This window comes from Leptinotarsa decemlineata, unplaced genomic scaffold (genome assembly GCF_025532065.1).
Source record: "Leptinotarsa decemlineata unplaced genomic scaffold, Ldec_3_MD MMD2_tig00000035_RagTag_RagTag, whole genome shotgun sequence".
Taxonomy (NCBI): domain Eukaryota; kingdom Metazoa; phylum Arthropoda; class Insecta; order Coleoptera; family Chrysomelidae; genus Leptinotarsa; species Leptinotarsa decemlineata.
In genome coordinates, this window is record NW_027412540.1 from 15,830,510 (window position 1) to 16,042,782 (window position 212,273).

The 212,273-nt window shown below is 33.3% G+C and overlaps 7 protein-coding genes and 1 long non-coding RNA gene across 21 annotated transcripts; 4 read left to right on the forward strand and 4 right to left on the reverse strand.

Annotated features, from left to right (window-relative positions):
* Positions 1-4,746: 4,746 nt before the first annotated feature.
* Positions 4,747-20,755, reverse strand: hrg (poly(A) polymerase hiiragi). Of its 4 annotated transcripts, none has more exons than XM_074171952.1 (10): positions 20,545-20,755; positions 20,032-20,405; positions 17,402-17,524; positions 17,078-17,333; positions 16,170-16,381; positions 15,076-15,373; positions 14,405-14,829; positions 8,885-9,087; positions 5,994-6,027; positions 4,747-4,907 (listed from the first exon to the last, which is right to left on the reverse strand). In XM_074171952.1, exons 2-8 carry the CDS (start codon positions 20,362-20,364, stop codon positions 8,938-8,940), a joined length of 1,797 nt encoding a protein of 598 aa, XP_074028053.1. In that variant the 5' UTR covers positions 20,365-20,405; positions 20,545-20,755; the 3' UTR covers positions 4,747-4,907; positions 5,994-6,027; positions 8,885-8,937. The 4 variants fall into 4 exon arrangements, with proteins under 4 accessions (XP_074028053.1, XP_074028052.1, XP_074028051.1 ...); XM_074171951.1 differs by having other exon boundaries at positions 5,994-6,038; XM_074171950.1 differs by having other exon boundaries at positions 4,747-6,027.
* Positions 20,756-24,814: 4,059 nt separating this feature from the next.
* Positions 24,815-25,529, forward strand: Pa1 (PTIP binding protein Pa1). Its single transcript, XM_023163934.2, is given in 3 exon segments — positions 24,815-25,285; positions 25,343-25,437; positions 25,440-25,529. Coding segments are annotated over 3 exon segments (378 nt in total). The 5' UTR covers positions 24,815-25,079; the 3' UTR covers positions 25,517-25,529.
* A 1,959-nt stretch (positions 25,530-27,488) lies between these two features.
* Positions 27,489-30,408, reverse strand: CycC (Cyclin C). Its single transcript, XM_023163933.2, has 4 exons — positions 30,062-30,408; positions 29,858-29,964; positions 28,263-28,469; positions 27,489-28,208 (listed from the first exon to the last, which is right to left on the reverse strand). Exons 1-4 carry the CDS (start codon positions 30,091-30,093, stop codon positions 27,754-27,756), a joined length of 801 nt encoding a protein of 266 aa, XP_023019701.1. The 5' UTR covers positions 30,094-30,408; the 3' UTR covers positions 27,489-27,753.
* Positions 30,409-31,647: 1,239 nt separating this feature from the next.
* Positions 31,648-142,122, forward strand: Gmap (Golgi microtubule-associated protein). The gene is given in 7 exon segments (XM_074171960.1): positions 31,648-31,889; positions 31,998-32,062; positions 32,389-32,433; positions 131,082-132,239; positions 132,242-134,432; positions 136,331-136,534; positions 141,451-142,122. Coding segments are annotated over 7 exon segments (4,284 nt in total). The 5' UTR covers positions 31,648-31,795; the 3' UTR covers positions 141,978-142,122.
* LOC111508441 (guanylate kinase) lies at positions 91,712-99,513 on the reverse strand. 6 transcript variants are annotated; one of them, XM_074171956.1, is made up of 3 exons: positions 99,455-99,513; positions 92,320-92,616; positions 91,712-92,049 (listed from the first exon to the last, which is right to left on the reverse strand). In XM_074171956.1, the coding sequence occupies exons 1-3, from the start codon at positions 99,486-99,488 to the stop codon at positions 91,751-91,753; spliced, it is 630 nt and encodes a 209-aa protein (XP_074028057.1). In that variant the 5' UTR covers positions 99,489-99,513; the 3' UTR covers positions 91,712-91,750. The 6 variants fall into 6 exon arrangements, with proteins under 6 accessions (XP_074028057.1, XP_023019703.2, XP_023019706.2 ...); XM_023163935.2 differs by having other exon boundaries at positions 92,320-92,606; positions 99,455-99,510; XM_023163938.2 differs by lacking the exon at positions 99,455-99,513 and adding an exon at positions 94,723-94,855 and having other exon boundaries at positions 91,713-92,049; positions 92,320-92,606.
* A 3,630-nt stretch (positions 142,123-145,752) lies between the features above and the next one.
* On the forward strand, positions 145,753-166,556 carry hppy (MAP4K3-like protein hppy). Of its 6 annotated transcripts, XM_074171953.1 has the most exons (21): positions 145,753-145,994; positions 146,047-146,104; positions 146,160-146,315; positions 146,664-146,896; positions 146,952-147,133; positions 149,123-149,204; positions 149,260-149,364; positions 149,771-149,897; positions 149,956-150,103; positions 150,513-150,563; positions 152,372-152,410; positions 152,605-152,643; positions 158,152-158,384; positions 159,427-159,590; positions 159,643-159,847; positions 161,547-161,815; positions 162,111-162,255; positions 162,339-162,563; positions 162,619-162,745; positions 165,318-165,424; positions 165,481-166,556. In XM_074171953.1, the coding sequence occupies exons 1-20, from the start codon at positions 145,890-145,892 to the stop codon at positions 165,415-165,417; spliced, it is 2,793 nt and encodes a 930-aa protein (XP_074028054.1). In that variant the 5' UTR covers positions 145,753-145,889; the 3' UTR covers positions 165,418-165,424; positions 165,481-166,556. The 6 variants fall into 6 exon arrangements, with proteins under 6 accessions (XP_074028054.1, XP_074028055.1, XP_023020689.1 ...); XM_074171954.1 differs by lacking the exon at positions 152,605-152,643 and having other exon boundaries at positions 145,754-145,994; XM_023164921.2 differs by lacking the exon at positions 150,513-150,563 and having other exon boundaries at positions 145,754-145,994.
* Positions 166,170-172,168, reverse strand: LOC141481032 (uncharacterized). Its single transcript, XR_012464707.1, has 3 exons — positions 169,005-172,168; positions 167,724-168,937; positions 166,170-167,604 (listed from the first exon to the last, which is right to left on the reverse strand). It is a non-coding gene; the product is annotated as an uncharacterized lncRNA (long non-coding RNA).
* Positions 168,419-209,910, forward strand: RyR (Ryanodine receptor). The gene is given in 76 exon segments (XM_074171959.1): positions 168,419-168,437; positions 173,542-173,615; positions 173,678-173,782; positions 173,844-173,942; positions 176,464-176,541; positions 176,596-176,714; positions 176,772-176,841; positions 176,902-177,101; positions 177,163-177,345; positions 177,400-177,571; positions 177,626-177,795; positions 178,513-178,637; positions 178,694-178,885; positions 179,799-179,968; positions 180,025-180,118; positions 180,121-180,214; positions 180,269-180,409; positions 180,464-180,615; positions 180,669-180,810; positions 182,628-183,047; positions 183,101-183,341; positions 183,397-183,759; positions 183,846-183,945; positions 186,954-187,152; positions 187,210-187,434; positions 187,487-187,767; positions 187,824-187,928; positions 187,931-187,955; positions 188,113-188,281; positions 188,335-188,470; positions 188,524-188,674; positions 188,727-188,901; positions 192,403-192,427; positions 192,430-192,599; positions 192,655-193,013; positions 193,063-193,200; positions 193,256-193,408; positions 193,512-193,839; positions 193,842-193,908; positions 195,069-195,417; positions 195,480-195,837; positions 195,888-196,186; positions 196,188-196,584; positions 196,637-196,915; positions 196,968-197,768; positions 197,827-198,768; positions 199,786-199,921; positions 200,005-200,250; positions 200,308-200,497; positions 200,565-200,703; positions 200,705-200,839; positions 200,903-201,205; positions 201,286-201,444; positions 201,507-201,731; positions 202,254-202,363; positions 202,432-202,742; positions 202,745-202,773; positions 203,136-203,256; positions 203,259-203,456; positions 203,508-203,597; positions 203,682-203,940; positions 203,998-204,053; positions 204,056-204,359; positions 204,411-204,583; positions 204,586-204,728; positions 205,669-206,133; positions 206,135-206,357; positions 206,360-206,397; positions 207,356-207,601; positions 207,867-208,240; positions 208,295-208,453; positions 208,636-208,754; positions 208,757-208,974; positions 209,036-209,192; positions 209,250-209,415; positions 209,494-209,910. Coding segments are annotated over 75 exon segments (15,267 nt in total). The 5' UTR covers positions 168,419-168,437; positions 173,542-173,561; the 3' UTR covers positions 209,654-209,910.
* Positions 209,911-212,273: the final 2,363 nt, after the last annotated feature.

A 212,273-nucleotide genomic window follows, 5' to 3' on the forward strand; every position in this document is an offset into this window, starting at 1 on the left:
GCCCGATCCAGCTATTTCGTCACTCCGGACAAAATAATATTTGCCGTCTTCTACCCATGCGGTTATTCCATAGATGGTGTAATTTTTGTAATCTACTAAAATATGATGTGAAATTTCAGTGATGTCAATAGTAATATATTATATTCTAACAACTTTTGTGTAGGATGTGTTTTTTTTTGTTTAACCATCTTTCAAATTTTCTTATTAGTCAGTAGGCTATGCTTGAAGACTGACAGCAAACAAATCTAAAGAAATGAACTTTAAACGTTCAAGCCAGTCTCGATATGCATACAAGGTAGGTTGAATGAACTGACGCCTATCAGAAAACAACTACTCTCCTGGTTAATACCACAAAGGGCGTGGATTATATCCGACAGGCGTCAGTGCAGGAATTTTCACAGCCAATTGCATATTCAGGAAATTTCCTAATACCCTTCGTGGCTAATACCACGAAGGGCGTTGGATTATATCCGACAGGCGTCAGTGCAGGAATTTCCACAGACAATTGCACATTCAGGAAATTTCCTGCACTAACACCTGTCGGATATAATCCAACGCCCTTTGTGGTATTAGCTAGAGGAGTAGTTGTTTTCTGATTGGCGTCAATCCATTCAACCTACTGTGTAGGTATATCGAGACTGGCTTGAACGTTTAAAGTTAATTTCGTTAGATCTTTCAAATTTTTGCCGCCGACGCCGTGTCGCCCTCAATTTTGCCGCCCCGGGCAATTGCCTGGTTTGCCCCCCTAGATCGGGCCCTGTCGAGGGGGGACGAGAGGTTTGCCACCAAACCGATGTGACCATTTAATTCATTCAAACAATTCATTAACGAAGAATTTACTTTAAATATAGATCAATTTATCATTCAGGAATACATATTATACAATAGGATACCTGATACATTAAGAAACATGGAAAACTCAGATTGAGATTCAATTAAAAAAATATTCATTACAGTAGGTTATTTGACATTTTTTTCTCTTTTACGAATGTTCTGATTTCTGCGTCTGGACCAACTTGTGATTATTCTTGAAAATGATTTTGCGATAGGTGTTTGGTTTATAGATAAGTTCAAAAAGTTTATATAGGTCTCCAAGGTATCGTCAAAGTTGCCGATCTACAGATGGCACACGGAATCTACATTATCCTGAATATCTGAGCTGGGGGTAAATTTACACCGAGGGGGATAATGTTACAAAATACTGAAAAAGACACAATAACTTTGTTTAAAGTTGTTGATATTCAGTCACAATAACGTTTGATATTTTGTAAAAACTCAAATTCACCTCAACTGTTTGGACTCTGATTTTTTACAATGTATGAGAGTTTTGATTTTATTGTACTGTAAAGAGTGTTTGAGTTGAGTATGTAGTTAGTTAGAACTGTGTGATATGTCATTGATAGGTTTCTCCACAGTTACCTTCGTAAAGAAAACTGATTCCTTGCTTTTCCTAGTAGATATGATGCACTATTTGGAACCTTTGGTGTACGGTATATCTATATAGCATAAATAGCGTTCTTCGCGATAGTTTCTAGTTTAATCTTCCTCTTGAAGATGATCACTTGGTGATCGAAACACGTCGAGGTGTTAAAATATCGATTTGGTGTTGGGAAAAAACTCCAGTAATATTAATTTCCTAGTAGAATTGAATTGTGCTGCATACATTGTTCAGCCTATCGAACCTTAGTAACTATAATATATGAATAAATGTGTTATGGAGGAACATAAACACAGATTAGCAAAATCAAAGAAATCAGATATAATTCAAAAGATATACTACTCTCAAATTATTATATGTTTCTGTCTGGCTCTACCTCTGAAAATCAATGATAGTGAAAGAAAAATAGACTTATAGAAGTTTTTCACTCTATTATAAGATAAGCAGTACTTCAAATTATTAACGAAATTGAAGATAGACCTAGTTTACACATAGATTTATGTATTTCAAAATTGTTTCGAGTTCATTTCTTATCCTTTCTATCAGCACTGAATGAATAAATCTATATTGCTTCAACTACTATTTCATACTTTCCACAAAAATTAGATAAATTTCTGAAAGAAATCAAGGTGTCAAACCCTATATTTTCTGTAAGCTTATAGTGTGTGAATTATTCTGGTATGAACTTATTTAAAAGTCGCTTAATTATAAAAAAAGTTATGAGTTTTGAAATCCCCTGTCTGAATCCATTTTGGACAGTATAAATCCCAACAAACTTATATTTTTGAAGCAAATCATTCGAGTAAAAAATATACAGTGTTCTATTTAAAAAGTAAAACTTTGTTAAATCACATTTATTGAATACCCTATATATTGATGCTATATTTTCAAAACTTAACTTTCAGTACTCTACTTTTATTCGAAGCTTCTTCTGTTCCTATCACAAACAGAGAAGCTGCTGTCGTCAACCCACGCATTGTTGATACACTCTGTATATAGGAAACATGATTTGTAACTATTCCTTACGTTAGTAATAGAAGTTATTCCCTAACAAAGAATGTTTTTGAATGAATATGAATGCAAAGAACTTGAAAGTTTTCAATCAGAAAAAGAAATTCCTTACAATTGTAGAAATAGGCTTTCAAATTGTGCATTTTCTTTAAATGAATATTGTGTTCTTGAAAATAAGTGTCGAATTAGCATACTGCAATTTTTTTATTCAAAAAACAATGTTTCATAGAGAAATCTGTACAAAAATAAATTTACTTACCTTGTCAGAATCATATATTTTTTTCTTTCAAACCTATTACCAATTCAATTGACTTGGCCTATAAACTCAATAAAAATACTTAAAACACATGTTTCTGTTAAAATAAGCTTTTTTTAGCTTGACCAAATTTTCCTGTACAAACCACGTGTTAAACCACATGTCAGTTGTCAAGTCAGATGATTTTAACAAGTCCCTCATAGTTGGGACAGACGAATATTTTGAGATTTTATTTCAAAAAATTTATTTTCTCATACGTATGTTTCCTCGATACAGTCTTTGTATATAGACTATCCAGTCTTCGGAGTATTGGTACATGGGATGTTTCTTCCCTGCTTGGAGTTTTTTTTTCACGAGATGGAGCTGTTCTGTTTATGTTTTTTTCGTTAATCAGCTGTCGCCCCCATACGAACGACAACTCTCAGAAGTTGAGAAACTTTTTACTAGTTAACAATCTTTCTCTTGGACGGAAGTTTCATACATGCAGTCGAACTGAAATTATTTGAGTCCCAGGTAGGCACTTTGCTGTTTGGGTCGGATCTTTCCTGCACTGATGAGAGGTTATACCTCCAAACAGGTCTTTAGGTAATCTACTTGAATGATTTCAGGATGATCCTGCTGCTGGGTAAACGAAACATATCTGCGAGACTAACCCCTGCGAGGTATCTTGCATACATGTCTGTCGGATATAATTCAATATCCAGCGTGGTATTGGCCGGGAAAGTAGTTGTTTTTCTGCAGGCATTCATCAGAACCTACACTGTCAAATACTATATTGTCACAACTACAAAACCCAGAGCAGAAGAGAAAAATCATAGACTATCAATCAAACAAGAAGTTTGGCTAACTGCAGACATGTATTTCTGGTTTTTAACCTCATAAGTGCAGCGTAATCAAGTCTAAGGAATGAACAACGCTTCGTTGCCAAAATGGAGGCTGCAGCTGACTTAGTGGATATGCTGGTTGTCACAGGATCTTTTGACTGAAGCCATATATGACGGTTGGGATAATTAGTTTTATGCACATATCGAGTTAATTATTTTCGTGCATGAATTTTTCTTTAATTAGGGTTGATTTTTTTCATCAGATACTGCAGTGCACCTAATGAACTAACTGCCCTATCTGATAAGAATTCCATTTCACCAAACAAATAGTGGTCAAAATTAAACAGAAAATAAAATTATTAAATTAGCGAATACTTATAGTTAAAAACTCAAAATGTTTTATTCTTCTGTGAAATATCTAATTGCTCTTCAGTAATATTAATGCCTAAGATGTGTTTCATAATGTGTTGTATTACTAATACATTCTTTGTCAAATTATCCATTATACGTTGAAATAAGTAGGTTCATCAGTTACTGTTATTAATTTTCATCAAGTAATGGGTTTGAATATTAATAATTTGTCAAATTAGCTTGCTAAATAGATATAAGCCTCTGGATCTCATACTACTTATTCCTGTAAGTACTTTCATGGGACTATATATGTTTAAATAAATATCTTTTTCCGTTAACCAGCTGTCGTACTACGAACGACAACCCCTAAGAAGTCGAAACTTGTTTGAGCTAAGGACTAACGAGGTCTCAGCTTTTAACGTGTGACTCCTAACAAGACTAACGTGTCAGTTCTAACACGTGATTCCAAGATTTAATAACCAAATTACGTTTGATCAAACATCAATAGGCCTTATGGCCTATTGATGGCCTAGGAAAATTCAGAAAAACATTAGAGATACTAATATTCACCTCAATCATAAAATTCTAAGGAAGTGTGTTTTTGGGACTAGTTATATTGTCCTTATTCATCTTCATGCCACTAGAAGCTGAGAAATCATCAACGAACATTGTCTTATTTCATGTTATTATCAATGAAAAAACAATATTTTTATATCTTTTAAGGAATAAGGCAACCCTATCTGTCTCGAAGGAATCGTATTATTTTTGTTTCTTTAGTAAAATTTCACTTCAATTTTGATGCTTTTTTGAGCAGCCGTGCCTGTTTTTCGAAATAGAGGTCCTGTTGAAAATGAAATGAACTAGACTGAGGGGAAAAATGATCTTTATTACCTTTTCAATCAAGATACATGTCAAGCAGTGTTTATAAGTCCAAATCCTAACCAACCTAATATCCACTTCAAATTGAAAATTTTGAAACGGTTTCCCCATTTTAATAAATAAAAAAAACTTCATAAAATCGGTTGCCCTTAAAAAAAAGTGTAACAATAAATAGAAACTTCAATATTCCATCTTCAAAAGGAATTTGCATAATTTACGAAAAATTGTAATACCAGTCGTCAGAGGATGGCGAGAAACAAAAAAAAATATCAAAAATAAAATTGATTTCGTTCTACAGATAACTTATTAAAACTCCTTTTGTATGTCATAAAATAAGTTTTACAGTGAGAAATAAAAAATCTAATATTTACACTGAGTAAAATATTACCGCAAAATTAACATAAACTTAATGTCATCATATTCAGAGTGGACTGAAAATTTTCAAAAACTTTTAGTATATACAAATATGCGGTAACACGCAAGATATTTTTAGTTTATTGATGAATTATTTTGACCCAATTTCAAGAAAGTTATTTCAAATATTTTTTTTTTCGTTTTTAACATCTTATCACAGCTTAAGTACATTAGAATGTAAACAAGAGATATAGGATAAAGAAAATAAATTTTGTTTATCTTTATCCTATATTCAATATGAATTTCTACAAAATAAATAGGTCCTCAATCAAACAAGTTAAACATATGGGGAATCTGTCCAAGGTTTTGTTTCTATTTTAGTTGAACATTTTCATAACTTTAATATTCAATGTATTGTTAGAAGTTGATGTAATAATTCTACAATAAAATGTATTGTAACTTCTAAACAAACAATCATATAACATATATTCTACTAAAGTACAAGAGGAACTATTTGAATAATTAATGGAATAAAATAAAATGGACGAATATCTCAATAAATATTAAAAATAGGTAGAATTTCAACTCAACAAAGAATTATCTTTTCCTCGATTCAAAATTCAGCCCAGCTCTGTATACTATTCTTTTAATGAAATAACCTATTTTAAGACATCATACATGGAATAAATAAATGTATGTATTAAAGAACACAAATTAATATGATTTACCTCTATATGAATTATTTACAGACTAAAATAAGTATTTCATCTACATTCATACATTCAGGACACACTTTTACTCCACCTTAAACAATACACATTGCACCATTTGCGATAATATTTTACCTCCAAATTATTGTGGAAATTTTTTGAATACGTACTTGAATTCAACTGGAGACATATCCATTCTCGAACCTGAAAAGAAACTGAAAACATGTGACAGTTACATTTTGATGATTACCATAAAACATTCACTACTAGAATTCTATGGGAAAGTTGAATAAACTTATTCAGGTCAATGACATAGCTAGTATGAGTGGCAACACCCTGTGCATATTGATGATGTCACTAGAGCAAAGTATAAAAATTGTTAAAAGCAATAAAAACCTAATTTTTATTTTATTTAAAACAATAAAGCTCCTCTTTCAAGGTACATATAATTTCTTTGTAGCCTTAGCAGCTGCAAACTCTGAAATAATATATTTCAAATTTTTTGTATGCACTTGTTTCGAATCAATTGCCTCTAGGTGAGTTATGAATTTCAGCACAGTCAGATTTATTTGTTATAATAATAATAATAATTGATTTTATTGATAAGTTCATATCAAATGGCCGGATTCATTTTTCGCCCATGTTCACACATGGATAAAACTTGCTCTTCCATCCAACCTTATTCCTATTTACAATTTAATTCAAAAAATAATAATTATGCATAAATACAAATGGAGATTATAAATTATTGAGCGAGAATAAATAAATAACAATTTATATCTGTATGGTATACAAGAAATGATATAGATATTAAAATGCCTACTTGACAGGTCTCAAGATATAGTGAAAATACCCATTAAAATATCTCTCTTAAGTTTCTTTTTCAGCGCACCAGAATAAATATGCATATATCCATTCGGTAACCGGTTGTCTAGCCGGGGTAGAAAAAATGAAAAAGAGCCTCTGAATTGAGAGGTTTTATGGTTTGGTGTGGTAAGCTGATTTCGGAATCGAAGATTGAGGTTGTGTACGTCCGTCCTGTAACTGATTTTTCTATAAAGATAATTTGGTTTCTTGCCATTGATTATTTTATGAAACAATACAGTAGAATGTGTCGCGACTCCATATTTAGCCATCCGATATCTTTCAAATGGTGTGATATTTGGTCGCGTCTTTTTGTTCCAGTTATTAGCCTCACACATGAATTTTGTAGCTTTTGTTATCTATTCTTGTCAGCTAGAAGGAGATTGGGACCATATACTACGTCCGCAAAATCAGCATGTGATAACACTAAAGATTCACACAAGGTCATTTTGTTTTTTTTGTTCAACAGTGTTCTATTAGAATATACCATTTTGAGATTGCTGTACCCTCGTTTCAAAATTTGTGATACATGTCGTGTGAATCTTAAAAAACTGTCGAGGTATAGTCCTAAGTTTTTAGAAATATCCTTAAGAGGTAACTCAACTCTGTTTGCATTTATAGAAACCTTGTCTAGATTGCGTTTACGTGACAATGTCCTTCCAAAGAGCATAACTACTGACTTAGAGGGATTGACAGTTAAGCAATATTTGGTGGATAATTTCATCAAAGAACATAAGTCATCATTAAGTGTTTTCTGTGTCAAAAGTATCTTCATCACATTCTATGTAGATTTGAGTATCATCGGCGTAGCAGATGACAGAAGAATATTGAAGACAATCTGGAAATTATGATGTATATAATACAAATAGTGGGCCCCATATGGACCCTTGCGGAACACCGTTATAGATATTGATGAGATTCGAAGTAGAGTTTTTGAAGGTGACACATTGTGATCGGGTCTATAAGTAATTTCCAATCAACTCAGTTGCACTCGGTGCGAATCCAAGGTAATTCAGAAGAGATATAAGAAGTACATGGTTTATGCGGTCAAACGCCTTTGAGTAACCGAGCAGAACTAGAAGACAAAGTTTACTAATCCTCTATTGACCTTTGGATGTCATCAACTACTTTTAATAATGCAGTTGTGCAGCTAAAATTTGCTCGGAAACCAGATTGACTAGGTGGTAGAATATGGAATTCATCTAGATAATTTTTTAATTGTTTACTTGTTATTTTTTCAAAAACCTTGGATATCGCACATAGTATACTGATAGGACCGAGATCGCTCAAATTATCTGGAATAGGTACTTTGCTAAAGACAGAATATGTGATTGTTTCCATAGAGTCGGATATTCATTACATTCTAGACAATAATTGAAAATATGAGTGATATGAGGCATAATGATACGGCAACAATGTAATAGCATCTTTATACTCAGTAGGTTCGGACCAACGGCATCAGATTTAATGCTTAAAATCACTTCATATACTTCATTATTATTAATGGCATGGAAATTAAATGTGCGTTCATGTTTTTTATTTTGGTTAAAAAAAGAAATACATTCCTCATCAGGAATCAAGTTGTTATTGTTGATACCGCAGAAGTATTCATTAATTTTGTTAACATTAGACAAGTGATCTGGAAGCGTCATGTTTGATTTCTTACTGTATATGTCAAAGTCTGCTAGTCCTTTCCATAGTTAATTTTATTTCATAAACTGAATTCTAAGTACGCTTTTTTCTCAAGGTTTATCGTTTTGTTCGTGAGATTTCTCAAATCTTTAATAATAATTCCACCAATGTACAGAGTTGCTTTTCACGTATTTTACTAATAATAATAATAATATTTGAGTTGAAAAAATCAACTTTACAATTCAAATCCTCCATGTCATACATTATATCACTTGTCACTAAGACATATTAAATGCACCCTTCAGTATCTCTAAATAGTATATGGATATTTCATATTTTCTTTTGCATTTGGGTCATCACGTGTCATCCAAACCACCCCTAGCTACGCCACTGTATCAAGGTTTCTTTATTTTTTTCAATGGAAAAAATTGAGGTAGTTTCATACTATTGAAAAAAATAATAGAAATATCTAAGAAAATTCCCAGATAATAATTAGATATATCTTCCATTAATCAATTCCATTGAAATACATTAAAATTATGTTATTTCATCTGGGGTTGCTTACTTTTATTACGATGACAAACGAACAATTCTAGGAAAATGTTGCATTTTGAGATGTCAGGTACACACAGCCTCTGCTACATTGGAACTGGCTGTAGGATGACTGGGATCGACAACTGAGAGCCCGCTCAAATTACCCTCCGAGTCTGCTAAGCTGAAGTTGCTGTTTGAGTCATTGTTGATCGAGTTATTTGAACTTTCGTCGAACTGCAAAAATAGAAAGCAAATAATCAAGTTATTTTAAATAATCTTATGCATCACATGAGAAAGAGTAATGTAATGTTCTAGGGATTTCTAAATTTCAGAAATATCTTATATATGAGAGAGAGAGAGAGAGAATATGCTTTATTGTATACATGATAAATCATGGTTACAAAGCTTAAAAATAGTGCAAAATAATACATATAAAATATTAAAATCAGTACAAGGTGTGTGTACACACACACCAACAGACATACACATGCATAGTACATACATTAAAAACACAATAAAGTCCTAAGCCTGAGTCAATTTTTACAAGAGAGAAAATATATATATATATATATGTATATCAACCTGGATAACAATGTGTGAAATTATGAATCATATACCTAAACCACTATATCGCTTTACGAATATTTAAAAATGAACTATTACTAAGAATTTTGGAGTATGAATAGTACAACTATGATAGCGTGTCACTGAAATATTCCTCAAGGTGGTAATACGGTCTAACAACCAAAATATTTTTTACAGCTTTTCTGAACTGCTTAAGAGGTATAATGTCTTTAATTTCATCAGGTAAATGATTGAATATTTTGCATCCATTGTAAATGAATGAATCTTTAAATAAAGTGGAAGTCGGTCTCGGAAGTTTAATATTATTGTCTTGTCTAGTGGTGTAATGAACTTGGGGTGACCCAAATCTGTCAATATGTTTCTTTATTAATGTAACAGTTTCAAAAATGTATAAAGCCATTACTGTTAGAATTCCGAATTGTTTGAATAAAGGTTTGCAAGAGTCGCGATAATTAGCTTTGGACATATATCGTATAGCACGTTTCTGTAAAACCAGAATACTATTAAAGAGATAACTACTGCAGCTTCCCCAGAATGCAATACCGTAGCGCAAGCGGGATTCGATTAAAGAATAATAAATCAATTTTGCCGAATGCAAGTCTAATTCCTTGGCTACCAATTTAACAGCAAAACACCCAGATGATATGTTTTTCCTTAATGCTGAAATATGTTCATCAAATTTTAGCTTACCATCAATAAATAGTCCTAAGTATTTAGTATATCCCTTACTTTCAATGCTACTTACTCCAATATTGATATCATTAAGCGTACATTTGAAAGTAATTAGATTTGTTTTTTTAATATTAAAAGAAAGTATATTACACTCACACCATTTGGAAATTTTGAATATATCTTCAATGATTATTTTGTTTAAATTCTGGAGAGACGGACTGTGCCAGATGATGGTAGTATCATCGGCGAATAAAGTGAATCTACCGGATATATGTATACTTGTCAAATCATTTATATATAATAGAAAAAGAACTGGACCTAGGACAGACCCTTGTGGAACGCCAGATCTAATTGTTTCTGATGAGGAAGATTCTGTAGACTTGACAATTTGATTTCTATTTAATAAATAGGACTCAATCCATTGGTATGAAAGTCCCCTAAAACCATAATAGTTCAGCTTCTGCAGCAGTATTCTATGATCAACACAATCGAAAGCCTTGGAGAAATCACAGAACACTGCCGCAACTACCTCACCCTCATTGATTTCAGTATAGATATCATATAGTAGGTTAAAAACGGCATCGATTGTATTTTTATTATTTTGGAAACCAAATTGTGAATTGCTGATGATATTATGTTTGTTGAGAAAGTTTATGATTCTTACTTTCACCAATTTTTCAATGAGCTTAGCAATAGCAGGAATAAGTGCGATTGGACGATAGTTAGAGGGATCATTAGGGTCACCTCCTTTATGTAATGGTACTATTACTGACGTTTTCAATTGTTCCGGAAATATTCCAGTGTTGAAAGATTGGTTTATCAGATGAACGAGTGTTTCAAGTGCTTCATCAGGAAGGTTCTCAATAATACTTATGGAGATTTCATCAATCCCAGTTGTTTTTTTATTTTTGATTATAGCTACCACTTGTTTTAGTTCTTGAAGTTCCGTTTCATGCAAGACAAAGGTTTCTACTACTTTGAATCGTTCAAAATTCTCTAGGGGATCATCATTTGATGTTATGTTTTTTTTTTATATTACCAGCGACTGAGCAGAAATAATTATTCAAAGTATTAGGTGAAATAGGTAGATTATTATTTCTAGCCGATTTTCCTCTAAGTTCGTTAATTATTTTCCAAGTTTCAACGGTTTTATTATCCGATTCGATTATTTTATTTTTATAATGGCACTGTTTAGCCTGTTTAATTATTTTCCTATAAATATTTCGATACTGGGAGAAATAGTTGTGAAAACTTTCATCTTTGGTATATTTTCTTAAATAATGCAAGCAACGCAAATTTTTTTCTGATATTTTAATACCTTTAGTAATCCAAATTTTTTTCTTCTTAGTTTTAATTTTTCGAATTGGAAATGATTCGTTGAAGACATATAAAAGGGAGTTATGGAACTCAGAGAACTGAATATTTTCATGGAGTGAAAGAATCTTTCCCCAGTCGATGTTTGAACATTTTTTATGAAAATTACTGTAATTACTTTTACTAAATATTCTTCCTAACCTATGATTTTTTTGATTCTTGTCCAAGCTAATATTTAAGGTACACATTATGGCTTCATGATCAGAAAGGCCTGAAGGTAATACTTTACATGATATAGAATCATCATTCATATTAGAGCAGATGTAATCAATAGTTGATTCTGAATACTGTGAGATTCTTGTTGGCGAGTCAATATGCATCATTAGGTTATATGAATCAAGGAGATTATTCAAATATTGTGTTTGATGGGAAGTCTCACTGTAATTAATATTGAAGTCACCAGTTAATATCACAGTAGAAGAAATTGGTAACTGATCAAGAACCTGTTCCAAATGATTGAAAAACAGGTCTATATCAGAAGATGGAGCCCTGTAAATGCATAAAATATACATATTGATTTGCTTGCAGTATATAACTGAAATCTCAAATGATTTTTCAATAGTTAAACTTGTAAAATTTATGTTCTCAAATCTTAGCTTCTCAGAAAGAGATTTTTTAATAAGTATCATTGTACCACCATGAAGAAATTCAGATCTGCAGTAAATTGATAAAGTTAAATAATCAGCCAAGAAAAAAAGTTCGTCAGCTTTTAGCCAATGCTCAGTTAATAAAAGAATGTCAGGTTCACCTATACTAGTCAAAAATGCATAAAGTTCATTACTCTTGTTCCTAGCTGATTGAATATTAAGTAACATCAAATACATTGACTGTTCACTCCTGACTTTACCTATAAAAAAGGTATAGTTTTTGATGAACAATAAGTATCAGTGTTCTTGAACTGTTCCTGAGTGATTCCTGTCACACAGCAATCATTACTTGATAATAAATTGATTGTTTCTAAATCCCAATTATCAATGAGGTCCATTAGTGCTTTGGCAATATGAGTTTTTGGAACTTTTTTTAGTGAAAATCCATCAGTGTTGTAGTTTTTTTTTGCGAATAACATTATTGCACTCAAAGAATCGTGCTGTACAACTGCTAAGTCTAGAGAGATATTTTTTGAAATTCAAATTGCTTTCATAAATCTCTTGATTTATATGTGCAATGTCGTATCTAAATGGCTCTGAAATAATAATTCTTCGGATGTGAGCAGATTGTTCAACGAATTCCTTAGCTATCATCTGGTTAACTTGATTTGTCCACAGAATGACAATATCGTCGTGGGTGAAACTGTTAGATAATTGGAGTGCAGTTCGAGCTAATTCTCTATCACAGGCTCCTTGCTTCACAATAGAAGATACAGAATAAAATAACGTTTTATTAGACAAGTAATGAGCCAAGTCTTTACCATGGACATTCGATACTATCAAAATTCTTCTTTTGGTTGTTTTCAAAGAGGTATTGGTTCGTTGACATGTTATTTCAGGCTTACGAGGGTGAGTGAGTGTTGTTATATTAATGTTCCTACCTTCTATTTCGTTGTTGTAAGTCGTCTGTTTCAGTTTAAGTAGCTTCAGTTCCTCCACATATGCCATATTGTCCATTGTGAGTGTTTCGATTGATGTTAGCATATTATTTTTGATGATGTTGAATTCTTCAATTTCATTCATTAATCTTTGTAGCTCTTTAGATATTTCCTCATTTTTATCTAAAAGCTCTTTATTTCTTTTCAGCATAGCTACGTTTTCTATCTTCAGCTCATCAATATTCCTTTTATATTCGTTTATGTCCTTGATATAGCCTTGTTCCGTATCAGTTAATACATCTTGTAGATCTAGTGAGGATCTTCGTAGTCTTTGTATGAACATATCCTTTTCTCTGATTTCTTGATTCAATTTATCCACAGTATCGATTAGATGCTCTAGTTTTTCTTCGTATTTGAAATTATTTGATGCTGCCTCCGAGTCTTTCAATTTTATTTCTTCTTTTAGTTTTACCATATGAGATTCAAGTGCCGCACAATTCTCTTCCTCCCTGGTTCTTGCGTTGGAACATTCTCTCGAACATATGATTTTGTGACCTTCCACATTCGTTGCATATTTTTTCCTTTCTAGACAGCTGCTATGGAAAATGTTATAACATTGTAAACAGCATACTACTGAAAGTTCCTTATTTTTACAACATTTGAAGTTAGACGACATTATTCAATAAAGGCAACATTAATAATTGAGTTACCTACGCCAAACATTCTTTCGAGAGGAGACATCAAAAGAATATTGTACTTTCCAATTTGTTGATGATACTGGCTGAAAGTTTTTGTGAAGGTAATAACTCAAGACCTCAAAAATTTTATCAATGAATTTAAATTTTTTAACGAAAACTTTTTTATGTAGCAATAATACCATATAAGCAACCAGCATGATAAGACTATGAGTCCATAATGATGATAATAATAATAATATGCTTCATTGTCCAAAGAACTTCAGGTCTTATTGACAAAGCTGCAAATTTTCATCAGTCATCATAAACATATATATATACACATACATGTACATATATACATACATACATATATATATATATATATATATATATATATATATATATATATATATATATACATATATATATTTATACACACACACACACATATACTGATACACATATCTATACAAACACATACACTTATATAGATTACGAATAATATTAAAATAGTTAAACACATTATCAATTTATGTTTGTTAAAGATACTGTTTCTAAAACTAAGATTTTTCAAAAACTGTCAAAACAAACAGATGAAAATTCATAAAGAAAAATGTTAACGATATCTCCCTTTGAGATAAATTAAATACTGAGAATCTACATTTCCAAAACAAATTACCACCAGGTCAAATTCATTACAAAATCTCAGTTCACTTACATGAGCCGGAGTAATTTCTTCAGATAGCCTAGTCTTTTTATTGGGTGTATCTCCTTCCGGAATAGCTTCAGACGACATTCTCTTTCTACTTTCAGGGTTAGTATCATTCTTGGTAATACTAGATTTCCTTTCTCGTTTGATAAGGCCTGGCGCCAAATACTGTGACAACTGTTTCCTCTTAACATGCCTTGCATCCAAAGTCATTCCATCTTTTATAGCCTGAATATTTATTGCATGCTTGATGACGTGATCCATAAATGATTTGATATCTCTTGTAAGGTCAACACTCAAGTCTGTCTTAGCGAATTCCAGTCCAATAAACCACATAGAACAAATTGTGTTAGGTTCCCTTTGGGACTCCAGCATTGAGTAGCTTTCAGGATTGATGTGTGCAAGGGTTATGTACTGATTTCTTTCCAGATATCCTAAAAATATACATTATTTTCAGACATTCGGAGATATTTATGAAGAGCAGCAGACAATTTGCAACTGGAAATGAGGGAACTCTCTCCAATCAAAACCAATATTATGACTTCCTTTCAGTGCCTCACACAAAAAAGGAAGCCAATCTCGAGGAAATAACAAAACTGAAAAACGCAAATTGCATTTTCTTTCAAAATTATGTTATGAATAACCTTATGAAACAAAAAACAAATTAATTAGTTTCTTACCCACAAGAATCCTAGCTTTGCTTTCAACTAGTCCGCACCACTCCAAATGATCTTTTGCATTTTCTGCCATTACTAGTAGTACAATAAAATGCTTGTATTTTGTGAAAAATGCTGGCTGTTCAAATAACTTGTCCCAACTGCTCTTTCCGAGCATAATATCATCAGTAATAGACAAACCTTGTTTGAATTCTTCAATCATTATTGTTCTTGTGGAAAGGGACACATTGAATGTTGAATTTTGTTGAGGATAAGCAGGTGTGATAATTGGCATCAAGTGATAACGATCTTGAATGTTTACCTGTTCGAACATGAAATTTCTGAATTAGAAAACAAAACTATTAATGGCATTATAATGAGAATGTCTTACCGAAAAATAATCAACTTTATTACACTAAAATACCCTGGAACTCAGAGAAAAAGTAAAGAAAGGTTGCAGAGTTCAGGTCTCTTCCGAAGACCTGCTAAGCATTAAAAAATATTTAATAGCTTAGAAACAAATTCTTTTGATTGAGTATATAAATAAAATTAAAAATTCCTTATGAGTTCCAAATAGAGAAAACCAAAAGAAATTTGTTGAAAATCATTATTTCCAATACCAGAACTGTGAATTATCTTCCTTAACAATCATCTGAATTATATTTTTTTCAAAATAATAACCCATTGTGATTGAATTTAAAATGTTTTTTTTTCGCCCACTGTTGTCACCATCTAATGACAACAGCGGGTCGAAAAAGAAAATGCCTAGTTGAGGTTTGATGGTGCCTTACTTTTAAATGAACAATTTCTAGAACAAGTTGGTTATATATAGCGAATACCCCTCGTCTCAGAGCATTGATTTCATGAATTAAACTCTCTAACCAACCTGATACCAACTGACTAATTAGTTCTGATCATTTTTACTTGATTATTGAGACGTATGTGAAGAAAAGTATTTCCCAATACTGGTAGCGGAATGTCCACTGCTATTTAATAACCAAAAGATTTGTTATTCAATAAATAGTAAATCCAAAGCATTTCAAGTTAACCAATAACTCTTAATGACAAGTAAGAAGCAAATAAGTTCTGTTCACCAGTTACAAAATAAGTATACATACCCTAGGATCCCACACAGGGAATCCAAGGTTAACATTAGATGGTTGCTTCAGTAAAACAGGCTGTGGCCACAGCCATTTCGAGAAAATTAGGAAAAACTTATGCACTAGAGTTGAAGGTGCCGCATTTGGATACAGCTGGCACGTTCTTGCTACCAGCATAGCCCAGGAAACACCACCCAAATATCCTAGAACGTTACTGTAAATGCCGTGTCCTGAAAACAAATAAATAAGCATTAAAATTATTTAACAGAATTATTTTTTTTAATAAGTATAAAGGCAAAAACAGATTTTAATTTAACAAAGGCAAATCAAATGAGCTTTTTTCAGTCAGATTACATTAAAATTTTTGCATTTGAGCATTGTTCACACTCATTTTACTTTGACAGAATTTCGAAACATATGCATTTTTCGCTACAATTCCCATTTCAGAATAACCCTTTTCTTCATTTTTGTTCTTAGACTCCTGTTTCAGTTGCAACATTTTGTTCCATCTCAATCGTCTGAATCTTTGTAATGGAGTAGCGGAGCAATGTATAATTGAAAATTATTTTTCAATATGCTTGTCAAATTTTTCAACACTGCCAATGTTGTTTCTTGATGTTACTTTGATGTAATTCTGGTTATTCTTCAGAATCCGGTAAGAGATGGAAAAGTATCACTTCTGAGAAATTCTCAAAACAAATGACAGACAATTACGAAAAGTGCGAAAAGTGCCAAGAAATATTCAATTACAAAGCTGTAAACCACTTAAGAAGAAGATATAAGATACTCATATGCACATAAACATTAAATTTGACTAGAATTTAACAAATTTCATAGAAAAAGGGCATTAAAAAATATACAAACTGATCTTTATTTAATTCTTCAATCTTTATCACTGTTTACTCAATAACTGTAAAAATACTTACGTTTCGCCCATAGCTTAATAGCTCTTAAAGCAAGTCTAAAGTTTTCTATGTTTGGAACTAGCCTCAAAATCTCATCGGTCACTCGACAACCATTCAAACTCCGTACACACTTTTCTTCTAAATGTTTCAATAACATATCATCACGTAAATCCATTGAATCTGGAATTTCTTTCAGTGATAGTTTTGCAAATAACATGTCAATCTCAATCCCATCAAAATTCATCCTGATCACTGGCACGTAAGCTTCTTCCACTGCCTGAGAAAAAATTAATCAAAACAAATGGTTTCACTTTTATCTATTAGTTTAATTTACTGTTTACTTACCCTGAGCTCAGATACTTCAGGTTGTGCCTTGAGAAGTTCATAAAAAGAAGTAAAGAATTCAGTTCTGCTAATGTGTCTCGGAGCAACACATAGTGCATCAATATCTGCACCTTTACTGTGAACCTGAAAACATTACATCAACACATTCTTAATTTATCAGTTCAAAGTATATAATTTGTCTACCATTTATTTTAGCCCATCAACCAGCACCAAAGTTCCCATAAACAGTTCTTAAGAACTATTTAGGTTATTTAAATATCACCAATTTTGTAATAAACAAAAATATTATACTTATGGCAATTTTTACCATAATAATATCAATCAACAGACAGCCCTTCCTAAGACTTCAAGGATATAACACAGTCAATGCATATACCACTGATAAAGTCTGCCAGAGTAGCAGATGAAAGATTTGTTATTTCAGGTTGGTGTCTTCAGGTACTCATCTCCTGAAGACACCAACTTGGTTGGTGAGAAAGATGTCGAGAAGGCTGTTGAAGTTCTGGTGTTTGAGAACATTGTATAGATATGTTAACCCGAAGATTCTCATAAATAAAGTATGATGAGCTGTTTTTTCGTGTTTCGCTCCGTGTTCTGTGTTTTTGATTCTCATAAGGATTATTTCCACAACGTTTCAGCAAAGCCTCATCTTCTGGTGATGTCTGAAGTTTAGAACTAGACTCTAGTCTGGATTGAAGAAAAATATAGTTATTTGAAAAAAACACAAATTAAAACCATTCAAGCCAGAATTTTTACATACTTTTGAACCTGGTAACAAAGAGACTAAGGGTACTGTTGTTGGCTACAACTTTTTTGAAAAAGGCCTCGCAAAAATGTTTTGCTCGACGCCTCGGCTCTGAAGGAAGATTTACCACTCATAATAAAGCATAACTTATATCTGCAATTGGATTGTGCTTCAACACATTATGCTGGAATTATCAGGAATTAGCTAGACGATGAATTTCCGAATAGATGGAATGTAAAAAATAGTCTTCAATGTTATGGCCACCAAGATCACCTGATTCAACTCCATACGATTTTTATTTGTGGGAACATCAAAGCAAAAAATATACAAAAACCAAAGGCCTATTAATCGCGGGGAGTAATGTGAAAAGTTTGCCGAGAAATAACTCCTGATGAAATGAGGAAAACACTGGGGGATCTGAGAAAACAAATTTAAAAATGAATTCATACTAATGGAAGGCATGGTAAAAAACTCTCACTCACCAGTGAGAGTACAATGAATAAAATGTATTATCATTATCACTATTATGATCATTTTATTATGAATTGAGAGAACAAAATTAGATCTGGTAGGCCGTGGTCAAATGGAATCTGAAGTATGTAGCGTTTCATCTGCTACTGATATCTCAAAGATTTAGTCATTGCTGAGACTTCGAATGTATTTGTGAACATGCATAATTGTGGGGAAGTAAATAACGAACATTTATTGGGATAAACTAAGGTGTGAATTTCAAACGATTTTATATATTAGAAAATGAAATATTTTTTGTTTGCAGATTCTCAAAGAGAACATGAAGCTGCTAATACTCACAAATGGTGATCCAATTTTCATAACTAAACCATTATTAGAATAGGCATTGAAAGACCTGTACAAAGTCCCCATTTCCATTCAAAAAAATAACATCGTCCTTTCAGCAATAAAAAGTGTATACATTTCAATAAATTGATGGAAAGTTATTACAGGGTAGGAAATCATAATGAAAAAGTGGGAATTGAAACTTTCTATGTTTTTACCACTTTTATTTGTTACTAACGTTACTGCAGTTTCGTCCTATAAGGACATTTTCAAACTTATACATTAAACGTTAATAGAATAGTTCTCTTGGGGACATCATTACTTCTGTTCAACCGGCGAAGGTTGTTAGAAAACGTCAGGCATAAATGCCTGACCTCATTATTCAACATTTTGATATGATGAAACCTTAAACAAATTAGATCCCACAATTCAATATTTTTATCAGTTTTAAATTCTCATGGTAATGCTTTCTGTGGATATCAAAATGTACATTTGACTTTTCTATTGGAGACTAGTGATGCCACATTATTTTTTCATCTCATTAATAAGTCCATAAAATTATTTATTTACATAAAAATTGTAGGACATTGATATTTTATTGAAAATACTACAGACAATTATTAGTGGTACACATCTAATCAACACCACTACTCTAGACGATTACTGGTATCCTTCCAACTTATTCTATCCGAATAAAAGTGGCAACACGGCATAATGCAGAAGTGATTAAAGAAAAAAATTGGAATGCTCAAGAATGTAAAAAGGTGGATTAATGTACTTACAGGTATTTACAATATACAAGGACACCGAAATAGTTGCATTCTGAGTGGATTCAGAATAGTTAGAATTTTACAAATGTGTAGTAAATTTCATTAATTTTGAGGTTAGTTCAAGATACTTCAAAGTCGCCTGTCAGAAATAGCCTGAACTTTATATCTATCATATTAAAATCTCATATACTCCTATAGACGCAGAATCACTACTTCTATGTAATGACTGAACTGTATGAAATGAATTTAGCTATAATCTGTTGACCAGTCGATAAAACATACACATCCATTCCAGAGAAACAAATAAAAAACATACTCACACCAAGTCTGTAACTACCGAATGTATAAACTTTTCCCCCCAATTGTTCTGCTACACTTTCAGGCATATTACGTTTTATAGAAACTTCTTTGATCCATTGCTTGACTAGGTTATATAGTTTTCCTAAAATATGCATGCGTTGATTAAGTTCCTGTTCGGATTCGAACACATCAAATGGTTTCAATGATTCTTCTAGTTCTTTCGTCTTTATTAAATCTGATGGTTTAGGACCAGCAGTCGATATTGCAGATGTCATCCCCAGAGTTGTGAGTTTTTCATCATTTCGCTGAGCATGATTCTCTCTGTTTTGTGGACTTGTTTGAGTTGGCCACATTTTCGAACTTCCCACTGAATTTATCTTTCTATAGGATGAATCTGAAAAACGATTCAAATAATCAAGGAAATATTAGAAATAACCTAAATAATTTGAAAAATGAGTTAGGTCCTTCCATAATGCTCCTGAGAATGGTGAAGAACTTTCTCCTATCACCAGACAAAACAATGATGAACAAACCTTGAGGTTATAATGACGCACATTCGAATAGTCGTACTTAAACTTTTTGATAAATTATTCTAGAACTAAAATTTGTTAATTTTCACAAATTTTTATGGATACCATAGTAGAAATTTCACAATAAATAAATATGTAATCAAAAAAACAAATAAAGTTTTCCTTTAACAAAATGACTGACACCATCTGAACTAAGACTCAGTGTTGCCACAGTAAAACTAAAGACAGCTATGCTATACTGTGGTGTTGCCACAAGCACAGTATAATGCTGAAACGGTAGTAATACTTTTGTCGGAACCTCCGATGTTCCTGTGTTTTATTTTCTTAAGATTACTGCGCATCTATAAATTACCTGCCGCGAGTGGATTTGTCAGCGTTTGACATTTCATACACTGCTCAACAAGTAAATAATGGATATAAATTACTCGTTAGTAAAACAAATTTCTTGAGAAATTAAATAGGTGTTTTGTAGTAATGTAGAATATCATGAAACACGCGTTGGAGAGTTTCAAACGAATGTCTTGATGGGATGCAACAACATTGGAACATACATGTACGCAGGTGGTTCTCAACTAAATAAAGAATGATAGATATTGCTTTTTTACAAGTACCACTCCAAAAGTGTCCTCCTTGAGGAACATTACACAAATAGATGTCATATGTAATTCAAGGTCCGTAAATGATACTAGTTGTTTTCTGACCGATATTTGCCTGCAGGTAAATCGAAACAAAATGCCCTTGACATATGATTCATGGCATTAGAAAGGAGAGTAGTTGATCTGACAGGGACTAGAAATTGGTGCAGAAAATATATTTTTTATTTCTTTCCTCCTCTTGCTATTTCATAGTGTAACAAATATTAATTGATTTGGTGCAAACTGCAATTTTCAATAATAAAAAAATTGAAATAACTGTTTTGAAGTAATCGATTCATTAAAAAGGTAATACTTTTCGATGTTCTTTTAGGTTGATTATTAACTTATGCGCTTTTTTTCTTCCTCTTAATTCGTGGAAAAACATATATATTTGACTTTAAACCTCTTCATCATCTAACAAAAAATTGGAAAGTTCCAAAGAAAGGAAAAAAATAACTACAATGAAAACTCTTCATAAAGATGTATAGAGCATACGCAGAAGTTTCTTTCAGATGCGATCTGGAAAGAAAACTCATTTCAAAATAATCACTCACATGGGCATTGAATTATGCGAAAGAAAAATGGCTTTTCGAACCAACTACTTTCACATGAACTTCAAATCACACGAAAATCACTTTTTCTAATTCAGTTTGTACCAAAAACATTCCTTATGGAATTGCTTCTAATGAAAATTTTCCCTTTCGTATAATTTAATGGTTCATGTAAGTTATTTTGAAAGTGTTTTTTCTTCCCGTTTGTAAATACACATTTTTTCTTTAATGACGGAGAAATAGAAAGTGAAAAATGGTTTTTTCCCTAAAATCCAATCTCTAATAAAAATATTCTCTTTTCAAACTACTAGTCCATGTTATGACCATATATATTAGCTGTTACGCAGTATTTAGATTAATATTTTCAGAGACGACAATTCAATCCTGAATGATAAAACCAGCAGGCAGGTATTCAACAGGTATTGGAGGTAATAGTATTAAAATCATGTGTAAACAAAGGTGCAATATATTTACCTGGAAACAAAGACACGGGTAACTATTCCCTTTCCAGTACCTCTCTGCTGGTTTCATCATTCAAGATCAAATTGTCACTTCGATAAAAGCTTCGGAAACAGTATAAAAATAATTCAGAATTGACATTTATACTGAAATTCAGAAAATTTCAAGTTTGTAAGAGTACGTTTCGAAAGTAAAAGGTAAAAATGCACAAAAAGTAATACATAAAGAATGTGTAGTTTCAGGATATTTTCTCTTGACTTAACGTCTATTGTGAGAATATCATGGTTCAATACGAAGGTACATTAGTAGTTTATTCGAAAAATCACTTGTGTTGGTATATCATTTTAAAAATTAATGCTTAAAAATACCTATCTTACTTCCAAACTAACCGATATCATGCACTGCACTGTCTCCAGACCCTTGATGAACATTCTGATCTTTACATCTTTTCTCTCGTCATCAAACTCGTCGATAGAGGATAGATGTTGCAGTCCAAACAACCCATACAGTGCGTTCCAAATGTTCCTTTGGCCGTTCCACATAACGAGCGCAGTCGTTATGATTACGGCAAAGACGTCACTCACAACGTCATTACTTTCGCTAACGGCAAGCTGACAACGACCCATCTGAACAGATCGGCCACAATGGACTATAATTTTACATCGCTCAAATATGTTTTCAGGTATAGAAAGTATATACGAAGTCAATTCGAATGGCATAAAAACTAAATAGTAACCGGACGTCGGAAATATTTAGCTGATTTCGTATAGACTATAATAAAGTTTCTTTGTTGTTGACTCAGATTAATCTACAAATGATGATTGGCTGGTTTCGTTTATGAGAAATCGAAACAGCTATATCAAAATTGGGACCCCACAAGGTAGTACACTCAAATCTCTTTTTCTCCTGTAAATGGATGACTTGCCTAACTTCATCAAAGGGGATCGGTTGTTCATGCATGCAGATGATACTTCAATAGTAGTAATATAGGGGATACGTCCCAAGAAGTTTCCATAAAAAGTGACAATGTTATTGAAGATTTTGTACTTTGGTGTACCTAATATCAATCAGTTATTTGTCGATTTAGAGAAAACAAAATACATGCAATTTTCATTGAAACGGTTGGCCAGTGAACAAATTACTGTCGAAATTGAAGATTTTAAAGTACCTATAAGCATCAACTTTAAATATCTTGGGATTATGATTAATGAAAAATTGACTTGATCTGAACAAATCAACTATGTGTGCAAAAAATTGAATCAAACATTTTTTGCTATTTACAGACTGAAGTGGACTCTGAGCAAAGCATCGCTAATCAATGTTTACTATGCTCTCGCCCATTCAGCAATTAGTTATAACATAATCATATGGGGGCAAGCAACGGAATGTAGTCAAGTATTCATTTATCAAAAAAGAATTATACGATTGATTTTCAATCTAGAATATCGAGAATCGTGTAGATCAGTCTTTAAAGAGAATAAATTACTTACAGTACTGATAATTTATTTATTGAAAATATTAGTGTACTTTCATAATAATATTAAAAATATCGAAAAAACTCTGATATTCACAGTTATTCGACAAGAAATTACATTAACACACATTTGAAAAGTTTTCGAAATCTATCTCATAAGTGGTCGCCAGAATGGGCTGGATGTTATTTCTATACTATAACTTGCTACCGAGGAATATAAGAGAAACTTCTACCAACAAATTTAAATGAAGTGTGAAAACCAATAATCCCACCTATATATGATGAATTTCTACATTTAGTAAAACTTGATGTACATTTGTGTATGTATATATGTGATAAGTATAAAAATTTATATAGTGTGATGCACTGTTTGGAACCTTTGGTGTAGTAATGAATATTACTGGAGTTTTTTCCCAACACCAAACCCTTATTTTAACACCTCGACACGTCTTTCGATCACCAAGTGATCATCTTCAAGAGGTCCACAATAAAGGACTATATCCGATAAGAACTTCATTTAAAGCACATTTATTTTTTCCACCTTATGTAGATGATGTTTGTATTTTCCATGTTTTAGTTTCATTTGCAGTTTGAGAGTCGATTTCTTTGTATTCATTATTTAATCCACATCAATAAGGATTTTGTTAGCAGCAGATGCATTTCTTTTTTTTTTCTTTAAGTTGATTACATTACATTACTATTGTCAGTTGTCATAAGAAGTTGTTGTTTGTCCATTTTTGAGTTTAATTTGCTGTTTTCATTCATTTTCTAATAAATATTCCTGAACAAAAAGCTTATTCAATTTGGTCTATTGCGATTCATTTAAAAAAAAAAAAAAAAAGGTCGAGTTTGTTCCGTCCTAACACGGGAGCCAAGTTGCAACTGTCCCTAGATGCTCCACCCCAGGCAAAAAGTTAACCACAAAAAACCCAGTAACTTAGTTTTTGTAAATATGCATGAAATATCCTTGGTGTGATCAAATGGAACTTTTCCCCATGTAGAATATTTTGTCAAAAACTTTCGTTTTACGGCACTTTTGATGAAGAAATAATAAAGAGATCGTTTCAGGCTCCAATTCACAAAAGTGTCGAATATACTTGAATGTGACACTGCTTGACAATGCCAAATTGTTATTTACATTTGGGAATAAATTTATATTGGGCGGAAGATATTTTACATTATGGTCCTTAAATTGAAGATCCGAATACGAGCAACAGATTTCGATTATTTCTCCATCTATCAACGTGTGTACAAAGTTGGCTCAATCTAATTCTTGCGCCGAGAGTTTTTGACAAAACAAAAACCAATCTGTTAAATACCAGGGCACAGAGTTTCTGTTACTGTGGTTTCTATGCACTTTTTATAAATATTACTAGTGTCTGACTGACTAAATGAATTGAAAGTCTGTAAATATTTAAAATGGATGAGGAATGGGATATAGAATGTTCTGACGAAGAATTTAAAGAATGTAAAGGACCATGGGAACCTAACCCTGAGGAAATAGACCGACTATATACCATGTTAGTAAAAGGTGAAATGCAGGAACTCAGTTGGAAATGTCCAGGGTATAAATCACCTTCTCCCGAAATCAATGAAGAGCCAGAACAGGAGCAGGACTCTAAAGAGTAAGATAATCATTTACTTGAATTCCAAGACATTTCTGTGTCTTTTAAAATTTGTAGACCTGAAGAACAGTCCGACTTTGATTTTATGGATGAAGTTTCCTCACCAAAACTGAAAATTCGCAACAAAGGAGAAGAAACATTGAAAGGAAGTGCTAAAAGAAAACAGCTTCTTTGGATGGGGTTTTGAGCAATATGAGAAGGCATAATTTGTTACCATCAAAAAATAAATAATTTTTGAAGTTAATCTTCCAATAGTTACGCTCTATCTATCAGACCACGTTGGTTCTATGATTTTATGAAAAGGGGAATAGGTTTCCATGATTAGTGCCTTCCTAACTATTGTTAACAGGTCTGTGAGTTCGATTGATTGATTGTTTTCCTTAAAGATAAAAAATATTACCAGAAAGAACAAGATAGAAAAAAAAGCTTTTATTAGAATAGACATTGAGAGGTAATGGTCTATAATAAATCTATTTTTTATGTATACAGTGAAGATATTCAGTTCTTCAAATTTGGTTTTGTAAGTCAATATTGAATATTTTGATTTGTAGTGAATGAAACTCATTTCCATCCATTATTTGTTGTACATTAACAACTCTGAGACTGAATATTTGAATAACCAATTAATTGCCTACAACCCAGAAAACAGGTATCAAGCAAGCAGTTCGATTAAAATCAACTCCGACTGACTATCCAATTATTATGCGTTTGACTTTTTTCTTCATAATTGAAACGTACTGATTATTGGGATGATGAGATTACTGAAGATTAACCTATAACTACATTCAACTATCTTAAAAATGAGCATCTTTGATTAACTACATTAATAGGTGAATAAACTGGTCAGGAAAAGCTACAAAGAACTGAGACAGAAACAGATTGACTCTGTACTGGGTGCCATGACACTTAAATATCATAGACAATGAAAAAGCTGGTTAATGTGCTAGACTCGGATAATCAACCCCATATACGCACCCTGAACCAACTCTGGAGGTACCAAAATTTTTGTTATTGATCAAATAGGGAAGTGCAGCAGATTGAATTCAATAGAGGAAACGTAATTATTGGCTGCTTCTCCTTGTTTCATATTGAATCTAATAGCTTCAAAGAGGAGCCTTTGAAGTTATGCTGGCAAAAAATAAAGTGGAGTATACCTTTATCTTCAGTACGTCTATTGAAACTACTTTGATAATACTTTGCATGATCTACACATCTTTGTATAGAGTTAATTTTTTTAAATTGATTCCTTCCTTTCTTTGGAAGATTCCCACGTTTTTTGTATCAAGATGGAGAAATAGGGTCAAAAACACTCTTTCCCAAAAATTAATCTCTTCTAAAAATATATTTTTTGTTTTTAACGCTTGTTTTGTTTGTTGAACACTGTTTTTAAAACCAACTGCTTACAAGAGGGGCCTTATAAGAACTCCTGCTTTGCTTTAAACTGTTCAAATGTAAAATTATATTAACTCAGACTAGGCATGCATTGAAGATCAAATAGTTTTTTTATAAAACGAAGATTCTTATTGTCTTCAAATTTGTTCATTGTTTTAGTTTCCAACAGGTTTTAGTACTAATAATTTGTATTTATCTAGATTTTTTGTGTCAATCTGATTTTTGTGTTAATCTAATTTTGTGTCAATCTAATCTATCTCATATGTTAAAATATGTGAAGTATCAACCTGAAAAAATATGTCAATTTAGAACAACTGTACATAAAAATATTGTAATATAAATAGCTTAAACAGGGTGCAGGAATCCTTTGATTCTGAATTCATCTATAAATAGTTTTAAAAGGAGTGGAAGAATATTTTCTGTGATGTATTTCATTACAGACGATGAACTTGGCCCATTATTTCAATTTAAGTTGAATATATACATTATGTTGTGTTTTTTGTTTCAGTTATGAAATAATAAAGACGATATTATTATTAATTCCCAAATTTCATATTCCTTTTTATTAGTTTGACAATTCTGTCAAGTCTTAGTACTACTCGGGTTAAGAATTTACAGCAAACTTCTCATTGAAATGAAGTCAAAATTGATGCTGATAGGTTTGAGTGTGATATAATTGACAATGTGTATTCATTGAACGAATATTTATCACTTTAATATTATGAAGGTTTCTATTAGTACTCTCTATGTCCTGAAAATAAGGAATTATTATTATTAATACTATAATTGATGTTTAAAAAAAATATTGATCGATAATGAAATTTCACAATTTAATTTTCAAAGAAAATAAGAAATACATTTATTTCATTTTTCTAGGTAAAAAGTGAGTGCATGTTAATCCAATGGATTTGAATGTATTGTATGAATGAGAACTTTCTATCAAAAATTCTTGTTAACTACTCAGTACAGTTGGAGAAGAAAAGTAATTATGATTATTGCTGAAAGTTCATCAGTTCATATATTTTTTAAAAAACATTAAGCGTATATTTGTAATACTTGTTTAATCATCCATCACACTATCTTTGAGGAGCAGGTTTGGGTTTGGGCATTTTGCTCAGTAACCCTTGTATTTCCTTCTTCTCATCATATGTTTTCCACAATTCGAACAAATTTATAATATACCTTGCTATTTCCTGAATCTTTTCTATATCTACGTTAAGTTCCGCAAACCAAGCTTTGTGGTCCTTTTGAAGAATAACACAGGCTATTTGCAGACAACCTATTGCTATTTGATATGGAGGATATAGCAAAGAAACATCAGTTCTTAACGAATCATTAACAATTCTCCATGCCAAAGTAAGGAGTTGTTCCTCATGACCAATATCTTGAACCAGCTGTAAAAGAGGTCTATAGGGTTGATACACAATGAGACAACAGTCTAAATTTTCTAAAAGGTAGAACTCGCACTCCAAAATGTGGTTGGTCCGATAAGGAAATTCTTGTGTATATGCATACCCAAATTTATTTTTGACTGAAAAAAGTTAGTTGAGATTTAGATGGTTTTGGTTGAAAATATCATACTTACTGACTGTTTGACATGTTGTGACAAGTCTATTATTTGATATGACTCCAAATTCTTCAACCTTTGATGATAGAAAAATACAAGTTGGTGCCAATAATAACGGATCAATACATTTCAACGAGTTCCTTGCATAAAACCTCTTAAAATATACAGTGGCGGTGGCTATAACTTGTTGTCTGAGTTTCAATTGCTCTCCCAATGTTTGTATTACTGGAAATTATAAACACAATATATCAATATACATAATATAAATTTAGTGAGGCCATTCTATAATTTGGAGTATTTGTTTGTACTCTAGAATATAAAGAGGGATTTATGCAATATAAACTTCATTTTTATTTCAACTCTCTAGGAAAGATGTAGTTGTTCTATAAGAAATACTTTGATTTTCATTCTGGAAAGTCAAGTTAGTGAAAGTGTAAATCACTTTTGCACCTGCTTTTAATTCTATCACAATTTAAAAAATTATATGTATTGTTTATGATTTGAAGAAATTGTATTGTACAAGGTGTTGACAAAATTCAACCTGTGTTAGAGGAATTGGGTATCACTAAGTTGACTTTGTTGTTTGAGATTTTATGATATGAACTTTGATGAATGCATGCGTAGTGCAGGAAACAATAAGAGCTGAATAAAATACCTGTGAAGTGGAAATGAAAGTTGATGCTGCATAAATCCATCCTAACAGCGATCTAACACCCATGCAAATGGCACAGTTCAGATCACTACAACTTGAACTGAAATACTATATTGAGCATGGTGAAAACCATGCCAAATGGAAGTACATCAACGGCATTTCCGGAATCATCAAATGAAACAAGAAACATCTTCCCCACAAACTTCCAAACATGTATTATCAAAACATTAGTGGCCTTCATTCTAAATTCTGCTCTCTCCAATATAATTAGGCCATTTCATTGTTCAATGTCTTGATCCTAACAGAAACATGGCTAACTCAAGATATAACAAATGCCAAACTGAATCTTGTTAACTACAACACCGCTCTTTCAAGACAAGCCCATTCAATAGAGGAGGTGGAGTACTCATATCGATAAAGAAAACAATTCCCTGCCAAGAGTTGCAGTGAAATAACACCATAGAGGATCTGTTCATTGCCATTGAAAACAACACACATAACATTATTCGTTGTTTCCCTTCCTCCTAGATCTCCAGAATCATCAATGATAGCCCAATGCACATATTCATTTATTTGGCGATTTCAACCTTCCAAATGCTCACTGGTCATCACATCAATTGGATTCTGTATCTGTTCCCTCAGTTTCGGCGACTGCAGTGGAAATCACCCTACAAACAGCCTTATCGAATATGTGCGACTTCCATAATTTGTTTCAAGTTCAAAACACTCGTTATGTAGAGAATGTTCTTTTGGAATTTGCTCTAACGCACGACTCCCAACTGATCTTACAACTAGTCGAATCACGCAATATGAAAATAAGAAGATACCTTTTATAGTTTACTGAAATAGAAAACAGAAATAGTACATGTTTCATCTAATTCAAAAAACTAATATTGAAGTATAATTGCAATGAAGGATATAAATGCTAAATATTATGAGTCTAGAAAGTGTTTTCACTCACCACTAGAAAAAAATATAAAAATTTTCTGATATTCTTCTTCTTGTAGGATAGATAGATCGTGTTGCCTTTCTCTTATCAAGTCTTGCTTATCTAAAAGCCACTGTTGACTAGAATGAAGGAAATGTCTTTTAGAATAAGGTCACACAGACAACGATTTAATTTTCAGTAACAAATTAATGTATAGTAAAAAAATATGCAACTTACTGATGAGAACTTTGCCAAAAATTACCAGACATTTCGAAATCGTCTTAGATTAGACAGATGAGCACCAAATATTTTTTATTACAACACTACAATAACTTAAAAGCAATAACTTTAAAACCGGCCGCCGAGAAAAACAAACAGCTGATTTTTGACATAGAGGCTTTGTATATAGAGTATATACAAAGATAGAGGTAACAAATATTGGATTGGCCTTTAGAAAGAGAAGATTGAAGACAGCATTATTGGAAAAAGATAGAAGACTTCTAGTAAGTTGTTCCTGATATTTTGTAATTAAAGTTTATAAACAGGAGGCAGTAGGGTTAGTATATAGACGAAGTACTATCGACATAACCTTAAACCATCGATGCGAAGAACCCTATACAAAATCTACGCCTTCTAATTCTAATGACATGCTGAATGCTGGTTTCCTTAGACTTGCGCATTGAGTCACGTTAAAATCACCTGGTTGTTGGTGAAAGTCAAAATGCATAGAAATATCAGGGCACAGTAGAAAGCTAAAATTAGGGTATTATCACTTGGACCCTTCCCTATATAAAATATTTTGAAGAAAACACTCGATCTACGTCACTCTTTATTCCAACGTACTTTGAAATTACATTCACAGATGCGCTAAGCGAAAACCAAGGCTGTATCGAGGAGGAATAAATACCTTAAAATGAAATTCCGAAACATTCATCTCTCCCAACGTAGCTACATAAAAGATTCTGGTAATTGTCCTTTTTGTAAATATCTGCCTTTAATTATATTTTTCATGAAAATGAATTCACAGTGATTCATAAACATAAAATAAATATATAATGTTGAGTTATATCCGTTATAGAAACAATTTCTATTTCATTTAGATTTTTTAAATATACTGTACAAACAATCGGACACACAGCAGAGAAACTGATTCACTGCTTGTTTGAAGGTGATAGACAATGTTTCATGATGAATTTCACTAGTTCGGACTTCCATTGTCTACTATATAAAATGATTTGAAATCCCAGAGACAACTAAAAAATAAGAAATAAAAATTAATAGCTGAAAAATAACAATTATATTAAGCAAAATAAACCTGAATTTAAATAATAGTGAAATAAAATACAAGTAAAATAGAACAATTGAACAAAAATAAATAAAATTAAAAATGGAATCTAACTTTTTTTATTCTCTTTTTTCATTTCTTTATTTTTATTTATTTTTGTTCAATTGTTGTATTTTACTTGTATTTTATTTCACTATTATTTCATTTCAGGTTTATTTTGCTTAATATAATTGTATTTTTCAGCTATTCATTTTTATTTCTTCGTTTTTAGTTGTTAGGGATTTTAAATCATTTTATATAGTAGACAATGAAAGTCCGAACTAGTGAAATTGATTCACTGCCTTACCGCTAGCCGCGGCAGTAAATCTGTTATTTCTCTGTCTAGTTAAATTACATAAAAGAAAGTAAGGCACATTACGGGTGCCAAGTCCTAACTGTCGCGAGACCTTCGTTTAATACCGGAATAATAGACACAGCGAAAATACTTTTTAAATTCAAATGTCAAATCTAAATATTTCTGAATACGTCAAAATTAAAAACTTTGGAAAGTCAAGAGTCAAACTTCAAGCAGTGTGTTGGCAAGTGGCAAGTAAATTTGGATTCGAACTTGTAAATAAACAATGGTGAAACTGTTTTATGTTCCATAATTATTTTCTTCAGTTCCTGTTGCAATTAAAAACCTTATTATGTCTTGGCTAAATTTGAACGAAGGTTTCAATAGTCTAAAAGGACAACTTACAAATTTTGCCAGCAATGTTTTGGCTGATGATGATAATGAAGGTATAAATTATGATTTATTACCTGTTGGAAAAGTCAACATACTTATTTGCTATAATTACTGGGTGTTTTCATTACCTGCTTAAGACATTTTGCCCTTTTTTTCCACAGGAACTGCTGAACATAATTACGATTATGATAAATTAAAACATCTCTGTGCCGAGCAGGAGTTACAAGTAAGTACTTTCAAGACTTGATAACTCCATTCCTTGTGGACAGGTAACTGTGAACTAGTTAATGAATTATCCATTCATGATTTAATATTTTCATTTCTGTAGGTCAGCACAGTGGCATTGAATTAGCTGTAAAATTGAAGTGAAATTTTTGTTGACAATTTGTGAAATCAATTATTTTTTATTTAAGTACAAAATAGTTTAATGAAACTCCATCAACATCACAACTTTTATGGTTCATTTCAGTGCAACAGAATGTAAATAATACTGCATTTCAATATCGGAACTTTGTATCTATGTGAATTTAATTTGCTTACAATTTTTTTCAGATACAAAACTTGAAACGAATCAATGAAGAGCTGAAACAGCATAAAGTAAGTAATTCAGCAATATCTCAAAAATCAAAGGGAAGAAAAATTGCTTCATTATTTGAAGGTTATCCCATCTCACTTGACAAAAATTACATTGTGAAAAAATATTTTGAAACATTTGGAAGAAACTCAAAGGTTGCAGTTTAGCATCCCTGGCATATGAAAATAAAACTCAAAAAATTATGAAATTTTGTCAAGTATGATTCTTTTGAGAGTCATGCTTGTTGATTCAAACGAATAAGACTTTGAGTATAGAAAACTCATGATATATATGAATTACTAGTTATCAGTAGTAGATTATGGGAAAGAGAGGTTTTTGGCTCTCTACTTCTCCATCTTTTACAAAAAATGTTACCAATGGGCTTTTTCTTCCAGTTTTTATCTGAAAGTAACTTATATGCATGAGTTCATGTTGAATTAAATTGCTTGCTCTCTTCCTTCCTTCCATCCATTCGTCCGTCTGTCCTTCCTTCCTTCCTTCCCTCCTTCGGAAGTTTATAACATTTTTTGCATTAAGATGGAGAAGTAAAAAGCCATAAACTTTTCTTTCCCAAAAAAAATCTCTCCTGAAAATATATCCTTTTCAATTTAGTAGAAAATGACGAAATAGAGAAAGAACTTGAGTTCTATTTTACATGGGTTCTCAAATATTTTGTGAATTGAAAGATGAGGTTGCTGCAAATTTGCAATTCTTTGAAACATTACATGATAAAATATTATTTTAATATATTTCCAAGTTACTAGTGAGGGTAGAGATAGTCATCATTTACGTTTCATAATTTTTCAGTTTCTTTGGAATTACGGTTTCTCCCAGTGTTATGTACGTTTTTGATATTAAGAAGAATCGTTACTATTTTTAAACTAACATCTTCATATATGTTTATACACTTATAACTATATACGAAAATATAAATGAAAATAATCGATAATTTTTTAGAAAATATAACATATAAATGTGGCATTCCTTATAATAGGGGAGCCCAAGCGGGGAATTTGGGATTTACTAAAGCGCGGCAGATCAATATACAGGGGGATACCTTGTACCCGATTAAGTACCTCCACCAAATATGAGCCCCATATATAAGGTCGCCTGTGAGGAATAAAGGATCAGATTAGTTAAAAAAAAAATATCGGAAATTCTCGAGCGCATCAGATTAAGGTAGGGTGAGTTAATTACCTGCTAAAAAGTGTATATTCCAGTAATCTGACAATTTGAGAGTGACGTAAAGAAAGGGGAGGGTAGCAAAATTGTAAAAAAATAACGTCATTTCGACATTCTCGAGCGTAGCTAATTTTTTTTATTTTGAAGGAAATGATTCAAGGATAACGAAAAATATATAATCTGACGATTTCTGCAAGCCGAAATAACACAAATTCGTCAATAAAGTTTAATGCGTGCAGCTGTGTAATACCTATAATAATTCCCTCTCCGAGTTTCTATTGCTCTCACTTTTTCTCTATCTATTACTCTCTCACTCCGTCCCCACTCTGAATTCTGTTGCAATGACGCCATCACAGCTGATCACAGAGACTCGTTCGGAGATGATGATTAATTGATAGATGTAGCCATTACTACATGGTAGAAATCAATGAAGAAAAGAGGAATTAAACTTTCTATGTTTTTTACTTTTCTTCATTAATTAATCAATTGATTATAAGAGATTAAATTTTTTTGAGCATTTAAAAAAATTATTTTCTCATAAATACAAGTATTCTACTTAAAAAACATCCATTTATTTATTTGCATGCTATTTCCTAAGCTTTTCAATTAATTAAGTTCAATGAATTGAAAAATTTTAAAAAAAATATTGTTTTTGTCAGATTAAGCGAATCCGTCTAGATAATCGTCAGATTATGAGACAGCACGTCTAAAACATAAAGATGAACCATATATATCTGAATCTGACGCGCTTGAGTATTTCAAAATGGCGAATTTTTTTTGCACATTATAATAATGGCCGCGAGTTTGCGTTAGATCGAAATCGTCAGATTATTAACACATTTTTTTTTGCACTTAACACCCCCTTAGAAAATCTGACGCGCTCGATTAAATTTTTTTTCTTTTCACTTTTAAGCCTTACGTACAACCACCCACATCATGCAAACGATCAGATTTACATACCAACATTATTAAAAATACGTAGGACATTGATGCTATCAATATCTGACGCGCTCGAGTATGTCCTTGCAACAGTATTTTTTTACATATTTAAAAATATATAGCCGCTTCCCCCACCGATGAAAAGGTATATATTATATAAAATCTGTTTCTTCTTATCATCTAAGATTTGCAACCTAATATGTCTCAATGACGCTCGAGTAAATTCCCATTTTGCATCGTGGTCTCCCCTGCTATTAATAATTTGATCATTATGTTAATTTTATTTGGTTAAATAGGACTGCCTACCCTTCAACTGTTCCATCGGTTTTATGATGGTTGCATAGAATATCCCTGGTGTGAATACTTGACCCCTTTTCCCATGTAAAATATTTTGTCAAAAACTCTCGGACTTACGGCACTCTGGATAAGAAATAATAAAGAGATCCAATAAGTTTCAGTATTCCATTCACAGAGGGGGTGAGTACACCACAACTGACATTACTTGACAATGTCAATTTTCAAAGTTGTTTACATTCGGATTCGGAAATGAATTGATATTAGGTGAAAGATTATGATCCATAAATTAAACATCTGAACAAAATACGCGCGATTTTTGCGCCGTCTATCAACGTGGGTACAAAGTTAGATTAATCTCATTTCTCATGTCAAGACATGCCATCTGATTTGCTCAGGACGTCTTGGATATGCGAGTAGCTCCTATCAAAATTTCTAAACGATAAATATATGGCTTACCAAGTGTAAATAACATTTTACCCCGAATGAAGACAAGTTAACAAGGGAATCTACCTGAGAAAAAAAAACTAAAGAAAAATTTTAATTATGAAATATAAAAATATGACGAGGTAAAAAAAAATAGTATTTGGAAAATTAGACAGCCGAAGGCGATTATGGATATTGACAACTGAAACATCGTGAACTAGTTCGATTTGTAAGATGTATTCTTATTTTGCATCTTTCTTCATTATTTCATCTCAATTTTCATTGCTAACATATTTTTAGTTCACAATTTTAATTTTTACTTCTCATCGATTTAAAAAATGGAAACACATAGGTATAATATTCACAACCATTTCTATTAAGACACATAAGAAATCAGCTCTGACTAGGCTCCAGTAGTAGTCAGATTGCAGCTTAATATCTTCCGCATCCATTCTTCAAAAGATTTTTCAACTTCTTGTTGCATAAACCAAATAAACTCATTTTATCCATATGAAAATAACGAAAGAACCACAAGTGATCCTAAGCCCCTCAGCGCCTTCTCGCGGCAAAAATGTTCGTGGTTGCCTTCAATCATTAATAGAGGCAGTGTCCGCATCTTGTTTTTGTCTTGCAGAAATCTTTCATGAACACTAACGAAATTAGTAGTAGTTGACGCCGCCGTTGGTAGATGGCGGAGCTTTTGCCATATGTCACCAAAGAACTCGTAAATTCATGTCTAAATGACTAGAGGACGGGCACATTCCCTGTGGTTCGGCTAAAAATCGCCTAAACAATGGCGAAGGCGAAGGGGTTGTAGAATGGTGTATTTCAGGGGTTGTGAGGTCATTGGAGTGCAAATAGCGCTTAATTTGAACTGGTTTTGTAAATCTCGATTCACCTAGAAATACTACGGTTTGCATAAACATTCTAGTATAATATTTTTAGATATATTTGACAAAAATACATACAATGAAAATGTTTTTCTATAATAGTTATTTTTACTTGACTTGCTTGGAAATCGTTCGGCGATCTGAATCTATATATATTCACACTGCATTCAGACTGAGGATTTCCTACAATGGATAAAATTTTCAGTTATGAATGAGAAATTATATTTACATTACATGAGAATTATTTCAAATGGACTTGAATTGATAAAGCTATTCATTCAATATATCCAATTCACACACAGATTTTCTTAAATTTTATCAACTGGATTTCAACTGGTGTACCGTGTTAGGAATCACACGTAAAAAGGTAAGACCTCGTTAGTCCTTAGCTCGCACAAGTTTCTCAACTTCTGAGAGTTGTCGTTCGTATGGGGGAGACAGCTGATTAACGGAAAAACAGATTTTATTTTTTTTTAACTTATGAGCATACAAACTTTCAGTGAATATATATAACAAATTTTTCAATATTTGAATCATCTACAGTGTCATCCCAAAGTATGCACCATAAGGGAAACTTATTTATTAAGGGTTTTTCGACAAAAACTTATTCTTGATAAAAGTTTGTGCATTCCCTAAAACTAAACAGGCACCAACAAAATACAGTAAAACATACGTAATATACGAGGAGCCTTCAAATATTTGATTTTGTGACAAGAGTAAAGTACCCTTATTTTGGAAAATCTCGGGAAATGTTATTTGGAAAAGTTGTTCAGCATTAAAAAATCATCTAGATTTGAAGTCATGGCCATCTAAGTGACGTTTAACTTTTTTTACCCATTTTTTAAAAATTTGCTTAAACGATAATTAGACAGCATCCTGTAATGTTACGAATTACACAACTATGGTGGTAACCACGGTCAATTTTTTTGAAGAGTAAAATAATTTACAAAGTTTTTGGTGCAAATTTATTTTTATTTTTTGTTAACACCGAGAATTACTCAAAATTATAGAGTATCGAAACGAAAACTTGATATTTAGATTGGCGTGAAGTTATCCACAGATTTCTGGCCACACATGCCGACGTAGAGGAAAATAAAAATCTGTGGTTGGGATACAAAATTATTAGCACCCGTACTAATATCTGTGGCTGGAAATACCTATTCACTATAGGTTGAACGTGAAATTATTAAGAGTATTTGGTGTTCAACATTTTTATAGTCTTGAGTAGATTAAGGCGTTGATAATCCTTTTCTCATCAACAATACAGATTCAGTGAAAAATAAAATTGAAAATATTAGACTTACTTTCCAATATCCTATATAGAAATGATATCCGATGATGTGCGTCAATCAAAATCACACAACTTCCATAGTTTCTTGTGAAGATCAACTTGGTGACAACAGTTTTCTTGTCATCTAAACAGATTTCGAAAAAGAAATTGTTGAAATAATCAGACTCATTTTTTGAGATTCCTTGTATTCATGAAAACCACACAACTCTTATAGAATCTTGAATAGATCAACACAGTGAAAACCGTTATCTTGTTACCCATACAGATTTCGAAAATAAAATTGTTGAAACGATCAGACCAACTTTTTAAACTACTTGTAGAATTGAAACCAGATAATGTGCGTGCATAAAAATCGCATGAGTCTTATGGAATCTTGGGTAGATTGACGTAGTGATAACAATTTTCTTGTCACCCGAACAGATTTCGAAAACAAAAATGTTGAAACAATCAGACTCATTTTTTGAGATTCCTTGTAGAATTGGAACCAGAAGATGTGCGTTCATGAAAATTACACAACTGTTATAGAATCTTGGGTAGATCTATATAGTGTAAACTGTTTTCTTGTCACCCATACAGATTTCCAGAAAAAAAATATTGAAACAATCAGACTCACTTTTTAAAACACGCACATCTTCTAGTTCCAATATGGAACTAGAAGATGTGCGTTCATGAAAATCACACAACTGTTATAGAATCTTGGGTAGATCGATAAAGTGAAAACCGTTTTTTTGTCACCCATACAGATTTCCAGGAAAAAATATTGATACAATCAGACTCACTTTTTAAAACACCTTGTAGAATTGGAACTAGAAGATGTGCGTTCTAAAAATTACATAACTGTTATAGAATTTTGGGTAGATCGATATAGTGGAAACCGTTTTCTTGTCACCCATACAGATTTCGAGAAAAAAATTGTTGCAACAATCAGGCTCACTTTTTAAAGCACCTTGTAGAATTGGAACTAGAAGATGTGCGTTCATGAAAATTACACAAATGTTATAGAATCTTGGGTAGATTTATATAGTGTAAACTGTTTTCTTGTCACCCATACAGATTTCCAGAAAAAAATATTGAAACAATCAGACTCACTTTTTAAAACACCTTGTAAAATTGTAAATAGAAGATGTGCGTTCATGAAAATCACACAACTGTTATAGAATCTTGGGTATATCGATAAAGTGAAAACTGTTTTCTTGTCCCCCATTCAGATTTCGAGAAAAAAATTGTTGCAAAAATCAGGCTCACTTTTTAAAGCACCTTGTAGAATTGGAACTAGAAGATGTGCGTTCATAAAAATTACATAAATTTTATAGAATCTTGGGTAGATCGATATAGTGTAAACCGTTTTCTTGTCACCCATACAGATTTCCAGGAAAAAATATTGACACGATCAGACCCACTTTTTAAAACACCTTGTAGAATTGGAACCAGAAGATGTGCGTTCATGAAAATTACAAAACTGTTATAGAATCTTGAATAGATCAATATAGTTGAAACCGTTCTCTTGTCACCCATACAGATTTCGAGAGAAAAATTGTTGGAACAATCAGACTCACTTTTTAAAACACCTTGTAGAATTGGAACCAGAAGATGTGCGTTCATAAAAATTATACAACTGTTATAGAATCTAGGATAGATTGATATAGTGGAAACCGTTTTCTTGTCACCCATACAGATTTCGAGAGAAAAATTGTTGCAACAATCAGACTCACTCTTTGAAACACCTTGTAGAATTGGAACCAGAAGATGTGCGTTCATGAAAATTATAAAACTGTTATAGAATCTTAGATAGATCAATACAGTGAAAACCGTTTTCTTGTCACCCATACAGATTTCAAGAGAAAAATTGTTGCAACAATCAGACTCACTTTTTAAAACACCTTGTAGAATTGGAACCAGAAGAAGTGCGTTCATGAAAATTACAAAACTGTTATAGAATCTAGGGTAAATTGATATAGTGAAAACCGTTTTCTTGTCACCCATACAGATTTCGATGAAAAAAATTGTTGCATCAGACTCATATTTTGAGTCTGTAAATCTGTGTGGGTAACAAGAAAACGATTTTCACTATATCGATTCACCCAAGATTCTATAAGAGCTGTGTTATTTTCATGAACACATAACATATGGTTCCAATTCTACAAGGTGTTTTAAAAAGTGAGTCTGATTGTTGCAACAATTTTTTTCTCGAAATCTGTATGGGTGACAAGAAAACGGTTCTCACTATATCAGTCTACCCACGATTCTATAACAGTTATGTAATTTTCATGAATGCACATCTTCTGGTTCCAATTCTACAAGGTGTTTCAAAAAGTGAGTCTGATTGTTGCAATAATTTTTTTCTCGAAATCTGTATGGGTGACAAGAAAACGGTTTGCACCATATCGATCTACCCAAGATTCTATAACAGTTGTGTAATTTTCATGAACGCACATCTCCCATTTACAATTTCACAAGGTGTTTCAAAAAGTGAGTCTGATTGTTGCAACAATTTTTTTCTCGAAATCTGTATGGGTGACAAGAAAACGGTTTGCACCATATCGATCTACCCAGGATTCTATAACAGTTGTGTGATTTTCATGAACGCACATCTCCCATTTACAATTTTACAAGGTGTTTCAAAAAGTGAGTCTGATTGTTGCAACAATTTTTTTCTCGAAATCTGTATGGGTGACAAGAAAACGGTTTGCACCATATCGATCTACCCAAGATTCTATAACAGTTGTGTGATTTTCATGAACGCACATCTCCCATTTACAATTTTACAAGGTGTTTCAAAAAGTGAGTCTGATTGTTGCAACAATTTTTTTCTCGAAATCTGTATGGGTGACAAGAAAACGGTTCGCACCATATCGATCTACCCAAGATTCTATAACAGTTATGTGATTTCCATGAACGCACATCTTCTGGTTCAAATTCTACAAGGAATCTCAAAAAATGAGTCTGTTTGTTGCAACAATTATTTTATCGAAATCTGTATGGGTGACAAGAAAACAGTTCCCACTATATCGATCTTCCTAAGATTCTATAACAGTTGTGTAATTTTCATGAACGTACATCTTCTAGTTCCAATTCTACAAGGTGTTTTAAAAAGTGAGTCTGATTGTTTCATTATTTTTTCCTGGAAATCTGTATGGGTGACAAGAAAACGGTTTACACTATATCGATCTACCCAAGATTCTATAACAGTTGTGTAATTTTCATGAACGCACATCTTCTATTTACAATTCTACAAGGTGTTTTAAAAAGTGAGTCTGATTGTTGCAACAATTTTTTTCTCGAAATCTGTATGGGTGACAAGAAAACGGTTTACACCATATCGATCTACCTAAGATTCTATAACAGTTGTGTAATTTTCATGAACGCACATCGTCTATTTACAATTCTACAAGGTGTTTTAAAAAGTGAGGCTGATTGTTTCAATATTTTTTTCTGGAAATCTGTGTGGGTGACAAGAAAACGGTTTACACTATATGGATCTACCCATGATTCTATAACAGTTGCGTAATTTTCATGAACGCACATCTTCTATATACAATTCTACAAGGTGTTTTAAAAAGTGAGTCTAATTGTTGCAACAATTTTTTTCTCGAAATCTGTATGGGTGACAAGAAAACGGTTTACACCATATCGATCTACCCAAGATTCTATAACAGTTGTGTAATTTTCATGAACGCACATCTCCCAGTTACAATTTTACAAGGTGTTTCAAAAAGTGAGTCTGATTGTTGCAACAATTTTTTTCTCGAAATCTGTATGGGTGACAAGGAAACGGTTTGCACCATATCGATCTACCCAAGATTCTATAACGTTTGTGTAATTTTCATGAACGCACATCTTCTATTTCCAATTCTACAAGGTGCTTTAAAAAGTGAGTCTGATTGTTTCATTATTTTTTCCTGGAAATCTGTATGGGTGACAAGAAAACAGTTTCCAATATATCGATCTACCCAAGATTCTATAACGTTTGTGTAATTTTCATGAACGCACATCTTCTATTTCCAATTCTACAAGGTGCTTTAAAAAGTGAGTCTGATTGTTTCATTATTTTTTCCTGGAAATCTGTATGGGTGACAAGAAAACAGTTTTCACTCTATTAATCTACCCAAGATTCTATAACAGTTGTGTTATTTTCATGAACGCACATCTTCTATTTACAATTTTACAAGGTGTTTTAAAAAGTGAGTCTGATTGTTGCAACAATTTTTTTCTCGAAATTTGTATTGGTGACAAGAAAACGGTTTGCACCATATCGATCTACCCAAGATTCTATAACAGTTGTGTAATTTTCATGAACGCACATCTTCTAGTTCCAATTTTACAAGGTGTTCTAAAAAGTGAGTCTGATTGTTTCAATATTTTTTCCTGGAAATCTGTATGGGTGACAAGAAAACAGTTTCCACTATATCGATCTACCCAAGATTCTATAACGTTTGTGTGATTTTCATGAACGCACATCTTCTATTTCCAATTCTACAAGGTGCTTTAAAAAGTGAGTCTGATAGTTGCAACAATTTTTTTATCGAAATCTGTATGGGTGACAAGAAAACGGTTTACACCATATCGATCTACCTAAGATTCTATAACTGTTGTGTAATTTTCATGAACGCACTTCTTCTATTTACAATTCTACAAGGTGTTTTAAAAAGTGAGGCTGATTGTTTCAATATTTTTTTCTGGAAATCTGTGTGGGTGACAAGAAAACGGTTTACACTATATGGATCTAATCATGATTCTATAACAGTTGTGTAATTTTCATGAACGCACATCTTCTATATACAATTCTACAAGGTGTTTTAAAAAGTGAGTCTAATTGTTGCAACAATTTTTTTCTCGAAATCTGTATGGGTGACAAGAAAACGGTTTACACCATATCGATCTACCCAAGATTCTATAACAGTTGTGTAATTTTCATGAACGCACATCTCCCAGTTACAACTTTACAAGGTGTTTCAAAAAGTGAGTCTGATTGTTGCAACAATTTTTTTCTCGAAATCTGTATGGGTGACAAGGAAACGGTTTGCACCATATCGATCTACCCAAGATTCTATAACGTTTGTGTAATTTTCATGAACGCACATCTTCTATTTCCAATTCTACAAGGTGCTTTAAAAAGTGAGTCTGATTGTTTCATTATTTTTTCCTGGAAATCTGTATGGGTGACAAGAAAACAGTTTCCACTATATCGATCTACCCAAGATTCTATAACGTTTGTGTAATTTTCATGAACGCACATCTTCTATTTCCAATTCTACAAGGTGCTTTAAAAAGTGAGTCTGATTGTTTCATTATTTTTTCCTGGAAATCTGTATGGGTGACAAGAAAACAGTTTTCACTCTATTGATCTACCCAAGATTCTATAACAGTTGTGTTATTTTCATGAACGCACATCTTCTATTTACAATTTTACAAGGTGTTTTAAAAAGTGAGTCTGATTGTTGCAACAATTTTTTTCTCGAAATTTGTATTGGTGACAAGAAAACGGTTTGCACCATATCGATCTACCCAAGATTCTATAACAGTTATGTAATTTTCATGAACGCACATCTTCTAGTTCCAATTTTACAAGGTGTTCTAAAAAGTGAGTCTGATTGTTTCAATATTTTTTCCTGGAAATCTGTATGGGTGACAAGAAAACAGTTTCCACTATATCGATCTACCCAAGATTCTATAACGTTTGTGTGATTTTCATGAACGCACATCTTCTATTTCCAATTCTACAAGGTGCTTTAAAAAGTGAGTCTGATTGTTGCAACAATTTTTTTATCGAAATCTGTATGGGTGACAAGAAAACAGTTTTCACTATATCGATCTACCTAAGATTCTATAACAGTTGTGTAATTTTCATGAACGCATGAAATTCTACAAGGTGTATTAAAAAGTGAGTCTGATTGTTTCAATATTTTTTCCTGGAAATCTGTGTGGGTGACAAGAAAACGGTTTAAACTATATCGATCTACCGGAAAATCTTTAACAGTTGTGTGGTTTTCATGAACGCACATCATTTGCTTCCAATTCTACAAGGTGCTTTAAAAAGTGAGTCTGATTGTTGCAACAATTTTTTTCTCGAAATCTGTATGGGTGACAAGAAAAGAGTTTTCACTTCATCGATCTACCCAAGATTCTATAACAGTTGTGTGATTTTCATGAACGCACATCTTCTATTTACAATTCTACAAGGTGTTTTAAAAAGTAAGTCTGATTATTGCAGCAATTTTTTTCTCGAAATCTGTATGGGTGACAAGAAAACAGTTTTCACTTTTTTGATCTACCCAAGATTCTATAACAGTTGTGTGATTTTCATGAACGCACATCTTCTATTTCCAATTCTACAAGGTGTTTTAAAAAGTGAGTCTGATTATTGCAACAATTTTTTTCTCGAAATCTGTATGGGTGACAAGAAAACGGTTTTCACTATATCGATCTACCTAAGATTCTATAACAGTTGTGTAATTTTCATGAACGCACATCTTCTGGTTCCAATTCTACAAGGAATCTCAAAAAATGAGTCTGATTGTTTCAACATTTTTGTTTTCGAAATCTGTTCGGGTGACAAGAAAATTGTTATCACTACGTCAATCTACCCAAGATTCCATAAGACTCATGCGATTTTTATGCACGCACATTATCTGGTTTCAATTCTTCAAGGGGTTGAAAAAGTTGCTCTGATCGTTTCAACAATTTTATTTTCGAAATCTGTATGGGTAACAAGATAACGGTTTTCACTGTGTTGATCTATTCAAGATTCTATAAGAGTTGTGTGGTTTTCATGGATACAAGGAATCTCAAAAAATGAGTCTGATTGTTTCAACAATTTCTTTTTCGAAATCTGTTTAGATGGCAAGAAAACTGTTATCACCAAGTTGATCTTCCCAAGAAACTATGGAAGTTGTGTGATTTTGATTGACGCACATCATAGGATATCATTTCTATATAGGGTATTGGAAAGTAAGTCTAATATTTTCAATTTTATTTTTCCCTGAATCTGTATTGTTGATGAGAAAAGGATTATCAACGCCTTAATCTACTCAAGACTCTATAAAAATGTTGAACACCAAATAGTCTTAATAATTTCACGTTCAACCTATAGTGAATAGGTATTTCCAGCCACAGATATTAGTACGGGTGCTAATAATTTTGTATCCCAACCACAGATTTTTATTTTCCTCTACGTCGGCATGTGTGGCCAGAAATCTGTGGATAACTTCACGCCAATGATATTTAGTAATATCAAATCACAAAACATCAAAATAAAAGAGGTATTTTGGGACAAATTCATTGATTTTCTGGAGATTTTCTTGTTCGAAATAATTCTCCAGAAAATCAATGAGTTCCGTTTTAGGAATCACATGTTAAAAGGTAAGACCTTGTTAGTACTCAGCTTGCACAAGTTTCTCAACTTCTGAGAGTTGTAGTTTGTATGGGGGCAACAGCTGATTAACGGAAAAACAGATTTCAAATAGATTTTTTTTAAACAGTTTGTTCCAAAATACCTATTTTATTTAGATGTTTTGTGATTTGATATTATTGAATGTTAAGTTCTTGTTACAATACTGTATAATTTTGAGTAATTTTCGGTGTTAACAAAAAATAAAAATAACTTTGCACCAAAAACTTTGAAAATTATTTCACTCTTCAAAAAAATTGACTGTGGTTAACACCATAATTGTATAGTTCGCAATATTACAGGCTTTCAAAATAAACCGTCATATACAGGATGCTGTCTATTTATCGTTTTGGCAATTTTTTTTTCGTAGTCTCCATTTAAAAAAATGGGTAAAAAATAAAATTTCACTCAACTTTTCCAAATAACATTTTTCGAGATTTTTCAAAATAAAAATACTTCACTCATGTCTCAAAATCAAATATTTGAAGGCTCTCGTATATTAGGTACGTATGTTTACTGTATTTTGTTGGTGCATGTTTAGTTTTAGGGAATGCACAAACTTTTATCAAGAGTAAGTTTTTGTCGAAAACCCCTTAATAAATAAGTTTCCCATATGGTGCATATTTTGGGGATGACACTGTACATAAAAATAGTTCAAGGGTTACATTTGTGAGTATTGAACGCCTTCAATTATAACGCATAGATAGGTACCTGAATGGTTTCTTTGCAGTTTTTTGTTTGCATGATAAGTTAGAATAGATACTTCTCGTTAGTTCTATCAAGTTCAAAACTACTTATATTTCTGTCTGAATTATTTTTGTCAATCAACCCGTTTGGATATATCAACTTTATTTTTATAACTTTTACATTTTGAACAATACTTCTATATTTTCAAGCAAATCGCCCTTTTCTATTCAGAATAGAAACGTTTTCTCGTTTGTAAGAATTTGATTTTGTGGACAACTCAGAAATACTATCAATTTATTGAACAAGAAGTTAGTTTTGTAGTAAATCATGCCCTACTTTGTCAACGCTTATTTTTGGGTGCATCCCTAACACATCTGATGATTTTTAAATATAGTCATAGCTTTGACATGGAAACACTCTTTTTCGATTACTAAAAAATGATTTTATTGAATTCGAAACGTTGGCAAAAAATACATTTTTTTGAGATAATTTGATCCTGTTACCCAACATACTGTTCTTGTCATTTGGATCACTAGACTATATAACAAACTTGAAAAACGTAAGTATCTTTACAAAACACGTCCCTAACCAGCTTTGTTGCCAAAACATCATATTTGAGTAACTGTTCCTAAATTATGAGCTATAAAATGGAAAACTTCAAGGAACATATATTTTTTTGTGTGCCAAGGACGAAAAACTGAGAAGTCTGAGGCGCAGTAGAGGCTAGCAAGCAGGCGAGACAATACAGGGTGTTTCAAATTCGATTCTCACCATTGGGATCTCGGAAACTATGAGAGAGATACGGAGATGGTTAAATTGGGCCAAAGTTGCGCATTTACCTGACTAACAATATGAAAGAAAGCCAAACAAAGAAAGTTCTGAAATTCCGAGTATGTCCGGAGATATCCGAAAAAAACAGAAATTTCGTAAAATGGTTTTAATTTTTTTCTGGCTTTATTTTTCGAAGGATTCGAAAATAAATTGCGCTTTCACATTGCCACTTCTTCCCTGCTACATAATGATGTTTTCAGATTTGCTATCTGACGTTTCGTTTTCCGGCCACCATCATAAACTTTATTTTTACTTATGGGCGCTACATTGAATTCTTTCTATTTTGAATAGAATCAGATTTTACCTTTTCAATGATGTATCAAAACTTATCATTCTTTTTCGAAAAATTGGAGATATTAAAAAAAATTAATTCTTATCATTACAGGCTATGACTTTGATGTTTCTAAATTTGACTTTCAATTTGACATTTTGTTATTGTAAAAGTCATTGAATTTTTGGCAAAAATGGCTTTCACGAATGACGAAAAAAGAGATATGATACAAATTTATTACAAATATGATAGAAAAAGTGTTAGGACATCGGAAATGTATTTAAACTTGTATCCCGGAAGACGTCAATCCCATCGAACTATGTTCAAGTTATTGGATCAAAATCTCACCAAGTTTGGTTCGTTTGAAAAGCCAATGAAAAAATACCTTTCCCCTTCTTCGCCCTTCTTCGAATATTTTTCACTGCATTATTAATTTTCTCTATTTTTCAGTGTACCCCATAAGAATGTATCCATAACACTCAAGTCTGGAGATCTTGCTGGCCACCTCACCAGCTCATTATTCCCTATCTATTGATCACCAAACCTTTGTCAGGTAATTAGATACTCGTCTGGTAGTGAACGATGGAACACCATTATGTTGAAACCAGATGTTGTTATAGTTAGCCAAAGGTAGATCATCCAAATAGTCTTCGAAAATCGACGAAAAACTGGTGATATGTTTCTCCATTCAGAATACCGTCAAATAAATGAGGACCCAAAGTTGTATCTGCTCACACTTTAATACTAAATCGCACTTGAGGTCGAAATTATCGGAACTGCCTGGGGTTGTTTATGTTCCAAATGTGTTCGTTATTTCGGTTGAATATCCCACAATTCGTAAAAGTGCTTTCATCTGTCCAAATTAAATTTTCCAGGAAAACGGGAAAATCAGGTCTTCTTATTAGCCGATTACAAAATTCTAAGTGACTTTAGGGATCACCTGGTTGCAATTTTTGAGATTGTGTATTGTATTGTATATTTTTGAGCACTTGTATGACGAATATTCATTTCGGGTTGATGTTTATCTTCAAATTATTAATTTTTATTGAAAAGGACACAATGTCTAACTTATATCATACATACTTCATTTATAAAATTTTCTTTACTTTCCCATTCAACTGTGGTTGTCGTCTTTTAGGATACAAGTTTAAATACATTTCCGATGTCCTAACACTGTTTCTATCGTATTTGTAATACATTTGTTTCATATCACTTTTTTGTTAATTTTTCGCCAAAAATTCAATGACTTGTACAGTAATACAAATTGAACAAATTGAAAATCCAATTTAGAAACATCAAAGTCAAAGCCTATTATGATAAGAATTAATTTTTTTCAATATCTCTAATTTTTCGAAAAATAATGATAACTTATGATACATCATTGAAATGGTAGAATCTGGTTCTATTCAAAACAGAAAGAATCTAATGTAGCGCCCATAAGAAAAAATAAAGTTGGGAAAGGGAAAAAGTGGAAGTGCAATTTATTTTCGAATACTTCGAAAAATAAAGCTAAAAAAAATAAAAACCATTTTCCGAAATTTCTGTTTTCTTCAGATATCTCCGGATATACTCCGAATTTCATAGCTTTCTCAACGGCATATTGTTAGTCAGGTAAATGCGCATCTTGCCCCAATTTAACCATCTTCGTATCTCTCATAGTTTCCGAGATCCCAATGGTGAGGATCGAATTTGAAACACCCTGTATACAGTTTTTCGCTAAAAAGTTTTGATAGGTACGTTTATGTTATCCCTTGGCGACTGTTGAGGATTACTAATTTCTGCCCCCCATGCTGTTTCGAAGACAGAATATCTGCGCCGGCATTCACTTGTAGTGTTGCGCCGCTAACAATGCCTGGTCTACTATAACTCGTTTGACAAATTGAGGTATTTTGCGATCAAGCTAGTTATATTCGCAAATTTATGCATACCAACCACTTGTACTATACACTTTTCTAATTTATAATCTACAAAAATATTTTATAATTCATTAATACACTTTATTGCATGACTTTCACTAGAGCGAAACACGTGTCGTGGTTTTCGTAAAACCCTCTATAGTGAAAATCATACAATAAACTGTATTAATGAGTTTCAATATGGATTTTCATCAAGTATCGGCCAGTTCTTTTCAAAATATTTTATGATAACAATGCTTCGGTCTTAAGTTGAAATAATTCTAAAGGATTCACTCTGTCACAATGTTCATCTGTAACTGTAACCTTTCTTTTACCATTTTCTTAGTTTGTAATAGTCATCACAAGCATGTCGCATTGATCAACAGTATCTTTTTTTTCAAAAATGCAATAAGTTTCGGGGATGTGGGTATGTCAATGTTTTCCTCAATGGCTAATGTAGATTTTACTAGAAAAATTGGCCAGAAGAAAATTTTCTGAGAGATTCTCGACATTATGTTTTACGTTCCGGACCCCAGTTCTTGAATGAATCCGATTTTATAACTCTAATACTTTTTACAAAAGATTCAGCGTTATTAAACCAGTTTGTTGACATTCGAGGAAAATCGCATTAACGTTAGTTTTAGTAAAGTAGTGCCCTGTAAAATTGTCAATATTACAATACAGGAATTGTTATACCAAATGGAATGAGGTGTGTACACAATCATCAGATATTTTCGTTAACACCTGATTTACATTTTCGAAAACACATTTCTTGGAACATCTCGAAAACGTCTCAAAAAAGCTCAAATAATCAAAACTGTTCCCCATTCAATTTCATATCCAATTCACCATATTTGAAAGTTGCCACATTTTTTTCAAGCCGCAGCCGCTGGAAGTGTTCTAATTTTTCTAATGATTTCTTTGGCTTACGCATGTCTTATCTGAGGTGTTTATCCATTACGACGCCAAGGTATTTCATATTAGAAAAACCGATAAAAATAGTTGAATTTTCAGTTCAAGTTTGCTTTCCTTCAAGTTTCTGCCTAACCTAACCTAACCTTCTAACTCTCTCTCTCTTTCTCTCTATCAATTATTGGCTATTGCTTCTATTCAGTCGCAGTTAGCCATGTCTATTCAAACGGAGTAGGTACAAAGGTCTTGATTTACGCAAAACTAACCTTTTTGTCTTGATTATTTAAAAAAATCCCGCCTACTTATACTGCTCAGGGTAACCAACGAGAAATAAAATAACCGGAAATTTTTGTTGTCAATGGTAAATTTAATTTTTTTAGTGGTTACAAAGTACAAATACAATTTTTTTTATATTCACAGTTTCTTTTTTCCATTTTTGGAAGTGTCCCATTTTAATATACTGAAAAATGAGTAGAGAGCCAAAAAGGTATTTTTTAAATACCGTTGAGCTGTTGAAATTCATGAATAACTTCAGAGTATCGGGAGGAAATTGTGATCCAGCATTTATAAAATGTTAAAATTTACATTTCTCATGGTAATCCAACAACCGTCTGATACGAGCTGGAAAAATCACCAATATGAATTATCTGCTCGCAGATAACAGTATGTTTTATCTATCCGAAAATAATATCCATTTTTACGTGTCAAACTGTCAGCGGTTTCTGGGAACCAACTGCACTGCTGGTATAAAATCCTATTTAATTTCGGAGGGTAAATGCGTTATCACACCTTTTGTAAATAAAAACATCTGCTTGTTTGCTTTCGATAAGAGTGTTTGATATTGTTACAGTTATACGTTGAATGTGTACATTTCGTTGATCCCATAGTTAGAGAATTTCACGAGCGGAAAATATTTTCCTAGTCTACAGGCATCATTTGAACGCCAAATAAAAAATCGTCATACCAAAAGAAAGCTTGTAGTGCAATAATGAGAGTTTCGCCCCATCACCTATCTATTTGCTAATTGTCACTTAACTTGAACGATTATTAATGATGTATAAAAATCCCTTTTTGTACAACTGTTAAAAAACTTGACACGGATTCATCAGTTTGCCTTTATTTTGATGAAAAAATTATTAGACATACTGAGAATGTTATAGTTGTGTATCTCTGTATCTGTAGAGTAAGGAGGGTGAGTGTAGGTCCACAGCACTCACAGGTTTGTCAAATTTCACGAGTGCTACTATACAGTGTGTCAATTTGAAAACTTCCCACCCTCAATATCTCCCTTCCAGTACATAATATGAAAAAATGGTCAGACAGGTCAACTTTATTTGCAAGGGGGACACTCTGAATGAATATTTTCAACCCTCGGGGTTCAACCCCCTAGGAGGGGTGGATGTTACCCTCAGAATTTCAAATGGAAAGGGGGGTCAAGTGGCACATCATTTTGAAGGGCATTCAATTCTCTTGCCAATGATACCTTTTTCATTAGTTTTTGATGAGCAGTTTTTGAACAATAACGTTCCAAACGAACGGTGATTAGAAGTGAATAAGAATAAATGATTAAAACTCGCCCGCACTAGATGTTTGGTATTCAGGTTGGTATTCAAAACAAATGATTGTAATGGACTATTGGAAAAGGTGAGCATCGTACTAGGTAGCATCGTTCCAACCCTTGAGTAATATTCGAATTCGTGGATGTGAGAGGAATGTAGAACTACTTAGTTAACGAAATACGCATCGAGTGCAAACAAAAAATACTAAATTGCAAAAAACAAATTTCAACCATCTTGTTACGCTTTATCTGATAATATGTTCAAAATGTTGTCCATTCTGCTCTAAACAGTAATACAGTCTGTTTTCGAACTCCTCTCGAACATTTTGGAAAACTTCACCACTAATTGACCGGCATGCTGCTGTAATTCGTCCTTTGAGGTCATCCATATCAGTGGGCTGTGTTTTATAAACGACAGATTTGAGATATCCCCAAAGAAAAAATCTAATGGAGTCAAATCCGGTGATCTCGGTGGCCACTCAATTGATCCCCTTCTGCCAATCCATCTCTTCCGGAATCGCTCGTTCAACCATTGTCGGACGGGGCGAAAATAATGAGGTGGCGCACCGTCCTGTTGGAAATGTAACAAATCTTCCTGCAACAGTAAATTACCGTGTGCATCAATTTGAGTTTCGAGCTCGTGAGTTATAAGTGGATCGATAGGTGCTTGAAGCATATCTAGGTACAGATCACCATTCAAGTTTTCTTCAAAAAATAAAGGTCCGATAATGGCATTTCCAAGAATACCAGCCCAAACATTAACTTTTTGTGGGTGTTGTGTATGTCCTCCTCGAAAATTGTGAGGGTTTTCGTCACTCCAATAGCGACAATTTTGCCTATTAACATTGCCATTCAGGAAAAATGAACATTCATCACTGAAACAGATATTGAACAGAAGATTAGGTAAAGCATTGATTCGAAGAGTCATGATTTCACAGAATTTTATTCTTCTGTCATAATCATCCTCATGGAGCTCGTGGAGAATCTGCATTTTATATGGATGAAATTTGTGCATTTTCAGTGCTTTCCTTACAGTCTCGTGTGACATTCCCGTCTGTTCTGCTACTGATCGTAAGGAGCTAGTCGGCTCTGCAGCAAATGTTCCCAACACCTCAATTTGAGCATCCTCATTCAGTACTCTGGGGTTATTCCTTTTTTTATTCTTCACCGAACCAGTTTCGGAAAACTTTGTCACCAAATCAAGCACATACCGGTGACTTATTAAGATTTGGATTTCTTTCATTAAAAAGAGATGCCGCCCTTCGTGCGCACTTGCCCACCTCTCCATAAATAAAAATTATTTCAATTCGGTCTTGGATAGTGTAAACCATTCTTACAATTTATACACTTTCTAAGGTATCGCTGATCAGCTCAACAAATGAAACTGAAATGATAGTACTACCAAATGGCTTGAATGCGATGAACACCTTTTTTGCTCAAAAAACGATACTTTTTATAGCAGAAGTAACAAAAAAGGGATAAGAGTTTTAAATCCGATAATAAACCCAAATGAAAGTCACCGAAATCAGATAACTAATTAATGTAAATTTTTTGAGGCTTGTCTAATTTTACCCCTGATGGAAAGTTGAAAAGCTGACCCGTCATCACAAGTTTTACTTATAAGAGAGTCAATAAATTGTATTTCTTTGCATACTAACTTGATAACCAGGCATTTTAGTATAGGCCAATTCTAATTACTTCTATTAGTTTAGAACTACATTTTCGGATACTGCTGATCGGAAAATAATAAATGAGGGCACCGTCGGCAAGCGAATTGAATGCCCTTCAAAATGATGTGCCACTTGACCCCCCTTTCCATTTGAAATTCTGAGGGTAACATCCACCCCTCCTAGGGGGTTGAACCCCGAGGGTTGAAAATATTCATTCAGAGTGTCCCCCTTGCAAATAAAGTTGACCTGTCTGACCATTTTTTCATATTATGTACTGGAAGGGAGATATTGAGGGTGGGAAGTTTTCAAATTGACACACTGTATGCTTGAATGGTAATACTCGGCTAGTTGGTTTTACCCTCGAATTCTGAAGTTCTTCTTTACGTGAAGGGCAGGAAAAATTTTGATAAAACAAGATATTCCAGAATAAATATCGAATCAGACTTAATCCCGTTTAGATTACAGACACTCCTGAACCTTAAAGATGAGCTCAAACGTAGAACTGTTCAAGGCGAAGACGATATCACTATGAAATCTAAAAAAAAAAACGTAAAATTGTGTCGAGTAGGAAAAAAACCGTGAAAGTGATATTTCACCTGTCCTCTAAATAGACAGTTGAAACAGTTTATCGATCCTCTTCTCAAAAGACCCTTTTATGAAGGTTTTTTCGGATATATTCTTAATATTTTTTATATTTCTTCAGCGTTCCTTCCTATAAACGATCTCAACTAAGGCTGCTTGATAATTTCACACATACACCGCTAATCCCGACTTTCTGATGATTTCTCCGGGTCTTCAACCGCCTGTTTGCAGTTACAGTTGAAACAACGTAGGGGCAAGTTTTTTTAGCCTTTTGCATTCTTTTGTTAGGTGACGTCCGGCACATCTGACACAGGCCGGAACTGCTTTGCAATTTCGCTGTGTGTGTCCGAACTTCTGGCACCTAAAACACTGTTCTGCTCTGTTCCGAGGTCTCTGCTTTTCGGCGGTTACGCGCACTTTCAAAATCTGGTTTATCTCGTAGATCTTGACTTGGCTCCTGAGTACCAAGACCAATACAAACGGGATCGGCGTTTTGTTGGCTTTACTCATCCGAGCGATGGATAGGATTTCGAATACTTTGCCCTGGAGAATTTTTGTGGATTTTCTGTAGTCATATGATGTCGGCAGATGGACCTTAATGCGTCTGCCGTATTTACCGCCCGCGAAATAGTGATCGTTTATGAGAGGTTTTTTTCCTCTTGATTTTCTTCGTCCGAAAAATTGTCGTCGGAGTCTGTGTCTTGTATTTTATTTGTTTCGGGTGGTAAAGCCTCGAAAAGTTGTTAGTATTTTCATTTGCGATTTTTAAGGTTGATTTCCATTAATCACGCAAAATATTTGTATGACTTTGCAAATTCTGAACTACTGATGTCATACCGGTCTAATGTCTTGAATTTTTCTTGCCGAAATCAAGAATTTTCTTCAAGATTTCCTCCATCTCTGAAGTTGTATCGGATATCTACCTAAATATTCTCAATTAATGTCAATGAAACTCAATAATGGGGTTGGCTGCTCGACTCCATGTAATGAATGTCAAGACAAAATGTGGTGGTGGAAGGTCATCTTGATTTCAGACAGGTTGGAGCCTGGCTCCCTTACCCTTTGGACTGATGTTTGCCAGAAGGACAAACGGGTCATAACTGATGCGGGTGTTGATGGTATGGCGGCATGAGTGTCCTCAGACATCAGTACCCCTGCCTGGCTGGGGTGAGTTGTATGAAAAAGTTGTTCATCTTTCAACGGAAGATATAGGGGCCTCATTCGACAGACTGTCGGGGCCTTCTATATCGGGAGGGGTCGTCTACAGTATAATGAGCTAGAAATAATATGGACATTGTTTTGAGATTTGGTGAAACGAAGGATTTTCTTATGAGATGCAGGATGAAATTAGATTTTTCAACAATCATCTTTATTACTTCAAAATCGTTATGAGAAGTATTTTTTTTCAATGGAATTCTATATCACGGGGTTATTTCTTTATTTTCTAGTTGGAGAACAACACATTTGTCTGCATTGAGTTGTATGTATCATAGTTACATAACTGTGATGAGGTCTGTTGCATATTTTGTTAGGGGGTTCTCGATGAATTTGGTATTGTCTGTGTATGAGTAAATATGTAATTTAATGGTATATCCTGTATACAAACCAAAAACAGCAGGGAATCAAAGACAGAACTTTGAAGTACCCTACTTCTTACTGAAGCTAATGAAGAAGTCAACTCGACGACTCTGACCTCAATTAGGCTTCTATCCAAGACATTAAATACCTATATATTCGAGTTTGAGAATCAGTCTTTTCAATAGAACATCCAATTCTGTATTCAATTTTCAGGTTTTCGAGAAATATTTCCTGAAATTCTAAATATCTCGAATTGCACAGATTAAAAAGATAATCACAATTCGATTCGTATATTGAATCAAATTATTTTTCATACCAGTCTAATAGCGTTGTTAGAAATAATAGTATATTATTCAACGAACGAGAAATGTGGCCATTAACAGGAATATTTTAAAGTAACATTAAATTGTGAGGAAGGAATGAGAGAAATACTACTAGATTTCATAGCAAGAAGCAATCTAAAAGGCATTCAGAAATATTTATTATATTCAATTTCAAATAATTTGAAAATTGGGACAGCAGTCCAACGTACTAACAACCACTCCAAGAATAAGCTTACAAATTTTTGTGACACAAAGCAGTAGAACATTTTCAAGTTTTACTTGTGATTGAAAATAATTGAAATTATAAATTTACTAATCTGTGATTGGCAAAGTTATTGAGTTATAAATCTGGTCAACTGCGGTTGGTTGGAAGGTGTTATTTTGGCTACTTATTCAACAAGAAAAGGTCACATAATCGATACCTTTTTCAGTAGTCATAGAAGAAATATATTTTCCAACTATCTTGTCCGCGACTTCCTTTGCCCATCTACAATTTATGATTGAATCGGTTTAACAAGTAATAGATGTAGTCAACGTAAGTTTCAGTCCGATCAACTGAACAATAGTGTCAGTATAGTTTTTTTTTCAAAATTATAACGTAATTCTATAAACTGACATAATTTTTGTATTCAAATATATTAAACAGTAAATATTAAGTGAAGTTCACCACAATAGATACATTAGTGATAATCGCTCCCAAATCGGTTAGGTCGTTTTTGAAATTATCGCTCATAAACGCACAGTTTAACAGACAAAAATCCTAAAAATCATTATTATGAGTTCTATTGCGTTGATGAAGACCTCCAATAATAATTTTTCTCAAATATCTTCCATGTACAAAAATCAGTTACACTTATTTTTTTATCAATGTTAGGAATCACACGTTAAAAGGTAAGACCTCACTAGTCCTTTTGGTTACTGCCTAAATTTAGTTTAGTTTTTATTTCCAAGTATAATTAAAATATTTCCAACGTTTCAGATACTTTTGGGGGAGCTGTCAATGCCCTCAAATACCAATTTTAATTCCGTGTTAGGAATTACACGTTAAAAGGTAAGACCTCGTTAGTCCTTACCTCGCACAAGTTTCTCAACTTCTGAGAGTTGTCGTTCGTATGGGGGCGACAGCTGATTAACGGAAAAACAGATTTTTTTTTTAATACTCGTACATATTGGTTCCAGATATATTCCTTGTGTGATTTTTGAGTAAAATCTACTTTTGTGTAGTTTTATCGTACCGAATGAATGTATTCTTTAATCTGGTTTAAAATTATTCAGTATCGATTACATCCAGAATATGATTTTTCATTAATTTAAAGGGGTATATTTTCAAAAAAAGATCTAATTTTTGGGAAAGAAAAAAGTTACTTCTTTGCATCATCTATATTTCCACATTTTTTGTGTGAAGACGGAGAAGTAGAAAACCAAAACCTTTCTTTTCCATGATTGTTTATCTGATCTCATGTTTGGAAGGCTGTGAAAGTATTCAACACTGCACAGATATAATAATCAATATTCTGCCAAAAAATAATATGTGGTATATTGCTATTAATATCGTAGATTTAATTGGTGGCTCTTATCATCGGAGGGTATCTATGACAACCGAAGGTACGTATAAAATCAGTTGGCGTTGTTGAATTTGGTCTTTTTTGAGCTGAAACTGTTAATATCTATTTGAATTGTGTCCCGGTGGAATATTGGTGAGTAATATTTTTTGATGTATGAGATGTGTGTATGAAATTTTTTGAAGAATTTCGTTTTCTCTTTATCCTCTTTAACAAATTGAACAGCCGCTAACTGTTTTAAGAAAATCCTTTCAATTCCGGAGGTATTTTAAAAGAATCGAAATTAATTTAATGTGTGAACAGTTTGCCTTTTTACGTCCGTAGAACAGCATGCTTAAGAGGCGCGAGAATAATAAGTTTTACTTTGGTCAATTTGAAGAAATTTTGAAGATTCTACAAAGTTCCAAATATGTTTGGAATTGCATTCTAAACAATAAAGATATGGGGGAGGATTCATGAAAAGCGGAACACTCTGTACATATATTTTAGTTTTTCTATGCAAGGAAAATATTTTTATTTCACAGATTTGTAGGTATGGAAAGACTAAAAAGTTGTAACTTTTTTAACGAGTATATATTGATTGTCTTGAATTTTGCTTGCTTACAGACTTATCATACAGGATGTGGTTTGGTTTTATCTAATTATTGAAAACTAACATTCCCTTTCGAGTCGAGATTATGTATGACTATGTGCAATTTGAAATATTTATATTCTCTTCAAATTTGGTATATGAGAAATTCCTTACTAATTGTTAGTTACAAATCTCCCAGTATTTTCAAAAACTACACCTCACGATTTGATCTCCACAAACGTTATTTGAAAAATATATCATAATATGTTTCGCTAGCACAGTAGCTTTCTCAAGTGATTTGAATACTTCAAGTTGTTCTTACATTAATATTTATATACTACAGGTAGGGGAGAGTGTTCCACATCCTGACACAAAATAGGTTTTGCTAAATATTAACCTTATTTATTGAGCAAACGAAAATATGATTGTCACTATTACAAATTAAGGCTGTGCATAAGGTTCTATGGTAGTACATACATCATTAACCAAAAAAATAATTCAAAAAAAGTTTGTTTAAAAATGAAAGGACAGTTGTCTGATTGTGGAACATACATGTTCCACATCCAGACACGGCATGTTCCACAATAATACAGAAGTTTTAGTACTGTTTTAACGAACTTCTAAGGCTGAAAAATTAACTTCAAATTTGAATGTTGCCATTTTGTTGTTCCCACGTGTGATAGTTTTGGTAAGACCATCCTAATGTTTTCCAAGCATACCAAAAAGACGTCTTCTATTTCGGAGTAAATGAAGCTGTTATCATACTTAACGGAATTTCTCAGACATTTAACTTCACATTCCTTATCTCTTTTACATAATACTTCAGCTATGTAATACATTTTTTTCCTTTTGTCTATAAATTCTATGAAAATAAAATCGGCAACCTATGGCTCTTTATTAAGCTTGTCTAGAAGATGTGGTGAATCGATTTCTCCTACAAAATCAATATCATCATCAGAATCTTCAGTTACAAGCATCGCCGCGTTTTCATTTTCTTCGTCTGTTGAGTCTTCATCGAATCCTATTTTTCTTTTCATGATATTTTTCTTCTTCAAGCTTTTTTTTTTCTCTCTCTATCTGTTTAGTTTCCATGGCGATCTTTTCTGGAGTATCGGTGGCGATAATACTTTTACCTTTTTCTCTCTTCTTTCTTTGATTCTTTCGTTCTTCAGCTTTTGGGTATCCTTTGAATTCTTGCGGACTTACGAAAGTTGTTGTGTTTTGATTTTGTGTGGGAGTTGTGTGTAAATTAACTGATGCTGAAAGTGAAGATACTGGCATACCTAATATTTTCTTCAATACAGCTTGATGTTGATGGTTGATTGGGATCTATATGTGGTCGGGCTTTTTCATTGTTTTGATCCACATTTCTATCAGTTACGCTACTAATTGCGAAGTCGTCATCTGTAAATATGAATTTAACGAAAGGGTAAATTCCAGTTTTCGAAATCCGGATTTTATATTAGCTGGCGTCATCGATTTTTCTAATGCATTATTAACACAGCCAGCTATATCAAAAATAGAAACGGGTATCCCAGGGTATCAAGTTCAGCAACATGAATATGGCAAGTGTGATCTTGCCAAAACGCCGTGATAATGTCAAAGACGAACGGATTAACAATAATTTTTGATAAATCTCTTTTGATTTGGAGTTGAATATGTTTTTTTTTCACCATTTTCAATTTTTTTCATCTCTGATTTGATTTTTCGTATAGTTCGCACGCAAACCAATCTGGCCTCAGCTATTCGTTCTTAAACCTTCAGAATTATAATACATTATTGCTTATAATTTTTTATTATTACTTCTCACCTTCGCAAGATACATTCTTATTCCATCTGCCGTTGCTTGCGCTTGCATAAATACGTTGCAACGTTGTTCACAATTTCTCTGATTTGTCCACTAACACGATGTTCACTATACGAGTTCCTCGATGTTAATGAGCTCTCGTTCCACTCCACCGACTGATCTACTGCGCATCCAATATTTAGAGGCACACCTAGATTTGCCAAGCTGTAATTTTTTATATCCATATCAAGATGAACTTCCACTTTCAGCCAGTGAGTTTGAGGTAATGTTATTATTTTGAATAAAGTGATTGATGAATTACTCAATTATAAATCAAATTTTTTACGATTACTCTATGAACTTCTAGACGATTTCCTTTGCTATGTTAAAATCATTCAAATGGCTAACCACTACTCATGTTTCCCTATTCTATGACTGCTTTCTAAAATGCCTAACATATGGAATTATGCTAATCTAGTCATCCTGAATATATTTTCATTCTCTGATTTTACAGCTGTTTCTGTTAGACATCCTTTCGCATTCACCGTATCTTCTTATAGAATCTAGAATCACAATTATACATGAATTTTCGTAAGTCGCAAATACTAGCGTCTCAGAGATCTTAATGGTTTCTCCAAGTGCTAGTGACGTAAGAAGGTTACCTTAGCCTTTCTTTTTTGAGTATTTTGCAACTGAAATATGTTTAGTTTCTTTCAAATTATTTCATTTTATCTTTCTTTGGAAAGTTCCCAAATTTTTTTGTATAGAGATGGATAAGTATAAATTCGAAACCTTTGCCACAAAGGAAGCATTTTCATTTATTACAAGGTTTTTTATAGACAACATTAGATTTTTTCAAATCAAGGGTAAACTCTTTCAATCGTATTTTGAAATTATCAACAACTTTAACATTTCGTTTTGAAATTTTGATTTTATTTTCTTTCTGAATCACTTCACTTGTGCTGGATAATAAGTTTCCAGTATAATTGAAATGAATAATATTTTATTCTTTCATATACCTGACAACTAGCAATATTATCTGTACCATTTGTATTTTCTCTTTTTTTGTGTTTAGAATAGTTTTATTTAGTTTTTTATCGATCTTTTTTGGGTAATTGTTACCTTCCACAATCTGAAAAATATAAAAATTATAATGGAGAACTTTATACAAGTGTAGAAGGGCAAACTTTTTAGTTTATCCCGATAAGTTACTGCGTAAAAATCAAAGTATTTTTCACAAAGAAAAATCTTCTATTTATCAGTAACTTGTCGTAATTAACAATTTTGCCTATCAAAAAAATTATTAAGAAATAATACTTATCTTTTACGTTTCGAAGGCGAAAATCTGCCTCCGTCTTGAGAAATGGATAAAAAAAAATTCGAATATATACGCAGTTATTCCTTTTTTGATAGCTTATTTCTTTACTTCTTCGACAGATGTCAAAGAAGTTTTGAAATATGAAATTATGTCAATATTGTTGATTGACAACTGAAACATTCGATGTAATACAAGGTACTCTCCGATATCAGTTTGTTGCCATTTCGCCACTATCCAAAGTTTTCTTCAAGATGTGTAGCCAAGTACGGTCTATTTCTAAGGAGCTATTCGAGATACAATTCTCTCCAAACATGAGAATATACGCTGATTCTTTTAGCTTACGTCTCTTAGAATGAGGCTCATTGGTAATCTTTCTTGTCCTATTCCATTCCACCCGATGTTCACCGTCTTATTTTAAAATGTGTTCTGATAATTTTGATCCTGTCAATTGTCTTTTTTTTTTTTTTTTTTTTTAAACATCGAGATTATATTTTGACATCTGTCGAAGAAGTAAAGAAATAAGCTATCAAAAAAGGAATAACTGCGTATATATTCGAATTTTTTTTTGTCCATTTCTGAAGACGTAGGCAGATTTTAGCCTTCGAAACGTAAAAGATAAGTATTATTTTTTAATAATTTTTTTGATAGGCAAAATTGTTAAATACGACAAGTTACTGATAAATAGAAGATTTTTCTTTGTGAAAAATACTTTGATTTTTACGCAGTAACTTATCGGGGTAAACTAAAAAGTTTGCCCTTCTACACTTGTATAAAGTTCTCCATTATAATTTTTATATTTTTCAGATTGTCTGTTTAAATCTGTTTTTTTCCATCAGTATATTTTTTCAAAAAAAGTACATTTTATTGAAGGAGAAACAGTTTTTCAATCCTATTTTTCAAGAAGAAAATCAAATTCATTTTCATTAATTTTTTTGTGAAAAGAATATATCTCCTCAAATTGGTAGGTTTGATATTCCAATCTGTAATTCATGAATTGTCATCTCTGTGAATTATTTTGGTATCTAGAAAAGGAATACTTTCATTATTTTCTAATATTATAATCAGTTGCAGTTTGGGATCACAATTATTGACTTTTTCAAGTATTTCTTTGATACATTTTTCGGAACAACACATATAATATCTTCAACAATTTTTTTAAGCAACGGGACTCTGAAATTAAGTCAGGGAAATACTTCATTCTTATTTTTGGAGTACCGTATATTTTAGGTTCTGCAGGAGAAAGGATCTGAACTCCGAAATGATCAAATTTTGACCCATATATCTTTAAGTGTGTTTTCCATTTCTGTTACCATCTTTGGAAAAGTAATGTCATTTGAAAAATTACAACTTTCAATGCTTCATTTTATTCCTGATCAAACCCTTGTGGTCGATGCGACTATTCTCTAAATAAATTTTAAAAAACTATTTTGATATTTGTCTGATTTACCAGATTTATTTTGACGAGCTCATACAAAATTTTATACCCTTCTGCAGTGGTTATGAAATATCTCCGACATCCGGTTCATACTTTTTTCTTATATACTTTTGAAAAAAAAAAACCAGTGCCAGATTCGAAATTGAACTTTGTTACTATACCTTTACGAAATAATCGATAGAAATTCGTTCTTTGGTTGTGATCTATTTGTCTTAGTCAAACAATTATACTCATGAGCTACACCTCTTTAAACGAAATTAACGTACACACCCAAAACCCGTACATAATTCCTCAAAACCGTCTCGGAAATCGTGTTTCTATTCAAACAACCGTTTCCTTAGATAAGGCTAACATTTTCGTTTTAAATAAATATCAAACCAGCCTGCATATACGAGGTTAGCAGGGGACTACGAGATATGATAAAAAATGATGTATTTTGCACTCATTAAAACTAATTATGTATTTTTGTGTCACTTCCTTACAGTGAATGGAATTCCGATTATTGAGTGAGGTTTATTTTTGCAATCTTTCCATAACTTCAGCTTCAGTGTCGTAGTTGTTGAAATAAAAATCTAATCAAATCAACGTATTTCTAATCAGAAGGGTACAATATTTTGTTAAAATGTGTTTTCCGTTAATCAGCTGTCGCCCCCTACGAATGGCAACCCTCAAAAGTCCAAACTTGTGCGAGCTAAGGATTAACAAGGTCTTACCTTTCAACGTGCGATTCCTAGCACGGGTTGGTCGATAGGCAGTGAAAATCGATCGTATGGCCTCTCGGCTCAAACCATAGTTTCACCTGAGGGTCGATTAAATGAGTGGAGCAAATCACTTATGCCAACCCAACCTGCTACCGTATATTATCAAGATCATTCATCCAGTAAAGTTTTCTTAGATGTTTTTTTTCGAAAACACATTGAAAATATTACCAAAAAGCACTGCTATACACAAATAACAAATATTATAAAGAAACACTAAAACGATTTACCGAAACATTTTTCAGTCCCGTCCGTCACGGCATCCCGTCCGAATAATTTAATCATAAACAAACGCAGTTGTACACTAACGAAGACCAACCGGAGGCTAGCCTCCTCTAACGCTATAGTTTCTGCAACTAAAATTACAAATCGGGACGTATGTCGCTGGCTAATTCGGTCTCGCGGAGCTTGTGTTTTTTAAAGCGGTCGGAGGCTTGGCTCCCTTGCAACGTATCAACGTATGGCATTTATTATTTCGGGTTGATGGTTTCTTCGTTATTCGTTCGTGGGCGGTGCGTTTGAGGTTTGTTGATGCAGTGTGGTACGTACTACGTAGTGAGTGATAGTGTTTTTTCGGGCATATTATGTATGTATATTAAAAATTAATGGTAAAGTAATGATACCCAAGCATTAAAAAAAAATAATCATATATTTTAATTTATTGCGATGAATAGCCTCAAATTTTATGGGGAGGCTAAGCCTCCCTTGCCTCCTCTGACGAGCCGCTGCTGTTAGATGATGATGTTGAGCTTTATGAACGCTTAGCACTACCACAGTTCAGAAGTACTACTTACTACTGGAAATAGGTACATTGATTTTTCGTTTGCGATCTATATTTAAATTGTTGATACAGGAGCGCAACATTTATGCTTTCGACATTTTTATAAAAAAAACGCACAGCATCGTATTCTCTCACTGCAAGGAACATTTAAAAAAAATTATATTGAGATGAGTGATATTTGAAAATTTTCCGTATGTCGTAGTCTGATGGCACAATCTAGGTCGTCAGTAATATAATAATATGAGTATCAATTTCGAAAAAAATAGCTACAGAATTTTAGCGATTAGAAAGTAGTTGAGAACTCCCAAAAAACCCACAAAAAAAGAAATAGCTAGGTAGACACTGTGGTACTGAATATTTTTACATTTGACTGACTAACGAGAGATCTAAAACTTTATTCTCGGGGAATAACTTTTCACTTTTCCAATTACTATTGGATATGTTACGGGCTTTTTGATAAGTCCGGGTACTATTAATAATGGCCGGTCTGTATTCATAATGCCCGACTCAATGGGCAATGTGATTAAAACAGCATGATTTATCACTTTTCCCGGCCATTATGAATAATGCCCACCTTATCTTGGACAAGGTAATAAAATAGGTGAACTGTTGTGTTTTGTTTTATTAAATGAAAAGAATTTACAAAATTTTTCATGAAAAGTTGACAAAAAATAAACTATTGAACAAAGTAATTGAAAAATAAAATAGTTAAAAATGTAATAACATCAGTAGTTAGTTACCTACTTTTATTTTGATAAAAATATTACTTACGAACAATAGTTTAAAAAATAGTTAACTGAAAAAAATCAACAGAAATATCTAACAAATAAGGACTGTGCAAGAAAGTTATTAGTTTAGAATTATTTATTCTGGCAAGATGACTTTTGTGACATTTGGAATTGCAAAGAATGTTTGATTCCTTGCATTTAGAACGTTTTAAATTGCAGTCACCACTACAGTTACAATGCTGGAAGCCTTGTCCAACAAAATGAGATTCTCTTCGAACACATTCTCGAAGAGTAATATCAACTTTTGGAACATCGTCGATCGAAATAAACTTTTCTTTACACACAGTAAACTCATTTCTGGGGTACAGTTGGTTCAAATACCGTGTTTAGTTCCAAGTATTTTTTTTTTTTCGACAGATATACTAATAGCAATTATATTACGACTATCCGTCTTAGCTCGATCTTAATCTGCTATCTTTACTTGAACGCTTTGGCCTATTTCTGCGATAGGAGATTCTGCATTTGAACGCGCCAAAATTTTTTTTGACTTGCTTATCAAGTGATTCTTTAGCTGCGTTACGAACCTTCCGAATTTCGTTTGATTTTGATGAGTAAAGAAGCAGCCTTTTCATTATCAGAATTTTCCTTTTCATTGATCATATTGACAGAAGGCTGTTTGTTGATCGGCTGCTCGCGGGTTTTCATTAATTATGTCCACACTCACAGTGGTTTGTTCCAGTTCAGAAGGCTGTTGATCGTGTGGTCGAGGGTTTTTATTTATTATGTCCACAGTAGGTAGAATGTTGTTCCAGTTTGGAACGGAGTTCAGGTTCAATCGTAACAGAAACAGAACCAGTAACAGCGGCTGAGTTTTCATCTATGTTATCGCTGTCTTCGTTTACGGCATCATCCGCTTTGTCCACAAATACATTTTGACCTTCACCGGAATCACTATCTTTTAACATTGCCTCAAGGTCATCTTCACTTACTATCTCCGTTAACCAGTCAAATGATGGCAAGACTGATTTTAAACCTACTTTGGGTTTGCAGCCAAACATATGACTCATTACATGAACCACGGGCCGTCGGGCATTATTGATAATGGCCGATCAAAGTGATTAATGACTTTGCCCATCCCTCTTGGGCATTATTAATAATGGCCGGTCCTTATTAATAATGCCCAGTTAATCACGTTGTCCGTAATAGATATATGTCATTTATCAATTACTCGAAGCCGCCTATGGGATATTCACTCTAATTGATCCTAATATTTTTTGTGACTTAGAGAGCCATATGTTGAACAGAAAAAGTTCGGTAAAAAATTGTTGTGAATGTTGGACACATGAATCATATTCCTTCGTAGGTGTTGATAATTTTCTATTTTCAACTCAAGTGGTTTATACCTTTCACATCCTCATTGTCAAATTATCAGAAAATTGTGAATTTTACAAGTGCACTGTGATATCCAAAAGTAGTTTGTTTTAAGCACATAGATTCAGAATCCAGTTGTTTCACCTTCTTTTAATCTAACAATCGAAGGATAGTAACATCAAGTAACGTTGGTGGTGAGTCCTTACATGATTTGCTCACTGTAGATTGAATGTTATCTAGTCCAAAAACTCTATATTGAGCAGTCTGAAGAGCGATATTATATTAGAAGAAACTGGTGAATTTGTTTTGAATGTGAAATATAATTATATCTACTTTATATCGCTCAGTCAATTAACAGACTATTGTTACTTGATCGTTTAAACCATCGATGATATAATTGATTCAAATATCATAATGAAAATTGTTCAGAATGGATACTTATTATGTATTGTACAGAGTGGATGATAGAACACGTACTGCAAAGCAAAACTGCCCTGCAGTACGTGAGAGAGAAGTTTTCGCAAAAAGTTTTGCTGTAAGCTGGCAGGTTTCGACATGAAAATTATTCCGAAGCCTCGAACTCTTTGAGCCAAGGTCTCATCTCTCAATTTTTTTTAATTAATAACACCATCCATGAAAAAAATGAAAAAGTTGAATACATTTTGAATAGAACGCTATCCTAGTTATCAGAATAATAAAATGAATCCCTTCGGAAAAATTTGCAGTATTTGCTATTCAGCAAGTATTGGGATTTTGCTTGCCGAAATATTCAGATAGGCATAGTCTGTGTTGTGAATCGTTTACAATTTTTTTTGATTTGTCAAACTTGACAGTTATAGGGTACTCAACTTGGATAAGGGCGAAAATGTGGCATTCGGGTTGCCGAGCTATTTCATCAACGGCTTCCTGACAAATATTTTTCTATATAAGTTCCACCTGTATAAGATTTGGTTGTTGTAAGAGTTTGATCATCGTATGCGATTTGACAAATCATTTTGTAAATTAATTTTTTTTTGAAGAGTGGACTTTCTTTTTGAACGGTAATAATAGTCATTACTGAGTCAATAGCAATTTAAGATTTTACACAAATCCTTCGACAGGCTGGCTTTGTGAAACACGTTTTCCAAGTAAGCGTTCCTGGTGAGTTTTCTATTAAGAATAATACCTAGAAATTTCACCTCTGTTTCAAGTGAAATAACCTCAACATTCAGTTGAATCATCCAGATTCCTCGTCCTGGCGATGGTGACTATTACAGTTTTGTTGAGGTATTCAGACATTACGTGAAATTGCTTTTTCAAACGTTTATGGATTCGTGAGAATATTTGAGAAATTAAACATGAATGTAGCTTTTAAAAGTTGATTTTTCAGCAGTCCAATAAAAACTTCTTCCATAATTTATAGCCTCCCTCTCAATGCTTGCTGACGGGTGATTTCAATATTCATCTTTTGAAAGATGGACCGCAGTGCAAAATTGTTTTAGCTAATTTATTTATTTCTTTTAATTTGACAGTGCACGTTAAAATTCCAACCCGAACTTGTAAATACTCATCAAGTCTTTTAGATTACATGTGCTCAAATTCACCTGAGGACGAAATAAGTTGTGAAGTCGTCATTACAGGATTATCCGATCATGATGCCGTTCTATGTAAGTGCTCCTTCAATTATAGTAGTAATCACATGTTAAAAGGTAAGACCTCGTTAGTTCTTAACTCGCACAAGTTTCGAGTTCTGAGGGTTGTCGTTCATGGAGTTGCAACAGCTGGTTACCGGAAAAACATATTTTGAACATATTATTCAAACAAGTTTCACATTAAAAATCAAATATTAGAAGGCTCCTCGTATATTACGTGTGTTTTACTGTATTTTGTTAGTGCATGTTTAGTTTTAAGGAATGCACAAACTTTTATCAAGAATAACTTTTTGTCGAAAAACCCTTAATAAAGAAGTTTCCCATATGGTGCATACTTTGGGGATGACACTGTATGTGACCGTCCGTTATTCCACCTACCGTACTGCACTGGAGTCGATGAAGGTGTGCGCAGGGCAAAAGGTACTGAGTCAGTACGACGCGCGCGACATGCGCTTATTTTTTATGTTTCATTTCCCATTCAATTAGTACGAGGTGCCCGGTACGGACGTTGTTGCTGAGTACGGGTTTTTTTTTATTTCAGTTTTTCTCGAACATGCGTGAACCTCTACAGAAAGTAATTGCTGTCATCACCGCACGGTTTTTTCGGTTAGTCATCACAAGTAAGTCTCATTAATATAATCGTTATAATATATTATCCAAGTCATTGCGCAGAAGGCTTTGTTTTATAGATTGTCATAAAACTGTGTTTTTTATACATATTCATGTTCATTAATGTTCAATTTTGGCACTGAATGTCTGAGTGACTGTGAAATTATTAGCTTGTCTATGCTTGGCGAATATTTTACTTGAACCGTTTTCCCTCCAATTCTGTCCTACCGTCTTAACGTTAGTTTGTATAATTAGGGAATTACCGGAGTAGTGAAATGATTGGTTTACAAAAAATTCCAACGTTGTCAAGAAAACAACCAATGATGAACACCCAATGTGTGTCCTACAATAATGGAATGATTTCAACTTAAGGTTTCATTTTCAAGAATGTTTTCAAAGTTTTTTTCTATAGATCCAAATCAGACGGCTAATCGCTCGATTTGTAATTTTAGATTGGATGATCAGGCTTTTCCTAGGAAATGCTTTTTGTAGAAAACGCAGTAAATATATTTAAAAAATGTGTACTCTTGAAAATTGAGAAATGAAACTTTTTTATTTTCACACAAAGTGGTATAAAACGTAGGAGGTTTCTATTCTTCAAATGCCATTTTTTTTGTGGAGGACTAAATATTTTATACTGTTTTTTTTGGATTTATAACCTTCTACAATCTGAAAAAATAAAAGATAAATCAATATAGAATATGTTGAAGTATAGTAAAGGGCAAACTAAAAAGTTAACCCCGTAATATAAGCTACTGGAAAGTCCAATTAGTCAGTAACTCGTCGTATTCAATGAATTTTGCCTACAAATTGAAAAAAATCAATTAAAAAAATTAAATATCGATACTTAGCTTTCTTAAGTGGTTAACGTTTCGGAAAACAATCCTTTTCCTTTTTTAAAACTATAAAAATCTTGCCTCTAACTGATATTTCCAATTTCTTTTTTAACACGAGCCAAAAAATGGAATTGTCCAGATGTCACACGCGACAGTCTACATGAACACACATACTGGAATTCAGTTCAGTCAAGGTACATATTTCCGTTTTCAACCTTCCTTCTTAGTAATGGCAACCAGGTACGATCCGATTCCATAGAACTGATCGAAATACTAAATTGTAACCTGCTAAAAAATATATGCGCATTCTTTGAGTTTTCTAATTTTTTCATGAGTTTCTTTAGTGATGAATTTGTTTCATTCCATTCTATGGCGTGTTCACCAGATGATTTTAGAATATGTTTCGCTAACCCCGATCCTGTCATCTGTCTTCTCTTTGTTTGAAGGTGGTTGACAATGTTTCATGGAATATTTCATTAGTTCGGACTTCCATTGTCTAATATAATATAAATTGATTTGAAATCCCTGAAAAAATGTTTAAAAAATTAAAAAGTTTAACCGAATATACAAATTTTATTAAACAAAAAACTGAAAATTACAAAAAATAACATACAAGCAACTACCAAAAAATAAAAAATTGAAATATTAATAAAAGCTGAAAAAAAATTATTAACAGAAAATGAAAAATAAAAATTAAAAATTAAAAGATTCCAAACCGAGTTACGTCACGACGTTTCGATTGTTAGTATCCACAATTGTCTTCGGGTGTTAATAATATTTTTAATTTTTTTTCAGCTTCTATTGAAATTTCAATTTTTTTATTTTTTTGGTAGTTGCTGTTATGTTATTTCTTGTAATTTTCAGTTTTTTGTTTAATAAAATTGGTATATTCGGTTAATCTTTTCAATTTTAAAATTTTTTTTTCAGAGATTTCAAATTAATTAATATTACATTAAACAATGGAAGTCCGAACTGATGAAATACATCTGTCTTCTCCTTATAACGGGTGATTTTCAAGAGGTATAGGAATTGATTTTTAAAACGATACAAAAACATTTGAAAAATTGATGAAATCTTTATTGGAATCTATAGAACGATCAATATAATTTAATGTTTGAAGATGATTTCATGCAAATGTTGCATGCTCCGCTTTAGATGGCCCATGCGCAAGGTCCAATTTTGGCACACTCTCTCTAACATATCGACCGGTATTTCACGTATAAATGCTTCAATATTGGCTTCCAGAGCACCAGTCGTTGCTGGTTTATCCCTGTAGACATGAACTTAACATGATCTCACAAGATATATTCCAAAGGCGTTAAATCACACGATCTAGGCGGCCAATTGACGGGCCCCAAACTGTTCACCGAAGGCGGCTCTTAATTGGGCAATTGTTTCGCATGCCGTGTGGCATGTGGCACCGTCTTGTTGAAACCACATGTCAGACATGTTCAATTCTTCCATTTTGGGCAACAAAAAGTCGTCAATCATCACACAGTAGCGCTCGCCATTCACAGCAACGTTCCGGCCATTGTCGTCTTTGAAGAAGTACGGCCCGGTGATGCCACCGCCCATAATCCACACCAAACAGTGACTTTTTCGGGATGCATAGGTAGCTCTTGCAATGCTTGTGGCTGGTCTTCACTCTAGATGCGGCAATTTTGCTTGTTAACGTATCCATTCAACCAGAAATGAGCCTCGTCGCTGAACACAATTTTCCGATAAAAATGTGGATCTTCCTCCAACTTTGCCAACGCCTATTCACCAAATGTTAGACGTTGTGGGAGGTCGTGTGGCTTCAATTCTTGTACCAGCTGTATCTTATAAGGATAAGGTTTTACACCCAAACCCTTTCGAAACATTTTCCACGTAGTGGAGTAAGAGAGGCCCAATTGCTGCGAACGGCGGCGAATGGACATTTCACGGTCATCACGAACACTGGCGGATACAGCCGCAATATTTTCTTCGGTCCTCACTCTACGTATGCGTGTTGGTGGATTAATGTCCAATAATGTAAACTAGGTTCGAAATTTAGTCACAAGCTTCCGAATAGCTCCCTCAGTAGGCCGACGAAACTGCCTATAAATTGGAAGAAGTGCACGATGCACTTTCTTCACCGAGCATGAATTTTGATGATAAAATTCAATAATTTGCAAGTGTTGTTCATTCGTAAGTTGATTCATGGTTAAATTATAGATCAAACTGAGCAAGTTTGAGAATGACACAAGACACGATTCACGCGTGATCTGTCAAAAACAGTGTTGCCAAAAAGATACCAGCAAAAAATCACTCATTAAATGCACTATGTTCATTTTTTCTCACATTTAGGGGCCTTGAGGTTTCACCTATACAACTTTTTCCACAGTAACAAGGTATATTGCAAATACAATATTACGTTCTTTGAACTGTATTTTCGGGTTTAGTTTGTGTCAAAAGAGATCTCAATGTATTGGTGGTTCTGAAAGGTGTTTCTCAGACAAACCGGAAACATAAGGTATGATGTTAGTTGTGAGGTATTGTTGTTGGATATGTGGTGATTGTGGAATCTGTATGTCTTGTATATTACTTTTACCAACTTCCACAAACTGCTCCGGATATGCGTTTTGCTCCAAAACTGTTTTAATGATAGTTATTTCCTCTTTCATATTATGAACTGAATTGCAAAAAAATAGGAAGTAACATTTCTCAATTTTCATCATGATCCACCACGTAGTTAACGGCTACATCCATCAATATAATCTTTACTTTTTTGAAAAATAAACAAATTTGTATCCCCAAATTGTATAGCTTGTTTTAAAGATTCTTTCAACCGTATATCCATTGGATGATAGGGTCTCAATTGGAAAAAATAACCACCGCAATTCTATAATTATTGTTCTTAGATACTAAAACGAATTCCGCAATTATTTTTTTCTCCCCTGCTCTTAGGATCTACCTCAAATATTACAAACACGTATACCTTCCAATACAAGGTCTCACAAACTCAAACAAAATTTGTTTCTCAATATCAAATCTACATTTTTTTACTTTGTACGAAAATTTATTTTGGAGCAACACTTGGCCACAAAATCAAAATATCCTTTTGTTCATTTTTGCCGAAAACTTGATACAGGTAAAATTTGTAACTATCAAGAATATTACTAATTGAATTTCCTTTCGCATCTGATATGTCACGACCATTTATTCGGCCTTTCTCACCGAGGTGGATCCCCCCAGAGTCTCAAATATTGAATGTAATAATTTGGAATTTCATTTCTCACAAAAATTCATTACAGAACGACCTGTGTCCTCTCATTTAAAAATTTTCCTGTAGTTAAGCAACATTGTAATTGTATTTTCACATTTTCATTTAAATTTGAAAACTCAAAGTACAGGGTGACATAAATATAAGATGCTGCTTTTCTTGAAACGCTGATTGAAACCTTCGAATATTTCAATGAGGTACATCATCATTTGAAGTAAACGAGGACATGGTACACAACCATATAATCTAAACATTAGCCAGTAGTAATATGAGCCCATCAATTTTCACACAAAAAGGCTTATCATGTAAGGTTTATATGTATACAGTGAGGAAGTAAAAAGTCCTCCCCGCCCCTTAACTTTTGAACGGAAGAAGCTATCGCGGTCGGGTGAAATTCAGGTAAAATGGTACCACCTTTACTACTTTTTGGTATGAAAATGATTGTGGGACATGGCCTGATCAGTTTGAAACGGCTTGGCCGATATTCACAAACACATCGGTGTTGGATAGAGAATCGGAAGACCTTCAAAAACAGGAGCCACGTGACCCTCCTTTACATAAAAAAAGTTGATGGTGCCCTATTGACACTAGGCCACGTGACCACAATCATTTTAATTTCAAAACGTAGTAAAACTAGTACCTTTTTATCTGAATTTTACCCAACCTCGATAGCTTGTTCCGTTGAAAAGTTGAGGGAAGGGACTTTTACGTCTTCACTATATAATATGTATAATATATGTATAATAAACAATTGTTTTGCGATTACATTGCAAACGCTGGCTGAACTCTACGAGATAGATCAAAATACTGTACGTATTGTACACTATAAAAGGGTCTACAAAAAAGTCCGCGATGGTATATGTCTATCTATGAAGGTGGTCCTGAACGATCAATCTGCTTGATCAAACGATTGAGTCAATTGATTGACGCGCGCTTCAATCAACTGCAATCAGCCCTTCAATCTTTTGATCAAAACCTTCTTCTCACCAGAAATGTGACCAGGGCTCTCTTGTTGTTCCTTCGCTGGTGGTTCATTTCGGTGAGCAATGGTTTCGAACACGGATTTGTCCTTCCTCTCCCTCCCTTTTCCCTCAAGCGGAAAAAACAACAGAAAAAGAAACGACGGTGGTCTTGTTTCTGTTGTAATAGTCCTTGCTCTCCACTTTTCCTAATTCCGGACAATCGCGATATAATTCAATCAACAGATTAATGAATTCCCGCTCAGAGTTTTCGGGAAGCTCACTTTCCGTGACTGACGCAATTCTTGTCGAAAATTGCCCTAGACGGTCAACCCCCTCCTTTAACCGCTTGAGTCATTCAAACTCTCTATCAATTACCATCAAACCTCGCATCAAGCATCAAACAGGTTCCTACACGCTCAATCAAGTTTGATTCAATCGATTGACCGTCTAGGGTCTCCTTTAGGGGTAACCCACGATAACAAAAAATTATCTTAGAGAAATAATGGCTTATTTACAGAAAGTTTTTCAGCAATTCAGCATTAATCTATATCCAATATCCATATCCAATATCCAGCGTCACTCACGGTCGATGGTAGGTTAGACGTTTCTGGAAAACGCAAAGCATGATTTTTCTGAAAATTTCACCTCTCACATTTCCTTACCTGTTCTATCGATCTAAAATATTTTCAGCATTGCGGCGTTGCCACTTCCATCAAAAAGTCCTAGCAACTTTATTTTTTAAATGGAACACCCCGTATATTAATACATTTTTGGAATCGCTCTGGTATTGTAATACTTCGAGATAAAAAATAAATTGTGCTAAATATGGTCTAAAACATAACCTTAATTGAAATTAAGTACATCAGTACTCTCAATTCATGCAAAGTTGATATTTTGATGATAGTTTGGACAAACTCGAAATATTCAAATAACACCAAGAAATCGACTCCATATCATACAGGGCGTGCTAAAATAACTATTATTTCCATTGTGCATAAAAGTAGTCAAAAGTAAATTTTTTCAAATGAAACCCTGTATATTACTCGGTAAATTGAAAGATGTTGAAAAATGCTTCAAGATGATATATCATGTCCCTATACCTAAATCGTCAATAAAGTAGCTTCTTCTAGAAACATTATTTTTTTTTTAGAATTTGGATTTAGGTAGAAGTGGAATTATCAAGCTTATAGCAGTTCGGTTACTTTTATAAGTAATTTACAAAGAGTTATCGACTATGGCTCAAAGTTTCCAGGGAACAACTGTACCAAAAATCAGTAATTTCTAGGTAAAAAGTAGTTCTAGTTCTATTGAAAATACCATCCCTCGTAAATTTTGATTTGTCGCTCCAAATTATTTTTGACAAAAATTCCCGATCTTCCTGTGTATGAATCAAAAGGGATTCACAAAAATGCATTCTACGTTCGAATTCTTCTGCTTTTAGAGCTTGAACTTTGGTAAATTTATACGGATGCATTCCGTGATTTTTCAAAATTCGTTGTACTGAAGCATGTGATATACCTAAATATTTTTCTGCACTGCGAATGGAAGCTTCTGGATATGCATAAAAATATGCCAAAACTTTAACAGTATTGTCCTCATTTGAATGAAGTAACAGGTTTTGGTAATGTTGAAGGCGCTTTCAACATGGAACCATAGTTAAGGAAATTATTTTGTAATCTTACAAACTTCCTCTCGGTCATTGGTGTTAATTCAGGATACATTTGGTTGAATTTTCTACAAGTTCTGGCAATGATTTGATCACACTGTCCGTGTATAATAAATAATTTCATAAGAACTTCGTTTGAATAATCAATATCTGCATTTATTTTTGGCGATTTTTTGAAACACCGTCAATAACCATTCATCAATTACTTATAAAAATCACCAAACTGTCATAAGCATGACATTTCCACGGCTACCTAGAAATAAAATTCTTTAAAAATTATTTTTTGTACAACTGTTATTGAAAATCTCTTCGATAGAAACACTTCAATCAGAACACCTACCAAAAAATCATTTAGAAAAGTTCACAAATGCAGTTCGTGCTATTGGTAATATTAAATCCCTGTGAAGTTACTAACGATGACGAAGTAGTATTCAGTCCAACTGTAGAAAGTCCTTCATGACTAACCAATAATCCTCCTTAAAATAACGTGAGTTGGCGTATGTAGTTGTAACATATGCCTTATAATCCAAAGATCGTGTGTTCAAATCCCATGGACCCTATAATTTTTTTTATTATCAGCAGTAACGTTATACAAAAAAATTTGCATGATACATTTGTTAAAAGTGATTTTATTTTGCTCGTGAGTTTGCTCCACTTGCTGACGCTCGTTTTGCAATAATCCCCACTTACAAAATAAAATGCCACTTTCAACAATTGTAGGTAAAACGTGAATAACTATTTTTCCACAAAAACGGCTTTATTAAGAAAACTTGACGATTCAGGTATAGGGACATGTATATCATCTTGAAGCATTTTTCACCATCTTTCAATTTATCGAGTAATATACAGGGGGTTTCATTTCAAAAAATGAACTTTCGACTACTTTTATGCACAATGGAAATAATAGTAATTTTAGCACGCCCTGTATGATATGGAGTCGATTTCTTGGTGTTATTTGAATATTTTGAGTTTGTCCAAAGTATCATCAAAATATCAACTTTTCATGAATTGAAAGTACTGATGTACTTAATTTCAATTAAGGCTATGTTTTGGATCATATTTAGCACAATTTATTTTTTATCTCGAAAACAGATGGAGATAGGTATAGGACATTGTTAACAAAAAAGTATTAAAATACTAGAGCGATTCCAAAAATGTATTAATATACGGGGTGTTCCATTTAAAAAAATATAATTGCTAGGACTTTTTGATAGAAGTGGCGATAGAACAGGTGAGGAAATGTGAGAGGTGAAATTTTCAGAAAAATCATGCTTTGCGTTTTCCAGAAACGTCTAACCTACCATCGACCGTGAGTCACGCTGTATACATTATGCATTTCATATAGATCAATATGGCCCTTTACAGGAGGTAATGCCCAATATTGGGAACTCCCATAAATTTCTAATGCAAGTTCCAGGTATCCGATATTAATTTATGTACTGTGAATATGTTTTACTTTTTAGTTTCTTTCAATAGATTTCATGATTTCTGTTATTCAAAAGGAAGGCATTTTGTAGAACCGAGGACACACTTTTTTATTCGGATAGAAAAATTTAAAACTTTTGAATTTTGTATTCAACATCATACGATGTTCCGAAATAGAAAACTTCGCAATAATTACTTTATTGCGAGATTAATTTTCCATAAAGAGTTTCATGTATGACTCACAATGGTATTTGGTGCTAGTTTCGGCTTAGAGCGGTAAATATGAAAAGGAAATATGAAACGTACAGGAAGAATCGTTCATAAACAAAAAGTTTCATCAGTACAGACTGTTTATTATACTAACAAGTTGACTCATGTTTGTTTTTACTTGCGACAAACAAGTAGCAATGCACACCTAAATTTATCGAGAGATTGCAACACAGAAATGGTTCTGTGTCGTTTTGGTTTCTTGCTAGTCTGACCCAACGTTGACGAAGATATGAACACTTTGCAGACAATCGATAATGTAAAAAGTAATACCCAAGTAATCGTGAAAAGAATGCTTCAATTCTGTGGTCGCAATAAAAATGTGACTTTGTCACGTCAGACATCGAGCGGAAATACCTAGCCTCATTTGTTATTTGTTCGAACGAAATTTGAACAGACACCATGTACTTACTTATGAATCAACATGTGAAACGTGAAAATCGTACAGGGTAATCACGTGAATGCATTGGAGATATATTTTCAATGAGTTTGCTACTGAAGTTTTGTCATTTAGCATGTTTGACTTTGGATTCTCTAGTTTTCAGTTATTTTCAATATTGCAGTTTCAAAGTACTTTTTACTCTGAAAATCATAACGGAACTATCCTGGAAGTAGAATTATCAAAAATCTCGACGATCTGCAAATAAATGTTTTTAGGGGACATTCTGCTTTTGTAAATGGCATCTTGTACCATGTGTGATACATCATTCGAAAAGTCTGAAGTTGAAATCTTCGTAGAATTTCAGCTCATTCCAGCAATTTTAAGAACATGAACATGAACATCATCTAAATATTGTGGGAAGTCAGTTACATATGAAAGAAATGGTGAAGGGCCAAGAACTAGCTGTTGAATTGAACTCCAGAACAAACATTACGGTCTCTTGACGCGCGTTTCGCTAACAAGTCCTCAGGAGATCACTATGACTAAATTTTTGTGTTTTTATATGCCAGTATTACCTAATTATTATTACCTGTTATCGATCCTATGCTAATATCTGACTTGCTGGCCAATTCAATTGAACTTTTCATTATTTCTGTAAATTCCTTATAATGGAACGAAAATACAAAGTAACCCGTTTGTGCAAAATTTATTGTATAGGTGTAGTAGATATGTCGATTACATTTTAGTATGATTTATAGGATCCAAATAGATGTCTCAATTTCATAAATTCTTACCATCTTTCCATCACATTCACTATGGAGATAGAAAAATTATTAGATGAAGTCTCAGGACTTGACAAAAACAAAAATTATTAATAAACACGAATTTCAATTTTTCGTAATCCAGGTTACACGGATACTATTTATAGTTCTTCCACACATCCATATCAGCATAAAGTTGGAACTTTCATCAGCACGATCCACATACTTGTAAATGTTCTTTGATCTTCTTTGTGTTTTTATAAAGAACTGAATGTTGTATTCCAATGGTTATTATAACAATCTACTAGATTCTTTATTGTCCAAAAAACTATAGTCAATCCTAAAGGAAATTTATCCGAGGATAAAATCAATCTAGCATGAAGATTCTTGAGTTCTAACAAAATAATACTGTAAATACGGCCTATAAACTAATTATACCTTGAGCATGCATATAAAAATAACAAAGACAATAGTTTGATGTCAGATAGATCAGATGATCATGAATTGTCATGTGGATCGGATCTGTCCTTTCATATAGATCAAACTGGAAGGACATTTGAAACACGTCTGAAAGAACATAGAAATAGTTTCCGGAATGGAAAAGTTAATTCGATTTATGCCACTCATCTCCTTACATGGGTTCAATCATGAATTAAAAACTCATTATTTCCAGAATGAAAGTTTGAAACTCAACTCAAGTGTGGCAATTAATTGATTGAAACATTTTCAGCATCATAAGAAGGATCAAGTTGATTAGAACAATTCGCCTATGTTGAATCTGTTACTACCAGAAAATCATACATAAAATAAATCACTGTGTAGTGTAATTAATTTTATTTACCTGTTTTTATTAGAACTCGTTAAATTATCAATTGTATCGGGTCATTCTGGAAGTTGAATTATTAATTATCTGATTGGACCGTATATGATTGCTAACACTGTAGAGTATAAGATGGTTTGTGATGCACTATTTGCAACCTTTGGTGTAGTAACGAATATTACTGGAGTTTAATCCCAACACCAAACCTTTATTTTTAACACTTCAAAACGTGTTTCAATCACCAAGTGATTTAAACACGTGATCACCTAATGATTGAAACACGATGATCACTTTGTGATTGAAACACGTGTCGAGGTGTTAAAAATAACGGTTTGGTGTTGGGATTAAACCCAAGTAATATATTTTTATTAGATGGTTGCAAATATATATTAATTATATTGAAATGAGTATATTTTTAGGAGAAATTCATTTTTGGGAATAAGAGGTTTTGTGGCTTTCTACTTATCCATCTAGATACAAAAAAATTGGGGTAATTTTCCGAAGAAAGAAAGAAAGCAATCAATTTCAAAAAATCAACTCTGCGTAGATTATGCGAAGAAATACACAAACTATGAAGAATGCTCGCTCGATAATGCAAGTGTCCTATGCCGAAACATCAGATGTCCACCAGTGAGGATGACGGTGTTCTGTGTTAGTGAAATTTCACCTCTTTCATTTTCTATATTGTGTATTGGTTAGGGTTAGGTCCAAAATGAGTGTATCTATTCGACCCTCCACCGCAACCCGCAAGGGTTTATTGTGGCGCACGCCTATTCACACTCGACCAAATAAACCCAGCTTCTTAACGAAGCTGATTAATTTGTATGGTGAGTGGTCTTTCAGGTCAGTTGGTAAGAGTACGGCTCTGCCGAACTTCGAAAACCTGATTAGATCTCCAGCGAGGCAAGCAGAAAGTATGTGCTCTGCTGTTTCATCATTTTCCAAACAGAGGCGACACACACTGTCTTCCTACAGTCCGAGTCTCTGCATAGGATGATTCAAATGACAGTGACCTGCAAGAAGGCCTGTTAGGCATCGTAGTTCATCCCGACTGTAGTCCAACAACTGTTTGGTATCAAGCTTCGAAGGTTGTATAAACGCCTTGGAGTAAGCCAATTCTGGAAGATTCTATCAGAAGTCCAGATTCTTGCCATCCAGGTGTTCAATGTTTGTTTGGCAAAGCCTGAAACGATGCCAATGACAGGTTCTGGTCCAATGAAGCTGCTTGCAGCACCCTCCTTTGCAAGGAAATCAGCAGCCTCATTCCCTTCCAGGCCAGTATGGCCAGGAGTCCAGACCAGAGACAATATGTTAAGTCTTCCTATCGAGGAGATGATTAACGGAAAAACATATTTCAAACAGATTTTAGGAGAGTCGTTTTTGGCAATTTGCTACCAATTTACACGTTACTCGGTAGGAGCCAAGAGCTTCCAACGCCGCTTGACTGTCCGAAAATATTTCTAATGACTTGTGTATGACGTTGGATTCTTCCAATCTCTCCGCACACAATTCAATAGCGTAAATTTCCGTATGAAATACAGTCTGATAGGTTCCTAGACAGGTAGATATCTCTGCCCTAGGTCTGCGACTGAAAACACCTGCACCAGAACCGGAAGGTGTGTTTGATCCATCTGTGAACCAACAACTATCTGCTCTTAATATTTCCTTCTTCCGGAGGATCCAGTCCTCTCTACTTGGTAACAGTACTTTATAAGGAAGTTCGTAGTTGACAGTTGAAGGCATAAAGTCAAAGGTCATTTCCAGAATGCTGTGACTTCCAGTGTCAACCAACAGTCTGTTGCACTCTGCATTGAATTGATTTGTGCAATTAGCAATGTGCACAAGTCTGTATGCAGTCCATCTAGCCTCTCTTTCCAGAAAAATGTGGAGAGGAGGTAGATTTATAAGGATCCCTATGGCCGCTGACGGTGTGGTACTAATGTCACCACTGATGGCCAGACAAACCTTTCTCTGTAAGCCAGAGAGCTTCGCCTACGCCGTTTTTTTACTATATTGTGTATCAATCCTGTTAATGATATCTGATTCAACTCCACAACGAATGTTTGGAATAAAAAACTGAATAGAGTGATTTTTGTATAATTTTGTGTCCACATAAAAGTATTTGTTTCGAAAGTATTTTTTTTTTCGTGTAATTCAATGTTTATATGAAAGTAGCTGTTTCGGGAGGGCTTTTCCTTCAGGTTTGTGTCTTAAAGTAACTTTTTTACATTATCTACACATCTTTGTACAGAGCTAATTTTTTAAAATCAATTGCGTATTTTCATTGGAAGATTCCCACATTATTTTTTTTGTATAAAGATGAAGAAGTAGAAAGCCAAAACCTTCCTTTTCCACCAGTTATTTATGAATCTCGCTTCAGGAAGCTGTTGCATAGTGAAACACGTGTCGTGGTTTTTGTAAAACCCTTATAGTGAAACTATTATAATACATTGTATCAGTTAATCAAAGAATGTAAACTTCCACGGCCGGATATAACGATGTGAAAGCTATTTTCCGGGTTATTTGGCCGTGGTCTGCAGGTTTTTATGCCTGACGTTTTGTTTACTACTGCGGTATACATTATCATAGGCGACGTGGCAGTGCCCGAGTTGTTACATTTTTCCGTAACTATGATGCTGATATTTGACTATCGTTTTAATTTATTATTATTGGTTTCTCCTAATTATATTACGTGACCTCATTTGTGTACTTTTAAGGACAGGTAGCCAGATTTTGTTAATGTTTATTGCCTCTCTGCATACTCCTGGATAGTAATTTTGAGTTTCATGGAGTATTACTGCATTTTCGAATTAGATAATGTAAGTACCTTCTTTGTTGTATCAGTGGCTCAGGTGCCGTCTTGAAACATATTTATGTTTCTGTGTGAAAGTGTTATTCACCATTTTTTCGTTTCGTCGTTAAGTAATATCAGAAAGTAAACACCCATGTGACCGCGTTGAGAGTATGAGAACGCGAATATTTCCTATGTTTCTTTCAAAATCTTTTTTAAATACACCCACCTGCACTTCGTTGAGTAGATTTAACGACCGTTCAGTCGAGAAATCAATTAAACCATCAGGAATTTTATCGACTACGATATTATTAACAATATGGCCAGTACGTGATTGTAACATAGGAACAATACGTTAGCTCGTTCTTGGTGTACGTACCACGATGAAAGAGTACACTAATCAGCAATAATGAACTTTCCTAACCTCGACCACAATTGAACTGCGTGAGCCTTTTGTTTCACGACCCACTATGCACTTTATGGGTCTTTGGGTATTTTCGAACGATGAGATTTTTCCCGCCGGAGACACGGTTTTTAACACTTCCAATCTTCGTTTCTCCCATTTAAATGAAACGTTTTCAGAATTTTTTGTTATACATTTCAAATTGTATACTCGTGTATTGATTACTATCAAAAATACATTTTCTAAAGACTAATCAGCTGATTCATACATTACTATTGAAGTAAAAGTAATAGTTTTGTAAATCAGATTGGTGGTTTCATGATTAGGACTCACTAATCACTAAGTGTGGTGCACCGTCTTGTTGAAAATGGATACATTCATCTTGACATCTTGGATCCTGTTCAATTATTTCAACTATACGACGTTGTATTGCCTCTTCAAGAAGTTTTAAATAAGAATCACCGGTTAAATTTCCATCAATGAAAAATGGACCTATAATATGATTGCCCGCAATATTCCGGCCCAGCCATTCAACTTTTGGGGATGTTGGGTATGTATTTCTGCATATTGTCTTGGGTATTCATCCGACCAATAACGGCAATTGTGACGGTTCACGCAACCAATGAAATAAAATGAGCTTTCGTCCGAAAAACAGATGTTATAAAGTAGCTCGGGATATTGCATTAATCTCTTACTCATGCTCTCACAAAACTCCTGTCTTCGGTCAAAATCATTCTCATTGAGTTCATGAACAAGTTTAATTTTGTAAGGATGGAATTTGTGGTTTTTAAGGATTCTCCATGCGCTCATATGGCTTATTCCGGCTATTGCTGATAAACCTCTGGTACTTAACCTAGGATTGGCGATGACTTGACCAATCACTCCAATTGCATTATCGTCATTCACTACCCTTCTCTGAACATTTCTTTTCTTATTTGAAACCGAACCTGTCTCCCTGAATTTTGTGACCAAATCCAGAACGTGATTTCTGCTTAGGTGTTTACCAGGGTTTTGCTCGTTAAATAAAATTGATGTTCTATCAGCATTTTGGTCTATTAGCATAAAGCAATAACTGAAACCCTTTCAGCAGTAGTGTAAGGCATTTTTAAACAAATAACAATACACGACCCGTTTAAACAAAACAATCGAACGATGTACTAATGAAAACTGGAAGAAGAGGAATGGGTATTGATTTTAAAAAAGGGATTTTATTTAACAAAAAACTGATAAGAAGAACTGCTCGAAAATTAAAAGTTACCGAGTGGTCTGTCTAATGTATTATTAACATGGCAATTTTAACTTCAAATTATCTCGAAAACTAATTGTTACAAAAAATTTCTTTTAACAGAGTTGTAAAGGTATTCGAAAGACCTTTAAAACAAGGTGCCACTCGACCTACTTTTCCTATCTAAATAAGGGTCGTCGGACGCACCTCTCCGAGGGGGTGCGTACTACAAAAAATCTGATTAGTCTGAAAGGTGTCCCCCTTTAATTAGAAATCTGTCCGAGCTTTTTTTAAAAATCTTACTTTTTATATTCAAAAACGGCTCTGTTAAGTATAATTATTTACTGGAGCATTTAAAAATCAGCTTATTGTGTGGTTTCTGAGTCATTTTTGTGTATCTTATATTTTCGTCGGATATTACAGTTGTTTATTTCCTCATTGTTGCAAGTTTCTTTTTCTAAACATATGAAGACCGTATATTTAAAGGCGTGATTAGTTCCACGGATGACAGTATGATAAAGATTTGTTTGAATGTGGTTGACGATGTTTCCTGGTCAATTTTACTAGTTCGGACTTCCATCGTCTAATGATGCAAATATGATTTGAAATCTATGATAAAACAATTGAAATTAAAATGAATAACTAAAATAACAGTTACTCATATCAAGCAATAAAAATGAAAATAAAAAAATACAAAAATTAAAAACTGAACAATTAGAAAAGAGAAAAATATCAATCTAAGTTACTTCACGACGTTTCGATTGTTAGTATCCACACTCGCTTTCCGCTTGATTAAAGGCTTTCATATGTTGCGTATGCTAGCTTAGGGTCGTTGAATAACATATATGCAGCTTCTTTGAACTTCCTCTTGAACTGGTGTTCCTCCTTATGGATGATCTCAGCTTGTGACCACTTCCTTATCCATTGTAAAAGTGATGGAAGGTTTTACGCTGTTGATGTGCTTCATAAAAGTGTCTAGTTCTGTAGCCGTTACAGAAAGGAAAACTAAATTTTTCTGTACGATGAGGAATTCATCGTATTTTACAATTTTCCTATTTCCTAGATATTTATCTCAACGTTTCGGAGAACACCGTTCTCGAACTGAAAAACTCAACTACAGTTTTTTTTCTTTCGATATATATACCTGTATAAAGTTCTTCGTTACAATTATTTTTTTTTTCATATTGTAGAAGGTGAAGATTCCTAGAAAGGTTCATAAAATAAATCTGATTTCCCCCACAAAAAATGACTTCTTCAAAATTGAATTATTCGTATGATTTCACAATAAACTCTAACTGTTCACATAATTTTGTTTTAAATAGTAAGAAACGAGAAGAAGACTAGACTTCTTTGTAAAACTAAACGCATATGTTAATTTTCAGGTATTCAACTATCATTCTTGTTTAGATATTTTCTTCATATTATTAAAACATAATTGACAATGTTCCTGGATTTGGCAGCCATTCTTGATTCGCGAAAGCCAAAATCAATTCAGGCGAGAACAACTATAGTGAACATAATAAATTCAACTTTTGTATTTGTATTGTATCATTTTCTATTCATCTTCATATTAAACTTTTCATGTCTTCCGTTAATTTTGAGACATGAATTTTTAGGATGAGTTTGTTTTTCTGAAACAAACTTTCGATGCCTCACTCAACTTTCGTTAAGAAAAGTAATTGATTGTAGACCATAACCTACTAATTGATCCCTACATTCAGATTCACTTTTTTTAATTGATGGAAATGAGTGTCGACAAATAGTGTCGACATATTATTCTCTGCTGTATATCCAATATTGTAGCAGGTTCAGTTTCGTACACTTTTTGCTTCGAATAGCGGCATAAAAAAAGTCCAAAGGTGTCAAATCCGGCGAGCGGGCTGGCCATTCTGTAGGACTCCGACGGCCAATCCAACGACCGGGAAAAGTAGTATCCAAATAGTTACTTACTTGTCTGGAGTAATGTGGTGGTGCTCCATCTTGTTGGAATACAATATCTATATCGAATTCGCTTCGACGATTTCAGTGATAAGAAGGTCAACAGTAGTTTCCAGCATATTCAAATACAGTTTCCCTGTTAAATTTTGATCAACAAATAGAGGTCCTACAATATGGTTTGCCAATATTCCTACCTGAACGTTAATTTTTTCTGGATATTGGATATGTGTTTCCCGGAAAACCTGAGGGTTGGTGTCACTCCAATAACGGCAATTTTGTTGTGAACATTGCCGTTTAAAAAAATGTACATTTGTCACTAAAAAAAATATTGTGGAGATAGGTAGGATGCATTGCAAAGGTTTCCGTCATGATTTCGCAGAATTCTGTTCTTCGATTAGGTTCATCTTCAGTTGATTGGTGTACCATTTTAATTTTGTATGGATGATACTTATTCCTCTTCAAAAGTCTCCACACAGTAGAAGGAGACACCTCACACACATTCGCGACGGAATAAGTTGACTGTTCAGGATTTACTACCATGTCACCAATTATTTGCACTTGCTGCTCTTCCGGAATGGACGGATGACCTGTTGGCTTTTTGTTATGTACACTACCGGTAGTTGTGAATTTGGATACAAGTTCCCTCAAATATTTCCTACAGATAGGACGATCGGACAACGTTCATTGAAAATCCTTTCGGTCTCATGAAAGTTACGCGTCGCACCGTAAATAAAAATCGCTTCAATTTTTTCTTCCAATGGACGAGCATTGACCATTTCAGAGATTGTTGACGTAGTACCTTTGTACCTTTGTTCCGCCATTTTGTAGTAGGTAGGTGAAGATATTGACTTCATATTCTAAGGTTATGAAGTATTCGTCAGGAGCTTCAAGATGACGCCCAGTCGCCATCTTGAAAGTTGCATCTGTCAATTTCACTTCAAAATAAAGTATTCATGCATTAATTTCATTATCCCAAATTTAAATTTTTTAAATTGACCCCTTCAAAAAATAAAAGGGGGGGACATTAAAGAATTGCGCTGTATTTGGAAAATGTTACAATTGTTGTTCTTTCGCCATTTATCTTCAGAAATACATGTTAGATCGTTGGTTTGGAAATGAAAAATTCGATGATGTGAAAAAACATGTAATTTTTTTAAGAAGTATTAACGTTTTTTATAGTTTTTCTGTACACTGAAGGCCGTTTTTCCGCTTTCTCAAGTAAAAAATCATGTTCAAATGGTTAAAATGTGTGCATACCTACTCATATCATTTGAAATTCTTATAAGTGAATGACTCGGGGTTTTAATGAAAATCCCAAGACGGTAGTTGAGGAATTGTGCTTGAAAAAGAAGTAAAATTTTTAAAATTTCAGAAGTACACATTTATAATAATTTGAATTCCACAAAAGTCTGTCTAGCTTTGAACTTTCTCATTTTTTTACGTCATAGGAAATAATCAGGAGAACGTAAGGTGTATTTTACACCAAGCTGATCCACTGCGAGTATGTGACTTTCAATAATTGTACTGTTAATTTAGGCAAAAAATAGATTTTAATATATATTATTACAGGTCATAACAATTTTTCATGTTGGATCTTTCGTTTTCGTAATCGTTTTATTGACAGAGAACTAAAGAATCGGTGAAAATGAAACATATATGAGGATTATAGTTCATAGTTATCAGTTGTGCCCAACCAATTATAGATTACGAACCTTTAAACAACTAACTGACGTCATAAGAATTCCCACGTAAAAGTATTCGCATTGTCATAACAATGATAGTTTCATGTTTTGACGAACAAATAATAATCCACGTTTACGGAAAAGTATTTCTTTGGTAGATTATAGTTTCAAAAACTTGATTGAGCTCACCCCTTCAACAGATGTCTGAAAGAATCGCACATGTATTATATACATTTCGAGATATTCTTTTTTTAAATGTTTAAATTTATAGTTTTTTGAAAATGTTCCCCCTCTTTCAAGTTTAAAACCAAACACATTAAAACTTGAGAGCAGATAATTTTTTTGTCGAAATATGTGATGAAATCTACAGTATGTGTCACCAACCAGCTAGTTAATGATACGTTTCTAACATGTAATGTAAATTGTAAAGATTTTCATTAATAATAAATGAAGGGCACTGAGTATACGAGATAATTTTATCACAGTGTTCGATAAAACCCATCAGGATCTGCTTAATAATATTTACCCCAAGACAACCCGCGATGATATAAACTATATTATTTTTATATTCCCATTTTTTTCAATAATAGGGGGAGCCCAAGTGGGTATTTCGGGATTTACTAAAGCGCGGCAGATTAATATACAGGGGGATACCTTGTACCCGGTTAATTACATCCACCAAATATGATCCCCATATACAGTGTCACCGATAAAGTCCGCATCAAATGGGAAACTTTTTTATTTATCGTTTTATGTGAAATTTAATTTTGGCAGTAGATTTTGCTTAAGAAATGATGTCAAATGGCGTCTACAAAATAGGTCACGTGATTTCCTTAACCTGTCAAAATTGACATTTAAAAAAAGAAACATCGAAAAATGACATTATTCTTCAAAATATCCAAAAATATCAAAGGATAAAAACATTTTCTTTTGTAATTTTATACCCACACACCAAGTTTCAAACCCATAATAAGTATTTTATATTTTCACTATTTTTCCGCATTCCTGCTTTTTCTACTTATCAAAATTTAAGCACACCTGTATTAAATCATTTATTTTAACTAAACTCGTCACCGAATTTCTTTTTTTGTAATATAATAATATTTTAAGAGTTCATCTAGTTTCAACGGGGCTTTCAAAACTATACAGTACTTGAGTTTTTTAATGAGCAAATGGCCTCACAGTATGAATTAGAACAAAACGGAACATTAGGAAACAATATCTTAGAGTGTTTATTGTTTTTTAAACAAAAATTACAGTGGAATTTAATCTTAATTAAAAGGAACTGAAAATAAACATGTACCTATACCTAATAGCAAAAAAACACGAAAAAAAGACTCACGACATTAAATACACTACATTTCTGTATGTCTTCCATCGCGTTCTATGTAGATAATTGTCCTTCTTGATACATCTTTTATTGAGTTGCCGATACTCACAGGGTTTATGTTTAAAATAGAGTTTCTAATAACAGTTTCTAGGTGATTCACGTCACGAAAAGGTCTTTGTTTATAAACGATTTGTTTTAAGTAACCCCACAAGAAAAAATCTAGTGGGGTTAAATCTGGCGACCTAGGCGGCCATATTTGCTCCATATTTCGCCCAATAACTTTGCCCCTAAACATTTCTAATAGTTTCTCTTTGACTTGTCTTGAACTATGAATAGGAGCCCCGTCACATTGATACCACAGACTGTGTCTTATTTCAACCGGCATATTGTCCACTATATCACTGATCTCAGTATTTAGAAATTGCAAATAATCCTGAGAAGTTAAATTGTGTCTAAAAAAGAATGGTCCCATTACCTGATTATTCAAAACACCGCACCACACATTTGTTTTAAATGAATATTAGTCCCTACATTCTATCACAAAATGAGGATTTTCCTGAGCCCACCACCTACAATTCTGGGAACTGACTACGCCGTTCGATGTGAAGGTAGCTTTGTCGGTCCATAGGATTTTGTAAGGAAATTTTCTGTTTAATTCTACTTCTCCTTGGTACCAGAAAGAGAAATCTAGTCGAACATCGAAATCTCTTTCCTCTAAGGTATTTATAAATTTGGGTTTGTAGGGTTTGAATTTATTTTTATGTAAAATTGCTCTTACGCTTTCTCTTTTAACGCCAGTTCTATCTACAATATTGGTAATACTTGATTTTCCCTGTTCGATAACATCCAGGCAGACAGCCAACTGAACATCATCATTATTGCGTGATGGATTATGACGTTTTTTAAAAGTATTTTCCACTGAACCAGCCAGTTTATTTTTTTTAAATCCTACTTACAGTGGATTGCTGTACATGTCTACCAGGATGTCTTGCGTTAAAAATATCAGCCACTTGTCGATGCAGTGTGTTTTCACCACAAATTAGCACAATTTCAATTTTTTCTTGTAAAGATAACATATTATTTTAATTTTCATACATTACATTGAACTAACGGGCATTAATTTATTCAGTGACAGTGACGTTTTCTAAAACACATTATGTAGTTTCATATTTTTTCACAGCCTACCCAGTTTTTTTAAATTAGTGTTGTTAGCGGAGTAGGTAAATGTAAATACCATGAGTTTTTTTCTTTTATTGAATGGGCTTCAAGAATCACGAAATGATGTTTTCTAATGTTCCGTTTTGTTCTAATTCATATTGTGAGGCCATTTGCTCATTAAAAAACTCAAGTACTGTATAGTTTTGAAAGCCCCGTTGAAACTAGATGAACTTTGCATCAAGTTTGACAACTTTCATTTTTCAAAATTTGTTTTTAACATCAAAGAGGCTCTTAAAATATTATTATATTACAAAAAAAGAAATTCGGTGACGAGTTTAGTTAAAATAAATGATTTAGCACAGGTGTGCTTAAATTTTGATAAGTAGAAAAAGCAGGAGTGCGGAAAAATAGTGAAAATATAAAATACTTATTATGGGTTTGAAACTTGGTGTGTGGGTATAAAATTACAAAAGAAAATGTTTTTATCCTTTGATATTTTTGGATATTTTGAAGAATAATGTCATTTTTCGATGTTTCTTTTTTTAAATGTCAATTTTGACAGGTTAAGGAAATCACGTGACCTATTTTGTAGACGCCATTTGACATCATTTCTTAAGCAAAATCTACTACCAAAATCAAATTTCACATAAAACGATAAATAAAAAAGTTTCTCATTTGATGCGGACTTTATCGGTGACACTGTATAAGGCCGCCCGTGAAGAATAAAGGATCAGATTAGTAAAAATTCTCGAGCGCGTCAGATTAAGGTAGGGTGAGTTAATTACATGCTAAAAAGTGTATATTCCAGTAATACGACAATTTGAGAGTGACGTAAAGAAAGGGGAGGGCAGCAAAGTTGTAAAAAAATAACGTCATTTCGAAATTCTCAAGCGTAGCTAATTTTTTTTTCATTTTGAAGGAAATAATTCAAGGATAATGAAAAATACATAATCTGACAATTTCCGCAAGCCGAAATAACAAAAATTCGTCGATAAAGGTCAAGTAATGCGTGCAGCTGTGTGATACCTATATTTCCCTCTCCGAGTTTCTATTCCTCTTTCACTTTTTCTCTATCTATATCACTCTCACTCCGTCCCCACTCTAAATTCTGTTGCCATAACGCCATCACAGATGATCACAGATACTCGTTCGTGATGAAGATGAAGATGATGATTAATTAATCAATTGATTATAAAAAAATAAATTTTTTTGAGCATTTAAAAAAAAATAACTATTAAACTAAGGAAATTATCAGTTTCGTGCTGAGCTAGCTTATTGGTTCATTTAACTGGATTTCTGTACAAGCAATCATTTTCATGTGAAGAAAGCTTTTTGATAAAAGCTCTCGAATCATATACTACATAAATTTATAAATTAAATTTCATGAAAAACTTTTCAATAACTTTTCAAACGTAACAATTATATTCTTCAGCCGGTAACAGAAAATGAAATCATATAGACAATATCAGAACTAAAAAATAAGACTTCTCCTGGTCTTGATGAAATTACGGCATTCTTCATTGAAAAATATCGTATCTATATCTTGAAACAGTTGTGTTTCAAGATATATGTTTGTGTGTTTCAATTACTATGTGTCTCTATTCAACTTATCTTTTCAAAACCAAACTATATTACCGTATTAGACAGATTTACACTAATATCTTTATTATATTTTTCTTGATAAAACTTAGCAGCCTGAAGGACACAATACAAGCTGAGCTTGCTAGATTGCTATAAAAATGAGTTATTCCATATTGTTTATTTAATATGGATTAGACAATTTAATAAACAATTGCTACATGAATAGTATTTTACAAGTGTTTTTCATGACGAAGAATTTCAAGAACGAGGTTTTAATGATGAACGAGAACAAAAATGTTTCCTACTTATTCAGCAAACTCAAATACCTGTTAATGCAGCTGCAGTTTCGTAAGAATGTATCATCTTTCCCTCCAACCGATTTCCTGGAGTCTTTGAAGTCCACCAGGACAACAAATGGATCGTTCCGAATTCTTGGGGTTCTTGTTGAGTAAATACTCTTCGTGAGCAAAACAATAGCAGAATCAATACCCCTGACCGCTCTGGATTGAATGATTCCGTTCAGTATATCTCGTCTTGTGTTTGTAAATATTTTGCTGGAACTGAATTTCTGGAACTTCAACTAGCGTTTCCTAATATGACTAATAACCAGTCCATGCTAAGCATATTGTTAAATCATCTGAAAGCGGTACTTTTAACATGTGATGATCGACTAATACTACTAATAATTAGTAGTTTTACAACGAAGGAGTTTCGTACGAAAATAGTTTCAGGTTATTATCATATAATATTGTGTCACCTACAATTTTTTACATTATACCAGAGTTTTTGAATCCCTTTATTTCGAAAGCGATGTATTTTCATAGCATTCCACACCTATGAACAGTGCTGGTGTGAAACCACATGATTGAAGTATGATTCTTATACAATAGGTCTTCTAATTTATATTAAATTTTTTCCTTTACGATTTTTTTATTACTACCAAAACACTCCTTACATCGATCAAATTAATTCATTGAAAGCCACAACACATGATTTATCTGTTAGGTATTGATTTTTTACGATGCTCATTCATTAAATAACAAGTTTAGCGACAGTGGCGTACCCAACCCCACTAAATATGATATTGATGTTAATTTTAGTAATATTTCATTGGGGACCAAGGCAGTATTGAGCGGCGAACTCAACAAATCTGATGGATTCTGAATGGGAAATCTTGACGGTTATTCATTGACTTTACTGTGAATAATTCAACATGAACAAATTTATATAATTTTCCTAGGACCTGAAAGTTTGTCTATCAGTTGAGTTCAATTGTGGCTGACATACTGAGTAATATAATCTTTGTTGTTCATCAATCTATAAAAATTATCAGATTTTTTATTACTCATTTTGAGCACTTTGTGAAAAATAAGTTATTATCTTTATTTAATTTTCATTAAATAAGTGATTTTTTATTTTTTACTCGTTTATGATATTCAAATCCTCATCCCCAAGTTTTTACAAGATTTTGAATTGACTGTTGTAGGTTTTCATCAGGAACGTATTTTTTTATTTCACCTACAGTTACCACCACAAAATACTAGAATATCTAATAGAGTCGTCACAAAAAAAACAGCACATTTTTCTACTGACAATTTCATATTTAATCATCTTTTAAAACATTATCAACAACGAACTGCTTCAACTCCTGATATGCAGTCTCAAAATCATCGTTAATAATAATCTTGTCAAAATTTCCTGGGGTGGTTCCATACTCTATTTCTTCTGCTGCTTTACTGAGCCGTTTCTGCAAACTTTCCTCGCTCTCAGTTTTTCTTTTTATCAATCGTTCTCTTAGTTCGTCCAGGGACGTCGGCTTGATGAAAACACTCCACGGGTTCAAGTCGGTGTTTCTCACTTGTTTCACTCCCTGCACATCTATTTCTAGTACGCAGACTTTCCCTGCAAGAGAAACAAAAATATAGCTGGAGAGTGAGGGAGTTCAAGTAGTTATACGTTCGTATACGTTCCTAACATCGGCATCAGTAGCACCAATTCGGGCACTGCGACCGTTACCACATCGCCATTGATAATATCTACCGCAGTAGTAGACGAAACGTCAGGCATACAAGCCTGTAGACCAAAAAAACCGGAAAATATCTTTCACATAATAAGAGTAGTAATTATAAATATTACTTTATTGAAGTTTTTTGTAATGTAAATATTTTTTACCTTGCTTGGCTATATCTTCAACTGCTGCCTTGCTGGTTCCGTATATGTTTCCACCGTATACAGCACTTTCAAGAAAATCCCCTTTCTCGATGCCCTCTCTTATAGTGTCCTCGTCGGTGAAATAATAATGAACACCGTGTTTTTCTCCAGGCCGAGGTTTTCTGGTAGTGTGGCTTATGGAAAATCCGAATTTATCGGGGAAATCTTCTAGCATTTTGGCCACCAAGGTGCCTTTTCCTGAACCGGATGGACCGAATATTATCAGCGGCCGAATGTGAGAAGTCATCCTGAAAAAAGCTGTAACATAAATACAATATGTTGATTTTTTCACGTTTCTAATGTGCTTTATTGGTTACGAGATGATTGTCTCAAAATTTTGACAGAAAAATTCTACTTATATTGATTAACCTGGAAATGACAATTTTGAAATATTGAAATATTTTTAAATTAATTAAAGAGAATCTATCAACCAAGCCGCAGCCAAACACCTTGTATACCGTCTCTTCCAATGGCGTGGATATAATTTCGTTTCGGATGGGTGTCCATCTTTTATTGGTGGGACCCTAAAAGCAGATGAATTGTTGTGTTGATAACGACACAGAAAAATGTGTTTCTTTTTGTCTACAATTTTTTTTTTCGGGGGCCCTCCTTTTAAATCCGCCACTGGTCTCTCAGAAGTGCTGCAATTTGGGAACGTAGAGACCACAATTGATGAAATGAGTAATTCTCATATCTGAATAGCTTTTCAGTTGTCATTTCCTGATTATTGTATTCTTTGAAAAAATAATTTTTCAATCACTGAAACATTTGAAAGAATATTCTAGAATAGAGTACTTTCAATAATTTATTACTATTAATATGCGAAACTTTTACAGAGTTTAGCATCCATTAAATGCCCTGTTAAATCGACTGAAACGAATAGAAATCAGCGCTCATGACAAGTCCTGTCAACATCAATGCTTTGCCATTTTTCGCATAAATTCCAAAATCAAGATTTTCAATGTGAATTCTGTGAACTCATATATTTTCGATCAATCGATTAATATGCGTGCCCTTTCATAACTTTAAAATTTGTTTTTTAGAAAAATATATACCTGATTATTACTGGAGTTTTATTCTAACACCAATCCGTTATCATCTTCAAGAGGAAGATTAATCTTACTCTTGAAGATGATCACTTGGTGTGCAAAACACGTGTCGAGGTGTTGAAATAACGGTTTGGTGTTGGGAGAAAACTCCAGTTATATTCATTATTACACTAAAAGTTCCTAACAGTGCATTACAAGTAAATATATCCCTAATACTTGACGATAAAATCCTTTAACCAGTTGGTCCTACGATCAAATTATTATACCTTGAGTCATTTGCTTAACGACATTTGTAAAATTATAGATATGAACATATTCAATGCGGTTAAACTTGAACTTCAAAGTACAATTTCAAAAATTTTTATGAAAACTTTTCATGAATTTTTTTTTTGAAAAAATCTAAACAAAAAACAATACTATTGCCTAAATTTGTATTCAAAAACCAAATTGGGGAATAGAATATTTAAATTTTTTTGAATGACATGAATAAAAACACTTTTATCTAATTACCACTATTTGATTTTATTTATTATTATCAAGTGAAAAACTTTTTAACTTGATAATGGGGTTGAACCCTAAACCGGTCATATATTTAAAGCGATCATGAATTACCACAAAATAAACAAGTCCTCAATCACACATATTTATGTTTTTGATAGAGAACAATTCATCCAAGATTTTCAGAAAATATTCTATTCTAAAAATTATACACAGAAAAATGTATTGAAGAATGAAACACTATGAACAATATGATTTTTTCATGTATGCTAGAATCAGAGCCTACTATGGAAAATAAATACTTTTCATATCATACATGATTTCAGTTCGAATGAATGGTTTTTATGTGTAGAAAAGATACCAAGAGGTCCTCATAGGTTGAGATGTGGAAATAATTATAATCGTCCATTGAAGCTTAGTATTTTGAAGGGACGGATATGTGCAAAACTCCGGCAAATCCTTTATGATAAGTTTGCATGCATTATACCAAATGCTGACCTCAAGTGGTTGGAATGAAAGTACTGATATTTGTTTTTGCCTATCTCAAAAAATCAGCTGCTTGAATGTTTTAGGTTCTGGTATCATATGCTTGTATTGAGCTTGTCCAATAATAATCCATTAATGAATTCGTAAAGTCCACCTATATCCAATTTTAACAACATCAAATATTCTATCTACCTTCCTTTCTATATAATTTTTTGTGATGCAGAACTTATATGTGGTCTATGATGAACTTTATACCCATTAATATAATTGAATAAAGCCTAAAAATCTCAAAAATCTATGCACATTCATAACTAACATTCAATGTCTTTACCTAAGAGGTGATATTCAAACGCCTACGGATGTTGAGAAGAGAACTGGACGCTAACTTTTCCTCTTTGAAGGGTGTTTCGTTCGGTCGATCACGATTCGGAGTTTCTGTCATGCGCGGTATTTTGTGGAAAACTTGGAAAATATCAAGAACCGCAAATTTAATTGTATACAGTTAGTATAATTTCAATTGTAACAACTTCAAATATACATGTTTTTCGATAAAAACAATCCATACCTTTGGTCTATAGAAATTAATTGAGGGGATTGAATTCAAAATGTTCACTGCTTGGTTCAGTTCCCACGAATAAGAGAGATACAGTACGTTTGAATAAATTAGTATAATATCGATTAAAAAGTTTAAACTCTCTCGGTCAGCTAATATTTTCTCCGAGTTTGTCATACAGTCTGCAGGTTTTATGACTGACGCCTCGTCTCGCTCTCTCTCTCTCTATTTTGGATTGTCGTTGCTTCCTATCGTCAGGCGCATTTGACCAATGCTCCTCCTGTTGGTTATCAGGAGCTTCGTCGGGGGTCGCAGCGGTCTTGCACGAAGCAATGCTGCCACCCATTTTTTTCCAACTTTTTTTTCATTATAAAAACAATTCTTTGAATAATAAAAAAAATTGGTTTTTATGGGAGACCTTTTGGTTTTTTTTTCACATAAACAGCCCCCTTTACGTGGTTATCCGAACCACCCCGGCCTGGCTACCGGCGTGAATAAAGAGGGCCCTTTATTCATAACTTTTTTTTTAATGACACCAATTTCCTTAATTAACATAATGGACTGGCACAACACAAAAACGGAGTCCCACGATAGCACATGGCATCCGGGTACCTTCTTTGTGGGCGGACGTTATCAGCACGTCCGTCTACTACCACGGCCACCACGGAACTATGACGCTTCGTCTAATACTGCGGCGATGAGACAATCAAGTGCCGTAGTTGTTCTCACTGAGCATTATGTGATCTGTAGTATCCGTAATATATGCTGTGAGGTCACACTTTGTCCGTTGCTTCATTGCTTTTGATAATGTCTACCGCAGGTGTAAATGAAACGTCAGGCATGAAAATCTGCTAACTACGTTCAACAAACCCGAAAAGTAGTTTCGACAAATTATATTACTGTTTTAGTGGTGATGAATCGTTTGAAAGGCACTTTTAATTCACCTTTGTAATAGATACATACTTTTATTCACGTGTTATTTACATTGATCTGATGTGATTTTGATTAACGGTGGTGATTTAGTCATTATAAAAACATATTCCTCAAAACGGAGCATGATGGTTATAGACAAAAAAGTCAGAAATGTTAACTAAGGATAACAGTAATTTTGGTGTTTGAAGAGTAGATTTTTCTATAAATTGTAGTTCTTGAATGAATTTACTTGGAATGCGATAGCGCGTAGAAAATAGGGTATGTTCACACAATTCAATGGTTCTTTTAAATTGGGATGCCACGCATTTTGAATGATTTTTTTTTGAATATTTTTACATGAAATATATCAAAATTGTTTATACATTGAGTATGTGAATGATATGCTATAGGTTTTATGGTTGCCTAACACAGGCAATATTCAGAAAAGCTCTGATTTTTGTGTTTTTTTTTTCAATTCTCGGGTAGCAGAATTATTTTTTCAAAAATACATAATATTCATATAAAAAATGCAGTTTTGCGAGGCTTTTCAAAACCATTCTATTAATCTAACAACACGAAATAACTATAACACCATGCATATAATGATGATAGAAATATACATTTTCTGAGGGATATCGTAGTAGTTTTTTCTGTCGGAGGTAATGAACTGAGTTTTCATGTGGTTTTAGAGATATACCAAATGACAATTCAATCCTGAAAAATAAAATCAACGGATACACAAAGATTGAAGTTAATTATTGTCAAATATTCCTATAGTAAACTATCTTTAGAAGATATAGGAAGATATTAATAATAATAATCTTTATTCAATCCTTACAGATCACATAAAGCATGAAATAGGTTACGTCACAAATAAAAAACCGTGTGATGGCAGACAAATTTACAATCAACAATATTAAAATACCACTATTTAATAGATTTGTACACATATACATGAAAACATTTATTACATTTATATTCACACATATGAGCAAACAGATTTTCATTTTGCATCAAGAAATTCTTTGATACTATAGTTACATTCGTTTTGCAAATATACTTTCAATTTTGATTTGAAGTTTTTATTCCATTACTCTCTTAGGTTTGCGGGAAGATGATTAAGAAACTTTATACCTGTATACGAGGGGCTTTTTCATAGAATGATGAGCTGTGTGCAGAAATTCTGATGAGGTCTCTATTTCTAGTTGGGTATACCATGGCAATGAGAAAATGTTTGATACATCTCAACATGTTGCATAAATATTATACATTTGAAAACATGGAACTGTTAGAATGTTATATTTTTGAAAATATGTTCGACACGATTCATCTGGAGCATCCCCAGATGTTGATGTTACAGGATATGTTGCAGTAGATTAGAGCATAATATACATTGATGAGTTGATTGGTATTGAACATATGCTTTAATTGCAATATAGCATAGTAACCTGTGTTTAGTTTTTTGCTTATGGCATCAATATTATTTTCCCAACTCATTCCACTATCTATATAAGTTCCAAGGAATTTCATAACTTCAGAAAGATGGATGGTACTATTTTTGACAACCACTTGAAACCAGTCACAGATCTCCACCTAGGAAATGCATACAGACTGTTTTCTCTGCATTCACTATCAAAAAATTTCTTTCACACCAATTTATGAACTCTTCTGCCAAATTATTTAGTTTCTTTTGTAAGTCTTCAGGACTATCTGAATCAATGGCCATTGTAGTATCATCTGCATAGAGAACTACTGAATCTGAACTGATATAGTCAGGTAGATCTTTTATGAATAACAAAAAAATAAGCGGCTCCAAGATCGATCCCTGAGGAACTCCCAGGTTCATCTCATAATATTCAGATTTATGCTCTTCGATTTCAACTGATATTTTTCTGAAGCGCATGTATGACATCAGCCATGACAAGAAATTTCTACGAAAACCAAGGGAATATAATTTATTTTCGATTATCTCCAGGTCAATAAACAATCGTGGACTTTTCTGTAGACTTTATTCAGAAGAATAACACTATAATGCACCTTGCACCCTGTGAAGCCGTGTAGCATCATCGTCTCGACTTCGCATGGATATCATATTTCAACTAATTTGCCCAAAAAAATTAATTAATTAAACCTTTCCTTCGAAACGCACAGTACATCAAATTCAAAAAAATATACAACGACAACTTTAAAAAAAACTAGATTTACTGATAATCAAAATGTTAGAACCCCCCATTACCGAAAATTCCATACGCAAAGATTCGTCTTTTTTTTCGGGCCAAAATTATATAACCAGCTTCCTATGGAGCTCAAAACAATATCAAAAATTGAAAAATTCAAATCTGCTATCAAAAAGTATATATTAGAAAATTCAAAAATACTTGACATATACTGAGGTAAAACTTACAGTCTACTTTCTTCCGACCTTCCCCCCCCATTGTAATTTCAATCAAATTTTAATTTACTGTCACTTTTATGTTTCTTTTGTTCTAAACTGACAATAAAAAATAAATAATTTTTGTTTGAATTATGTAAGCATGTACTGTTAAATGATATTCCAACTATGAGTGGAGTGAAACAGCACAAACAGGCATTCTGATGGCTAGATGTATTTCACCCATTTGTAGTGGTTTTGACATAATATGTTAATGACTAAATTTCACATATTTGTACTGAAAAATTGAAATAAATTTGATTTGATTTGTGAAAACGGTATGAAAATTATTTCGGTAGTTTTTGAGATTATGGCGTTCAGACAGATCTACAAACGAGACGGAGGCTTTATAATATTTATAGATAGACAATGTGAAGTAACTTTTATGATTAAAAGCGAGAAAGCGAGGCAACTCACAAAATAATACATTATAATACAAAATAATATATTTTTTTCCTGCATCCAGTTTATAAAAGAGTCAAAACACAAAAATTTCTACTTCATAGTATGATACTGCTAGAGTTGAGAATTGAGGAACTTGCTAATTTCGCACTTTCAATTGAGAATCATTGTAAAATTATATTACATCGCATTTTAGTGCTAACAAGTTTTGCGATTGTGTCGATTTCTTATCGTACAATGCTGTAAAAGTATTATGTTTTGCTTACGTTGGAATTTAAATAGTGAGGCAGTTTTTACTCCTTACTCCATGTGATTTACTGCGTTTGTTTTAATATTGAGAAAGGCCGGATAATACGAATAGTACAAAACTGCGTAGGATTACTTCAATAACAGTGAAATCCTTGAAAACTACTGTATCATAAGTAAATTGTATTATGAAAAATGAGAAATAAAACTTTCTATGTTTTTTACCTCTTTTATTTGAAAATGTCCTTATACAACGAAACTGCAGTAACATTAGTTCCAAATAAAAGTGCGGTAAAAAATCATAGAAAGTTTCATTTCTCATTTTTCATGAAGATCTACCACGTAGTAATGGCTGCATTGGTACATCAATTTATTGAATTGCAAGAATTGATAGCTGGATTTAATATTGAAACTGACCGAATGGTTTTTGGAGAAGTTCCAATATACTATTGAATGAAGATAAGTCGGATATTATTAATTTTTTTTAGCAATTTTAGAACATTTTTAAATCTATATTACCTGATGCTGGGTATGTAGTAAGTAGGCTGAACATTCATCTGTTTATATTCTATACAAGGAACGTGGGTTACATAATACTGAAATAATTTTCAAGCTTTCTGGGAGGAAGCTAATTTCCTGTTATGATCCATTATGGTAAATTATCATTTCGTCATATTTTTATTTGCTCTTTTTTATCTTCAGATTAGGTTAATTTTGAGATATTGAGTTACTTTAAAAAATATAATTTGTGTTGACAAAGAAATTGAATGTATATACAATACAATTTCCCAATAATGTTCAACTGTTCATTCATTTTTTTCTCATCTCGTAAATACAGTACACACTTAAGATGAAGACACCTTTGTATTTTAGTCATTTTTGAAAGCAGATATTTGATTTTTGGTATGCGTAGACCTTCTTATTTCGAGATCGTCAACGCCAAGTGAAATATCGAGAATTTGCCCTTTTCGCGGAATCGCAGAAGGCTGGGTTTGACGCTGTCACTCGGGTTATGTATTACGAATAGTGCGGCCCATGAAGGTACTGAAATACAGGGATATCTTCGGCTTGAGTGTGTCACACTTGTATATTCTGTATAATGATCTTTTTCAAATGATACAAAAACTACTAGAGACAATTTTTCAAATTATTTAACCTGCATATATCTCATGACGTGAACTAGCATGAATGAAGCAAGAACGGTTTATTTATTTCACAATAACATCCTTCTCTAAATAAAATACTTTTAGAAAAATGTAGTCTCCAGATTTGTCAAGTTGAACCTGTTAAAAATGTGACACTGTAGTTCAGTTCAGTTGAAATCTTTTATTATATGGCGTGTCACATTAGATCATTCAGTAAATTTTGAAAACACTCAAATCTATCAATTTACAAGCATTCCAAATGTTTTTGTTTAAAAACCTTTTTTTTCCATTATCCATTTGTAAGAAAATTTTATTCTTGATAAAAATTGGTGCATTGCGGGAAACTTGGATTCGAGTTGTCAACATTCAAAATTTCCGAACGGTATTCATGGAAAAACAAAAAAGTACAAATTTTGATCAGAAGTAAACTACCCTTTTTTTCGACATTAACAAAAAAGTTTATTTAGAAAAGTTTAAATTTGAAAACAATATTCAGATTTGAAATCACACCCACCTACGTTACAAAAAAAAATCCATTTTTTATGGTTCTTGCCTCATAAAGGTGCCTCATATACACCTTAGGCGCCTCCCTCATATTATTATAATACTACTTCAATACGAAATTTAGTCCAATTCAATATTCGAGCTAATATATCGATGTTTGTTGAAAATGTTTTAAATTTTTACTAGTTTTTTGGTGCAAAATTTATATTTCACTCTGTGTCCATAATAACTATCAGTATGATTCAATGACAATATTACGCGGATTAAATATTTCTCCTGTTTCTATATTTGTTCTATTTTCACCGTGAATTAGAATTATTTCAATTTTGTCATTTGCACTCAGCATTGTGAATGAATTTATACGGGCAAATCTCTACTTAGGTATTAAATTTCACGATTGTTTACTTCTTAAAATGTCAAAAAGTCAAAGGTAATGCGATTTTAGCAATTCATAGACGAATTTTCAATGTGTAGAATGAAATTATGTCTAATTCAAATACGATAAACGTTAATATGTACTGTTCTAATAAGTACAAACTTTCGTTTGGAAAAAAATACTTTTTTTAAGGAAAAGTGTATGCTGAAAGACCATTTCAAAATATCAATGGATTCAAAAATGTTATTAGGAATAAGAAAATGTCAACAAAAAATTTTGTGCACGAACAATAAAATGGTTAGCGATGGAAGGAAGACATGTGGAAATTTAGGGATTTAGTGATTGATTATTCAGGTTTCTGAAAGTTTTTGTAATTTGGTTTTTATTTATGTTTAATACATATGTGAATTAGGACTACCCTTTGAGGTAACACTATGATTAGTGGCCTTAAAGTAACAGATTTGTAATACTTAATTGTTTAGCATTAATTACTTTAGTCAATTATTTCTTGTCAATAAATCATACTGATGATTATTATGGACATACATACAGAGTGAAATATCAATTTTGCACAAAAAAAAACTAGTAAAAATTCAAACCATTCTCAACATACCTCGGTATACTAGTTCTAATAATAAATTGGACTGAATTTCTCATTGAAATATTATTATTATACTAATGTGAGGGAGGTGCCTAAGGGATATTAGTACTCTTTAAGAGGCTAAAACCATAAAAAAAAGATTTTTTTGTTTTGTTATGTAGGTGGCTGTGATTTCAAATCTGAATATTGTTTTCAAATTTAAATAACTTTTCTAAATACACTTTTTTAATAATGTGTGAAATAAATATAGTTTACTCTTGATCAAAATTTTCTGAAAAATGGATAATAAAAAAGTTTCCCATATGGTGCAGACTTTTTGACTGTTGGGTTTTGAGCAAGAACCGCAAGTCAACTTATATACTCCTGATCTAACCGACACTGAAGTATTGTCTTTATTGTTTTTAAACAATTTGCTTGAATTATTATTCGTTCTGTAAGCTACGTTCAAGTCTTTTTTTTAAGGAACGATATTATTCGTGGGTCGACTAAAATTTCAATGTCCTATTACGCTCATTATAGTTTCTTGAAGTGGGATAGACTTGGTCTATCGATACCTAATTCCTTTTAACCGTTGTTGCTGGTCATTTATTTGGTAACTTTTTTGACTTATTTACCTCCATTTCAGTGATGAATTTAAAGAAACAAACTTTATAGTATATACGAACTCAAAATCCGAACAGCTAAATAAAAGGCTAATGTCCGGTTCTGATAAATTAACTAGTTTATACCATATAAAACCTCCCACAAGAAAATAATCATTAGACAAAAAAATTATACCACGCCGCCCGTGCCATATAAAGAAACTGCCGACGTTCGGTAACATTTTATTTAAATTCGTGTCTATACTGTAGTGTAGGTATGTCTATACTGTCTTCCATTTACAGACAACGATCAGTTACAATTTTGTTACACGAGTTGATATATTGATTTGACAAGTTCTATAACTGTTTTTTCTTGTTTTGGTATTTAGATTTAACATTACGAACATTACGTATTCTAGGATTGAAACAAAAATGTCGAATTTTGAAGTTTTTTTGGCCTTCGAATTGTTCAGCGACTTCATTGCATCACTTACCTATTTCATTTCCGTTTGAAGTACCATATACAAAACGAGAAAGAAAGAACGACTTCCTTATAATTTAGTGCCGATGAACTAATGGCTGTTGGGTGAATTCCTTCTGTTTTGTTAGTAAAAAATATGTAAGAATAGAACTAGTATTTGTTCAAAGGTAATTTAATGATATCATTCGAGTTTCTTCATCAGAAAGTATTCACCTTTGAAATTGAAACAGGGAAGTTGAAAGTTAAAACTTTAAAATACAAATACCTAAATTCAACTCTGTTCTAATATAAACAGTCGTTTGACTTAAGCGCTACAAAATGATCTCGTGTTTACACAACCATTTCTAATCTCCTCTTGTGTTTGTGTGCTTGATATGGAATGTTATCTGTTCCGGTACAGGGCGTCATATTAACCGTTTTATGTGTAAAAAGTAAATAGAAATAGGGGTTCTCGAAACTGGTACAGCAGCGCCGGCAGAAAAAAAAACGGTATATAAATGTGTAAAATTTTGTGAATAATTTTGTCTGTTTGTATCGGTTCGATGAAAAAGTTATCTCAACGTCTCACATAAAGAAATATTTTATACAAGTATACAGCGCGAGTTAATATTTGAAATTATTGAGGAAGGTTTTCCAAAAAACTCACGAATTTTCACTTACACTAGAGATATCCGACTTTTCAAAATCCCTATATATATATGAAAAAAAAATTACGAGAACAAAACTAATTGCTCTTTTATTTCTACTGTTAATAGTGACCTCATGTACAACTTGCTTCTGTTTTCAAAATGAACGAATGCTTTTATTTGGTATTCCTCATATATTTTTGTACCAGATGTTCGATGGTGCAACATTTGGCATGAGTATCAACAGAAAAATGTGTCCAGTTGTAGATCTTGGGAAACAGAAAGCCTAAACTTCGTTTGAGACTGTTAATAAATCAAATTATACTTGAAAACTGGATATCTATTTGTCACAGAACTAAAACCTAGAGGGTTACAACTTTTATTACTTAGGTACTAACGAACATCTTCTGAAGATGCCATCTTGGTTGGTGAAATCCGCGTCGAGGATTTCTGCTGATTGAAAAATGTGATTTTTGTGGGTTCAGAACATTTCAGTTGAATTGTAGATACTTTTTGAAACCAGAATCTCTAATAGGTGGCCATTCTCACTAAAAGTTTTCGCTCCATCTACTCGATGTTGTGTTATCGAGCAAATATAAAGAAAAACTTTTGGGGGTAATAACCCAGACTGGAATTAGATTAGTGCCAACAAAACACACAAACATAGAATGGTTTGCGATATAATCCAAATACTCATACCAAGATCTCAAGTATGGATGGTAGATGTAAGGCTTTTGTGGAATAAGCATATCTGAAGGATTTGCAGTGCATTCAATATTTTCTATAAAGAAAATTATTTCGAAAGATTGAACCTGCGGTATACAGACATATGAATGGATTCACATGGATGGTTACGAACTCAGCTCTTATGTTCTTTAAACAGACGCATTAACCACCTATACTATCAGAGCCACCATGAGCAGAATGACCGCATTTCATTAGATAGATTAGATGCGACCTTTTCAGATCTATTGTGGTGCTCCTTGGTTGTTAGATCTCATTGTCTAGCTTGATCTCTTTGATGAGACTCCATAGCCTTGACACTGGCCCCTTCATATAGCTGGCAGCCTCTGGTTTCTCTTTCCCGCATCTTGCGTGTCTCAGCCTTGCTATCGCTTCGCAATCACGGAGCACATGCAGTGCGGTTTCTTCCTCTTCTTGACAGAACCTGCATTGGATTTCTTCTGTCAGACCCATGTTGCTCATAGGTTTCCTGAGTCGGCTATGCCCCATTACTAGACCCTCCACTACCCTTACAGTTGTAGTTTACCAGGTCTTCCGTGAATTTGGGCGATGGTTTCTTTATAAACTCTTCCGCCTGCCTCACGGCATTTCATACATTGAGGTTTCTTCAAATGCATGAAGTTTAGTTGTTGAATTCATCACAATCAACAAGTTTCATTTTCATCGCACTAGGAGAGACTGAATTGAAGATATGAATTGGTCGTTATTCTGCTTGGTGGCTCCGATAGCCTGTCTAGAGAACAGGAGAGCCGGTTTCGAATCCTGATCGGGTTACATTTTTTCAATTTACGTTTTCATGATATGTCTCCATATCAGAAATGTCATCTTTTGTATTATATTACAGATGCTAATTCCTCTTGTTAGAAGTCATTCATTGACCAATCTGCTATGAATACTATTTACTATACGAGAGTGGTCTCAGAAGTACCTGGCTTGACCTAGAGATGGCGGTAGCTGTTTGAAAATGCTGCGATGTTTAGTATTTGTTTGGCAGCCATCAATAGGGAAAGTTTTCGGTGAATTTGTGAAAGTGGTGAAAATTTGTTATTTGAAAGGTCTCAGCCCGACCCGAGACAGAAGAATAATCAAAACAGTTACTCAGAAGGGAGAACCGGCTCCAAAGAAGGCGAAGACCGTTTCATTTGTAGGCAAGGTCATGGCATCTGTTATTTGCCATGCGCGTAGGATAATTCCCATTGACTATCTTAAAAAAGGTGAAACTATCAACGGCGAGTTTTATGCGAACTCATCGCAGTGATTGAGTTAAGAAATCAAGCATAAACGGCCGCATTTGGCTAAGAAAAAAATGTTGTTCCATCAAGACAATGCATCAGCCCACAAATCGATTATCGCAATGGCCCAAATTAACGAATTGAAGTTTGAATTACTACCTCATGAACCCTATTCGACAGATTTAGCCCCCTCGGATCATCTTCTCTTCCCTTTGACTCAGTAGTCAAAGATTTTCCAACGATGAAAAAGTGATGTCAGCAGTTAATGGCTATTTTGAGGAGCAAGACATTTGTTATCATAGAAACGGTATCAAACTTATTCAACATCGTTGGGAAAAGTGTATAGAGCTGCAAGGAGATCATGTTGAGAAATGAATACATTTTTTTTCAAAATGTTTGTGTTTTCTTTGTTGGGACGGGTACTTCTGAGACCTCCCTCGTACATTGTTTTAATTAGTTATGAATGGTTATGAACACCAAATCGTTATTTTAACACCTCGACACGTGTTTTGATCACCAAGTGATCATCTTCAAGAGGAAGATCAAACTGGTGGTTATACTAAGTCATTTGGAAGAATTTATATTAACTTGTTTGTCATTGCTTTCTGTCACTGTACTCTTTATGAACTTTGCAGAATTCAAAAGTTAACTAAAAAATTACCAAATTTAAGTATGATTCATAATGAATGATCATGTTATAACCATGTTAGTCAGGATTTTAACAGTTTTTATTCAAACAAATCGAATTTTAAATTACACAAGATCCCAAGTGAGTTTATATTTATGTATTTTCAATAATCTTATTTTGAATTTCAACTCTTTCCGTAAAAATTGTTAGTTTACTAGATAACAAGGAAGAACATATGTTCCTTTTTTCCCAGGTCTCGAGAAGTCGAATATCTCCATTCTAACACAATTTCTTATATACCAACTTTCCCGATATTGTAATGACATCTTGCTTTGGGTTCTCACTAAAATCATTTTGAAATAATAGATTGATACTGAACATTGGAAATTAACTGCACAACACTTTTTTGTTGTAGTTGACTTGCATTAAAATCGAAGAGAAAAGATACTTCCCATGGCTACGTTTTATATCCGCCGCTGAGTTTACAGTCTTCTATATTCTTTGGTCGACATACATACATCTCTGTATCGCAGACGGTTTATGTTTGTTTAGGCTTCGAGGATACTCACATTTTTTGATAGCATACAACTCTCTGGGGTGAAGAAACTATATACTCGGTTTCGTTCACAGGTAATGATTTGTTAACAGAGATAACGACGGCTAGGTCAGAAGTCCAGAAGTTTGATGACTTGAATATTTATAATTTTGCGATTGACATATTCACTGGAAAATTGATAATCCAAATGCCTCTGCAAAAATTTTCATGTTTTTTTTTATTCTTGTTACTTTCGTTTTCTGAACGAGTGGGTGCGCTCAGGTTTTTTATTCACACAAAAAACACTCGCCCGTTATTTTTTTGGGATTATTCAGCGTCTTCGTTTGACTGTTTCTCAACGTTACGACCACACAAATGCTTGTAAATTTCAAATGTATATTTTCTCTGCGGTTGGTGCATAATTGTCTCCCACTGCTCAATTACTCGGTGCAATTTTGCTAGGTGTTGCCCGCGGCTTCATTCGCGAAGAGTTGAGTTTTTGTGTTTTTCCAGATTTTATACGATTGAAGGTTCTTGTGTATAGAGGCAAAACATGGAAAGATGTTTACAGAGATACAGAAGAAGGCTTAAATAGTTTACAAACCTGGTTAAGCGATAATCTTCTTAGTTTAAACATCTCGAAAACAAAGTTTATGACTTTTTCTCTTATAAGCAGTAATCAGCCAGATAATCAGAAACTAAGCATCCACGTGTCAAATTGTGACAAAGTACTCTGTAAATGTCCAAACATAGAAAAAGTATCCCAATTCAAATATCTCGGTTTATTCTTGGATCAGCATCTGAGATGGGATGTACATGCTTCATTTGTTGTGAAAAGACTTAGACAACTTACTCACAAAATATATAGCCTGAGAGATATTCTGTCAAGATCAAACCTGATGCTGATATATAAATCTCTAGCAGAATCAATCATAAGATACTGCATAGCAGCATGGGGCGGAATGTTTACTAATATATTGGGCAACGTACAAGTCACTCAAAATACAATTATTAAAATAATATTCAAGAAACATAGACGATTCGATACAAAGCAGTTGTACAATGATACCAAATTATTGAATATCAGAAGTTTATATGCCTATCACTGTCTCATCTGGATGTATTCCAACCTGTCTTCGTTCAGCATCAATAAGACAAAAAACACAAGAAATGTTGAGAATCAAAATATTAATATACCTCTATTCAGAAAAAGCCATACCCAAAGAACACTTTTTTACTTTGGACCCAAGCTATATAATGCAATACCTCTAGATATAAAGCAAACACGAATTTTTAGAAATTACAAAATGCTCGTTAAGAAATTTATTGAAACAAATAGTTCCTTAGTGATATACTCATTGCAAAACATGTAAATACTTGTCTTCCCTTCAGTTTTTCGAAACAAATAACTACTAACGAAGTATCCAATCTCCAATAATATATGTCAACCTGTAGACACTAATCATCAACTGTCTAAATATTAACACAAATGTATTGTTGTGATCTGTCGGAAAACTTATATAAAAACTAATATGTATACCATGACGAAGTAGGAATAGAGCACAAACCAAGCCATACTGCGCTTAGGTGACTATTTCTGCTTTGAAAAGGTAATATTGTATTGAAATTGTGATGTAAATGTTTTTGAAGATGAATAAATCTGATATCTGAAATCTGATCTGCTTACCCGGTAAACATTTTTTTCTGTATACGTAAAAGAAACGTTAGTTTGGAAAATGATGCTCAGCATTGAAATATTGTTTGTTTGTTTCCTTTGGGGCGATAAGTTTGGAAATCTTGAGTATGGTGAATAAAAGCCTATGAAAATCATAAAAAATGGTAAAATTATTGCCTTTTGGAGAATGGGAAAAGCAGTACTTAACCAAAGCTTAGGTATACCAAAACATATATACCACGAAATATTATATTGAATAAGAAGACCAACATAATATATGAATTAGTGATTTAGTATTTACCATTTTTCTTTAATTCTTCACTTTGGACTTTAACGATAAGTTATATTTATTATCACTGATAATTTTGACCATCAACCGTTTTTTTCAATTTCTACTATTATTATAAATTATATTTCCCAAATTGAAAAAAAATACGTATTTTCATCAACAGCGATGCAATGCAAACGTCTTTCGGATGACGCATAATATACAGTACATTTCTTTAATGTCCCCCCCTTTTATTTTTTGAACGGGTCAACTCAAAAAATTGAAATTTGTGATAATGAAATAAATGCATGAATACTTTATTTTGAAGTGAAATTGACAGATGAAACTTTGAAGATGGCGACTGGGAAAAAAATTAAATGTAAAAGAGGGTCTTGTGACACATATTTTTGAAGCTCCTTACAAATGCTTCACAACCCTAGAATATAATGTCAATATCTTCAACTACTACAAAATGGCGGAACTTTTAATAATTGCCTGAATACAATGACATTCAACTACATAATATGTGGTAATAAGCTTGAGATCAGTTCAGAAGATGCTCGAAATGGTTGCCTTGAACTTCTTGACATATGATATTTCACGCCGAACATTTTCGAACACAGTAACGTCAATGTCTCTGCAAATATTTATTATTCTCTGCCGTATATCCAATATTGAAGCAGGTTCAGTTTCGTACACCTTTTGCTTCAAATAGCCCCATAAAAAAAGTCCGAAGGTGTCAAATCTGGCGAGCAAGCTGGCCGTTCTGTAGGACCTCGACGGCTAATCCAACGACCGGGAAAAGTAGTATCCAAATAGTCTCTTACTTGTCTGGAGTAATGTGGTGGTGCTCCATTGTGTTTATTGAAAATCCTTCAGTTCTCGCACCATAAATAAAAATCACTTCAATTTTTTCTTCCAATGGACGAGAATTGACCATTTTAGAGTTTGTTGACGTGGTACTTTTCTACTGGTTAAACCGAAAACTAAATGAGAATATTCTAACTGAACAATGATGTACTGATGTACTGACATTTTTTTGTCGTTTTTATAAACAAAAAATAACTTAACAAAACTTATCGGGTTGTTGGAATTGCCATATGGCAGATAAAAAGGAATATTTCTAGAAATATTCATTAACTATGAAGTGTAGACGTGTAGTCTTATGTTCTCCGTATTTTGGAATATTCCTGTTGTCTAAAGATTGCCAGAAATTGCGATTTTTGCATGGTGTCTTCACTTAGTGCTCCCGCAACCATTAATTGTCTTCTTAGTGCGGACCTCTCATATAAAAACGCTATTTGTAACCTAAAGTGCATCTAAGCAAAAGCTACAAATTTTAACGATAAATCATAAAAAATTATCAGTGACTTAAAAACAGTTCGGACTTTTTGCCTGTGATAAACTCATTAGTACGGTGATTATAGGCAAAGCTTAAACACGGAAGTGTTTCAATACTTAGAGGATTAGGGCCGGTTCACAATGACATCAAACTTCAAATGTTGCAAGAACAAAGAGTGTCAAAATGTTTGCTGTATCCAGTGTTTTAATATGTTCCACTCCAGCTGTGTCGACCGGACAAAAAAATATATATTAATCGAAGGTTCGAAATTACTCTGCTCGAAAGAATGCGTAAAAAAGAACAAAGCAGAGGAAGAACGGATTAGTACTATGGAGGAGGCTATTAAAAATTTAAAACGAGATGTAGAAGAAAGAGATGCTAAAATTGAGATGATGGGATTAGAGGCGGAGGAAAGTATGAACAACTTATCGGAAGAGCTAAACAAATTAAAACACGATAATAGAGAAAAAGAAAATCACATTCAGAAATTAAAACGAGCCTCTACAGATTTTCATGACGAAGCAATAAGTGTGGAAGAGGATCTAATAAAGAGACTAAAGGAAAAAGACTGCGTCCTCGCGGAATTGAATCATGAAAATCTGATGACTGTACGAGAAAGTAAAAGACTTCAAGAAGATGTGGATAAAATGACGAGACAAATAGCCGATTTGCAAATGGAAATTGAAGAATTCTTTCAGATCAAAAATAATATGATGACTTCCATAGAATGTCTCTCACGGGAGAGAGAAGCCAATCTCAAGGAAATAACAGAATTAAGAAAGGAAGCATGCAGCCTACATGCCGAAAACAAAGATATGAAAAAGAACTGTAAACTACAAAATATGGTGGAAATCTCAAACCCAACGACCTCAAATGAATCTGTACTAAAGCGAAGTAAAAACAATTCCAACCTCAGTAACAACTCAACCAATTTCCCCAGCAACAAAAATGATGCAAATGTTCAAACCAGCAATCAAACAAGTGACAAACAGATCCAAACGCTATCATACCTACCAGGAGCAAAGCCTAAAGCTGAAACCATAGGAACAAACATTAAAAAGCCAATATTGGAAAGAGAGACAAGGCCAAAAATGCTGGTGGTTACGGGAACAAATGGTAGAGACTTGGGGAGGTTTCTCCTAAAACAATCCACAGAACACTGTGTTGAAGTCATTATTAAACCAAATGCCCCTGACGTAGAGCTTGTAAACACAGCTCTAAGCAACGCAAAGAAATTCACAAGACAGGACATTGTATGCCTTTGGCCTAGTAAACCCTACGCTGGATTGATTGACGAATTTATCGTGAGTCTCAATAACACCAACACTGTAGTCATACTGAAGCAATATCAACGATATGGACCCAGGAGGACCCAAGAGATATACCAAGAAAATATATCATTCATCAAGGCACTACATATAAGAAACTTGAATCTAACACATGTTATGGACATAAACTCAATACTGAAGTGGACTAACTATCATAGAAATGGAACAATAAACAACATTGGAAAACATTTTCTTTCTAAGGCCCTTCTCAAATGCGCGGATGATAACACCACAACATGCAAGATAACCGCTGAGTCTATACGACCATCAACACCTTCTCCAGCTCACGACAATGTTGACAACCCCACGAAACAAGACGGGCACTATCGAAACAATAATAATTATGATGAGGAAAAAACACAAAACAAAACTTCAAGTTACTCTGAAGAGAGAAGCAGATCGGACCTCCAAATAAAGGCACATTTGACGCATTCGTCTTTTTTAGCCAGAAAGCAAAATGTCACGAAAAGTACTTAACCTTTTTCACTTTGAATATTCAATCTGTTCGTAATAAAATAGATGAACTCACATTATTGTTGGAAGAACTCGAATATCCAAATTTTCTTTCATTAACCGAACACTGGCTAAAAAGACAGAACCGCTACCTCTACCTTGTTACAGGGCGATGTCTATGTTTTGTAGAAGTGAGTATTTACATGGAGGCACAGCTATCCTTGTTCACGATTCTCTATTTGAGAACTTTACAATCAGAAGTATAGATAAATATAACCAACTCATTGAAGAAAAAGTTTTTGAATTTACAATGCTTCACATAATAACAATAAATACATTTTTGATTTGCTTATACAGAGCTCCTGCTTCGGATGTAAATGCTTTTCTACATAAATTAGAAGGTCTTCTTACGAAAGTACCTATTAATTCTCAGATCATACTGACGGGAGATTTGAATATTAACTTCGAGGATCAGAATAGTGCTGACACTCAGAGGCTTAATAACCTACTTATAAATTTTAATCTTGTGATGCATGTAAACGCGCCGACCAGAATTTCACAGTATTCTTCAACCTTAATAGATTACTTTTGCACTACTTTCGACGAAACTAAAATATTATGTAATGTAAATGCAAACAACTTATCTGACCATGAGACGATATATTGCACTGTACAAATTGATATTGAAGGAAAGAAAACAAAACAAAAATTGGTCGAATATATAGCAGGGGTAACTTTCAAAAATTCAATACTTTTTGTGCAAATTTTGACTGGAATAATACCTTATCAGCAGCAGATCCATTCCAAAGTTTTTATTCAAACATGACCAGCCTTTTCGAAACATGTTTCCCTAAACAAAAAATTAAAATTAAAAAAAGGAAACCCTGGACCACAAAAGGAATTAGAGTTTCTGCTAAAAATATGCGCACCCTCCATTACATCAGAAAATATTTGAACAACGTTTTTTTTGAGGACTATTATAACAACTACCGAAAACTATATAGGACTATTATCAGAAGAGCAAAAAATAACTATTATCACTCTAGAATCAATGACGCTGATAACAAATCAAAAGAAACCTGGAAGATTGTTAACCAGTTGAGAGGCAAACAAAACAAAGAAAATACAGAAATAAAGCTAGATCCCAACGTAATTAACCACTACTACTGCACTATAGCAGAAAAGATAACAGCACCACTTGAGCAATCCCGCGATCCCTCAACATATCTCCAAAACATTCAGGTTGAAGAATCATTTCACTTCTATGTAACAAATGCTGAGGAGATCAAACTAACAATTAGAAGTTTCAAAAATAAAAAAACGTCAGGGATAGACTGTCAATCGATAAAAATTTTTGAAAATTTACCTGGCAACGCTTTGGAGGTCTTAGCCACTCTTATAAATCACTCATTTTCAACAGGAAATTTCCCTCATTTTCTCAAAACGGCGGTAGTCATACCGCTATCCAAAGGAGGAGATCAAAGAGACCCAAGTAATTTGAGACCAATTTGTTTAATTCCTACCCTGGCCAAAATAATTGAAAAATTAGTCAAGTATAGAATAATAGAATTTTTAGAGGCCAACAAAATAATTAGTGATCATCAATTTGGTTTTCAACAAAAAAAGGGCACAAATGATGCGATTTTTAATTTTTTAGAAATGGCCTATAAAAACATAAATGATGGGGAAGCTCTGGTTGCGGTATTCTGTGATTTGTCGAAAGCTTTTGACTGCGTCAATCATGGAATACTGCTACAGAAGCTTCATCATTATGGATTTAAAGGCATGGAATATAATTGGATGTGCTCTTATCTAGCAGGAAGAAGTCAATTTGTCAGGACATCGACACACTCTTCTATACTAGATATCAAGTGTGGAGTACCCCAAGGATCAATCTTGGGCCCTATCCTTTTCCTCCTCTACATAAATGATCTGGCATACATAAATATCAAGGGAAGGTTCACAATGTTTGCCGACGACACCACAATTCTGTGGCATGAAAAGAATATAAACACCCTGCAGAGCAACGTGGAGGGTGATCTCAAGACAGTAAAACAGTGGTGTGATGATAATCTTTTAGCATTCAACACAAAAAAAACCAAAGTAGTCACTTTCAAGTGTACCCTAGCAGAACTATTTCTAGGGGAAACCATGATTGAAGATAACCCATCTACGAAATTCTTGGGGCTTCAAATAGATGGTAGACTAAAATTTGAGGACCACATAACAAACCTTAAAAAAAAAATTGCCTCAGGATGTTATGCTCTCAGAGTGGTTTCAAATGAATTGGGATTCCAGGCGGCCAAATGTGCATACTATGCATTGGTAGATGCACATTTGAGATACGGAATAGCGTTCTGGGGAGCATGCACATCCCAGTTATTCGATTCTATCTTTGTAATACAAAAAAGGGCAGTTAGATACATTTGCAAAGCCCAATGGACAGAATCTTGTAGGCCGTTATTCAAAAAGACTAAAATATTAACCCTGACGTCGATATTCATTCTAGAAACAGCAAGCCTAATATACAAAAACCAGTTCAAATATACTGAAGGTAACATAGCATATGATACACGACAGGTTGATCAGCTTAGAACTACAAAACCAAACTCGACTTTAATAAAAAATTCTGTTATTTACAATGGTTTAAAAATATTCAACAAGGTACCTTTGTCCATAAGAGTATCTGAAAGTTATGAAATATTCAGGAAAAACCTGAAAAATCATCTCATCGACAAGGTTTATTATAACTTGACAGAATATTACGATGATTAACTAAACTCATGACGAAATAATTTTATTTATACAAATTTTAATTCTATTGACAACTTTATTTATACAACATTAATTTTATTTATACAATATTAATTTTATCTATACAAGTGTAACTCTAATTTTAATCTTATTTTAATTTTAATTTAATTTTATCTTACAGTTTTAATTTTTTAAGACAATTTTATTTATACATAAAAACTTAATTTATACATATTTATAAGATACTCTCTCCCTCATCTATGATCTGAACTTAGTATTATTTACATTGTAACTTAGTGTTTAATAAGTACCTGCCAATGGAAAAAAGCTTATTCCCTATTTCATATATTGCATCTATCGTATGGTAACACGCATTAGAGTTACAAAGTGTTTGTCAACAAGATGTTAGTTCTTAAGACATTAAACGATATTAAAACAAAACAAAACAAATATCGATAATAATGTGTTTGTCTTCAAAAAATTATTAAATGTTCCTCCATTTCGTAGAAGGTGAAGATATTGACTTCATATTCTAGGGTTGTGAAGTATTCGTCAGGAGCTTCAAAATGATGTGTCACAAGTCCCCCCTTTCCATTTAATTTTTTTCCCAGATGGCGCCCAGTCGCCATCTTGAAAGTTTCATCTGTCAATTTCACTTCAAAATAAAGTATTCATGCATTAATTTCATTATCCCAAATTTCAATTTTTTTAGTTGACCCGTTCAAAAAATAAAAGGGGGGGGACATTACAGAAAAGTATAAACAATTTTATAACCAAAATAATTTTTTTTACATTTTTGAAATCATGTCGTCAGTGTGGCCTTGAAATAATGTTATTTTAGTCTACCTAATAAACTTCTGGTTTTCTGTTGATCACGGGTCAGTTCTGATACTTTTTCCATCAAAAACCAGTCCTCTTCAAAACTTGAAGTTTTATATTTTTTGTTTAGTTGACGCAGAGTTATTTGATGATATTTTATTACTAAGGATAATTTAACCTCTTAACTTTATGCTATTTTCGTTTTTCGGCAAACGACAAAATTTCAAATGATTTATTGATTCTTTTATCGTATCTAATGAGTATATTCAACAGATTATTCTTGGGACAAGATCGTCGACATTAAGATTATTATCAGAGAGTACGTACGTTACATTCTTTGATTGTAAAACATAATATATAGAAACTATTATATTTTATCATAGTTATTTTATTCACTGGGTGCACAAAGATTGTGGAATGGTATATGATATTATTCAATGTTTCATTCTACATCTTCATTAATTAACTCAATTCATTAAATGTGTTGACTGAAATCGTCAAAACTAACTAATACACTTTATTGTATGACTTTCACTATAAAGGGTTTTACAAAAACTGCGACCCGTGTTTCTCTATTCAATAGCTTTCTCGAGCATAAAATAAAAGTTACTTCTAAATTAAAACTTTTCTATACTCTAACTCTAAAATATTACCTATTTGTATACCTACTTTTTAATGAATGAGTCTACCTGAAAAGGTATGAATTCATTACCTAATGAATATATTAAATTTTTGATGATAATATATGATGTATATATCCTGGTATGTTTTACTGGAATGAACAGACAATTGACTAAGTTCTTGAATTTCATTAATTCTCTTCACCATTCTATCACATTCACCATGGAGATGGAAAAGGACGACCCTATAAATTTCGAACTTATACAATTACAATGTATAGGTTATTCTTAACTCATGAATTTGCATATAAACCTATTAAAAGTAATAAATTTATCACTTTTACTGCTATGATTCACCACCCTCAGAAACATTTATTTGCGAAATTCTGTAGATTCTTTATATATTCTGATATATCTTAAAATCGTTATTTTACTTCAGGAATGGACACTTTCCTTATTATGTCTCAAAAATTTCTGTTAACCACTCCATTACGCATATGATCTGAAGAAATTACCTACTAGCAAAAGAAATTAATAATAGAACTGGCCAATACTTGATGAAAATCCATATTAAACTAAAAGTTTTAGTTTACGCTTGAGGACTATTGTATAGCGAAACACGTGTTGCGGTTTTTGTAAAACCCTTCAAAGTGAAAATCATACAATAAACTGTATTTATTAGTTTTAAAAGAAATCAAGTCACTCTGAAAAATGTAATTCTATGAAATACACTTGAAATGTCGCAAGTACCAAACATTGACTTGAAATTATACTTCTGTAATGAAGCGTTTGAGTTAGAATGACAAAACCGACTCGTATGACATTGCCTCGCTTGCCCGGTATTGGATAGAAAATGTGGAAAAATGAAAACACGCGATTTCATTTAATTAGTTAATTGCACGTATTCATTTCTCGTTCAGCATTTTCAACAATTCAATGCTACTCAATGTAATATTGAAATACAAGGTGATTGTGGTATGATTTCGTAAAATAAATCAATTAACAGTATTTTTTATAAATCTGATACGTCAAGATTCTTTCAAATTTGGATCGAATTGAAATTCAGACCAGATCAATGAAAGGACAGGAATTGGGTTTTCTCTTTTTCGAGTGGAATTTATATTTATATAGGATGTAACAAAAGTATATTAGATATAAAAAATTCAAACTATGGAGATAAGCACACTAAAAGTTCTACAGACAAAATAATACGCGCTTTTTTTATAAGATTTTGCAGACATTCATAAATTTTTTTCGAACTATTCTATTTGCTATATAACTTCATTTTTTCATTATTGAATTTTCTATATCACGAATGTCAATGATATCTGATAAATATGTTTTTATATATTTAAAAATATTGCAGTAATATTTTTTTAGCCCAGACCATTGACCATTTGACCTAATACTTTTTACTCAAAAAGCAAATAACTTTGCAGGTTTTTTTTGCAAAATTTCATACTTATTAAAACCATTTGCGATTACTTCATTTAACACTGATATGTCCTAATGCATAATTTTATGAAAAAAAATTACAGTATGTTTGCAAAAAATTAAGCTCAGGATTCTATGCAATTGTAAAACTGAAGTCTACGTTGAATCAGATGGCTCTTATTGATACCTACTATGCATTGATTTACTCCCATTTGGCATATAATGTTATTTTATGGGGGGATTGTGTAAATTCTGGAAGAGCGTTCATGTGTCAAAAGCGAATTATCCGTCTCATTTTTTCATATAAAAAATAGAAACAGCTGTAAAGCCGCTTTTTCAATGTACAATATTCTAACATTTCCCTGTATTTATGTATATAACTTATCAATATATGTACAGCAACATATTAATGAATTCACAAAAAACTCTTACCATTCATATCCTATACAAGAAACGCGGATGCACTTTCAGTTACAAAGCATAATTTGAAGACTTTTGAAAGATCTCCACACTACACAGGTATAAGGATATTTAATTCCACAACATCTCAAAAAACTGGACCATAAAAATTTTGAAAAAGAATTAAAAACGTTTCTGTGTACGAAAGCCTATTACTCTATCAGTGAATTCCTAAATGATGATTTTTGATTTATTTGTTGTGTGAGAGTTACACGTTTGTCTGTTCTTCAGTACTATTAGTGTTTGTGACATTTTATTATATTTTGTTCAATGTAACAGTATTTGACGTGTAGGTACATCTATGATGGCTGCTATGTAGAGGGTGCGAATAAATTATTTTGATTTTTTTGATTTTATTATAGAAACACAAAAAGATGAGTTTTAACCGAATATCATGAAATTATTTTCGTAGAAGAAAAAATCGAATACGAAATCATCGGTTTTTCCACTTATTCTTGGAAAATTTCGGGTTATGTGGAAAAATGGTTCATACAAAAGTTGTAGTAGATCTTTATATTTTCTACAACTTCAATATTCAACTTTTTCCATTTCATCTCCCTACCTTGGATCGGCTTTAATTTATTTTTCCCGTAATGTGCATATTTTTTTCTTTCTTTCATTACCGCGTTTGTTTTGTTATTTTTTCCCTTCGAAAATTATTTGCATTGATCTATTGAGCCGTGAAAATTATCTATACAAAAAGTTGGCTTTAATTTTTTTCAATGATCTGATTGGAGGTTTCACAAGAAACCAAATAGCGGTTAGTATGCATTCATGCAAATCTATATTGTAAAATATGTTATTTCTTAGCTGGACGGAAATGTGGCTGTTGAACTACAAACACGTGTACATCGAAATAACTATTTTCACCCTTATGTGAAGGATGTGGTATAAACTTGACAAACTAAATGGTTCCTTTACATAGCGATACATAATATTAACGACCTATTTAGCAATTCAGATAAAAGGAATTCTCATTTCCAACAACACGTCGATGTGTTCTTGAAACAGGCAGTAAAAGTATTATTAGTTGACTAGTTTGTACAAACTTACTTGTTGAGTGTTGGGAGTTTCGGACCTGCATTGTCTCAAGGTTTAAATATTTGAATTTTAAAACAACATACATTGTATTAAAAATGATAACGAATTCTAATTCTAATATATAGATTATTTGTTAAAAACAACAGGAAAGTGAACAGAATATAATTACAGCACAATGAGCTGTAATTATGAGCTCTCTCAGCGATTCAGGTTTTATCTCGTCGCAAAACGCCGTTCTTTCATGGGTCTCTTCAATCTTGCAGAGGGGCAAATCTAGTGAATACCGTGACATGATACAGCAAGAACTCCCGAAGCACTACGCCACGGTAATCGAAAAAAACAGTAAGCAAAACCTTAACATTTGATCGAACTTGCCCTGCTTTTTTTGGTCTTGGCTTTCCTGGGCTCTTTCATTGGGAAAACTAGACTTTGGTTTCGATGTCAAAACCGTTTACCCATGATTCGTCACCAGTTATGACACTTTTAAGCAAATCTGGATCGCCGTTGACGTCATTCAACAATTCCTGAGCGATGCTCATGCGACGGTTTTTTGATCAACATTCACTTCGCTGCCAAACGCTTCAGTCCAAAGTTTCCGAACAAATTGTTTAGCATGAGCCAACCGATATGCCAACATCCTCAGCAATTTCTCTAATAGTGATTCGACGATTCAACATTTTCATCGGTTGTTGATGTGCTGGCACAGTACACAATACAACCTGTGATCCGCCCGAGTTGCCGGGAACCTTCAACCGCTCTTAGGATGAGATTCTCATCCAACGCGTTCAGTGCTGTAGTATCGAAGGATTCGACGGTATCACGGGCATCGGATTAGTTATAATAAACGGTCGGAAATTGATATTGTGTTTAGTTTATTCGCTGTTGTTATTATTGTTTTTAGTTTTTGTAGTGGTTAAAAGTAACTTACCACAAAATCTTCTATAATATCCTTATATTTCGTTATTATATGAGCGCACGCCTATAGTAAAAGAACGAAATTGGCGCTGCACTTCGTTTCGAGGTCACCGAGAACTGTGTAAATTTATGAATGAAAGTATTGGGAATGGACTTACTGATTGATTTTTACTATGGTGCTGGGGCCTCCAGAGCGAGCTTCGACATTCATATATCTTTTTAGTAACATAGATTCCATAAAAGTACTCTATTTTACGCTAGTGAGATCTAAACTCGAATACGGATTCTACACAAGACCGGCAAATTTGTAAACACACTGTGCGATAGAGCGCAGGATGGGCTAAAATTGATAGAAACATGGTGTAAGGAACACTCACTGTCGATCAATCCCAAGAAGACTGAGATGGTCCTTTTCACCAGGAAAAGAAGTTTAACGGACTTAAAACCTCCCGAAATCTTCAAAAGCAAAGTAAACTTCTCTGAAGAGGTAAAATACCTTGGTACTATCCTCGACAGGAAGCTAACATGGAACTCTCATCTACAGAGTAGAGCAAAAAGAGCATACGTTGCCTATGAGCAATGTCGGAGGACAGTGGGACGCGCATGGGGTCTTTCACCCCATGTGGTCACCTGAATCTACACTGCAATAATAAGACCTATGTTAACGTATGGAGCCATTGCATGGGGACCGAAAGTTCTACAAGCAACGGCCAACCAAAAATTATACCAAATACAGCGAATGACTTGTTTAAACATCACAGGAGCCATGAGAACAACACCAACCGCGGCAATGGAATTAATCACGGGCTTGGCCCCTCTTGATCTGTACGTTAAGGAGGTTGCCTTGATGGCCATGGTACGATTGCGCACGGCTGGTGTAAACCTCGAAGTAGGAATGGGTCAATTGAGGCTGGGCCTGTGGCGGGAAGCGCTTACTGCGCAACCTCTGCTGCAGGCAACAAGCGATGCAATTGAACCCAGGTGTGTGTTTAATAAACCCTACAAAATACAAATAAAGCAGAACATAGAATCAGATGATATAAATGCAATACGGATTTACACAGACGGTTCAAACTAGAAAAATACAGAACAAATTTCTATATCATGAGAAATATCGTAGTAAACCCGATTACAACAGCACTAGAACATTAAAATTGAAAACTCAATTTGATGTACCCTCCTTAGACACTAGGCGAAAAATCTTTGCACTAATTTTATATACAAAATTATTAATAACAATATGAATTCCGCAGAACTATTGTCACTATTACCAATTAATATACCTCCCAGACCTACGTGTACTATCCTTAAGTTCAAGGCTCCCTTCGTGACTGTTACTTCCACATCCCCCTCTTAATCATGCTTCGTCTGGCAAACGACATCAATTGCTTGCAAGATATTGATTGGAATATGTCTCTAGTCCGTAGACTAATTGAGAATTTATCAGTTTAGCAATTAGTTTTTCTGTTATTTTGGTTGTTGCGAGTTGTAATAAATACTGCTCGTTGTTAGATGATAATACATTTCCATATTACATTATTTTATAACATATCATATATATAGTTCCTGAGAACATTTTTCCAAATGGATTCAAATCCAATGTGAATCACTACTTTCGCACAGGCACCGCTCTTAGAGCGTCTTAAGGATTTTCCTGTAGTACTTGTCTTTTGTCTTAAAAAAAAGGAGGAACAGAGATGCATGAGTGTGTGTTACGTGAGTGACTTTCGTATTTACAAGTATAGATTTGTTTTTTCTTGGATTACCTAATGGTGTTTTCTGAACATTAAATAAGTTTTCATAAATCTAATTACAATTGAATTTTGAAAAGAAAAACGAGATTCGGTTTTACAAAAGCTGTGAACCGTTTCTGTATGCAAATTAAGACCTTATCGATCTCTTTGTTTTTGTCGACAGTTTTGATTTCTTCAAAAAGTAGATTATAATTATTTCTGTCATCACCAACTAGTAGGTTCTTTTAATACTGTTTTTGAAAGAATCAAAGTTGCTGGAGAATTGATGAAAAAAATATTACTTCAAGATCTGCATATTCTGCTGAGCAGTGTTCATTCTTCCATTTATTTTTTCCTTCTTTAGAAGATCTCCAGTCTTTATATATTATTGTGGAAGTGACAATAAAAAATATCTAAGCATTATTCTATTCTAAAAATAGCATTGATTTTTCTTAATCGGAATACTTCGGTTATTATTCTTAACCATTGTCAATTTTTTCACATAGATGGAATATATTAATTGAAGGATGATTTATTATTTACTGACCTACCCATTGAAGCCACAATATAAAAGAGTTGAATAGAACTGGCCGATACTTGATGAAAATCCATATTAAAAAACTAATCAATACAGTTTATTGTATGATTTTCACTATAAAAGGATTTTACAAAAACCGCGACACGTGTTTTGCTATACAATAGCTTCTTCAAGCATAACTGAGAGTTCTAAATTACACCATTATATACTATAACCTAGTACCTATTCGTCTACCTAAATAATAAATCTACCTGTTTATTTCCATACTCTCCAACAGGTTAAGTTTCAAACCTTTCTGCTGGAAATGGAGGGGTTTGTATTCATGGTTGAACTCATGTCCCTCTGAGATTAAATGACTGGCATATGTGGAATTTATTTTTCTATTCTGAAAACTATATTTGTGTTCCTTTATGCGGGTTTTGAACGTTCTTCCAGTTTGACCTGTATAAAACATCGGACATGACCCACACGATAATTTATACACTCCTGATTTATCTGAAACTGAACTTTCATCTTTGTTATTTTTAATGTGCATGCCCAAGTTGTTGTTGGTTTTGAAAGCAGTATTTACACCTTTGCTGTGCAGAAAATCTGAAATAATTGTAGTGGGTTGGCCTAAGTAGGTTAAGGTTCTTTAACTTTTATCCTCTTCTCTTCGAATTGGGTAAACTTCTTTCAAAGCTTGACTATTTTTTTGATAATAAAGAATGTATCAGACCACTATCATAATCATTGTTGACGGCTATTTGCTATATTATATTCAGTTCTTTATTGAAAGTCGCTTCTGACAAGGGTACATTTATCAGTCTGTGGATCATTCTGTTGAAAGCTGCTACCTTATGCTGATATGGGTGACTGGACGAATTATGAATGATAATATCTGTATGTGCCGGTTTACGATAAATTGAAAAATCATGTTTGTTTTTAAGTTTTGTTATTGTTAAGTCCAAAAAATGTATAGATTCGTCCTGTTCCATCTCCACTGTTAATGTGATAGAAGGGTGGAGAGAATTGATGAACTTCAAAAAGTTTGTCAACTGTCTGTTCGTTCCCGTGAAACATACCAGAATATCATCCACATATCTATACCAATACAACTTCTTACCAGTGGGTTACTGTGTACTCTCCTCTCCAAATCCTCCATAAAAATATCTGCCAGAATAGGACTAAGTGGGTTTCCCATTATGAGACCTTTGCAAGATGAGTAAAACTTTTCATTGAATTGAAAGTAAATCTGTGACAAACACACCGTAAGCAAGTCTAATATTTCATTTTCACTACTGGATTTATAGAGTTTTTGTCCAATAGATTCTCCACCAAAGTAATCGTTTCATTCGGAGGGACACTGGGAAACAAATTATTTACATCGAATGAAATCAATTTGGCATTATCCGCGAGTTTAATAATTCAAACTGAATTTTGATTTGAAATTGGTGTGGTTTTGAATAATTGCAATGAGTTTTTCGGATATTTCAACTGAAGGAGCTGTGACGAAAGAAACTACCGGTCTTATCGGGTAGTTATCTTTGTGTAATTTAACTAATGAATACAATTTCGGTGGTTGTGGGTTCATGACTAACTATCGGAATTTTTTGTTTCATCCATGATACAATGAATATTTTTCAAAGTTTCCTTGACTTCTTTCTGATATAAATGGGTGGGGTCGTTTCTGAGACTATCGTACTTGCCAGCATTTAGAAAGTTTAATGTCTTCTCCACGTATTCTTCTTTGTTCATGGCTATGACCGTTTTGCCTTTATCAGCTCGCGTAAAAACAATGTTATCTTCTGCCGATTTCTCTTTTATGGATTTCACTAGTTTCAATTCAGGATTGAACCTACCTTTATGCATCTTTTCAGATTTTAAAATTTCAGCAGCAATATGTTTATTGGCGTAGCATGTCCCCATCAACGCGATATCTGTATCAATTCCCAAAACTTCTAAATTTGTCGAATTTATGTTGGGTTTAATATTGTAATTGAGACCTTTTTCTAATAGATGAGTTTCCTGTTCTGTGAAACTAGTGTTCGTGAGATTGACAAATTTGTCAAAGAACATATGTTGTGAAAATATTTCACTGTCTTTGGCCTTTTTCTTTTTCTTCGATGGCTTGCTCCGCGGTTTTTGTAAAACCGTGAAAATTATACAATAAACTGTATTGATTAGTTTTTTATATAAAAGAGTATTGTTTTTGGTTTACTGGAACAGTCACAAACTGAACTAAGGAGTTTTAAATTATATTTTTCAAATAGCAAACATCATCTGTGAAACAAAAAATGTTACATCTTTCAGAAAAATCTAGCAACCACAAACAGTTCAAATCCCTGGTGCAACCTGAAAAATAAAGGCGGTTGGGTTTCCTAACATACACTTGCATCTGAGTTTACACTTGAGTGATGTTTTGTAATAATAATTAAAGTTCAAACAAGACTTATTCTTGTGATACTGTTGAATACATCCTACCCTCATTCAAAAATTGAGTTAACATGGCATAAGAGGTACTGCTCTTGATCTGGTAGGGTCTTATCTTCAAAATAGGTATCAGTGCGTCGATGTCAACAATATCAAGTCAGATTTAAAGCCAATTTGTCACGGCGTTCCTCAGGGTTCTGTCCTCGGCCCGTTATTATTCATCATTTATATGAATGAATTATGTAGCTTTATTTCGCCAACAAAATGTGTTTTGTTTGCCGACGACACAACCCTCATATGCTCAGACAAATCACATACTAGTTTACCTCAAATGATGGAAAGAAATATGTCCATATAACTGTGTCCATCCCTCAGTTAAATCTTTGGATTTCAGAAATTTCAAAAATAATATCAAGAGATACCTTCTGAACCACTGTTTATACACAATCGAAGAATATGCTGCTGTAGGTGGTCAATTCATAGTTCTTGAAAAATGATTCATGTTGTAAAGCTGTGATGAAACCTATTCTTATGCTTGTTGACCTCTTTATATTGATATCTTTATTTTATTACCGTTCATGTGACACTGTTTTCATTTTAAAGAATTTTGATATGCCAGTTTTATTTATTTATAAAATTTATTACTTTAATCTAGAGACGTTGTTGCTCATTTTAAGTGTCTGACATAGTACCTATAGTATATATGACTTGTCATAAATGTAATTTTGTATATAAAGTGGTCAAATAAATTACTACACTCTATAAATTTATTTCTTTGAATCTCCTGGATTTTAAAGATTTATTGTAATGGAAATTTCTGCCAATTAGACGTTATCGGTTTTTCTAATATTCTGAGGTAATAATGGCACATTATCAGGTTTTTTAGTGATGAACTCATTTTTATGGCATATAATTTTTTTCACCAACAATGTGGCTATAATTACTTGAGGGAACTTATTTTTATCATTTTTGAGTAACACCAGGATTTAAACTATTCAATTTATTTATTTGATTGTAAACTATATGTTAGAACCAGTGTTAAAATGCTGTGTTCATGACATCAAAATCATAAATAGTTCGTCTCTTTCCGGCATATGTGCTGTAGACTAGAATACCACCACGCACCATGTGCAATGGGTCACTCTATACATTTCAATGCCGGTTATTCATTTTCTGGAATAAATACCGGGGAAACAAATATTTAACCTTTGTTAACACTTGGTCCGTCGAATTTCCTGTGACCCGTATGTTTATATGACAGTGTGCTATGAATATGTATCCGAACAAATGAAACAGAAACGGCATGACGGGTAGGCCCACGTCTCACACTAAATACCCTCATGGTTTTTAATTACATGTGTTTTTTTTTCTTACGTAAAGTTACACCTGCAAATCAGGAAGTCTAAAAACGGTTCAACATCGTTAAGCCCATGACGTTTGACTCGACTTATATTGGAACACTACTTTATTAAAGGTTACTATCTTGAGTCGATATTTAATTCAACTCTTCAATCTCAATGTATTTTTCCACTGATGATGCCGTACTTAACATAAGTTAGGTATTTGTTTGAGTATTCAAAGTATTATCTTACTTTACTTTAATTTTTTTACATTTTGCTCTTTGTAATTTCTAAATCGCTATTTAAATCAGTATCCCCCACAAAGAAAATATCCACAAAATGAGTAACTTTCGAAAGAAAGATTGTTGACTTTTTTGGGAAATTCTTCAGATTTGTCTCAGTCGAAAACTCATTACAAAAACCTTTGTCTCGAATTTCACAGCATTACAGTTTACCGTTCTTTTCAGAAAGAAAAAACTACAAACAATGAATGGGAAAAACAGTTTTTGACTTTCTACTTTTCCATTTTGGAATTGATTGCTTCCTTCCTTTCTTTAGAAGATTCCCACATTTCTTGTATGGAGATGGAGAAATAGAAGGCCAAAAACTTTCTTTCCCAAAAATTAATCTCTCCTTAAAATATACCCTTTCAATCTAAACAAGATTCCTATGGCTGGGACTTAATTAAGTCAGCGAATTATTGTTATTTACGTACTGTCATCTATGACATGAGTGGATTCGATCCATTGTGTAGAAATACTGTGATTCGAATATCTGATTCGAACCCATACGAATGTTTGGAATATAAACGGATTGTACAAGAAACGTGTTTCTTGTACAATTCAGCGTTCATATAAAAGTATTCGTTTCGAAAGTATTTTTCTTTCGTGCAATTCAATGTTTATATGAAGAAAATAGTTGTTTCGGGGGGGATTTTTTTCTTCCAGTTTGTGTCTGAAAGTTACTTTCTTTGTATAGAATTGAGTTTCGACATTGATTGCTTCCTTCCTTTTTTTGGGAGATTCCCACTTTTTTGTAACAAGATGGAGAAGTAGAAGGCTAAAAACTATCTTTCTCAAAAATTAATCTCTTCTAAAAATATATCTTTTCAATACAAACAGTCAATTGCGCAGAGACGTCATTCATAATTGGCGGTAAGTCGTTTTGTACGACTTACAAGTTGTTTTCAATTTAGGCAGTAGGTATTTGTATTGGACCAATTATATTTATCCACATGCATTAATGGGAACTGCAGATGTGTTTTTTTCGTTTTGATTCATCTTTATCAGTAATGGGATATTATAAATATATCAAATCTGAAGAAATGAACTTTAAACGTTCAAGCCAGTCTCGGCTTGACGCCTATCAAAAACAACTACTCCCCTGGCTAATACCACGAAGGGTGATGGGATCCAACGCCCTTGGTGGAATTAGTCAGAGAAGTAGTTGTTTTCCGATAGGCGCCAGTCCATTCAACCTACTGTGTAGGTATATCCGAGACTGGCTTGAACTTTTAAAGTCATTTCTTTAAATTTGTTTATCGCTAGTCTTCAAGCATAGCCCACTGACTAATAAGTAAAAATATATCGCCTATTTTGTTTTGTTTTTGTAACCTTACTGAGAATTTCACACGATATAGTTCATTTTGTAATTGATTGCTTTCTTCCTATATTTGGAAGATTTCCACATTTTTTGTATAAAGTAGAAGAAGAGAGCCAAAACCCAATAGAGAAACGTTTTTGAAAATGACGTGAATGCAGTTTTTACTTTATGACAATTTCAGAAATGTCTTCGAGTATACCTGTTTATTTAATAAGGTATATTTTCAGAGAAATAGGAAGAAAAAAAGTTTTTTACCATTTCATTTTCCAAGTTTTTTGAATTGATGTTCGTTCCTATTTGTACCTTCAGTGTTGTTCATAGAAATAATTGACCCAGTTGATGGATTACATCAGATTTTGAACTATGTAGTGCAAGAAAAAGTCACTACATATCCTTTGTAAATCAATATACTCAAAAAACTCATTTGCTTTCCATGCCATTATATTAAATTGGTTCTATTTCATTCACAAAAAGGTTCTGGTTCAGGCAAAAAAGAATTTAGTTCTCTTTTCACGAATGAAAATCCAAGTTAGCTTAGACTTTGGAGTTTTCAGTGTTATTGTGAAATGTAGATTCTTGCGTCACACGTGTGTCTAAATAATACATTTTTGGTTGTGCGGTGGAAACGGTGATTCCAAGATTCATAAAGAATTTCAATTCACCTTCCCACGATTTTTCATATATCATATAGGATAAAGGCTTTCATATTTGCTGTCTAGCAAATCCTGAAACTATTAAATGAATGTTTTTTTTTATTTTACACAATGGCGCTGAACGAAAAATCATTTGTGATTGAAAGAGGTGGTTCAAAAGAGTTTAGAGACCTTGAACTCAGATCCTGTGACTTTCATTGCAATTAATTTTGTGTCGGCCAGTAGGTACACTATATAAATGCATTTTGAAGCATTCCAGGTACTGTCGGTTATTTATTTCAATGAGAAGAAAGTACTTTAAGGAGTGGTTAATGCCACTCAAAATGGTGTTTTTGGTTATTTAAGTCCTTGTCATATCATAACCAGCTGAAGAAAACAATTGCCAATAATTTGATAAATGAAATAATTTTGTGTGCTATTTTGCATTTGTACTTAACAAGGGAGTTTCATCTTTTCGAAAACAATTCTTACAAATCTTGATGTTTTTGTAACATGGGATTTGTTGAAAAAATAAGGAATTAAAAATGGGTTTTTATTAATTCTGTCATTATTTAGGGCTTTTCATTAAGCACTTCCTATCTTTAAATTCAACTAAAACAAAGTGTGTGAGAGATATCTTCGAAACCCCACAAGAAAAAGTCTATTGGGGTCAAATCGCACTATCTCGATAGCCAGTTCACCTCCACATAAAATGACCATGACCTCAAATCGCAAGTGCAAAATATCCAATGTGAAACGAGCTGTGTGGTACGTAGTACTGTTGAAACCACATGTCGTTGGTGTCCAGATCGTCCAATTCAGGCCAAAAGAAGTTGGTAATCATTCTATACTTCTCGCGGTTGACAGTGATGGTCTGGTCAACGTCATTCTAAAAAAAATATAGACCGATAACGCCACCAATCCAAAACCCACACCAAACAGTATTTTTTCGGTAGGCATTGGACTCTTTTGGATCTCATGTGGATTGGTATCGTCCCAAATTCAACAATTTTCTTTGTTCACGTACCTATTTATCCAGAAATCGACCTCATCGCTGAAGATGATTTTTCGATGAAAATTAGGGTCAGTTGTCAACTACCCCAGAACCCATTTAGCGAACACACGTCGTTGTCTATGGTCGTTTACCTTCAGTTTCTGGGTCAGTTGAATTTTGTACGGGTGCAGGTCCAAGTCACGTCGCAAATTTCGCCAAGTTATGGCCTGCGAAAGGCCGAGTTGTTGTGAGCGACGCGATATCGACTGCTTCGGGTTCTCTTGCACACTCTCACATACAGCGGCGATATTTTCGGCAAATTTCGCGTTTCGTCAATGTACGGATATTGATCGATCGTTTACTGAACCAGTGGACACAAATTTATCCACCACATTGCGAATAGTCCTTTCGATAGGACGAATATGGCGACCTTAAAATGGGCAAAGCGCGCGGTACGTTGCCCTAATAGAACACCCACTGTGATAAAACAATTTCATTATTTGCAAGTGTTGTTTAATGCTATATCCGTCCATGGTGATTGACAATAAATGACAACTAATTTGACAGATGTAGCTTCAACAAGATGGCTGTTATCAACTATCAAAGTTTCAGAAGTCCCTGTTGGAAGATCTCAGCAATTTGTGAAAGAACTGATTTTTTTACCATTCTAAATTTTAAATAATGTCAAAGGTATTCAGAATTTCTTCCAAATTTTTGAGATATGAAAATATACAAAATGGTCCATTTGACCCATTTCCGGCAAAACTAAACCTAGAAGAGTCACAAAATTGTTTTTATTCTCGAATGAATGAGTGTTTAAAAACATTTTGAGGAACAAGCTTTCATTTGAGAAAATAAACTTTTAAATTGAATGAAAGCTACCAGTATACCACATTACACAATTTGTATGATATTGAAGCTTGCCGGCAGATTTACATATTTTTTAAAAAACTTATAATTATTTTTGTTAGAATTACTTATGTCTAAGTCAAGTTTGTATTTTTGTTTCTAAACAGGAAAAAATTGCGAAAATAAATTGTGTAATGAAATAAATCAAGGGGTTTGATTTAATCAAATTAACATTTTTTTATTTATCGCTGCAAATGTTCGTGAGTCTTGTTCATTTCATTTGATACGTCACTGTTGCTTGATTGGTGTTTAAGCACCACCAAACTATCACTAACCTTTGTCGATTTATAACTTTTTAAAATTGGTATGATGACCATCTTGCTTTCAGCCATTTTGATTTTTCCCATTGAACCCTTCCGTTTGATACCCGTATCATCGGGGTACATAAAAACATAGTCCACCCTTTGAGAGTGACGTAATTTCATTTTTCGTATTTTTTCCAGCAAATCCATTCATTGGCATAGAAACATATTCCTACATATTGAGCGGTCCACCTCATTTTACGTATTCTCTTCTGAAAACCCTTTCATTAGATACTCTTATAGGGGATATAAGGGTGAATGAAAAAATCAGTCCTTCCTCTCATACAGACTGCCAAATTGGAGCAAAACCTTTCATTTGATATCCACATCCACATATCACGGAGGTGTGTAAAAAACTGGTCCGTCATCTTAGCTATTCGCCATATTGGATGTACTCGTCACTCAGTTAACCATGTATTGTCATCCAAACTCAACATGTATGCAGAATTTCAGTTCAGTCACTTGGGGATAACTTCTTCAATCAATTGCATTATTTGACAAGAACTAACATACATACAGACATTGCAAGTTGAATAAAAGCTTGTAAAAATTACAAATTTTTCCTATACTGGCTCCCTCATGTTGTGTTTTCCTTTTTCAATTTGTTATTTCCCAATAAAATGGATTCGCCTATTATCAGACTCACTCGGTATATAAAATGTTTATAAGATTCTAATCAGAGATCATTCACTTTTTTTCTTGCTTAAATATTCAAAACGCCTTCCTTCCAACGGCAGGACAGTATTAATTGTAACCTGATATATTGTTAACGCACATCAGTAACATTATATGCTACTTTTGTGTTAGGACAAATATTGCTGATTACTATGTAAATGGAAACTCCAGTCATTTGATAATAACCTCTTATCATATGCATGAGCCTAAAGTTAAGCAGGCGTACCATTTTGTTATGAATACCTCGGAAAATATCGTACAGGAAACCGTTAGACTCGACGAATGGTTATTAATAGGATACCTTTCCTTTATCAGTAATATTTTAGCAAAGGGAGTGATTATTGTTGAACTACTGATTAAATTTTCTGAGTTGTTACTGCTTTCTTGGGAATTATTTAATTTGATTCTTTTGGTGGAACACCATTCGGTAAATGTGTTTTTGTTTCAGACTCAACAAGATGATATCGCCGAATCAAATGGCAACTGGAATTGGGAAACGACGGAACGGAAAGCGTCCATCACTTCAGAAGAGTCTTTATCCGACTTGAGAAGTAAGGTATCATCCCTCGAAAGTGAGAAGAACGATCTCTTGTTGCGACTTGAACAGCTCGACTCAGAAAATGAAATGAACTTATCAAAGGTGGTCAACATGAGAGACAAGCTACAAGATGAGTTGAACGATATGAAAGAAAATTATCTTGAGGTGAAGCAGCAAAATAAGAAACTTATTATTATAGAAGAGAAATTGAAAAGCGAACTGAAAGAGCTTCAACTAAGGCTTAAACAAGAAAGCGAAGTCAGCGTCGATGGTGAATATAAAGAAAAGTACATGCACTTAGCAGAGGAAAATCGCAAACTCAGTTGCGATTTGGATGAATCAAAGAAAGAGGTTGGTGTACTCAAAAGCTCGAATGAAACATTACAAAAAGTGTTAGATGACGTTAAACAGGCAAATGAAGCAGAAAATATGAAATATATCGAAAAAATCAAGGTGCTACAAAGTGAAAACAAGATAATTTATATCGAACTACAGAAAGCAAAAAAAAAATTGAAATTCTTTGAGAAAAAAAGCGAGAACGATGTAGAAACCAGCAAAAAACTTGAAGTCATTTTGGAAACTTATGAACAACGAGTAAACAGTTTAAAAAGAGAAGTAGAAGATTTGAAACTTCAAAATTCTGAGAATCAATCAAGCGACACTGAGGAACAAATGAGGTTGTTGCAAGAAGAACTGGAACTTTTGAAAACTGATAAAAATAATCTTGAAAAACGTGTATTCGAACTCATTATTAACCACCAGGATCAAATACAATCCCTGAAGAAGGAAAAAGATGAGTTGAAAATTGAAAATGAATCGTTACAACTGAAAGCCAATGGTAGAATGGATTGTGAATTAGAAATGGAGCTGGATAACATTAGAAAAGAGCATGAGGCTCAACTCGATATCCTACAGGAAGAACTAGAATATTTGAAAAAACGTGAAGACAAAACCACAACTGACGAAAACAATGTTGAAACACTTCATGACCAAATCCAAACTCTGGAAAGAGAACTAATCGATATTAAAGAACATAATCAAGAATTAGATGCGATTCATAAAAAGTATTGTTAGAACTCCATAATAGATATGTTAAAATAATTAGTGAAAATATAAAAAAATTCCAAGAATGCGATAAACCTTCCGATCTCCAGCAGTGTTCCTATGAAGACGATCCTCAGGTTGCTGAGTTCAGTAAACAAGTGGAAAATATCATGAAAATTCTTCTAGAACTTCGATATAAGTGTGAATCCTTAGAGAAGAAAGTCATGGATCTCTCCGAAGAAAAGAACAATATTATATCCGAAAAAAACCACGAAATCGAGAAATTGCTGCACAATTCTGACATACTCAGTCAAGAGGTTTTGGAGAAAACTCAGTCGCTGAAAGAGTATAAAATTGAATGCAGTGAACTCGCTAAAAATAATGATTTGCTTATTAGTGATTTAGCGGCATACAAGAACAACTCCGTACTCCAAACGATATCGGAATCCAATGAAGATAACGTTGTATTGCTTGAATCCCAGCTAGACAACAGCAACAAGCGAATTGAAGATTTGGAAAGGATAATAGATGATTACGAGAGACAACAAATGAATGACAAAGGAGGTAATTCAGATGGAGATACAGATATTATTGACAAAAAAGAATTGGATCATCAACGTCTATTGAACAATTATGACATACTTCGAATTGAATACGATTCTTTGCAAAGTGACCTTGAAGCGGCTAGAGATTACCTAAAAGTCGTTACCGATGAGAATCGAGAGCTGAAGTTTTCTTTAGAAAAAGTTAAATCTGATTATGAGAATGTAGACTATCAGCTCAGTGAATTGCACGTTAACACTGATGGTTTGAAAGAAGAATTAGTAGCATTCAAAAAGAAAACTGACTGTCTTAGTAACGAAAATTGCAAGTTGAAATCGGAGAATGAAAAAAATAAAGCGATTAGTGACGATTTGAAAAACGAAATAGCGGTGGTTAAGGAAAAACTGCATGCAGAACAAGGTGATAGAAAAGATTTGGAACTACAAATTAGGAACTTAACGGAAAAGCTACAGATATCAAAAATGGCAGAAACTAGCCTGAAATTGCAGTATGAACAGAAAAGTAAAGAGGCAGTGTCGCTATCAGAGAGCAAATACAACCTTGAAATATCGCTCAATCAAACCATTCAAAATTTAGCAGAATTTCAAAATAAATTTGAGGAACTTCAATCTCAAAACGATGCTCTCACCAAAAAACAAATAGAACTGGAAAAAATTGCTTTGGAAAGAGAAGAACGAATCGAAAAGCTCAACAGCATCGTTACACAATTGGAGGACCAATTAGTAACTTTGAAAAATGAAGAAAGTTTCAACAAACTTGTCTCAAAAGATAATCTTGATGGACAGGTGCTAAAAGAAGAACCTGTAACATTTGAAGACATCAAGTTTGACCAACTACCCGCTGCGGAAAAAGAGAAAAAGCAGATTGGAGACATACAAACAGAAGATTCTTATAATGAGCTCAAAGTGAAATATGACGACCTGTTGAAAGAAAAAAATTATATACAAGGAGAATTGGACAAACAAAAGCAGCTTGAAGCCAAGTTGAATGAGTCTTTGAACACATGTTCAGTGCTTGAAAAACAAGTGCAAGAATTATCATTATCTAGAAATGAACTAGTTAACATAGTAACCACAAAACATCAAGAAAGTGTGGCCTACCATAATGAAATACAACGATTGACCCAAATGTTGACTGTTGAAGCCGAAAAATACCGTAATTTAGAAAAGTCACAAGTAAAAAATGAAGAAATTGAAAAACTCACGGATCAGAATAACTTTTTGAAACAGAAATGCGAAGTAATGGCCCAAAATCTCTTGGAAGAACAGTCAAAGGTTCAACAGCTAGTATCAGAAAAGTCTGCACATTCAGAAAGGGAGGTGACTTTGCAAAAAAAACTGGAGAGGCTACAAACGCACTTAGTAGAACTTGAGGAGCACTATACACAAGAGCTGTTTCAGACCGAGCAGAAAAATGCTTCTCTGCAAGCCAGGGTTACTGAGATAGAAGAAAGGGAGAAAAGTTCTAGTACAATATATACTTCAGTTAGTATTAGAGCTAATCAGCAAGTGGAGTCTCTACAGAAGCAGCTACAGACAGTTATGAACGAGAGGGATTTGCTGAGGAAGCAAATATCGGATGCAGAGGATCAAAATAACAAACAAGCAGCTGCTCTGGCGAATTTACAATTCGTCCTGGAACAATTCAGAAAAGGTATGTGATGGAATTGGCTTATACTTGATGAAAATACAAATTCAAGTTGAATTTGTTGTGGGTTGTTAAGCGAAACATGTGTTTCATTCTACAATAATATCCCATATTATTTTCACATATAGTAAAGGGGCATACTTGAAAACTGGCTGTAAATCAAATTATTTAAAAGAAAAATTCGTTCAGGCCGGTCCATTACCCTACACTGTAGGGTAATGGACTGACACCTACTCCCCTGGCTAATACCACGAAGGGCGGTGGATTATATCCGACAGGTGTCAGTGCAGAATTCTCCACAGAAGCAATTCCTTCATATGCTGTTTGCAATACAACTGCCAGAATCGATTTTCAATTATGGGAAAAGGCACACTTGCAGACCGGTTTCGGGCTATTTGGCCTCTCGTCAGTGCAAGGTAGTGTCATCATCAACATGAAGTCGATGATTTCCCATAATTAAAAATCGAATTCCTTCGCCTTTAACCTAGTAACTCTTTTAGAGGCAGATGGGGCGATGACAATGTTGTTTGTCGTTCGCTTCAGCCTTGTTCGAGGAATGATACTCTATACAGTTGTTATTGTCTTAGTGGAGAATAAACTACAAAAAACAATGAACTGGGAAGTAGCTAGCTTTGTGGAAATTACACATGTTCACAACACTACGGGATTCTGAAAAAATACCAGTAGAAAGAGGGTTAAGTGAACTTGAATCGGTGCAATATTTTTTTCGTTAATAATCAACTGTCAGACGTGATATTCGAGTGCAGTTGAAATAAGATGCACCTGTTTTTATTTGGGCTCTTGGCAATATTTAAACTGATCATGATTTGCATTTGGTTCAAGTTTTGTATACGTTTGAGGTGTTTGTATCCTAAATTATTTTCCTATTATTATTAAGTATTGTCAACAAAATGTACTATGTTCCAACCCATCTATCATGTTCTTATGATCAAATATGACTCCTATAAAATACAGTGAGGCTGCTGACTCTCTTGCAAAGGAGGGTGCTGCAAGTAGCTTCATCGGACCAGAACGTGTCATTGGCATTGCTTTAGGTTTTGCCAAACAAACATTGAACACCTGGATGGCAAGGAGATGGATGGCAAGAAGATCGAGTGAGCCAATCTCCTGGATTGGCTCACGCCAAGGCGTTCATTCACCGTTCGAAACTTGAAACCACAGTTGTTGGACTACAGTAGGAATGAACTACAATGTCTAACAGGCCTCCTTGCAGGTAGGTCACTGTCGTCTGAATCATCATATTCAGAGACTAAGACTGTCGGAAGACAGTGTGTGTCGCCTCTGTTTGGAAAATGATAAAACAGCCTGCTCCGCTGCGGACCGAATCAGATTTTCAGAGTTTGGTAGAACCACACCTACACCATCTGACCTGAAAAATCACTCACCGGCTTCGTCAGGAAGCTGGGCTTATTTGGTCGAGTTTGAATAGGTATGAGTCACAATAAACCCTTGCGGGTTGCGGTGGAGGGACAAATAGGCCCACTCACTTTGACCCAATCTAACCTAACCTAAAATATCTAATGTTTCAGTAAAATTTACTTGATTTAAGAAATCTATTTTGTGTTTTGACATTCAAATACTCATAAAATTCGTTATTTTTATGCAATTTGTAACATTTTGAATGACTATGCTACTAAATTACTTCAATAGCTTATAGTGATAACAATGAAACAAACATAAACCACAATTAGAGAAGACATAGAACGTATTACTCCAGAAACTATTTCAAGATGATAACTTTCAGAAACGTATTTTACCTATATTTTTAGTTTTGCACATTTGTGCAAATAATTTATTCTTAGTTACTCACATATTTGTTCCAAATGTGAATGTTTACTAGTAATCTGTAAAACATTTAAGATGTGTATTGATGTTTTTCACAGATAAAGAAAAAGATGTTTTCAAAGAAACGGAGCGAATTCGTAGACACATTGTTGCCGAGAAACAAGTCCAAGAAGAACTCAAAAAAGAAATATCAAACCTCAAATCGCAACTTGAAGAAAGTAACCAAGGTCTGTTGGCTGCTTCTAGACTTTCCGACCAATTAGAACTTTCGCAGAAGACAATATCTACGCTGAAAGAAGAAGGTAAAATATGTCTTTTGACGTGATTCAAATGGCATGCCTTTAACATTATTAATCATTTGAAGAATTTCAGTTTCATATCCAATGGTTGTCCGTGAAATATCAGCTGGTAATTCTGGGTGGTTGTGATCCCAGAATATCAGTCGATATTGTCATGAACTTCTGTCTATCGACTTCGCAATAACTACATAATTTCATTTAGATATTAATGGTTCTGGTTATTAACTTTCAATCATGATTTTTTCGTTGAATGTTGATTATTGTTAGAAGTTGTTCCAAATGTTATGTAATGGATTTTGATATAACGGATGACGTGCATGTATTGCTAATTTTCATCTTATTGCATAGAATTATTTCACTTACTTTTTTGATTGCATGTAGAAAACTTTCAGACAATCAATTCTCCATTGATAGTTCAAATTCAATAAGTTGAAAATGTTTACTATTATTTAATTATAGTTTATAAAAATGATACATAAGTACAATCTAGGGTTCCCTAGTAATAGAACATTTATTGTTTCAAAACTAAATCATGCCAACTTAAAAAATCATCGAAAACACTGATGAATTTAAGAAAATATTGTGACAGATATTATGTGATTTTTTTACATACTTTTTTCATACTCGACATACTGGGATATAAAAATGTTCTTATCTAAATAGTCCAGTAGCATATAATTATATCAGGTTGTTTCGAAAACTGTGTCCGTTTTTATAAGTCTACTTTAAACTGTAATATCTCAGTGAATGTTTATTCAATTTATTCGAAATAAGCGCCATTTGAATCAGTGCACTTTTACCAACATAACACAAGTCGATTCATTCCGTCAGCATAAAAATTGGCTACTCGAGATTCGATGAAGTCGACGAAGCCCGTTGCTGCTTGGATCCTGATTGGCGAAGGTTTTACTGGTTAAAAAGTTTTCGAAGTGCTTGAAAGGATGGAAGTCTGTTGGAAAGAGGTCTGGGGAGTGAGGTGACGTCCAATTTGTTTTAATTTTCGGACGGTGGTTTGTGAAACGTGCGGAAGAGCATTGTCGTGAATCACACCAGCCGCTGACCACCATACAGTAGCCATATTTTTTTGATGGGTTTTCGGTAAGTGCCTGGGTGGTTTGTGATGGGTCAGTCTCCACCACTGTCATCAAATCCTCGTCCTGGATTACTGTAGATCGACCACTTCGGGGCTCATCTTCGAGTCTAAAACCTCCAGAATGAAATTTCGCAACACTATCATGTTCATTAACACTATCGTTGCCAAATGCCTGGTTGATTTATCGAGCTGTTTGGCAGCGCTTTGGTTCAATTTGAATTTGTAGAGAAGAATTTGCCAAAAATAGCCAAATATAGTAATAAGCTGAAAAGAGGCAAAAAATTAAAATTTGGAAAAAATGAACAGCACCAATGTATAGAGTACACAATTCTCTATCGATCAGTATATACTACGACACAGTAGAATGAATATTTATTAAGATTTTGAGCTACAAAAACATATGACATTAAAACGGACGAAACTTTTGAAACAACCTAATAGTAAAAAAGGGAAATAAGATAGTTGGTCTCTCAACATTTATAAGTGCTATGTTAGACATGCCATTTCAAAACTTTTATATATTTTAGAAACACTCCTGATTTCTCTTTCATTTTTACTATTTTAGACTTATGTGACTGCCATTATTACCAATAAACACCAAATATTATATAAACATTACCAATCAAAAAATTCTTACAAAAAATAAAGATCCGTGTTTGAAATTTCAAAGTTGAAGATGCAAATTTCACTTTGTGGATTTTTTTCCTCTGAAGTCAGATATCAAAAAAGATTATATCATTTTCTTTTAAAATGGTTCGTTTTTTTCTAAGAATCAAGAGAATCTAAGAAACATCTTCTTCCATTAGTTGTACTTGGGAAAATAATAATAAGTATTTTTAACAAGCTTATAGGAAAAGTTGAAGTTGGTGCCATCTTTTATTTTTTTTCTCTTCTTTCTAATGGCATGACTTGAACGTGAACCACTATTGCTCAACTCGTTTTAAAAATTATCTTATTTCAACTTTTTTTTAAGTATACAGTATATTATATTATTTTTCAGCAATAACTGATTTGAAAAGTATTATTTATTTTGGTGAGAATGTACTTTTTATTCTGACTATAGTTGTAAGCTGATTTCTTGTATTTTTTTTAACAAAAACCCAAAACAAGCTATGTAACAGGTTCTATTGAATTCACTTCATCATCCGTAGAGGGAATAAAGTGCTGATAATCAACAAAAAAATTTGCGCAACATTCAATTTATGGATTCAAAGTTTGTAAACAAATCAATCAGGTAACTTTTTTTTTCATAGCATTCATTGACTTCAATATTATGTCATCGGAGCATTCTCTAAAAATAGCAATATTTCTGAGGTTGAAGAAATAGTAGTTGATAAAAATTCCTAGTATTTAAGAAAATAGTTCTCATGTGATAAACACTCTAACAAAACAGTTCTTGTTTCCAATTGGCGAAATTATAATCATAGAAGAGAATCTAGAATATTCCACATAATATTATCCTGGACAGGTTCTAAAATATGTTTCTCAGGAAATGTTTGAAATTTACTGAATATTTTTCTTGAATTCAACCATTATTCTAAAGATGTTCCACGTCTTCATTTCAAATAGAACCATCCTTTGAAAATAAAATACTCCAAATTCCCAACAAGACGTTCAGTGATTTTCATCAAAATCTTCTGGAATTTTTCCGGATATTGAAAATAGTTTTATACAGTTCTCTTACATTTTTATTAAGTTGAATGAATAAATTTTATATTCTGTGGTCCATTTAATTCAGATTGTATAAGATAATGTAAGAAATAGGTATCATTTTACAGTAATTTTGGAATTTTGACAAATTGAAAGTGAATATTGATATATCAGTCATTGCTAATAATAGTGAAATGTCATACTCATCCCTATTAATCATTCTTATAACAGAAGCAAGGTAAAGATTTTATAACAATATATTTGACCTTGATAAATGTTTGAATTTTGTTGACACTTATTTCTTAGTGAATATTAGATATTCTCGATCTGAAAAGAGATTATTTTGGTTCCCCAAAATTGTAAACTTTTGTCGAAATTAACCGACCTTGTAAGTCTTACAGTTTCCAAGAAAGCAATAGTAGGATCAGCCAAAAAAACTGCCTGTATAGTTTCTTTCAGAAATGTATTTTCACTAATACAAGTTCAATACTTCAAACGATTCACAACTTGTTTTGGGTCAAATACTTTTCAAATTTTTTTCAGCACGCTCTTTTGGCACATTTATTTTTTGTTTAGCACCGTTGCACGCTTCGCCTATGTTTTTTTAATCTCATTTGGTAACTGTGAGGTTGTTTTTTTCCCCAGGTACTGAATGGGATATACAAAATGTAGAGTTCCAGTCACCATTTTTATTTTTGCTCGTCCCACATCCTTTCCTGTTGTTGAGTTATTAGCTTATATAGTAGATACTCTTTTGTTCATTTTTAATTTTGTATTTGCTTGCCTGGTTTCGTTTTTGTTCGTGTTGTTCAAAGAGAATATTTTATAGAAAAAGCACGTTATCATAATGGTACTATGTTGAGGTGATTTTTCTATTCTCTGTTCTCAGTTTGACAGTTTAATAGGCTAATTTTCGTTTTTTACAGTTATTTGTTTGAATCCCAGAGGCATGGAGCATGACTAGCATCTGAAAGTCCAGGGCTTGAGTATTACATCAGGTACTGGTTGGTTTTTGAAAATACCAGTCCCTGGGTAACACTTACTTCCTGGCTTTCACTATCAACCATCGAGTTTGTAACAATGATTTGTTTGGATTAACCATTAATTAAGTAACAGAAGGAACATTTAATCCAAATCGTAGTATATTATTTTAGAGTGAGTTTATCAAAAGATAAAATAGATATATATTTTGCAAGGGTGATTTAATCACAAGTAAAGCTTGAATTCATGAACTTGGAGGCAAGTATGTTAAAATGTATAAATAATATCTCTTGAATTTGATACCAAATATTATTGAGCACTGTTATATTTTACTCATCTCTTTTAATCAATAATTTTTTGAAATCCAAATATAATGTCCTGACAATATGTATCAGTGTTATCAGTAATCACTATTCACCAAATAATATTGAATAAAACAATGTAATACTGGCAGAAATGAAAATCTGGCTATATTCATCAATTAGATTGAGTAAAACTGATTGGTAATAAAACCAAAATATCGAATGGATTATGATATAAAATGAATTTTTTTATTTATCATTTCTGTATAACTTGATATGTGTATGTAATGTTACGAACCTGGATTCCAAGAACAAATAATACATAATCACAAAGAAGTCGATACAAACTTTGTGCCACATGATTACAAACGTTATTGACGGTATTCTAGAAAATTCCAAACTTTTCACTTACAAAAAAAACATTACTGGAGTATCGATAGTCCACAATAGTTTAGCTTGTTTGATAATTTATTGTATTGCATGTTTTGGAAATGAAAGTGTCAAAATTTGTGTCAGTCTTTTTCACAAGTAAAAGATTGGATAACAGAAAAATGTGATATTTTTCAAGGAACCCAGAAACGTAGTATCTAAAAAAAATATATTACTGCTCTATTAGTGAAAAAGCCTTGCTATGTTATGCTATGATTACATTTAGAAAGTGCATGTGTTGATATTTTATTTTACTCTGGAAAGGTAATGTCAAAGGTATTATTGAATGACTCTCCAGAAGTAACAACTAGTTATTGAGAATTGAAGGTAAAAGAAAAGTGGATCAACCAAAATTTAAAAATATTATATTTTATTAATGAAAATACTACCTTTGACTCGGTTAACCATTTCCATTTTTACATCACTCATCTGGAGACGGTTATTTATTTACACATATTTTGCAGTATATCAGCTTCAAAGCAAGTTGGCAAAATCTGAGGATGATTTAAAGGAGGCAACCAGCCAGACTGATGGAAAGGTAGACAAATCGCTTGTGAAGAACTTAATTATTGGATTTGTGACTTCGAATAATAATTTGAACAAAGATCAGCTTCAAATTTTGAAAATTATAGCCACAGTTTTGGATTTCAACCAACAAGACCATGACAAAGTCAACTTGAACAAACCACAGCACGGTTCTTGGTTGAGCTCTCTTCTGGGTCCGCAACATGGAAATCCTAATAAAAAATTAGAAGAGTCACTTTCACAGGCATTTGTGAAATTCTTGGAAAATGAGTCCAAACCTAGGGTTGTTCCAAGCTTGCTTACCTCTAATGTTTCTGAAGCAACAAAACCAACTAGTAGCAAATCGACGACGCCTCGACAAACACCTATAGTTTTAAGTGAAATAGTTTTACCAACTTTTGCAGATTTTGCTCAAAATCGAAATTCCAGCTCTATTTTGAAAGATGTTTTGAAGGATAGTAGTTGATACTGAAAAAAATGTATTTTAAAGATGTAAATTTTACTTTTACTATTTATTAAAACTGGTGTTAATATTCTTGAAATTTCTTATTTTGTAAATAATATCTAAGATTGTATATTCCGAATATTAAAGCATTTATTTACAAGAACAACTTGTTTTTTTCATATCATTGTCTTTTATTGATGAGTTTCTGAGTAGCAGTGTATCTATGATTTGTGGTAATTTTTTTGGTACTTTTTTGCCTTTCAGAATCTTAAAAATCAATCCAGGTCAATAGAGATCACACATGTGCATTTAAAAGCTAATCTGAAAGTCTCTTTTGATGGATAATTTGTAGGTATTTATTAATTGAAATCAATTAAAAATTAACTGAAAATTTGAATATTTTTAGGAGAGATTAGTTTTTCCTGAAAAAATCCTTTCGGCTTTCTATTTTTCAATTAGTAGACAAAAAAAAATTAAAGAAAATAATTGCAATTGATTTTGATATGCTCATTGAAAAAGTGATGTTTCAGGCCGCTGTCCTTTCCGTTTTCAACACCTGATTACTTTAATTGAAATTGAATTGAGGTTTCTTGATGAAATAGTATATCCACTAGAGATTTAATCATTAGGCAAGCATCAAAAGGGATATGGTCAAATATTTTGAAATCAGAAGGAGTAGCTTTTCGAAACTTTAAATCAGTATAAAATTTCAAAGAAAACTATTAAAATTTCTGAAATTGTTCAGATATCAAAAAAATTCGAAATGTTAATCTCTCGCAACCATCGAATACAGTTTGAAAGTTTAACAAAAAACGACTGCTTCTCTGGCTAATATCACCATAGTATATAAATCATATCGCATCAAACAAATTATCGAGCATGTGACAAAAGCCCGTTCTTGGTGTCTTGCTTGACTCTTGGCTTAGAAAGAGATGGATCAACTGCTTATATATTCTCGAATAAAGGTTCAACAGCAGATGTGCTCGGCTTAAGCAGGGTATCACAACACTTTTGTCTTGGTATGATCTACTTTGCTCTGAAAAGTAGCCACCAATACTTTGAAACTAGTCTGAAAGTGACCATCCAATAATAATAATAATAATCGTAGTTCACTGAACAAAATCACAATTATTAATTTTATTGAAGTTCTATTCCAACACCAAACCGTTATTTTTAACACCTTGACACGTGTTTCAATCAACAAGTGGTCATCTTCACGGGGAAGTTTGATCTTGAAGGTTCCAAACAGTGCATCAAACTTTGCACAAGTTTCTGTTGAATATAATTATATGTCTGTCATGGTGTTAGCAAAAAAGTTTTATGTTTCCTGTCGGTCATTTATCACTTCTATTGTTTTGGATAATTAGGAAATATTGATATTTTGACTTGCAGTTTTCATTAATAACATAAAATTTTACTATAATGGGTCTGTCTCTGGCAATTACTGGATAGATATAGCGAAAAGTATAATTGAGAATATAATGAAAAGTTTGTAGTATGGAAATAACTAGTACAATTCAGCTGAAATACTTTCATGTTACGAACTTTTCTGATTATACCTCAAATAGGCCTGAACTTGTGTTATTTTGAAACGAATATCCTACATTTTATTACATATTTAGATTCTAAATAGGATACACTGTTTACTATTACATACTATCCGAAAGAATTTGACATTTAATATATGACATTTTTCAATTGAATATATATTTCATACAATTTTTCATGCAGTGTGTCCACTAAAACTAGTGAATATTGATATTAAAAAATGGGCAGAAAGTAATTTTTTATTCGAAAAGAACTCTTTTACAGGAAAATCCTTAAGGCGCTCTAAGAGCGGTGCCTGTGCGAAAGTAGAGATTCACAATGTATTTGAATCGCAGGAGATTAGTTTATTCCATATAAACGCAGTTCACCAAATGAAAGAGTTTTTGAATAGTGAAGTTCGAGGTGTACCGAGTTGAACCCCAAAACGATAGGCAGTCACAGTCCGTCAAGTATTTCAGATACGTACCGCTCTTTGTGAAACCAAATTTGTCGAGTGACTTGAACACCTCCCGTGACAGGATCTATAGAAGACTGACAAATCTTCAACCTTCCTTCGATGTTCTAGCTAGACTATTAAGGTTGCAAGTGATGTTCGGGTCTCCAATCAGGCGAATGCCTCTTTTTTGGATGGGATCCAGCAGCTTCAGGGTATGTTTAGGGGGGGAGCTCCATACATAAGAACAATACTCCAATGAAGGTCTGATCTGAGCTTTATAAAACATCAAAAAATGCTGAGGTGTATACAGTTTTCTAGTTCGGAACAGTGTTCAAAGATTTTGAGAAGCAGCCTCTGCGATATGATTGTGTCAAGACATATTGGTGTCTGGTGTCCATATTAACCCCCAACAAACTCATCGAACCTGAAAACGGAATTGTCTGTTGTGACATTATTGCCAATTCAGAGACATTTATCTTTTTGGAGAAAACCGATGCCTAGGTTTTCATGACATTGAATTGAACCTGGTTACTTTCACCCCGATTTGAAATCAGCATAAAAACCATTGCTGAAATCTACAAAAATCATGATTTTGTAAAAGCAAAAAATCGAAGAAGAATGCCGATTATTAACAATGATAATATTATCAAAATACTATTGCAAATAGTAAGTGTTGCATCAGCAGATACGAGTTTAAACGATCGTGGTCAATTGTGGCACAGTAGAGAATATGAAGCCTTACTCTACCGATCACAGGGAAATCAATGTTAATGTGGAGAAGTTTTTACACAAATTAGAAAAGGGAAAAGATTTACAGGGTGTTTCTTAAACATGCGGCAAAAAATTAAGGGACTATTCCTTGGACTTGGATATTTTGTCCTTTGATGATTTTTGATAGGGCGCTTTGTTTCGAAGATACGGAGCGAAAAATTATTTCGACAATAACAATTTATTACCAAAAATTACATGTAATGTTTCTTAATCTACAAGAACAGTTGAAAATGACTACCTTCCGCTCGGACGCAAGAATCCAATTTTCTCCTTATCGACTCCCGAACACCAGGATCGTTTCTGATTGTGTTAAACCCAGCAATTATCCGATTTCTCAAATCTTCCATTGGAGTATTATAAACTAATGACTTTAGGTGGCCCAACAGGAAATAATCCAGGGGGTTTAATTCCAGTGATCGAGGATAAGTGAGGTCCACCTCGACCAATTCAGCGATATGTTAAAAACTCTCGAGCCAATATGCTTAAATTCGCTGGTGCACCATCGTGCATAAACCAAATTGCATTTCTTGTAACCAATGGTACATCCTCCTGAAACTGAGGTAGCGTTTGTTACATTTTTTATTAATTGGTAGGTTCAGTGTAGTACGCTTTACTTTCATTTCGGCTACGTTAATAATTTTAAAATTACCAAGATTGTTATTGTCAAAATTATTTTTCTCCCCGTATTTTCGAAACAAAGCGCCCTATCAAAAATTATCATCATATCCTTAGAATAGTCCAAGGAATAGTCCCTAATTTTTTTTGCCGCATGTTTAATAAACATCCTGTATATGTATGCTCTGTATTTACTCCTTCAATCCAAACCTTGTCACCGGCTATGGTTAAAAATAACAACATTTCTTGTTCGCTAACCGCACTATTATTTTCATTACGAGCAATTGAAATATAATTATTACGTTCATGATTTAACAAGACGGTTAATCAATTTCATTCTAGTTTAGTTTATTTGCAAATGTCCAATAATGTACACCTGTTCAATCACTTGAAAGAATCAACATAGGGTTTTTTTTATTTTTTTTGTTCATGAATGGAATTGGTAGCAATGTTTGAAATATGTCTGCCATCAGAGCATTTGCTGTCAAAGTCAAATTCACGTAAACATTTTATTTTATTTTAAAACTAGAATACGAACAATGTGAGCAAACAAATTGAATAAAATGGCTCAAGGGGTATTGAGCTCGGATATTTCCAGAAGAAATCCACAGGATGATTATGAATTAATTCAGAGGATAGGGAGTGGAACTTATGGAGATGTGTATAAGGTAATCCAAATTATTTATTTGAATGAACTCTTTTATAAAAGTTTTTTTTTAGGCGAAAAGACTTTCAACAAATGATTTAGCTGCAATAAAAGTCATCAAGCTAGAACCTGGTGAGTTATAAATTTAAACTAAACATATGGTTTTGGAAGTTATTTTGTTCTTTAGGAGATGACTTTGCCATTATCCAGCAAGAAATTCTCATGATGAGAGACTGTAGACACCCTAATATAATAGCTTATTACGGTAGTTATTTAAGAAGAGATAAGTTATGGATTTGTATGGAATACTGTGGAGGAGGTTCACTTCAGGATATATATCACAGTGAGTTTGTATTTTTGTTTAAAATGTTTTCAAACCGGCCAATCATTTGAAAAAAAAAGGTTCGTTTCAACGTTTCACACTAGGTTTTGTCATATTTACGTATTTTTGCCTTCTGATCACAAACCTTAAGTTCACAATTTGCCGCTCCTACCTACTGAGATATCACCACTCAAAAGTTGAAAAATTGATTATATTCACTTGCGACTTCATTTATTTTTCATTACCAAACGTTTTAATTCCTGAAATAGTTCATTTTAATTTACTTCTGATTTATGATTAGCAGATGAAGATACGTGACACTAAGAACTGGTGTGAAACCATGAAACAAATATTTACCATTTTTTGCAGTTACGGGTCCTCTAGGAGAAAATCAAATAGCATACATGTGCCGAGAGACATTGCATGGATTGCAATATCTTCACAACATGGGTAAAATGCATAGGGACATTAAAGGAGCCAATATTCTGTTAACAGAATGTGGTGATGTAAAGCTTGCAGATTTTGGAGTGTCTGCTCAAATAACGGCAACAATCAATAAACGAAAATCTTTTATTGGGACTCCATATTGGATGGCACCTGAGGTATAAACTAAAATTTTATGTTTTTGCATTTCTCAACCTTTTTTTTATTTCTCAGGTTGCTGCAGTTGAACGTAAAGGTGGATATAACCAGTTGTGTGATATATGGGCTACTGGAATTACTGCCATAGAACTTGCTGAACTTCAGCCACCAATGTTCGACTTGCATCCTATGAGAGCATTGTTCCTCATGTCCAAGAGTGGATTCAAACCTCCAACGTTGAAAGACAAAGAGAGGTGGTAAGTAACGTAGTTTGGTTTTGCCTTTTATAATTTCATGATTTTTTTATAATCGATAAAAAAAGTGTGGTTTTTATAATCTATTTCAACTTGTTAAAAAGTGTACTTTTGGCTTCCACTTGAATATTACGAAATTCACCAATTAACGAGTACCTGTCAAGTGGTTTTATAGAAATCTTAGATAAGAATATATTTATCCTGATTTGATATGAAATGTCTAATTGTGTTTTATTGTTATCTGGGTTGAATTGATGGCACCTGCATCATCTGATTCAATTTAACCGTAGAAGGATTGATAATAATAAAGATAATGATAAATGAACATTTTTCAGGATTCATTTCCATGAATGAAAATAATGATTTCATTGGTATTTGAAGATGAAGCGAAGCTTGATAATGATGGATAACAAAATTTCACCTAGATTAGGTATTACTGGGCAGTTCACGTTTTGAAGTGAATACATTTTTCTGAATTCAAAAGTTAGGAAAGAATCTATTCTGAAAAAACTCTCAAAATACTTCTCTTCTAGTATAAAAAGAAAACTTTGCTGTTGTCCCAATTCAAATAATGCCATTACTCAATGAAAGTTAATGAAAACTGAAATATTTACATGGCTGCCTTTCCTGAGAATGGAAGCTGAACTAGGAAAATTTCATGTCAAGTGAAATTCAACTTCCAGTGTACTGTATGAGCATAAACTGTCACTCAATTCGTAAAGATAACGATTTTGACATTTAGATATTTGTCTGCGATTTTGAACATCATCCAACGTGAACTTGAAATTCAGATATTTTTTTATTTTCAAAGTATATAGACAAAATTAATAATAAAAAGTGCTACTGACAAGTTGTATAATTCTATCTGAATTTTATCCAAATGCAGTAACATTTCTGGTAAAATTTATTTTAATTTTCATTTTCTGGGAAGTAATATGTCATGAATGCCAAGAATGACTTGTGCACTTCATGATACCATTCCATAGACTTCAGTTCATTGAGATTAGTTAGACAGGTTAACAACAGGCATCTATATGCCTATGCCTATTTCTAAGTAAACAGTAAAAGCTTTCCCCCAGCTAGTTTGCGAGGAAAACCTAATACCCCACTCCATCCACCACCGCTCTCCGAGTGGTCCTCAACTTACTGATGGGCACTTCAGCAAGATTGACATCTGACCTCTTTTGGTCGAAAGTCAGCCTTTAGGTGCTATTCTTTTGCAATGGTGGACCAATACCTCATAGTTTACTATATAGTTTGTTGAAATAATATTTTTAGTCATCATATTTACCTGACTACTAGATAAGGCAAAATTGTAAAATGAATTTTAAGACAATTGAGACGCAACAGATTTTAAACAGACAGGTACCTAGCAGAGGTATCTATGGTATAAATAAAGACAAAAGACATTGCAACAAAGATATGTTTTGCTTTACCTTTAAACACAAGCTCTCTCTGAAAGGTAAAATTGGAACTTCTGTCGAACAATGAAAAGTTCTGGCGTGTGGAAAAAGTATTTTTGTTGGATACAAGCTCTTATAGTAGAATTGCCTAACCCAGAGGTCAAAATTGTTGCTAAAGTACATATGCAAAATACTAATTTATTTTTGAATGTGTCCATGTTGCTGACTTCTGAATTATAACTCTGATGACGCTTGACGCATCATTTTTTGAATATTCAGGTTGAATTGTTGTAACTCTTCCGAAATTTCATTCATTTGTCTGAAAGTCTTTCTCATCTTCTATCAAGAAAGCGAAACAGTATTAATATTGAAGAATTGATTTTGAATTAGAGTAAGTTTGAAGGAATGGTGAACGTGGTTAACAATTAATTTTGCTGTTCATTAACTTGATATAGATTGACTAATAATAAATTAAAAAATACACAACAGTGGCAGACATATGAAAACAGAGTATACATCCAATGTTTATGATAAAGTAATGATGAATAATCAATAAGTAATCTAATAAGCTGTCATTATTATTTTTCAGGAGCCCAACTTTTCACCATTTTGTGAAAGTGGCTTTAACAAAAAATCCAAAGAAACGACCTACTGCAGAAAAGCTATTGCAGGTGCCTCATCAATTTATCTTGATTATAAAAACAAATTATCTACATATTTTTTCAGCATGCTTTTTTCCAAGGAGATATGCACAGAAGACTGGCCTTAGAATTGCTACAAAAAGTTAATAATCCTTCCCACATGTTTACTGATGAACCAGATGAAGATGGGGTGAGTAATATCATTATTAGTTAACTTCCTTCAATATCTTTGAGAAGTAATGAAGAAAAGTGAAATTAAACTTTCTATGTTTTTTACCACTTTCATTTGTAATTAACGTTACCGCAGTTTCCTCCTATATGGACATTTTCAAATTAATATAATAAAGTATAAGTTTGAAAACGTCCGTATAGGACGAAACTGTAGTAACGTTAGTTACAAATTAATGTGGTAAAAAACATAGAAAGTTTAATTTCTCTTTCATTATGATTTCCTACCACACAGTAACAGTTACATCCATCAATTTATCTTTGAGAAGAGTTAGTAGTTATTTGGATTTGTTAAAAAAAATCAGTGCTCCAGTAGATTTATGTGATACCTTTAGTTGTTGTTTTTATAATTGAATATTTGTTTTTAGGCTGTGCCAAATGTACCCCAAAGAATTCCATCTCGACTGACTTCTAGACCAAAGCCGCAGAATGCTGTTCTCTCAAATGTAGACATTGATCGTATAGATGAAGCTAATAATACATTACAAAGGACAGGTACTTTCTTTAAAACATTTCAAAAACTCAATATTTCACTGTTCCCTTTCGATCCTAGAACTCCCAGGCGTTACCGTTGAGGATACAACACAACCATGGGATTTGATGGACATCATGAATAACGTGACGAGTGTACATAATTGTGTGGAGCATCAAAATCAAAAATGTGGTATAGGGGCAGCATTCGACTCACTGAATAGAGAAAAGTGAGTATTGTATCAAATCATAAAATGACACGTAGTATTTAGCTATCACAACTGTCACATTTTTTTTGATATTCATTCCAGGCAAATGCACATTTGATTAGTAAAAATAATTAGTAGTGAAAAGTTTCAATGAATTGGTCAAGTGAGTTTCGATATTCTAGTCTATAATTATAATAATATATCAACCAGATTTCAATATTATATTTTGTTATATTATTTTTTCAAAATATAAAATTTTTATCTGCATTTTTTGTTACAATAATATATCAACTAGATTTTAATATTATATTTTGTTGTAAAGAATGTGGATCATTTCAAAACAGTATTATTGATCATGGGCTTGTTTTGCTGTTTTTTTCTTGGGTGGCTTCATGAAAACTCAGCTTATTCTATTTAATTTTTTTCTCAGCTCCGAGAGAAAAGCTATGACTGGATCGCAAATTTTGAAAATGTCTTTGAGGTTAGGTTGGTTTCTTGAAGGATTGTGGTTGTTTTTGCAGTTTTGTACTTTTGTTCAGCTGATTGCATTTTTTTCAGAAGTTTTCATTTTTCTGTGTATTTAGCTGCTTTGAATGAAGAACATAATTGCCGCTAGCTGATATTAACTTTTCCTTAGTAGACAAGGTTTGACTGCGCTATTTATTTTTTATGTTTCTTTGGGATAGATCCTATGAATGTGTGATATTTTACCTGAGTAGCTTTTGTTTTTATTGATTCTACTGCTTTTTTATTACCTCCTTCCTTAGGGCCAACAGCTGTTAATAGCCACTGAAAATTAACTGATTTCTATTCCTGAAAACTCTCGAAAATTATATGATACTTTGAGAAATACTGATACATTGGCTTTATCTAATTTCTTCTTTTCATTGGACTCTTGTGGACTCAGACTCGGCAGCCATTTGTTTATGTATTCTGTCATTTATGTTGATATAAAAAAACTTATTTGCATAATTCTGCATAGAATGATTTTTCTTCATAGTTTTTCTGTAATTAGACGGTATTCAGATGCATATTTTCTAATATTTTTATGCATTGTCAGTGGTCAACTATTTGGTATGCAGTATTATGAAAATCAGAAAATGACATTTATCAATTTACCATTTATCAGTTAACAAAAATTATTTCATATCCATCCATATATTTCCACTTCATATAAAACTACATGTTTGTTGCTGATTTTTAAGTTGAAATTTGAAAATATTACTTGCTAATCGAGTATCTATCATGTTAATTTTATATATCTCAACAGTTGAATAAATTGTAGAACTAATTGAACTGTTTGGAAAATATTCCTCGCTTCTGGAAACCTTCACTACTATCATGATATTTTAAAAATCGTTAATGGCGTCACTGTATCAATATCTTTTTTTTTTGAGAGGTGGATATCTTCTGGTTTAATAAACATTGCATATTTCATAATTTTCGCTCAAATCCCAATAAAATTATTCTATTCATCATTACAATGAAACGTTCACCTTCTATCACATCTATTTTTGGTGTAGACACTGGATATTTTCACATTATGCCATCAAACAATTCCAAATCTAAAATTGACTCACAGAAATTTTCATGCCACGTAACCACCTCGAATTTTGACTCCAAATTTGAGTGTATTCAAAAGTGTATTTAAGTCTGCGAGCTAAAGACTAACGAGGTCTTACGTTTCAACATCCGATTCCTAGCACGGGAAGGGCGAACGTAGTGAACATCAATCAACCCACAGTTGGGATCGAACCAACGTTCATATAACAGTCAAATGAATGAGTTGAACAATCCTCTCACGCTAACCAACGGGCTATCGATAAACAAGGGTTATTATTGACCATACAAAATATCTGCATGTGTCCTATTGGTATTTGCAAGATTTTTTTTAGGCCTTAAATGGTTACAGTATCAGTAGAAACTCCTTTCTGTTATTTTTATTTATTGCTTTTAAGCAGTGCCAAAAATTGGCTGTATGGATTAGGTTTTTACGCTTTATTTTATTTCAGGAACAACTTTTAAGGTTTTATATCATACATTCTAGAATCTATCTACCTATAGTCAAAACGGTAAACTGAAAGAAAAGTTATCTTCTATGTCATTAGAATAAATTGAGCAGTTTAATGCTCTGATTGGTTTTGATTAAAAATCTAACAATGATAATATAGATGAAAGTAACATTTGGGAATCAAAAGCTAATATCTTAACACAACAGTTTGTTTTTTTTTTCAATTTTGTAACTATTACCTGGGACAACCTTTTTTTAATTCGTTGTATGTTATTTAGGAGTCTATTGCAGTACATTGACGAAGAATTAATGATGAGGTAATTTCAAAAATTTTCCATCAGCTAACTAACCTCCCCACTCATCCTGCTTCATTTTTTTTTGTTTGCTGCACATTTTATTAACGCTTTCACACGGCTTTTGTTTTGACATTCAAAATGGGAAACGGTCATTTAGGGTAAAAAGGTTGCTTATTTTTTTCACAAGTGGCTCAAATGTTGTTTGATTATTCTAGGGGAGGCTACAAATATCACCAGACGGAATACGAACAACAGTAAGTTTCATGTTGTATGTAGAAGAGTAGAAGATCAGTATTGAATAATGAATGTGAAAGTTGTTGAAAGTGATGATTGATTATGTGTTCCCGTGATTTGTGAATGTTTGCATGTTGAGAGTATATAGCAAACTAAGGGTATCAAATTGAAATGGATTCTCATGAAAATTAAGAACGTTTCATAGCATACACCATTCTTAAATGTTTTAAATAGATTATCCTACAAAAAAAGTGTGAAATTAAATATTTTCCAATGTCTTGAAGGTGATTATATTTTGTCAAGAAAATACTGTTGAAATAATGCGAGAATAATTTCTAAAAGACGGTAATGAAATTTCTCATACAAGTTTAAAAAAAGTTGGATTCAAAAGTTATGAAACAATGCAATCTCAGAACAATGAATCATACATATAACAAGGGAGAAATGGATCTTTGAATGTATTTGAAAACGTACTTGAATTTTTTGTATCATACAAAGGGAAAAACTACATATGTAATGTATGATACTCTATGTAATGTTAGATACTTTCAGTTGCTTGAGAGGTTTTCACTTCGGAAAATATTATTCAATATGACAAGTTTTCATGAATCGGGAGACCCAGCCTTGATCATTCGTATTATGCTCGCCTTTCATCATTCTAACATTGACTCACATATATACAAACGTATTTAATGCGAAGTCGAGTATAAACAGCTAGGTTTATATCCAGTAACAGTCCTTACAATTCTTGGAATGGAGTAATCTAATAAATATTTTGAAGGATAGCTTGAAGGTTAAATAAATGTTATTCTGTTTTTAAGCCAAAAAGTGTGATTATACAAATTCAGAGATGTTTATATGCATTCAATAGCCAACCAAAGATAGATTTAACTGGAACCTTTGACTAAGAATGGATCCAAAAAATCTTGTGACAGTTTCATCGACCAGCATGGTAGTTAACGAACAGTTTAATAGCATAGTAGAAGGCTTTATCTTTACTGTGCTAATTTAGCCAACACTTACCCAAGTATTTTGGTCTAATTGGATGAAATGAATGAATTTTATAATTTTGTCAGATGTGAAAATTCTTTTATTATCATCAAAATACTTTTAGAAAACCACCACAAAGACCGTAATTTTTTTAATAAATCAGGTTTATCAGTTCCAAAATAAATGAGTCTATTCAAGCATCCACTGTTAAGGAAGCTGATTATTTTATGGAATGCATAAAATGATAAGTTTCTGAAACTACTATCACTGAATTAATGGGTTTTTGTAATATCTGAGAAAGATAGTCGTAATGCCAGAAAATTTTAAATTTGAAGTAGCAAACTTCCTCCATTTTCATCAACTATTTCAAAATCTGCCATCTATAGATAAAATTTTATTTAACATGGACACTCGAGATGTGTTCAAAAAAATAAGGCAAATGTTCAAATTTCGCGGGCTACGTACATTGAATTAGCGTATTTTTTTCATGTTGGTACACTCGTATAAAACATGTTCACAGGTTCAGATGCTTAGCATGTTTAGTGGGTTGGTGGATCATAGAATTTGCATTAAATTTTGTGTAAATAATGGAATTAATTGCTCAAGAACACTTGAGAAGTTGACAGTGGCATACGGTGATTGTACTTTGAGCCAGAAAATGTGGTACAAGCTTTTCAAAGAAGGCTGAGGAGTTTTGAATGACGACGCTGGATGCTCCAGCAAATCAATAAACTATGAAAATGTTGAGAAAGTGATGAAAATTGTTATGGCGAATCATCGAATCACTATTAGAGGAGTTGCTGGTGATGTTGGTATATCGGTTGGCTCATGCCATGCAATTTTTTCGAAAATTTTGGGCATGAAGCGTGTGGCAGCGAAGCTCTTTTCGAAATTGCGAATCATGGGCATATAGTTATGACATCGAAACCAAAGTCCAGTCGTCCCAAAGTAACAGCCCAGAAGAGCCAAGACTAAAAAAGCATGCCAAGTTCGATCGAATGTTGAGGTTATGCTCACTGTTTTCTTCAATTACTGTGGCGTAGTGTATCAGGAGTTCTTGCCACATGGTCGTACGGTCAATAAGCAATACGAAGAAAATGTCCATATTGTGGAAAAACAAGTTCTGTTCCCAAGATAGAAGATACCCATGAAAGGACGGCGTTTTGCGACGATTGAGGAGATAAAAACTGAATCGCTGAGAGGGCTCAAGACCATACCAAAAAGTGCATATCAGAACTGCCTCGTGGATTGTAAAAAAAGCTGGCACATGTGTATTATATCTGAGGGGACTACTTTGTAGGAGGCGAAATAGAAATTGATGAAAAAACAAATATTTTTTGAGGAAAACGAAAATTCAACTTATTTTTTGAACAGACCTCGTATAGTTCATAACCATAAATACCAATCAAATTAAAAAAAAAACTATTTCCAGTATTGATTAATTTATTGGGTTAATTTTATTATATACTTCCAAAGTATTGAAATAAAACAATATTCCAACTAAAAGGTATGGCATTTAAAAATATGCAATTTGAACAACACAACTGAACTCAATAAAATGGATGCAACGACGATGCACTTCCACTGAATCTGAGTACGCATCTGCATCAAAACTGTTAAGAGCATTCGTAGTAGTTTATGGTCGTTTGACCAATACCATTGCAGATTTCAGGAAGCCACGAGGCGAATACGCGGTGGTCATTGTTTGTATGCGCCGATTGTTGTTTTTATGCGCCAATCATTGTTTATACGCGCCGATCATTGTTTATAAGCGCCGATTATTGTTTATACGCGCCGATCATTGTTTATACGCGCCGATCATTGTTTATACGCGCCGATCATTGTTTATACGCGCCGATCATTGTTCATACGCGCCGATCATTGTTTATACGCGTCGATCATTGTTTATATGCGCCGATCATTGTTTATGTGCGACGATCATTGTTTATATGCGCTGAATCTCGTATTGGAATATACTTTAGAGTTAATATAATCAATTCATTTATGTCACATAGTCACATAGAAACACATCAGTTTTGATGTTTTATGACGGTGGTTATAACAAAATCAGAGTTTCATCATTATTTTCGTAAACGAGAAAAAATTAATAAGTTAGATAACAAAACGGTAAACACTGCTTTTTTACATTGACAGTGAATAAATTAAAAATATGTCTTTTTATAATTAGGTGTGATTCAATTACTCTTGATTGAATCAATAAATTGAAATTTCCAGTGATTATTATGGTTTCACATCAATTATTCTCTGTTGTTATTGCTTGTGACTGAAACCAGAAATTGAATCATCTGTTTCTCCCTGCTGTAATAATAATAAATACTATAATTTATGAGGTCAAATTTTTAAGTGACAGAAGAAGGCAAGGAATTTGATCAGTATTTTATCTTATAGACCAGTCAACATTTCAATAGAGCCTGAAGACCACACACGGAAGTAAATGTAACAATTTGTCATTATTGAAATGTAAAATTGATATTTTTTCCATTTAACAAAAAAAAATAACTCATCAAGTAACTTTTCATCGGTTTAGATATTGATACTAGATTGACATAATAATACTGCTCATTTAGAGAATAGAAAATGATCTATAAAAACCCACGATAGGCTTTGGTTATATCGCATGAAATGTTCTAATTAGTTTTAAAATTTTAGTAAACAATTCTAAGAAATATTGCGGAGAGCTGTGACTGGTCTATTAGACGGCCTTTCAAATCGGATTTGTTTATTATTTAATGTTGCTAATGAGGAACGATCATTCCAATCTCCATAGCCTGAATTGTGACAGAAATGTTTGAGTTTTTGTTCGCCTCCACAAAATCTTTACAATAGTTTTGTGAACCTTTTTATTTTATATTCATTTTTCTGTGAGTATTATATCTGCTCAGTTTATTTTAACCATTTTCGTGAATATGTATTTTCTCGAAACGTTAATAAATTTTGAAACTAGTAAGGTATATTTATTAATAAATTTAATTATTACTGAACAGCAAAGTAGTTTTCTAATTCTGATGATTCACTAGTGTTTGGGTTATTAACCTTTATTTAATAAAACGTTTCAATTCTGATTGTTATCAAAATAATTATGAATTGATATCATTATTACTAAAACGACCTACTATTTATCTGACAATTAGTTCAAAGATAGAAAAGTTTGTTTTCATATATTCCTCATTTATAAGTCATTAAGTTGAATGAGCTTCATCGGGAGCAAAGGTTATATACTAGAGAAGAAAAATTTGCCAATCTTCTTGAAAATCACTTTTCAAATAAGTGAAATATCTTGACAGGAAGAGAAGGTCATGTTGAATAATTTTCAAAGTGTACTACAAAGTAAGTAATACAGTCATTGACTTTTCCATTTCTTTTGTTTGAATAATTCAGAATATGACTGATTATTGTAAATTCCATAAGGTAGTAGTTTCTAGTATGTCTGTACTTCGTTAGATAATGTTTATTGTACTGTTTCACAAGTTTGAAACTTGTGGAAATTTCCGAAAATAATATCGACTCAGGAAACTGCAGCTCTTATCATTAATAATTAATTAATCATTTTCATTCGATATAGAAAATACAGTAATTGTTAAATAAAAATTTCTAAAATAATTTCGCCTCATGGAAAATTCCAAAAATTATTCTTGATGAAAATATCAACTAGTATTATGTTTGATTGTTGTAATTTATATATAAAATAAGCATAGATAGAAATCATTATAAGTATAAAATAGGTAGAGATTAGGTTTCAATCAGTTTGCAACTACCACTAGGAGGAAAATCAAAATACTAGGAATTAACTTAGTGTATTCATTTGTCTAGATACATAGTCATACGATTCAATCTTAGTCATCTACTGATGATGTTAACTTGATTAGCGAAACGCACGTCAAAAACCTTGAAAAATTTGTCAAGTGTGTCAAAGGTTTCTTCAAAATATAATAACGCTATTACTATTTGATTAGCAATTATTCAACTTAAATGTAAATGAAAACTAAAAAAAAGGGTCCTCATTTAACCGTCCGGTTTCAAGATAGTTTCGTTTCTTAACACATGCTCATTATGCTCAGCCCTATTTTTACTATTGAAAATGGTATTAATAATAGAGATAAAGTTCCCACTCTTTAATTTTTTTCAGTTCTAGAGTAATATAAAGAAACATGCCTACTTTTTTGGAATTTTCAATAGCTTGTATATCTATTGCAATGTAAGTTCTCAAAGTTTTATGATCGGCTTTTCTCACCGACTACTTTCATTTTTCTTTTATTTATGAGAGTGTGTATAAAACCTAACTTGTAATAGAAAGGAGACTCGGAGAGATTATGAGGAGTGGAAAGATGTGATTTGTGTGAATTTTTCCATCAACATAAAAATGATCTGGAGTGTTGCACAAATTGACCAAATGAAATTGAGCATGAGTTTGCAGCTTCTTAGTTTTGTTTAACCACAACTTTATAATCAATCTGATACATAATTAACACAAACACTTGGAAACTTTACATTCACCATTTATAATTATTTTTTTCTAGAGCTACTCTGCCTGTTCAGGATCCGGAAAATACGGTAAAATGTGATATTCACACCATCCCTTCAAGCCCCACTAACGAACAGTCCCCTTTCAATGGTTCTCCTCGAAGACATTCCTCGGTAGATGAGATATTCGGACTAGTAAATTCGATGAATCTCAATGGTCAAAGGCAGAGGTCTCTTAGTGATAGTAGCCGGACTGGTAGGAGTAATAGGGAAAATAGAGAAGTCAATGGTAAGTTGAAATTATTTTGTGAATTGAAAAAGGAAACCTTTTTGAACATTCTTGTGCATTCTATTTTTTGAAACTCAATCATTTGTACACGTTTTGACAAAACTCAATGTCATCTATAGATGATCCAACTGAATAAATATTATTATTATTATTTCTCGGGTGCTTTAACAATATATTTTTGAATTGTATGGTTTTTGATGACACTGATGATGTTTTTGATATTCAATCAAATAAGTTATGGCTGCCCTACTGATAAGGTAGCCATAATTTGAAGTAAACTTCACATAAATTTTGATGTTTGTGGTCTCTTTCTGTAAAGTACATCAGGTGGTCGTTTATTGAGATTGTTGATAGTCTTTAGTTTTAATCTATCCTTTAGATCCATCGAGTCTTCAGACCATTTTGAATATTCTGTATCTTGGATAAAAGCATCTGTTTGAACATTTTTGGTGATTTCAGAACCATAATCACTGCTTTACATTTTTTACTCCTTGTACGTCCAGTTAAAACCTCTGTTAGACACCGAGTGGTCAGTTTTTTTCATTTCTAAATCAAGGTTTGTGTGTTGAAGTCTTAGAATGACCTGCTTCATAATCTCCGATAATCAATAATTTTTTTTATAATCTATGAGAATAGAAGAATTCTCAAAAAAACTAGAAATTTCATTATTTTAATACCTTAATAATTTGCTCACTATTATACATGACCAGATCTTAATTAGTGCTCTCCAAAAAAAAATTAAAATATACATATATTAGAAAGTGACATCTTCACTAAAGTTGCATGTTTCTCCAAATTTAAATATTCAAGCAGTTATTTTGTATTGTCTTATTTAGTTTTGTTTAGTCAATTATTGGTTTGTAACTACTCCACGAAATCAGACAATGGGTTCAGGCTCATAAAAGAAAAAAAGTCTGAATAGATACCTCTCCCCTTTTTGTTGCATTCTGGACTGCTAACGAATTCTGGTTTACTCTGAACGTTACTTTTTTCGTGTATTGATTTTTAAAGTATGATATGGTAACATGTTTGTTTATTTCAGGAGCAGATGATACAACCAACAATCATGAAGATGGCACTTCCAATAGGGTGACGTGTCCACCTGTACCCCCTCGAAAACATCGTAGACGACATACACCCCCACGACCTCCCAGTAATGGCTTACCTCCTACTCCTAAAGTTCACATGGGTGCTTGCTTTTCCAAAGTGAGTTTTTGAATCTGTCCCTGTCAATTTCTTCAAATCATTTTTGTTAAAGGTATTCAATGGTTGTCCACTGAGAATTCACTGTACTGCTTCTTGGATTAATCCAGATACTCGTGATCAACACATTCTCATTGGAGCCGAAGAGGGTATTTACAACCTCAATCTGAACGAACTTCATGAAACTTGTATTGACCAGCTATATAATAGACGTACAGTGTGGATGTATGTTATCAAAGATGTTCTTATGACTTTATCAGGTAAAAATTTTGTCATTTCCCTTTCTTAATTATGTTGTTACCTGATCTGTTACTTTTTGTTCAAAGTTGTTGGTTTTTTTTTACGAAAACAAGCGACTTTTTTCTCTAAAACAGAGTTTCTATTGTAGTCAATCATGATATCAAATGTGCATATTCATTTTTTTAATTGCATGATTCAGTTTTTTTTCAAGAGCTTTTCTAACAGTTCAGATCAGACAGATATCTGACCATTTTTCCAGGTCGATTTGCCATTTAAGTGGCACTATCCCCTGGTAACTCCAAATACTGTTATTAAGACATTTGTCTTAATAACAGTATTTTGTATAATTGTAATATTCTATATAATCTTCTTTGAAACAATTTTTTTCTGGATAGAAAAATTCACTACGCTACATTACACACTATAAACTTACGTCCTTAACTAGTGTGGCTTCACAATAATTTATTATCTAAAGAAATGAACTTTAAATGGACTGACGCCTAGCAGAAAACAACTACTCCCCTGGCTAATACCACGAAGGGTGTTGGATTATATCCGACAGGCGTCAGTGCAGGAATCTTCATAGAAAATTTCCTGCATATGCCATTGGCAATACAACTGAAATAGTCGACCTTCAATTTTGTAACTGGAACACTTGCAGACAGGTTTTGGGCTCATTAGCCACTCATCAATGCAAGATAGTGGCCATCATCGACCTAAAGTCAATGATCAATGATATTCCATAATTGAAAATCGAAATTTTTTCAGAGTATTTCATTCCTCGTCCTAAGTTGGAGCGAACAACAAAATGTCACTCCATCTAGTGGACGAGGTACTAACCAACTGCATATCCGAAATTTGCCCGATTCCTCTGAATAAGGAAGAAAAATTTCTTATTAGTTAGTGGGCTATGCTTGAAGACAGGCAGTAAACAAATCTAAAGAAATGAATTTTAAATGTTCAAGCCAGTCTCGGATATACCTACACAGTAGGTTGAATGGACTGACACCTCTCAGAAAACAAATATTCCCCTGGCTAATATCACGAAGGGCGTTGGATTGGCCAGGGGAGTAGTTGTTTTCTTATAGGTGTCAGTCCATTCAACCTTCTGTGTAGGTATATCCAAGACTGGCTTGAACAATTAAAGTTCATTTCTTTAGATTTGTTTACTGCCTGTCTTCAAGCATAACCCACTGACTAATAAGAAAATAATTTATTATTCTTCAACAGAGTATTGTTCGGGTTCAATTAGTGAATTCAATAGTGGCTTTTTTCTCAGACGGTCCCTTCATGAAGTTTTACCCATTTGTATTCTTGGGTATATATTCCCAATTCTGTTTATGTCATAGAACCACTTTCCAATTTGGTTATGTACCAAAAATATTTGTACCCCTACATCATGTTCAGTTTTCAACCTGTCTAGGGGTCTAACTAGGAGTTAGTATTGAAAATGCCCAAAAAGCTTGTAAACTGTTGAGTGAAAATTGAACAAAGTAATTTTTAAATACCTTAACATAGATATTCATCAAGTATTGACACATTCCATCACATATCACAAATTTTTTATTTTGTTACATGTAATACCATATGTTCAAAGTCAATTTCACGAAAACTACAAAACCAAACTTCAAAATTAGATGTCATTAGAACATAGTTTGGTGCCTCTCGTGGCATATAATTCTCTAGGTCTTTTTTAACTAACTCACTATTTTTCCCCAGGTAAAACACCGCAGCTTTATAGACACGATCTCTTAGCACTACAGAATAAGCAATCACATAGGTTTAGTCTACACATGAATCGGATGCCAGAGAGACTCGTTCCGAGGAAATTTGCATTGACTACTAGGGTACCTGATACCAGAGGCACGTTGAGGTGTTGTGTTGCTCGTAATCCCTATAACGGATATAAATATTTATGTGGTTCTACGAACAGCGGCATTTATTTGATGCAGTGGTATGATCCTCTCAATAAATTCATGCTTCTGAAGGTGAGATATTAGAATGAGTAGAATTCAAATAGCTGTCAGCGTCACTATTTTTCGGGTTTGTAGGCAGTCGATTTTTGGAATTTCTTCCTTAAATTTTACTGGCGCGAGTGGATAGCTTCTTCAGACGTTTATACATCCTAAGTTTTCTCCGATGACTCGGCCTTCAAACCCGAAAAATAGTGTAAATAAGGATAATTTAGTTGAACAAAATATAAAGTGAACTCAAATAATTTGTTGTACTTTTAAAAAGTTGTTATTCTTTTCATATAAAACCAAAATATATTTTCTGTTTCAGCATGTAGAATGTGTCCTTCCAAATCCATTGCATGTTTTCGAAATGATAATAACACCAGAGTTGGAATATCCTATGGTTTGTGTTTCAATTAAACAGGCTTATCAACCAAATCGTTTCAAGCTGGATTTGATCAACATGAACTCAGGTTATTTATTTTCTGAAAATTGGCATGTTGAAAGTCTAAGAATCATTTATCGGATTATTCACAACTTGATTTTTCATTTCAAGGTGCCAGCTGGTTTCATTCAGATGAACTGCAAGACATGGACGGCACAGCGACTGTCATACCCCGAAGAGAAAATCTTGACATTGCATGTGTTACTCAACTTGATAAAGACTCAATTTTAGTATGTTACGATAATATTATTAGGATAGTAAATCCACAAGGAAAGATGAAAATGAACAAAAAACAAGTTTCCGAGCTGAGATTTGATTTCAAGATTGAAAGTATTCGTAAGTAGTTCTCCTTAGAGATGTGTTAGAGAAAATTGATGGTGTTTTGTTTAAGTGTGTCTTCCGGATAGCGTTTTAGCATTTCATAAGCATGGTGTTCAAGGACGGTCTTTGAAAAACGGTGATATCACTCAAGAGATTACAGATACCTCTAGAACATACAAACTATTGGGATCGGATAAGTGAGTTTCATTTAAGATAACTGATATGGAGATACATAGGTATACATTTATTTTCTTAGATATATATAGGGTGTAACTGAATAAGTGTAAAACATTTAAGGAGATGATTCCTCATCGAAAAAAAGATGGGATCTTTCATATAAAGAAACTTCATTGGAGCATCCCTTGTTAAGATACAGCCCCTTAAAGGGGGTACATCTTCATAAATACGAACTGGATTTATTGTTATTTTATAGTTAGTGCCTGCATTAAACGATTGAAGGGTAATAAACAAAACTAATTTATTAATAACAAAACACACAACATGTAGAAATCATAGTAAATGTTCAATATGCCTACCTTCAGACAATACGCATGCATCTAGACGTCGGCGCATTGGGCCACGTATTCGCTCAAATATTCCAGGAGTCTCTCTGATTACCCTGCACGCATCGATGATGCGGTTTCTAAGTCATCTACATCGCGAACAGGAGTACGATAAACCAAATGCTGTAAATGACCCCAAATAGAGAAATCGGGAGGATTGAGATCCGGGGATCGAACGGGCCAGTTCTGTGGTCCTCCTCGACCTATCCACTGATTTGCATATGTTTCAGTTATATGCTGACCTGCTATTTGACTTCGGGAACCCCATCACGCATAAAAAACATATCCCTTCTGACGCCCAAAAGAACTTCCTCTAGCAGTACTGGATGCACTTCTCTTAAAAATTGAATGTATGCCTCACCATTTAATCGAGAAGGTAGAAAATGAGGCCCAATTAAATCATCCCCAATAACTCCGAGCCACACGTTAAGAGAAAACTGTTCTTGATGGTTACTTTCGACAATAGCGTGAGGGTTTTCATCAGCCCATATGTGGTAATTATGAAAATTAATAATCTTGTCCCGAGAAAAACTACAATCGTCTGTGAATTCTAACGTCTTCAGAAAGTCACAATTTCTTCTAATCATTTCCAGCATCCAATTGCAAAATTCAAGACGGTTCGGAAAGTCTCGTGGTAACAGTGCCTGTACTCGTTGCAGATGGTAAGGGTATAAGAGTCCTTCATTTAAAATTCGAAATACCATCATATGAACAACATTTAGCTGGAAAGCAATCTTTCTAGTACTGGTAGTAGGTTGTTCTTCAATCAAATTAAGTACTGCTTCCTCAAGCTGTGCTGTTCGTACTTCTTGATGGCGACCACAATCCTGCGTTCTTTTGTCGAATGAACCATATTCTCGTAATCGTTGATGAAGTCGAGCAAATATTCTATGTGAAGGATGCTGTCGTTGAGGATACATTTCAGTATATCTTCTAGAAGCTTCTAACCCATTCCCCTGCAACAGACGGTAAACATAATGCATATCAGCCATTTCCTCATTTGTGTATGCCATTTTAATAACAAGTGAATTATTAAAGTAACAAATTAAAAACAGAACAACAACACACAATTAGTATTAATTCAATTTCGAAAATTCACAAACTGACAGCGTCATACCAATTTAATTGTCACTATCGCTAATAGCGACCTACTAGATAGATTAGTTTCGTATTTTCGCATTTATGACGATGTATCTCTGTAGTTGTTCCTAGAATAATTTTTTGCTGCGAACTGGTTTATTTTGGGCAAAAAACCCACGAGACATTTTTTGTTTAGAATGAAACAGGCTATCGGGAATAAATGTTTAAATGGTAAACAAATAATAAGACAAAAAGTTACATTGGAAATAAATTTTAGGGGTTGCGTTTTCCACCCCTTACAACCATGAGGTAAACCAAATAAATTTCTGGCTAAACGTCTTTTTGGTAGTACAAAACGACAGGTTAATTTCATTATTGTAACTTTTTTAGTGCTTGTGAAAAAAATTGTTATACAAATTTTATGTACCCCCTTTAAGGGGCTGTATCTTAACAAGGGATGCTCCAATGAAATTTCTTTATATGATAGATCCTATCTGTTTTTCGATGAGGAATCACCTCCTTAAGTGTTTTACACTTATTTAGTTACACCCTGTATATATCACAAACTAGTCATACTTACATTCACAATCTAGAATGTGAATGAAAACCTTGTACATGAACAAGAAGTAAAGCTGGAGGAACTTTTTGGTTTGGCTGAAAAAAAAAGTGATAAAAAAATTATCAGCATGTGTATCTTTTAGATTCATCGCGAATGCCGGAGTGTTGAAAGAGAAGCATTATACTTGAAATTAACTCATTACTTGGTTTAAGAACACTGTGTAAAACTGTACAAAAAATGTAAACTAAAATAGGATTGATCAAATAAAATTTTCTTCTCTGTTTTTCTGAATCGAATGTATTTTATTTTTACTGAGCATAACGACCATATAATTTCTCAATGTCGATAACTACTCAAGATACTTATCGACATTGAGAATTATCAATTACCAACATAGGTAATTAGTAGTAATTAACAAGTTTTGTTGTTGCATTTCTTTTCTGTTGTTGCGTGTAGTTCTTGAAATGTTTAAAAAATAGTTTACATATATTGATTTGTGAGAAATATAGTTTGATGGAATTATGAATTTAATTTTGATGATAATTTTCATAAACTTTTATTTTTCAGAGTTGTGATGCTAGAAAGTAATTTACTTCGAACTGGAACACTGACCAATGAAGAAGGTCATGACTTATACATTTTAGCAGGGCACGAAGCCAGTTATTAGGGAACGAGTATGTAGATTGTGAATATGAACGGATGACATATTTTCAATATCTTATTGTTTCAGAAATGCTCATCGTAAACAGAGTTTTGCTTTGCTTAAGAAACTAGACTAATCAAAACTTAACTTATTGTTAGACTAGACCATAGTTAAGTCAGAAAAGAATACAGAAATCGTTGTTTTTAGAAACAAACATTAGGAGAACGGAATTCTCCTTGAAAAACTGTACCTCAGTAACATTTCTCATTTAGACGGAAAAGTATAGGTGGTATTTAAAATATTTTTAGACACCAGATAAATAAATTTTTAGAAAAATAATAAAGTACCTACATTGACATATATGATATTATATTTTCGTGATTGAAATTGAAATATATTCTATTTGAAACTTGAAGAGTAATTTTTCACATTAGATATTTTTAAAATTGTAGAATAAGTTCAAGGTGTACATCAAATATCAAGTAATCTTTTGTTGAATTTGAAATATCAAGTAATTTTTTGAAGATGAAAGTTCAAAAATTACGTTTATATAATTTTCAGTAAAAAAAATCTATTTTGTTATCAGTGAAGTGTATAATCACTTCTGCAAAATTAATCGTTTCACAAGTAGTAATTAATTACAAATATTTTGAGATTTTCAGAATGAAAGAAATTATTCTTTATATAAATAATTGTGGGATTATAATAGTACCATTGGATTTACTTTCATATTTTTGTGATTTTTTCAATTATTAATTTTAGTTTTTAAGTGCCAAAAGATGATTTATTATTTTATTGAATGATCACTGAAAAATTACAGCTTTTGAGAGCTATTGTTTTCCATATCGTTTATTTAAGCAAGAAATACTCTGTTGGATTTCTGTATTTTTCTGTATAGTTGACAGCATTTTTGGCTGTGTTATTAACTATTATGTAATTATCGTGAATGTTATCTTGTATATATTGTAAATTCTTAAAGTATAAATCAAACATACCAAAAATTAATTTATTATTAGGTTGATGGACTTTTTTATTGTGACCAAGACAGTAGTAATAATTATTTCCTATCAATTGATTTATTAACAGTACATTTTAATTGAAATGGAATTGTCACGTATATTGTGAAATACTTATTTAATAGAATAAAATATTTTCAATTGTTATTATTGTTATGATTTCCTAGTTTGTATCATCCTAACAAGGTGTTTCTTCTATATTTTGATGCTAGTATATACACTTACAGTTCACTAATAATACCTAATCCCAATTGAATATTTTCAGTTGCTAGGCTTACAAGAAAATCAGCAATTGTTTGAAATTGACAGTGGAATCGTATACACTAGGTTATTTAACTTCATGATTGTCAAATGAGTTACTTGATGTGGGTTCAAACCCTTTCGAGGTTGTAGTTGTAAGGCAACACCGGATTTGTTCCAATCTTTCTGGTTTTCTGAATCAAACTGGCTGATTGTTTTATTATCGTTCTACTATTCTGTTTGACTGTAGGCAGAGTGGAGTCGTGTGTGTTTTCTTAATTCCAAATGCATCAATTTCTGCAATAATCCAATTCAAAATTTTTCCCTTGATTGGAGTGTAGATTTAAAGATACTCCATGTCTAGCAACCAAGTAGTTCACAAATTCCTCTGCTACCTTACCAGCCTGGAATAGGGACAGTCTCAGGCCATTTATTTGGAAAAATAGATCAGTCACAGGAGAAGATCCACATATGTCTACTTCAATTCTCTCAAAAGAGGTTCTCGACAGATGTGACATTTTCCCTCAACTTCTTGTACCCATTCTTGAAGTGCAAAGATCGCATCATTAACTCCATTTCTCTACATTACTGTGAAATTTGACTGAGTCAAAGTCCTTTTTAATGCCGAAGTGTCTTCTACTCTACTTCCGTGAAGTTGGTACAGCTTATCTTTGACTTGTGGGTAAGACCAGTAAGTCTCTTCTTTCTGTTTCACTTGTGATACAATTGCTTGGGATAGACATTTGCCGCCAATCCTGTCAACCTCCGTAAGTGTGCTAGCACCAAACCAAATTCAGGTCATTGTATATCTTCTGGCTTTTTCCCATCTCTTCTATTGTTCTTCTTCTAAACCCAATGTTGAGGTTGTGTCATGTAACTGCTGTCTGTTATGTGACTAAACCATCAGACTCCTGTGCAAAGTTTTCCATTTGGAAGATTCGTCGTAAGTTACTTCCTGCATATAAAAAGCAGAAATTAATTTCACTTGGTCATACCGAAAGTTGGGAATATCCAAAATTTTTTTTATTTAGGTAATAGAAACCCAAAAGTATATTTTTTTGCAAAAATAGGTACCTCCAATAACATTAACAAAACTTGAAATATTTGGATTCTTCAGTCATAATATCGCATACGGTCGGAAAAAATGTTTTGACAATTCGGTATAAGTTGTCGAGGCAAACAAAATTCATATGAAAATTTTCTTATGTTTTCAGTCTTTGCCTGACAAAATCTACATGACACTGAACATAAATTAATACTTAAAGGGATAAAACTAAATGTATGTGCCTCAAAAGTCCAAACCAAATACAGTTTTATATTATAACATCAGAATGTGACATTTTACAAGTTGAAAACAAAAAATATTTAAGACTCTTAATAAATGATGAATTGTCATGGGAAAAGCATGTAAAAAAGTGAAATAGAAATTGAATCTATTAATAGGTGCTATCAGAAGAATCGGAAATTATATCATCCCACCAAACATTTTTTGGCGCAATAGGAGTCCAGGCAAACTTAGTCTCTCCTGGCCACGGGCCAATGCTATTCAGTTCATAAATAGTAAACGTTCTTAAGTGGCCCTAATGAAGCATATATGTTGGCATATGGCCGGTAAAATTGCCTACAATAATTTCATCGAAATCAACCACTCTTAATATGTTATTCAATCTCTTTCTTCTCGATCGGAATACTTCGAGCAGAACTAGCGAGTAACTTTTAGCGGGAATCACGCAATCTGAATCAGGATTAAGTAGCAACAAAACGCAATTATGATGGTTGGCCGAACAGGTAATCAGAAGTATATTATTTGAAACAAATAGATATAAAAATCAATAAAATCTATAATGAAATAAATAGTAAAAACAAATGAAAAAAGAAATCACCTATCCCCACTCTTCAACTTGAACTTCTGTTTGCGTGTCCTCTGTTCCGAGGCATTCTGAAGTCAACATCTGATTATTTTATATGTTACTTGAAGAAAAGTATAAACCTTTAATATATTTATTAATATTTTAAACTTTAAATAATGTTTTGTAATTTCTTTTCTGACGATCAAATTTATTTTACTAAAATCGGTATATGCCAGAAGTATTCTGCAAACTGAAGCTGCTCAGCGCTTCAGAGTTCCCCTCTATTATTTGGAGAGAGATGCAACAACTACGTTAGAGGTTGTGGCGTCCTTGTAGAATAAACAGCCTGAGAACGTTATATTTTTTACTTCTCTACCTAGGTATCCCGAAAGAGTCGAAAGAAGCACTTAGTAAAATTAATGGCTTTCTCGAAATAATCTGAAAAAAATATGGAGTATTACATGATAGTGAAGAATGAAACTAAAACAGGTTTTAAAATACTCACTGGTCTTGTATTTAATTATTCTTTCACAGTTTTTAGAATTCAAATTTAGGTTATGAAACACGGATGCCTTACAATATTATATAAATTGGCAGTTTCAGATGTTTTCTTCATGAAAATAAAAACCCACTTGCCTTATATTTGATTCTGATATCACATTTTTTAGAATTGAAATTCTGAGCTTTTGAACCACGGATGCATGATTTAATATAATATAAAACAGTAAAAGTAAGCCCGCTATCGAATAGCTAATATAATCTAAATGAATTTAATGCATCTTAGACAAAATTCAATTCAAGAAATTAACTATTACAATTGAGACTGATAGAACTAGTCATCTCATGATGCTAACTTGGTTAGTGAAACGTGTGTTGTGAAACAGTATTTTGTTTTGATGTGAAAAACGTGTTTTAATAGTTATTTAAATGAAAATATAAGTACTTATTTGTGTAGTAATGTCTCAAAATTTCAACAAAAATCAATCAAAGACTCATATGGGTATGGTTCGAATTTTTTTAGACAATTCATGAATTATCCTAGACTCATTTCATTAATTTATTATACATCTTTCTAAATTTATTTCGGCTGCTTTCTAAAAATACCTTAAACTGAGCTATGATTAAAAATAGATTCACAAGTGCTACAGGACATTTTGCTGCCGTGTGCGGATCTAACTAATGTAGAATTTATAAAAAATGTAAGTAAATGTTTGCATTTTTATTCTTTTTGATTTTATCAAAATTTTCCGCAGCACGTCACAAGCTTATATCAAGTAATAACTCATCTCCTATTGTCGTGTTTATTAATGAAAAATCAGAAAATAAATTAGCTCCTATTACCTAGTTTTAATAAGAAATGTACTAAACATATTCACAAAATGAATAGGTCAAGAAATAATGTTCCCAAACTAATATGGAAGTGATTCTATCAAATGCCAAATTAAATTACCTACCTGGTACATAGTGGCTGAACAGCCTTCATCCACCTCTCCTATCCATTAGCTTTGTTTTATTGAAAGTACAATCTTTTGTCTGTTTTGAAGTGAAATTAGTTCCTATTGTTGATTGAAGCATATCAATATCGAACTTTTTACTTCCGGTTCCCCGAGACCTTTATATAATTGACGAAATAATACGGAACTAATCATGCTCCTCTTCTATCAATTAGCTTTGTTCTGTTAAATGTAAAATCTCTACTCTGTTATGAAGTGAAATTAGTTTCCTGTTATTGATTAAAGAACATCAATATTCAAATTTTTGGTTTCCCAAGACGTTTATATAATTAAGGAAATAAACAAAGCCAACATTAATATTAATAATACAGGTTGGAAACCTTAAATACTAACTCTGATGATCTTGCATGGAATATCAATGTGAAACGAGATTTCGATGATTTCTTTAAATAAGTTCTGATTTTATCAGTTTTGAAAGAGTAGGTATACAGAAAATGAAAACGGAAATAAAAATTGACGTTAATTCTTCAAATTCGTTCAGTCAGTAATATTTAGCCTATAACGGCCGTCTTTTGGATGTTTAGTATGTGTAAATGTTATAATTCACTAGACATATAACATAAATGAATCCGTCTCATGTAGGTATAGTAATAGTCCACAAATTGTCATTTCATGTAGATAGTGCTGAACTGTTCAGTCTTCTACTATGAATACCGTATTTCACAAATTCACATGCTCATAAATGTGCACGTCTTGACCTTAGTGTACATTACTATAGATTTAAAAATAAATAAAAGAATATTCATTGTTTTAAAATTGCAATGGTTGCAAGTTTTTTGAGAAGTACAACTGGTTTTTTTGCTATTCCTGGGGGCTGTTTGACTTGTCTATTTCGTCTAAGTGTTCGGAAACTACTGCAGGCAGCCTCATGGGCCTATTTCTTTTTTTCTTTTTCCTCATCTCTTTCGTGAAGCCCATTCCAACAATCTGATTTCCTGCACTAGTTTATACAGATTATTCCTTATTGATATTGATTCCAAATGGTTTACCACCAATATATATTGTGGGTGAAAATGTGGTAAACAATCATTGAGTACAGTGAAAAACGAGATCCCATTCATTTGTGAGGAAAGTAACAAGTTGTAAATGAAACCATAACAAAAAGAAAAATGTGACGCTGGACCTAAGTTGTAATAGATATCGCTCCTTCAATGAGTGCCCTAAAATTATTCATGCTATAATTTCATAGGCCATTGAAAGTCAAAGTGTTGCTACATTATGGGTAACTACCAACTTCAAAGCATACTTGTTGTTTCGAAAGTATTGGCTTCGAAGTTGAAATGCTTCAAGAATGCTTGTAATTATGATTGATTATGAATGATTGATATTGACAAAAATGTTTTGAATGGTCATCATTTAAAATTGTGTGCAAAGGTTTTTCATTCCAGTTTGAATTCTTCTTCAGGTCTTCTTCTACTTATACTTGGGCTTTGGACGTTTTTGACTACTTCATATTTAAAGCGGGTTTATGCAATAATACCTAAGAACTGAACCTGAAAACTAGTAACTAAGAAACGTGTCCAGTTTATGTATTCACATGTTAACATAACCCCAATTATTCTTCATCATTTGATATAGTACTACACTTTTGAAATTAATTTCATATACATTTTCCAACTTTTCAGGCATAGTCCTTAGCCTTAGTCAAGTTTCCATTGAGTTTCATTGATTTGTTATGGTCGAACTCTTATTAGTTCTTAGTCTTAGGAAGCGAGTTGCATAAACCCGCTATTTTTATGATATCTTGGTGAACAGAGCTTCGATATGACAGTTGCAAGAAAGCCCTTCTATATTCTTCATGAGACAGGATAACGTGCTCAGCGAAAACTCTCTTGTCAAAGTGAAGATAATTCCCAGCAGGGTATTCCAGATAGATATATGGGTTTTCCCTGCAGTTGAAAAACAAATGCATCATCTGAAGAATAACGCCTGATTAATTTGTTGCTTTTTTCTAGTCTAATGTTATCTTAACAAAATGATTATGTCTCGGTGAATGTTATACTATTTTTTTATAAACTTTTCAATAAATTTGAGGTCAATGATTTCGATATATATATAGAGATTTCAACAATTTTGAGATTTATATCAACACCAGGAAATGGAAAAATTTTAGATTGATTTCCCTAGAAACAAGGGTGGAAGATGGAATTAACTTTTCTTTTTTTTTTGAAAGTCATGACGAAGTCCAATCAGGCCTGCCAGAATGAAAATGCAATGATGTACTAAATCATGAAACAAAAAGTACTAAATCCGGAGAAAATGTACTAAAAAGAATAAATATTAATATGTACCGAAACGGACTAAAAAGCACTAACACCGAACACAAAAAGTACTAAATAAATGGAGGAAACTTTAAATAAATGGCGGGAATTTTAAATTAATGATTTATTTATAATAACAAATGGACAAAACTTCACATTGTTACTGTAGACCTATATAAATGAATAAATAAATATATACATTTATTGAAATAAAAATATTTTCTGAAATACATACAAATATAAATACTAAAAACAATGATAACGAAAAAACTTATTTGAACATATATTGCCTATATCACTTGTACAGCAACTAAAAAAATTAGTAAATAAATAAATGCAACAAAAAAATCTTATTCACATGTCAACAAAACAAATGGATCTATACTATACCTCTAGTATAGAAACTAACTATTCCATATTATCCATATTATTGTTGTTATGGTTAAAATAAGTATCTCTAATTCTGCTTGGCTAATATCAGTGTCTATTTCTTAAACAATACTTTCATTTTCATTAACCGGTTCTAGTTCTAAAGCAACCTGCTTTTTTTCTCATATAACAAACCTTTAAAAATAAAACGTATTGATACATGATTATCAATTATAATTTATAATTCACAACTTACTTGTTATAATTTATATTACCAAAATGGCAAACACTCATTACCGTGGTTTACATTTGTTTAGAATTCAAATATGGCAATTGACAGTGACAATTGACGATTTTGACAAGAGCTTCTCATTTGTACTAAAAATTGTAGTAAATATAAATTATTTGCTAAAATGTACTAGATATATTAAATGTAACACTAACGTACAGAACATTGGCCGAAATCACTAGATCTGGTACGAAAACAATAGTTTTGCCAGCCCTTAGTCCAATATTTCCATTTTTTGTTTCGATGAACTATTGTCTAGAGACGAACATTTGCCATAAGAAGATAACTGATTCACAAGACAAACATTTTGAAAATCTTGGGAGATAAATTAGTTGAAAGTATATATATTTATACTAGATGCAGCTGTAACTGAAAAAACAAATTAATAGTGTGGTAAACACTATAATACACAATAGTTATATCCTAAGACAAATTTTCATCTCTAGATACTTTTATTTCTAAATTTGCAAAGATTTTATGTTCATTCTTTAAATTAAGTTGGCAGCATTTGTACTGCATAGTTTTAAAAAATCGAAGTTATGTTTATCTGTATAGAAAGTTGAAATATTTGAAATTTTCTAAAAACATAATGGTTTAATTCGCTTCTAGAATAAAATTGGCCCTTCAATATGGCTGAAGCCGAAGGGGGTTCTGAACAAGATGATGTTTCATTCTTGCGAACCGTAAGTTAAGGTTACATTGCAGAAAAATAAATAATTTACATAATTTTTTTTGTACCTAATAGGAAGATATGGTATGTCTTTCATGTACTGCGACTGGAGAACGTGTCTGTTTAGCAGCTGAAGGATTTGGTAACAGACATTGTTTTTTGGAAAACATAGCAGACAAGGTAAAAAATATAAGTGACATTTTAGTAATTTTGAATTAATCTAATAATTTTTTCATTGTAGAATATACCACCAGATCTTTCACAATGTGTATTTGTAATCGAACAAGCTTTATCAGTTCGTGCTTTGCAAGAATTAGTTACTGCTGCTGGAAACGAAACTGTAAGTTCAACTTTTTTTTATAATTTTGATGTATTTGAATATTTTATGTTGTTATATCAAAATCTGTTGATTTCATCCACTGCCATACTTATTTAGTACTATTTTTATTATAGGATAGTAGGAAGGTTCTGTTCCTTATTAAAAAAAATAATGAAATATTGCTTCTTTATATAAGACTGCCAACCCTTAACAGTCCTGAAATTTTAGATCTTGAGGAAAGGAGTTTACATAATAGTTCAAATGCAGTCAGAGCATTGAACTCCAGATGGGACTTCTGAACTGTTTTTTTTTGTTTTATGCATTTTGAAATTGAAAATTTGAATCACCTGAAAATTTCAAAATAAATAATAACTAATAGCGAACTAGGTTATATTCCATTTTTTGTTATAAATAACTTGAATTCATAATTACTTACAACTTAAAAATTCTATTTTCGTAACATGTTTTGTGACAATCCACATATATTTTTCCTCTGTTTATATTTAACACGTTACTCACACTAATTTTCATAATTTTCTGTCAATTACAATTTCTATTCAAATTTTGTTTGACTACCCCTTTGGTTTTCCTTTTCACCTGCTTGATTTTTTGCTTTTCAGGGACAGGAAAATTTAGTAAGTGATTTTCTCATACTCTCCATGTTGTCAAGTATTGTATTAGATTTTAACATACCCTTAACAATGTAGTTACTAACATATTTTTTTCGATTTGATCAATTGGTATATGAAGTAGATGGTTGCAGCTGAATTTATTATTTGATCATTCAATAACCATGTATCATCCCTCCTCGAACACATTTTTAGTCAGTTCAATCAAATATAAATTAATAAGCATTCATGAGAGTAAGGTTGTTCCATACACAAAGTACATAAAAAATAATAAGTTAATAATTCTCTCTTTTCTAGCAATATTCACTATGATATTACTTTGCGAAATCAATGTTACATCCGAGTTTTACACGGTGTTTGAAGTAGATAAAATATTGCGACTAATGTTGAAAAAATCTTATCATCAAAATTCAATATTGTATACATCACATATTGAAGTGTATTATTTTTGGTAGTCAAATTCAGTAATATGCATATCATGACTGAATTTTTTAGGCCATCTGAAGAGGTATCGTGGTATTAAAAATCGAATTTGTTCAGGTGCCGTATTGCCAAAAATTATACCTGGGAGTCAATTCAACCAGATAAATTTCTACAATTTTCAGACCTTAGCCTGGAAATAAGTTGAAATAAGTAAAACAAAATTCATATCATATCGTAGTAGATGCAACAAGATGAACATTCCATCAGTCTTTCAAGAGGTTAAAAGGGTGGAGATGTAATTAAAAAAAATCGTTTCATTAAATATTGAGTTTATAATTCAGATTAGTGTTATATCTGGTTACAATGAATACCTTGACAAGGCTTACAAGACTGAGAGAATTCAGTATTGAGGAATAAGCTGTTTTTTAAATTGAAATTGAATATTGTGAATTCGAATATATTAAACAAAAATATATACATTTATTACTAACACTAAATTCTCACCCTAACCCTAACCTTAAATTCTAACCCTATTTCTAACCTTAAATAATATTCCTAAAATTGGTCCGACTTTCTTTTTTAACATCTCAATATGAGTAATGCAACAGAGACTTTCATCAATGTACAGTTCTGAAAATTTTATAGTTTTAGGCCAAATTCTCTTTGTTTATGATTCAGTTTAACATTAAAGAAGAATTTTCATAATTTAAACTTAATTCATGATAATTTAACCAAGATGTCAGCAATATAATGTCATTAATCATGTTATGGTAAATTTCTTTAGTATCACTAGAACAATAGAACAATAAAGTAATGTGTCATTTGCGAATAACTTAATATTTCCTTTAAAAATAATTTGGAAATAGGATTAATGTAAATCAAGAATAGAGCTGGGCCCAAAATAGACCCTTGTGGAACTCCGCATTCACTGAACCATATATTCAAAACTGATGGTTGTACATAGGTGTTAGAGTGAAAAATTAATAATTGTAATATTTTTCTGTCAGTGATGTGGTCAACCTCACACCTATTGAAAAATTTAATATACATTTTTCAAGTAATGTCAGTACCAATATAAAATTCATTAAGTTAGAGTTCAATAATATGAATAACATTATTTTGGGTAATACCAAACCTCTTTTCTCTATTTGGTATGTGAATTACCTGTTTCAACACACAACTATATAAATGACCTTGATTTGAAAATTGCAGCTATAATTCGTATTATTTCTAAATAATTTCTTCCTTCGTTCATTTAGAAAAGTGCATAACTATTTTGACCTAGTATCTTGTTTTAGAGCTCCAAAAAATTTGAGGCCTTCCTTCTATAATAACTTTTCACTTAATGGCAGTAGAATCTTCTAACAAAATTATTTGCAGTGGTAGAATTTGGAAAGTACACTTACTAAAATTTATAAAATAAGACAGCGTTCTCATTCTTTACTTGTGGTATTTTATGTTGAACATTGTTACTTATTTAAATTTTTTAGGGCAAAGGAACTGGATCAGGACACAGGACTTTATTGTATGGAAATGCTATTCTTCTAAGGCATCAGAATAGTGATATGGTACGTATTTTCACATACAATTATATACACGGATATCTGTATCCATGATTTCAGTATTTAGCATGTTTGTCAACGAGCTCCAGTAACGACAAATTAGCCTTTGATGTTGGTTTACAAGATCACAGCCATGGAGAGGCTTGTTGGTGGACAGTACATCCTGCTAGCAAGCAGAGGTCTGTATAACGATGTCAGCTAATGAAAGATTCACTGAGTAAACTGATTGCTTCTAGATCTGAAGGTGAAAAAGTGAGAGTGGGAGACGATCTGATTCTGGTTTCAGTGGCTACTGAAAGATATTTAGTAAGTTGAAAAGTATGTTATATACACCTAACTCTCATAAAATTTCATCAAACTTCTTAGCACACAACTAAAGAGAATGAAATATCAATTGTTAACGCAAGTTTCCACGTCACCCATTGGTCTGTTCAGCCGTATGGCACAGGAATATCCAGGATGAAATACGTAGGTTATGTCTTCGGAGGTGATGTACTAAGATTTTTCCATGGAGGTGACGAATGCCTCACTATACCATCTACTTGGGATATGGAACCAGGACATAAGTAAATTTATTTTACATATATTAAAAATATTCAATCCGTTTTATTTTTAAATATTTTACAGTATTGTAGTGTATGAAGGAGGAAGTGTGATGTCCCAAGCTAGGTCCCTTTGGAGATTAGAGTTAGCTCGTACAAAATGGGCTGGTGGTTTTATAAATTGGTACCATCCTATGAGGATTCGACATATCACAACTGGGAGATATTTGGCTGTGAATGAAAACAATGAATTGTATCTTGTCAGTAGGTAAGAAGGTATGAGTTTTCCTGTACAAGCATGAGTTGAACGTATTCATTTTAGAGATGAAGCAAATACTGCTACAACGGCATTTTGTTTACGACAAGAGAAAGATGATCAAAAAGTTGTTCTAGAAGATAAGGATTTAGAGGTTATTGGTGCACCAATCATTAAATATGGAGATTCAACGGTTATAGTTCAACACTCCGAGTCTGGACTCTGGTTGTCATACAAGGTGACATTGATTTTTTGGTAAACATTAAATATTTTTCATTTTATTTTTTCCCAGGCATATGAAACAAAGAAGAAAGGTGTTGGTAAGGTGGAAGAAAAGCAAGCAGTGCTACATGAAGAGGGAAAAATGGATGACGGCCTTGATTTTAGTAGAAGTCAAGAGGAGGAATCACGAACTGCTAGAGTAATTCGTAAATGCAGTTCACTTTTCACACAATTTATTAAGTGAGTTTCATATGTAAAGAAAACTTCAATATTTCAATCCGAACTGGAATTAAACATTTTTAATTAGACACCATCACAATAACTAGTCCCTTTGAATGATGAAGTTATTAAAAATAATGCAGAATATACAATAATAATAATAATAACTTTATTCGCTTTTCGATCATATACATGATATAAGACATGTCACAGTATAACATAGATCGGACACTTGAAACAGGTACTTAACTATATACATAAATAAAAATAACACATACACACATATATGTATACAAATACATATACATAAAGTAAGGATGAAAGAAATGCAGTGAAAGCAATAATCATGATAACAGTGTATCCCGTTCTAAAAATTCTTCTACGCTATAATATCCCTTATTAGTTAATAGCTCCTTTATTTGTTTTTCAAATGAATATTTGCTTAACATTGCCAAGTTACATTTCAAATATTGTTTTGTTTGGTTTCCAGGTTTTACCGTGGTCTTCTTTGGTTATAATCTCCAGTATTATCTGAAACGTTAAGATACATCAAGAAAGGTACTTCAATCACGCCCATGAAGATGACTGCCGCAGTTGCAGTTGAAACGTTCGAAGATTATAACCAAACAAGACCACGGCAAAACCTGGAAACTAATCAAAACATTGACGACAGCTGGGAAAGCCTGCATTTCTTTATTTCAAATATTATTCAAATATCCTTCAGTAACTTGTTTTCAGTGGTCTTGAACAACTTCAAATGAATCGTAGACATTCGATGTTCTTCCAAGTGGTTAATTTGAATGAAATGGTAATGTGTCTTGAAGACTTGATCAACTACTTTGCACAACCTGAAGATGACATGGGTAATAATTTTATATTTTTTTCGATGCTTCCATACTTGAAATATTATTTATTACAGAACACGAAGAAAAACAAAATAAACTTCGTGCTTTGAGGAATCGACAGGACTTGTTCCAAGAAGAGGGTATTCTTAATCTTATTTTAGAAGCAATCGACAAAATCAATGTGATTACTTCTCAAGGATTTTTGGCAGCACTTGCTGGGGATCAGAGCTGGGAAATGATTGGAGGGTATCTCTATCAGTTATTAGGTAATAAAAATAAAATTCAACAGGCCCTTATGATGTAATGAAAATAAGAAATATATATCACTCATGTCGTTGAGCTCTAAATAGAATTCTGTCATACATATCATTGGAAATCAAAAACATACTTCAGAGTATTACACTGTGGACTTAGGTTGGGTAACCTTGAAAGAGTGTTTCAATCTCTGTAATAAAAATGATCACGTTTTTACGGTACTTAAAAACTTTTTGAGAAAATGAAGGCCTTATTAGAATAAATCAAACATACACTAAAATGAATTATAATTCATATTTTGAAACTCAATTTCAATATACTTTCACAAAGGATAGTTTTACAACCTGTTTGATTCAATAAAACTGCTTTAAAAATGTGAATTTGTAATCGATATAGAAAAAGTTTAGTTCATTCAATAAAAAATCAATCAAGGATTCATGAGGCAACTGCATTTTCATTCATTTTGCTTCACTATTACAAATATTGAAATAATATCTTCTCAGAAAGAAGGTATTTCTGCCTTGACAATAGATATACCATCAGAGCTTTACAATTTTAAGGAAAAAATCCTCTACTTTCTGAAAGTCCAGATAGTCAAGTGTGTGATGTTGGCAATGATAGTAATCTGGGCCAGGTTTCATAAAAGTAGATGTATAGTTAGGCTTGATCCGCGTGGAGAGTGGATGTTAAAATCTCGATTATTATAACAAAGGATGTTATATGTTTGTATCTAAATGAATGATAATGACAAGTGAAGATTCAATAGATCCAAGGGAAAAATTTACATTCAACCATTCAACCCCTCAATATTTTGTTTCTAGGTTGATTTGATGTTATCATTTTCATTTGTACTCTACTGAAAGTTTTTTGATAGTGAATAATGTAATCAATTTCCTACTCATTGATTTCAAAACTTTATTCTAGCCGCCATCATCAAAGGCAACCATACAAACTGTGCCCAATTTGCTAATTCAAATCGTTTGAACTGGTTATTTTCGAGATTGGGATCTCAAGCCTCCAGTGAAGGTACCGGAATGTTAGATGTATTGCACTGTGTACTGATAGATTCACCAGAAGCTTTGAATATGATGAGAGTGAGAGACTTGTTATTTAATGTTTTCATCAATGCTTTCATGGTTTCGTTTTTCAGGATGAGCATATAAAAGTTATCATTTCCTTGTTAGAGAAGCATGGAAGGGATCCCAAGGTGCTGGACGTCTTATGCTCACTTTGTGTTGGTAATGGGTAGCTGTACGAAGTTCTCAAAACAATATTTGTGATTTTTTGTTACCTGGTAAAAATTTACTTCTGCAAACTCAGCTGGTTGATCATGTAGCAAGGTATAGCAATTTGATAGAAACACTTCCATGATTTTTATGTTACCTCACTTACAGTGTTCGGCCAAATATATTTGTAGGAAGAGTAGATGGTAGTGCTATTTACCAAAAGTGGTATTTTGAGGTGACGGTAGACCATCTGGAGCAAAGTACACATATGGTGCCACATTTGAGAATAGGTTGGGCCAACTCTAAAGGGTAATTAGGTTTCAACTTCCAAAGGACATTCAGTAACTGATATTGTTGTTTCAGTTATGTGCCGTACCCTGGAGGTGGTGAAAAGTGGGGTGGAAATGGAGTTGGTGATGACTTATACTCTTATGGATTTGATGGTGCATACTTTTGGACAGGTGGTAGAAGTACTAGAGTTGTATTCAGCAATACAGAACCCTTCATAAGAAAATGTAAGTAATGTATAAGCTGCCTATAGTTCTACTAAGAATGGTCTAATTTTTAGCTGATGTGATTGGCTGTGCCTTAGACTTGACTATTCCAATAATTAACTTCACTTTTAATGGAGTCCCAATCAAGGGAAGCTTCCGAAACTTCAATTTAGATGGCATGTTTTTTCCTGTAATCAGCTGTTCTTCCAAATTGAGGTGAGTTTTTTAATTTCAAAACATAAAACTATGGTTTAACCAAACCAGAAGCAAAAAAACCTGCATGACATTATGACTGCTGTAGAGAATATTCCAGAAGTTGGTCCACAGGTATGATTTCAGAGCTGTATATTTTGGTCCTGAGAGGATCACGTCTCAGATGATGGAAATCTTAGAGTAAATGAGAGAGAATAGAGAAAAGTTAGGTTATCTGTTTTTAAGATAGTTATATAGTTTTTACTTAAACTAAAAAAATTATGAAGCCAAAAAGGAAGCAGCAGTTTCTACCACAAATAAAGAAAATACATAACCAATTATTCGAAATGAATAGGCTAAAAAGGAATTAGGTGATGTAAGCTATACAATGAGGTATAATCAATTTAAAAAAGGATATCAATAATTGAATAATTTCAAAGGCAGCCGAATAGTAATACGGTTGAAAACAAAAATAATATAGTGAAAGAGAGTTGGAAAAGAATTAATTATGACAATGAAAACCATGAAAAAAATAGGTGCTATAATGAAATTGATTTTGATAAAAGTTCAAATCTCAGACAAAAATAAAAAGTTTTTTAGATTAACGACCATTTTATAATTGCAAATGATAATAACCAACATCAAAACTAAATGAAAATAGGAATACACATATAATCTTCTATTTATTTCAAACAACTCCTGTAGAAATAAATTCCATTATCAATAAAACTACTTTCAAAATTACCAAAAAATATGACATTGATGGCTATCTATATTGCAGAACCTTTAATCATATTCAATTGAAGAATTACTATATATAAAATTAAGGGTTACCAAATGATTTGAAAAAGTATCAATTACAAAGTGGTGGCTATTGATATAACAAAACCTTTCAACACCCAAGTCAACTGCTATCACAGTTGTCGGTTGATTGGTCAAACCACCAACACTGACATAAAAAACTTGGATTGACTTGGGTATCACACCAATAGGTGGTTCCACTTATGTCTCGCTTGCGTTTACGCAGTTATTTCTATTAAGTACTTTTCTTGGTTATTCAATATTGTCCCTTAGTCAGGGAAGCTATAGATTACGCTGTAGACGACCCCTCCCGATATAGAAGGCCCCGACACTCTGTCGAATGAGGCCCCTATGTCCTCCGTTAACAGATGAATAATATCTTCATCTATCTCACCTCAGCCAGGTAGGGGTATACAGCGAAGGGCGGTATGGATGTCTGGATGTCTGAGGACTTTCATGCCACCATCAAACACCAGTCATGACCCGTTTGTCTTTCTGACAAACACCAGTTAAAAGGGAAAGGGAGCCAGGCTTCAACCTGAATAAACTCAAGATGGATTACGTCACATATTGTCCCCCCACGACGTCTGTTAAAATGAACAGTTTGTTCATCAAATACCCCAGTCAGGAAGGGGTACACATGGCCAGAACGGCATAGAGGTCATTGATCTGTATGTCGTCACCAAAAAAAAAACACCTTCAGTTATGAACCACTCGTCCTGCTGACGAAAGACAGTTGAAAGGGTAATGGAAAAAATTTCCAACCTGAAGAAAATGAAGATCACCGAAACACATATTGTCCTTAATCGAGGACCGTCTGCCCGGTACTGACGATACCCAATAGGCTAAAACAGCTGTCTACTGGTGGCTCTTAAATTAAAGTCGATATGGGAATGATCAAAATAGTATATATATATATATATATATATATATATATATATATATATATATATATATATATATATATATATATATATTGAATAATTTGCATACCCAGAGGTCCCAAGTCTACCTTTCACTCATTATATTTTTTTTTGTAGTTGCCGTTTCTTATTGGGTGGCGACCATGGAAAATTGAAATATCATCCACCAGAAGACTTTTCTCCTCTTGTAGAGAGTCTACTTCCTCAACAAGTTCTCATGTTGGAACCTTGTTTCTACTTCGGCAATATGGCAAAAAATGTCATTGCTGGTCCACTATTTGTAGAAGACGACACAGCTTTTGTACCGAACCCGGTAGATACTTCCATGGTTACATTGGCTGGTTACATCGAATCCATAAGAGATAAACTAGCAGAGAATATTCACGAAATGTGGGCTATGAACAAAATTGAAGCCGGATGGCAGTGGGGAGAATTCAGAGATGATGTGAGACATATTCATCCATGCCTGGTACCTTTCGACAAGCTGCCTGCGGCTGAAAAAAGATATGATTCACAGCTCGCAGTTCAAACACTGAAGTGAGACACTGAAAAAAAAGAGTATTCCTTATAATAAATCGGTTTCATTTTAGGACAATCATCGCTTTGGGATATTATATTACCATGGATAAACCACCATCCAGAATAAAAACTATTCGTTTGCCAAATGAACCTTTCATGCAACCCAATGGCTACAAACCAGCTCCTCTTGATTTGGGGGCTATAAGTTTGACAGCTAAGCTTGAAGAATTGGTCGACCAATTAGCTGAAAATACTCATAATCTCTGGGCCAAGGAAAGAATTCAACAGGGTTGGACCTATGGTCTCAATGAAGTGCGTTATCTCATTATACTCTTTGGATAGACCTTCCTAAATCATCAATTTTCAGGATCCTGATATGTTTCGAAGCCCCCACTTAGTTCCTTATGGTAAAGTTGATGATGCAATCAAAAAGGCTAATAGAGATACAGCTTCAGAAACAGTAAGAACTTTACTAGTTTATGGATATAACCTAGATCCTCCTACAGGAGAGCAACAAGAAACACTTCTAGCTGAAGCAAGCAGGTCTAGGCATTCAGAGTTTAGGACTTATAGAGCCGAGAAAAACTACGCTGTTAGCGATGGCAAATGGTACTTTGAGTTTGAAATTTTGACAGCTGGACCAATGAGAGTTGGATGGGCCAAGGCAGATTGTGCTGCTGGATGTATGCTTGGTTCGGATGAGAACACTTGGGCATTTGATGGATATAATGTGAGTACAAATATGAGAGTCATGGTTATAACTGATTATTTTTTAACAAGAATTGGAAAATAAGTAATACAATAACTCTTCTTTAGCAAAAAAAGCATCATGGGGGATCTGTAGAACCTTTTGGTATTAAATATCAGCTAGGAGATGTAATTGGTTGTTTTATTGATATAACTGATAAAATCATCAGTGAGTTGATTGAGATTTTTGGGAATAACACCTTTTGTTCAATTGAAAAAATTAAATTAAAATTTGTTTGTGATAGTTTTAATAATGCATTTTCATTTCTGTAGGAAGAGAAAGTTTACAGCAATTCTGCTGAATCATTTGGTAAACAGTGGCAAGTAGGCGATGTAGTTGGGGTTTTTCTTGACCTTATCGATCATACCATAAGTAAGAATCTGAAAATAGCTATTCTGAAAATTGAAGCTTATTTTAATTTATTTGCTTTATTTTCTATCATTTGCCACATCAATAATTGCTTTTTATTTATTGCTGAAATTCATTGATTTTTTTACTATCATTCGTCTATTCCTGCAGAATCATTTTTATGTTTTTGTTATTTGATGTACTCAATATAATGTATCAGTAATGAAAAAGTTCAATTTCTCCTAATTGTTTTACGGAATACTTTATTGTGTTTACATTTAGTTATTTAAAACTGTGGTTTCAATTTTGATTGATAGCCAAATATTTTTCAGAAAAACTAGTAGTCATTTTTCAATCTTACTTTTAATCTCACTATGTTGATTGAAGCTGATACATTTTAGTGAAGATAGAAATACAGTCTCTAAGTATTAAAACTTACTCTCTTGATTCAAGTAAAAATCATGCACTTTCAGTTCACATATTTCTATAGAGCTCAAATATAACTTAGTTGGATTGATGGCCGGGAATCGAAGAATCAATGAGAGTTGCTTGGATACCAACCCTTGTGTTCAGCGCATGTCTGGGATTGCGTTCATAAACTCACTTAGAGTATGATGATATTATTCTGAATTGTACATAAACATACTCTAATATTGTAAATTTTATACAAAGTTCAGAAACTTACTTGAAGTTAACTCTGATTATTATTCTCTCAAATGGAGTAAAGTCATACCCTTACAGTTATGACATATTACAAAATGAATTTGAAACAAATATTTGGTGTGCACTGCATCATGAAATTTTTAGTAGATAATACGGTATAGACAAATGCAACTACAACATATACATGTATTTGAAACAATAATGTGCGTAGATATAATTGCTAACCTCAATTCGAAACTATATAATACAGTTTATTGTATGATTTTCACTATAAAGGGTTTTACAAAAACCATGACACGTGTTTCACTATACAAGCGTAAACCTTGAGGAAGCTATTGTATAGCGAAACACTTGTCTCGGTTTTTGTAAAACCCTTTATAGTGAAAATCATACAATAAACTGTATAAGTTAGTTTTAATATGGATTTTCATCAAGTATCGGCCAGTTCTATTCAATTAAGGAAATACACACAGGATAACAAAATCCTAATTACATGACTTTTTTATCCAAAATCAAAACAAACTCATGATTAAATCTAAAACTGATAATTTTTTTCTTTATTTTGAGGCTTGATGAAAGAAAATATTTTACTAAGTATCTCCAAGTGGTACAAGAAAACTTTATTTGCTTAGTTATATGACCATATATGTGGAAAACATATCCTACTTTTCTTTCAGTTGTGTCAGATTGACAGAGAGAAACCATCTCACCGATCTTTTGAAATTCATAGTCCTATTGATAAATAGTGATACTCAAATATAGAATGGAAATTGAACTGGCTTAGTCTCTTTTATTGACAGAAGTAAGAACGATAAAAAAAGAAGTTGTCATAAATGATATTTTGTTATACATAATTTAAGATGACGAGTAGTGAATGTGAAAATATACAAATTGGGTAATTCTTGCATGGATTTATTGAGCAAGCTAGAGCTATTTTCAATGATATTGAGGCTCCTAGGTATGAAAAATTAAATCTTGTCAGGTCTCAACGTTTACAGTGGAATACGGAACTTGATTTCAGATAGAAGATATGCGTTATTTATTAAATCATTGAAAAGTTTACTAATGAAAGTTATCCTATGGTTATCTGCAAGGTGTTCAAGTTTGATTCAATCAAATTATTTTTTGTGGGGTTCGTAAGATGAATAATCAGGACTCCTGTGTTTCAACAGACTTTTATCGTTTCAACAGACATTCGGAGAGTCATCGATGTTGGTGCCCATAAAATGGAGCCAAATTCCATATGACTGCGTAAAAAAGATGAATACAGTATTTTTTAACGTTTTTATATTTTTAAAGTCCCTTGTCTCAACATTTTATTTGTCCGATTTGTTATGTATTCTATATGGCTATTAAATCTGTTTTAAAAAAAAATCTGTTTCTTCGTTAATCAGCTGTCGCGCCGATAGGAACGACAACTTTCAGAAGTTGAAAAAATTGTGCGAGCTAAGGACTAACGAGGTCTTACCTTTTAACGTGTGATTCCTGACACGGTTATTAAACCTAAGAGAATTGTCAAAGATAATGCCAAGTCATAAATTTGGGCGCACCCGTTTATTTTTATGTTGTTTATAGTAAAATAAGATGCAATGAAATTTTTTGAACAGGTGAAAGTTGAAATCGATATTATGTATACATGCGAAATGGTTTTCAAACAGGTAATCCGAGTATTAGATGGCAATGTATTTCTGATCAAGTGATATCTAACTTTGCTCTATCGGCAGGAGTGAGTTTATGAACGCAACCTAGGTCTGATTGGGTCGTACTGAACGTTTTTCTTCACCTTAATAGCAAATGACCATCAGAAAACAAAAGGTGACTCGTAAAGTCACTATATATAAAATGACAATAGCATGCATGCTTTTTGGAAACGATGAAATCAGTATCGATATAGGGAGGATTAATATTACTACTATTATTGTGAGTTGAAAAGCATTTTATTGAACACTTGTTTTTGGAGGAGATTTGAATTTTTTTTGAAAATCTTTCAACCAGTAAGACGTTGTGTTTGATGATACTTAGAGGCTTGTAAACCATTTTATGTTTGGCAATGTATTCTAGTAATTTACCGCATGGAAATAAGACCCTTAGTGAAATCCTTTATTTTCTTGTTTTTGACGTAACATGTAACAATCATCTCATCATTTTATCTCACCACTGTCAAGGTTTTTCACTGAATGGCGAATTACTTATGGATGCTCTTGGTGGAGAAACAACTTTTGCTGATGTACAAGGAGATAACTTCGTACCTGCATTCACATTGGGTGTTGGTCAAAAAGCTAAATTAATTTTTGGACAAGATGTAACACAGTTGAAGTATTTCACTATGTGCGGTTTGCAAGAAGGCTATGAACCATTCTGCGTGTAAGTTTTTTGAGAAAATAACATTGCTAGTAGTGTATTTTTGTTTTTTTATTATAGTAATATGAAGCGGGCAGTTACTTATTGGTACACAAAAGATCAGCCAATCTTTGAAAATACGGACGATATACCAGATTCCAAAATAGATGTTACTAGAATTCTACCTGGTTCTGATTCGCCACCTTGTTTGAAAATTAGCCATAATACATTCGAAACAATGGAAAAGGCAAACTGGGAGTTTTTGAGGTTGAGTTTACCAGTTATTTGTCATTCTCAGTTCATCACGTAAGACTCTTTTCAACGAGTTGAATTTTGTTCCCATTTTGGACAATTTCAGAGAAGAAGAAAAAATGCGTAGATGGAATGAAATAAAAATTAGGCAACACAGATTGAAAGTTGAGGCAGACCAGCAAGGTCCACCTGCCCACATAGAGAATATCATGAGAAGTGGTTTTTCTATGAGCGATATCAAAGGCCTTCACCGTAACTATTCTGAGGATGCAGTCGAGTCAGACGAAATTGTGAAACAACAATCCAGTAAGTCTACAAGGAATGTGCCAGCTAGGCCTCCTAGAAAAGGATCATTATCAAGAAATATGAACGGCTACGATGAAAACAGTAGGTATTGGAAAGTAACTAAGAGATGATGTTATCTCAGGGCCTTCATATTTTAGCACTTGGTGTGAATATTGGCAGAGTGTTTCACCGCTCCAGCAGTGAATTAGATATGAACAGGTATCATGACATTGCTCCATCAAATCAGGAAAAGTTGGATGATAAGAAAAAAGAGGGAGGTCGCCTTTCAGGTGAGTGTTTTGATAAAAATTCCATTTTTAAAACAATATAATGTTTTCTTTTTGCAATTTGAGCAGTGACAGTGTAATCAGGTAAAACAAGCAATAACTACTTATGCCAAACTTTCCTTGTAATCATTTATGAAGATACATACATTTTTTTTTCTAGATTTTTTTCAAAGAAAAACCGTGAAAATACCAGCGGCGACAGAATAAGAAATAAGAAAACTAAGACTCCTGAACCAGTTCCGAGAATGACAGGTATGAGTCCTCAAGCAAGGTCTGTAGGCTTATCAACTACCATGTTGCAAAGACAACCTACAGTTAAACAGTCTCAGGTAGGTCTCAGTAGGTATTTAGAAAAACTAGCCTTGATGATTTCGATTCGTAGAATGATCTACAACCACAGTTGGTACCCGATCGCCAACAAAAACAGTTGACGATTACTCACCCTTCTGGTATTGAGGCAGTTGGTAATGAAATTTATGATGCAGAGTGTCTTAAACTCATCAACGAATACTTCTATGGTATGACAATACATTTTTTCATAATCGATGGTTTTGTTCATGAATTTTTGCAGGTGTTCGAATCTTTCCTGGCCAGGACCCAGCACACACTTACGTTGGTTGGGTGACTACACAGTACCATCTTCACAGCAAAGATTTCAATCAAAATCAAGTACTCAAAACTTCAGTGGTGATTGTTGATGACTTCGACAGAGTTATTGACTGGTAAATTTACCATTTGAGTTAATTGTTAGCCGGTGTAACAGATTTTTTTTAGTATCGACAGACAATCTTGTTATATGGTTAGATCAGATGAATTATATAATCAGGTAACTCAGGATGCATCAGGAAAGGGAGCATCACAAGGAATGTTTATAGGTTGTTTCTTGGATGCTGCTACAGGAATTATAACATTCACATGTGATGGTAAACAGACGTCACATAAGTTCAAGGTAAATGTGAAAAGAAATTTTAAACTTGGAGCTTGTTAAAACATGAAATTTCTGATTTCAACCATTGAATAATCGATATTGACTTTTGAACTGGAAAATATTCAGGTTGGATAAAGTCTATGTAAAAGCATAATTTTTAGTACCTACTTTCAATAATAAAAACACTATTGTTGCATCACTCATTGAGGGAGCGACAAACAGAGTCTTGTATTCAATATCGGTTTATTTTTGGAAATCAAACCAGCTGTTCCTGAGTAATTAGTAGTTTTATATTCTTTTCAAAAATCTGCAAACAACCAACTTCAAAAGTCACACTAGTTCATCTCAATAAATGTTTACCATTCACTTCCTGACAATAAGGAAGTCTATTATTAAATTAATTGCTTTCATTATGAAATATTTCTATGGAAATTTCGATGCGAGCACCTATTATTTTATATCCAAAAAACACTTAACAGTTTCACAAAAACGCCTGAAGAAGCTATTGTATAGCGAAACACGTGTTTCGTTTTTGTAAAACTGTTTAGTGAAAAACCCACAATAAAGTGTTTCTTGAATACGTTTCCTGCTTTCAATCTCTACTTTATTATGAGTTGCAGAGAAATATCTCAATAACTGGTAAAATTATATACATTTTTTAAAATTTTTTATTCAAATTTTCACTTGAGACAGTTCATTATTAACTGTTATTGATGCTCTTGTAACACTTCAACCTCTGTTATACATTAGCACAAATTATACAGTGCAGTTCTTTAATGTCTGCCCCTTTTATTTTTTGAACGGGTCAACTAAAAAAATTGAAATTTGGGATAAAGAAATTAATTCATGAATACTTTGTTTTGAAGTGAAATTGATAGATGAAACTTTCAAGATGGCTTCTGGGCGCCATCTGAAAAAAAAATTAAATGGAAAGGGGGGTCTTGTGATACATCATTTTGAAGTTCCTGACGAATACTTCACAACACTAGAATATGAAGTCAATATCTTCATATACTACAAAATGGCGGAACTTTCAATAATTTCCTGAAGACAAACACATTAATATCGATATTTGTAGAAATACTCCTTTTTATCTGCCATATGGCAATTCCAATAACCCGATAAGGTTTGTTGAGTTATTTTTTGTTTATAAAAACGACAAAAAATGTCGGTACGACAATGAACATCATTGTCGTACCGACAATGACATTGTAGTTAGACTATTCTCATTTAGTTTTCCATCTTGTTGGAATACAGTATCCATATATTATCTAATTCATTAGGATTCGCTTCCACGATTTCAGTGATGAGATGGTTAACAGTAGTTTCCAGCATATTCAAATACACTTCCCTTGTTAAATTTTGATCAATAAATAGAGGTCCTACAATATGGTTTCCCAATATTCTTGCCCAAACGTAAATTTGTATGGATATTGGGTATGTGTTTCCCGGAAAACGTGAGGGTTGATGCCACTCCAATAACGGCAATTTTGTCTGTGAACAATGCCCTTTAAGAAAAAATGTACATTCGTCACTAAAACAAATTTTTTGATTGATTCGGCCGTTACTTGATGAAGATCCATAGTAATTTCAAAAACTACACCTCATGATTTGATCTCGTTAGACTTTATTTGAAAAAATATAATCACAACATGTTTCGCTAGCACAGTAGCTTTTTCAAGTGTACACACTTGAAGTGTATACACTACTATCCTAAAAGCTACTATGCTAGCGAAACATGTTGTGTTTATATTTTTTCAAATAAAGTAGCTTTTAGGATAGTAGTGTATACACTTCAAGTGTATACACTTGAAAAAGCTACTGTGCTAGCGAAACATGTTGTGATTATATTTTTTCAAATAAAGTTTGTGGAGAACATGTTGTGATTATATTTTTTCAAATGAAGTTTGTGGAGATCAAATCGTGAGGCGTAGTTTTTGAAATTACTAAAACAAATATTGTGGAGATGGGTAGGATGCCTTGCAATGGTTGCCGTCATGATTTCGCAAAATTCTGTTCTTCGATCAGGGCCATCTTCAGTTAATTGGTGTACCATTTTACTTTTGTATGGATGATACCTATTCCTTTCAAAAGTCTCCACACAGTAGAAGGAGACACCTCACAAACATTCGCGACGGAATAAGTAGACTGTTAAGGATTTACTATCATCTCACCAATTATTTGCACTTGCTGTTCTTCCTGAATGGTCGGATGACCTGGGGGCTTTTTGTTATGTATACTACCGGTAGTTTTGAATTTGGATACAAGTTCCCTCAAATATTTTTTACAAACAAGATGATTCGGGAAACGTTCATTGAAAATTCTTTTGGTCTCGTGAAAGTTACGCGTTGCACCGTAAATAAAAATCGCTTTAATTTTTTCTTCCAATGGACGAGAATTGACGATTTTAGATATTGTTGACGTGGTACCTTTTTACCAGTAAAACCGAAAACTAAATGAGAATATTCTAACTGAACAATGATGTTCATTGTCGTACTGACATTTTTTGTCGTTTTTATAAACAAAAAATAACTTAACAAACCTTATCGGGTTGTTGGAATTGCCATATGGCAGATAAAAGGAATGAATTGAAGGGGTTTTATTTTTAGGAGTTATTAATTTTTGGGAAAGAAAGTTTTTGGCTTTCTACTACTCCATCTTGATACAAAAAAAAGGGGGATGAGTTTGTGTCTGAAAGTTACTTCTTTGCACGATCTACACATCCATGTATAGAGTTACTTATTTTCAAATTAATTACTTCCTTCCTTTCTTTGGAAAATTCCCTCATCCCCTTTTTTTGTATCAAGATGGAGTAGTAGAAAGCCAAAAACTTTCTTTCCCAAAAATGAAAAGGAATATTTCTAGAAATATTGGTATTGATGTGTTTGTCTTCAGGAAATTATTAAATGTTCCGCCATTTAGTAGTATGTGAAGATATTGACTTCATATTCTAGAGTTGTGAAGTATTCGCCAGGATCTTCAAAATTATGTGTCACACGACCTCCCTTTCCATTTAATTTTTTTTCCCAGATGGCGCCCAGTTGCCATCTTGAAAGTTTCATCTGTCAATTTCAATTCAAAATGAAGTATTCATGCATTAATTTCATTATCACAAATTTCAATTTTTTGAGATGACCAGCTCAAAAAATAAAGGGGGGGCATTAAAGAAATGCACTGTATATTATTACGAGTGAACCATTTAGGTCCTTTTTTTGTTTTGAATTGTGTCTTTATTTTTGTTTCTTCTTCCCAAAGGGTAATCACAAGTTTGAGTACCCTTTTAAAAATAAACAAAAAATAGAAATTTGAAAATTCGAATTGTGAATTTCTGATTTTTTAGAGTTTAACCAACTCACATTTTTCTAAACCATCTCGATTAATCCTAATGAATATATCACTTTGTTTAATCAATCTTTCAACTGGAACTGCTCAGAATGTTCGTTACAGCCTTGTTATTTCAAAATCAGTATATAAATATGATTCAGAAATGAATAGAATATTAACTTTTTGATATTATTATAGATGGAGCCTGAAACAAAACTATTTCCGCAATATTTGTTGAAGCAACAAGTAAGGAGGTCCTACAATTTGAATTGGGCAGAACTTCAACAAGTCTGCCATTATCTGCTGCTGTTCTACAAAACAGTGCCAGACATGTTATTCCTCAGTTTCCTCCAAGGTTGAAAGTCCAATGTTTAAAACCACACCAGTGGGCAAGGGTGAGATCATGATTGCCGAGGCTCTCATCGAGAATATGACTTGTTTTTTCTTTAGGTTCCCAATCAGAGTCTTCAAGTGCATGCTTTGAAGTTATCTGATATCCGAGGTTGGTCTATGTTATGCGAGGACCCGATTTCAATGCTTGCTCTCCACATTCCAGAAGAAGATCGTTGCATCGATATATTGGAACTAATTGAAATGGATAAATTGTTGAGCTTTCACGCGCACACTTTAACTTTATATGCTGCTCTATGTTACCAGAGCAATTACAAAGCAGCCCATGTACTCTGTAAACATGTTGACCAGAAGCAACTGCTTTATGCTATCAAGTCTGAGTATATGAGTGGTCCCCTACGTCAAGGCTTCTATGATTTACTGATTGCTGTCCATTTGGAATCCACGGCAACTACAATGTAGGATTTACTGCTTTAAGTAATTTTCATTGAATATTTGGTATTTCAGGGAAGTATGCAAGAATGAGTATGTTATACCCATTGGCCAGGAGCTGAAAGATATGTATGAGGATCCTGAAATGGGACATAGTTTGAGAAGACTCAAAATGGAGTCTATACAACCCCAGATGAAGATGTCGGATATAACGTTAGTTGTGTATTCTATTTGTAAGATTTTTGTATCAGTAATGCTTATTTTCAAGGGAAAACATTGAAAACATAAAAAAACTCTATTCACCTCATTTTCCTCTTGACATTGTAAGGGATTATGTAATGATGGCTTTGGCAGAATCTGTAGAGACTAACCAAGTACATAACAGAGATCCAATTGGTGGATCCAATGAAAATCTTTTTTTGTAAGTTAACAGCAATCAGAGTAAAAATGACTTTAAAAATATATTTTGAATTATTGAAAGTGTTTTAAATAGTTATAATTTAAGAGTTATTCTTGATTTTCAGACCTCTTCTAAAACTCGTTGATCGTTTATTGTTGGTTGGCATGCTTACAGACGAGGATGTTGAAAAACTACTTATAATGATTTGCCCTGAAACTTGGGACGTTTTATTCCAAAAAGACGGCAAAGATGAACACCGAAAAGGTCTCCTTTCAATGAAAATGGCTGAAGGAGCCAAGTTACAAATGTGTTATCTTTTACACCATCTGTGTGACATCCAATTGAGACACAGAGTCGAGTCGATTATAGCTTTCAGTCATGATTTCGTGAGCGAATTGCAAACAGATCAGTTGAGACGTTACATCGAGATTAAGCAATCCGACTTGCCTTCTGCGCGGTAGCAGCTAAAAAGACTAGGGAATTCAGGTGTCCTCCAAGGGAACAAATGAATGCCATTTTGTGTAAGTTTAAGCGAATAGCAGGTACGTTAAAAAGATATTGGCAAGCGTATGATTTGAAAGTCATGTCATCATTTTAACAAACTGATAATAATGAAATAATTCATACAGCTGATTATAAAGTGTTAACTACTAAATATTTTCATAGGAAATATGGCAAATTTCAGTGAATAAAACTAATTTTTAAATAAATAGTAAATTTGTATTTTAACAAAATCAAGTTTCTTGGAAATAATTATAGAAGAGCAATTTTTATTCACTGAAGTGTAACTAACGTTGATGTTGATTTTATAACATGTACAGTTAATCAGAGAAGTGCAAACAAACTTACCCATCTACCACATATTTCTGCCTTTTATATAACTCTGACGATAGTAACATATTTTTTTCAAATCTTTGATGAAGTTGAATATTATATCCACAAACTATTGAGGAAGGCAGTTCTCAAAATTGTGTCTAAATTATTTGAGTAAGTGAATATACGCGTGTCAATTCTTTTGAGGCCCTAGAAAGTAGTTTCTTTTTATATGGAAGCTTTTTTTTTGCAAGATTTTTTATGGATTTAATTTTTTCAAGCTGTAGTAGATTTTGTAGAAGCCTTTTATTTTCAACCTAGTAGTTTCAGTAGGCAATTTAATTTTGGGTATTTTTTGTTCGCTTATTTTGAACTTGTAATGCACTGTTTGGAACATTTGGTGTAGTCATGAATATTACTGGAGTTTAACCTATCACCAAACCGTTATTTTTAACACTTTGACACGTGTTTTAATCACCAAGTGATTAAACTTAGTTTAATCTTCCTCTTGAAGATGATCACTTGTTAATTGAAACTAACGTAGTTTAATCTTCCTTTTGAAGATGATCACTTGGTGATTGAAACACGTATTGAGGTGTTAAAATAACGGTTTGGTGTTGGGATAAAACTTCAGTAATATTCATGGTTTATTTTGATATTATTTTTTATATTTGATTTGACAATTAGCAGAATGGCTTCAGCTAGAAAACTACCTTTGAGGTACAAAAGTATACTTGGCCTCATCCTACCTAATTTGATTTTGGAATTTGTAACCTGTAGTGTCTATTGTCCCTTCTCAGTGGTTTGATGCTAAATATTTGGAAAAGACAATTCTTATATCCTCCGTTACAGTTTCGGAACGTTTTAGGTTTCAAAAACTTAGAGGAAGAAGACAAGGACAACTGTCCATTAGGTGAAGATCTTTGTGAGAGAATGAATAATTTTCATGACAAGCTCATGAAACATGTCTCGTTACAAGCTTTGTTAGCACCCCAAGTAGAAGAAAATCCTGATGACTTGGTAAAACCTGGACCAATTAAAAAATTATACAACTTGATAAATGCTGTGAAAGAGTTAGAAGAAGAGCCCAAAGAAGACCCAGGTCCTGAAAAGAAAACCCCAGAGGAGAACTTCAGGAAAGTTTTGATTAGTACTATAGTTAGATGGGCTGAAGAAACACAAATCGAGACACCTAAACTGGTCCAAGAAATGTTTAGGTGAGTGAATGATAATATGAACCAATTTTTAAAAATAGTGACATATATTATCGTATTGCCAGTTTGTTGGTGAGACAGTATGATTCGGTTGGCGAGCTGATCAGAGCATTAGAAAAAACTTACATCATCAATATCAAGACAAAAGAAGATGTTGCTGAAATGTGGGTGGGTTTGAGTCAAATAAGAGCCTTACTGCCAGTACAAATGTCTCAGGAAGAAGAAGAATTAATGAGAGAAAGACTATGGAAACTTGTTAACAATCATACATTTTTCCAGCACCCTGATCTTATAAGAGTTTTACGTATCCACGAAAATGTAATGGCAGTGATGATTAACACTTTGGGAAGACGATCTCAGGCTCAATCTGATGCAAGTACTCAACAGCAAGCCACTGAAGGAGAGGTTGTTATTAAGGAAAAGGTTGGTTGATAACAAGCTTTGTAAATAGAAACTGTAATGTAATTTTTTAGGATACATCTCATGAAATGGTTGTAGCTTGTTGTCGTTTTCTTTGCTATTTCTGTAGGACTGGCAGACAGAATCAGAAGGCCATGTTCGAACATTTTGACTTTTTACTAGACAATAGCAATATCCTTCTGTCTAGACCTAGCTTGAGAGGGTCAACTCCATTGGACGTTTCATACTCGTCTCTCATGGAGAATACAGAACTAGCATTGGCTCTTCGCGAGCATTATCTAGAGAAAATCGCTATTTACTTGTCTAGGTGTGGTTTACAATCAAATTCAGAACTAGTTGAAAAAGGTTACCCGTCTTGGATGGGATCCAGTTGAAGGAGAAAGATACTTAGATTTTCTCAGGTTCTGCGTATGGGTAAACGGGGAAAGTGTAGAGGAAAATGCTAATTTAGTTATCAGACTTTTGATTAGAAGACCAGAATGCTTGGGTCCTGCCTTGAGGGGTGAAGGCGAAGGCCTTTTGAAGGCAATAGTAGATGCTAACAAGATGTCTGAAAGGATAGCTGATAGGAGAAAAATGATGGATGAAGCGGAAGGAACCGTTGTTAACTGTGCTCAATTTACACACCCATTGCCTGAAAGCGATGATGATGAAGATTACATTGATACAGGAGCTGCAATCCTTAATTTTTATTGTACCTTGGTGGATCTGCTTGGTAGGTGTGCTCCCGATTCTTCAGTTATAGCTCTGGTAAGTATAAGATGAATTTAGGTCAATATAATAGTAATTGACTGGTTTGTAGGGCAAAAATGAATCCTTGAGAGCAAGGGCCATATTGAGGTCTTTGGTGCCACTAGAGGATCTTCAAGGTGTACTGAGTTTAAGATTTAGCCTTCATAACCCTGCAGCTGGGGAAGAACGGCCAAAGTCGGACATGCCATCTGGCTTAATACCTGGTCATAAACAGTCAGTAGTTTTGTTTTTGGAGAGAGTATATGGAATTGAAACTCAAGAGTTGTTCTTTCGGTTATTGGAGGAAGCTTTTCTTCCCGACTTGAGATGTGCAACTATGCTTGATAGGGTAAGATTTAGGTACTTGAATGTTTTTTCATTAAATGTACATTTTTTTATAGAATGATGGTAGTGAATCTGATATGGCTCTGAGTATGAATCGTTATATAGGAAACTCCATTCTTCCACTGCTCATTCAACATAGCAAATTTTATAGTGAGGCTGAAAACTATGCTTCACTATTGGATGCAACATTGCACACAGTTTACCGACTATCAAAGAATCGTATGCTCACTAAAGGACAAAGAGAAGCGGTATCAGATTTTTTGGTAGCTTTAACTAGTGCCATACAACCATCAATGCTTCTAAAACTTCTCAGAAAGCTAACCGTTGATGTTTCCAATTTATCTGAATATACAACAGTTGCTCTTCGATTATTAACTTTGCATTATGACAGATGTGCTAAATATTACGGTACCACTAGTGGGCAGGGAATATATGGATCATCTAGCGATGAAGAAAAGAGGTTAACTATGATGTTGTTTTCGAATATCTTCGATTCGTTAAGTAAAATGGATTACGAACCAGAACTTTTTGGAAAAGCTCTGCCTTGTTTGACAGCAATTGGATGTGCTTTACCACCAGACTACTCTCTTTCAAAGAACTATGATGATGAATGGTACACCAGTAAATCTGCAAAGACTGGTCCTGATGGTCCTTACAACCCTCAACCGATCAATACGTCATCAGTTGTTCTGAACAATGATTTGAATAATATAGTTCAGCAGTTTTCTGAACACTATCACGATGCTTGGGGTTCTAGGAAATTGGAGAATGGTTGGCAGTATGGAGAGACATATTCGGGTTGGGATGGAAACAAGACCCACCCTAGATTGAAACCCTATGCAATGTTGAATGATTATGTAAGTAAAGATTTGGTTTGGGATACATTGATATTAATTGTATCATATTTATTTCCAGGAAAAAGAAAGATATAAAGAACCGGTGAGAGAATCCCTGAAAGCTCTTTTAGCCATAGGCTGGTCTGTTGAGCATACTGAGGTAGATTTACCATCAAACAGTAGAAATTCAGGTATGAGGCAATCTGGGGAACACAGCTCAGCTTTTAATTATAACCCCCATCCTGTGGACATGACGAACCTCACATTATCAAGAGAAATGCAGAACATGGCTGAAAGATTGGCAGAGAATGCTCATGATATTTGGGCAAGAAAGAAAAAGGAAGAATTGAATACTTGTGGAGGCGGAATACATCCTCAGCTGGTTCCTTACGACTTATTGACCGATAAAGAGAAGAAAAAAGATAGAGAAAGATCACAAGAATTCTTAAAGTATCTTCAGTATCAAGGTTACAAGTTGCACAGGCCTAACCGTGGTGGTCAATTAGAGACAGAGCAGTCAACTGCTGGTCCATCAGTGGAACTTCGTTTCGCATACAGCTTACTGGAAAAACTTATTCAGTATTTGGATAGAGCAACAATTAATATGAAACTCTTGAAACCCTCCCAAACATTCAGCAGAAGGAGTTCTTATAAGACATCATCACGTGACATAAAATTTTTCTCAAAGGTCGTTCTTCCTCTGATGGAAAAGTATTTCTCCACTCACAGGAACTATTTCATAGCCATAGCCACAGCTACAAACAATGTTGGAGCCGCGAGCTTGAAAGAAAAAGAAATGGTGGCTGCCTTATTCTGCAAACTAGCAAACCTCTTAAGATCTCGATTAGCTGCCTTTGGAGCTGACGTCAGGATTACAGTCAGATGTTTGCAGGTTTTAGTAAAAGGAATTGATGCCAAGTCTTTAGTGAAAAATTGCCCAGAGTTCATCAGAACTTCAATGTTGACATTTTTCAATAATACCGCCGATGATTTAGGTCATACAATTATCAATTTACAGGAGGTATGTGGAAATTTTCTGACTTTGAATTTTTATATATATATAATATTATATATATATATATATATATATATATATATTATATATATTATATATATATATTATATATATATATATAATATATATTAATATATATATTATATATATATATATATATATATATATATATATATATATCCAACAACAGTCAACTTGTATAAACCAAAAAAACTATTATTATATTTGTCGTACATTCAAATTTGACCTTCAAAATCAATAGTGACCAACACAACCATTTGACAAGATATTCAAGCAATTTAAAATTAATGAAAATTATAACAAATATTGGGCAAAATTCGATTTATTATAAAGGTATCAACTTTTATAATGAGCTGCCGAATGCTTTTTTTTTGTGGTCTGTTCTTACTTAGTTATTTTATACTTAGTTTTTGAATTATTGTTTTCACCCTGCTATAAACATTGTATGTTTCTTGGAAAAATAAATTGTTGTTATTATTATTATAAATTGATTTCTGTCCAAAATTAGATTTTAAATTAATAACTGATAATAATTTTGTTTGTCTAGTGTTATTAATATTATTGATTTCTATGAAATTTATGTTTGAAATTTTTGACTTACTTGTTATTGAATGAATGAAACAAAAAATTTTTTGTTTGTATAGTGTCTAATAAATTTTTTCGTTTATACAAATTCACTGTTGGTTCTGAGTGCAATAATTTATATATGCATTTAATAGTTTTATTTTGTAAAGATATCAAAGGTTTTATTGGCTGATCCCCAAATATAAATTACATATTGCAGTTGTGAGTATATAAGACTGAAATAAATATTTTTCAAAAATTTAATAGGATCACAGTTCCTGATTTATATTTTTTAGTTATTTCGTGTATTTTGTTTTTAATTTTTGTAATTATAACTATGGATATTAAAACTATGACATGAGTGACCTGTAATGAAAATTTGTTCAGATTGTATGCTTTAAATAATAAAGACTGAAATATTTTTTTGATTTTCAACAGGGAAAATACAGTCATCTGAGAGGCACTCATCTAAAAACTTCAACATCGTTATTCTACGTAAATGCAGTTATTTTACCAGTTTTGACTTCTCTTTTTGATCACTTAGCAAATTGTGAATATGGGAGTGATCTTTTATGTAAGTATATGACTACTTTTACAACTTATAATAATAGTATCATCTGTCATGAATAGTACAATGAAGTATTATATATTTTTCAGTGGACGAAATTCAGGTGGCATCATACAAAATCTTACAGTCTTTGTACACTCTGGGAACTGATCCTACGTTATCACACGATAGAAAATATTTGAAAACTGAAATGGAGAAGTATAAACCAGCTCTGGGGTCTTGTATGGGAGCTTTTAGTTCCACTTTTCCAGTTGCCTTCTTGGAACCACATTTAAATAAGCATAATCAGTTCTCCCTGCTGAACAGAATTGCTGATCACTCATTAGAAGCTCAAGGTCCTTAAACTAATTCTAGTTTAAAAACTAGTTGAAACTGTTGTTTTCAATTTTCAGACATAATGGCAAGGATGGAAAATTCTATGCCAACTCTTGAAGCAATACTTTCTGAAGTAGATCAGTTTGTAGAAAGTGAGAAAACGTATGCGGATGCTCCCCAAATTATCGATGTTATCATGCCTATGTTATGTTCATATCTTCCATTTTGGTGGTCACAAGGTCCCGACAATGTCAGCCCTACTGGAGGGTAAGAGAAACTAATAAATATTACTATCATAGATTTTTAACTCATTACCGAAAATGTTTATTCACAGAACTCATGTTTCAATGGTGACAGCTGAACATATGAATCAGTTGCTTAAAAATGTTCTCAAACTCATCAAAAAGAACATTGGCAATGATAGTTCTCCATGGATGACAAGAATAGCAGCCTATACTCAGCAAATAATTATAAAACAGTAGCGAAGAATTACTAAAAGATCCCTTCCTTCCATTAGCAGAGAGAGTGAAAAAAAGAACTGAAATTATGTTTCACAAAGAAGAAAGTTTGAGAGGGTTCATAAAAAGTTCTTCCGATGACACATCACAAGTGAGTGAAATAATGAATATTTAAAATAAGTGTATCTGTTTTCCAAATTTCTATTTTTGTTAGATCGAAACTCAAATTCAAGAGGATTGGCATCTCTTAGTGAGAGATATATATTCATTCTATCCTCTTCTTATTAAATATGTAGACTTACAAAGAAACCATTGGATGAGGCACAATGTTGCAGAAGCTGAAGATTTGTATAATCATGTGGCCGAAATTTTCAACATTTGGTCGAAATCCCAATACTTCCTCAGGGAAGAGCAGAATTTCATTGCCGCGAATGAAATAGATAATATGATTTTAATAATGCCAACAGCAACACGCAGGTCAGTGGTTCCTGATGGCAGTCAACCAACAGTTGGAAAGGTAATAACATTATTTTAAAGAAGTATGTTTGAATTTCACTTTTCACAAAATTTTTATGCTTTCTTTCATGTTTGCTACAGAAAAAAAAGAAGCATCGTGACAAAAAAAGGAATAAAGATAAAGAAATTCAAGCTTCACTGATGGTAGCCTGTTTGAAACGCTTGCTTCCTGTTGGTCTAAATCTTTTTGCAGGACGAGAGCAAGAACTGGTCCAACATTGCAAAGATCGATTTCTTAAGGTCAGTTGATGATGAGTATGTATCATTCATATATTTATACAATAAAAAATATTCAATTCTAGAAAATGAACGAACAAGATATTATTGTTTTTGCGAAAACACAACTCACCTTGCCAGATAAAATTGACCCCGCTGATGAAATGTCCTGGCAGCACTATCTTTATAGTCAGTTGGGTAGTAAGAAAAGTGTTTCAGTTACTGCAACAGATAACAACGGCAAGAACCAACTGGAAGAAACTGTAGATAGGATTGTTGCTATGAGTAAAGTATTGTACGGGCTTCATATGGTGAGTTGAAAATATTTTATAATTTTTTCATAAATGCACAGTTTTCAAGTTTTTTTCGATGAACTCTTTTACTATTTGCCTTTTTACTTGAATTTGAACATTTTATTTTAATTGAATTACCTTTCAACCAAGTTTGGAACCATAATATTGTCGATATTGGCATATTCTTCATTTTGGCAAGAAAACTTTCACTGAATGTTTTATAAGATGGAGAGGTGCTTTATTTGAATATTATTTCATCTCGCAATTTAGTTCGTTACTTTAGGTTAGCATTTTATTCAATTTCATTTGTTTTGCATTGCATACTAGATCGATCATCCACAACAGCAGCAGAAAGGTGTTTACAGAAGTGTTGTTTCAACTCAAAGGAAGCGTGCGGTACTTTCTTGCTTCCGACAAGCTTCTTTGCACAGTTTGCCAAGGTTCGTTGAGTGGCTTGGTTTCCCGTTCATTTTTAATACTTGCTTGAAATTACTGTGTGATTCTAACTATTTAACAATTTTGCTTATCATGTACTAACAGGCTTCCAAACCAAAGAATAACCGCGATGGGTGGAAAAGAGTTTTAGGAGCTGCTAGAAAAAGGGCTGCACTAGCTTGCCTCAGAATGACTCCTTTATACAAGTTGAGCAGGTGTGTCTTGGTTTTCCAACTAATACCACTCCACATATATTCAATTGTTTTATAACTCTTTTTTGTAGACATCGTGCAATTAATATCTTCATTCGCACATACCGTGATTTTTGGCTTCAAGATGAGAACGTAGGACAAGAAGTAATGATAGAAGACCTCACGCAAAGTTTTGAAGATTCTGAACTGACAAAGAAAGATGCAGAGGAGGAGGAAGGGAAGCCTGATCCTTTAACACAATTAGTTACAACTTTCTGCCGAGGAGCTATGACCGAGAGGTCAGGAGCTTTACAGGAGGATCCACTTTATATGAGCTACGCTGAAATCATTGCAAAATCATGTGGTGAAGAAGAAGAAGATGGTGAAGAAGAAGAGGGTGCGGAGAGGGCGAAGAAGGCGCTTCTTCTATTCATGTAAGTATTTGAAGTTAACTTTGAATTTCCCGATTAATATTTTTATTGAATGCTAACACAGAGGACGATGAGAAAAATGATGGTGAGATGCATTTCCTGTAATCATAATACATACCTGATATTCTTGATGAGTTAGGAAAAATAAAGTAGATAAGTGTTTCAGATAAGTAGGTCTATCATTAGTGTATATAGGGTCAAGATTTGACCCTATATACAGTTTCTCTAATTCAACATAACTTGTCATATCATTAAAATACCCTATATTGATTGATTTGAAAGTCATAGCTTGCTTTGAGAACTATCTAATCCATAACATAAAATACTGGAGAAACAAATTTCGTCACCCCATTTTATTTTACTAGGAACAAGAAATGGAAAAACAGAAGCTTCTTTTCAACCAAGCCCGACTTGCTAACAGAGGAGTGGCAGAGATGGTTCTTCTTCACATATCTGCATGTAAAGGCGTTCCTTCAGAGATGGTGATGAAACATTACAGTTGGGTATTTCTGTTCTGCGAGGCGGTAATTTTGAGATACAGATGGGAATGTTAAACCATCTGAAGGAAAAGAAAGATGTAGGATTTTTCACCAGTATTGCAGGTCTCATGAATAGCTGTGGAGTTTTAGATTTGGATGCATTTGAGAGGAACACAAAAGCTGAAGGCCTTGGTGTTGGTTCTGAAGGTACTGATTTGTTTCATTAAATCTGTCAGAATGATGAAGGGATATTTTTAGGAGCTGCTGGTGAGAAGAATATGCATGACGCAGAATTTACTTGTGCTTTGTTTAGGTTCATTCAATTGACCTGTGAAGGCCACAACTTAGGTAATATTTAATTGAAAAATTATTCTATAAAAAGGAAACTATGATAAAAACAGTTAGTTTACAAGTTGTGCTTCAACTTTTTAGAATGGCAAAATTATTTGAGAACTCAAGCCGGAAACACGACTACAGTAAATGTGGTAATATGCACTGTAGATTACCTGTTGAGACTTCAAGAGTCCATCATGGACTTTTACTGGCATTACTCCAGCAAAGAACTGATAGATCCAGCTGGTAAAGCCATTTTTTTCAAAGCAATAGAGGTCGCCAGTCAGGTATTCAACACACTCACAGAAGTTATTCAGGGACCGTGTACTCTCAACCAGCAAGCATTAGCCCATTCCAGGTAATGAAAAATAAAAACTTCGATTTCTGAATACCTACATATATATTCTTTTTCTAGATTGTGGGATGCGGTGGGAGGTTTCCTTTTTTTGTTCTCTCACATGCAAGAAAAACTTTCAAACATTCTAGCCAAGTGGATTTGCTCAAAGAATTGCTGAATTTGCAAAAAGACATGATTACTATGATGCTCTCAATGTTGGAGGGTAATGTAGTCAATGGTACTATTGGTAAACAAATGGTTGACACTTTGGTTGAGAGTGCTAGCAATGTTGAACTAATCTTGAAGTACTTTGACATGTTTTTGAAATTGAAAGATCTTACTTCTTCGGCATCTTTCCAAGAAATTGATTTAAATAGTGATGGATGGGTGTATCCAAAAGATTTTAAGGACAAAATGGAACAGCAAAAGAGTTACACTCCGTAAGTTGAATCCAATAGTCCATAATCTTGATTTATTTCCTTATTTTTCAGAGAAGAAATAGAATTTTTGTTGGCCTGTTGTGAAACTAACCATGATGGTAAATTGGATTACATTGGCTTCATTGATAGATTCCATGAGCCAGCTAAAGAAATTGGTTTCAACTTGGCGGTACTCCTTACAAATTTGTCAGAGCATATGCCAAATGAACCAAGACTTGCTAGGTTTTTGAAACTGCTGGTTCTGTTCTCAACTATTTTGAACCATTTTTGGGGCGTATAGAAATTTTGGGTGGTAGCAAACGGATTGAAAGAGTTTACTTTGAAATAAAAGAATCCAACATTGAACAATGGGAAAAACCACAAATTAAGGTAAGACCTTCTTGCTTATTTGCCAACTTTGTGACTCAGGAGGTGTTATTTATTATTAGGTACATATCTATATATAAATCACTAACTTTGTGAGGTTTTACTTTCCAAATAAATATTCCCTAATTAATATATATTTGCCAATATAAAACAGTCAGTTTTTTTTAGTAATCTTCAGTGTAGGATTACCTTAATGTCATTCGTACATATATTTTTTCAGGTAGCATGTTCAGTTTGAAACTTTTAACTGTTGATTTTTTTGCTAAGTTCCTCGTTAGGTTAGGTTAGGTTAAAAGTGAGTGGAACTATTCGACCCCACACCGCAACCCGAGAGAGTTTATTGTGACTCATACCTATTCACGACCAAATAAACCCAGCTTCTTAACGAAGCCGATTAGTTTATATGGTGCGTGATCTTTCAGGTCAAATGGTAAGAGCATGGCTCTGCCAAACTCTGAAAACCTGATTCATTCCGCAGCGGGGCAGGCTATGCTCTTGTCATACAGGTGTTCAATCTTTGTTTGGCAAACCCGAATGCAATGCCAAAGACAGGTTGTGGTTCGATGAAGTTGCTTGCAGCACCCTCCTTTGCAAGGGAGACAGGCCAAGGGAAACAGGCCAGTATGGTCAGGAATCCAGACCAGAGACAATTTGTTAAGTCTTTCTATTGAGGGGAGTCGTTTTTGGCAATTTGCTACTAATTTAGACGTTGCTCGATAGGAGCCAAAAAGCTTCCAATGCCGCTTCACTGTCCGAGAATATTTTCATTGACTTGTGTATGAGGTTGGATTCTACCAATCTCTCCGTACACCATTCAATAACATAGATTTTTCACTTGAAATACAGTCGCGTACGTCCCTTGGCAGTTCCTCATACATTAATTCCATTCTCTTAGTGTCTCCCAATTTAATGAATTGAAGAAAAATGAAAATATATTTTTTAGGAATCAAAACGAGCATTCTTCTACTCTATTGTGACTGAAGGAGGTGACAAGGAGAAATTGGAGGCTTTCATCAATTTCTGTGAAGATGCCATCTTTGAAATGCAGCATGCAAGTGGATTGATGGCTGTTGAAGAGTCTGGTGGTGGTGGACCAACAAGAGCAACTAGTTACAGTTACATGACTGATGAAGAAGAAGATCGAGCTTCCAAAAACCAATTCCAGAGAATATACAAATCGATAAAAGGTGGAATATATTATGGGTTATCTTGTTTGAGCCCTTCTAATATCAAACACAAGATATCAGAGATGCAGCAGATGACTTTTACGGAGTTGTTTGTTGGCTTCTTCAAACTGATTTTCTTTGCATTCTACTATTCAGGCTTCGGCATGGTTATTGTGGTAAGGTATATTTTGGGTATTCTTATGTCATTGATGAGAGGTCCAGTAATTGAGGAACACAGTCATACAAGTCGTTCAAGAAGAGAAAGTGGGTCCCATGAGGGTACTGCCTTCATTACCATCGACAGAGGAACAGAATACTCAGATGCAAGCATTTGGTCTTGATATTACTAAAGAGGATAATGGGCAGTACAAAATGGCAGCACATGAGTCACCACAAGGAAGTCAACCATCATCTGGTGATGGTGAAACCACTCCTGAAGAAACTGGGGAGCATGCTGATGCTGAAACCCTGAACAACCATTATCTTTGTCTGATTTGCTTGGGTAAGTACATAAAAGTTAACAACGAAATTAGCTGTGAACCTTCCTACCGAGGAAGCTATGGGCTCTATCCAATCAGATATACATGGAAGATGTTGAGAGTACTTGCAAGGTGTTCGAAGGGCTTTAAATTTGGCTCTTCATTTCAACATCAATTGTTTCATCCATTTTGGACTTAAGAATACCATACCAATGCTTTCCTACCTATGTTGCCTAACTGACATTTCTTCTTGATAGTTCGCATTGGAACCTCTGGCGTAAAATGAATCTATTGAAAACACTTTGCCAACACCAGAACAAAAATTAATGTTTAATGGTTGATGAAACCTGAAAGCATTTATTGTTGTTTCCTTCATTGCACAAAAATGTAATGGTGTGAGGTGTTGGATCACCTCTAAAGCATCTGTGGGATAGTAAAAATTGCCCCTGTAATTAAAAATTCAACTCTTGATGTTTGTTCCAGTTTTTTACACGAGAGGCATAAGTAACCATAGTTTTCATAAGTTTTTGATATATTCCGTAGTAGTTAACAGGTTTCCACTCAAAGTTGGGGCTCTACGTGTATATGTACCCTTTCTGAATGTAACTAGTACTGTTTTACTGAGATTGACAGTGAGACTTTCTTTCGCAGTCCAGCTTTGGACTTCTTAACAACAACATAACAAAGGTATACCTACTTATGAATAAAATTAGTTAATCTCAACTCAGCTATCAGAAAGATGTTCTAAGGAAAGTCCAGAGGGGCAGTGAGAAAGTAATAAGTTGATGAAAAAAACCATCTGAGTTAGATAACTTGTTGGCCAGCAGAGACAGGGATTCCCAATCAGTAAGAACTCCCCGATATCGGGGCCGGGGGCTATGTGGCCGACACTGCCAATATAGGTCTTTTGTTAATAAAAAAATGTTCCCTGATCTAGTCCCATTCACCATTAGTAACTAAAGATGTAACGTGATGATATTTTCAGGGAGAACAAGCCAAGAGAGCTCAGCAAGAGAAAGTGGAAGCTCAAGCAGCTCAGCAAGCCGCGATGCAGGCCATTGAATCTGAAAGCAAACAGGTTCACACTACAGAGCCGTCTGCTGTTTCTCAAATCAACTTTGCTGCATATGGTCACAGAGCTGTTTCATTCCTTGCAAGAAACTTTTACAATCTAAAATATGTAGCATTGGTGTTGGCATTCTGTATAAACTTCATGTTGCTCTTCTACAAGGTGAGAACTAACACTTAAGAGAGTTCTTAAATGAGACACACAAATACTTCTCCAACACACCAGAACTGTAACACTATTTTCGAAACACATTTCAGTAACAAAGTTGGTGTCATCAAGAGCTTTATTATAGTTCAGTATAGTTTGGATTCTGATGATATTAACTTGGTTGGTGAAATACGTGTTAAGAAGAATGTTTTAGTTGTAGTATGTGAGATAAGTATTTGCCACAGGTTCCAGTTCTACTTTTTGAAAATATTTTTGTCAGGTCTCTAGTTTAAATGAAGATATAGGTGGGAGCGGCAGTAAAGGAATCCCAGATATACTCGAAGGTTCAGGGGCTGATGATGGAAGTGGGTCGGGTTCAGGAGATTCTGGCGAAGAAGACGATTCACCGGAACTTGTACATGTTGATGAAGATTTCTATTATATGGCACACGTTATGAGATTAGCTGCGATGTTGCATTCTATAGTGTCATTGGCAATGCTCATAGCCTATTATCACTTGAAGGTGCCTTTAGCTATATTCAAGAGAGAGAAAGAAATTGCTAGAAGGTTGGAGTTTGAAGGCTTATATATTGCTGAACAGCCTGAGGATGATGATTTGAAATCGCACTGGGATAAATTAGTTATTTCGGCAAAGTAAGGTATATCTTATGGTAATGATGCTCGATTCATTACCACTCTTTACTTTAGGTCTTTCCCGGTCAATTACTGGGACAAGTTCGTTAAGAAAAAAGTCAGGCAGAAGTATAGTGAAACATATGATTTTGAATCAATTAGTAATCTTCTGGGAATGGAAAAGACATCTTTCCAACAGCAAGATTCTGAAGAAAAAAAGAGTATAATTTCACTGTGAGTAGATACATTATTCTCATCCCTGAAGTTTTTTATTTACCTAATATAAATAAGTTATGGAATTTTCAATCAGGTTCAATCATTGGATAACAATTTTTAGACAAAATATTGAAAGTCATGAATCTTAGTTTGAATTAATATGAATTTGTTGTAAGGCTGGTTATTTTATGTATTTTTAGGATCATCAATATCGACTGGCGTTACCAAATCTGGAAATCTGGAGTAACGATAACAGATAACTCTTTTCTGTACTCTCTGTGGTACTTCACTTTCTCAATTCTAGGCAACTTCAACAATTTCTTTTTGCTGCTCATCTCCTTGACGTTGCTGTTGGTTTTAAAACTCTGCGTACCATCTTACAATCCGTAACCCACAATGGAAAACAGCTGGTTCTCACTGTGATGCTCTTGACGATCATTGTGTATATCTACACAGTAATCGCTTTTAACTTCTTCAGGAAATTTTATGTACAAGAAGAGGACGAAGCTGTTGACCGAAAGTGTCATGATATGTTAACGGTGAGTGGCATCGATTTGTTTTGAAAGTGTTTGAACTGCTGATTACTTATTTTGGTTTCAGTGCTTCGTGTTCCATCTCTATAAAGGTGTCAGGGCTGGCGGTGGTATAGGTGATGAAATTGAACCGCCAGATGGCGATGATTATGAAGTGTATCGAATTATGTTTGATATAACATTCTTCTTCTTTGTAATTGTTATATTGCTGGCTATAATCCAAGGCAAGTATACAAATTGAATTACCTTTCAATGATTTTATGAATAATTTTCGGTTTTAGGTTTGATCATTGACGCTTTTGGTGAGCTTCGTGACCAGCTGGAGAGCGTAAAAGAAGATATGGAGTCCAACTGTTTTATTTGTGGTATAGGAAAAGACTACTTTGATAAGGTTCCGCATGGTTTTGATACACACGTACAGCAAGAACACAATCTTGCTAATTACATGTTAGTATACTTGGTTTTACAATTTACTTTCAATGATAAATGGTTGGTATTATTATTATGAGCCATTCTTTGTTGTAGGTTCTTTCTTATGCATCTTATAAATAAACCAGACACTGAGCATACTGGTCAAGAGACTTATGTGTGGAATATGTATCAGCAGCGATGTTGGGACTTCTTCCCAGTAGGTGACTGTTTCCGTAAACAGTATGAGGATGAGTTAGGAGGTGGCGGAGGCTAGCAAATAATCTAATTTAATGATATTCTATGCTCAAAGTTTTTTTCTTTAAAAAATCTATTGACAACGATATATTGGTCACCATCTGCAAATTTTATTGCAGTTTGCATATTTTTGAAGTGTAATTTGTACATAAGCTTATATATTTATAAGAGTACAAACTTGTCGATGATAGTCCAAATTGTATGCCTTACATTATAGTGCTGATATTGGTATTTCTGATGTATGTGCAGAGTCTCAATTATAAATATTTTATCGTTTATTTGTATTTTACTAAAAATTTTTAGCTAATTTTATGGTAATATTTCCAAATAGAATAAATTGAAAATAATTATCACCCATATAAAGTAAATTTGGCCATTCTGTTAAAATATGTTCTCCGTTAACCAGTTCTCGCCCCCTATGAATGACAACCCTCAAAAGTGTCTAATTCCACATTAAATGTCCACCATTGAGAATGACAGTGTTCCATGTGCGTGGAATTTTAGGAATTTCATATACTATATTATGTAGCAATCCTATGGATGATATCTGATTCAATTCCATTACCAGTTAATAGGAAAAAGTATTTTTGTCTAATTCAATGTTCATATAAAAGTAATTATTTCGAAAGTATTCTTTCTTTTGTGTAATAAGTTTATATGAAAGTAGTTGTTTTGAGAAGACTTTTTCTTCCAGTTCATGCCTGAAAGTTACTTCTTTGCATGACCTACCTATTTTTGTAAATGGTTTATTTTGAAATTAATTGCTTTATTCCTATCTTTGGAAGATTCCCACAATTTATTTGTATGAAGGTGGAGAAGTAGGAAGCCAAAATCTCAATTCAATGTAGGGAAGGAAATGTCATGAAAAATAAGAAATGAAACTTTCTATGTTTTAACCACTTTCATTTGTAAATATAGTTACTGCAGTTTCATCCTATATGGACATTTTCAAACTGATACAATGTGTTTTATTGGATTAGTTTGAAAATGTCCATATAGGACGAAACTGCGGTAACGATAGTTACAAATAAAAGTGGTAAAAAATATAAGAAAGTTTCTATACACTATCCGATACTAACAGATAATCCGAAATAATTACATATCCGTAACCGATATCATTTTATTCCTATATCCGTACCCAGATTCGAAATTTCATATCCATAACATGCCTGAAAAAACTAATCACTCCTGAAAATATACCCCTTTCAATTGAAACAAACACTTGCTTTCGACGCAAGTTTTGCCATTCAAATCGGTAGATGAATGACTATGCTTTTCTTGATGGTGCCAATTTGGTTGGCAAAAACTTTTTGAAGAATATTTAGATTTTTACTCTTACTGAAAATATAATGAATATCAATCTACCAATGTATAAATGTCAATAGTGCTGTAAATCATCCCCTGAAAAAAATAACGCCAGCCGCCGCTGGTCGTTGTAAATCAATTGTGACTTGGCCAAGATCGCGCGATGTGCTTCGCGATTGTTTTAGATGTCGCGTCGCTTCGAGAAACTTGCATGGACTTACCTGTCACCTGCCATTACTTACCATATATATACACTACCAACACGCAGATCGAAAAGTCTAGTTGAAAGTGTTCTGATAAGGCAATAGACATTTGAGTATTTGTCCGAAGTTTCAGTTGAACTATTTGTATTGTATTGTCAGTGTAGCAGTGAAATGAAGTTGAGTTTAATTGTACAGTCTAGTCATTTATTGCCAAACTCACGGGGAAAATGTAACAATAGCTTTTCACACTCTTGCACATGCTTTCATAACTGAGATATCATCACATTTAATTTGTCATCCCTTGACATATTTGATAAATCTGCCTTCTGTAAATGGAATTTTTATTTTGAAGCTCGCAACAGTATGTCCATTATTCAAAAAAGACAATTGTAGAGCAATAAGCCTATTGTTAAGTCTCTCCAAGCCATTCGGGTTGAACTTAAGAGGGGTCCCACATGATTTGGTAAGATCTTATAGGCAGGAGGCAAAAAGTGAGAATTGGTCAGTGCATGGGCGATAATTGTGATATTATGCAGGGAGTTCTCCAGGTTCGAATTAAGGTCCTTTTTTCTTGTCATTTGCTAATGATCTAATTTCGTTCACGAGTAAAACAAACACGGCATTCGTTACAAGTTATGCTGACAATACAAATTTTTTTATTGTTGAAGACAATATGGATGCACTCCAAAAAACTGCCGAGGATATATATGACGAAATCATATTGTGGGCTGAAAAGAACAATTTAAAACTCAACAAATCTAAAACTAACACCATATTGTTCAGCAGACGTGGACAAAGGACAATCGTGGTACTATATGAAAATAGTTAAAAAACAATTAGTCTTGCAGAAACTGTAAATATGCTAGGAATTGTTCTAGATGAAAAATCAATGTGAAATCAACATATTGATACACTATGTAATAAACTGTAGAAAATCTGCTATTTTATTAGATTCATGTCAGATCGCTGCAGCTCTACTATACTCTTGACATTTTACCATGCTAATTTCCATTCACACCTTCGATATGGTATTCTCAATTGGGGTATGAATGCTTCTGTCAACAGGATATTTCTCCTCCATAAATATGCTGTTAGAATAATAGCTAAGCTAGGGCACCGAGATTGATGTAG

Excerpts from the sequence above, each read along its gene's own strand:
- hrg (XM_074171952.1), bottom strand. The coding sequence starts at position 20,364 with ATGTGGCCAACTCAAACAAGTCCACAAAACAGAGAGAATCATGCTCAG. Across the intron at positions 16,382-17,077 it reads TATTAAGCTATGGGCGAAAC|GACACGGCATTTACAGTAAC; the intron begins GTAAGTATTTTT and ends ATTTGTTTTCAG. Across the intron at positions 9,088-14,404 it reads AAGAAATTACTCCGGCTCAT|TTCGACGAAAGTTCAAATAA; the intron begins GTAAGTGAACTG and ends CTATTTTTGCAG.
- CycC (XM_023163933.2), bottom strand. The coding sequence starts at position 30,093 with ATGTCTGGTAATTTTTGGCAAAGTTCTCATCA. Across the intron at positions 28,470-29,857 it reads TTTTATATTTTTTTCTAGTG|TAATACAAACATTGGGAGAG; the intron begins GTGAGTGAAAAC and ends TATAATTTCCAG. Across the intron at positions 28,209-28,262 it reads CACAACATGTCAAACAGTCA|TCAAAAATAAATTTGGGTAT; the intron begins GTAAGTATGATA and ends AACTTTTTTCAG.
- hppy (XM_074171953.1), top strand. The coding sequence starts at position 145,890 with ATGGCTCAAGGGGTATTGAGCTCGGATATTTCCAGAAGAAATCCACAG. Across the intron at positions 146,897-146,951 it reads CATATTGGATGGCACCTGAG|GTTGCTGCAGTTGAACGTAA; the intron begins GTATAAACTAAA and ends TTTATTTCTCAG. Across the intron at positions 161,816-162,110 it reads ATAAATTCATGCTTCTGAAG|CATGTAGAATGTGTCCTTCC; the intron begins GTGAGATATTAG and ends TTTCTGTTTCAG.
- LOC111508441 (XM_074171956.1), bottom strand. The coding sequence starts at position 99,488 with ATGTTCAGCCTACTTACTACATACCCAGCATCAG. Across the intron at positions 92,617-99,454 it reads TACTACATACCCAGCATCAG|CTTTTTTCAGGATGACTTCT; the intron begins GTAATATAGATT and ends TTTATGTTACAG. Across the intron at positions 92,050-92,319 it reads TGAAGATATAGCCAAGCAAG|GGAAAGTCTGCGTACTAGAA; the intron begins GTAAAAAATATT and ends TTTCTCTTGCAG.